This window comes from Epinephelus fuscoguttatus, linkage group LG13 (genome assembly GCF_011397635.1).
Source record: "Epinephelus fuscoguttatus linkage group LG13, E.fuscoguttatus.final_Chr_v1".
Lineage (NCBI taxonomy): Eukaryota > Metazoa > Chordata > Actinopteri > Perciformes > Serranidae > Epinephelus > Epinephelus fuscoguttatus.
Window position 1 is genome coordinate 28,145,921 of NC_064764.1, and position 288,358 is coordinate 28,434,278.

The 288,358-nt window shown below is 41.1% G+C and overlaps 10 protein-coding genes and 2 long non-coding RNA genes across 29 annotated transcripts; 8 read left to right on the forward strand and 4 right to left on the reverse strand.

Annotated features, from left to right (window-relative positions):
* The first annotated feature begins 1,721 nt into the window (after positions 1-1,721).
* Positions 1,722-62,385, forward strand: mcf2lb (mcf.2 cell line derived transforming sequence-like b). Of its 15 annotated transcripts, none has more exons than XM_049594447.1 (33): positions 1,722-2,337; positions 27,969-28,052; positions 31,821-31,935; positions 36,039-36,129; positions 41,767-41,886; positions 42,293-42,409; positions 42,797-42,946; positions 43,063-43,187; positions 45,232-45,346; positions 45,459-45,578; positions 47,079-47,270; positions 47,359-47,550; positions 47,649-47,808; positions 49,361-49,422; positions 49,519-49,604; positions 49,776-49,842; positions 49,927-50,042; positions 50,142-50,211; positions 50,295-50,387; positions 50,476-50,568; positions 51,827-51,952; positions 52,118-52,339; positions 52,440-52,532; positions 52,770-52,848; positions 53,023-53,092; positions 53,214-53,320; positions 53,679-53,771; positions 55,505-55,570; positions 55,712-55,789; positions 56,179-56,288; positions 58,325-58,437; positions 58,598-58,701; positions 58,807-62,385. In XM_049594447.1, the coding sequence occupies exons 1-33, from the start codon at positions 2,259-2,261 to the stop codon at positions 58,884-58,886; spliced, it is 3,588 nt and encodes a 1,195-aa protein (XP_049450404.1). In that variant the 5' UTR covers positions 1,722-2,258; the 3' UTR covers positions 58,887-62,385. The 15 variants fall into 15 exon arrangements, with proteins under 15 accessions (XP_049450404.1, XP_049450405.1, XP_049450406.1 ...); XM_049594448.1 differs by lacking the exon at positions 1,722-2,337 and adding an exon at positions 11,480-11,768 and having other exon boundaries at positions 52,770-52,857; XM_049594449.1 differs by lacking the exon at positions 1,722-2,337 and adding an exon at positions 11,481-11,768.
* Positions 62,386-64,436: 2,051 nt separating this feature from the next.
* LOC125899233 (uncharacterized) lies at positions 64,437-90,538 on the forward strand. The gene is made up of 12 exons (XM_049593342.1): positions 64,437-64,656; positions 70,143-70,247; positions 70,345-70,478; positions 87,753-87,787; positions 87,874-87,947; positions 88,997-89,067; positions 89,153-89,202; positions 89,281-89,333; positions 89,440-89,462; positions 89,608-89,681; positions 89,776-89,864; positions 90,488-90,538. The coding sequence occupies exons 1-12, from the start codon at positions 64,546-64,548 to the stop codon at positions 90,536-90,538; spliced, it is 870 nt and encodes a 289-aa protein (XP_049449299.1). The 5' UTR covers positions 64,437-64,545.
* Positions 90,539-91,535: 997 nt separating this feature from the next.
* Positions 91,536-94,102, forward strand: LOC125899916 (PHD finger protein 11-like). The gene is made up of 3 exons (XM_049594591.1): positions 91,536-91,719; positions 91,813-91,884; positions 92,475-94,102. Exons 1-3 carry the CDS (start codon positions 91,563-91,565, stop codon positions 92,567-92,569), a joined length of 324 nt encoding a protein of 107 aa, XP_049450548.1. The 5' UTR covers positions 91,536-91,562; the 3' UTR covers positions 92,570-94,102.
* Positions 94,103-95,750: 1,648 nt separating this feature from the next.
* LOC125899923 (uncharacterized) lies at positions 95,751-110,935 on the forward strand. Its single transcript, XR_007450786.1, has 3 exons — positions 95,751-95,857; positions 104,388-104,477; positions 109,483-110,935. It is a non-coding gene; the product is annotated as an uncharacterized LOC125899923 (long non-coding RNA).
* On the reverse strand, positions 104,832-127,456 carry LOC125899875 (RCC1 and BTB domain-containing protein 1-like). Its single transcript, XM_049594529.1, has 12 exons — positions 127,303-127,456; positions 121,872-122,123; positions 119,993-120,143; positions 119,749-119,915; positions 117,094-117,252; positions 116,892-116,999; positions 114,579-114,721; positions 114,297-114,487; positions 113,627-113,753; positions 113,389-113,540; positions 113,145-113,275; positions 104,832-106,180 (listed from the first exon to the last, which is right to left on the reverse strand). The coding sequence occupies exons 2-12, from the start codon at positions 121,995-121,997 to the stop codon at positions 106,040-106,042; spliced, it is 1,596 nt and encodes a 531-aa protein (XP_049450486.1). The 5' UTR covers positions 121,998-122,123; positions 127,303-127,456; the 3' UTR covers positions 104,832-106,039.
* Positions 127,457-130,765: 3,309 nt separating this feature from the next.
* On the reverse strand, positions 130,766-157,233 carry kpna3 (karyopherin alpha 3 (importin alpha 4)). Its single transcript, XM_049594532.1, has 17 exons — positions 157,075-157,233; positions 154,201-154,245; positions 149,619-149,708; positions 144,431-144,460; positions 144,265-144,317; positions 144,076-144,171; positions 142,243-142,328; positions 140,162-140,248; positions 139,910-140,079; positions 139,524-139,568; positions 139,298-139,429; positions 139,053-139,181; positions 136,087-136,191; positions 135,707-135,778; positions 135,238-135,400; positions 133,715-133,809; positions 130,766-133,611 (listed from the first exon to the last, which is right to left on the reverse strand). The coding sequence occupies exons 1-17, from the start codon at positions 157,141-157,143 to the stop codon at positions 133,513-133,515; spliced, it is 1,566 nt and encodes a 521-aa protein (XP_049450489.1). The 5' UTR covers positions 157,144-157,233; the 3' UTR covers positions 130,766-133,512.
* A 232-nt stretch (positions 157,234-157,465) lies between these two features.
* Positions 157,466-170,483, reverse strand: spryd7b (SPRY domain containing 7b). Its single transcript, XM_049594583.1, has 5 exons — positions 170,331-170,483; positions 167,854-167,970; positions 167,272-167,438; positions 162,932-163,034; positions 157,466-158,645 (listed from the first exon to the last, which is right to left on the reverse strand). The coding sequence occupies exons 1-5, from the start codon at positions 170,434-170,436 to the stop codon at positions 158,548-158,550; spliced, it is 591 nt and encodes a 196-aa protein (XP_049450540.1). The 5' UTR covers positions 170,437-170,483; the 3' UTR covers positions 157,466-158,547.
* An 817-nt stretch (positions 170,484-171,300) lies between these two features.
* trim13 (tripartite motif containing 13) lies at positions 171,301-173,563 on the forward strand. Of its 2 annotated transcripts, none has more exons than XM_049594543.1 (2): positions 171,301-171,387; positions 172,028-173,563. In XM_049594543.1, exons 1-2 carry the CDS (start codon positions 171,355-171,357, stop codon positions 173,228-173,230), a joined length of 1,236 nt encoding a protein of 411 aa, XP_049450500.1. In that variant the 5' UTR covers positions 171,301-171,354; the 3' UTR covers positions 173,231-173,563. The 2 variants fall into 2 exon arrangements, with proteins under 2 accessions (XP_049450500.1, XP_049450501.1); XM_049594544.1 differs by lacking the exon at positions 171,301-171,387 and adding an exon at positions 171,398-171,929.
* Positions 173,564-177,323: 3,760 nt separating this feature from the next.
* On the forward strand, positions 177,324-182,800 carry LOC125899925 (uncharacterized). Its single transcript, XR_007450788.1, has 2 exons — positions 177,324-181,036; positions 181,145-182,800. It is a non-coding gene; the product is annotated as an uncharacterized LOC125899925 (long non-coding RNA).
* A 57,969-nt stretch (positions 182,801-240,769) lies between these two features.
* Positions 240,770-249,710, forward strand: rnaseh2b (ribonuclease H2, subunit B). 2 transcript variants are annotated; one of them, XM_049594565.1, is made up of 11 exons: positions 240,772-241,149; positions 242,382-242,450; positions 243,574-243,681; positions 244,155-244,231; positions 244,611-244,725; positions 244,812-244,876; positions 247,854-247,959; positions 248,196-248,277; positions 248,363-248,408; positions 248,667-248,744; positions 249,094-249,705. In XM_049594565.1, exons 1-11 carry the CDS (start codon positions 241,086-241,088, stop codon positions 249,199-249,201), a joined length of 918 nt encoding a protein of 305 aa, XP_049450522.1. In that variant the 5' UTR covers positions 240,772-241,085; the 3' UTR covers positions 249,202-249,705. The 2 variants fall into 2 exon arrangements, with proteins under 2 accessions (XP_049450523.1, XP_049450522.1); XM_049594566.1 differs by lacking the exon at positions 248,667-248,744 and having other exon boundaries at positions 240,770-241,149; positions 249,094-249,710.
* A 1,375-nt stretch (positions 249,711-251,085) lies between these two features.
* On the reverse strand, positions 251,086-257,701 carry LOC125899902 (uncharacterized protein C13orf42). Its single transcript, XM_049594575.1, has 3 exons — positions 256,421-257,701; positions 256,197-256,341; positions 251,086-253,024 (listed from the first exon to the last, which is right to left on the reverse strand). Exons 1-3 carry the CDS (start codon positions 256,847-256,849, stop codon positions 252,780-252,782), a joined length of 819 nt encoding a protein of 272 aa, XP_049450532.1. The 5' UTR covers positions 256,850-257,701; the 3' UTR covers positions 251,086-252,779.
* Positions 257,702-258,307: 606 nt separating this feature from the next.
* Positions 258,308-262,167, forward strand: LOC125899893 (TLR adapter interacting with SLC15A4 on the lysosome). 2 transcript variants are annotated; one of them, XM_049594564.1, is made up of 2 exons: positions 258,308-258,692; positions 260,742-262,167. In XM_049594564.1, exon 2 carries the CDS (start codon positions 260,744-260,746, stop codon positions 261,701-261,703), a length of 960 nt encoding a protein of 319 aa, XP_049450521.1. In that variant the 5' UTR covers positions 258,308-258,692; positions 260,742-260,743; the 3' UTR covers positions 261,704-262,167. The 2 variants fall into 2 exon arrangements, with proteins under 2 accessions (XP_049450521.1, XP_049450520.1); XM_049594563.1 differs by having other exon boundaries at positions 258,309-258,682.
* Positions 262,168-288,358: the final 26,191 nt, after the last annotated feature.

Sequence of the window (288,358 nt, forward strand, 5' to 3'; positions counted from 1 at the left end):
GCAAACAATCAACAATCATAAGTGATATATCGTAGGCAACTGGACTTGCTTGAGTTTCTTGAAGATCTTTCGGCTCTCATCCAAGAAGCTTCTTCAGTTCTAACGGACTGGTACGGAGTCGCAGGCTTTAAAACCTGTGTGACCCATGTGACCCACCTGGCTTTCATGTGGGTCATTAGGGTTAGATGGGTCCAGGTGTGAATGGGTGTTAAGTCGTCTGCGCAGGGATCCCAAGACTGCATTGTAGGTGGGTGATAAGTTGTGTCGTAGGCCTGTTTAACAATGGTCGCTCCAGTTAACTGGAATGTTAACATCATTGGACCTTGACCCATCTTACCCTAACGACACACATGATAGCCAGGTGGGTCAACAACTGACATGTGACCCAGATGATTCTGAAACTCAGAGCTCACAGGTGACCTTAACGACTCTGTAAGGGTTTAAAGCCTGCGACTCCACACCAGTCCGTTAGAACTGAAGAAGCTTCTTGGATGAGAGGTGAAACATCTTCAAGAAACTCAACCACCCATGTGGGCAATTGGCATGGGGCCATTTTGGAACCTGTGGACAATCCCATATAGGGCCCATTTTCAGCTCATTTGCTACCCACGTGGCCCCCACATACAAATGTTGGCTGGGTTGATATCCAGAGCCCACCCCTGTGGCACTGCCTATTCTCATTGATACAAGTTACAATAAGAAAGTCCAGATTCTGTAAGTGAAAAATCAAAAGGGGTTCAACTCTTAGATGTTCAATATCTAACAAAGTTATGGTTCAATACGCGATCACTGATCGCTGATCACTGACATATTAAACTCAGCACCATCAATGTTCTCGTCAATAGCATTTCTGTGTGTCTTGCCTGTTAAAGGCCTTTTAATAGCTCGGTCATTTGATTGGCGACACTGCTCTCCTGTTGCGTTGTTAAATTTCTACGACACATTTTTTGCTAAATTACGTTAGAGGATGTTTGAAGCATCACTTCTAGGATTCTTTAGTCATAAGGTTAGATACCATTGATATCATGGTAACTTCTCTACAAAACAGATTTCAGACATATTAGGTGTGTCAGGAACCACAGTGGGTTAAGGTATGAATCCATTTTTGGTGTCAGTGTAGTTTCACACTTAAGAATAATGTTTAATGTCTTTCTCAGAGTAAAATCTTATATGTTGCATTGCCTTCTACAGATGGTGCAATCTTTCATCTAGGGATCTCTACACAGACTTAACTGATGACACGCTTGATAACCGTTATCTCGGTTATCTATAGATGAGGTAGAGGTGATTCTACCTCTACTCTGGATATTTTTTCGGTTCCCACAACTGTGTGGAATATCTTCCTTTTGTGTCAAGTTGTGTGTTTTTAGAAATAATGGTCTTGAAAAGATGAATCAGTTTATGATTAGTGGAGTACAAGTCTAACATGTTTAATATGTCAGTTCATTTCAAGGTTTAAACCGTGTATAGAAACAGTATAAACCTGAAAGTATTGCAGCCTTTGTGTAGTAACCCAACCATTTTTGTCATAACCAAGTGTCGTCACATGGTGGCAATGCAGCATAACCAGTGGTGCATGACCAGAAAAGATTTACTGTGCATCTTTCTGCTGATGACAATGTACCATGACACAGCTGTTATGCCCCTCTTTCCACACTGGGTGTCGCTATTGGATCAGCCGTTTGCGTGAAGCTGCAACGCTGACCTTCACTTCCCTTCCCCCTCTCTGTCTCACGGGTCTGCACAGGTTTGCACCATCATGTGTGCTGAGGCTGAAGCATGCATGTGTGAATGAGGCTGCCTCCCGCTCCACCTCCTCCCCATCTCCATCATCGCTGGCGTCCTGCGCTCCGCATCCTCCTGCAGAAGACTTGCCACTGCAGCTGGGGCTGTCACGGCTGAAGCAGCTTCAGCATCACTCCCTCATCCGTCCCTGCAGCATCCTCTCCATCCTCGAAAGCATCCATCTCTCACAAGCATCCCAGCACCTCCGAGCTGCACACACCCCCTCGCTCTCAGCTCTCTTTCGCACAAGACAAGAGCCAGGCTGTCACATCCAGGGTTAGTTTACCCTGCTGCATCCCCCTCTTCCCTTCTGCTTGGCCAGGCTTGCCACCGCCAACAGTCCCCCTTTCCCGTCCTCCTCATCATCACCCACTCTCCGAAGCGCCGTTCAGGAACAAGCAGGCAAGCTGTCTCTTTTTCCCGCAGAAGTGTCTGTTGGCTGGGCAGCTGGTCTCCCGCTGTCCCTTTGGAGGATGATCCTGTGGATGAAGACGGAGGAGATGGCCCTGGGGGAGCTGCTGGAGAGACTGAGGACAGTCACTCAAAGCATAGGTGGGTGACAGCAACACACTCAACACCAACCATAGCCTCTGGTCGTTGTATTGATTGCAGGAGATTATGCATGTTTGTCTGAAATATGCGTGAAATATTAATCAGCATGCAGCCACAAGAAGAGACAATATTGTGTCTCTTGCTTTGTTAAATTTAGATAAAATAAAAGATGAAACAAGGATTGATAAAGAAAAAAGCAGGATCGACATGTCAGTGAGATACAAATCTTTGTTTCTGCAGGAAGCCAGGTTTAATGTGTTGCTGTTCAAGCTGTTTCTGCCTCGAGCTAGGGAGGTGTTTCGCCAGTACACTGTGTTTATGTTACAAGACCTGCTTACACAGTTTTTGCTTACGGTGGAAAATACAATATTGGGTCATAGTATTTGATCCATTACGAGGAAAAAGTAGTGCCTGGTGTTGTGACATATGAGCTATAATAATTTGCAAGGCAATCAGATAATTACGGAAAAGCTCCCTGTGTTATAATTTCATATTTATAATGTTAAATTGCATTAAAACTGATATCATCTAGACACTGATGTCTAAAATTTGCGAAACGCAGGCTGCAGACGAGCTGATGTGTGTTGTAGTACTGTACCTCACTGCCCTATTTTCTCAGTGCTCCACCCTTACAGTGTTGTTTGATCGGTAAAGGTGTTGCGCGCAGAAATGGGAGACAGTGACCTATATATTATTCTGCAGCCATTGTAACCCTGAACTGATTACATGACATAGACATGCCACCTCAGGTAGTTACATCACAACTTAGATGTTGCTGTCAGGGCTCTGCTATTGTGTTTGTGCAAAACTCTGATGTGTGTGTGCGTTGGCTTTTATATTTGCTCTGAGCAGTCAAAGTGTTTGCAGGGAAACATTTGTGGCCCTTCAGTCGTGAAAAGACTGACTGAAGGACAGACATTTCTCCTTGATCAAACTAATGCCACTTATTTGTATGAGTGATATCTCTGATGTTTGCCTCTCTTCTCTTTTGATCCATTTATAGAGATCTCCTTTAATCCACTCACTGCCGGCACATAGCCAGGCTCATAGGCACACACACACACACACACACACACACACACACACACAGTTGGGCACAGTACACTTTTCATTATGTTGTGTTGATCTTGTTTCATCGGAGGTCAGCGATGCTGGTCACGTATAGAGAAGCCACAGCTGCTCATTTACGGACGACTGAGTCATATGGTGTTTTAGTTTTCAGCTCATGATTATTTTTAGCTGTATTTGTAGAAACTGTGTACGTACAGCTACAGTATGTGTGCGGAGGGAAGAGGAATGATGTCTAGTATATTTTTTTGCGTGATTTTTTAATCTTCTATCATGGCGAGGCTCTTGCTGCAATCATTAATCCAGCACAGTGGGCTATAGTTGCATCTCCTCCTCCTTAGCACCAGAGATGGTGAGAGTATGGCAGCAGTGAGTGAGTGAGTGAGTGAGTGGGTGGACGTGAGCGAGGAGGGGGGCTGTGGATATGCAGACGCTAGAGGAATAAAACGGAGCAAAACTAGTACAGCTCTGAAGAAGAATTATGAGCTGCATCACGCTATGGCGGACATGATAAAAACAAAACTAAATGAAAATTATATTAAAAAAAAGAATAATTTTCTTTTTCCATACCCTCCTGAGACCCTGTGTCCTCATATGAGCACATAACATTTTGGGTTTACTTGACCTTACACTTCATTCTACTTAACTTAGACCTGTTGTCCTCATTTGTGGACACTTTTTTGTGCGATCACAGTAAGACCACGATACACTAATCCATGTAAAAACAACATGGCAGCCATCTCTGCCAAGTCAGTCTTCAGCTGCTCCCGACACAAAAGTGGACAAGGTCCAAAACCTGATCACATTTTATGGTTGAAACTTGATTATTTTACTGTCCAGTTTTGAAGACATTTGGAAAATGAACATCCGAGGACACTGGGACTTAATTATTGTTGACAATTATACTTATCGGGTCCTACTGATCCCAAATATCTGGGAAAATTAAAAATACATACCAAACAAAAGGCTTTAAGTGCGTGACATTATATTAAAACATTTGCAGACAAGCAGCCTGATAGCACTCTGTCTGTAAGGAAATGTGACAGGAATGTGCTGTGGCAGGAGGATGAGAGCAGTAATCGGCTCAGAGAGGAGACTAACGCTGATCGTAGAGGACAGCAGAGAGGAAGGGAGAGTGAGGAAAAGAGCAACTCAGGGAAACAAAGTCAGCTGAGGATGAAAAGCATTCAGCATCGTTTAACCTGGTGAACTGCTCACTTATCCCGAGCTGAAAAGGAGGTGCCATGTTGTAAAAAAAGAGGACACACCTCGTCTCTGTTTCAGCTCCTGGTTTCTTGACTGACTGTGAATGTAATTGAACATGCCGTATCCCTAAACAGATATAAAATCAGTAAGATCTATTTGCAGGTCACACTGTTTTATTTTGGTGAATATAGTCACTGGCAGTGATCCAATCCATCCATCTCTCAGTGTGGTCACTCAGTCAGCAGTGCGTGGGCAGAGCTGTGAAGCACAATTATCAGTGCTCAGTAGACAACACAAAAATAATCTGTGAAATGGAGAAACATGCATTGCTTCATATCATAAACAAATGTAAACAACAGTTTAGACCTCTATGCCATATTTCAGCCTCTCAGGGCAAAAACGTGCTCCCAGAGGGTTTTTGTGGACCAACTGACAGAGGGGGCTGTAGAGCTGCTGATCGAAGCTAATAAATAACTTTGGTTTAGGATTGCTGGTCAGACAGAACATCAATATATTTACCATCTTAGTTTAGCATGCTAACATTTGTTTGCACATTTATGGTTTTGACTGAAGAATTGCATTCATTTTTCAGTACCAGCTTATCCTGTTGGGGGTCGCGGGGGGGCTGGAGCCAATCCCAGCTGACATTGGGCAAGAGGCGGGGTACACCCTGGACAGGTCACCAGACTATCACAGGGCTGACACATAGAGACATTCACACCTATGGACAATTTAGAGTCACTAATTAACCTGCATGTCTTTGAACTGTGGGAGGAAGCCAGAGTACCCAGAGAAAACCCACGATGACACAGGGAGAACATGCAAACTCAGCACAGAAGGGATCCCTCAACCCAGGAACCCTCTTGCTGTGAGGCGACAATGCTAAACACTGCCACCATGCCGCCTTTTGACCCTTTAAAATATTTCAACAGCTACAGAATGTATTGCCATGAAAGTTGGTACACATATCAACAATCCCCTAAGGAAAAAGCGTAATCACTTTGGTGACCCCTTAACTTTTCAAATCAACACTAAACATGAAGTACAGTTGAAGGGAATGACATTTTTTGCAGGTATTTAGTCAGCGAAGGTTTAGGACAAAGTCATATTTTGACTCGATGATGGTACCAGATGAAAAGTTACAACTGTTAATCTGTGTACCAAATTTCGTGGCAATCCATTCAGTAGTTGATGAAATATTTAAGTCAAAACTATAAATGTCACCCTCATGGTGGAACTTAAACAGAAGGTTCAGATTTTTGCAGTTTTATGAGGTACTCATCCATAGTCAGTGTATTACCTACAGTAGATGACGGTTGGCATGCTCCCAGTTTGGAGAGGCAGACAGGAGCACCGCCACGAAAGCCCAGCTATGCACTGCTAAGGATGGGGGTTTGCACCAAAATGTATTTTTGCCACTTTAGTAAAAGCCTAAGAAATGCGGTGTAATATAATGAGCTGCACTGTTGGGCTTTGGTGTAAGAATATGGAAGTTCTATGCTTGAGAAAATGAAGCGCCAAAACAAAGGGCAGTCTGACAGCAAGGTTAAGCAGTGAAAATATACTCAATATAGCATCCACTTAGACTGATTGATTTCTTAGGTAAGCCTTTTTTAAGTGGCTAATATCCATTCTTTCTGTTGTAAGGATTACAGGTTAAGTTACTTCATGTGTTTTAAATACATTTAGAGTGTTTTTACAGTTAAATGTTCACATATTTATGTTCACAATTATTATTTACATGTTAAAATATTCGCAGCAGCAGTGTTAAAAACAGTTAAATTTGCCAGATTTGCCTCAATAATTCTCACACATTTACCTCAGTCAAAGTCCTTCCAGCTTCTCATTGGCTAATTAGGAGACATGTGATCTATGACAAGGAAGTGTAACCTGGAAATCTGGTCGTCATGAAGCTGCTGAAGCGTGGAGCAAAGTAAAGTGCTGCTTTGCAGAATAGCCGTCTCCATCCTGCTGTGTACTCTCTATAAGTGTGACCCAACCATCACACATCGAACCCTCAGGTTACACTGTCAAGCCCCATCCACAGCAGTACATCACTCAGCTATGGTGGTACTCCTGTCTGCTTCTCCAAAATGGGAGCGTGCCGACCGTCATCTACTGTAGGTAATACACTGACTACAAAATAGTACTCCATGCAGCCCCACTCCAAAATATCCAAACTATCCCTTTTAAGGAAAACTCAGATAATCACGTAAGTCATTAGGAGACATTGTCAGAGACTTGTAAATGTCTGTATAAAATTTTGCTAAATAAATCCCTTTAACCTGGTGGTGGCGCTACAGTAAAAGTCAGAGGATCCCCAATATCGGTATGCTTCATTCTCTGGGTAACATGAATACAGGTACAAAAATGTCACGGTATTTGATCCAATAATTACTAAGTTATTTCAAGGTGGTGGACCGAGTGACGGGTGACATTGCCACCCACAGAGCCACGCTGCTGGCATGGCTAAAAGAATATGGTGCAAGTTGAGCTCTGGTGTTAAAAAACAACAGATTTCTTTTAGCTTGGATAAATCAGTGAGATGAAAATAATTGTTACTTGCAGCCCTAATCTCAAACAGCCTCCCCTCCACTCTCTAACTGGGCATTTGACCTACTTCCAGTTGATTTAAAGGGACAGATCAAGTTCAGTGAATCACAGGTCTCAGCTTTTCCAGCAGGAATCTGTTCACTTGCAGCCGCTGATGCTTCAGGGCGACTGTTTTATTTAGCATGCAATACTAGGGACATATTATATACTGTAGATGGTGTTTTCTGTATGCTGAGTATAGCTAGTATGTATTCACACCTCTGCTTGTGTGTGTGAGACTGTCTGGTGGTATATTTGCTGCTGAGCCAAGCAGGAGCTGAGGTGTCTGAAAGTGTTTGAGCTCCCGGCAGCCCAGCTGTCTGAGGACTTCGTGGCTTCTGTCAGTCTCAGTCGTTTGGTATTGATCACACTGTCCTCTGTTGCATTGTTTCAGGTTTAAATGAAATCAAAGACAGTTGTTTTAAATCAGATATACATATGTGAGTGCGAGGTTTCTTCTAAGCTTGAGGTCAGAGGTTTATTCAACGTGCGTAGATGAGCTGTGTTGTTCATCCCTAAAGGCAGAGCAGGTGTGTCACCAGATGGATCCAGCAGGTCATATTAGTCTCCTGCTAGTCAGCTGTGGTCGGAAAGACGCAGTCACCAGAGCCAGGGAGAGTGCTGCCATAAAAAAATCATCCTCGCTTTTATTTCATTGTATTTTAGGAGGGGTGGTCACATCTTACTGTAGGTGGTTTTTCCTGTCCAACAAAATACAATTTAAACTGTCTGCAAAGAAATCCTTTTTTAAATGCCTCCAGTAATATCCTGCTGTAGAGTCATATCTACTGTATATTTAGATTTGCTGTTACCATGTATAGATAGAAACAATAGAAACAATGTGTTCATGTAGTGGCAATACTAATGAATTAATAATGTCAGGGTTTTAGCCACGCTAATTGCGTGGCTCTGTGGGCAGCAGTATCACTCTGTCAGTCCAAGGTTTGTCTATCACTTTGGTCCACACTGAAATATCTCAGCATCTACTTGGTGAATTGCCAGGAAATTTGGCAGCAACATCCACAGTGCCCAGAGGATGAATCTTAATGAGTGTAGTGATCCCCTGATTTTTCCTGTAGCGCCACCATGAGTATGAATTACAGATTTCTTTGAAATTGTGACAGTCATGTCCCCTATCAGGAGGAAGAGTGCCAACTTGGTGATCCCTCATATGGCACTAACATCAGGTTAATCATTTAACTTGTCCAATACTTTGATTTATGACCAAAAATGTGCTTGACATTACCGTCAGCCTCTGCTCAACTTTGCATTTACTTCCATCCATCCATTTTTAACCGCTTATCTGAAGGAGGGTGGCAGGCTAAGCATTCCAGACGTCCCTCTCCCCAACAACATTATCCATCTCCTCCTGGGGGATCTTAAGGTGTTCCCAGGCCAGATGAGATATGTAATTCCTTCCAGCATGTTCTGGGTCTGCCCCGGGGCCTCCTACCATTGGGACGTGCCCGGAACACCTCCAACAGGAGGCACCCAGGAGGCATCCTGATCAGATGCCTGAACCACCTTAAATGACCCCTTTCGACGTGAAGGAGCAGAGCCTCTACTCCGAGCTCCCTCCGGATGTTTGAGCTCCTTACCCTATCTCTAAGGCTGAGCCCAGCCACCTCACGGAAGAAACTCATTTCAGCAGCTTGTATCTGCAACCTCATTCTTTCGGTCATAGCCCAGAGCTCATGACCATAGGTGAGGGTTGGGACTTTGCATTTACGTCTAATTAGCAAATGTTAGCATGCTAACACACCAGTGGACCAGAGCAGTGTACACAGCTCTGGATAATGGCACTTTTTAAATGTATTCATTCATTTATCAACTCATGCGTCCTGTTTGACTTCACAATTTCACTGGAATACAGAGTTAGTAAACACTGGAAAGCTGCATGGAGGCCAGTGAATATGTTATGGGGGTTAATTCTGTTTTATATCTCTTACTTATTTAGTTTGTCTTTCAAACTTGACGAATAAATTTAAATGATATTCAAGCGCTGCTTGGGTGAAGATGGATGGAATTTGTAGCAGCCCATCACTGCATCATGTTAAAAAGTTGTTTGCTGTCCAACAAACACCGACTTTCACCTGAGAGGTCGGTGTTCGCATCCTGTAGGATTCTAAATCTAAACCCTGTTCTTTTTTCCTAAACCCAACCATGTGTTTGTTGTTTCCAATGACAAGGGAGGTGTATCTTGAAAGAAGACAATGCATGTAAGAACTTGACACGGTGTCCCAGAACCTCAACTACCAGCGCACCCAGGGTACCTTGCATGTCGTATGTGGATGTGGAAAGTCCATGACCAAAACATCAATATGTGACGAGATCGGAGTGAGAATGTGTTGGTCCAGTAGGAAAAGGGGCTGTAGTGGACATTATACCTGCGTAACATCAGTATGTTAGCTTTGACATTGTGAGGATGTTAATTTGCTGATGTTAGCATTTAACTCAAAGCATTGCTGTGGCGAAGTGCAGACTCTCAGCATCACTAGCATAGCTGCAGTCTTGTTCTATGATTTGTGGTGCTCTTGTTTTTAACTTTGTTAATAACAGTAGCTCGTGGGGAAGAGGACAGGCAGGTCGTATGGGCTTTTGTCTCTTTGTCTATATGTTTGTCTTCATATAGGCAGGTAAATGTCAGAGTGAGGGCAGTGTGGGAGCAAACAGTGGTGAACAGCTATAAAGGAGAAACACACAGGAGGTGGGTGATGCCATAAAGGAGGGATCAGACCTGATTAACAGGGGTACGGGAGAACGGGGAGGGGGCAGAGAGATGAAGGGTTACGGGTTGATAGCTGTTGTCGTGTGTCTTTCGTCCTCCTGTAGTCGCCTCATCAGTATGTGTGAGAGTGCAGCTCCTCTCTCATCTCTATTCTAAGCCTATAAACTGCAAGCTGCCTTTTGCTTGCCAGCTTTAACCACACAAACACAACCAAACACACACTCACACACACAACACAAACACACACACTTTAAGAGCCTGCCAGTGACCTCGTTCTCTCTCCCATCAAAGAGGACCCTCCCCTCTGTGTGCTGCTCCACCTCAGTGGAGGAGCTGACACACCCCGAGCTGTTCGTGTCCACCTCAAAGTTATAGTGCTGAAGTTTTTAAATTTTCATGCCTTCCTGGCTCACCAGGAATAAATGCATGAAAGAATCTGGGGAGGTGGAAAGAGGCAAAGAAAAGGCAGATTAGTTAAGGAGTAGGGGAATATAATTAGCCTGAGCAGCAGAAGGGGATTTGTGCTCCACCGGCTGCCCTCTGCTCCAGCCCCCCCTCCACCCTCCTCCCCTCTCATCCTCCCTTTGAAACCTATGCTGCTCTGAGCCGGCAATAGTTGCACTTGTGACAAGGCATGCGTGTGCATCAGCAAGAGTGTGAGTGTGTGCAGAGCAGAGCCGGGCCCATTCTCACCTTCAGTGTGAATACTGTTTGTTTCAGAAGGTTGTGCAGACAGTGACTCAGCTGTTTTTACTCCTGCACTGCTGTTTCCTCGAGTCCCCAATGTGGCTCTGCAGAGGACACTGGGCTCCACTTGTATGTAGCCAGTGCAGAAATCTCCTCAGAGGATGCATGTGAGAGCACGCCAGCTTGGTTCAGAGTGACCTGGCTCGTTACAACAAAAGAAGGTTCTTCCCATGCCTGCATTTGGGGGCAGCAGTTTGGAGTCTATTAGAGTGTGCAGCGGAGCTTTGCAGGTGCAGCGAGGGGGTCTCTCTGGATGAGAGAGTTTGTTTGAGTGTGTGAGACCAGCAGGCTGCTCTCATGTCTCTGCATGAGTTTCTGCGGGAGGGAGGTGAGGCGTCGTACCGGATCGTGAACCGGCTCAGTAATCTGATCCAGAACCTGGACATCTCTGGACTGGGCTCTGCTTTCCCTTTCAGCCCCGCCAGCCGCAGGAACTCCTGGAGAGGCTGGGATGGTAAGAGGAAGGGAGAGTGTGTGTGTGTGTGTGTGTGTGTGTGTTAGTTAGTGTGCTTACATACAGCTTTCCAGTGCTCATAGGACTACATGCCTATGTATGTGTGTGTGTGTGTGTAATATATTCCTGACTGAAGCCCTGGCCAGAGTTCTGCAGGGCATCACGCCCAGACCCTCACACACAGTGTTTCCTGTGGGCTTCCCTTGCTCCCCACTGGGTTGTCTCTGTGTCTTTGTGTGTGTAACAGTTTGTGTCTGTGTGTGTGTGAGAGTGCGTGACTACGCAGCTTAAACAGCCGCCTCAGTTTCCAACATACAGATCTCCGCAGCTGCATTGATATTTTTTTCCGTAGCAGTAACAGATTCTTCAGCAAATGCAGAAATTGCAGCACACAGCATCTTCCCGGCAGACGCGCTGGTGCAAAGGAGTGGGAACTGCTGATTAAAGCTGCTGAGTTTTCAAGTTGGTGTCCTGTCGACCAGACTGTTGCCACTTTGAGACCTTGGTTTTTTCCACTGCATAGAAAAGGACTTTCACAGGTCTCACTAACACGCAGGGAGGAAAGCATGGTGAGGAAAGCCAAGAGGAGTGCTTCTCAGTGGGATAGTGGGATGCCAATGGTCCCGCTAAAGCCTTGTGAGTCAGGAGATGTATGGATGGTATTTTTTGTGTCTCTCTGTGTCGTCAGGATGCTTGTGTATTTTCTTTGTGTTGAAAATCTGATCTATCTTTGTCTCTTGCTGAGGTTGTCGTCAGATATTTCTGTTTGCTCTGTCCCTGGATGAAGGTCATGTTCAAAGCTAAGCTGTGCCCAGCACTTATGGATTGTATATGTGTGTGTCTGCATATGTGTTGGCATGCCGGGACTCCACATAATGCATGTGCATGTTTTTCTTGTCTGCTTTGCCTGTCTGTACCACACGCTGTGTAGCTTCAGGGAAGGGTTTCATTCCTCCCCAGCTCTGTTTAAGTCATTAGCCATGAGGTGAATTCATAAAAGAGAGGAACTATGTTGTTGATCCAGCAGTTGTTTGGTTTTACAGGCTGAGGTCTGCCTGATACAGAACAAAAATCTGGGGAAGCAGGGAGCTTTTGTTGATATTTTAAGTCTTTTCAGAGTATTTTTTGTGTGGTTGCTTGCAGTTGTAGGATACTCACATGAAAACATTGATCTGCAAGTTTTTCCACCTACAGCTGATTTTTAAAATGATCACAGCGGAGGCAGAAACGAAACTGTGCTGTTTCCAGAGCAACCTAATTGTCTCCAAAAAGTGTTAATGTATCAACTTGTTTCATGATGCCACTTATTTGTGAAACTGAATCACAGACAGTTGTGTCATGTCGTTTTATTTAGACTATACTCCCATATTACAACTGCTTCTTTTGTGCAATCTTTATGACATCTGTGAATATAAACATAGAAAGTACTGTATGTTCTACAAATTGTAAAGTGAGTGAACTTGTGACTTGGGGCCATACAAACAAAACTGACTTGACTTGAGGACATGTAATAAGTGATTTAAACACACATTTGACAGTGTTTGTGGAAAACCAGTTGCTACAGTGATACACCTTTATGCTGCTTCACTACCAGAAACTAAACCTAAGAATTTTCCTCGCGGAGGGCTGGAGCCTATCCCAGCTGACATCGGGCGAGAGGCAGGGTACACCCTGGACAGGTCGCCAGACTATCGCAGGGCTGACACATAGAGACAGACAACCATTCACACTCACATTCACACCTACGGACAATTTAGAGTCACCAATTAACCTGCATGTCTTTGGACTGTGGGAGGAAGCCGGAGTGCCCGGAGAGAACCCACGCTGACACGGGGAGAACATGCAAACTCCGCACAGAAGGGCTCCCACGCCCGGGATCGAACCGGCAACCCTCTTGCTGTGAGGCGAGTGTGCTAACCACCACACCACCGTGCCACCCCCCAGTTTTATATTTTTTGTTCCAAACATTACTTTCCCTAACCTGGTGCCTACATTACCCACAATACAACTGATTCAGGTGTGTTATGTTAGCAGCTAATATAGCCTTGAGCTATTAGCCTCAAGCAGAGAAGCGGAGCAGGCTAAAGGGGTCTAGTAAACTCGTTCTTTCTGCACCCCCAAGGTTTTTATTTATTTTTACACTTGCTGTCTTCAGACCAAATCGAAGCTTTCTCAAGTCACAACATTTTTTTAATCTGATTTCTTGCTGGACCCACAAAAGGCTTCACTGAGCAGAAAAAAAGAAAACCATAAAAGGGTCATGTCTTGCAATGTGTCTTTCCTTCAGGGTTCTTTATGTTAAACACATCTTTTTCTGGCATTTTGTAATGACTAAGAATTTCTGATGGACGCATCTCCGAGTATATTTGCTACACTAGTTGCTTTCGGTGTCGGTGCTCACTCATTGGCTTTATGTGACAGCACAACGAATCAGTGTCTCTAAATGAGACTGTGAGTTGATCAGCGATCTGTCCCTTTGTTTGACCCTCTTGTTCACTTTGAGTTGTGCAGCTCTCGTGTTTATCTCTCAAGGTTTATGACACTGATAACCTCGTGCTTGCCCTTGGTCATAGAACAAACGCGTGTTAAACTCAATGCCCCACCCAAACACAGGACACACTTAACACAACCAACATCTCTGCTTGTATATGTAGATAACGGCAGAATTAGCAGACAGAATAGTGTCTATTAGCTCGTTTGGCTGAAATATATCTTTTATACAACTCATTGAAATGGAATCTAAATTGCCACATTCTGTTAAGAAACAGTGTCTGTCTTTGAGAGGTCTCATTAGAATTAAGTCTTTCAGTAAGTTCGTAAGAATGGGGTCTTTTGTAAACAAGAATAGGGGCTTTGAATGGATACAGTCTGTGAATGGTTAAATGGGGATGCAGGCAGTGTTTGAATGGACTGGTCAGAATGGAAGCTTTGTACTTTTAGTCCACATCTCCTGAGATAAGGCAGACGAAGAGCGAGAGCTTTGTTGGCCTAGGTAAATGAATGCTGGGCACAGGGGTGATAGCTGGAGTCTCTACCTAACCCATGTGACACAACAGGGCATGACATAACTTAGCATGCGTGGCCTTTTTTCCGTGTCTGACTACAGTGTCATAACTGGATCTGTTTTTAGAGGTCAGTCTTTTAGTAGCAGGTTGGACGCATTGCTGTTCAACCAGGTGGGGTCAGGTCATTGTCTTTTTAAAGGGGAGGGAAAAGGGTAGCTGGGTGAGCAGGGAGGGTGTGGTCGAGTGCTACACTGTGGCTTTTGTCTACAGTGAAGGTAACCTGAGGTTGCAGGAGGAAGTCCCCACAGTTACTGAGTGACGTCCTGCAGGCTGTAGAGCACCTGCAGCCTGACAGGGAGCTAGAGGCTGAATGTGGCGTCTGGTGAAAGGTGGAGTCAGAATGAGAGGGGAATTGTTAAGGTGATACCTTTTTGCAAAGCTGCATGGAACAAGTGTTGGAGAAGAGGATCGAAGAGGACATAGACCAGGAGAGCAGGATGGGGGGCGAGGAGATGGGTGATTCAGGGTTCTTGATGGAAGAGGAGTTAGACCTTGAGTTAGACTCTGGGTTTTGCATGGAAGTGGACTCGGACCTGAGTTTAGCAGGACAGGTGAGCTTAGACTCAGACGGACACCTAGAGATAGAGGGGTTGGACTGGTTTGTGATTACAGGACACACAGATTCTCTAAGCGAGGGGAGTCCAGGAGGAGATGAAAGTAGTGAAACCCAGGAGAAGGCTGAGATTGAGGCAGATTCAGGGTCGATGGAGAGCGGAGAGACTAAAGCAGAGAGAGGGGAAGAGATGGATGGTCAAACCGAAGAGGTCAAAGAGGAAGAGGGAGTCTTGGATGTGTGTTTGTGCCCCGTGGAGGAGAGTGGGGGTCAAGTACGCATCTCTCTGGAGGAGGTGGAAAGATACTACAGATTTTCGCGCTGCTGCCACTGGCTGTGTGGTAGGTGTCAGATGTTTTATTATGTACTCTCAGCTTTTTTTGAATGTGTTATGTGTCAGTCTTTCTTTCACCATGCTGTATTTACAGTGTTTCTGTGGGCAGTTTTACTCTAGTGTAACCACAAATTGGTTCGTCCACCTGCCCTCTACCTTTGCTCTCACCTAGATCCCTTCCCTTCTTTGTTGTCATTGAAATCTTGAGTCCATTTGGCTGCAAAGTTTCACTTGATGTCTATTTTAAGTCTACGACAAATAGAGGAAACTACAACAAACTATGAATCACAGACGCTCTGTGGCCATCTGCGTTGGTTGTATGTACATATGTGGGATCTGGCATAGATAACAATGTGATAATGATCAACAGTGATGCACTGCAGCACTATATTTAGACAGGACCACTGGTAAATGCATTTCTGTTCATGAACAGGGCTTATTGAGCTGGCGCAGAACAGAAGAGACAATTGTTTGTCTATTCAATATACAGTATCTCTGCAGGGATTTAGATTTTTTAGCATTTTCCATGATTCATTTCCAACTTTTTCCTAGTTTATGTTTTTGTTGCGAGGTCACATTTGTAGAGCTGTCCCGAATACAATTAATGGGGCTTTGAAGTTCGCTAGGGGGGAAACATAAGCTGATACACTTCACTCAAACTTGCAGTCATAATTTATGTACTTTGCTATCATTGTAATTATGAGTCTAATGAGAGACGAGGACAAAAATCGCACTTGAAGCGAAAACAGCTTCAAAATGTGCAATAATCACATCAAATAAATTACAGCTAAATCCCATACAAACACATTAGCTCATATGTAGCCCTATAAACAAATGAACAAATAAATAAACTGTAGCCTATTAAATAGTATTGGATTACTATTTCTCATTTCATGGGCTGTTTGGATTTAAAACAAAACAAAACATTCAAAGACTGATTTGGACATTGATAACCATGGCACTGGTCCAAGCTTCAAAGCGTTTGTGGAAACTCTACTTATTTCTTTATTGGGTGATTGAAGACCCAGCAGAGCAACATAATTGTTCATCGTCACCTCAAACATGCCTTTTTTAACCCTTGTCTGAACCCTCTCACCCCGATATTATATGGACTCATCTGTCACTGCTCAGCCCTGGTTAGTGCTTTGCTTTGTTATTGTCACTCCCCCTCCATGACCATGACTGTAAGCCCCTTATTCCCACTCGTTGCCCTCCCCCATCTCTCTGTTTGTGGGAGCCTGCTCTGTTCCCGCCTTCTTTACCCCCCAACTCTGACCTGTCCAATACTCTGAACACAAACTATAACCAGAATAATTTAAGGTTTCTTGTAAGAGGGGAGCTTAAAACAGGAGATAAACTTTTATTATATGCTTTTATTATTTCTAAATCATTAACAAGTCAATAACTAGCATGTTTCATAGTCTATACATTTTGTTTTGGTCCACTGTTTCTGGCTTGATGAACTCGGGCTTCAGGCTTCTGCTGTAGTCCGGTTTAATCTGTGTCAGTAGAGGCAAGCAGTCCAGGTGTGTGACTGTGACCCACTAATGTTTGACTCGTCACCCACAAACGTGAGCGTGAGTGGACAGTAATCCCCATCATTAAGCCTTCTAAAGAACATTAGCGTCTCAACCAGCAGGTGGTGTGTATATGTGCCGATGTGTGAGTGTGTGTGTGTGTGTGTGTAAGAAATGTTGGAGTACCGTTGTGTTTGTTCAGGGAGTATATTTTCTCATTAGCAAAGTCAGTAACTCTTGGTAAAGAACAGAAAATGTGCTTTAATTCAATTATTGTAGTAGCAGGGAAAGGTAAGATGTTGATCAGTAGTGTTTATGGGAACGTTAAAACAGCAAATACTTAAGTATCTTCCAGTCATTGACCATGTAATATGATACAAAAGTAATTTGAGCCCTTTTTGTCATTGAGCACAGTAATTCTTGTTTTCCAGTTGGGAGTATGTATCCTATTTGCGCCAATATACAAAGACTGAGTTTCATTTAGACCACCTTCTGGACAGTAGTGCATTTCTATAAGATAGTTCTAAAGGTACAAGGGGGTCCAACACCCAGTACTAGCCAAGTATACCCAATAGCATGGCTGGTACCAGCATTCTCTGAGGTACACCTTGCTAGTTCCAGGTTGGACTCCATTTTGTCTTCAGACCTGCCTTAATTCTTGGTGTCATAGATTCAACAAGGTGCTGGAAACATTCCTTAGATATTTTGGTCCATATTGACATGATAGCATCACACAGTTGCTGCTGATTTGTCGGCTGCACATCCATGATGTGAATCTCCCGTTCCACCACATCCCAAAGGTGCTCTATTGGACTGAGATCTGGTGACTGTGGAGGCCACTGGAGTACAGTGAACTCACTGTCATGTTCAAGAAACCAGTTTGAGATGATTTGAGCTTTGTGACATGGTGCGTTATCCTGCTGAAAGTAGCCATCAGAAGATGGGTACACTGTGGTCATAAAGGGATGGACACAGTCAGCAACAATACTCAGGTAGGCTGTGGTGTTTAAACCATGCTCAGTTGGTACTAAGGGGCCCAAAGTGTGCCAAGAAAATATCCCCCACACCATTACACCACCACCACCAGCCTGAACCATTGATACAAGGCAGGATGGATCCATGCTTTCATGTTGCTTACGCCAAGAACAGGTGTACCTAATAATGTAGCTGATACACACACATTTTTTAACATGTACCTGTCCTTTTATAAGATCATTGTGACATCACTGATACCTGCTGATTGGAAAGGACACTTGAGTGGTTTCACTGCCTGTTTTGTGAGAAATACAGTAGTATCTGAAACTGTCTCATCTTCTCTGTCCAATAGCCAGAGGGGTGTTAATGATTGTATAATACTGTGTAAACAGTGCCTGGAAGTGTTTGGAAGGAGGTCAAGAAAAGAGGAGAGGCAGGAAAGGAGTAAGTGACCAAAAAGTGACTGAAACTCAAATCTGGCATCATCCAGGAGGGGGGTTTTTCAGTAACAGAATACCCTATACCAGCTATAGCTAATCTGGGTGGGGGGTTGGTTTTGATATGTGTGGGAGTTGCTGGGGGCAAGGTGTGGCCGGTTGAGTAAGTGAGGCTGGGTCAAAAAGTGGGAACCGATGGAGGTTTCTGTGTGAACTTGATTCCATGAGGAGCGTGTGAGTGCCTGTGAGCGCTCTGCAGATGGCTAGACAGTTGCAGCTTTGTGTCCTTGGGCAGTGAGTGGCCGTTAATAACATGGGAACACTACTTTACCAAGTCGCAAACATCAAAGATATGGTCATTTATCTGGTCTCATTTTTACTTGCCAGATGTTTGAGGAGCCATTTGCTTCACACACCCTTGCTTGTGGTTAAATTGATATAAAAGAGAAGAGTAAAAGGAAGTTGTGTTTCAAATAACATATGTAGATATCTGTCAGTCAGCTGTCCCTAATCAATATCTGTTAGCTACAGATGTTATCAGAAATAGTATCCAATCAATAGAGGAGAAGGCGGATACTCTGTATAGGTTTGATATGATTAAACGATTTGATTCTGAGGTCAGGTCATTTTTCCTGGAGAAATAAAAATGAAAACAGAACTTGGCACAGTTCACAAGGCTGTGCGATCAATAATGTTTGTCTAGCTGCAGGTAGGCTTTTAATTTATAATAGATGAACTCATGCAACCTTTGCCATATTACAAACAGATGCATTTCTTGAAGAGGGAGTGTAATTGATTTGCACTTCAGGTCATGACAGGTGGCGTCACTTCCAGTTTTGCACCTGCCAACTGTGTTATCAACCTGTGTATGAAAGGCACAGTTTACAAGATATTATTCACATGCCTATGTGATCATCTCTTTGTCTTTGTGTTCATGGACGTGGTAGAACAGTGTAATCTGTGCGTCAGCCTCAGAGGTCTCCTGCTGTCGCACAAGATTTAAAACCACCTGCTTCAGTGAACAGAAGCTGCAGAGGAGCATTTGTGATGTCATAAACTTGGCAAAGGTGTCGTGATGTCCTTGAGCTCCTCTCTGTCAGGGATTGTCAGGTTTTCTGGTAGTGCGTTCATAAACTTAAAGGCCCTGAAAAAACCCTATGATGCTGTATAACCCCCTTTATACCCAATAATGCAACAATACACAATATGTGTCAACTGTGTCCACACTGAGATGTGATTAAGATCTAATCAAAATGTGCTATTAATCAACACTCCAGTTGTACTCGTCACAGCTGGCACTATTGTTGGTGGAGTCTGTGCTAATGTTTGCATCTGCAGAATTTCTGATATCCAAAAATTAGAGCTATTGTTGTCCTTGGCTTTTCTGTTTCATGTGTTGAAATGTTCGTTGACATTGCAGCCATGACCATTTGCCCATTTCCCAATGCCACTGCACTGATAAAAGGCTGAGTTGCAGCATGAATTGCCAGGTTTTGCTTGAATACTTTGGTCGGACCAAATTTAAAGCAGACGCTTGATCTCGTTTTGACTCCATCCACGAATGTCTTGAACATCCATAAGCTTTCTTGCTGCTGTCTTACTGGTGCCATAGCTCGCTAACTGGCTAATGGCTGCTGCTTCTCAGGTTTGGAACAGCTGCAATGACATACATACCGTAAAACTTCAATTAAAAGCCTGGTCTTAATTAAACACACAGTCCCTTTTACTAGCCAGGTGTGGCTACACATTTCGACAAATAAAGGCCTCTCTCAATTACACACTTTTGTCAGTATGGAGATGCTACCGGTCGTTAGCTTGGCTACCCACTTGAGCTAACATTAGTTAGCTGTGTAGACTGCACAGACAAACTTTTGTCACTATGGAGATGCTACAGATCGTTAGCTTGGTTAAATTCCCCACAACTTAACTGTTCAGTTCATTTTACTGACACCATGAGCACCAGAGGAGACTGTAAAAAAAAAAAACGGTGGCCTTCTTTCTCTGAAGGTGTCAAAGTCAGAATATGTGTCAATTCCTCAATTACCCAGTAAGTTATTAATTTATCTTTAGTCCACAAGGGTCCTCAGATCAAAATAATCAAAGGGGTTTTTCATAAAAATCAATCCAAGTTGTGAGTATTGTTTTAACAGGATAAAGTGGTGTTGTGTCAGTATGCCGGGTGCTGTAATCCTCTCTGATGCCATGTATGTCAGAGCTAGATCAAATAAAAAATTCATATTTGATGTTATTCAAAGCCTAATTGTTATACACGTAATAGTCATACTGGTTCAAATAAACAATTTGATCATATTTCCCAACTTTGCTGAGCAACAGTTTTGTGTAAAAGGAATTAAAGGCCTGTTCCATATAGAAGCCTGTCCCAAATTTAGGCCTGTTAAGGTTGATGATTTAAGCAAATAATAGCCTGGGCTACTAATGGAAGTTTTACGGTAGTTGTTGAATGTGGATTGAAAACATAGGTGTATTTTAACTTGTGTTCAGTGAGGTCAGGACATGTCCCTGACCACTTCTGAAGGTGGTTCGGCCATCGGATCAGAATCTGTGCCTTTGGATGTATTTACACTTGTACTTTGATGTGGTCAAGCTCTTTCTGATTGCAATTCAATCACCCGAAACAACTTTGAATGCAAGGTGTTAAGGGGTTCTGTGCATCTCCCATATAGCATCACTGTTCTCCAGTAACTTCCTATCATCTACCTGTGGTCCTTGACTCATACTTATTCAGCAGCTACTTTTTAATGATATATCAAGTAGGAGGTAATTTGTGTCTTAGCAACTACTCAGAATTTTCTGTTTCCACTTCCTGTTTTTGATGACTTTTCGCGCTTGCTGCTATAGACGCACTTATAAATTGCTTTGGACAGAAGTGTTTCCTAAATGAATGTAATGTAATTTAATTACCATTCCAGTCAAGGTGGCACATGAAGGTGTAAATGTTTACTGGTTGGTAGGAATGTGGTCTAAAATCTTAAGGTTTGGTCTGTAAAATGGTTTAAAGTAATGTTAATTGTAAGAGTAGTAGTCCATGCAAAAACAGAGGTATGATCCTTTAAGTCACCTGAGTATCTAAAACCTTTGATTGATGTTGTTTAGACACAACAGGCATGGCACCAGCTGGTCTCAGAGGAAAAAGGTTTAAAGGAGGCAAGAGACTGAAAATGCCAGAGCAAGAAGATACACTTGAATGAACCCTGTCCTCAAACAGTTTGTGTGTGTGTGTGTGTGTGAGAGAGAGGGAGAGAGAGAGAGAGAGAGAGAGAGAGAGAAATGAACGTCAGTGTACTGATACCCTAAGGCCAAGTCACCTGATAGTTCCCATTGCCAAACAAAGAGTTAACAGCGAGACTTCTTGGTTTGTTTGAACTGGAGTCGGAGGAGGGTTCAAAGTAAAAGGGCTGTGCCTGTAAAAAGACAGACAGTCAGGATAACATACAGAACAAAGAGGGGAACGACATCCAAAGCAATGATGGATATTTCACGATACTGTGGGATGGACTGAGCTCCAGTGAGTTTGAAGCAAGACTAGGTGGATGTGCTTTGACCTGAGGCTGATGTCACAGGGCAGGTAGGATGCCATACAGGGAAAGTTGTTGGGACAGAATGAGTATTCATCCATATCCTTTATCAGTATAGTTAATGATATCTGATATCTGATCTGACTGATAGACCATATGTGTTTTTGGTATGACTGATGACAGACAATTGCCAGACAAATAAAAAGAAGGCATAGACTCTACTTGTTATCTATAAACTGCATCTAAACTGTACACTATCTTTTAAAGTAGCCATGAGCAAAAGTCCTCTGATTTCATATAATGTTTAGGGACAGAAGAGCCTGGTTGTAGGAGCCAGCTTCTACATCAGTCTCAATCCAAAGTCTTCGAAATCCGGAGCTTGAGCAGTGACTTGCAGCACCAAAAACCAACAAAAAAGGTGTCCTTTAATGTAGTCATGATACGCAGATAGTTGTTTTTGTAATTTAAGGGTGCCCGGAGGCATCAGGAGGAAACGTGGCAAGACAAGGATGATAGTTAAGGCAGCAAAAGTCTGACTAAGGCGGGCGGGCAGAAGGGGTGATGAATGGGTCCAACAAACACCACCTTTCAGCCAAGAGAGCGGTGCTCACATCCAGTAAGATTCTTCAGTTTTTTTCCTAAACCCAACCATGTGTGTTTGTTGTTGACAGAAAAATAAAAACGTAAATTCACCGTGTTGTACTAACATGGTACATTTATTTTGAAAGACACTGTATGTAAACGATAAATTTCCTGTGAAAACGAAAGTGTATTTTGAAAGAAGACAATGTATGTGACAGGACACGGTGTCCCAGAACGTCATCAACCAATGCACCCAATGTACCTTTCACATCGTATGTAGACGTGAAAAGTCCATGACCAAACGTCAGTATGTGATGAGGTCGGAGTGAGAATGTGTTGGACAGAAATGTCTTTGTGAGGGGGAAATTTGTGAGTAATTTCCTAAACTTAGATACGATACGACACGACACAATACCATACGATACGATACGATATGATATGATACGATACGATATGATATTTTACGGTATGATATAATGAGATGTGATGCGATACAATATGATACGATACTTTACTTTTATACAACTTATGGTAATTTTTTAATCCATAATGGTTATGAGCTTTACAAATATAAATTAAATAACATTTTGAAATCCAAAGAGACATTGACCTTCATAGAAACATGATGTGGTGTTTCTGTATGATTTGCTTCAGGACTACAGAGCAAACACAGCCACGGCTAAGATTAAAAGTCAATATTGCTCTGTTACTCTGACTGCTGTATGTTTGCACCCACGTTTACAGGTTCTGTCACTATGAGACACTCCCCTCCTGACTTTTCGGTCTCTATAGTTTCCCCTTGCATTGTTTCCTGACAATTTCTCCACATGTATTGTCATGGCTCCAGCCTGTTCTAACTGAGATCGAGTTAAAAATTCAGTTTGTGGATGCAGAAGAGCTACAGCTCTCTAACTCTGGGCATCTGGGTTGACTGAGAGTGCTTTCATACACGAAAAGTAAAAATAGTAAAGACCTGAAGAGGTCAGCGCTTTGTGTTTTTCATGAACTGTATGTGGTCTTTTAGCTTTAATGACATAGACGCCCACAGAGCCCCATTTGGCTGGAACTAGATATAAAATATGCACCTATCTTTAAACATCCGCTCAGCAGATGTGGTCTGTAACTGAGCAACTGGCATCAAATTCTGATGTTCCAGTTCATGGAAAGCATCCTAACACAAATGTTTGCACACCAAAAATGCCCTGAGGATCGATACTGGAAATGACTTTACCTTACTGCAACTTCTCACAGCAGTATCTGACCACAATGTAATCGTATTATCCTCAGGCGTCTCACTATGATGTCTTCGTTTTAAGAAACTGATCACAGACAGCTGTTTAGTTCAATGAGACATGAAGCTGATGAAACAGCACCAACCTCACATATCTTGTTTTCTTCTGGGGTATAAAAAAAGGAGGGGATGTATGTGTGTTGTGTTTATGAATGTTCAAGGTGGCTGCATGAATCCAGTGAAACAAATGTGAGTGATGTGAATGTTTATTTGTGCTTTTAAGGATGAGTAACCTATACAGAAGCCACAGGTGTAAACAGAGAGACACATAGCAAAGCAGCAGCTTTATAATCCTGTAGCAAATAACTGTACTTGTGCCAGTTTTCTGTATTGATCTGTTTTGCCTCTGCGCTGCACAGCTCTCATTTTCAAGTTGAACTGTGGCCAGTTCTCATTCAACAAGCAACACTGAAAAGTTCCTCAAATACAGATCAATGCATAGGCTGCATATTGTACGGGTGCTGTTAATGTTTACCGCATATTCATGAGGCCTAGCAGCTGGCTCACACAGCTGCTTCTCAGTGTAACCTACATCTTTTACACAGTCATTTTGACGCAGTAAATATCTCTAATTATGCTTTGTCATACTACTTACACCAAAATGCCCTGGTTTTCACATTATTGTAACAATTACCAACTTGTCATGGTATACAGTTTAGACAACTTTGTTTATCCCAGAAGGGCAATTCAATTTTACAGTCTGCCCATACCATACATAAACTCTGACAGATCAATCAGTAGTAGTATGTCAGAGAGAACAATACATGGACAAAAGATGCACATTGGCACCTTGTGCGGTCCCGTGCATACTGACTCACACATTTTGATGATTAACAAAGGTAAACACTGTCACCTGGCAAAAAAGTAATTGGATATAAGGCTGGGTATTGGTACTATTGGATAGAAATGATAAACTAATACCAAGTAGTATCTAGATCTATAGAAAATGACAGTGTATGGTTTTGCTCACAGCCAATCAGAGCAAGCGTTCTTCGATTTAAAGCAGTGTGTGATTGGCCCACTACTGCTACAGCTATGACCCCTACAGTCCTTCATGTGGTAAGGTCAAGAGCAGTGTATTTGACAGAGCTGGCAGCTCAGCGTGCCGAGATGCCACCAAAACAGTCCAAAGTATGGCTACCTAACACATTCTCACTCCGACCTTATCACATATTCAGGTCATGGACTTTCCACGTTTACGTACGATATGCAAGGTTCCCTGGGTGCGTTGGTTGTTGACATTCTGGGATGCATGGTAACATGCATTGTCTTCTTTCAAAATACACAACGTTTACATACAGTCTCTTTCAAAGTAAAGGAGCTACGATGGTACAACACAGCGAACTGACTTTTTTTTTCCTTCAACAACAAACACACATTGTTAGGTTTACACAGCAAAAACACGTGGTTAGGTTTCGGAATAAAAAACAGGGTTCGGCTTTAGAATTTTACACAACACGAACACCACTCTCTCGGTCAAAGGTCGATGTTTGTTGGACCCATCCACTACCCCTGCTGCCTGCCCCACTTGGACTTGGACTTTCGCTTTTGTCCTTGTCCCGCCGGGTTTCCCTCTGATGCTGCCGGGCACGATTTAACTCTAACAGCAACCGGCTGCGTTGGTTTCTGATGCCGCAAGTCACTACCCAAGCGCTGGATTTCAATGGCTTAGGAGTGGGACCAGGCCTGGCTATACTACATGCCTGTGGTGTCTGATGGCATTTTACACAAGTGAACGCAAATGATGGGCATCAAATAAAGTTAGAAAAAAGGTATCATGACATACTCTATTGGTATCAATATCACTTTGAAGGTACTGGTTTTCGCACTTTTCTGACACAATTCCAAACTCTGTAGGCTAGACTACGAATGTCCCTCTTTGCCCTGTGAGTGTCTGCTGCCTCCAGTTTGATCCCTGGTATAACCAGAACCTCCATCTCCTCCTGCAGTAATGAACCTTAAATCTGATTATTTTAATCCTTATGAGGGAAGTCCAGTCGGGGGATGGAGTGAGGGGACCAACAGAGCCTGTTAATCTATCAGGACTGTGTGTTATCTACAACAGAACAGATCTGTGGGATCAGACTGCAAGTTTCCACTAACCTTAATGTACAGTAACATTACTGTTGTATATATATTTCCCAGAAAATGTATGCTGAAAGCTTAGATGAAATGGCGTTTTGAGAGTATCTTCTTAAGATTTTTTTGGCATTTTGCCTTTATTTGAAAGGACCGCTTTAGTGAAATCAAACCTGTGGTTGCTGCAGTAAGGACATAGTCTTTGCACATGGTACGCCTGCTCTACCAGGTGAGTTACTGGGCAGCCAGAGAGTATCTACCTTCAGTGCTGTCATGTATTTCGGAGTGAAACAAGATAAGCAGGCAGGATATTAGATTGAGAGGAATTTGATTTGACCATTGAAAAGTGGGTCTGTCATAACAGTGAGGCCATTACGGTGTACACTAATGACATATAGTGGTATCCATCAAGGAGGGAGAGAGACAAAGCCCAACCTACAGTGTGCTCCATGTAGTTGCTGAAGCAGTCCACTAAAAATGCCTTTTGCATAATCTTGAGCTGTCACAGATACCGCTTTCCTCGGAGTGAATAAATTCTGGCCAAAGGGCCCTTAACTACTAGCCTGGAAATCCAGACCCAAATCTAGAAAGATTTAGGGTCTGGCCATGAGTAATGAAAATGGCCCAACTCGAGGGGCGGCACCAAGCATGCATTTGTAAATATTACTGCACGCAATTGGATAACACTACGACTAATCAGAACAATACACCGGGTGATGTATCCAGAGCTTAGCTACCAGCGGAGCTAACTGGTAGATTAGACTCTTGCTGTATCCGGTCGGCAAAACAGCAAAAACATCCTTCTTGCAAAGGAAAGACTCAAGCGCCGTCTTCTGTTCCTCTTTTAGAGAAAAAGCCAAGTCTAACTCGTTCACTGTAGCGGCCAAAGCTGTTTCAAACAACTGGTGTTCATCCATAGCCATCTTGCAATGCCCACTGATTCCAGACTTCGTCGTCGCAGCGCTGTCATCATCTGTTTAGCTCGCCTCTGGCCCGCCGATATCAGATACACCGATGTGATTGGTGCAGCTTGGTTTCATGGGCATAGATAATGAGCATCATTACTGATTGCCAGAGTGACTCGCTGGGCAAATTCAAATTGTGCTCTCGCGAGAACTCTGGATTTCCAGGGTACTTGACTACAGTATTTTGGGGAAACTAAGACACACCAACGTAGCATTTTGTTGCTAACCAGCTAACTTAAAGATGCAGCTATGAGCTGGAAAGATGCTCTGTTCATAGAACTAAGCAGTCTATGCAGCTGAAAGAAGCAAATACTTTTGAGATTGGTGCTATACAACCAGTGAAAATAGAGAAAAAGGACTGTGGCATTGCGTTTGCTCAAGAGGTCGAAAACGTACAAATGCCAGAATGCACTGTGCTGTACTGGACCAGTAAACGCTCCCACTGGTGGGTGATGTAATGCATGATTAGACATTTTTTTTCCACTGGAAACAATATGGCAGCCCGCTCATAATAAGTGATCTCAAATTACATTTAAACTGTTAGCTTGAATATGTTTCTGAAAACGTGAGGCGTGAAATGGACAACGCAGTAACAGAATCTTGCTTCGTATTTGATCAACACTGCTTAGCTTTATCATCTGATCTCTGTTTTGACTCTACAGGAGATGATTGATGAGTGGATGTCATGATATTATTGGTTGAAACCGACCCTTTCGCTAAGTCCTGTCCCTTTGTGATGGTCCGACAAGCTGTCGGAGTAAGCATGGAGCCCACACTGTAACTAACTGCACTCCCTGAAGAAATATTATCATATGTTTGGAGAAATGAAACAGTGATTCCAGAGAGAAGCAGACAGAGGGGTCTACAGTCTGTGTTTGAAGGATATATCCAGGATGTCAAACTGACTCAGCAGCAACAACAGGTTAAAAAGACAAAGATAGTTAGAAGCTAAAGCCCAACTATAGGCTACAGATCACAGTGTAAAAGTGAACCACCACATCACTGCTGATCGCCACACAAGACAATGAATATAAAGGGAAACTTTGCTGATATTGAACCAGCTGTGTGGCATCACAGTGTGTGCAGATGAACGGCAAGCTATGTTATAATTGGCTGGTCTGCATCGGGGGCGGGACTTGCTGAAGAGTTAATTGGTTGGTATTACATAAGTACACGCCATATTTTGTATTTAAGAAAGAAAACATTTTTGGCACATATTGTTAAACAGGTGCACAGCTTGACTGGGGATGTGATCTTAAAGGGTTAAAAAAGCATTTTCCATTTAATCAACTTTACGTTTGAATCTTGCATCTCTGTAGCAAGTGTGGGAAAGCAGCTTGTTATATTGCCTACAGTGTATTAGCTGCTGGTGTGTGTGTAAAAGGTGCCAGATAAATCCAAACAAACAGACTGATTAAACAGACCTGAGAAACTGCCTCCAGGCTCCCTCCTCATCTTCAGCTCTGACGTCACTGATGTTTGCCTTTCTCTGTTTTCTCCAGATGAGATCATGCAGCTGGACAGCAGTCCCCTCCGTGCTGCTGACATCACCCCTGACCTCAAGAAGCAGTTTGCCTTCCTCTCAGGTGACTCTTGTAAATCTTTCTCTGTCTGTCTGTGTGTGGGGGGGCGTACGGGGATTTCAACTTATTCACTGTCTGTCAGTTTATTTCTTAATTAGCACAGCACTAATCATCTGTCTCGTCCCTGCCACCGGAGGAATCATTTATATTTTAACTACACCACTTGATATTTGCATAGTTAATGTGAACTGTTTTCTCCTGGCAGTTAGGATTTGCTATTCAAATGTCACCTCCCTCTTTTTCCTCTTCGCTGTTTGTCAGGTCTTAGTCCAAATACCCACTGCCTTCCTGCTACTGTTATCTTATCTGTATTTCAGTCACTCTCTCTGTGTGTCTAGTTCATCGTAAAATTCATGTTTTATATCTTTTTATGACATTTGAGGCACCTCTCCCAGAGATTACCAGATATCTGTGACACCTATTATATCCTCTCTGACAGTACTGTAAATATTCCCAGTGTGTCAGAGGTGACCTTGTGGCGGCAGCAGCGGTCGGGAACCATTTTGCAGACAAATATCTAAGCAGACGTTGAAAGCATGACCATGCACTTGCTGTTGCTATAGTGACGAGAGAAGAAAAGGCAGACAGATTGATATTCCGATCACATGCGCTGACAGAGCAGCTGTTTCACACAGCGAGGAAGAGAGTGTGTGTGTGTATGTAAGACGTGATGAGCGCACCAGTCACTGTGTACAAATGTGTTTCACCTCTTTTTCCTCACATCATTTTTTAGATTTCAGTTTTTTATTCCGTCCTCATTTGTTGTGTCGTCTACTATTGAGTCTTTTTTCTTAAAGGACCCTTAAAACATATTTTCTCCATCTGCTCCTTATCATGAGCGATGGGGGAACACACACCTTTCTGCTGACATTAAAACAGTTTTGGTTTATTTTACAGGAGAATTTTAATTTATTCATGTTTTTTCATGTGTCCTCTTCACTAGTTTGAGGTGGGCGGGGCTGTAATGAAAGAGATGTCACACAGATGCTTCTGTGCACCAGTCAGGGTCATTCTGTGTTAAATCAGATAAGGGTTGTTATTTATATTTTACATTTTGCATACTTTCCTTTAAAGCTTAAGGCCCAGACACACCAAAGCGACATCAACTGCTGCATTGCCTCCTCTTGCTTGTGTCTCAGCCAAAAAGTTGCACATGAATAGACCCTTTTAGAGCCAACATCACAGTGATGTCAGTTTGTTAGCTGGAGGCAAAACATGACTCTCCACCACAGGGCTGTAGGCTACATAGGAGTCATAAAATGTCATGGCTCAAAACCAGCTGCCACTGCCCATCGACAAAAAGAAAGACAACTATGGTTAAATGTGATAAGATGGACTGGACGGAGGTGATCATCAAAAATGCTCTAATGTCATATCAGGTTAGGGAGAAAGTATTTCCTGTTGTAGGGATGACTAACGTTATATGTATTAAGCGTTATCATGTCCAACTCATCAGAAACTGGGGAGGTATTAAGAGGAATACTGGATTTCTCCATAATGCTAACTTTTTAGCACATTAGCTAAGGTTAGCTTTGATAGCAAAACTAACCGGAGGAAACTGTTCCAAGTGTCGTCCTCCTTTGTAAGATTGGCATAGTAATCAATCACAAAGCTTCCTGTGACATCATCCATCCACTGAGTGAGAGCATACTGGTCGGCCAGTCTGGACCCGTTGGTCAGTGTTTACTTGTTCAAGTAACACTCGTGGTCCCGGAGAGTGAGTGACCAGACCTGTTGAGTTCGTAAATTCAGTCTGATGCTCTACACTAAAATGAGAGCTATGTGGGTCGAAAAAACTGAGCGTTATATTTTTATATGAATTAACGAATGGTTAAGTTAATCACACGTTCACTCTGCTCAGAGTTCTGCTGCTCTGTCTCCCCAGTCAGAGTGCCCAGAGAGTGCGGAGCTCTGGATAACCGATGGTACATTCTGACGGCGTTACGAATTTACGAGCAGTACAGTTTGTGCCGGAATATTTCTGAATGCACCACTTGCATCATCTTCCTCCATGGTCTAAGACAAGTCAGCAGAACTTGCTATCTAGGCTTGGCTAATATCTGTGGAGAATTGTTTTGCCTCTAGCCCAAAAAAGGCCTTACTGTTCACTAACAGTAAAAGGGCCTGTACACCACAAAGACTACAGCCAATGGCCAACTAGCACCTATGTTAAAAGAAATAACTCTCCATACCATCAGGCGGTAGTAATCTGTATTCATTGTTCAAAAAGCAAAACTGGAAAACAGACAGGACTCAAGGATTCAAGATGCTAGTTAGCAAATTAGCATATTACAACACAACCTGATGTTGAAAGAGCAAATTAAATATTTGCCATGCACAATTACGAATCATTTGTGCTGAAGAGCCCAGTGGCTAAAAACGTAATCTTACGTAATATAACAAATTTGTTTTGATCTCCTCCCTCTTGACTTTAGCAGTTTGTTTGCTTCCCTAACATTTCTCTTCTTGCGCACTGAGCTGAAATCCCCAATCAGAGGGATTTTATCCACCGACAGACTCCGCCAACAATTCAGCTGCTGAATCGGCTAACAAAAAGTCAAAAGGGTCACCACTAAAAGTAAGGCGACAGATGTTCACCGATGGCCAGGCATTGACCAACCGCCAACCATTTGCTTTGAGTGTCAGGTTCCTTGTGTTTATGCTATTTACGACCAAAAAGGTATTCTGTAAGAAATAAATAAGTAAATAAATAAATAAATAAATAAAATAAAAAAGGCAGAATTTTGACTTTTTTTTATTATCACTGGAATTTTTTATAATTTTTCAACCTAAAAAAAACATCATAATTAGGAAGCCATTTTAGGGTGTCACACAAAAGACCTACCTGTAGATCCCCTTTAACGTTAATTATCTGGGTCCTAGGAATCAGTTCACATCACCATTTTGATCTAAAAACGACAATAAATTGTAACCTTGGCTTGCCATATATCAGATTCTGACGGCATTAAAGCCCTTGAAATTTAGCAGCAAATATGAAATTGTCAACATTTATATAGTTTGAGCAAACAGCTGGGGCCCCAAAAACCACCAAATTTGCACTTTTTCCATTTTCAAGGGCCATGATTAAAAGTCTGACATATCCTTTATGTTTGATTGTTGCTTATTTATTTGCAAATTGAAAATAGATTCCTAAAATGTAAAACCAGGGGTTTTAAGGTAAAAACTGGGTTGAAGATGGGGGCACAAGAGGGCAAGATGAGTTCCAATCAGTTTATTTTTTAGCATTTATTATTAAATTGACTGTTGACTCTATTCTTCCCTTTTTCATACATTTACTATTTTAGAATCCTAGTTATCTTAAAGTCAACAGTATAACTGGAAGAAAAAACATTTATGTCAAACCTCTGGCTGTCTTTGTTGGTTGTTTTAACATGGAGGCGTATGAGACTAAATCATTTATTATAATGGATAATTTGTGTTTTGTGTACAGCCTCCAGTCATCAGTGATAAAGCTGTAGCGTCAGTGCCCCCATGTGGGCACAGCTTCTTCTTCATCAGTGCTCTTTTCCTTTTAATCTAGCTGTAATATATCACAAGACTTGTCCTTGTCAAATTGATTGACAGAACCTCCAATTAAGAGGCTGACAGCATGACATTTATGATCAGTTTAAATGGTTTTGTCTTTGCCACATATATTATGTATATAATCTTAAATGCTATACTAGCATGCAACATTCTTATGGCGATACACATGTAATTCCTATGTTCATGCAGGGAATATTGATGTTCCTCTGTTTTTGTGTTTTCTAGGAGGTAGAGGCGATAATGGCAGCCCCATCATTGTGTTCCCAGAATTCCCTGCATTCGGAGAGATCACCGATGGAGAGTTTCACAACGTGCTGACCTATCTGACGAGTGTGCCCAGGTAAAGTCCCTCACTGACACACACAAATCAGAGATCGTTGTATGTGATTTAACAATAGTCACGCCCCCTTTCTTACCTCTTGTATCACCACTGATTTTCCTCTATCTCAATATCCTTCATCGGCACTTTTTAAACACCATCCTGTTGTCACCAGCAACCCGTTTTCTTCCTCTTGATGCAGCAGCACAAGGCTGATAAAGAGTCTGTGTGGGGGGATTGATGTATTGAAGTAAGATAGGCAGATGAAAGTTTAGTTTATGAAGACACCAGTAGGTGGCAGTGGATACTTAAACACTGCTTAAAGATGGAGGCTCCAGAGGATTTGTGCAGTGGTTGAGACAGCCACTGTAATCTGTCGGGGCAAAGTGATTCCTTTATTAATAACATGGCCAATTAATAATCCAGGGTCTTTATCAGCCCTCTGCAGACTGTCTTTGTCCACACGGATAGACCAGAGCAGATAAGGGGGGAGGGGAAATACACAAAGCCATCCTTTTCTCCAACTGTTCCTCCAAAAAAAAACCCAACCCATCTCCCATTTTTATGTATATTTTTATGTTGTTGTTTTTTATATTTCCTCACTGTTTAGTCTTGTTTCCACTCGATTTAGCTCCCCCCTTAGCTGTCCCACGTTTCCGTCATCGTGCCCCATGACTGGCAAAGTGCATAAAAATAGAAACTGCAGCGATTCTGACTGTTTGAATCTGAATAATGCATACAGACAGCTGAGCAGAGCTGTGTCCTGGAGTGTTTATGCTTGTGTGTGTGATGAATTCACATGAACACCTGTTCAAACAGGCATGTGTCTGCTTTAGGACACACATGTGCTCATGTTTAATATGTCAGAAATGCCTTTTTTTGTGTCAATAAGTTAAGAATGAATCAATATTTCCTATTCCTATATCCTATTTTTAATGGGTTTTTCCATGTTTAAAAAACCTGCACATGCCAATTTTGGTGCAATAAGGGTATAAATTAACCTTTATGGTCTGACTGTTGAGGTTTCCAGTTACCTGAAGGAGGGTCATCCACAGAGGTGAGCCTCAAGCTGTTCTGAATACAGAGGCAGATGGCTGGAGCTACCTGAGGGACTGACACCCCCAACGGGGCGCACAGTCCACAGCCAGGTTCCAGTGTCCTACAACTGTGTATCGTGCCCTTCAGCAGCTGCTGCCAGTTTGAAACAAATACCTCTGGATCAATATTAAAGGCAGACATAATTTCTAATGTTGATTTCATTGTACCATATCTGTGCATGCTGGTTATCATATTATATATTGACTGTAAAGCCAAGATGTCTTCAGTGCTTAATTCATTTAATTTCTGGATCCTAATTTGTTTACTTAAGGCTTTGCATTTATAAACATGGTCTTTTATCAGACCATGTTCCCATCTCTCTCCTTTCTCATTGGCTTTGCAATTGCGTGCGTGCATGGATCTGGCATTGCTGATTGGTTTTATGTTAAAAAGATACAGTCAACATGCACATATCCCAGAGCTGAAACACACTCTGCCCTCATGGCTTATTTAATCTGTTTTTAATTTAATATACCAGCGCTCTAATGTTCAAGTAGTCACCCTCTCTGCTCTCTTTAGTCCAACAGAAGACGGGGAGGGTATTGCAGTGTGTGTGTGTGTGTGTGTGTGTGTGTGTGTGTGTGTGTGTGTGTGTGTGTTGCCACGTCTGCATATGCTTTCATGCAGTAAATTTCCCTCCTCACTGGATCGCCTGTGGGCAGAGCTTTTTCACAAGTCACAGCTTAACACTTAACACTGTCCTGAGAAATCCAATTATTATTAGGACACTCATGCATGTGCGGCAGCAGCATCACCAGGCTGTGTCTATGAATATTTGAATATTACAGTTTATATGTGAGACGGTGTCTGTTTATGATACAAAATGATAACTATACAAGACATTAAATCATTTAAAATGTCCATGTGCCCATTTCTGTCCTTTTATACATTTTAAATTATCTGTCTGTTAGAACCAAAATTCTTGATTATTTTTTTGTTTATTTTTAGGGTATAGTGTACTTCATCAAAATTGACATTTTTTAAAAGCTAAAGTAAAATGTGCTATAGCCTAATTTAGTAATTTATAGTCCCAGTATGATTAAAATAGGCAATGAAACACACAGAGCAGATAAAATCAAATACTGTATTATTTGTACGGCTGCATAATTTATCGAAATATTATCCAAATCGTACCAAAAAATTAAGAGCAAAAATTACCATTCCCACTAAAATTGTAATTCATATAGCAATGGCAGTGTCTCTTAAAGTAATTGCAATATCACTGTCATTATTATTGTTATTTTATTTTCATTTGATTTATTTTTTATTTTATTTTAATTTCATTCAGTGATTTTATTTTATTTTTTAATTTAATCTAATTTAATTGTAATTTTTAAATTTAATTTAACTTAATTTAATTTTTATTTTTATTTGATTTGATTTAATTTATAATTTATTTTAATTTCATTTACGTCAATTTAATTTTAATTGTAATTTTAATTTTATTTTATTTTAATTTCATTTAATGTTTTTATTTTATTTTTATCTTTTTAATTTCATTTCATTTTAAGTTTAATTTAATTTATGTTTATTTAATTTAACTTTATTTTTATTCTTATTTTTTTATTTAGTGCATATTGTGCAGCCCTAATTATTTAATATTTGTTGAAAATCAAATAGGGGACTAGTTGTGTGACACACACAACACACAGTGTGAGACGTTATCTTTCAGCGGTGACAGCAGAGTGCCATTTCATCCTGTACTTCACATTTTCTTTTTTCAGCCTCAGGTGCTCCATGTTCACCATAAACCACCCTCTCATCTCAGCAGCCGTAAATGTCTTTGAGGCAGTAAAAGCTCTTGTCTGCTGTCTTTCTCCTCCTCCTCCTCCTCCTCCTCCTCCTCCTCCTCCTCCTGCTCTGCGGCTGAGATGTAAAGCAGTTTGTGTTCTGAAAGCCCGAGTGGCTGTGGATGATTGAGCCTGGAGCAGAAAAGTGGGGATGATGGAGGAAGCACACAGGAAAAGATGAAAGAGGGAAAGTGCAGAGAAAAAGGACGAGATCGCTGCTGTGAATATAAATATTACAGTGAGGTAAAGCAGAGACGCAGACATGATTAGCATTCTGTACTTTCCTAATAAATGAAATCCTCATGCTTACAGTAGCGTCCTCTGTAGTCCTGCCCCTCCCCCCACATCTGTAAAGATCTGCTGACTGGCGACTAGAGCTGCTCATCACTGTGCAGTCATCCTGTGATAGGTTCGTTTCTCTGTGGCTCCAAGTGTCTCATTGGATGGCAGACAGATGCAGTGTGGAGGGAAGGAGGGGGGGCTGGCTGGATGCTGTGGTGGTCTGAAGCATTTGGCTCCCTCCCCTTCAAACAGTGCAGCACGCTGGGATCTACCTCTGAGACACATCCCCTTCTCCTGTGTTTTCATTTTGGCTTTATCATCCCAAGGACTGCTCTTTTTATCTGCTGCCACCCTGGTTATACAGAATGGTGGACGTGAAGGAGGATACCTGAGGATTACTGGGATGTTTCTGCAAGAGAGGTCCTGGCAGTGCTGAGGTACTCAGGCACCTTCGCTGTAGGTGCATCATGTTTAAGTAGCCACAGGGGAGTCTGCCGGTGAGCGGCGGCTGTCATTGATTGTTGGCGGTGTGTAAACCACACAGCCCTCCTGTCTCCTGGGACCAGACAGGACAGCAGGGGGAAGAAGGGGGTGCAGTGGGAGAACTGGGGGCTGATGGCCAAGTAATCTGGAGGTGCTCCACGGTATCTCCTTTTATAGACTGCACCAGCTGTCTGAGAAGATAAAGAGCTGCATAACAAAACACTGAGCTGTGAACAAGCTCTTAAGTTCCTCCACTGTTTCAGTGTACACAAGTCGACGGAAAACTACATGTATGTTTTATGTCTTTGTTTTTGCTCTTCTGTGTCCCAGAGTTTGTAGACCCAGGCAGTGTGAGGTCAAAGCTGATGTGATCTCTTCTCACCATTCATTGTGCTGTTAAATCAAGCTTCATCTATTCAGTGTACCACAGTTTCATTTGAGTTTAACATGTCGCCTCTCTGTGTTTTCCAGTTTGTCTTCAACAGGCGTGGGATTCATCCTGGTCATCGATCGCCGGCAAGACCGATGGGCAGCTGTCAAGGGGACCCTGCTTCGCATCGCAGTAAGTTGCTCTTTGTGTGAGCACATGTGACCATGCACTTAATTTAAGGGTATACTATGCAGGATTGTAAACATGCTTGCCAGTGAGACAGACAGTAAAACCAAATCCCAGATGCACTCTCATTTGGCGTTTTGGCTCTCTATATTTGTGTCTTTTCAGCTGTGTCTCTTGGGTGCCTGCAGCTTACTGTCTGGCACCTGGTTGTTGCCTTTTAAGAAAGCCCCAATCTCACCTGAGTTCGCTGGGATGCGCACTTAAATGTTCCGCACACAGAAATTAAGATAATAGAGGCAGAGGGCAGAGTCTCTGCAGTGATAATTAAGAGGGATTACCTCTGTATGAGTCTATACATTGTTGGGGTTTTTTGTGTTTTTTAGGAAAAACCTACGTAGTATACCTTTAATGTCTTTGTGTCTGTGTGGGGGTGAAATGAGAGGTCCTAGTTTTAAAGGCAGTGGCCTTGCAACCAAAGAAAGGGAGGCCAGAGAGAGCTGTTTGAGCGTCCCCGTCTCTCTTTCTCAGCTCACAGCACCAATATCACCTCCACCCTGGGGGGGAGGTTGATATGAGCCAGCCTCATCCTTGAACTCTATCCCATCACATCACAGCTTGCCATGTGTTTCCATAGCTACGGGGACAAATAAACAGTCACATGCCAAAAAAAAAAAAGGCGGAAGGAGAGGTTTCTTTTGTTCACTCGTTCATTTCAGTGTTATCACATCTGCATCAGATTGTTTACTGTTGAGAAACAACAGATGTATTTACACACTGCAAAATGCCAAAACAAAATTAAGATACTGAGTCTGCTTAATTAATGGAAAACTAATAGTCAGTCTGGTTTAAGGACTCATGTTGTGTTTCAGGCAACACATTCTCACTCCAACTTTGTCACATATTGACGTTTGGTCATGGACTTTCCACGTCCACATACGACGTGAAAGGTACCCTGGGTGCGTTGGTTGTTGACGTTCTGGGACACCGTGTCAAGTTCTGCGTGTTAAATGCATTGTCTTCTTTCAAGATACTGAAATTTAACATTTACATATAGTCTCTTTCAAAATAAACGCACTACGTCAGTACAACACCAATGATTTATGTTTTTTTCCTTCAACAACAAAAGCATGTGGTTGGGTTTAGGAAAAAAGAATCTTACGGGACACAAACACCCCTGTCTTGGGTGAAAGTCGGTGTTTGTTGGACCCATCCACCACCCCTCCCGCCTTAACTTTTGTCCTTGTCCTGTCGCGTTTCCCCCTGATGCCGCCAAGTGCTATTAAACTATAACAGCAACCGGCCACATATGCCAGCGTTTCTGAGACCGCAGGTCACTGTCCGAGTGCAAGGACTGACTTCGGAGTGTTATGTGTTATGTGCAATACATGAATAGCTGATGTGCAATACTGCTGTGTAGTATCTGTTTTTATAGTGTATGCTTTTCAATTCTCCTGGACTATTATTGTAAGGCAGCAATGCCTGTGCAGCTCCTGAGTCCGAGACGAATTTCCCTATGGGGATAATAAAGTGTATCGTATCGTATCACACAGTATCGTACCGTATCGCATCGCATCGTACTGTATCATATAGTATCGTATCGTACCGCATCGTACCGTACCTTACCGTACCGTGCCGTACTGTATCATATCATACCGTATCGCATTGTACCGTATCATATCGTATCATACCGTACCTTTCCGTGCCGTGCCTTGCCGTGCCGTACCGTATTGTATCGTACCGTACCGTGTCATACTATACTGTACCGGATCGCATTGTACCGCATCATATCATATCGTATCGTATCGTACCATACCTTTCCGTGCCATGACGTGCCTTGCCGTGCCGTACTGTACCGTATCGCATCGCATCATACCGTACCGTACCGTACCGTACCGTATCATATCATATCATATCGTATCGTCCCTTACCTTACCGTGCCATGCCGTCCAATATCGCATCGTACCATATCTCATCGTATCGCATCATATCGTATTGTATCATAACACCTCTTTCATTGCCACTTAGTGCTTCATCGTACCTTGTTTTGAGACAGAACTAATACTAGTCATGTCATTTATGTGGCTGAATAAAATGCAGTGGTGGAACATCAGAAGTAATCAGGGCTCTGCTTTTTTTTTTCTCAATTCAAATCTTCCAGTCTTCTCCTCTGGGAGCCGGTACGCTTATCTGTTCATCTGTGTTTTCTCTTAGAGGTGATAAAGAGCTGGCAGCTGTGTGTGGGGGGAGAATCACCCCAATCATCACACAATCTCACAGCATATTGCTTTTTGGTGCTAAAACAATTTGCAGTTGACTAGCACCATGATTCATGTTTTGTTAATGTGAGTTTTCAGGTTTTGCCAGCTTTATTTATATCAACATTTAGCTTCTATTTCAGTGTTGTACAGAAATGTTTATTGTTGAAATGTTTATTGTTGAAGAGTGTTTTGGTTGAACAGGTCTATGATTGCACTGATATACAAAAAGATGAAATGTCTGAGAGAGAAGGGGAGATGTATACCATCATGCGTGGTCCCAAGAGACATGGTAGACTACATCGCTCATTTCAAATTAAATCACGCTTTAATAATCCCACAAGGGGGACTTTTACGGACTGACAGGCTGGTAATAGGGGGCATTCGTCCTCTTTGGAGTGATTCAACCAGGCTGCTAAATGGATGATGATGAAACCTGGCACTTTTCAAGCTTCTGCTACTGTGTGTATTTGTAGCTGAGAATAGTTCATGAGCTAAATCATTGTATTGAGAGATACTGTCATGTATTCACTCAGCGAGGGTGTTCAGTCAGAGTGTATGTTTTGAGGGTGTGTGTCTGTGTGTGTGTGAGAGGATAAGTGAGGATTGAATGTTTTCGCTGTCAAAGGATTCCCTTTGTCTTTTTGTGCGTTAATGACACGTGAGCACACTTGTGTAAACATGTGGTTGTGTGAATGTGGGTCAGTGTGTTTTAAGGAAAAGCTGCCCACCGCCGTGCTTGACTGAGTTTGATCTGATGACAGACGGAAAGTGTGTTTGTAGACTGCTCCTAATTAAGTCTGCAGAGTTACTGTCGATCCCTAAAGCATACCCTCCTCCCTTGTCATGTATCTGACTCTTCTTCGAGGCTTTGTGTGTGTATGTGTGTGTGTGTGTGTGTGTGTGTGTGTGTGTGTGTGTGTGCATCTCTCAGCCTACCATTGACAAAGAACACGTAGACCATGACCATGACTGCCAGCAACCACAGATCCAGGCAGCACGGTTGAATGGTTAGAGGCTACAGTATGAATTTAAAGGGAGAGGCTGGAGACATTCTGTTGTGTTGCAAAGGCCATGAAAAGACAAAAACCAACAAAGCCTTGGAGCATCTCTTAATAATTTCTGTCTCCTCTACTCGGTCTGTGGCCCTTTCCCCCTAAGCCCATTCATTCTTACTGAAGATGTAAATCTTTAATCATGAATACACAGTTTAATTTTTTAAAAGAGGCTACATAATTTCCCCAGATTGCTGGGCACTGCAGTTTTTAGGGATTATTACTCAAATAATCAAATAGTGTATTAGTCAGGGACTATTTTCAGCTGCAAATTTGGCGTACTAGTGAGGATTTATGGTACCCAGTGTTCGTGGGGTTGACTTAAAACTAGTGTGGGGCGGATTGTTTAGCCTCTGGTAATTCTGCTTGCAGCTTTCTCGAACTGCTCATTCAAACAACTTCACACTCAACACTGCAGCTCTTTGGGTCCTGAGCAATACACTTGAAGTCCATGTCTTGCAATGCTGATCTCGCCTTTTGCTAACAGCTAGCTATTTTGTACCAGACTTTTTCAGGAACAAAAGTGTTCATTCTGAGAGTTAGATCACTGCTGCATATATGTAAACTTATTAACTGTTGATTGATCTGCTTCCTGTCTGTCTGTGACCATCACATTCCCCTCACTTGTGATGGTGGGCTGGGAAATCTAATCAATTAATCAATAAATACAAACACTGCTGATTTCTTCCAGTGGAGCTGACATGAAAAATATCTCGGTTCAGTAAATGTCTGCTGTCAGTCAGCCTGGTGAAGGCAGTTTGGCCGGATGCTGTCCTCTCATCTCCCCAGGACTGGACGAGAACAGACAGGTGCTTCTGTGGACAGAGTCGGTGAATGCAGGTCACTGTGGATTGAAAACTATCTCCATGGCAACGTTAGTAACACTACCAATCACATTGTGTGACAAAATATGATTCTGTCTGCGACATGACAGATTCTCTAGCTTGTGTGACATGAAAGAAAATTCAAGCGCCCTGCCGTAAATCAGGCTTAACACCTCTGGTTTCTCTTTCTTCACCTGTTCTCGAATGTACTGTGAGTGATGGAGAGTGATGGAGAGTGATGGAGAGTGAGCCGTGCAGTGTGGTTAATGTGTTTTTAATAGTTTTTGGATGACAGCAGAGCTATATGGCACAGAGGAAAAAGTATATCGAGCTTTGGCTACACAAGAAATACTTGTCAATAGAATCAAATAGGTTTTTAATTTGGATGCTTTCATAAGGATAATATATAGACTCTTGCACAGATTTATCCTTCGGGAAGCCAGTTTCTGAGCATGCTGCACACCATATTCAAAACAGTTAACCATAAATATACTGAATATAATAGCTTTTTTTTGTGTGTTAGCACCTATTACTACCATGTTGTAAAAACAACAGTATGCCCCACAGTAATTTTCCTTTCTCCAGATGGCGAGTGACCGTTTTCACAGTGTTTCTCCTGGTTTTGGCAGGTCAACAAGGACAAACACTGAACTGATCTATTAATTCCATTAACAGTGCCTGTCCCAAGTGGTTTTTATTAACGAAGTATTCATTGTCATTTCTGCTTAGAGCAGCATTCCCCAACTCACTCGGGAAGGGCGGCCAATCAGGCGAAGCAGCCGTTTAGGTCATTAGCTAATTAAAGTGGCATTAACAATTGCATTGCCTCAGGAGGGGAGATCAGTGTCCACCCTCAACCATCATCCAACTGCTATCCCAGCAGTACTTAGTCCGTCAGTGGGTGTCAGTCATGACTATTGAATTGGCATTTTATTGGTGCTATTGGCTCAGCTGAGCGTGTGGTTGCTACATAGCATGATAAATATGAGGAAAATTTATTGAAAGCATTTAGAAAAACATTTTACTTAGTTAGGATATCTTTGCTTTATGCTGAGTGTGCTTTTTAGCAAGGAAGATTTTTCCCTATGCATCAATCCATACCAACTAATGCATCAAAGCTACGACAGCTGAAGTCTCAACGTTGTCAGTGTGGCAAAGAAGACACCGAATCCATGTGTCTGCGTACATCTATGAGTTGGTTGTGACTTCCTCTACCTCATTATTCATGCAGAAGCAGCTTGGGGACATGAAGATTAATGTCCCTGCCACAGGACGGTGCCCAACATCCCCCACGTCTTTCCCATTCTCTTGTACACACTCCATATACATGCTTTAATGTGTTTGAGTGAGAGTTTTCACATGGGATACAAAGGCAGGGATTAATTTACAGGCAGCAGCAAGAAGAGAACATGCCCTGCTGAAGTGTGATGTATAATGGACTCAGGGTGGAGGAGGGTTCTCTCTACTGTATGGTGTATGTGACGGTCTCCATCCACTCTCTCATTTCAGGGCTCTTTCCCAGGGAACCTCCAGCTGGTTCTGGTTCTGAGGCCCACCACTCTCCTGCAGCGCACACTCTCTGACATCCTGTTCAAGTTCAACAAGGATGAGTTCAAGATGAAGGTGCCGGTGCGTACAGTAGAGCATTCACAATTGCTGCATTTTGCTAAACTAGTCTACTGGTTGCGGGAGATATAGCATGTTTTTCACCCAATAACAAGTACATAGTGAGTGTGTGAGGGAGATGATGAAGCCCAGTTTAAGAAATAAGATAATGACCTCCGTTCGGATGTCTGAACTCCTTACCCTATCTCTGAGGCTGAGCCCAGCCACCCCATGGAGGGAACTCATTTCGGCCACTTGTATCCGTGGTCTTGTTCTTTCAGTCACTACCCAGTCTCTTCCCTCTGTGGGCCCAATCCAACTTATACAAGAACGATTTTAACAGAATCCTCATAAATATACATAAAATACTAGTTAATATGATTATTATCAAATGATATGTATGTAATAGCTTCAGGTGTTTCTGTTTCAGGTGATCATGCTGAGCTCAATCACTGAGCTGCACTCCTACATCGACCGCTCCCAGCTGACCCAGGAACTCGGAGGAACACAGGAGTACTGCCATGAGAAGTGGATCTCTCACCGCACTGTATGTACACCGTATACACCACTATAGTGTTCAGCATGGACAATATCATACTGTCCCGCATTACAAGGCACTCTTTGAGTGAGATAAATGAATACAGTGAAATAAATACATGTAAAAGGTAAAGACAAGCTGGATGTGTCAAAATAGTTACTATGAAAGTTAATAAATGATCTTGACATCATTAAAACATGGCCACTACTTTAGGATGAAACCTTCTATTAAAAAAAACAACAAAATTGAAAACACTACTGTAAAAACTCCTCCACAGCATATTATATCGGCACCACCTAAATCTAAAAAATGAAGTCACTGCAAATGTTGTATTTTCCTCATTCACATCATGAGCGTTGCATGCTGACGATGTTTGTTTGGTCCTGTGTGCATCAGGCTATTGAAGGCTTTGCACTGATGGTAAAGAAAACGGCACAGACTCTGCAGTCGTTTGGAACTGAACTGGCTGAAACTGAACTCCCCAATGAGATCCAGGCCACAAACGTCCTGCTGAGCACACACACCACTAAGAAGGACAAAATGAAGGTAACACCGTTAACATACCTGCATTATTAACACAAATATTTTTGTTATTAATACAGCATATTAGTTATGTGTTTGGATTACATCTCTCCACCTGTCTGTGTGTGTCTGTCCTGTAGGAGAATCTGCTGGTGGCTTTAGGTCAGGGCAGCCGGCTGCTGGAAAGCATCAATGAACCTGTGGTGCGAGACCCCGACCACAACATGAACCAGGATGAACTGGAGAACCTGGCTACTGTGCAAAGGTCAGAACCTCTAGAGCTGATAAAGCTGCAGAACGGCTGCTAAAAACAGACTTTGGTTCCTTTATGATCTGCTATGTAATAATCTGAAACATGATCACGTATTTTCACATAATATTTACAAAGACATTTTTGATAAATAATCATCAGTAATGTGGATACAATGACTAAGTGGGCAAAGGCAAACAATAGAACAGCTACAACAGTCTGGTAGGTTCAGCATATTAATAATACAAATAATAATACATTTTATTTCTTAGGCGCCTTTCTGTCACTCAAGGACACCTTACAATGGATAAAAGACAATAAAATCAATTAAAATAATTTAAAATAAGATTACAAAAGAAAATCACAAAAAGTACACACGAGTAAAAACAGTTAGATGTGGATAGGAAATGGGGTTAGTGAAGGGAAAAGGCGATCTTAAACAGGTGTGTTTTGAGTCGGGACTTGAATTGTGATAGTGTACTGATGTTCCTTATTTTGGTGGAAGAGAATTCCAGAGCCGGGGAGCAGAGCAGGTGAAAGCTCTGCTCCCCATGGTGGTGAGATGGGCAGAGGGGACAGTCAACAGAATGGAGGAGGATGATCGGAGGGTGCGAGAGGGAGTGGCGATGTGGAGAAGACTGGAAAGATAAAATTACATCACTTTACTGTAGCACAGCCTTTAAAACAAGGAAAAGAGTGCAATATCGAAGGCAACTGGACTTGAGTTTCTTGCAGATGTTTCACCTCTCATCCAAGAAGTTCTTCTTCAGTTCTATCTGACTTGTGCGGAGTCGCAGGCTTTAAACTCTGTGTGGGTGTGAATCCTTAACTGAGTCACTGAGGTCACACGTGAGCTCTCAGTTCCAGAGTCATTAAGGGCACATGTGAGTCGTTGACCCAACCGGCCATCTTGGGTGTCATTAGGGTTAGATGGGACCAGGTGAAAATGGGTGTTTTGTCGTCTGGGGCAGAATCCCAAGACTGCATTGTAAGTGGGTGATAAATGGTGTCGTAGGCCACCTCCTCTGTTCAACGATGGTCGTTCCAATTTGTCGTTGATAGCTTCTTTCACACGTCTTTCTTTCTTCTCTGGCCAAAACGTTCAGGATTGATATAGCACTTAAAATTACCATGACCTGGATGACTGAAAATCTCCCCCGACAACACCTAAAATATTCCGATATCCAAACTCTAAGACAGTATCTAATTTCAAATCACAGTCGATATGATATCAATATATTGCCCATTTCTCGATACGATACGATATAATATGAGACAATTTGATTATTGTCTTCGTAGGAAATTTGTCTGGGATTCAGGAGCTGCACAAGCATTGCTGCCTTACAGTAATAGTACACGAGAAATGAAAAGCATACATCATAAAATGTATTGCACATAACACCAGCACACAACAGAGCACTGTAAGCAAAACACAACACAACCCCTAAAGCATCAAGCGACATTATTTATAGCAATTTTAAGACATACTTTTGTACTATGGTTGTTTGTGATGGATCTCTGTCATTACAGACAGATTTATTAATAGATCTCCCTTATTTCAAACCATTACATAGCATAACTAGACATTTAAAATGCACAGTGTGGTCATTCTCAGTGTTGGACTGAAGATATAGCGCGATCCTTGTTATTTATCACATTTCACAGCATCTCAGTTTACTGATTGATCCATGTACCAAAGTCCAAAGCCAGCAGACCTTTGTTTTGTTTATTGTTGTCGATGGCAGGTGGTTTGCTCACAGCTGCTTCTGCTCAGCTGTCAGAAGAGTTTTAATAATAGTTGGTGAGGCAGTGTGCTTTGAGGTCAGTCAGTGTGGTATTTTAAGCAACACTAAGGGCACTGATTCCCATGTCAACAGGCATTAGCTCTACGTAACATTCACATACACACAGGAAAGATATCCAGATACCTCAGTCATTATCTCCACTGCATCTTCTACTCTATTTCTTCCTATCCTCACTGCGTTTGGTCCACTCTCCTGCCTGTCTTTAACAATCTACCTCTTCCTGTCCTCATCTCCTTCCCCTGCTCCTCTTTCAGACTGCTCTCTCAGCTGGACGAGACAGAAAGGGCTTTCGATGAGTTCTGGGTGAGGCATCACACCAAACTGCAGCAGTGTCTCAAACTGCGCCACTTTGAGCACAACTACAGAGAGGTGAGCTGGAGCCACTTAGCTCAGGTTAAATAGCAGATACATCCTGGACTCCAACAGAGACCACGTGACTCCTTTTAAACCCTGGAAACTGACTGTGGTGTTTCTGCTGCAGGTGAGGGCTCTGCTGGATCAGGTGTCTGAGAAACTCGCAACCTTCTCTGAGGTGGGGATCAGCCCGGCCCACGCTGACCATATCTTCTGTGAACTCACCACCTATGAGGAGAGAGTCTGTGTAAGTGATACCCAACCACTCACAGTTAAAGCTTTGTCTGAAGCTTGGCATGAAGACATGAGTAATATCTTTGTAACAGCGTTTTTTTGTATTGATTTTGATTGTGTCTGAATAACAAGTTAAGTGTTATATACGGTTATGGTCTTTTACTTATTTACTCTTATTATTCTTGGATTAATTATTTTTTAATGTTCTGTACATCCTTTTATGTGAGCGGATATCTCAGGAACCCCTTTAGGGAATTTTTTCAAATTTGGCACAAACGTCCACCTGCACTCAACTCAAATTTATTTATAAAGCACATTTAAAAACAACAAAGTGCTGTACAAAAGGAATAAGATGCCAAAAACATCACACATGTAGAGACACAACACACACAGGCACACATCAGAGAAAGCCACATCAGGGGGACTCAGACGCTAATGAATATAAGCAGGTTTGGTGCCTGGACTTGAAGGAGTCAGTGGTGGGGGCAGATCTGATTGGGAGGTGGATGCTGTTCCACAGTTTGGGGGCAGACACAGCAAAAGCACGATCACCCCTGAGCTTCAGTCTGGCCCGCGAGCCGTCAAACATACGGCTCGGGGGCCAAAACCAGCCCACCAAACGGTCCAATCCGGCCCTCTTGATGACTTTGCACACCTGATATTGATGCACCTGTAAAGGCTGAAATGCTGCCTCAGAGGCTTTTCCACTCTGACCAGAATACAGCTCTTACTGTGGTCATATTTAAAGATATTAAACATTGTGTACAATATTGTCAGCCAGCAGGTTAAGTCCAAAAGAATCTGCATCAGACTTCTATCTTTAAACTATATGGATGGAACCCTGCTGCTGAGGCACTGACAAAACCTCAGGCTGTAAATGATTTATAAGGCAGCGGATGACCTCACCTGCTTCTGCAACAGCTTCAACTTTAGTGGGAAAATCATGGAAAAAAATCACATGAAATGAAAAAGAGCAGTTGACTGACTGAATGTGGAAAAACTGAGACATGCTGTTGAATTTGCATAAATTTTTCTGATGATATTGCAGGCTGTTCATCATGTGTTTTGTAAATGGAAGAACGTTTTCAGAATCTTTACGCTAAAAAAGGGGAAAATCTGAAGGTGTTGTTATTTTTAACTTATTATGTAATGGTTTTACTGGTCCAGCCCACTGGAATTTAAACTGGGCTGTATCTGGCCCCTCGGGTAAACCAAACCGTTCAAAATTATGCACGCAAACTGGAACAGAAGTGGCTCCCTGTTTATGGTAAAGTAAAGTCAGACATCTTGGTTGCAGCTGGACACAGCACTCAAGAGTTAAGGCTGTTGATGTCAAGTACTTTACAGCTACAAAAACGCACAATCAGTACTGCAAGACTGTCTGAAAAATAAGTCAAAACAAACAGTTTTTTTTTTTACAGACGTCAGACTCATCCACATATGAAGGATTTAGTAAAAATGATTAATAGTTTGAGGGACGACTTAATAACTGTGACTGCGTCCTGGTCCACAGGAGGTGCTGGACAGATCTTCATCACTGGCTCGTGAAGGTGATGAACTGATCCAGAACTCCCACTATGCTGAAGACTCCATTCAGCCCAAATGCACAGAGCTCAGATCAGTCAGTGAGAATGTGAGCAGCAACCTGAGGGCCAAGAAAGACCACCTCCTCAAAGCCATGGAGCTGCACCACTGTTTGGAGAGGGTAAGAACAGAAGACCACACACTCCCGCTGTAGTTCCTTTATCTCGTTATCTGTTTTTTACTGATTCCTCCTCTGCTGCTCTTCTCAGGCTTCTAAATGGGTTGATGATGGTATTTACCTGCTGGCATCTCAGCCGGTGGACAAGTGTCAGTCACACGAGGGGGCGGAGTTAGCCCTGAAGGAGCTGGAGCGCTACCTGGAAAACGCAGGCCAGAACCAACTGACAGACCTCAGTACCATCTGGAGGGAATATGAGGCAGTGCTCAACCAGCAGTTCAGGGTAAGACGACCAAACAAAGAATAAATGAGTTACATAGACAATATACAATAAATAAAATGCTGACAGAAAATATCCTCAACGTAACTTCTGTGTATCAGGACCAAGTGGAGAAGGTTTTCCAAAAGCAGGTGTCCATGCAGGAGATGTTTGACAAGAGGAGGATCAGCCTGAAGAAGCTCGCAGCCAAACAGACCAGGCCGGTGCAGCCGGTGGCCCCCAGACCTGAAGCCTTCATCAAATCCCCCCTCAGCTCACCTGGTCAGTCTCCACACAGCCACACCTGGAGTGTTTATTCCACACAGTTGAGAGCCTTTTAGAGGCCTTTACGCTCTTAATTCTTTGCATGACCTTAATGTTATTCACATTACAAATAGCACTTAAATGTCAATTATCAGACTCTACATTTAGAATATTTTCCACAGCCCTTTAACTCTTGATAAAGCTTGTACTGTACTTTGTTAAACAACATGAAAACTACATTTTAGAAAGTAGAAACAACCCAAATGATCAAAAAAATATTTAAAAAACCCCCCCAGCAATATTAATCACTGAATTTCAACAGTTAAACTTGATTAATTGCACTTTTTATTGCAGGTTTAAAATTCCATAATTTTGTATCTCAAAACAGTTTCAAAGTCCTTATTAAGAAGGTGAAACAATTCTTATCAGAGTGTTTTAATTCAAAATCAAATGAATGCAAAAAAATGTACTTTATGATCTTGACTTTTAAATGTATTTCTTTCAAATCAGTGCTGCACTGCTACAACAGTGTGGTCGAAGAGACAAAATAGCAGCATGCAATTACCGCCCTAAGAGTGTAGACCCATTTTTGTCTTTTTTTTGGGGGGGGGGATGTTTTTGGGGAGACAGCAGGTCAGTGGTATATGACACATGGGAGTGGTATATATCACCTCAAAGCTGGAAATCTGAAGATGAATTTGAGATGCAGTTTAGCACTGTGTGTGAAGCTTTTCTAGTCATAAATCTGTAATAACTTTGCATAAAAAAGTGCATTGTCTGTGCCCAAACTGTTTGGGACCAACACAAAGTGGACATGTCTGTAGAGGAGGGACTCGTGGACACCCACCGAACCCATTTTCATTCAGATATCTTGAGGTGAGAGGTCAAGGGACCTCTGTGAAAATGACCATGCTGTTTTTCCCTCTCCAAAATTTGGCCTAACTTTGGAGTGTAATTATCCCCCCTTTCTAAGAAGCTAGCATAACATTGTTGGTTCCACTTGGTTCCTGAGGTCTTCTAGTTTCACATGAAACCAGCATCATCACTGTGGCTTTAAAAGTCAGCCTTCTACAGCCTCTGAAAATAGCAACATGCGATTAACCCAATATAGTGCAATAATGTTGGGACCATTAACAAGTTAATGCTGACAGGTAGACATATATATTTGTTGTTCTATAGCCTGCAGACAAAGTTATTAACCTTAAAAGCCCAATTATAAATGACATAGATATATGCATATATATACACAATATAATTATGAAGATCTGTCTTTTAAATAACAAAAACACAGTCATAAATCTTTGCTCTATGCCGTTCATAACTGGACTTTTAACGTTATTAACTTGTCTGCAGGCTATAGCACAACAAAGTAGAAAATACTAACAGTAAACATAATTAATTGGCTCTGAAATATGCCTTTTAAATAAACTTGCCTTGCCCAAAACAGACAAAAAAGAAACCATTTCACTGCCTACTTCCTTATCTGCTTCTACTGATGTCAGTAGATGGATGCAACATTTGATTTTTCCTTTAAATTTATCTTGACTTTCTTCCTCCTCCTCTTCCACAGCACACAGAGCACAGCACGACAGAAAGAGCTCCGAGACAGACTCTGGGAACAACTGTGAGAAAGTGAGTGGAGTATTCTGTTTGTCACACACTGCCTGTCTCTAAAATTTGTATTGTCTGCCTCTTATCTTATTGACCTGCTGTCTGTTTTTTTTCCAGGAAAATGGCCAACTGCAGAACGGTGACAGTAACAGCAGACATGCCTCCCTGTCAGAGGAGGAGGAGAACCTGGCGGTGCTCAGGAGGTGAGGGATCAGCTGTGGCTCTTTGATCTGTAATCAAATTACGCAGCAGATGGACTGTGTGAAAATGGTTATCTCATTATCTACAGAGCTGTGCATGTTTTCTGAGTGTGCCTGCAACAAATCCTTCATTTGATCTCCTTTCTACCTGTCTCACTCTCTCCCCGTCTGCAGGCACGTTATGAACGAGCTGCTGGAAACTGAGAGAGCCTACGTGGAGGAGCTGCTCTGTGTATTACAGGTGTTTACTTACTCCATACAATGTTTATTCCTCTCTGTCTTTCACTTGTGCCTTAAATTTCATGTTTCGATTTGTGTGTTGCAGGGATATGCCTCTGAGATGGACAATGCAGCCATGGCTCACCTCATCCCCGCTCCTTTGCAGAACAAAAAGGAGGTTCTGTTTGGCAACATGCCGGAAATCTACCACTTCCACAAGAGGTGAAGGAGCACCATCTGCCTGTCACTGATGGTACTGACATGTTGTCAGCCATCAAAGCTCCATCTCTTTCACCAATAACATGATTTTGTTGTCTCCAGGACGTTCCTGAGGGAGCTGGAGCAGTACACCGACTGCCCAGAGCTGGTTGGAAGGTGTTTCCTAGAGAGGGTGAGTGAATTATGAGACTTGAAGCTCAGAAGATGTGCAAAGAAGTTCACTAAATATAAATTGTTTTCTTCATCTTCCTCTAGATGACAGACCTGCAGATCTATGAGAAGTACTGTCACAACAAGCCTCGCTCTGAGAGCCTGTGGAGGCAGTGCTCAGACTGTGCCTTCTTCCAGGTACACACAGTCAGCACCGTCAGGTTTTTGAATACATATTCTCCTCTGTGTTTTGTTTGACACAATTCTTTTCTTGTTTCTCTATCAGGAGTGTCAGAAGAAGCTGGAGCATAAACTGGGCTTAGATTCCTACCTGCTGAAGCCTGTTCAGAGGATTACCAAATATCAGCTGCTACTGAAGGTATTAGGCCAGGAGCCAGCTACCTTTTTTTCATTATTATTTCCTGTTAACATATAAAGCCTTGGGCCGTCACACGTTGATGACGAGCACCCCCAACTCAGAACTGTTTGGTCTCAGGGGGCCCAAAACCCCTTTCTTGGGGACATGTTGGTCAACATTTCGATCAACCCAACACGGCCCTCTGACATCATCAGTGTGCTGCTCCTATGAGTAGTCTTGCTAGTAGGCTAGAATATTGTTCACTAACTTTTCAGTTGCAGATTCCCGCAATTAACACAGTTTCCCTCCTTTTTTCCATCTTGATCCAGGATAGATTTGGTTAGGTTTATCCAGAACCATCATCATCATCACGCTGGTTCTGGGTAATATGTTTATGTCGACATCAACAAGTGATGGTCCTGATCAACATCAGCGATTCTATCCAGGATCAATGTGTTCATAATGGTCCTGTATCAATATAAACAAATCATCCAGGGTCAACATGGCGATGATGGCTTTGGATCATCATGAATAAGTTATCCAGGACAAATATGGCAAAGATGTTTCTGTATCAAACACATTATGCAGGATAAAGAGGACGATGATGGTTCTGGATCAACAAACATATTATCCAGGGTCAACATGGCAGCGATGGTCCTGAATCAACATGAACACTGCAATCTTTCTGGCGGGAAAATGGAGGGAAAATGTGTCCTTCGCAGGTCTTTGCAACTGCAAACTGACATTATCCTTGCTCTTAAGATTAATAAACAATATTTTAGCCATTGTCAAGCTTACTTGTTAGCATAGCCTACCTAGTTAGCAAGCTAACTCACTAACCCTGCCATAGCTTGTAAGTTTTTGTTCAGTGTCACTGAGAATTTTGTCCAGTTGTTCTAACTTAAATCTGTAAAACTAGCTTAGCTCTGAATAAGCATCAAGGAATTTTTAAGCACAGGAGCAGCACACTGATGATGTCAGAGGGCTGTGATTGGTTGATTGCAATGTTGGTCCTGGAATGTGATGTGGGATGTTGATCCAGGAGCATGTCCTACTTGACAAAATCACATCTTGCGATGGCACAAATAGTCATACAAATATGAAATTTGGCAAGAAATATCCTGACACAAAGTGGAATGTAGCAAAATAAGATTCTGGGGCTTGCTGCCATTTTATTTGAAAATATCACATGCAACATCCCCAAAAAACAAAAAAAAATACAGTTTGTTTAACAAATTCTCATCAAAAGTTGACATGTTCGCTGTGTTTCTCACTACAGGAAATGCTGAAGTACAGCAAGAGCTGTGAGGGGGCCGCTGACCTGCAGGAGGCACTTACCGCCATCTTGGGCATCCTCAAGGCTGTCAATGACTCCATGCACCTCATCGCCATCACAGGATATGAGGTGAGACTTTAACAGGGAACATGCTTTGTGAATCACATAACAGACGCTTTAAACGGGTCAAAATAAAGACAGAGAGACATGATGAGCGTAGTGTTAGAATAAGACAGGAATATTATTACAGTAAAAAAGAGAGCTGACAGCGTCACCATCTCTTTCTTTTTTCAGGGTAACATGAGTGAGCTTGGTAAGCTGCTGATGCAGGGGTCATTCAGCGTGTGGACGGAGCACAAGAAAGGTCACGCCAAGGTGAAGGACCTGGCCCGTTTTAAACCCATGCAAAGGCACCTCTTCCTCCATGAGAAGGCTCTGCTGTTCTGCAAGAGGAGGGAGGAGAACGGGGAAGGCTACGAGAAGGCTCCATCGTACAGCTTCAAACAATCTCTGAGTGTGAGCAGCTCTACGGTGACAGTGTTGGGAATGATGCTGCATTTATGTCAAATTGTATTCATATTTAGAAAATTAATTTTTACCTTGCTTATTTTTTCAGATGAGCGCTGTGGGCATTACTGAGAATGCAAAGGGAGACAACAAGAAGTTTGAAATCTGGTGCAACTCCAGGGAAGAGGTCTATATTGTTCAGGTATGTTAACACATACAAATTAAGTCTGTTGATATTTTACTTTTTTTTTTTTTACGTTTGTCAACAAATCCCCAAAATTTAACCCAACCAATGGCCATGTATACTTGGTAATATCATGCATCACGGGCAGACAAGTGGACAGCTTCACGTACAGACATTTGAATGTCTCCCTCCAGTTATCAGTGGTAAGCATACAGCAGTTTACACATTAAGATTTGTTTAAATGTCTCGTTTCAGGCGCCCTCGGCTGAAGTAAAGACCACTTGGGTAAATGAGATCAGGAAGGTGTTGACAACCCAGCTGGAAGCCTGCAGAGGTACAAAGAGTGTGTACTCTAAAACCTATTTGTAAATTTAATGTTCACACTTATATCCATGTTTAACCAGAAACACTAATATTTTATCAGTGATGCAAATGAAAGCAAAATCTTGCAAAATGTTTCATCATTGGTGTTTTGAAGTGGTTGTTCTTCCTCTCTGTGATTCTATAGCCAGCCAGCAGAGGGCACCAGACCAGGTTTTCCAGTTCTCCCCTGTGCCCAGTGGGACCGTAAATCTCAGGTGAGTCTGTATTCCCCACTTCATCTAATTCAATCTCACAACTCAAAGGTACAGTTTGGTTTGTGGGATTATTTGCAGAGGCTGTTGAAGCTTCTTATGCTCCACTTTTGTTCGTCTACAGTCCGTTCAAGTCGGGTCAGAAGACCTTGAAGAAGGGAGAGGAGAAGAAAGCTGAGCCCTGCAGCCCTGATGCTAACTCCTCTTCTTCACCAAAGCCCACGGGAAAAGGTGAGTAGAGAAACCCAGCCTTTAGAGCATGTTATTGTACAAACTGCACTTATTGTGTACCTCTGTGACTAACCCATGCCTTAAAGGAATACTTCACCCCCCAAATGACCATCTGTATATCAAGTACTCACCTTGTGTTGTGTTGAAAAACAGAGATGTATTAACAGATTTAACACAACATGGATTGAGTAATCGATGTACAAATGGTCGTTTTAGGGGTGTATCATTGCTTTAACTTCCGTCTTTCCCGCTGAATCATATAACTTCCCTTTTTATTCCTTTTCTCCCTTCACACGTACTTAACTCACCCTTCCTTCCTTCCTTCTGTTTGTCTGTCCTGTCTCTTCCTCTGGGTCAGATGAGGCTGTGACAAGCCCTACCTCAGACAGAGCTGCTGTGGCAAAAAAGCGCTTTACTTTACAGGGCTTCAGTAACCTCAAAGCTCAGAAAGGTAACTGCAAGCCATCCAGTCAATGTCATCATATCCAAAATATCATCATCCTCTGCATTTATGAGAATAAAATGTTTATTTCTCTTAAGAAGAAGTCAGAGAATTTCATTGCATCTTTTAAAGAATACACTTCTTTGCCTTCTTGCCAAGAGTTAGATGAGAAGTTAGATACCGCTCTCATGTCTAAGAGTGGTATCGATCTTCTCATCTAACTTACAACAATGAAGTTAACCCAAGTCTCTAAAGGACAAAATGAATACAGATGTCATCCACTTCAAGGATGTTTGGTCAGTAGGTCAAACACTGCATGCTTCCCTCCACAGAGTCCCCAACTACTGATGATAAAAGTTTTACGTTACCATCCATGACCATCTTCCTGTCAGCAGGTATCACACAGCTCTAGACCCTGATTTTATTCAGTCAGGCACAACGCCTCTTTCAAAGCTTTGACGCTTCATAGTTGGAAAAGCACAGGTGTTATTAATAACATTACCAACAGCTCTGTTCTGTTGAAGTGTCTCGGTAAGGCTGGACTTTTAAAAAGACAATCACATCAAACCAATTTTAGGCACTTTGAATCGGCTCCCTGTATGATTTGGGATTGATTTAAGATATTCTTGAGTACCTTAAAGTATATCTATCCATCCATTTTCATCCACTCATCTGGGGCTGTGTCGTGATCCCTCCACTTATGACCCACTAGTAGTGTGTAGGGGTGTGTTTATCCGTAAACACATTTTCTGTGTTTGACATTTACGGGCGTGTACACCCACAGCGCTCAGGTTAGGGCTTTATGAAAAGGTAGCGACCAGGTGCCAGACTGTAAGCAGCAGGCAACCAAGAGACACAGTGCAGGAAAAAAAATGCAAATATAGTGAGCTGAATTGCAAATGAGAGTGACTTCGGGGTTGGCTGCTACTTTCAATTTCAGGACAGAGCTTTTGCAATCCAGGCCTTGAGGCTTACATGTGGTTAGTATTGTCGCCTCACAGCAAGAGGGTTGCTGGTTCGAACCTAGGTGGCACAGGCCCTCTGTGCAGAGTTTACATGTTCTCCCTGTGTCAACATGGGTTTCCTCCAGGTACTCCAGCTTCCTCCCACAGTCCAAAGACATGCAGGTTAATTGGTGACTCTAAATTGCTCGTAGGTGTGAATGTGAGTGTGAATGGTTGTCTGTCTCTATGTGTCAGCCCTGTGATAGTCTGGTGACCTGTCCAGGGTGTACCCTGCCTCTCACCCAATGTCAGCAGGGATAGGCTCCAGCCCCCCTGTGACCCTCAACAGGATAAGCAGTTATGGAAAATAAATGAATTATTATAAGTCGTGACAGTGTGATAGTGGGCCAGCATGCACTTAACAGGACCCTGAAACTGAAGCAAGAAAATGAAATTCAGTCATCATTTGGTTTATTATTCACACCTGTGCTTTTCCTACTGTGACGTATCAAAATGACTTCTCTGAAAAAGGTCTGTGTTGCTGAACATTTATCTGCACTTTGCAGGTGCTCTCCTTAATAGAATTAGTTTTCTCCCTCTGTATTAGTCGTCTTTCCTCCACCTTTCTGATCCAGGTGTTGGTTTACGTTGTCGTTTTAGTCAGAGCTCATAATTTCCTGTTTGCCATGTGACCTTTGTGCTTATCTTATCAGAACGTGCCTTTTGAATCTCAATATTTTTTATTTCTTCCTTGATTCAACAACCCTCCTTGTCCCTCTCTTTTCTTCCTTATGACAGGATCTCCCACGAGCCCTGATCACAAGACGAAACGCCAGAGTGACCCCACGCCATTTGGCTTCAAAGGTAGTTAAACAATAACTGCACACTCTCCCTGTCTGGTTACTTGTTCATCCATTATCCCTGAGCACAGCCTCAGTCTTAACAGTGATGCTGTAGCTGCTGCAGAGGGAGTGACTAGCTGTGTTTCTATTGCCTGTCCCTCAGATGCAGGTCCTCCCCCGCTCCAACTGAGCAGGGCCAGGTGGTTCAGCACCTCTAATCTCTTACAGACAAAGTGGAGAGGTACACTGTGTTGGGCCCACTGTTTCACTCCACTGTTTCACTACTGTGAACCCTTTATAGAAGGTCTTTCTCAGTCTTTGCTTTGCCGCCCCACATAGAAATACACGCTGATAAAGAGGAATATCTGCCTGCCACTTTTCAGTTGTCTGAGTGTAAAACATGGAGGTGCATGCCTGTCTTCCAGGTCTTAGAGTTTTCCGGCAGTAGTTTGCATCACGCTGGGATTCCTGGCTGATTTTCCTTCTCTGTTCAAAAGAGCCTTTCGTGGTTCTTCCTCTCACTCCTTCACTCTTGTTGAGCCGTCACCACAGGTCACGCACGTGTTTGACAGCAGCTGAAGATGAATGTAGCTGCAAACTAAACACCTGTGTCTCCCTCCTCCCCCTCAGGCTGGAACAAGACCTCCCTGTCCTTGGATGCCTCAGAGGAGCACGATGGCTACTCCAGTGCTGAGGATCCTCTTAACTCTGACCCAGAGGACGACAACGGCAAGAAGCTGGTTAGTCACTGCGTGTCACGAACATGTGTCAGCCTGTCTTTGCTTGTATTCGTCACACTGTGGGGACAAAAATCTGTTTGCACAGTCAAATTATGGGTGAGATAGAAACATCCATAGGAGCTGATGGTTTTAATAACTGAAGAAGAAGACTGCAGGAGACCTCGATGAATGACAGTATTCAATTGATTTAATTAAAGTATTTCATTAAAGCTCAATCGAGGAGAATCACAGTCCAACATGTAAAGTGTAACACAGTGTACGCCACCCAGGGATTCTGAGGTAGGGCTGTCGCAGTAATCCCAGTATTACAGTACTGGTTCTTCTTCTTTTTATGGGAGTGCCATGGTGGGACGTGGTGTGTTGTGGTGATGTTTGTAGTGTTCTCTGCTCCATTTGTCCACACTGGCTCTAAAAGAAGCTTTATAAAACCGCAGGCAGCTTGTGTTAATAGTTCACTGTATTATTAATCAGAATGATGTTTACAATGTACAGAGGTATATAATTTCTTCAAAGCATACCATAATGTTACCACTTTGGATTATGTGTCTATGCTTGGTCCTGATTTGCTGAAGTCCATATTACACTGCTGGTACATGACAGCAAATAAAACACCAATTATAAAAGTGATTAGTCTATTGGTATTTATCACAGATAATATTTAGTCAGTATAATTCATTTCACTTTGGTCTGGCCAAAAACTAAAATTATTTCCATGTCTACTTCATAATGGGACAGTGTCAGTGTATCTAAATGCTGTTCTTGAATATAAAGGTTAATCTGCTGCATAAGGTTTAAAGTTTAAGAGCTGTGTAATTGCAGTTGTCACATTAGAAATAAATGAAGTGGTAAAATAAATATATTAACTTGTGAGTTCACACAATTAGTTATTTTCTGTCAGCACTCCTCTCTTGCCTTCACTGAGGCATTAGTGTTTTAATGTAATACATGGAAAATGGACTGCACTTGTATAGCACTTTTCTAGTCTTCCGACCACTCAAAGTGCTTTTACACCACGTCACATTCACCCATTCACACACACTCACACACTGGCGGCTGAGGCTACCATACATGGTGCCACCTGCTACTGCCTAACCATTCACATGCCTATAGAAAGGCCATCTGGAGCAATTTCAGGTTCAGTATTTTGCCCAAGGATACTTTGACACGCAGACTTGAGGAGCCAGGGATTGAGCTGCTGATCTTCCATTTGGTAGACGACCCACTCTACCTCTGAGCCACAGCTGCCCTCCTTTATAATGTTCTTCAGAGGAAAAGTAGCTGCGATTAATCAATTTAAGAGTCACCTATCACGTGACTGCATCATTTGACACATTTTATGGGAACACAAACATAGCCTGAAGAAGAAGGCCTGGGTTTACAGAGCAAATTCAAAACCAGTTATACCAGTTATACCTAAATGAGATTTTAGGGTGTGTTGAGCCAGCTCATGCAAAAAGCCTGGTCCTGCTGGTCTTTATGGTACAGCCCCAGGTCACCCTAGTTGTGTTTCAGGCCACAAGGTATTCATCAGGTTTGGTCTCCCAAGAGAGATATCTCTCTCTTTAGCTGCTAAATGCTCCACTCTATTCACCAGCTAGTCACTAGCTTTGGCTGTCCTCTGCAGACCTATTTTCTATGTAAAAGGACCCTATCCCTGCTGACATTGGGCGAGAGGCGGGGTACACCCTGGACAGGTCGCCAGACTATCACAGGGCTGACACATAGAGACAGACAACCATTCACACTCACATTCACACCTACAGACAATTTAGAGTCACCAATTAACCTAACGACATGGGGAGAACATGCAAACTCCACTCCAGCCGGTGGATGAGGACTCCCTTGCTGTGAGGCGACAGTGCTAACCACTGCACCACTGTGCTGCCCAGACAAAAACTTAAGTTCACACATTAGTTTGGCCATATAGAGCACCAATTATCATACATGTTGAATTAACTCTTGGTCAATTTGACTTCACTTAATTTTCTAATTTTAGTGTGTATCCTTCTCTGTTTCCTTATCTCATCTACAAACAGTCTGCTGGCAAATATACAGTGATGGCTGACTATGAGAAAGGCGGCGCCCAAGACTTCTCAGTGAAGAGCGGAGACATGGTGCAGCTCGTGAAGGAGGGGGATGATGGACAGTGGTGAGAATACAGCCTTACTGATGCCTGTGGGAAAGTTAAATAAAACACTATGGCAGCACTATAGTAGTACTTTTGTGTGTGTGTGTGTGTGTGTGTGTGTGTGTGTGTGTGTGTGTGTGTGTGTGTGTGTGTGTGTGTGTGTGTGGTTGTGGTCTTGCAGGTTTGTGCGTAACCTGAGCAGTTCTAAGGAGGGCTGGATTGCAGCTGCTAATCTCATCACACTCATTGGGAAGTCCAAGTCTTGCCAGTCTCTCACCAGCTCAGGTATTCAAACAAACCCAAATAACACGTGTAACACATGAACAGATATTCGTCAAACAAGAGTACTACACCTGACACTAATCCTCAACATATGTATACTTCTACCAGAAGGCAGCGGCTCTGGAAACCTCAGCACATCGTCCAGCTGCAGTGAGACCTACACAAGCTTCTCCGACATCAAGCCCTGAACTCAGCACTTCCTCCATCACCAAACTGCCCTCGCGAATGCTAGCATCGTGTGGCTATCTGTCCTGTAATGCCAACAGTGGTACTCTTGAAAATTTCAACAGGTTTCCACAGAGAGCTGTTTTTCTTTTTTTTTAGACCATGCACAGTCACCTATAATTTAAGTCATAATCTCAAAGATTTTCATTTTAATAAATGTCTGTTAAGTCACTGTCTATCACGGAATGAGGTAACACAATGGTGATTGAGCCTAAGAAAGCCTTTGCATTTGCAGTTTCACACACTGGGTGTCGAAGGCAACGTTCCTGCAAAAAAAATCACAAGCGCACAGTCACTAGTAGTCTGCTCTCACGCACACATGGTCTATGTAGTGGTAACCCTTTCATCTTGCCGGCTGCAGGGTCATAAAGTGAGCTGATATAAATGTTCTTATAGCCGATCTGCACCACCCAACTCGCAAAAATATGCATTAATCAACCACCTGAACCTGACCTGCAAACCACCAACTTTATGCATTATAGTAGCACAATTGTCAGGACTGAGGCCTGAGACAGGAATGAGCACTGTGGAGACATGACGAGAAGGTGGAACGTGGACTGTTGCACGCAATGTTTTTGTAAGTTATTAATAACTTACTGGAAACGCTGCTTTATCACTTTTTGATCTGCTTGCCAGAACTTGTGAAACTGTCTATCAAGCTCACCCAAACACTCCCAAAGTGCTTGTTGTGGGCTAACCTGCACATCACTATTAGCCTGGTTTCAAGCCTCAAGGCCTTTGCACACCGAGTCTCTATTTTTCGTATGTTTTTTTAATCCGTCATCTGACAAAAATTGTAAGGCACAGAAACTTTGCACACTTACTTAGATGCATTTTATCGTTCTATTCCTGCAAAAAACTGCAGTATGAAACAAAACAAAATGTAAAGACACATTTGTCCCCTTGCTTCTCTCCACTGGAAGTACCTCCCTGGTTGTTGCTACTCTGGCCCCGTCTTGCATTTGGCACAGCGGCTACCCGAGTTACAAAAATGATACTGTGCGACTATTAAATCGCACTCTACTGTAAGCAACATCATTGCTCTTGTGCATATTGTGAATAGGCTAATGTTAGCTCCTCTTTATCATGGCAAATTTCAAGAAGGACATAGCGTCCATACCCAATGATGGCAGTGTCGGAAGCCAAAATCAGGCCAGCTGATTTGGCCCAATTCTGGGGCATCATTCAGTCTCAGCTGAGTCAGGCAATCGGATGTGGCCTGGCTAATTTCATCCGGTATGCCGAGTTTGGGCCGATGCCTTGGCCAGGTGATTTCTGATAGCGGCCCAGTGATGTCAGTGTCGGCAGCCAGAATCGGGCCAGCTGATTTGGCGTGTTTCTTGGCTGTCATTCATGCCAAGTCTAAGCCGGGTCAGGCAACTGGATTGGCCCAGCTAATGTCAACTGGAATGCAGAGTTTGGTGTGACACGGTCGGCAGCCGGAATCTGGCCAGCCAATTTGGCCCGATAAATGTGTGTGGCCGGCTGATTTGTCCCGATTCTGAGACGTCACTTATACTGAGTCTCAGCCGAGTCAGGCATCCGGATGCAGCCCAGCTAATTTCATTTGGCATACTGAGTTTTGGCCTATGATGGACCAGGTCATTTCTGATAACGGGCCAGTGATGGCAGTGTCGGTAGCCAGAATTAGGCCTGCTCATTTGGCCTAATTCTGAGGCATCATTCATGCAGAGTCTAAGCCGAGTCGGGCGACCGGATGCAGCCCGGCTAATGTCATCCGGCATTCCGAGTTTGGGTCTACGCTGGGCCAGGTAATTTCTAGAAACGCCCCAGTAATGGCGGTCTCTGTATGAATGATGCCCCAGAATCGGGCCAAATCAGAGTCTCAGCTGAGTCAAGCGACCGAATGTGGCCTGGCTTATTTCATCTGGCATGCCAGGTTTGGGCCGATTCTGGGCCAGGTCATTTTGGCTACCAGGATATAGTTCCTCTTATTTTTTTTGTTGGCCCCGTGTCTACTTCTGCTCTGTTCATCTCTCGTGTTGCAGATTTTTATGTGTCCCGCAGGTTATGCCACATTGTCTTGACTGTTTTTTGGTCAAAGAACGCTTTAAAGGCTTTTAACAGATGTGAAAATCACAGAAAAATGAACCTGCTCCGAAAACTTTAATAACTGAGTCAGTGTGTAAAAATGATTGATGCAACATGGTGTATTTATTTTTAAATGTGCGTCAATATTGCACAAAAATACAGACTTGGTTTGCAAAGGCCGGAGTCTGCCAACACAACTGCAATTACTGCTTATTGCCGTAGGTGCCACCAAAGAGAATTAAACGGAGATCTTCGAGATTGTCACTTTAAGGTAATATGTTATACATGCGCACATGTTATAGACTTGACTGTGGTGCAGTTGTGTGGTGAAGATACTGAATAATGGATAAAGACATCACAGACACAGTATAGTAAAGTGATCTTCCTCTAGTCACACACTCGTCTGTATAATTTCTTTTTTAATGAAGGACAGAGGATCCCTGTGTTTATATTGTAATAGATGTATGAATGGGCCAGCAGGACTGATCTCAGTTGATGCATCTATTTGTGTTCACGTTAAAAGTGGAGGGAGATTAGAGCTCGTATGTAGATGACAGTTGTCTTTGTGTTCATCTGCACTAATTCACCCAGGCACGAGTTTATAATTCCACTGTTACTGTAAATAAACGGAGGGAGAGATAAATGTGTGCGGCTTGTTTAGTGTGAATGAATGTTTCATAGTCTAATCACCTCCGTCCTCTGCTCTCCCTTTTACATGTGTTTATTTATTTGTAAGAAACGAAAGAGCCCACAAACGTTTAGTCACTTTAATTTACCGTCTTCCTTTCTGTCATTTGTCTCTCTGTCGTCATTAGAAACCTGTTCTGCCACCAGCTGCCCAGACTTTGTGTATGAGCTTTTTGTCTTGTGGGGTCTCTGACGGCCTCTTGGTCTAACTCTGTGAGTTCTCACGTACGCTACAGTTTAAAAAATGTTCCTCCATGTGAATAATCAGAGATCACTGTATAGCGCTAACTTATTCCCCCGTGGAGGGATCATGTTCTGAATGTAGATATTGTTCATTAATATCTGTCCGTCCTGAAATGTTTGTTATCTGAGATGCTATATTGTACATTAAGTATGGTGACGTCACTACTTTGTGACTTGTCTAATTTTTTTTTACATAAACGACTTGTGATAATTCAGTCGCTGTCTCTTCTTTTGTCCTGATGAAGACTTAGCCGTGATGAAGGATTCATTCCTGATCGCACAACGAGGTACTCTTATGTCTTGCACTGGGGTCTTGCACAAGTATCATACGTGGGTAAAAATTTGGAATACTTGCACTTAATAAGTTTATTCTTTTCCTGACACTTTCTGCTTTTACGTCACTACATTTCAGAGGGAAACATACTTTTTACTTCACTTATTTGATGATAGATTAGAGATTTTTGCATATCAAATACATGAAGGGCTTATTAAGATGTTTTGTAATAAATAAACTATGCAAAATATACTACAGCAGTGGTTTTCAAACCCAGTTGACTATAACAATGTGTGCTTATCAGGTCCTGTGTGATTATATTGAGCACTTCTGACTTTTTTTTTTGGTATTTTTACAAACAAAACATTTGATTCATAAAAAATAAGAAAATGGAGAAAAAAACAGATCAATCTGTAATGAAAATAACCAACTTAAATTTTGCTTTTATAATAATCTGATTATATTTTGTGGTTACAGGGGACAATTTCTGCACTGAGTACATTCATTTTAAATACTTTTAAGTACATTTTGCTGATTATACTTACATAGTTATGTAATATCATCGATGCAGGACTTTTAGTTGTAACAGTAAACATGTATTTTTTCCTAGTACTTAAGTAAAAAAAATTGGAATACTTGCACTATATTAGTTTTTTATTTTTTACTGCTACTTTCTGCTTCTACTTCACTACATTTCAGAAGGCAACATGCTTGTATTTGAAAAGTTTATTTCATGATTATTAATTAAATACTTTTATATACAAAACACATGAAGAGCTTATTAAGATGTTTTGTTATTTATTCTTTTTTAATATTTTTTTGTTTATACTTTCCTTTTTATTATTTTAATTATTTTGTAATTGTTTTGAGGTTTGCACTGTTGGATGGACAAAACAAGTGTAGTAAAGGTGTCACTCTGGGTCCTGGGTGATTGTGACGGGCACTTCTCACTTTTTTTGTATTTTTACAAACAAAACAACTGATTGATTAAAAAAATATTAACAGATCAATCCATGATGAAAATAATCATCACTTGCAGTCCTGTGCAAAGTAGTCAAACATTACTTTAAACTCAACCAACTTCAATTCTGCTTTTATAATAATTTAATTAGATTATATAGTAATGGGGGGCAGTACTTGTACTTTAGATACTTTAAAGTACATTTTTATGATTATACATACATACTTAAGTAACACCTTCAATGCAGGACTTTTACTTGTAACAGAGTCTTTCTTTACAGTGTGGTATTACTACTTAAGTAAAGGATCTCAATACTTTTCTCACCACTGATGTCTCGTTATCTCTCTTTGAAGTGTAATAATGATCATTTTCTCTTGCTTCGGTGCATTTCTGAAACATCTGGAGCGAGTTAGTGCAGATATCAAACACATGGTCTCAGAGAGCTCAAGGAGAAAAGTCTGTGGGACCAGAAATGAAACTGAAACTGAACAACTGGGTTGCCAGGTTTGTCAAAACCCATCATTTAGGCTATGCTTTTTAAAGACAAAAACACTGCCATGAAAAACACTATAAGATTTTTCTTTTCATTTTTATTTTTAAAATGTGTTTATAAAGCCACAAATCTCAGCAACAGAAAAAAAATCTTTGACTTAAGCCCGACATGAAACTTTCTATGGAAGAAATTGATTTTAAAATGTATTAAACATGTTTGTGTTAGAATGAAATGAACATAGCCCGTAGTGCAAACTAATATTACAGAGGACAGCTGTTTAAGGCTATGATTATCTGAATGGGAGCCACCAAATCTAAAGAAAACAAGTACAATACATTAAAACCACACATTTATGTATTTATGTAAGATCACCGATTGTTGTGTTTTCCTTATCATATAAAGATGCTATTTTATTTCTGGAGGCAGAATATACAGCTCCCGATGAAGACACCAAGTCCACAGTGATATTTCTGAAAACTCTGAGGGCTTATAAAGGCTTAAAGTATTCAATAATTACACATACAGTATAATAAACATGCTGTTTAAGGCTGGTTCTCATACTTTGTGTGACAAAATCTGACTCTTTGGGGGCAGAAAACGAAATAAATAGATGAATTTTATTTTAGATTGTAACTTTATTGTATGTACTGTATTTCTCCATCGTCTCGATAAATATTACAATTATTTAAAAAAAACAAATAACTTAGTTGTACAGAGATTGAACTGGTCTGTGGGATCTTGAGAAGTCGACGGGGGATATTTCAGAACCTGGCAACCGCCAGTCAAAGTAACGGGCGGGGAAACGTAGGGCGGTAGTTGACGAGCAGACTGTGACTGTAACTGTGCGAGGAAACAATTTACCAGTTTATTTTAGATTAAAAGAGTTAACCTGCCGTTAGTTAGTCGACGGAAATGGACGATAGTACCAACGTGGCCTGTGTACTTTGTGGTCGGTCAAAGGAGACGAAAATAACCGGACCGTTGTCGACTAAAGATGAAGTCACAGCTCATCAGAACTGTTTGGTAAATATCAGCATGTTTGTTCTTTGATATGTTATTTATCTCTAACTACAGATATAAACTCGTCTTTACTGTGCTGTGCTTCTAACATGTAACGTTAGCTCAGTTAGTGAGCTACGGTACGGGTTGAAGTATGACCTCAGAGGAGCTCCTGGAGCTACAAGCAGACAAAGGCAGTAGGAAGTGATCAGGTTACTATCTTGTTGATTGACTTGTTCAAAGATGGAGGCAGGTAAGGCAAGGCAATTTTATTTATATAGCACCATTCATACACAAGGCAATTCAATGTGCTTTACAAGAGAAATACATTAAAATAAAACATTAAAGGAACAATAGATAATTAAAAACAAAAGCTAAAAGCAAGACAGACAAGAGGACAAAACTCCAGTAGAAACTTCATGCAAAGTGTGTGGCTCCTTCAGTCAGTATATAACGTTACAGGATGTGGTCATGATAATGAAGGACACATGTTTTGAGGGGAATACTTTTGACAAATGGATGCCAGCTGCTTTACATCTTTATGAGAATGTGATGTGGTGACATTTCGTGGTACACGCACAATCAACTATTTCATACCTCTACTCATCTACACTTTAAAGCAGGGGTGTCAAACATATGGCCTGCAGGCCGCTAAAGGGTTCAACATGGCCCACTTCAGCCCTGTTTCCACTGAGCAGTAAGTCACGGTACAGTTCAGTTCGGTACGCTTTTTTTCCGTTTCCACGAGACTTGCACCGATTTCAATTTTTTGGGCCGATACCGATTTCCGATTTGCAGAGTGTTTGGACGGCCAATTCCGATTTTGGCTGATCCGATTTCATTTTTTTCAAACCACTTTACAGCACACAAGATACTGCAGTATTTTCTATCTTTCCTTTATTAGAACATTTTAACAGGGAAAAAAAACATAAAATTCACACAGGGCTTTACATCTACAAAATGCAGTGTTATGGATAGGCTGCCATGGAACATTCATATTTGGTGCACATTCCCCGAGGGATTAATAAAGTAGGCTACCTACCTACCTACCTACCAACCTTCATTTGTACAGGCTGCCGCTCCCGTCAGTAAGTGCGCGAACGCGGACACGCACCTCGTCAGTTTCAAGCAGCACAGCGAGAGCTCCACTCCGCTCCGTTAAGTTTAACACGGACAATTAACAACTTTCTCCTTCTCTCTTTTGATGTGTGTGCATGAATGATTAAGGTGAGAAGCCGCCCATGTTTACAGATTGTATATGCATATTTGTAAGAATTGAGTGTAAAGCTATTTTTCCTTTTGTTTATTTCAGAACCACACACACACACACACACACACACACGTTACACTTGTGAACCTCCTGCACTGAAAATTAAAGTATCCTCTCGACCCTGATTCTCTGGCCAGAATCATTTACTCCATAGTTGTTCTACCCAAACAAGTGTGTCCCTGAGGTCTCCTTCCTCACATCGCTCAAGCCTGAGCTGTACTTGTGCGCTGCTGATATTACGCAATGTCAATCATGCGGCGCGGTGGGAATTTGACCGGCGTTTCAAATCGGCATATTTAGGACTGACTGGCCGGTCGCAGGTCATGGCCAATCACGTGAAAAACGGCCTGATTCCGAGCACTGCCGATAAATCGGTACAAGTCTAGTTTCCACTGTGAAAAGTTGTGGATGGTACCAGTGGAACTGTTCTGTACTGTCCCCATTTTTGGTCCCCCCTCTGTTGGGGTACCTAGCATACAGATCTGGTACTAAAAGGTGGAGCTGGTCAATAGAGGACGGTCACTCTGCTCAGGGCTGAGTTGTGGCTGGTTTTGAGGCTCATGTAACCACTGTTCATACTGTGGAGAGTTTTATTAGTAGACTGTAACTATAAAATGAGAGGATGTTTTGCTGCCTCTCACAGCAGCTGGAGTTGGAGAAAAATAATTCACCGGGCCGACTGCCGCCGACTTTTAAGGTGGAACATTTACTTCCAGTGTTACTCAATGCATGAGTTGATGACGTGAATCGATCAACACACCTTAAATTTCACTTTAACAACCTTGACCATTACTTAAAGGGATAGTTCGACATTTTGGCAAATTCGCCTATTGCCGTAATCCCTATAGTCATATAGTCATATAGTCATAATTTTCAGTGCGTGCTGTTCTGAGATCAGTGGGACAGAGCTGCCCGCTGAAATGGAGGTGAACGGTACAGGTCCCTCTCTCCCTCAAAACTAATCAAATACACAATCAAATGACTCCAAAACGCTCTTGTGGACAACTTGTAGCTTACACATTCACCACGCTATGAAATAATAATGTAATATTACGAGACAGAGTTGTTTTGAAGCCAAATACAGAGCCGGAACTACATTCCAGACATACAGTACTTGCTGGGCGGAGTGATTTCAAACAGCGTATGTTTAGTGCAGTTACTCCCGTCATCAAAACAACAAGTTTGTTGAGAAGAAGCCAGAATATACAGAGGAAGAGTTACAGGTTTTGGAAGAAGAGAGGCTGAGGCTGCCGAGCAGCCAGGGGCTGAGGGGAGACCCAGAGCCGGTGGTGTAAATGTGGGGCTTACTGGCCACTTTATTAGGTACACCTGTGCAATATAAATATAGAGTATGCCTCAAGATAATCACTGGAACACGGGGAGAACATGCTAACTCCACACTCATCACCACAACTCCTGAGGGAACAACAACATAAAATGTTCCCTAGCAGTCTGTTTATTCCCAACAATGAGAAGTAATGCCAGTCACTTCACTATATGCTCTGGGCAAGCACTTATCCATAACATAACCACAACAACTTTTGCATTTTAGCCTTATTTACCATGCTTGGGTTGTAGGCTAATGTTACTCAACATGGAGCTACGTTAATGTTACAGCAGAGAGATTGCTGAGCAAAATACACAATGATCACTTCCCACATCTGCTCGTTTTGTGATGCCGACAGATGGTATCACAGTATCTTTTAAGAAAAGCGTTTGAACCATTCCTGAGCTTCTGCGCTCCATCCTTTCAGCGTAGTCCTCCGGTAAAAAATGGCAGGAGCACACAAACATTTTCCGGACCGTTTCCACAGGCGTGTTGGGGTCGATGTCCAGCACAAATAGCCATTGTTTCATCCTGTCCGTACTACTGGTTGGAACTACGTGAAACTTCACTCTGCTCCATGTCTTTGGCTTGTTACTGCAACCTTTTACAATGCATGTGTAAACCATGATTTACAAAAACACTTGTAAACTTTCCTCAAACCTTCTGGTGTGTCCAGCTGACGATACCGCAAATGGCTACAAGCAATAACAATGGCACTATCTCAGGTACGCACTGTGTCACTCTGCCCAGTGGTTTACTCAAGAAAGTAGTTCCGAGTATTTGCTTCATGTGTCGTAATGTTACTTAATTATACATTATTATTTCATAGCGTGGGGAATGCGCAAGCCATGTGTTGTCCACTAGAGCGTTTTGGAGTCATTTGATGGTGTATTTGATTAGTTTTGAGGGAGAGAGGGGGCTGCACATTCACCTCCATTTCAGTGGGCAGCTCCGTCCCACCGATCTCAGAACAGCACGCACTGACAATTAAAGGTAATGTACCTACTCATATGACTATAGGGATTATGGCAATTTGCCAAAATGTCGAACTATCCCTTTAAGTTTTTATATGACATACACTTTTAGTAATTAGTGGATCTTCAAGCGTTTAAGAATTAATTTCAACCTAGGGGCGTCGGTGGCTTAGTGGTAGAGCAGGCGCCCCATGTACAAGGCTGTTGCCGCAGCGGCCCGGGTTCGAATCCAGCCTGTGGCCCTTTGCTGCATGTCATCCCCCCTTCTCTCTCTCTCCCCCTTTCACACTTACCTGTCCTGTCCATTAAAGGCAAAATGCTCAAAAAAAAATATCTTTAAAAAAAAAAGAATTAATTTCAACCGGATTATGTGAACTGCATACATTAATCCTCACTCAGAGAAAAAAAGGCGTCACGGAGCATCATTCCTGTGGGCTCCAGCAACACTAAACCCCTGAGCTTGCCGGAGAAGGACTAAATGCACAAACCCACTATTTTTAGATATCCCATGGAGAGAGACTCTCACTCCAGCCTGTTTTATTTTGTCCTGAAAATGTCAGCGTGCAGCCTCGTTCTGTGGACGATAAACGAGGTGCAGACTTCCATCTGTATCATCAGTAATGAGGAAATGCAGTGAGTGCTAGACGGAGCAGTGAGTGACAACAACCCTGCCCACATGAAAGAGTACCGTTTACAGTGAAAACACTAGGTCACCATGTCTGAAGGGTTACTGTTGGTTCCAAAGGTACCGTACTGAAAGTGTTTGGTGGAAACGGGGCTTAAGGGTAAACATTGCAGACAAATCATTAATTCTACTTTTTCAATTAAATGCACCGCTATGCTTATCAAATCGGAAGCTTGGTATACTCAAAGCGCCTTTCAGTGCTCAAGGAATATTTTATTCAGCACCACTATCAAACTCATTGTGGCAAAAACTACAATAAATCATGCAAGGAAGAACATGGAAGATAACTCAGTTGTTGGCAGGTTTGAGGAAGCATAAGTATTGTTTTAGTTTTAGGTTCCCCAAGCCACGTTCCTATGGACTGACCCCATCAGAGCACTACTTTGAGGGTGAGTTAGCTAAAAAACAATTGTTGAAATCGCACTTATTTTTATTTCATCCTTCAATGTTCATCTAAGACTGTTCATCATTTGTTTTATAAATGGATTCTTCATTAATTGCGAATGATTTCAGAATAAGCAACTTGTAACATCACTTCTTTACACTAGAAGAGAGGGAGGTTATTATGCAATGGTTTTACTGGTGTGGCCCACTTGAGATCAAAGTGGGCGTATGTGGCCTAAGAACTTGAATGAGATTGACACCCCTGCTTTTAAGGGAAATATTGCACACTTCATACTTGGCCAACAAAGCTGATTTTATCATGATGACCCACCAGCAGATGAAGACAGGAAGTACAATGCTTTTCATTGTATGCAATATTAATTCAATGTACAAACTAAGAAAAACCGATATTGGCCGATACCAATGATGTGCCGATATTATCATGCATCCCTACTGTTTCTAAATCACATACTGCATATTTTTGGTCTCTGTCCTGCAGTTTCTTGTTACGAACCAGCTGACATATTCCCTAATACTGATACATCACATATCAACTAATTCTGTACATCGGCCTGGCTCATTTATCAGTCAATATGACCTCAGCTTCAGATTTCATATCTAGATTGACATTACACAGCTTTGTTGACTTGGACTAGGTCAAAATTTAAGTTTACAAATGTCACACTAGATAAAGTTGTATTGTCCTTCATTTATGATTTAGTGTATGGATGTCCAACAAGGTCTTCATTTATAGCTGATGTTTATTCCAGCTCCTACAGTGAAACAGTTGATTGTGTATCTTTGAATTACAGTGTCACTGTCCAAGACATTTTGTCCTCACTCATGTTGTTTCTGCTTTTGTTTTTCTAGTTATTTTCCTCTGGTATCATTTGCCAGAGTACCCCACAGCATGATGATTTGTTTGGCTTCTCTGTGGAGGATGTGCTGCGTGAGGTGAAACGAGGAAAACGCCTGGTAAAGACTACTGACATTTGCAGATAGGAATAGGTCTAATCCATGAACTGTGTACTGGAAGCTGTTTCTAGTTGTGTTACGCTTTTGTTTGCATTAGGTTTGTGACAGATGTACCAAAAGAGGTGCCACTGCTGGTTGTGAGGTCAAACGCTGCAAGAAGTCCTACCACTACCCGTGTGCTGTTAAAGACAAAGCTAACATAATTGAGGATACAAAGGAGGAGAAATATGTGTGAGTGCAACATAAACATTTGCCTGTTGGTCCAGAAAATGGTCTTGCATTTTAAAACATCCTGCACTACAGTACGAAGAAAGAATTTTTTATTTTGGTTTGTGTTTTCATGCTTCAGGCTATACTGTCCCAAACACGATCCAAAAGCTCAAGGTAGGTGGAAATGTTGCCTTCTTCCTGTTATCACTTTTTTTAGTGTTTGGCTTCTTGTGGGTTTAATTTTTCTTTTTCATGTACAGAAAACAATGGCTCTGTAAATGGACGCCCATCTTCCCATACAAAGTCCTGGACTTCCAAAACTCCCAGTGAACCCGGATCAGATAAGGTTTTACTTGATGAATGTTTCTACTGTATTCACTTAAGGCAAACCACTTAGAGGGACAGTTCAACCCAAAATCAAAAACAAATATTTTAACTGTCGTGTTACTTATCAATCCAGGTTGTTCTGGTGTGAGTTGCAGAGTGTTGGAGATAAAGGCCGTAGAGATGTCTGCCGTCTCTCCAATATAATGAAACTAGATGGCACAAAAATTAATTTGAAAAACTCAACAGCAATGTCTCTTTCTACAAATCACGACCCAGGTACTCAAGATAATCCACAGACCTTGTTGTGAGCAGTTTCATGTAGGAACTATTTTCTTTCTACCAAACCACACTCACCAACCGTATCACTGTGCAGAAGGAAGAGTGCATCTACTCATGGACAAGAGGCTCATGCTTGTGACAAGGCGAGATGTAAACATTAAAACTCCATTCACACAGAAAGTGTTTTGCAGTTTGCAAAACTTTTTTAATTGAATGCTACGAGTAAAAAAAACGCATGCTGCGCCTTTTTATTGTTGCCAGGCAACCACGTCATCACTTTCTTACTCTAACCTTCCTGTATAATCAGTCGTCCATATCCATTAAACTGGAGAGAAAGCAGACATCTCTATGGCTGATATCTCCAACATTCAGCAACTTTTTAAAAGATATTTTTTGGGCATTTTGCCTTTAATCAATAGGACAGTGTTAGCAGAAAATGGGAGGGAGGGAGTCGGAGATGAACCCTTGGCCGCTGCAGCAAGGGGAGCCTTTGTGCATGGGGCACCTGCTCTACCAGGTGAACTACTGGGCACCCTGACATTTTGCAACTTACATCAAACAATCTAGATTGATAAACAGCACTACAGGTAAGGGGAAAATAAGTATTTTTTTTATTTGGGGTGAACTGTCCTTTGAAAAGTGGAAATCTTAAAAGGGCCCAGTAATCTGCGTTTTCTTTTTAAATTTCTGTTTTCATTTCTGGGAGTAGAAAATTCAGAATACACAGAAGGGTTTTACCTGACCCCAAAAATGTTTTGGCAAGTAATGATATCCGTTTTTATTTTTCCTTGAGGTTTTTTGTCTTGCCTGTGACGAGACAGAAGGAAGCATCAGCTTGGATAGTTTGTCTGATAACGCTGTGAGGTAAGTATGCTCCCATCTTTCTCGATAACTAAACATTTCTCTGTTTCTAATCTGCTCTGTAACAACGCGCCATGCCTGTTTGTAGGTTATATTGTGACAAACATGCTCCTGCATCACACAAGAGGAACTCTAATGGTAAGTCCTGCTCAGAGCGCACGTGTTTTAAATTATTTTTTATTTTAATATCACACATTAAATATCTGTTCTTGACAGGTTGCGCTAAAGCCCCCAGACCATTGTCTGCGTGCAGCAGTGACTCCAGCTCATCGAACAATGCAACACCTTCATCTTCCAAGGTGCACATATTATTCAGTCACTTTAAATAGAACTTTTAATACTATTTCATTTATTTAAAAAATGATTCAGTGATTAATAATGCTGCTTTTGTTTTTTGAAACAGAGACGGTGTGAACCCAGTGATAAGTAAGTGTGTGATAATTCTGCTGTTCTTTAAGATATAGACTCTTTTCTAAGAAGATCTCTCTAAGTTTTAGTGACAACGTAGCCTGATGAAGGTCTGAGGAATGTTTAACTGTAATAATTGTTATAATGACTGATCTCTCCTCTCTGTCACAGACACAGACAGGACGAAACGCCCTCTAAACGTAAATTTAAAAGCCCCAGAGTCATACAAACAGATGATTCTTCAGATTCAGGTGAACCCACATGCAAGACATGAGAGAAATTTATTGTATACGTTTGTATGAAGCGGTTAAAACACAGATTATTTTATTTTCCCTTTTTATACAGATGACAGTATACCTGATTCAGACATGGCAATATTTGCCCCTTTAGAGACGGATTTAGAAAGCTGTGTAAACTCTGTTTACGAGCCCGAAGTAAGTCTAATCTTTAAATATTCCTCAGTATGTAACACAATCATTAGAGATGTTCAGTGATATTATAATAATCATTTTTCTTCTCTTTTTTGTTTTTTGCTTCTCTCTCTGCAGTTGATCAGGTGAGATCAAATTTCTGTGATAAACTGAAAACAAGTGTGCACTAAGTTTATTTTAGGATATTTACAGTTTGCAGTGATGTTTGTGTTTTACATTGTGTGACGTCGCTGAAGCTAATATTTTCTGTATTGACTCATTTCTGTGGTGTGTTCTGTAGTTTGTGGTGTATTGCAGTAGATTGAAAGATACAAGCTAAAGCCTCGAGCATGACCACAGTTTCATTATCACCTCTCAGTCAACATTACTGAGTACCTTAAATGTTAGTTCAGAGGAGTTTTGTACTGGACTGCATTGAGATGTTCAGTTTCTCTTTTGTCTGGTCACTCTGTAAAAATGAAGTAGAGGATAACTATTTGATGATGTTCTCCACTTACAGAAAAGACACTGAGAGTCCCGTTCTGTACATCTCAGGTAGGCTGTCACTGCAGATTCAGTGTATACAAAGTACCTAGCCCAGATGTGTAATTTACAAATGGTTTGTAAACTCCTGCTGTCTCTCACAGAAAGTCAACCAGAGGAAGAGAGAGGAGATGCAAGTGAAGATGAAACAATGATACATTCAGTGAGTCATACATGTTGTCTTGTCTTCAGAGTGTATGTCTGTTTTTCCGAAACTCTGATCATTTTGTTATACTGTAATGAACATTCTAGCACGTCTCCTAATTTCTAAGAGGAAGCAGTAGGAGTGGGAAGGAGAGAATTGTGAATGGATGAGCACAAAGTCTTCCTGATTGAACTGACACTGAGCTTCATAACAATATTGAGTCACCTAACATGAGATGTGTTTGCCTCCTCTCAGGATGCTGAGTCGCAGAGTCTGCTGTCTCCTGTGTGTCAGCGACGTCCAACAACAGTAGCTACAGTCTCAACTCAGACCTCCCCACCTGCACTTCTAGATGAGGATTTGGTTAAGACAGAAGGTAGGTGACAGGGAGAGGGGGATAGAGCATTTTCATGGGTAAACAATAATGTATTGTAAATAGGATACAGCAAATGTCTAGTGATCTTAAGAGGGCTCTGTTGTTGCAGGATGTTTGCAAATTATGTCACTGTAACCTAGTGAGGTTATGTGAGATGGGATAACACATGGAGCCATCACTGTTTTTTAGGATCCACTCCTGAGCAGGCTCCTGTCCAGAGTCCCGATCAACACACCGCTGGACCCTCTGTCCCACAGCATAGCCCTGCTGGACCCCCTCCCTCCTGTGACCCCTCCAAACCTCGCAGTGTTACTGCCTCACCTCCGTGCACCACCTCAGCAACTTCCCCAGCTCCACCTGAGATCGTTCATGTAACTGTGATGCTTCCTCCTTCCCCTTCCCCTTCCCCTCCCCCTCCCCCTCCTATGGGACCTCCATCAGACCCAGAGCCCACCATCAACGCCACCAGCTTCTGGAGAAGCTGCAACGCGGCAGGATGCACACAGGCCATATTCACTGGTTTCATTAACGAGATGAACGATATCTCCAGCAGGATTCAGTCAGACCAGGCCAGCCAGGAGGGTGAGGGAGGATCACCATGACAACATCTCTGTCTCACCCTTATTTATGTTTTAAACACTGAAGAATATAAAGCTCTCCCTCTTGTTTCCACAGATTATGATTTTGCACTTTCAGTGATGACGGCCTCTGGAAAACTGGCAGAGCTTATGGCCAAACAGCAGGAAGGTGAAGTAAACTTTTGTGTGGCTGGAGGGACGGTGATCTTTGTTGGTCCCTTGGTTATATACTCTTACATTTTTTGTGACATGCTATATTATGAGGTTTTTCTTATAGCTCAATAAATTAGGACATATTAGCTATTTTTTGTATTACTTTTTATGGCATATTATACTTTTTTTTTTTTTTAACTTTTTTTTTTTTTTTTTTACTTCAATTTTCTAAAACTTTGTATGGCATACTATGCTAAAATTTCTTTGAAGTTTTTATTAACTTTTAATGGCATACTACACTATTTTTATTTTACTTTTTCATTACTTTTTATGGCATACTATATATATATGTATATATATATATATATGTATATATATATATTACTTTTTCATTACTTTTTATGCAGGTATGGCTTTTTATACTATACTATAACTTTTTTTTTTTTTACTTTTTATATACTATACTGTGACCTTTTTTTATGACATACTATTCTGTGACCTTTTTTAAGACATACTATACTGTGACCTTTTTATGACATACTATGACCTTTTTTATGACATACTATACTGTGACATTTGTTATGACATATTATACTGACCTTTTTTCATGACATACTATACTATGACCTTTTGTGACATCCTATATTGTGACCTTTTTTATGACATACTATACTATGACTTTTTTATGACATACTATACTATGACCTTTTTTATGACATACTATACGATAACTTATTTGTGACATAGGTAAGCATTGCCCTTTCTATCATTTTAAGATTCTGATTACTGAAGGACAACATATTGTCTTTACAGAGACACAAAGAAAACAAGTGGAGCTGCAAAAGGCGGCAGCAGTTATGGAGAAGGTCATCTCAACACTGAGAGGTGTCCATCAGCAGCTACAGTAAGAACATGAATATCTACGTTTACAGTGAACTTCCTTTTGGACTGTGAGTTCCACTGTTGTTTTGTATTTCACATTACTCACATTGACACTTTAAGTATTTTCTACAAACTGTATATTTGGTTTTATGGTTTTATCTTAATATTTGAGATGGTGGAGAGGCCTGAATGTAGAAATACAAAACTGCACCAATATTTGGCATTCATCATTCAAAAAGCAAATTAATTAATTAAATTGTTACAATATGATCTCAGATTTCAGCCTGTGATCGTGATGCTTTTACAAATGAGTTGTACATAGTGACATTCCCTTTAGGAAAGATGTTATATATGAAATATATTTGAATTCAACAAAAGCAAGAGGTTTTATCATTTAAATCATGAACTAAACAGGAAGAACTGGAAAGACTGTGTGCTGAAAATGTTCCACATCCAACCCTATGAACTGAACCAAGTATGCCTGAACTCTTGAAGTGTTGAAATTGTGAAAATAACTTCTTTAACATACATATATTTTGTTTATGATGTTGAGCTATTTTATTGTTTAACATGTGTTTTATATATTTTTATAATTGTGAATGTTGAAAGAAAACCCTACTTAAATGTGCATGCAGAAAGGATAAATGTTTTAAGACATGATACACATTGTATAGAATTGTTCTCTTTTCTTTTTATGAATATTTTTTAAGATCATTGCAGCTCAAACTGCTACTATTTACAGTAACCCTTCAGCTTTTTGTTCCATGAATCAGTGAGTGTCCCAACAGGTCTGATGCTTTTTTTTACTTGATTTAACAAGTTAACTGTGAGTAAGATTAAGTTCAAACTAATAATCAAAGGACAGGAAGAGCCGAAATAATACTGCAATTTACAGTTGAGTTTTCACAAGGAGGTCCAGAAGTCTTTTTTTTTTTTACCTTATTGTTTAGTCTTGTTGTACAGGTTAGATTTTTATGGAGTAAAACTGGTAATTTATGCAAAACATGTCAGTGTATGTTTCTTGTCCTCCTTCAATTTAAAAACTCCCGATACAGAGTTAGTGTCAAAGAAAAACTAAAGGTTGTTCGTTTTCTTATCAAAGAAAATGAGTTTATTTTTGAATTATCTGAAGTAATTTCCTCCGTTACAATTAGGGGTAAGATTAGAGAATTTTAATATTATAGCCAAAGGAGATCATTCATCTTTCCCAACCTTTTTAAGATTTGGGAAAAAGATCTGGGGATGGTCTTAGACGAAAATACCTGGTTAAACATTTGTGAAAGAAAACATTTTATATTTACATGTAACAACATCAAGGAGATTAATTTCAAGTTTATCCATATATTTTTTCTCACTCCCATATAAATGCATACAATTTCCAAAGACAATAAAGCTGACTGTCCGAGATGCGAAACTGAAGAAGGAACATTCATGCATATGTTTTGGCAAATACTGTTAAAACATTTCTGGAATTCGGTTCATTCATTCACAACATTGGTCCTTGTATTCATTAAAGGATATGCCAGATTTCCAATTAGAAGAATATTAATTACCATAACATACTTTGCAAAGAAATGTATACTTCTATTTTTGGAAAAATGAGTCCCCTCCTACTTCACAGCTATTCCTGGATCAGTTATCACAATTCCTGCCACGAGAGAGAGTGACCTTAGAAAAAACAACTGCAGACATTTCAAGAACTCTGGTCCCCACTATTTTCTTTCTTTTCAAGAGGAGTTTAATAATGAACTTGGACATTTTGTAGCCTGGAGCCTTTATTTATACATCATAAAGTATGGACTATAAAGGGTTGTTACCTTTTAATGTTGTCACTGCTTTCTTTGTTTTGTTCGCTTTGGTTTGTTTAGTGCAGTTTTAAAGGGCCACTGTGTAAAATGGGTTGAAAACCGTTGAAAACAGTGACATCAGTGGTCAAATTCTAGATTGCAGGGCTCACTCGCTCACCCCTCCCATTGGGTAAATGGGCCGTAGGGACAAAAAGCCTTGCGCAGACAAGAGTTTTTCAGGAGTAGGTCTATCTAGCGACGAGGTAAATGTTTATTTAGAAATCTAAACCATGTTACGATATTGTAATGAATCCCTCACGAGCAGGAGACCAGAGTAGCGTTCGGGAAAAAGGCCCGTTTATTTGAGCACTCCAAAAACTCCGGTAACACTCCAGGGGGTAAAAGACTCCATCCCAAACTCTGACTCTTCTAGCGTAACACACACACTCCATACACACATACTCATTTACAATACCTAGCGGGCACCTCCTCCCCTCTCTGCTCCACCAATCTCCAGCCCGCACACTGACTGACAGCGTAGCCTGTCAACAAAACTCAGCTGTTTATTTAGTCTAGCGATATCTCTGGACTATAGTAGCTGCAATGGACGACTTTGAACGCGATTTTGAAGAGTTTCTTGTAGCGGACACAGACCCAGAGCCATACCTGTTTGGGCCGGAGCACACAGATGAGGAACTTGGATGCTGAGCGGGCGAGAAGAGAGGCTGAATCCTCCGCTCCCATTTTGCTGCACAGAATGGGATTCGGTGCTACTGCTACCATCGTTGGGGAGATATATTATCGGGAGGAAAAGCGCCACAGAGAGTGCATCACAAGGAGTGAAGTTACATCTTCTTTTCCTCGCAGATGACGGTTCGGGTTCATTCTCTCCTGTTACGTGGCAAGTGTGGTCCATTCGCAAACTTTATAACTAAAAAAACTTTTCACTACTCTCTATCTACGAACTACTAACAATCTCTGTTGTTTCCTCCTCCTTCTTCCTTCCTTCCGCTGTCTTCGTTGGTTTATTTATACAGGCGAAACGTGCTCTCTGGCTGGCTGGATTGTCCGTTTGGTCTGCCGTACATACATGGCAGCGCAAGATGGCGACCTCTCTAAAGCAAGGCCCTTGCTATACATACATATATATATATATCTACATGCTGCCTTTAGGCCAGTTAATACAAAGTAATAATAATTATGCAGACGACACTCAGATCTATGTCTCACTGACAGCAGGTAAATATGGACCAGTGGATTCACTCTGTCACTGCATCCAACAGGTCAGCGTGTGGATGCAAAACAACTTTCTCCAGCTAAATTCAGACAAGACTGAAGTCATCGTATTTGGTCCACAGAAACAAAGAGAAAGTGTCAGCAGTCACCTCCAGTCTCTCTCTCTAAAACCTACAAATCAGGTTAGAAATCTCGAGGTAATAATGGACTCAGACTTGAACTTTAACAGCCACATCAAATCAATAACATCAGCAGCTTTTTACCATCTAAAAAACATTGCCAAAATCAAAGGTATAGTGTCTAAACCTGACTTGGAGAGACTTATCCATGCATTTGTCTCTAGTAGGTTAGACTACTGTAACGGCCTGCTCACTGGCCTCTCCAAACGGGCCGTAAGACAGCTGCAGTACATCCAGAATGCTGCTGCTCGGGTCCTGACCAGAACCAGGAAGTACGAGCACATTAGTCCTGTGCTCAGGTCTCTACACTGGTTTCCTGTGGCTCAGAGAATAGACTTTAAAGCAGCTCTGCTTGTGTACAAGTCTCTCCACAGCCTAGCACCAAAGTACATCTCTGACATGTTAGTGCCATATGAACCATCTTGGACTCTGAGGACCTCAGGGACCGACCTCCTGCCTGTGCCCAGAGTCAGGACTAAACATGGGGAATCAGGATTCCAGTTTTATGCAGCTAAAATCTGGAACAGTCTTACTGAAGATGTGAGACAGGCCTCTACTCTGACAATGTTCAAATCTAGACTCAAAACAGCTCTATTTCACTGTGCATATGACTGAAAGGATCTTATCTGCACTCTTCTCTTTTAAAGTTCATTTTATAATGATTATTTATGTTTTTATTTTGTATTGTGATTTTAATGCATTTTCTTGTTCTGTAAAGCACTTTGAATTACTTTGTGTACGAATTGTGCTCTACAAATAAACTTGCCTTGCCTTGCCTTGCCTTGCCTTGCCTTAATGGGTAGAATATTCAGATTCAGATTCAGATTTGATAATAAACCATGCCAAATATTACACACTGGCCCTTTAAGTCCTTTATTTGCTCTTTTGCTTGCTTGTCTGTCTATTCTGTTTATTCTGGTATATGGGGATGGAGGGTACTCAAACTCAGTGTACTCTATTATACTTGTATGTTTTCATATTGGTGCTGGTTTATGGTACACTTGTTGGAAATAAAAGATGTTGAAAAAAAGAACTAAAGAAGCTCTTATTATGTTATGGAGTTGAGCTGAAAAAAAAACACTTTCCAGCTTCAGGAATCCACCAATGTAGTGGCATCTTGTTCACATCACAAACAGTTTGGATTTTTTTGTGAGGTTGTATATGTTAGTTTTTCATAGTAAAGGAGTAGATGGCAGTTGCTTCCAGTTTGGAGGAGCAGGAAGGAGTGCTACGCCGGAAGCTAAGGAATGTACTGCTGTGGAAAGGGCAGCAACAAATCGATTTTAGCCATCTGAAACAGGCCCATCTGAAGCCATTATTACGCTCTCCTCAAAGCCACCAGACTCCACTGACAAAAATGGTAATTTTACCTTGCAGAAGACGGGAGCTGCTGGCCTACTACTGCCTCCATAAGTTAGTTTATTTGTGTAATTGTGTGACTTTGGTGTTAAGTTCAGATTTACCAAAGTCACACAGTAACAGAAAAATCAAACTAATTGAGGCAGTGGTAGCCCAGCAACCCCAGTGAGCACCAAATGGGATTCCAACATTAATTTCTGGTTGAAAACTGGTTGATACTCGGCCTTTTCGCCCTCCTTTCAAACAGCCCAAATGCGATTACAACATCAACTTGTCAAAATACAAATGTGTTAAATTATTTTTTGATAATTTCTTAAGCTGTAGGTCAAAAGAGAGACATTAAATGGGTGGATGGAGGTGGGAGGAGTGGGTATGGAAGGGTAGCCCTGCAACTTTGAGGATGATGGTAGGTTTGTTCTTGTTCTTGTCATTTTTCTTTTTTGATCTCAGGGTTTCATGCACAATTGTAAAGTTCAGAAAAATTAGCTTAAATTGTAGATGTTGATTTTATGTGGAATCCATCTGCTCAATAAAAGATATTCAAAAAAGAGAGAGACATTACTAATTAGTGTGTGAGGTATTTCTCCAAAGTCATATTGCACTGGTGGGTGAAATGTGGTCAACACCAAGATGTAATCTGAATGCATTCAATGTTAATATAAATATCATAAATATGGAACTATATAGTCTGTGTGCTGCCACCAGGAAGCTTTCAGGACACTTCTAGAGTCAGATCTGTACACTCTGCATATGGCAAGCTGTTTTAACATTTAATCGCTAGACTGGATATTCATTACTGATATCTGCAACATAATTTTGTCTCGTCAAAACTCCTATTCAAGATATCTGTAATTAGATTTTGACTAGTCAAAACTCTAATTACAGATATCTGTAATTAGAGTTTTGACTATTAAGATTCAAACTATTGTTGCCATTCATGTGTATGGGGTTTGTCATTATAGATATCTCCAATGTAGTTGCGGATATCTGCAATTCTTATTGCGGATATCTGCAACTGAATTGTGGATATCTGTAATTCCAGTTTGAGATATCTACAATTTAATTTTGACTAGTCATAATTCAAGTTCAAGATCTCTTTAATTATCATCAGTTGAAGATATCTGCATGGTCCTTTCTAGATATCTTGAATTGAGTTTCAGATAGTCAGAATGACGTTGTAGATATCTTGAATTCGAATTATGACTAGTCAAAATGACGTTGTAGATATCCGCAACTGAATTATGACTAGTCAAAATGACATTGTAGATATCTCAAACTGGAATTATAGATAGTCATAATGTAAGTTGAGAGTAGCCGATGCCAACAGACTCAACAAGCTGATCAGAAAGGCCAGTGACGTTGTGGGGGTGGAGCTGGACCCTTTGACAGCAGTGTCAGACAGGAGGATGCTGTCAAAGGTGCGGGCGATACTTCAGCATGGCTCTCACCCTCTCCACAACGCTCTGGTCGAACAGAGGAGCACTTTCAGCCAGAGACTGATTGCTCCTAAATGCACCACTGAGCGCCACAGGAAGTCATTCTTACCTGTGGCCATTAAACTGTACAACTCCTCCCTTTGATGATCGGACTCATTTGGCTATTTATAAAACAAAACACACAATATAATTACTCATTCTTATTTCATTTATAACGCTACAACCATTTCATTGTATATTGTATATATTTCAGATTGCCTACTTTACTATTTTTTATTATTTATTTTACTTTATTGTCTACTTTAATATTTTATTTTATTTTAATGTCTACTTTAATATTTATTTTATTTATTTCATTGTCTATTTTAGTATCTTATTTATATCTTCATCTTTATCTCTTGTTTCCATTCATGCTGTATTTCTATTTCTACTTTGCATGGAGCATTGGAACAATAACAATTTCCCCCTGGGGATTAATAAAGTATTCTGAATCTGAATCTGAATCTGAATTGTAGATATCTATAATGACAAACCCCATACACATGAATGGCAAAAATGGTTTGAATCTTACTAGTCAAAACTGAATTACAGATATCTGTAACTGTAGTTTTGACTAGTCAGAATGACGTTACAGATATCTTATCTTAAATTAAAATTCATACTAGTCACAATGACATTACTACTAGTCAAAATGACGTTATAAATATCTATAATGGTAATTCCGGATAGTCGGACTTAGTGATTAAATGTTAAAACGGCTTGCCATAGACGTCTGACTTCCGGCAGACGGCGATACAGCCTCTGGGGGCAGACCCTCGTTTTTTGGCATTCCGGTTTGATTTGGGCAGAGGAGGCGAATTTCCATTTCCGATTGAACCATTGCGATGGAGTTTGCAGTGACGCCAATTATGTTCCGCCTCGTTAGTTCACCGCACGGAGCGTTTAACCTGGCAACAACTGCAGCCGGTGTTGTGTCCCTACTGGTTTCCAATTTAACTGGTTTCCTTACCGAACAGCTGCAGATGTGCTTCGCCTCCGTCAGCAGATTCGTCACAAATTCACAAACATACACAACATATTACTGGCGATCTTGAAGTCGCAACCCACATCTACCACAGCGAATATGCTTCTGTAAGTGAGCACTACGTACCAGCGACATTAAAAAAAGAAAGGAAAGAAAATATGATATACACAAATTTGCGTCAAGCTGGACTCGATTTCACGTCATCAAAAGACAACATAACACAAACCGCATGTCTACCTGTGTGAACCACTGAGACTCACAGAGCGCACAGCTTTCCTCAGGTATTAGTAAATTACGTCAGCATCCAGGTAACATTTTGATTTGGGCTGACCTGAGACAACTGGTTACCCTCGGCTTGCCTTGAAAGTACCCACACATATTTATCAGTGTTTCTTGTTCTTTTTCCACGAGTCTACAAACATATTCAGTGCCACATTACAGTCTGCACAACACTGCACACTGACAAAGCCTGTCATGTTTAAAAAGTGACGATCTAACTCGGAAAATGCTCTCAAAATACGCTTAATAATATGTAAATAAAAACCAAGCACTTAAAGCCACTGGATCATTACAGAGGTGAAGCAGTGACTTACATTTACTCACGTCACTGTAATTGAGTAGTTTTTTGTGTACTTGCACTTTTTAAAATCTAATTTGAGTGTTATATCTGTAGCCTATGTTTTAATTTAAGTAGGCTATTATGCTTCGCTGCATTTTAAATGACTTCCGTGACCGAGTAAACAAACAAAAGTAGGCCGAAATTTTTAAAAAAGCAAACGGAATTGTACATGCGTTAACTACCGTGACACAATAGCCGAATAGTATTACACTCTATGACAACCTGGCAGCTAGCTCTGATGGAGACATATGAGCTCTAAGAACAAACTCACAGTTATGGACGCACACTAAAAGAAATGTCGCCATGGTCCGAGAGATGTGACGTCATGCTGTTATCTCTGTCTCTACAGGTACGCAGTGAGCGAGTTAGATCGTCACTTTTTAAACATGACAGGCTTTGTCAGTGTGCAGTGTTGTGCAGACTGTAATGTGGCACTGAATATGTTTGTAGACTCGTGGAAAAAGAACAAGAAACACTGATAAATATGTGTGGGTACTTTCAAGGCAAGCCGAGGGTAACCAGTTGTCTCAGGTCAGCCCAAATCAAAATGTTACCTGGATGCTGACGTAATTTACTAATACCTGAGGAAAGCTGTGCGCTCTGTGAGTCTCAGTGGTTCACACAGGTAGACATGCAGTTTGTGTTATGTTGTCTTTTGATGACGTGAAATCGAGTCCAGCTTGACGCAAATTTGTGTATATCATATTTTCTTTCCTTTCTTTTTTTAATGTCGCTGGTACGTAGTGCTCACTTACAGAAGCATATGCGCTGTGGTAGATGTGGGTTGCGACTTCAAGATCGCCAGTAATATGTTGTGTATGTTTGTGAATTTGTGACGAATCTGCTGACGGAGGCGAAGCACATCTGCAGCTGTTCGGTAAGGAAACCAGTTAAATTGGAAACCAGTAGGGACACAACACCGGCTCAAACGTGATTGATCAATATGGCGCAGACTACAAACAGCCTAGCACCGGAAACCAGGGCTCTTCCGCTCTTCTTCCGGAGGCAAGATCTCCGGGGTTTGCCTACAGACTCTACATTCACTTAATGTAGAGTCTGTATATAGAGACTACTACTTAAGTAAAGGATCTCAATACTTTTCTCACCACTGATGTCTCGTTATCTCTCTTTGAAGTGTAATAATGATCATTTTCTCTTGCTTTGGTGCATTTCTGAAACATCTGGAGCGAGTTAGTGCAGATATCAAACACGTGGTCTCAGAGAGCTCAAGGAGAAAAGTCTGTGGGACCAGAAATGAAAGTGAAACTGAAACTGAACATCTGGGTTGCCAGGTTTGTCAAAACCCATCATTTAGGCTATGCTTTTTAAAGACAAAAACATGAAAAACACTAAAAGATTTTTCTTTTCATTTTTTATTTTTAAAATGTGTTTATAAAGCCACAAATCTCAGCAACAGAAAAAAAATCTTTGACTTAAGCCCGACGTGAAACTTTCTATGGAAGAAATTGATTTTAAAATGTATTAAACATGTTTGTGTTAGAATGAAATGAACATAGCCCGTAGTGCAAACTAATATTACAGAGGACAGCTGTTTAAGGTTATGATTATCTGAATGGGAGCCACCAAATCTAAAGAAAACAAGTACAATACATTAAAACCACACATTTATGTATTTATGTAAGATCACTGATTGTTGTGTTTTCCTTATCATATAAAGATGCTATTTTATTTCTGGAAGCAGAATATACAGCTCCCGATGAAGACGCCAAGTCCACAGTGATATTTCTGAAAACTCTGAGGGCTTATAAAGGCTTAAAGTATTCAATAATTACACATACAGTATACTAAACATGCTGTTTAAGGCTGGTTCTCATACTTTGTGTGACAAAATCTGACTCTTTGGGGGCAGAAAACGAAATAAATAGATGAATTTTATTTTAGATTGTAACTTTATTGTATGTACTGTATTTCTCCATCGTCTCGATAAATATTACAATTATTTAAAAAAAACAAATAACTTGGTTGTACAGAGATTGAACTGGTCTGTGGGATCTTGAGAAGTCGACGGGGGATATTTCAGAACCTGGCAACCGCCAGTCAAAGTAACGGGCGGGGAAACGTAGGGCGGTAGTTGACGAGCAGACTGTGACTGTAACTGTGCGAGGAAACAATTTACCAGTTTATTTTAGATTAAAAGAGTTAACCTGCCGTTAGTTAGTCGACGGAAATGGACGATAGTACCAACGTGGCTTGTGTACTTTGTGGTCTGTCAGAGGAGACGGAAATAACCGGACCGTTGTCGACTAAAGATGAAGTCACAGCTCATCAGAACTGTTTGGTAAATATCAGCATGTTTGATCTTTGATATGTTATTTAGGAGCTCCTGGAGCTACAAGCAGACACAGGCAGTAGGAAGTGATCAGGTTATTATCTTGTTGATTGACTTGTTCAAAGATGGAGGCAGGTAAGAGGACAAAAAACTCCAATAGAAACTTCATGCAAAGTGTGTGGCTCCTTCAGTCAGTATATAACGTTACAGGATGTGGTCATGATAATGAAGGACACATGTTCTGAGGGGAATACTTTTGACAAATGGATGCCAGCTGCTTTACATCTTTATGAGAATCTGATGTGGTGATATTTTGTGGTACACACCATCTACTATTTCATACCTCTACTCATCTACACTTTAAAGCAGGGGTGTCAAACATATGGCCCGTGGGCTAGAACCGGCCCACCAAAGGGTTCAATATGGCCCACAGAGCATCGTTCCTGTGGGCTATGGCAACACTAAACCCTTGAGTTTGCCTCATAAGGACCAAATGCACAAACCCACTATTTTTAAATATCTCATGGAGAGAGATTATCACTGCAGCCTGTTTTATTATGTCCTGAAAATGTCGGCGTGCAGCCTCGTTCTGTGGACGATGAATGAGGTGCAGACTTCCATCTGTGTCATCAGTAATGAGGAAATGCACTGAGTGCTGGACGGAGCAGTGAGTGACGACAACCCCGCCCACATGAAAGAGTACTGTTTGCAGTGGAAACACTAGGTCACCATCTCTGAAGGGTTACTGTTGGTTCCAAAGGAACCATACTGATAGTGTTTGGTGGAAACTCTTTGGTGGCTTAAGAGTAAACATTGCAGACAAGTCATTAATTCCACTTTTCAATTAAATGCACTGCTATTCCTATAAAATCGGAAGCCATTGTGCTTGGCATGCTCACAGCACCTTTCAGTGCTTAAGGAATATTATGTTCAGCACCACTGTGGAAGATAACTCAGTTGTTGGCAGGTTTGAGGAAGCATAGGTATTGTTTTAGTTTTAGGTTCCCAAGCCAGGTGGACTGACCCCATCAGAGCACTACTTTGAGGGTGAGTTAGCTAAAAAACAATTGTTGAAATTGCACTTAGTTTTATTTCATCCTTCAACCTTCATCTAAGACTGTTCATCATTTGTTTTATAAATGGATTCTTCATTAATTGCGATTGATTTCAGAATATAAGCAGCTCGTAACATCACTTCTTTACACTAGAAGAGAGGGAAACAGGTTATGCAATGGTTTTACTGGTGCGGCCCACTTGAGATCAAAGTGGGCGTGTGTGGCCTATGAACATAAATGAGATTGACACCCCTGCTTTTAAGGGAAATATTGCACACTTCATACTTGGCCAGTAAAGCTGATTTTATCATGATGACCCACCAGCCGATGAAGACAGGAAGTACAATGCTTTTCATTGTATGCAATATTAATTCAATGTACAAACTAAGAAAAACCGATATTGGCCGATTCTGATAGTTCATTTTAAAACCGATATTGGCCGATACCGACAATGTGCTGATATTATCATGCATCCCTGCTGTTTCTAAATCACATACTGCATATTTTTGGTCTCTGTCCTGCAGTTTCTTGTTACGAACCAGCTGACATATTCCCTAATACTGATACATCACATATCAACTAATTCTGTACATCGGCCTGGCTCATTTATCAGTCAATATGACCTCAGCTTCAGATTTCATATCTAGATTGACATTACACAGCTTTGTTGACTTGGACTAGGTCAAAATTTAAGTTTACAAATGTCACACTAGATAAAGTAGTATTGTCCTTCATTTATGATTTAGTGTATGGATGTCCAACAAGGTCTTCATTTACAGCTGATGTTTATTCCAGCTCCTACAGTGAAACAGTTGATTGTGTATCTTTGAATTACAGTGTCACTGTCCAAGACATTTTGTCCTCACTCATGTTGTTTCTGCTTTTGTTTTTCTAGTTATTTTCCTCTGGTATCATTTGCCAGAGTACCCCACAGCATGATGATTTGTTTGGCTTCTCTGTGGAGGATGTGCTGCGTGAGGTGAAACGAGGAAAACGCCTGTAAAGACTACTGACATTTGCAGATAGGAATAGGTCTAATCCATGAACTGTGTACTGGAAGCTGTTTCTAGTTGTGTTACGCTTTTGTTTGCATTAGGTTTGTGACAGATGTACCAAAAGAGGTGCCACTGCTGGTTGTGAGGTCAAACGCTGTAAGAAGTCCTACCACTACCCGTGTGCTGTTAAAGACAAAGCTAACATAATTGAGGATACAAAGGAGGAGAAATATGTGTGAGTGCAACATAAACATTTGCCTGTTGGTCCAGAAAATGGTCTTGCATTTTAAAACATCCTGCACTACAGTACGAAGAAAGAATTTTTTATTTGGGTTTGTGTTTTCATGCTTCAGGCTGTACTGTCCCAAACACGATCCAAAAGCTCAAGGTAGGTGGAAATGTTGCCTTCTTCCTGTTATCACTTTTTTTAGTGTTTGGCTTCTTGTGGGTTTAATTTTTCTTTTTCATGTACAGAAAACAATGGACGTCCATCTTCCCATACAAAGTCCTGGACTTCCAAAACTCCCAGTGAACCCGGATCAGATAAGGTTTTACTTGATGAATGTTTCTACTGTATTCACTTAAGGCAAACCACTTAAAGGGACAGTTCAACCCAAAATCAAAAACAAATATTTTAACTGTCGTGTTACTTATCAATCCAGATTATTCTGGTGCAGAGTGTTGGAGATAAAGGCCGTAGAGATGTCTGCTGTCTCTCCGATATAATGGAACTAGATGGCACAAAAATTAATTTGAAAAACTCAACAGCAATGTCTCTTTCTAGAAATCACAACCCAGTTACTGAAGATAATCCACAGACCTTGTTGTGAGCAGTTTCATGTAGGAACTATTTTCTTTCTACCAAACCACACTCACCAACCGTATCACTGCGCAGAAGGAAGAGTGCATCTACTCATGGACAAGAGGCTCATGCTTGTGACAGGGTGAGATGTAAACATTGAGGCTCCATTCACACAGAAAGTGTTTTGCAGGTTGCAAAACTTTTTTAATTGAATGCCACGAGTAAAAAAACCGCATGCTGCGCCTTTTTATTGTTGCCAGGCAACCACGTCATCGCTTTCTTACTCTAACCTTTCTGTATAATCAGTCGTCCATATCCATTAAACTGGAGAGAAAGCAGACATCTCTATGGCTGATATCTCCAACATTCAGCAACTTTTTAAAAGATATTTTTTGGGCATTTTGCCTTTAATCAATAGGACAGTGTTAGCAGAAAATGGGAGGGAGGGAGTCGGAGATGAACCCTTGGCCGCTGCAGCAAGGACGGAGCCTTTGTGCATGGGGCACCTGCTCTACCAGGTGAACTACTGGGCACCCTGACATTTTGCAACTTACATCAAACAATCTAGATTGATAAACAGCACTACAGGTAAGGGGGAAAATAAGTATTTTTTTTATTTGGGGTGAACTGTCCTTTGAAAAGTGGAAATCTTAAAAGGGCCCAGTAATCTGCGTTTTCTTTTTAAATTTCTGTTTTCATTTCTGGGAGTAGAAAATTCAGAATACACAGAAGGGTTTTATCTGACCCTAAAAATGTTTTGGCAAGTAATGATATCCGTTTTTATTTTTCCTTGAGGTTTTTTGTCTTGCCTGTGACGAGACAGAAGGAAGCATCAGCTTGGATAGTTTGTCTGATAACGTTGTGAGGTAAGTATGCTCCCATCTTTCTCGATAACTAAACATTTCTATGTTTCTAATCTGCTCTGTAACAACGCGCCATGCCTGTTTGTAGGTTATATTATGACAAACATGCTCCTTCATCACACAAGAAGAACTCTGATGGTAAGTCCTGCTCAGAGCGCACGTGTTTTAAATTATTTTTTGTTTTAATATCACACATTAAATATCTGTTCTTGACAGGTTGTGCTAAAGCCCCCAGACCATCGAACAATGCAACACCTTCATCTTTCAAGGTGCACATATTATTCAGAGTCACTTTAAATAGAACTTTTAATACTATTTCATCTATTTAAAAAATGATTCAGTGATTAATAATGCTGCTTTTGTTTTTTGAAACAGAGACGGTGTGAACCCAGTGATAAGTAAGTGTGTGATAATTCTGCTGTTCTTTAAGATATAGACAAGAAGATCTCTCTAAGTTTTAGTGACAACGTAGCCTGATGAAGGTCTGAGGAATGTTTAACTGTAATAATTGTTATAATGACTGATCTCTCCTTTCTGTCACAGACAAGACGAAATGCCCTCTAAACGTAAATTTAAAAGCCCCAGAGTCATACAAACAGATGATTCTTCAGATTCAGGTGAACCCACATGCAAGACATGAGAGAAATTTATTGTATACGTTTGTATGAAGCGGTTAAAACACAGATTATTTTATTTTCCCTTCTTCTACAGATGACAGTATACCTGATTCAGACATGGCAATATTTGCCCCTTTAGAGACGGATTTAGAAAGCTGTGTAAACTCTGTTTACGAGCCCGAAGTAAGTCTAATCTTTGATTATTCCTCAGTATGTAACACGATTGTTAGAGATGTTCAGTGATATTATAATAATCAATTTTCTTCTCTTTTTTATTTTTTGCCTTTCTCTCTGCAGTTGATCAGGTGAGATCAAATTTCTGTGATAAACTGAAAACAAATGTGCACTAAGTTTATTTTAGGATATTTACAGTTTGCAGTGATGTTTGTGTTTTACATTGTGTGACGTCGCTGAAGCTAATATTTTCTGTGTTGACTCATTTCTGTGGTGTGTTCTGTAGTTTGTGGTGTATTGCAGTAGATTGAAAGATACAAGCTAAAGCCTCGAGCATGACCACAGTTTCATTATCACCTCTCAGTCAACATTACTGAGTACCTTAAATGTTAGTTCAGAGGAGTTTTGTACTGGACTGCATTGAGATGTTCAGTTTCTCTTTTGTCTGGTCACTCTGTAAAAATGAAGTAGAGGATAACTATTTGATGATGTTCTCCACTTACAGAAAAGACACTGAGAGTCCTGTTCTGTACATCTCAGGTAGGCTGTCACTGCAGATTCAGTGTATACAAAGTACCTAGCCCAGATGTGTAATTTACAAATGGTTTGTAAACTCCTGCTGTCTCTCACAGAAAGTCAACCAGAGGAAGAGAGAGGAGATGCAAGTGAAGATGAAACAATGATACATTCAGTGAGTCGTACATGTTGTCTTGTCTTCAGAGTGTATGTCTGTTTTTCCGAAACTCTGATCATTTTGTTATACTGTAATGAACATTCTAGCACGTCTCCTAATTTCTCATTTAGTCCTGGACAGCATTAGTTTTGTTAACAAAAACTATGTCTCTATACATTCGTCAACAACCTTTTTTTCCATGACTGAGACGAGACGATGTCCAGTAGGCTTTGGCAGTATCATTTTCTTCATACCTTCCCGAAATTTCACTAGAGTATACAGTATATGATGATATTTGTCTGCCTCAGGAGGCTGTTTAATCCCTTACTCTATAAACTTATTTGAGATTCACATATGGTGTCTCATGGCAACTTGCAGTTCAGTCAGGAGAGACTCGACAATTCTGCCTAAAATGACAGCTGACGGCAGCAGAGAGAGCTGAATTAAAATATTGCAGTAGCATCCTGATTGGCAGATAGATATCGTAGCTAAGTTTGATCGGCTAAGTAGAAGAGTGAAGACCCACAGTCAGCTGATTAGAGGAAGCAGTAGTAGTGGGAGGGAGAGAATTGTGAATGGATGAGCACAAAGAAAGTCTTCCTAAATGAACTTACACTGAGCTTCATAACAGTATTGTGTCACCTAACATGAGATGTGTTTGCCTCCTCTCAGATCTATGAGTCGCAGAGAGTGCTGTCTTGTGTGTCTCAGCGACGTCCAACAACAGTAGATACAATCTCAACTGAGACCTCCCCTGCTGGACCCCCTCCCTCCTGTGACCACTGCAAACCACGGAGTGTTACTGCCTCACCTCCGTGCACCACCTCAGCAACTTCACCAGCTCCACCTGAGACCGTTCATGTAACTGCGATGCTTCCTCCTTCCCCTCCTCCTCCCCCTTTCCCTCCCCCTTCCCCTCCCTCCCCCCCCCCTCTCTCCCTCCCCCTCCCTCTCCCTCTCCCTCTCCCCCTTCCCCTCCCTCTCCCCCTCCCTCTCCCTCTCCCTCTCCCCCTCCCTCTCCCCCTTACCCTTCCATGGGACCTCCATCAGACCCAGAGCCCACCATCAACGCCACCAGCTTCTGGAGAAACTGCATCATGGCAGGATGCACACAGGCCATATTCACTGGTTTCATGAATGAGATGAACGATATCTTCAGCAGGATTCAGTCAGACCAGGCCAGCCAGGAGGGTGAGGGAGGATCACCATGACAACATCTCTGTCTCACCCTTATTTATGTTTTAAACACTGAAGAATATAAAGCTCTCCCTCTTGTTTCCACAGATTATGATTTTGCACTTTCAGTGATGACGGCCTCTGGAAAACTGGCAGAGCTTATGGCCAAACAGCAGGAAGGTGAAGTAAACTCTTGTGTGGCTGGAGGGACGGTGATCTTTGTTGGTCCCTTGGTTATATACTCTTACATTTTTTGTGACGTGCTATATTATGAGGTTTTTCTTATAGCTCAATAAATTAGGACATATTGGGTATTTTTTTGTATTACTTTTTATGGCATATTATACTATAATTTCTTTTAAGTTTTTATAAATTTTTAATGGTATACTATACTGTAATATAACATACTATACCATGACCTTTTTTATGACATACTATACTGTGACCTTTTTTATGACATACTGTACTGTGGCCTTTTTTATGACATACTATACTGTGACCTTTTTTATGACATACTGTACTGTGGCCTTTTTTATGACATACTATACTATGACCTCTTGTGACATCCTATATTGTGACCTTTTTTATGACATACTATACTATGACCTTTTTTATAATATACTATACAATGACTTTTCTATGACATCCTATGATAACAATTTTTTTGCACTCTATTTCATGACATATTTGTGACATAGGTAAGCTTCAGCATTGCCCTTTCTATCATTTTAAGATTCTGATTACTGAAGGACAACATATTGTCTTTACAGAGATACAAAGAAAACAAGTGGAGCTGCAAAAGGCGGCAGCAGTTATGGAGAAGGTCATCTCAACACTGAGAGGTGTCCATCAGCAGCTACAGTAAGAACATGAATATCTACGTTTACAGTGAACTTCCTTTTGGACTGTGAGTTCCACTGTTGTTTTGTATTTCACATTACTCACATTGACACTTTAAGCATTTTCTACAAACTGTATATTTGTGGTTTTATGGTTTTGTCTTAATATTTAAGACGGTGGGGAGGCCTGAATGTAGAAATACAAAACTGCACCAATATTTGGCATTCATCATTCAAAAAGCAAATTAATTAATTAAATTGTTACAATATGATCTCAGATTTCAGCCTGTGATCGTGATGCTTTTACAAATGAGTTCTACATAGTGACATTCCCTTTAGGAAAGATGTTATATATGAAATATATTTGAATTCAACAAAAGCAAGAGGTTTTATCATTTAAATCATGAACTAAACAGGAAGAACTGGAAAGACTGTGTGCTGAAAATGTTCCACATCCAACCCTATGAACTGAACCAAGTATGCCTGAACTCTTGAAATGTTGAAATTGTGAAAATAACTTCTTTAACATACATATATTTTGTTTATGATGTTGAGCTATTTTATTGTTTAACATGTGTTTTATATATTTTTATAATTGTGAATGTTGAAAGAAAACCCTACTTAAATGTGCATGCAGAAAGGATAAATGTTTTAAGACATGATACACATTGTATAGAATTGTTCTCTTTTCTTTTTATGAATATTTTTTAAGATCATTGCAGCTCAAACTGCTACTATTTACAGTAACCCTTCAGCTTTTTGTTCCATGAATCAGTGAGTGTCCCAACAGGTCTGATGCTTTTTTTTACTTGATTTAACAAGTTAACTGTGAGTAAGATTAAGTTCAAAGTAATAATCAAAGGACAGGAAGAGCCGAAATAATACTGCAGTTTACAGTTGAGTTTTCACAAGGAGGTCCAGAAGTCTTTTTTTTTTACCTTATTGTTTAGTCTTGTTGTACAGGTTAGATTTTTATGGAGTAAAACTGGTAATTTATGCAAAACATGTCAGTGTATGTTTCTTGTCCTCCTTGTCTTTAAGTCAGATATCATTCAATTTAAAAACTCCCCTGATAGTGTTAGTGTCAAAGAAAAACTAAAGGTTGTTCGTTTTCTTATCAAAGAAAATGAGTTTATTTTTGAATTATCTGAAGTAATTTCCTCCGTTACAATTAGGGGTAAGATTAGAGAATTTTAATATTATAGCCAAAGGAGATCATTCATCTTTCCCAACCTTTTTAAAGATTTGGGAAAAAGATCTGGGGATGGTTTTAGACGAAAATACCTGGTTAAACATTTGTGAAAGAAAACATTTTACATTCACATGTAACAACATCAAGGACATTAATTTCAAGTTTATCCATATATTTTTTCTCACTCCCATATAAATGCATACAATTTCCAAAGACAATAAAGCTGACTGTCCGAGATGCGAAACTGAAGAAGGAACATTCATGCATATGTTTTGGCAAATACTGTTAAAACATTTCTGGAATTCGGTTCATTCATTCACAACATTGGTCCTTGTATTTATTAAAGGATATGCCAGATTTCCAATTAGAAGAATATTAATTACCATAACATACTTTGCAAAGAAATGTATACTTCTATTTTTGGAAAAATGAGTCCCCTCCTACTTCACAGCTATTCCTGGATCAGTTATCACAATTCCTACCACTAGAGAGAGTGACCTTAGAAAAAACAACTGCAGACATTTCAAGAACTCTGGTCCCCACTATTTTCTTTCTTTTCAAGAGGAGTTTAATAATGAACTTGGACATTTTGTAGCCTGGAGCCTTTATTTATACATCATAAAGTATGGACTATAAAGGGTTGTTACCTTTTAATGTTGTCACTGCTTTCTTTGTTTTGTTCGCTTTGGTTTGTTTAGTGCAGTTTTAAGTCCTTTATTTGCTCTTTTGCTTGCTTGTCTGTCTATTCTGTTTATCCTGGTATATGGGGATGGAGGGTACTCAAACTCAGTGTACTCTGTTGTACTTGTATGTTTTCATATTGGTGCTGGTTTATGGTACACTTGTTGGAGATAAAAAAGATGCTGAAAAAAAGAACTAAAGAAGCTCTTTTTATGTTATGGAGTTGAGCTGGAAAAAAAAACACTTTCCAGCTTCAGGAATCCACAAATGTAGTGGCATCATGTTCACATCACAAACAGTTTGGATTTTTTTGTGAGGTTGTATATGTTAGTTTTTCATAGTAAAGGAGTAGATGGCAGTTGCTTCCAGTTTGGAGGAGCAGGAAGGAGTGCTACGCCGGAAGCTAAGGAATGTACTGCTGTGGAAAGGGCAGCAACAAATCGATTTTAGCCATCTAAAACAGGCCCACCTGAAGCCATTATTACGCTCTCCTCAAAGCCACCAGACTCCACTGACAAAAATGGTAATTTTACCTTGCAGAAGACGGGAGCTGCTGGCCTACTACTGCCTCCATAAGTTAGTTTATTTGTGTAATTGTGTGACTTTGGTGTTAAGTTCAGATTTACCAAAGTCACACAGTAACAGAAAAATCAAACTAATTGAGGCAGTGGTAGCCCAGCAACCCCAGTGAGCACCAAATGGGATTCCGACATTAATTTCTGGTTGAAAACTGGTTGATACTCGGCCTTTTCGCCCTCCTTTCAAACAGCCCAAATGCGATTACAACATCAACTTGTCAAAATACAAATGTGTTAAATTATTTTTTGATAATTTCTTAAGCTGTAGGTCAAAAGAGAGACATTAAATGGGTGGATGGAGGTGGGAGGAGTGGGTATGGAAGGGTAGCCCTGCAACTTTGAGGATGATGGTAGGTTTGTTCTTGTTCTTGTCATTTTTCTTTTTTGATCTCAGGGTTTCATGCACAATTGTAAAGTTCAGAAAAATTAGCTTAAATTGTAGATGTTGATTTTATGTGGAATCCATCTGCTCAATAAAAGATATTCAAAAAAGAGAGAGACATTACTGATTAGTGTGTGAGGTATTTCTCCAAAGTCATATTGCACTGGTGGGTGAAATGTGGTCAACACCACAACGTAATTTGAATGCATTCAATGTTAATATAAATGTCATAAATATGGAACCAATAGTCTGTGTGCTGCCACCAATAAGCTTTCAGGACACTTCTAGAGTCAGATCTGTACACTCTGCATCATTCATGTAAAATAACACAATTTGGGCTTACTGCTGTAATGCGCATGCGCAACCGTTACAGCGTCGTTTAGTTCAAAAGTACAGACGTCCAGCGGCCTTCCGGGACTCTTGGACTGAGGAGAAGGAGCCAACGGAATAAACGCGAGTCTTCACGCTACCTACACACTTTGTAAGTACATGTGCTACTGTATTTCAACTAAGCAAACCAGAAATTACCACTATTAGTTTCATATTATGCCGTTCACGTTGCGGCCCAGGCTGCCGTTGTGCCAAGCTAGCTTGTTGTTAGCGTGCTAGCTTGTTGTAGCATGCTAGCTGCAACTTGTTTTTAGCATAATAGTTTGTAGCCGCTTGCCGCGGCAGAAAGAAACTATAAAGGTATTATTGGTGAAAATGGTTTGAGCGCCTGTAACAGTAGAATTTGTAGTTGTGTACAGTGATTTGTATGTGTGTCAGTATGAATTGTGTACTTGTACAATGATTTGTATGTGTGTCAGTATGAGTTGTGTACTTGTAGATTAACAAAATACAAATACAACACAACACTTACACATTCACAAATTCTTAATTACAGGTGCACAAATCCTATTTTACAAGTCACAGATTAAAAAACTGACAGGCTCACATTTTTGCTCCTATTGTTGCAGTATATTTGGTGCAAAACATATTTGTGCACCTGCATCAAACAATGTGAAGTTGTGGACAAAATTTGAATATGTGTAAACCTGAATGTGAACTTGTGCAAAAAATGTTCAATGTACAGTACAGGCCAAAAGTTTGGACACACCTTCTCATTCAATGCGTTTTCTTTATTTTCATGACTGTTTACATTGTAGATTCTCACTGAAGGCATCAAAACTATGAATGAACACATGTGGAGTTATGTACTTAACAAAAAAAGGTGAAATAACTGAAAACATGTTTTATATTCTAGTTTCTTCAAAATAGCCACCCTTTGCTCTGATTACTGCTTTGCACACTCTTGGCATTCTCTCCATGAGCTTCAAGAGGTAGTCACCTGAAATGGTTTTCCAACAGTCTTGAAGGAGTTCCCAGAGGTGTTTAGCACTTGTTGGCCCCTTTGCCTTCACTCTGCAGTCCAGCTCACCCCAAACCATCTCGATTGGGTTCAGGTCCGGTGACTGTGGAGGCCAGGTCATCTGCCGCAGCACTCCATCACTCTCCTTCTTGGTCAAATAGCCCTTACACAGCCTGGAGGTGTGTTTGGGGTCATTGTCCTGTTGAAAAATAAATGATCGTCCAACTAAACGCAAACCGGATGGGATGGCATGTCACTGCAGGATGCTGTGGTAGCCATGCTGGTTCAGTGTGCCTTCAATTTTGAATAAATCCCCAACAGTGTCACCAGCAAAACACCCCCACACCATCACACCTCCTCCTCCATGCTTCACAGTGGGAACCAGGCATGTGGAATCCATCCGTTCACCTTTTCTGCGTCTCACAAAGACACGGCGGTTGGAAGCAAAGATCTCAAATTTGGACTCATCAGACCAAAGCACAGATTTCCACTGGTCTAATGTCCATTCCTTGTGTTTCTTGGCCCAAACAAATCTCTTCTGCTTGTTGCCTCTCCTTAGCAGTGGTTTCCTAGCAGCTATTTGACCATGAAGGCCTGATTCGCGCAGTCTCCTCTTAACAGTTGTTCTAGAGATGGGTCTGCTGCTAGAACTCTGTGTGGCATTCATCTGGTCTCTGATCTGAGCTGCTGTTAACTTGCCATTTCTGAGGCTGGTGACTCGGATGAACTTATCCTCAGAAGCAGAGGTGACTCTTGGTCTTCCTTTCCTGGGTCAGTCCTCATGTGTGCCAGTTTCGTTGTAGCGCTTGATGGTTTTTGCGACTCCACTTGGGGACACATTTAAAGTTTTTGCAATTTTCCGGACTGACTGACCTTCATTTCTTAAAGTAATGATGGCCACTCGTTTTTCTTTAGTTAGCTGATTGGTTCTTGCCATAATATGAATTTTAACAGTTGTCCAATAGGGCTGTCGGCTGTGTATTAACCTGACTTCTGCACAACACAACTGATGGTCCCAACCCCATTGATAAAGCAAGAAATTCCACTAATTAACCCTGATAAGGCACACCTGTGAAGTGGAAACCATTTCAGGTGACTACCTCTTGAAGCTCATGGAGAGAATGCCAAGAGTGTGCAAAGCAGTAATCAGAGCAAAGGGTGGCTATTTTGAAGAAACTAGAATATAAAACATGTTTTCAGTTATTTCACCTTTTTTTGTTAAGTACATAACTCCACATGTGTTCATTCATAGTTTTGATGCCTTCAGTGAGAATCTACAATGTAAATAGTCATGAAAATAAAGAAAACGCATTGAATGAGAAGGTGTGTCCAAACTTTTGGCCTGTACTGTATGTAAAATAATTTCTCATGAAATTAATTGTGTTCCTTTAAAACACAAATGCAAATCAATAACCACAACTGCTCGAATCTTCCCCACGAGTCACAGATTCTGGCCCTTGCGCCCTTGTACCCCTTAATTGCGCGCTCCCGCTAAGGGGCGCAAGTGCGTAGGGTGTCCCAATTTGTCTTCTGTTGTTATCAAGGGCTGCAAACCTGCGCCCTTAATGCACCCCTTCCGAAAGTGCGCATCAGACCTCACTTCGCTGAAGGATTTTACCCAGAATCCTCCGTTGTGTCATGATGCCATAACACTGCACAGCTGGCCGGTACAACTCACCATCTTCAAACGGTAACTGACGTGTCCGCGAGCCGTTAACTCCGACTGACAACAACCGTTAGAGGAACATAACGTCAAACAACACGCTGTGTGGACTTAATAATACATGACAGGGCGTTAATAATGAAATAATATACAGTTTACAGTTGACCTGAGGTTTGTATGATAGTCCTCATCACTTTGCAGTTTTGATTGTGTCTTTAATTATTATTATTTTATTACCGTATGTCTTTATAGTTTATTTTATATCACAATTTACCACAATTTATCCAAGCAAAAAATGTTTTAATAGTAATAACGGTAATCTAGGCTACGTTAATGGTAGAGTAAAAAAAAGATGTTACAGCTAATATACACATTATTAACAGGTAAATTCAAGAGTAAAATTTAATTTAATTTACCTGTTGGTTGGGCATCAGCATCAGTACTTGGATCTGATGTAGATGCCGCCTTCTCCTGCGGCTCCTAATCCTCCTCATCATTTGCTGATTGTATCTATTTATCATTTGCAGCAGCAGTGCTGCGAACAACGTTATTTCCTCTATCGCCATGTTTCGTCTCCTAGGAGACGGACCAGCTGGACCCAAACGGAAGTGACGTGTATGCAACTGTCGCAATTCTCCTTTTTAAACAGCGTCGATCCCTTGCGCACTTACGCCCCTAACTGCATTTTTGGCAAGTGCACTTCAGGGAAGACCTCAGGGCGCAAGTGCAAGTATTTGGCCTCTGTTTCCTTCCCCACGAGTCACAGATTCTGTTTCCTTCCCCACGAGTCACATATTCTGTTTCCCTCAACTACAAATCACAAATCGCACCTCCACTGAGATATTTGGTGAAAAACTATCTGTGCATTCAGTCTATGGAGAAAAAGGCGGGTGCTGATCTGAGATTGACTGATTCCACAACCAATCAGAGGAGAGGGGCTTTTGTCCCACAACCAATCAGAGGAGAGGGGCTTTTGTCCCACAGCCAGTCAGAGGAGAGGGGCTTTTGTCTGCATGGCGGAGTGAGAAGGAGAGAAGGCCTGCCGGTGGTGGATTGTTTTCAAACTAACAGCAGCAGAGATAGCGATTTTGGCAACATTCAAGGTAGGTTGTATTTTTAACCACATTAATAAATAGACTGCAATGTGAAGCTGAGAAATTTAGCGTCCTGTCACTTTTCCTCTGTTTTGCTAACCCTCCTCCCTGCCTTGTGCATTTGTTTTCAATGAAGTCGTTGAGAAATCAATCCGTGGAGTGGTTGATTATCATACGCATGTTATGATGTGTGTATTGTTGTAGTCTTATCTGTCATAAACTGTAACAAGAGATTATGGGGCGCGTGTGTGGCGCGGTCGTGGTGCCACTGAGAGGGAGAGCTGTGACCCCGGGTCAGATCGGCTCATGCAGGGTTAGTTTTCAGACAAGACACGTGGAAGGGAGAGCGTCAGATTCATGCTGATTTACAAGATAATCCTTTGTAGGTTGAAAACATGGATCTATAAAAATACTAGTTAATATCTATGCTTGAGAGATGGTAACGTAGTAAATTGACAATTACTCCTATTCTCCTCTCTTTGTGTGTTGCTCTGAGGTTTGAGGTGGAGCTGCAGGGTTGGGTGGAGGTGTGTGGGGAAGTTTGTGCTGTTGAACGTAACCGTTGTGAAACAATCAGAAGATAACGTGTTATTGATTTGATTCAGCGGCTTTCTTATTGTCACCACTCCCTCTCTTCATTCACTCTCGACTCTCTACCAGTGTCAGTGGATCCGGTGTTTCGGTTTAACTGGTGACCGTGTTAACTAGTGACTTTCTCACATTACAAGATACGTTACAAGAGGTGAATGAGTCTTCTGAACACAATTTAACTTCAGTGTAACTTAGATATTAAACACAGACATGTATGTATTTAAAAATGATTAAACTACTAAAGGCTTATGAGAACACCTATGTGAAAGTCACCATATAACACGGTCACCACTTAAACTGAAACACCGGCTCTGTGTCTACTGTGTAGCTGCTTACTGACGGAGCAACTCTGTCCCCCGTTCAGTGTCTGGACCTTTTATATAAATAAATAAAGTAGCAACCGGAGAGAAATGACAGTAAACTGCAACAGAGGCTAATAATAATGATATAATGTTAGCCTCTGTCTCAGAGGGCGGAACTGAGTCTCCGTGTTCATCAGAGACAGAGACACAGGAGGATTACATAGAATGTGGGCCACCACAGTCTATATAAGTAATGGGAAACATTGATAATTCATTTATTTTTAGGGGTGCTTAGATCAATTTTAGGGGTGCTGGAGCACCCCTAAAATGTATGTGCTGGAGCACCCCTAAAATGGGTCTAACAACGCCCCTGTGCTCACGGCAGGGAGGAGGGTTAGCAAAACAGAGGAAGAGTGACAGGACGATAAATTTCTCAGCTTCGCGTCAGAGTTTATTTATTAATGTGGTTAAAAATACAACCTACCTTGAATGAATGAATGAATGAATGAACTGAAAATCGCTGTTTCTGCTGCTGTTTGTTTAAATCCAATCCACCACCGGCGGGAACTCTTCTCCTTCTCACTCCACAATGTAGACAAAAGCCCTCCTCATTTGATTGGCTGTGGGACAAAAGCCCCTCTCCTCTGATTGATTGTGGAATCAGTCAATCTCAGATCAGAACCCGCCTTTTTCTCCATAGACTGAATGCACATATAGTTTTTCACCAAATATCTCAGTGGAGGCGTGATTTGTGATTTGTAGTTGAGGGAAACAGAATCTGTGACTTGTGGGGAAGATTCGAGCAGTTGTAGTTATTGATTTGTATTTGTGTTTTAAAGGGATACAAATAATTTCCTGAGAAAGTATTTTACATACATTGAACATTTTTTGCACAAGTTCACATTCAGATTTGCACATATTCAAATTTTGTCCACAACTTCACATTGTTTGATGCAGGTGCACAAATATGTTTTGCACCAAATATACTGCAACAATAGGAGCAAAAATGTGAGCCTGTCAGTTTTTTAATCTGTGACTTGTAAAATAGGATTTGTGCACCTGTAATTAAGAATTTGTGAATGTGTAAGTGTTGTGTTGTATATGTGGAGAGAAAAAAAATCTACAAGTACACAACTCATACTGACACACATACAAATCACTGTACAAGTACACAACTCATACTTAGACACATCTAAGTCACTGTACACAACTACAAATTCTACTGTTACAGGCGCTCAAACCTTTTTCACCTATAATACCTTCATAAGAACCGTCCTACCAACAGATGATTCTTTAGATTGAGGTTAACCCAAATACAATACATGAGAGGAATCTACACTGAACAAAAATATAAACGCACCACTTTTGTTTTTGCTCCCATTTTTCATGAGCTGAACTCAAAGATCTAAAACATTTTCTATCCACACTAAAGACTATTTCCTCACAAATATTGTTCACAAATCTGTCTAAATCTGTGTTAGTGAGCACTTCTCCTTTGCCGAGATAATCCATCCCACCTCACAGGTGTGGCATATCAAGATGCTGATTAGACAGCATGAATATTGCACAGGTGTGCCTTAGGCTGGCCGCAATAAAAGGCCACTCTGAAATGTGCAGTTTTATCACACCGCACAATGCCACAGATGTCGCAAGTTTTGAGGGAGCGTGCAATTGGCATGCTGATTGCAGGAATGTCCACCAGAGCTGTTGCCTGTGAATTGAATGTTCATTTCTCTACCATAAGCCGTCTCCAAAGGCGTTTCAGACAGTTTGGCAGTACATCCAACCGGCCTCACAACTGCAGACCATGTACAACCACACCAGCCCAGGACCTCCACATCCACCATGTTCACCTCCAAGATCGTCTGAGACCAGCCACCCGGACAGCTGCTGCAACAATCGGTTTGCATAACCAAAGAATTTCTGCACAAATTGTCAGAAACCGTCTCAGGGAAGCTCATCTGCATGCTCATTGTCCTCATCGGGGTCTCGACCTGACTGCAGTTCGTTGTCGTAACCAACTTGAGTGGGCAAATGCTCACATTCGATGGCGTCTGGCACGTTGGAGAGGTGTTCTCTTCATGGATGAATCCCAGTTTTCACTGTTCAGGGCAGATGGCAGACAGCATCTGTGGCGTCGTGTGGGGGGGCGGTTTGCTGATGTCAACGCTGCGGATCGAGTGGCCCATGGTGGCGGTGGGGTTATGGTATGGGCAGGCGTATGTTATGGACAACGAACACAGGTGCATTTTATTGATGGCATTTTGAATGCACAGAAGGAGATGCGCCTCACTGTGTGAGGCAAATGGTGGTCACACCAGATACTGACTGGTTTTCTGCCCCCCCCCCCCCCCAATAAAGCAAAACTGCACATTTCAGAGTGACCTTTTATTGTAGCCAGCCTAAGGCACACCTGTGCAAAATTCATGCTGTCTAATCAGCATCTTGATATGCCACACCTGTGGGGTGGGATGGATTATCTCGGCAAAGGAGAAGTGCTCACTAACACAGATTTAGACAGATTTGTGAACAATATTTGTGAGGAAATAGTCTTTAGTGTGGATAGAAAATGTTTTAGATCTTTGAGTTCAGCTCATGAAAAATGGGAGCAAAAACAAAAGTGGTGCGTTTATATTTTTGTTCAGTGTATTTAACACGTTTGTATGAAGCGGTTAATACATAGATTATTTTATTTTCCCTCTTCTACAGATGGGAATAGACCTGATTCAGACATGGCAATATTTGCCCCTTTAGAGATGGATTTTGAAAGTTGTGTAAACTCGAGCCCCTAGTAAGTCTAATCTTTAATTATTCCTCAGTATGTAACACAATCATTAGAGATGTTCAGTGATATTATAATAATCAATTTTCTTCTCTTTTCCACATACTACACTATGACTTTTTTAACATACAATTCTAGAATTTCTACACACTATACTATGGCTTTTTTTTTTTAATACTATTATATGACTTTTTATGACATGTTATTCTATTGTATTGTTTCTAACAAATTTTTACTACACTATGACTTTTTTTTAACATACAATTCTGCAATTTTTTCGACATACTATACTATATATTTATATGACATGTTATTCTATTGTATTTTTTAACAAATTTTTACTACACTATGACTTTTTTAAACATACAATTCTATAATTTTTTCGACATACTTTACTATATATTTATGTGACATGTTATTCTATTGTATTTTTTTAAACAAATTTTTCCACATACTATACAATGACTTTTTTGACAACCTGTACTAAAACTTTTTCTACAAATTTTTCCACATATTAGACTGAGGTTGTTTTTATTATGCTATGACTTTTTTTGACATACTATTCCATGCCTTTTTTTAAACAAATTTTTCTGCATACTATACTATGACTTTTTTTTAACATACAATTCTATAATTTTTTCGAAATACTATACTATGACTTTTTCCGACATACTATACTTTAACTTTTTTATGACATGTTATTCTATTGTATTTTTTTTTAACAAATTTACTATAACTTTTTTCTACAAATTTTTCCACATACTATATTTTTATATATTTTTTTGACATACTGTGCTTTTACTTTTTTCAAATTTTTACACATACTTCGTTTTTGTTTCTACACACTATACAATACCATGACTTTTTTTCAACATACTATACTATGACTTTTTGATATATTATACTATGACTTTTCGATATATTATACTATGACTTTTTTTTTTGGACATACTATTCCATGCCTTTTTTTAAACAAATTTTTCGACATACTATATTATCACTTTTTTTGACATACCACTCTATGACTTTTTTTGACAGACTATACTATCACTTTTTTCAACATACTATACTATGACAGTTTTTTTCAACATTATGACTATCCTATAATATGACATTTTTATGGCATGCTACATAATGACATATTTGTCACAGGCCACCTTCAGCATTGCTTTTTGTATCATTTTAAAATTTTAATTTCTGAAGGACGATATATTGTTTCTTTTTACAGCAATACAAAGAAAACATAATGGAGCTGCAAAAGGCGGCAGCAGCTATGGAGCAGGTTGTCTCAACACTGATGTGTCCACCAGCAGCTACAGTAAGAACATGAATATATGTGTTTACAGTGAACTTTCTTTTTGTCGGTGAATTCCACTGTTGTTTTGTATTTTACATTACTCACATTGACACTTTGTATTTGTCTTTTTATGGTTTTGTCTTAATATTTAAGAGAAGCCTGAATGTAGAAATACAAAACTGCACCAATATTTGGCATTTATCATTCAAAAAGCACTTAATGTTAAATTGTTAACAGCTTAACACGGAATCATATCTGTATTTTTTTAAGAGTTTTATTTTTTATATTTATTTTATTACCTTGAATTGTGAAAATCCCCGTCTTTTTCAATCAGGTTATTTGCTAAATACTTTTTTGATACTCAAAAACACTCGCTGACAGAAAACACAAGTCTTTATTCACATTTGCAAAGATCACAAACTGGCAATTTATAATACATAGTATCAATCAGTATCATCAATCAGAAAACTGTAAACTGATTTGTCATGGCTCCATACTTTTTTTTTTCAGCTGGCAACCAGCAACTTTATCTGCCAGTCAACACCAACTTAAGTGTTTATTACAATACAAATAGACAAATTAAAGAAGCTCTTTTTTTATCTTATGGAGTTGTAGCTGCACAAAATAACACTTTGCAAATTCAGGAATCCATAACTGTATGGCATCATGTTCACATCACCAACAGTTTAAAGGGACCACCGATTTTTTGAAGTGAGATTGTACCAGGTAGTTAGTCATAGTAAGGGAGTAGATGGTGGTTGCCTCCAGTTTGGAGAAGCAGGAAGGACTTCCACGACGGAAGCTATGCAATGTGCTGCTGTGCCAACCGCAATCTACCGTAGGTAATACACTGACTATGAATAGATAAGTACCTCATAAAACCCCACTTAAAAAAAATCCGAAACCATCCCTTTAAGTATGAATCTCACTCTGTTCTAAATCTAAATGTAACCTGAGCTCCCCTCTTTGGGTTGTTTCCAAACCTTCACAGAAGATCAAACTTCAGCTACTGGGACCAATGACCGCTGGAGTCTGACCTAAACAAACTCAATACAGGCTTAAATCTACATTATTGATAACGTCAATGTCCAGTCTTCAAATACTTGTTCTATCCTGATATCTAAAAGTGCAAAGGCCTCTAAAGAAGTAACTTGGTCAATTAAAAAGAGTAATAGAAAAAGTTAAGTGATATCAGGCGACTGGCAAAAAGTTGACAGAAACAATTTAATCAAGCGACCGCATGCCTCTCAATGCATTTCAAGTCCTGCTTCACACAATATGTGTAAATGAATAGGCAGTCAGGCACTGTGGCAAACAACTACTGTTAACTGGACTGTATAATGTCAGCTCAGCCTTGTAGTTTCAGTATGTACAGCTCATCGAGTAGACACAATGGTTCTAGTCTGGGATAAGATGAATAACATTTGACAGTGATGGTGTTAAACTAATGATGTAAAGTTTGTATAACCACTTGGTGAAAGTTTGTGAGGCTGTCTGGGAAATGACAAAGTCCTTTAAGAACTCACTCCCGGAGTCGCCACAAAATTGCCTTCATCCGTGTCCATAATGATGTCAGGTTTAGATCAGTTTTTAAAGGCACCACAGCGGCTGGCTCGACATATGAAATCTTTGAGCATGTTGCCATCAATCTGCCAGAAGGCGGCGGTCTGGGTCACTTCAGTCAGATGATTCACGCAGAACTTAAAGCAAAACTCTTCCAGGTCCTAAATGAGAAAGATAAGAGCACAAATTAGCAAGAAAAAAGAAAGGAGAAAAACAAAACAAAAAGTATAGCATGTCGAAAAAAGTCACAATATAGTTAATAGACCAATTTGTGAAGAAAAAAATAAGTGTGAAAAATGTGTTGGAAAAAGTCATAGTAAAGTATGTTGAAAAAATTCTTTACAAAAGAAGTCATTGTATAATGTGTCAAAAATTTTGTTGACAAAAGAAGTTGTATAGTATGTTGAAAAATTTCTTTACAAAACAAGTCATTGTATATGTTGAAAATTTTGTTGACAAACAAAGTCATTGTATAGAATGTAGAAAATTTTGTTGGAAAAAAGTTATTTATACTGTTGAAATTAAAAAGTCATTATATATAATGTCAAAAAAAAAATGGTGAAAAGTCAAGTATGTGGAAATATTTGTGGAAAAAAAGTCATACTATACCATGACTTTTTCATGATTTTGGACGACATACTATACTATGACTTTTTTTTTTTTTAATCATTTTGGACGACATACTATACTATGACTTTTTTCGTGGTTTTGGACGACATACTATACTATGACTTTATTTTCATGATTTTGGACAACATACTATACTATGACTTTTTTCATCATTTTGGACGACATACTATACTATGACTTTTTTCATCATTTTGGATGACATACTATACTATGACTTTATTTTCATGATTTTGGACGACATACTATACTATGACTTTTTTCCCATCATTTTGGATGACATACTATACTATGACTTTATTTTCATGATTTTGGACGACATACTATACTATGACTTTTTTCATCATTTTGGACGACATACTATACTATGACTTTTTTCATCATTTTGGACGACATACTATACTATGGCTTTTTTTTCCCCCCATCATTTGGGACGACATACTATACTATGACTTTATTTTCATGATTTTGGATGACATACTATACTATGACTTTTTTCATCATTTTGGACGACATACTATACTATGACTTTTTTTCTCCATCATTTTGGACAACATACTATACTATGACTTTATTTTCATGATTTTGGATGACATACTATACTATGACTTTTTTTCTCCATCATTTTGGACAACATACTATACTATGACTTTATTTTCATGATTTTGGACGACATACTATACTATGACTTTTTTTTCATGATTTTGGACGACATACTATACTATGACTTTATTTTCATGATTTTGGACGACATACTATACTATGACTTTTTTTTCATGATTTTGGATGACATACTATACTATGACTTTTTTCATCATTTTGGACAACATACTATACTATGACTTTTTTCATCATTTTGGACAACATACTATACTATGACTTTTTTCCTGATTTTGGACGACATACTATACTATGACTTTTTTCATCATTTTGGACGACATACTATACTATGACTTTTTTCATCATTTTGGATGACATACTATACTATGACTTTATTTTCATGATTTTGGATGACATACTATACTATGACTTTTTTTTCATGATTTTGGACAACATACTATACTATGACTTTTTTTTCATGATTTTGGACGACATACTATACTATGACTTTTTTTTCATGATTTTGGACGACATACTATACTATGACTTTTTTTTCATGATTTTGGACGACATACTATACTATGACTTTTTTTTCATGATTTTGGATGACATACTATACTATGACTTTTTTCATCATTTTGGACAACATACTATACTATGACTTTTTTTCTCCATCATTTTGGACAACATACTATACTATGACTTTTTTCCCATCATTTTGGATGACATACTATACTATGACTTTTTTCCCATCATTTTGGATGACATACTATACTATGACTTTTTTTTCCATGGTTTTGGACGACATACTATACTATGACTTTTTTCCCATCATTTTGGATGACATACTATACTATGGCTTTTTTTTCCCCCATCATTTGGGACGACATACTATACTATGACTTTTTTTCATGATTTTGGACAACATGCTATACTATGGCTTTTTTTCCCATCATTTTCGACGACATACTATACTATGACTTTTTTTCTCCATCATTTTGGACGACATACTATACTATGACTTTTTTCCCATCATTTTGGATGACATACTATACTATGACTTTTTTTTCTCCATGGTTTTGGACGACATACTATACTATGACTTTTTTCCCATCATTTTGGACGACATACTATACTATGACTTTTTTCCCATCATTTTGGATGACATACTATACTATGACTTTTTTTTCCATGGTTTTGGACGACATACTATACTATGACTTTTTTCCCATCATTTTGGACGACATACTATACTATGACTTTTTTTTCTCCATCATTTTGGACGACATACTATACTATGACTTTTTTTTTCATCATTTTGGACGACATACTATACTATGACTTTTTTTCTCCATCATTTTGGATGACATACTATACTATGACTTTTTTTTCATGTTTTTGGACGACATACTATACTATGACTTTTTTTCCATCATTTTCGACGACATACTATACTATGACTTTTTTTTCTATCATTTTGGACAACATACTATACTATGACTTTTTTCCCATCATTTTGGACGACATACTGTACTATGACTTTTTTTCCATCATTTTCGACGTCATACTATACTATGACTTTTTTTTCATGATTTTGGACGACATACTATACTATGACTTTTTTTTCATCATTTTGGACGACATACTATACTATGACTTTTTTTTCCATGGTTTTGGACGACACACTATACTATGACTTTTTTTTCCATGGTTTTGGACGACATACTATACTATGACTTTTTTTTCATGATTTTGGACGACATACTATACTATGACTTTTTTTTCTATCATTTTGGACAACATACTATACTATGACTTTTTTCCCATCATTTTGGACGACATACTCTACTATGACTTTTTTTCCATCATTTTCGACGTCATACTATACTATGACTTTTTTTTCATGATTTTGGACGACATACTATACTATGACTTTTTTTTCATCATTTTGGACGACATACTATACTATGACTTTTTTTTCATCATTTTGGACGACATACTATACTATGACTTTTTTTTCCATGGTTTTGGATGACACACTATACTATGACTTTTTTTTCCATGGTTTTGGACGACATACTATACTATGACTTTTTTTTCATGATTTTGGACAACATACTATACTATGACTTTTTTTTCTATCATTTTGGACGACATACTATACTATGACTTTTTTTTCATGATTTTGGACAACATACTACACTAAAACTGTTTTTCATCTCTCTCCTCCTCTTAGTGTGGGTGCATGTGGTGGAGTGTCATTGGATGTGGCAAGGCAGGTGGTGTGTGCTGATTGGGCTGTCAAAGATGATTGCTGCCACAGGATTGGCCCTCTGCAAGACAGAAGCTTTTTAAACCACTAGTTGAAAGAAGCCCTTCCCTCTTCTGCACTCTTCCACCTCCAACAGAGCCAGAACCTTGACTTTGTGAGATTGTTTGTTTGAGTGCCTGTGGACAAAACTTCTTATGTGTTAAATAGTGTGGGCTCTTGATTATTTTGTTACTTGGGAAAGAAATGTGACCAATTTTGAGTAGCTGAGTTTACTTTTGTTTAACAGGTTACTTTTTAGAATTATTAATGTGTTTTTGTGTATTCTGTTGTGAACACTGTAAATACACAGGGTTCCTACGCAATTATGGAATTTGATTTTATAAATTTCCAGGTCTGGAAAAGTATGGAAAATGAAAACTATTGTGTGGAAAAATGTTTTTGTTTTCAAGATTGCTACCACGGTTCTGTTTTCTAAAACATAAAATTAAGAATATCTGAAAAAGAAATGGATGGATCTTGTTTTTCAAGGCTAATGCCTCGTACACCCTACACAACTTTTCTGCCCGTTCTGAAAGTCACTATGTCACATTACCCAATTGTGGAGTCAAATGTTTCACAATAAAGGCTTATTTAGGAAATGGAGGGATTCTATCAGCTGAGGTTATAAGGTGCTTTTAATTTGAAAAAGGTACAGGAAGTGTTGAGTTTGAAATGATGGCGCAATGCATTAACTTTATGAAGCCAATGGGAGTGGATAAAAAGTTAAAATATAAAGATACAGAGGGTTTAATAAATGACGAACCATCTATGATGTAGCCTCTTTCAAATGAAGCTAGTAGCCTCTGCAGTTGTGGTGAGTCAAAGCCCCGCCACTATTTTTTAAATTTTCTTACTTTATGTCCGTCTCCATTATGAACAAATAACATTGTTTGCTAGCTAGGATTTTTTTTACCGAGAATTATCTTAATTTTTTTAAACAAGAAATCTGGAAATTAGTGTCTGGGGAAAAGTATGGAATTTTGAAATTTAGGCGACATTTCACATTTGAAATGTGAAGGAACCCTGAATACAGCACTTTAAGATGTTTTTTAGTAAGAGTGAGAAGCCCTTTTTGTTTGGCATTCCATGTTCTTTTCTCTTGTTTAAAATGGTAGAAGTTTAGGTTAAAAATTTGTCTTTTGTTTCACACTTGTTTTTTGTTGGGGACATTCAGGAACCATGAGTTTTTTTTCTTTGTTGTTTTAGGCACAGCTAAGCTCTGGAGACAAAATAATAAATAAATAGTATGTCAAAAAATAAATAAAAGTCATAGTATAGTATGTTATCCAAAATCATGGAAAAAAAGTCATAGTATAGTATGTCGTCCAAAACCATTAAAAAAAAGTCATAGTACAGTATGTCGTCCAAAATCATGAAAAAAAAAGTCATAGTATAGTATGTCGTCCAAAACCATTAAAAAAAAAGTCATAGTACAGTATGTCGTCCAAAATGATGAAAAAAAAAAGTCATAGTACAGTATGTCGTCCAAAATGATGAAAAAAAAGTCATAGTATAGTATGTCGTCCAAAACCATTAAAAAAAAAGTCATAGTATAGTATGTTGTCCAAAATCATGAAAAAAAAGTCATAGTATAGTATGTCGTCCAAAATGATGGAAAAAACAGTCATAGTATAGTATGTCATCCAAAATGATGGAAAAAACAGTCATAGTATAGTATGTCGTCCAAAACCATTAAAAAAAAAGTCATAGTATAGTATGTCGTCCAAAATCATGAAAAAAAGTCATAGTATAGTATGTCGTCCAAAATCATGAAAAACATCATAGTATAGTATGTCATCCAAAATGATGGAAAAAACAGTCATAGTATAGTATGTCGTCCAAAACCATTAAAAAAAAAGTCATAGTATAGTATGTCGTCCAAAATCATGAAAAAAAGTCATAGTATAGTATGTCGTCCAAAATGATGGAAAAAACAGTCATAGTATAGTATGTCATCCAAAATCATGAAAAAAAAAGTCATAGTATAGTATGTTGTCCAAAATGATGAAAAAAAAAAGTCATAGTATAGTATGTCGTCCAAAACCATTAAAAAAAAAAGTCATAGTATAGTATGTCGTCCAAAATGATGAAAAAAAAAAGTCATAGTATAGTATGTCGTCCAAAATCATGAAAAAAAAAGTCATAGTATAGTATGTTGTCCAAAATCATGAAAAAAAAGTCATAGTATAGTATGTTGTCCAAAATGATGGAAAGAACAGTCATAGTATAGTATGTCGTCCAAAACCATTAAAAAAAAAAGTCATAGTATAGTATGTCGTCCAAAATGATGGAAAAAACAGTCATAGTATAGTATGTCGTCCAAAATGATGAAAAAAAAAAAGTCATAGTATAGTATGTCGTCCAAAATGATGAAAAAAAAGTCATAGTATAGTATGTCATCCAAAATCATGAAAAAAAAAGTCATAGTATAGTATGTCGTCCAAAATCATGAAAAAAAGTCATAGTATAGTATGTCGTCCAAAATGATGAAAAAAGTCATAGTATAGTATGTCGTCCAAAATCAGGAAAAAAGTCATAGTATAGTATGTTGTCCAAAATCAGGAAAAAAGTCATAGTATAGTATGTCGTCCAAAATGATGAAAAAAGTCATAGTATAGTATGTCGTCCAAAATGATGAAAAAAAAAAGTCATAGTATAGTATGTCGTCCAAAATGATGGAAAAAACAGTCATAGTATAGTATATCATCCAAAATCATGAAAAAAAAGTCATAGTATAGTATGTTGTCCAAAATGATGAAAAAAAAAAAGTCATAGTATAGTATGTCGTCCAAAATGATGAAAAAAAAAGTCATAGTATAGTATGTCGTCCAAAATCATGAAAAAAAGTCCGTATTGTATGTCAAATAAGTAATAGTATAGAATGTTGAAAAATTTGTTGGAAAAAAGTCATAGCATACTGTGTCGAAATACTTGTTGAAAAATAGTCAGCGTAGTATGTCAAAACTTTTGTTGAAAAAAGTCGTAGTATAGTGTGCAGAAAAAAAGGCATAGTATAGTATTTTGAAAAAGTTGTTGAAAAAAAGTCATAAAAAAGTCTTGGTACACTGTGTCGAAAAATGTATATAAAAAAAACAAAAACATACAGCATTGTAATAATGATATAGTATGATATAACAGTCCATCTTCAGGGTCACCTACAGAAACCTCGTTACAACTTTACTTCCTCTAGTCAAGTTTGATCAACTAGGGATATGACTGGATACATGGACTTGGATCATATTGCACCAGTTGCATGAGAATCATTCACCATGGAGGGATGCAGGAAAATCAAAGTTTTCTTTAGGAATTTAACGTAACACAGGGTGAGTAATTGATGATGAGTAATTGATATATAAATGGTCATTTTGTGGGTGAAGTATTCCTTTAATAGAAGGGAACTTTGGTAGATAGCCACTTGATTTAGCTAACTCAGACTGTTATAGTACCATCATGGAAACTTTGGAATCATTTTTTGTCGCCAAAGTCTTTGTCTGTTTCAGACCACTGTAAATATTGCTGTACCTTTAATTGATCTCCTCTTATTGAAACTCACACAGATAGTTGGTAGAGTGATGGTGAACACTGACCTCAGCATCATAACGCACAGCAGCAGAGAGCAGGGAGAAAGCATTCTCAACAGTGATTCCCCTCTTTATGATATGTTGACACAGACGTTTGAGGCGGTTCTCACAGTATGACGTGGCCAGGTCCAGCAGTCCTGACAGCAGAGACACACACAGACAGTAACCCTGTAAACATTAACCAACTACCACACACACACACACACACACAAAGTCAAAGATCAGGCTGTGACGTGTGTGTGCATTTTACCAATAGCATCCTCTGGTGGCAGCTCCACATTGTCCGTGTACAGGAACTCCAGGAAGGAGCGGTACACCGGGTAGGAGAACTGGTCTATTTCAATCACCTCTTTCATGTCTTCATTCCAGTGGGACTGGAACATGGACCTGAAGTGTTCACACCTGCAATACAGTTTGTTTCAGATGTTAACTTTTGAGTTATTTATATTATAATTTCAGCTGACAGCCATGAGGAGGAATCCCCGGACCTGATTTTGAGAACTGCTTTGTGCACATAGATGTATTTGCCGTCGACGCAGAACTTCAGGTCAGCTGTCTCTGGGTTGTCAAACTCTTTCTTTAGAGACTGAGCCACGGTCAAGAAGTCATCACGCTCTGAAGGGAGAAAAACAGCCACAGACACACCCACACACATCCAGCCCTGGAGTTAGGATGATAAACAGCAGCAGTGATTTGAATTACTTGTATTTTTGCACAGTTTTCTTTGATGTGTTCCCAATAATCTCCTCGTCAGTTTCTTGCAAAGAAACACAGAATTTGGCGCTTTGTATGGGTCAAACTGTGCACATTTAGTACACTGTGATTGTGAATAAAAATAATATGTGAAGCTGCCTTTGTTTCGGGGTGATGGTATTATGCGTGATGGCTCACCGTCATGTCTTAATGGGACATCTGAATAGAACATCTGCGGCCAGATGCATAAAACTGTCTGTAGAGTCATTGTATGTACACACAGACAGAAATATACATCCACTGGCCACTTTATTAGGTACACCTTGCTAGCACCAGGTCGGACAAGGTTCTGAAGGCCAAACAGTTCAAACTTAATTTGTAGTTAATGGGATTAAGCATGTAAAACCACTGGTGCAGTCCTTTCATTACTACAACATCACTGGCCACACAAGCCCCATGTCTTACCTACGGAAAGAAGCCTCCACATAACTGAGGGGGTGGCGAAGCATGCAAAGACATCGTCTGTGCAGGTGAAGTGCGTGAGGTGAGGCAGCACTATAGACTGGCCCCTGCACTGGCCCCACATGTACACCTGACCACTCTGAGTCTTTGCAGCTGACGTGTGTGTGGAGTGACAGGCAGCGATCTCCACGATCCTGTCAGAGAGGCCAGAGGAGAGAATCAGCAGTGTAAGAGACAGCGAGGAGGAGAGGGTTTATTATTGTCTGTGGTGATGGTCTCACTCACCTCTCTTTCTCAGTCATGATCTGGACTGGGCTCAGCTGGTTGCTCTTGTTGCCGGTGCCCAGTTGTCCATACGTGTTGGCACCCCAAGCGTACAGCAACCCCTCATCTGTTAGTGCCAGGGAGTGGCCGTAGCCTGAGACAATCTGGAGAGGAAGCAAAAAACTTTAGTTGCAAGATACATTTTAACATGAATCACAAACACACAACATGTCGCATTTTTAAAGCACAATGAGCAAAGTCTACTTTAAACTGAATAAATGTAACGAAGAATTGTCAGTTTTATTGGGGTGTTTCATGCAGAGATTTACATCAAAGTAAGGACTGAACACAAAGTGAAGAAGGCAGATTTGTACTGACACGGTAAACTTGACACTGAGCTCATACGCAAACTGTTTGAGGTTCTAAAACTGGAAACGCTCTGTTGCAATGTAAACAAACAAAGCTGACCTACAAACAAACTCTGCCTCAGCTCTGATTACATACCAATGCACCCAACTTCTTACCCAACCCCGAAAACCTTTTGTCTCAGTCTGATTCTTCTGTGAGTGATGCAGTCAGAACAGTTCAGGTTATAAAGAATCTGTCTGTGCTCCACTCATTTGTTTTAAGGTTTGTTGTTTCAGTCGTAAAAAGGTGACATGGTGTATAAATCTTTGGTAAAATGCATGCTAAAATCTTTTTTCCAAACTTTAAATAGTGATGACTGAATCAGCCACAATCAAAGTTAAAGTGGCAGTCTCAAAGATGCTAGTCCTGGAGGATTGGCAACCCCTGCTGTTATGGGTGGAAACAGCAAATGCAGTTTTATTATTACAGGTCCCAGAGCTGTGAGAGCAGCACAACAAACTGGTGTCATTTTAGAGTCTGAAGGATTTAGGGGGATGTACTGGCAGAAATGGAACACTGTATCATAAATATGTTGTCTTTAGTCCAGTGGTTCCCAACTGGTCCAGCCATGAGGTCCAGATTTCTCTAAAATCATTAGTTCAAGGTCCACACAGTTTAATATATTCAGTCATACTTGTGTTTGGTCATGTCATTAAGTTAGTTTGCTGTCTCTGTAAAGCAGCTGTCCATTATTCACTCATTCTACAGCAGGAAACAGTACTTCAAAATAAAAGCTCTGTGCGGGAAAATCACTGTACTTTTTAAAAAAAAGAAACCTGCAAATCACCTGTGCTCCATTCAGAATAGAGTTGGAAACCACTGTCTTGGTGTATATTCACATTAAAATAAGAATCATCATGTTTTTGTTACCCTGTTACACCACCATGTTTCTACAGAAGCCCAGAACGGACAAACCACACACACCATATCAATGCTAACAATATCTAAATATGGCAGCTTTAACTTTATGTTTTTGCAATTTATAATCGTTTATAATCTTTCACACTGTGTGTTTCTCATTTGTTTTACCCAAAAGTTCAGTGGACTTGTCTCTCTTTCAATGAAAGCATTGTAGCAATAAATCATTTCAATACTCACAAATGTGAAAGATTCTAAATAAAATGACGTTAGCTGGCACATGCAACTTCAACAGAGGACAGAGAACTTTTACATTGACTAAACTGCAATGAAAATGTGCAGATTTTTTTCATTAACCGTTAACCTGAGCAAATTGTCTTTATTTAAAATAAAAAACACGGGAAGAAGGCAATGAACAATGGAAGAAATTAGTAAAAAGAGAAAATTAAAAACAAGAAAATTAGTAAAAGAAAGAAAGAAAGAAAGAAATACAGACCAAGAAAATGACCCAAAAATTAGCAAGAAATTTGTAAAAAGAGAAAATTAAAAACAAAAAAATTAGTAAAAGAAAGAAAGAAATGCAGACAAAGAAAATGACCCAAAAATTAGCAAGAAATTAGTAAAAAGACAAAATCAAAACAGGAAAATTTGTAAAAAGAAAGACAGAAAAAAAATGCGGACAAATAAGACCCCACCCCACCCACCCCACCCCCAACAAAAAACAACAACTGAAAAACAGAAAATTAAAAACAAGAAAATAAGTAAAATGAAAGAAAGAAAGAAAGAAAGAAAGAAATGAGAAAAAAATTATTGTAATTTGTGGGACATTTCTCACCAAGTTACCCATTGCCTTTTTCCCCATGTTTTTGAAAGAAATGGCACCAATTTTCTCAAAGTTCAAATTTAAATACTTGCGAAAGACGTCTGCTCCAGGTTTCAAAGGGTCAAATAGGATGACAGGGCTGAATCAGAATGTATTGATTAACTGGTAGCTTCAAACAGATGAACTGGATGTCAGATCTCACGGGTTGAGATGGGCAAATATTTTGTGAGTGTGTAATCTCCCACCTGTTGCACACATAAACCCTGCAGAGCGACAAGGCGACAGGGAGTGAGCTGGTTCCCATTATTTCCAAGTCCAAGTTGTCCGTTCCCGTTGTAGCCCCAGCCGTACACCTGCAGAGACACAAACAGAACATGACTGCTGTGCTGTGGTGCCCACAGATGGATAACACAGTGTTTATAACTGCAGCATAAACTAAACAGTCACCTCTCCGTTGTCCACCACTGCCAGAGACGAGGTCTGCCCACAGACGACACCGACAGCCACTTTGTTCTGCAGGCAGCTCGACACTCTGCGGGGAGTGGGCTGGTTCGCTGTGGAGCCTGAACCCACCTGACCACAGTTGTTGTAGCCCCACGCATACACCTGGCAGACAGGAAGTAAAGGTGAGAAGAAGAATTCAGTATCCCACATCTATTTATTTCAAAGTAAAGAGTTATTATGACATAACAAACATTATCATCTACACCCACTTGTACCCTGTGCTGTTAAATTCCAGCTTTTAGGTTCCCTTAGAGGACATTAAATTGTTTCAAACAGCAGCTAGGCTTCTTAATCTTTAAGGACAGTTCACCCCAGAATCAAAATTACATATTTTTCCTCTTACCTGTAGTGCTGTTTATCAGTGTAGAGAGCCGTTGAGATGTCTGCCTTCTCTCCAGTATAATGGAACTAGATGGCACTCAGCTTGTGGTGCTCAAAGTGCCAAAACATACATTTGAAAAACTCAATAGTTCCTACATGAAACATGTAGTTCCTACATGAAACTGCTCACAACAAGGTCTGTGGATTATCTTGGGTAACCAGGTCATGATTTCTGGAAAGAGACATTGCTGTTAAATTTTTCAAATGTATTTTCTGTCACTTTGAGCACCACAAGCTGAGTGCCATCTAGTTCCATTATATTCAAGAGAAGGCAGACATCTCTACAGCTGATATCTCCAACACTCTGCAACTCACACCAGAACAATCTAGACTGATAAAAAGCACTACAGGTAAGAGGAAAAATATGTGTATTTGATTTTGGGGTGAACTGTCCCTTTAATGCTAAGAGGTAACTGAGTTATTGGCTGCAGTGTTTATGTTAACTGACACTACTGAATGTCTTTTATAATGCTGTTGTAAGAGTATTCTAACTGCAATTACAGTGACTCAGTTGTACTGATAGTCCCAGATAAGTTCACTACAGGACTGTATGGTATACTGTAGTCATATCAATATACAGTGCATCTTAAAGGAATAGTCTGACATTTTACTTTCTTGCCGAGAGTTAGATGATAAGATTGATACCATTCACATCTGTAAACTAAGTGTCAAGCTATCAAGCAGTTGGCTAATAGCTTAACATGAAGACTTGAGATGGGGGAAACCCCTGCAGTGTCTCTGTCTGATGGTAACAAGATTGTTCTACCAGCACCTCTAAAGCCCTGTTTCCACCGAGCAGTACGGTTTGGTTCAGTTCAGTATGCTTTTTTTTTCCCGTTTCCACTGTGAAAAGTTGTGGATGGTACCAATGGAACTGTTCTGTACCGTCCCCATGTTTGGTCCCCCCTCTGTTGGGGTACCTAGCACACAGATCTGGTACTAAAAGGTGGAGCTGTGAACACTGCAGTCTGTTGATTGGTCAATAGAGGACGGTCACTCTGCTCAGGGCTGAGTTGTGTCTGGTTTTGAGGCTTAAATGTAACCACTGTTCATACTGTGGAGAGTTTTATTAGTAAACTGTAACTAATAAAAAATAATTTAATTCACTGGGCCGACTGCCGGCAACTTTTAAGGTGGAACATTAACTTGCAATGTTACTCAGTGCATGAGGTGACGATGTGAATCCATCAACACACTTTAAATTTCACTGTGACAACTTTGACCATTACTTTAGTTTTTATATGACACACTTTTAGTAATGAGTGGATCTTCAAGTGTATATATGTTAATTTTGGCTGGATTATGTGAACTGCATTTATTCTAATCCTCTCTTGGAGGAAAAAAAAGAGCATCACAGAGTGTTGTTCCTGTGGGCTATGTCAACACTAAACCCCTGAGCTTGCCTGAGAAGGACTAAATGCACAAAGCTCTCACTGCAGCCTGTTTTATTTTGTTCTGAAAAATGTCTCGTTCTGTGGATGATAAATGAGGTGCAGACTGATAAAGGAGGAAATGCAGTGAGTGCTGGATAGAGCAGTGAGTGACCACAACCCCGCCCACATTTAAGAGCACTGTTTGCAGGGGAAACGCTAGGGTCTAGGTACCATGTCTGAAGGGTTACTGTTGGTTCCAAAGGTACTACACCAAAAGTGTTTGGTGGAAACGGGGCTTAATTAACATAAGGGTTTAGGTACCAGACTTTTTCTTGGCCAGCACCAGTTGCCAGGCAACCACTGGAGAATTTACAGATCGCAGCCAAGAAACAGTCTGGTTGGCTAAATTAGCTGTCAGCTGGTGGTAGCTTCATAGAGTGGTATCCAACCTCACATCAAACACTCTGCAAGAAAACCAACATTTCCCAGAACGTCAAATTATTTCTTTGACAGCTAAAGGCATCTCATATTATTCAAGATCCTCTTTTGAGTTTCAGCTGCAGTGAATAAAACATTCTGTTGTATCTGTGAACCAGCAGGATACCACAGCGTGCTACAGTACAAAGCTGACTATGTTTGATGGAGTCTGAAGCACAACAGTGTCCTCAAGGCTGAGCTTGGTTTCGTAAGTTTTCAGCTCAGAGGGATCAACTGCTGCTGTGTTTGGACTCGGGGCCCTGAGATGGTCTGTATGACTAAGCACCGCCTTTGGCCAAAGCTGAATCACATGTGTCATTAGAAAGGTTTTAAACAGGTTTCCACTCTGCTGCACGAAGACACTCACTTCTCCTGAGTCAGTCAGAGCCATAGAGTGGTGAGAGCCACAGGCCACCTCTGTGACCTTCTTATTCAGCAGGTTGGCAGACACCAGCACTGGAGCCACTCCTTGGTTGGTTGTCCCATTTCCCAGTTGGCTGTAACCATTATGACCCCAGGCGAATAGCTCTCCGTCTGAAACACACAAAGATTAGTCATTCTGCAGCACTTTTTAATCCAAAAGGAGGATTAAACTTTTTTTGTGCAGCTACCCTCTGTGGCCAGCAGGATGTGAGGTCCGCTGCCGTAGCTCAGGCTGACCACCTTCCTCCCGCTCAGAAAGTCCAGCTTCTTGGGGACAATTGTGCTCTGGCTGTCCCCCGTCCCCAGGCAGTTACTGCAGTTCAACCCAAACACGTACACCTGGGTGTGGACAGAGGAGAGACGAAGGAGAGGACATGTAATGTGGATCAGTGATAAGCAGGGCTAAGCAGAGCCGGCCTCCGTCAGCTGAGTAGGTAGCAGGTCACATTCCAGTCGCACAAACATCAACAACAGCACTGATAAGAGCACACACACAACTCGGGACAGAACAGCGCTGATACAGAGAGGTGACAAGCAAGGACACCGGCCGACAGTTTACTCTGATATTTACTTTAACATTAGTTATTAAGGAACCATACCAAAGGGTTTGCACATTTCAGCTGACAATTATAGTGGCCAAAATTATCATGGCTGTCAGAATTATCATGGAACAAGTTATATTTTATATCGGTGCATGAGCAACCTGTCTTTAAAAAATGCTTGCTCAAGTGTCTACATCACTGTAGATGAAGACAAGGGACCAGTAGCATCCCTGTGTTTGTGTGTGTTGACAAAATCACTTGACGACGCTGACTCCGCGTGCGCATGGCGAGAGAGGAGAGAAAGAGACGCTGTGCTGCTGCCAGAGGAGCCGCTGACTGAGTTCCCTCTAAACGGTAAAAAAGAGTCTGAGAAGTCCGGGGCTGTTCATAAAACATTCAGGACGCCACAGTTTATTCCACACTACTGAAGCTGCTCCGCTTTCTGGAACCACCACAGAGTCGGTAATAATTTCGTATTCAGCCACGCTTGTTGCTGTGCAAAACAGCATGACCTGAGTATCACCAGGTGAATTTTTCCTGTGATATTAAAAATGATGCCAGTATTATCATGAATGAGATGATATGGCACTCCCCTAATGCAACCTCCTCCATTTTGCGTAGCCTTGATTCAGTGTACAAAGTCACTCACTCCTCACTGCATTCTTTAGGGTTTGGTGGGTTGGACATCATTGACGACTCGCAGACAATACTGGTATATTTTTATCTATAAAGCAATACTGGGCAAACGTCCGGCCTACCTCTGCTCCCTTCTGTGTGTCAGCTCTGGTCGTTACCAGCTACGCTCCTCCAGGTGGTTGCTCTTTAACGTACCCTGGGTTTTAACACATCAGGGGAAACTGCATTCTCCTACTCTGCACCGTGGACATGGAACAATCTTGCTCCACTGTGTTCACCAGTTTGTTCCTAACTTTGTCTGTCTGCTGCTTGGTTCCGGGCTGGTAATGTGCAGTGCTGGACATAGCTGCCTGTTGTAGTTAGAAACGAGGTTGATAAGAACAGTGGGAGTGAAGCACAATAGTGAAGTTGCTGGTGATCAAACCGAACAATAAGCTGAAAGACAATAAAATGCTCCGCAGAGCTGAGAGCAGCTGATGAGCTGGAAGATAAATGTTTGTAGGTTTTTCACTTAGAGCAACACCTTTGACAGAAAACGAAGGAATCTGATCCACTCTGGATAAACATACTGATTTGTACAGCTTTGAACACATTGCCACACCATCACCATGCTGCAATATCTATAACAGACAAGAAATAAAGCACCGTAAATGTTCTCTGTTGTACTGTCACCATGTTTTACTCCTCTTGTTGAGTGAAATCGAATTCTAAATGAGCATAAAGTGAACACCCACATTATACAGTCATCTTAAGTACAGTAGTAATATAAAATAAATAACCCTAAGGTCCTCCAATTATTAGTTCCACATCAGTGATGATCATCAGTGGTGAGCAATGACTTCCCTCGCGTGATTCACTCCACAACCCTGTTTCCCCACTAACCGCTCACCTCATCATCATTGGTGATGTAGATGGCCTCATTAGCAGACGTTCCAAACACGCACGCTTTCCGTATGGTGGAGAGCTCCTGGGGGCCCATCAGGCTGAAAATGGGCCACTTGGTTACATCCACCATGATGCATTCGCTGCGAGTCTGTGGCGCAGGCGGTGGGGTGGAGGGATGACCCTCAATCCAAAGGCAGAGCAGGGGGCAGGGGCGAGGGGAGGGCGTGAGGTGGCAGAGATGCCAGTGCTGCAGTCGCTGTTGTGAGTGGGTGGGAAAATAGACAGTCAGGGAGCATCACAGACATATGTCAACATATATAGACATTATTTCAGTCAATGTGCTTAGTCACACTAACTTCAGTTGAGAAAAGAAGAACTGGACATTTGGCTTGAGGTTTGAAGGTTAAGTTCTATATTTTTCAACCTGATCTCTTTTTCCCATGTTATGTTTGTGTCTGAGTGACTAATGGGGAACGACGATTTTTAAAATTGCTCCAGTATTGAGCGAGCGCGCTGCAGCCTGAGACTAAGAGTATTTGTTTTTGCCACTGACAGGCTCAGATTATTATTCTAGCGTATACAACATTATCAAAAGGATCCCTACAGAGATAGACCTTTTTTAAAGAGTAAGATCCTTTTTGTTTAACCAGAAACAGCCTGCCCTGCCAAACGTACCAGACTCCATTCAAATAAACAGTAAATTTAGTATGTTAAGAGCCAACATAATTACACATCTAAGTTGTTGAATTAAGGATTTATTGCAACCAAACCAGAGTTGGTGATTGCTGGAACAGTGCAAAGATGAACCAGAATGGTTTTTGTGAGTTTAATTTTGACCCTGTCAACTTTAAATGAAGTGTGTTTTAGGATGATGAAATTACTGTTTTTTTTAAATGGAGTCTGGTCTAGTCCCTGTACGATCAAAGTGAGAGCTGCATCTGCATACTCAGCGTCAAGTCAAACACATTCTCAGTGGGTGTTGGTCTCCGCCAGGGTTGTCCCTCGTCACCAATCCATTTCATGATATTCATGGACAGGATCTCAGGGGGCAGCCGGGGGGAGGAAGCGGTCCGGTTTGGGGACCTCAGAATTGCGTCTCTGCTTTTTGCAGATGATGTGGTTCTGTTGGCTTCATCATACCGTGATCTGTGTTTGCAGCCGAGTGTGAAGCGGTCAGGATGAGAGTCAGCACCTCCAAGTCTGAGGCTGTGGTTCTCTGCCAGTGACCAGTGGATTGTCCCTTCTGGGTTGGGAGAGTTACTGCCTCAAGTGAGGGAGTTCAAGTATTTCAGGGTCTTATTCACGAGTGAGGGTAGAATTGAGTGTGAGATGGATCGGTGGTTTGGCGTGGTGTCTGCAGTGATGCGGTGCTGTGCCGGACCGTTGCGGTGAAGAGGGAGCTGAGCTGGAAGGCGAAGCTTTTGATTTACTGGTCCATCTACGTCCCAACCCTCACCTATAGTCATGAGCTCTGGGTAGTGACTGAAAGAATGAAATCACAGAAACAAGGGGCCGAAATGAGTTTCCTCCGTGGGGTGTCTGGGCTCAGCCTTTGAGATAGGGTAAGGAGCTCCAACATCTGGAGGGAGCTCGGAGTAGAGCTGCTGCTCCTTTGCGTCAAAAGGGGTCAGTTAAGGTGGTAAAGGGATCTGATCAGGATGCCTCCTGGGTGCCTCCTGTTAGAGGTCTTCTGAGCACGTCCCACTGGTAGGAGGCCCCGGGGCAAACCCAGAACTTGCTGGAGGGATTACATATCTCATCTGGCTTGGGAACGCCTCGGGGTCCTCCAGGAGGAGCTTGAAAGCATTGCTGAGGAGAGGGGAATCTGGGGTGCTTTTTTTGGCCTGCTGCCCCCGCGACCCGTCCCCATATAAGAGAATGAAAATGGATGGAGCTGGGTAAGTTTGGCAGCGGCAATTTCAGGGCTGTTTTTGTGGTTCAACAAAAAGAATCTTACTCTTTAACAAAGAGGTCTGTTTCTGAAGGGATCCTTTCCATAATTTTGTCAGACACTTATAATAATAATAATCTGATCCTGTCAGTGGCAAAAACAAGCACTTTTAGAGGACATAAATTGATGGGGCGAACTTGCTCAATTCTAAAACCGTGTTTAAAAAATTGTTGCCCCCATTACTTACATAGACACAAAACACAAAACTGACCCATTATCTTTGGGGAAAAGCATTTTACAGCAAAGTCTAAGCACTCTGTCTTGTTTAAAACCTTTTAAATGTTTAAATAAATCGGGACAAACAGGCTTCACACACATACAGTGATGTTCATCTGAAGAAATCACACTGAACCCATTCATAATCTCGGAGAGGAGATTAGTGTTACATTAGCTTAAACAGATCAGGGCCGGTATGTGTAAAGCTCCTCAGAGTGAAATTGTGGTCTTAAGTGTGTCAAAATCCTAGGAATTATATAAATTATAATCAATAATATGTGCCGTATATAAACATTCCTGAGAGTTAGGATTTGGCCTCAGCTCCCAAATTATTTAGGAGAGCTCTGGAGGTTTCCTGACCCAGTTAGACGTCACCAGCAGATGGCTCAGTGACATGAACAGAGGCAGAAAAAACACTCTTAAAGAAACAACTTTTTTTTATTTTGGAATGGAAACCAATGTGTTTGAAACCACGGTTCAATGTTTGGGACCACTCATAAGACCACGTGTAAGCAGTGAGACAGGAAAGACAGACTGTGGTGATGAGACAAATCCTGATGGATGCAGACACTTGGACAGCACCAAAAACAGCTTTGTATATTACAGTCCTGTTTATCACAACCAACCCTGGTCAGATAATCAGTATATGGTGGCCAAACACAATAAAAATTCTGTGAGTTTATAAAGAATTTGCAATCTTTATCCCTCTCATCCAGCGACTATATTAAAACACTGCTTAGATATAGTATCAATGCTGTAAAAGTAACAATAATCAATGATACACAATAATACAACACTGACAGGGGCCATTCTGCTGCATGAAGACTGTTTACACTGATACTCAAATACATTTTACTGATTACGTTTTTGCACTTAAGTAAGACTGTTGTAAATAAGTACAGTTACTCAAGATCTGTACTTTGGTGCAAATTCAAGATACGTGGTACGTGGTATTGTAAAAATCTTAATTAACACATAAATCATGATATTATTTATTGTTCTCAGAGGGATATTTACAAGCCATTCTGCAGTATATAAAGTAGTACATACACTCACTGCCCACTTTATTAGGTACACCTTGCTAGTACCAGGTTGGACCCCTTTTGCCTTCAGAACTGTCAGAATTCTTGGTGTCACAGATTCAACAAGGTGCTGGAAACATTCCTCAGAGATGTTGGTCCATATTGACATGATGACATCACACAGTTGCTGCTGATTTGTCGGCTGCACATCCATGATGTGAATCTCCCGTTCCATCACATCCCAAAGGTGCTCTATTGGATTGAGATCCGGTGACTGTGGAGGCCACTGGAGTACAGTGAACTCATTGTCATGTTCAAGAAACCAGTTTGAGATGATTTGAGCTTTGTGACATGGTGCGTTATCCTGCTGGAAGTAGCCATCAGAAGATGGGTACACTGTGGTCATAAAGGGATGGACACGCTCAGCAACAATACTCAGGTAGGCTGTGGTGTTTAAACCATGCTCAGTTGGTACTAAGGGGCCCAAAGTGTGCCAAGAAAATACCCCCCACACCATTACACCACCACCATGGGTGCAGATCCCGGGGGGGACGGGGGGGGACATGTCCCCCCCAAATTCTGAAAAACACAAATTGTCCCCCCCAATTCTAAATAGCTTAAATGATTGAAATTGAACAAATGTATACAGTAGTCCTATATACTGGGAGAAAGGGAAGATGATGAGGAGAAATGGGAATCTGTGAGAGGTGAGAGATGAGAACATGGGTGGACATAACATGCCTGAGACCCTGAAACTAGAAGTAGCATTAACTAACAGCGAAGCAGTGAAAAGGAGGGTGATGGCTGGTTCCATGTACTTCTGGCTGTTTAAGAGAAATAAACAGTAAAGGTAAGCATATGATTCTATTTGTAGTGCTTTTTGAATGACTTGGTGATGGTGATGAGCCTCTATGAAATTGTGAAATATGCTGGCAATCTCAAGCGCTCTGTGGGCATGATTTGCACGCGTGCAATTAAAAACAAAATCACACCAAATTCTGACCCTACCATCTGAATGTGGCAGCAGAAATCCAGACTCATCAGACCAGGCAACGTTTTTCCAATCTTCTATTGTCCAGTTTTGGTGAGCCTGTGTGAACTGTAGCCTCAGTTTCCTGCTGTTAGCTGACAGGAGTGGCACCTGGTGTGGTCTTCTGCTGCTGTAGCCCATCTGCTTCAAGGTTGGACGTGTTGTTGGTTCAGAGATGGTCTTCTGCAGACCTTGGTTGTAACCAGTGCTTATTTGAGTTACTGTAGCCTTTCTGCCATCTTGAACCAGTCTGGCCATTCTCCTCTGACCTCTGGCATCAACAAGGCATTCTGGCTCACTGGATATTTCCTCTTTTTGGGACCATCCTCTGTAAACCCTAGAGATGGTTGTGTGTGAAAATCCCAGTAGATCAGCAGTTTCTGACAGACCAGTCCGTCTGGCATCAACAACCATGCCACGTTCAAAGTCACTTAAATCACCTTTCTTCCTCATTCTGATGCTCAGTTTGAACTTCAGCTGGTCGTCTTGACCATGTTTACATGACTAAATGCACTGAGTTGCTGCCACGTGATTGGCTGATTAGTTGAACAGGTGTACCTAATAAAGTGGCCGGTGAGTGTGGAGTAGTCCTCTCTGCCATCTGAGTGTATTAAGTTTTTTGTGGCAGGAGATTCCAAACTTTTCAATAGTAATATATGTGAAGAAATACGGTCCAATTCAGTCACTTAGATATCAACATTTTAACCACCAAATATGTGGCCTTCAGTCACTTGGGTGTCATTTTTAAATCAGCAACTCTGAGTTAAGATGATTGTGCCTTGTCTTGGTGCTCTTGTAGACATAACTATAACTCCACGGAGGTAAACTATCTGTTTCAGTATGAATTTCCATCCACACACTTTCTGTTTATCCTGTCACACTCAAACTGTTGTTAGTGAAACACATTCGTCTTTCTGTGTTGTTACAGCGTTTCCTGTGTTGTATGAAAACACCCAGCAAACATGGACCACCTCACTTAGCTAGCAGGCTAATGTTGCTGCATTGTTCCAAAGGCATTATTCAGCAAACCGTGCAGCTGACACATCACATCAAAGTGAACACAGTCGCTACTAGACTGATCCGTTTGGACACCATCATCTCTGCTAACTTGTTTTTCACACTGCGGAGCGTCAACACTAGCCTGGGACCAAAAAACAACTTTAAAACTAGTTTTAAAGCGACAGAAGAAGAACATTAATACTTCCGGTAAACCTACCTGGTATAAAGGTCTGGTTCTGGTGCCGGTAACGGTTGTGGGCTGACGGTTTCACCGGGCCACACAGGTCGGTGGCGGGATGTCCGCCTGTGTCTCCTCTCTCTGCTGAAGCTGCCACACTGAACTGCAGCTGAGCTTATTTCCGGAAGTGAGGAGAAAAAATAAAGTCACGTGATTAGAAGACCAAAATAATCGATCTCAGATGGCGCTCAACCCAAAGATACTGGAGTCTGAATCCAGAGGCTGTTAAAGGGCAGTTTCACCAATATTTATCACACAGTCAGTGAGATCACTGTTGTGACACAAAAAAGGTCTCTTTCTAGAACTTTCTACAGCATTTCATGGTCTTCCTCAGCAGATGGATGCTCAGCTGCAGTGGCGTTGTTGTGAGGGGGGAAAGTGGGGCTGATTAACCAGGGGCCCCAATGGGAGAGGGGCCATTTTGTTTGCATTTTTTAAGTAGTAAGAGCTGTAACTATATTAAAATTGGTTGAATGAAATGGTTAAAAAACTGAACCTTGTATGAAAAATAGCAGAAGCTCTTTGAGGCCCCTCTCACCCCTTAAAGGTGCAAAATGGTTTAGGCCGCCCCTGCACTAGGATTTGTCTCTAAAGGCAAATCACTTTTATACTGCCTGTTCAACGGAGGAATATCATGCCGTTATGCTGCCTCGTCGCTCTCTATAGACCCTTTTGTTGTTAGTAAACAGTATGACATATTTTGGTGGGCAGGGCTTAGCCGGAGGCAAAACAATTCTTCACAGACATTAGCTAGTATTAGCTAGCAAGTTCTGTTGGCTTGTTTTAAACAATGGAGGAAGACGATATGATTGGTGCATTCAGAAAGGATCTTTCTGAGTGCCGGAACGCACTCTGGCACCGACTGCACCGTTTGTAAATTTAGAGCACTGTCGGACTGTAACGTTGGGTTATTCAGAGCACCGCACTCTTGGAGTGACAGAGCGCACTCTGGTGTGAATGTGTGATTAACTTAACAGCTCATTAATTTATATAGAAACATAACACTTTGTTTTCTTCGACCAGCAGGGCTCTCATTTTAGTGTAGCGTGTCAGACTAAATTTACGAACGCGCCAGGTCAACACTGACCAACGGGACGAGACTGGCCGACCCGTATGTTCTCACTCAGTGGATGGATGATTTGACAGGACTGCTGAAGGTGGGATGGCTGAAGCTTTGTGGTTGATCACTATGCCAATCTTACAAAGGAGGACGACACTTGAAAGGTTTCCTCCAGTTTGTTTTGCTATCAAAGCTAACATTAGCTAATGTGCTAAAAAGTTAGCGTACGGAGAAATCCAATATTGCTCTTAATACCTCCCCAGTTTCTGATGAGGTGGACATGATAACCCTTAATACACGTTATTCATCCCTACAACAGGAAATATTTTCTCCCTAACCTGATATGAAGCGTGTGCTGCACATGTGAGCATTTTTGATGATTGCCTCCATCCAGTCCTTTCGTCTTATCGCATTTAATCATAGTTGTCTTGTTGTTTTTGTGGCTCCCAATAACCCAAGATGACGACATTTTAAGACTCCTATGTAACCTGCAGCCCTTTCGTGGAGAGTCGTGTTTTGCCTCCTGCTAACAAAATGATGTCACTGTGACGTCAGCTCTAAAAGGGCCTATGGAGGAACGAGTTGTCTCGCCTCTGAGCCCCTGATGGAGGGATACCAACCCTGAAACAAGGTCTGTGTAGGACTTTAAGTCTGAAAGACGTGACAATGCGGGGAAGGTGTGACATTTTGATTACATATAACGTTGATGACCACACCGCAGGACATTTAAAAAGCAGATGTTAGCAATTAGCAGCTAATCCAGAGAAGAAGAGCGGCCGATGTAAATGTCTGCAAATTGGGAAAACAGTGAAACTCAGGAGCTCCTTACCCTCCGAGCAGAGGACGAGATCAGCCGCCGGGGGACATGTCCCCTGCATCCCCTGCAAGTGAATAAAAATGATCACCTTGTTACAATGCAATGTGCTGCTGGGACACCTGGGGTCCTGGAATTCACGTGGATGCCACATGAAAACGATCCATCCCCAAAACACTGTTGCACCATGCCATACTGCAAAAACTGCCCAGGTATGGCTCAAGGAACATAACAACCTACCTCACCTCACAACCCACAGGACTCAAAGGATCAGCCACCTATGCTCCAGTACCAGACCTACAGGACACCCCGGAGAGGTTGTGTGTCCATGCCTTGACAGGTCAGGGAAGTTTGATCCAAGGAGGCCGCATCATGAATCAGGGGTACCAGCACATCACACAAAAGCCCTGTCAGATTGGGATCTGGGAATTTAGAAGCCAGGTTGATGCCTTGAGCTCTTTGTCACGTTCGTCAGGCCATTTATGAGCAGTTTTTGCGGTGTAGCATGGTGCACTGTCCTGCTGGAGGATCCACTGCCTGAGGGGGTGTACCTGGTCTGCAGTGTTTGGGTGGGTGCAGTGTGTCAGGTGGCATCCACATGAACGTCAGGACCAAAAGTTTCCCAGCAGAATCCTCCATTATAACAAGGCGATCAATGTTATTGACCCCTTTCGACATGAAGGAGCAGCAGCTCTACTCAGAGCTCCCTCCGGACATCTGAGCTCCTCACCCTATCTCTAAGGCTGAGTCCAGCCACCCTACAGAGGAAACTTCAGCTGTTTGTATCCATGATCTCATTCTTTCGGTCACTACCCAGAGCTCATGAGCATAGGTGAAGGTTGGGACATTGATGGACCAGTAAATCCAAAGCTTTGCCTTCTGGCTCAGCTCCCTCTTCACCACGACAGTACAGCACAGTGCCTGCAGCACTACAGAAGCTGTGCCAAACCGTTGATCCATCTCATGCTCCATTCTACCATAACTTGGGAACAGGGCCCCAAGATACTTAAACCCCCCCCAACACTGGTTTGAGATAATTTAAATAACACATAGCCCTAAATTTATTTTGGAAATTGCAGCATGGAAGCATAAAATGCAGGAAAAATTAAACAGTGGCTTACAAAACAGGACCTTGTGATGCAGGAGCTGCCTTATTTGACACATTGTTGTTTCCACCAAATTCAGCATCTGCAGGCCGAGTTAATCATTGCCTTCAAATCAACGTGTTCACCAACACACGTACACATGGATTTGGCAAACGGAAACTGTGCCACTTACAAAACAAACACATTGATTACACAATGAGCCTTTTGAAGCGTTCGTTGTAACCTAATTTTTAAGCACCACATCTGCCCTGGAGTTACCTTCGCAGAGACCGAAGTCCTGCTATTAGATGCTGACAGATCTCACCTGTAATGTACAGCAAAACTTGTGAGCTTGAAAAAGGTGTTTCTCTCGCTCACACAAACACTTGAATCCCATCCATGTTGAGAGCTTATTCCACATTCACGCTCATACAAGTCAACTAACAGCTACTATATGTGTGAATCACAACACTTGCAAGCACGGAGGATCCAACGGCTAAACAGCAAGTTTATTTTGGTTAGGATCAGAAACACAGATCATGTCCTGAGGGTGAGATGAGATGATATCAAAAATCCCCTGACTGAGATATGGCAATGATGGTTGGTGGTGTTCCGGGGTGGGTAAAATGAGTGGGAGAGATGGGTGTGTTACAATGCTCAGTGAATAAGATCGGAGGGGAGCAGTTACTCTCGACAGCAGAGAGCAGCATTGACCTTTCCCATGGCAAACTCCAAACAAACAGGGGAGATCACATGTCACTGCGTCTCCCATTTCATAATCCTCCAGTTGCTCAAAGAATCATTTCTATTCAATATAACCTAGTTTCAGTTGAAATGAAAAACAAAAGGCACAATGATTTTCAACTCATTCTTGTCTTTAATATGCACAAGAGTTGAAAGCATCAATGAGCCACCTTAAAGAGAGGAATTCAATCTAAAATTTATAAAAAGATATAAACAATCAGAGGCCAAAACGCTGTCTGTTGCTTTTCTCCTATTATTTTATTTAAAACAACTTTTCATTAGCAAGTAAAAATCTTGCAACAAACATAAGCTTGTATCCAATTCGGATACAAGGCAACGAAATTGTAAATCTTTAAAGTGGCTCGGTCTAGTCTGCTAGTTCACGACTGTACACCCTCTCTATAGTTTTGTTCAGTAATAAACAGCTAGTCCCAAAAACAAGCCTGGGCTGCTCGTTAACAACCCCACCCAATATTTAAAACCCCAGTGTGACCCCTCCCCACCTGTTCTGACCCCCTCTCAGTAGTTAGCAGCCAACCAGAGGATCATAAAGTCTTCGAGACCAGGGCTGGGGTCGGGTTCAGAGTTCGACACCCTTGAACCCGCGCCCGCAACTGGGACATGGGACGGCACATTTTTAAACAGCCCGTCACCACTTTTACGAAGAGCGAGAGAGAGAGAAAAAACAGCCTGTTCCAATTCATCAGCATGTCATCACAATACATATGCAAGTCAAAAATAAAAACATTGAAACAGAAGTATTGCTTCAACAAAAAAAGAAAGAAAAAAAAAAACAACCCTCCCCAGCCATCTGTGACAGTAAGGTCATCGTCCATCCAATGACTGTCAGCTGCAGCAGCTTTGTACAGGCTTTATGTAAATATATTCATATATTCATTAGACGGCAAGGAGAGATACACATCACATTTTTTTGTACAATTATTCAAATTGAGTGATGACATGTGACCTCTTCATTGAAAAAAAAGTAGTTAAGTACTGTAATCAGGACCTGTACTCGTTATATAAGTCGAGTCTTCAATGAGTATAGGTCCCTTTCTGCAGGCAGACATCGATATGCCTTTCTCAACGTGTGCATAAGACTGAAGAAAAGTAAAACATATGGACATACGGAAGCTCCACAGACTCAACCAGAAGAAAAACATGACCCTAAAATATCTGAAAAGAGAGAATTTAAAATAATTAAAATAAGCTTAAAGGTCAGATAAGCAAAATTCGGGTCGATTTTAGCTCGACGATTTCTTTTTGTTAACCCCTAAGTTTCACATTGCAGGGGGGTGTCCCGAGCGAGCACTCGGCTGGATCACAGGACGCGACCGAGCTCGTGCTGCACAAAGTGGATGTCCTGTTGGGGGACAAACGCTACAGCTGACACGTTCCTCTTCTCTTAAAGTCTCTGCGCCTTCACCTAAAGGTGCTTCCTCCCGTGACAGGTATTCACATCCGTTAAAAAAAAAAAAATTTAAAAAAAATGTCGCACTGCTGAGTCAGAAGCAGGCAGTTAGCAGGTCTGTGTGTATTGAAGGAAAAAAAAAATTTATGGCATTTTCTTCACATTTTTGATGATTTTCTTTTTTAAACAAATGTTAATTCAACAGAGGTCACGTTAAAAAAAGTGACGTCATTGAGTCAGAAGTCCCGTCAGTCAGTTTGCCACGGTGTCCTCTTTTTGCCTTGGAGCCCTTTCACCCCTCCACCTGCCCCAGGACTCTCCTGGGAGGGCAGCGGGGGTCCCGTGGTTAATCATGGCTTAGTTCTGGGATTAACTCTTTAAACTGGGTGAGAGAGGGTTATTGGGGTGCCCGGCCTTCGGGAATCTGTGTGACTAAGTGTGTCGACGTGTGTACTCGTATGTCAGTGTGCGTGCGCGTAGGTGAAGTAACACCAGAGGACAATCCAGGGGAGGGAAAGCACAAAAATAAACCACAAACAAACAGCAGTATTTCTTCCCCATAAGTGATATGATGGCTTCTAACAGAAGTATGCACACAAATCCTAAGTGTCAAAAAGTGTGTGTGTGTATGTGTGTGTTTGTGTTTGAAGATGTGCTTGTGTTTTTGTCTCTGTGAAGACTTGACATTTGGCAATTAAATCTTGCCACGAAGGCTTTTTCTTCCTTCTGGTTTTATTTTTGTTGTGATATTTAGAAGCACTGGCAGAGAGTACTGACAATCCTTCTGATGCAGGTTGCCAGGTGGTGATGGTGCCTGTTGAATGACCAGGACTCCTGTGTAGGGTCGCTGTGTTCGGTGAAGGATGACCGTTTAGAAAATAAAAAAAGGAAAATTAAAGAAACACCCCGCAGTGCAGAAGTGGGGTGGGTAAATCCTTCAGTGGTGAGTTTCCATGTTGAAGTGATGCTAAGTAAATCCTTCGGTACCAGGTTGCCAGGTTGGAGGAGAGATGGATGAATGTCTGGGGTGATTACAGAGTACCCGTGCAGCTGGTTGAACCAAACATCCTGGCTTTTAGAAATTAAACTCCTTTGTTTGCATGTTGGAAGCTGGATCAAAGTTGAAGGTCCCTCCTTGAGTGGTGTCAGGGATCAAACTGGGGTCTTCATCGATCTGTAAAGGACAGATATCGGGACATCACCACAGTGTAAGTCATCTGATGAGCAGGAAAAACAAATTTAAGTCACAAGGTGTGAATCACTGGTGGTAAACTTACATCATCTCCTGAAAAGTACTGATCAATAATCTCAAAGGCTAGTTTGTAGATATCCTCATTCTCGTGCTGCTGCAGATTTTCTATCTTCTCCAAACCTGGAAAACACAAACACAATATTCCCTCCATTATTAACAACATTAACACTTAAACCTGGCCACTGCAGATAGGGCTGGGTACCAAACTGTTCCTATATGACCAGTACCTACTGGACCAAATCATATTTCGGTGTCAAGTTTTGTTGCCAGCTTGTGTGTGGTCAAAAGAGACAAACCGCACCAGAGTTCGTTTGTAACCAGACGGGGACCACTTCTTCAAGAAGGTCTCGGTCTGGTTGTTTTGGTGCGCACCACAGTGTGACTGCTGTGTTCGCACCTCCCCAAATGAATCGCACTTAGGGGGCAAATGAACTTGAGTTTGATTGTACCGAACCAAAATGGGGCAGTTATGAAAGTACCCTTAGTCTCTCCTGAGTTATTAGTACTGAAACTGTACAGCTCTATATTATTAGGTGTTAAATTGTTGTAGTTGCGTCAGGTTCTAATTATTATATGAATTTGTTAATAGTGTTTTAAATGTATTTGTTATTATATATCTATATATAATAAAGGTCCAGTGTGTAGGATCTAGGGGCATCTGTTGACAGAAATGAAATATACATTTCATAACTAGGTTTTCATTATTCTATAATCACCTGAAAATAAGAATTGTTGTGTTTTCGTTACCTTTGAATGACAAGTTTATTATCAGGATTTCTTCGGTCTGTTCAATGATTGTAAACAGTTATTAGAAATTTTCACAGTAATGTGACTGAAAATATTTATGGCCCATCCAATCTGAATTTAAGACAATTTAAGACTTTTTAAGGCCTTATATTGAGCAAAATTAACTGAAGACATTTTAAGACTTACAAAGAACCTGTAGACACCCTGATTATCTACATATATAGAGGTGCCGCGTCCATGGAGTTTGTCATGTTTTGTTTTTTTTTTTTTACTGTAGCCCAGAACGGACAAACCAAACACTGGCTTTAGATAGGGCCAATCACGTTTTTGCGTCGGCTGCTGTCAGTTCTGCAACCCTACACTATGGACCTCTAAGTATACTTTCAACTGTTATTACAGTTCATATATTGTTCAATTTCAAGTTCAAATTTGCCTTTGCTGTTAAAATCAAGCCAGGCTTTAATGGTTTTGACTGCTGTTGTGTGCATTATTTTTTTTTAAAAGTGTCAGTTCAGGCACTGGTAGCATTTTTAAAAGTATCGTTTTAGCACCAGTATCAGAAAAAACCCAAATGATACCCAACCCTAACTGCAGACAGTAGCATCGTTCAATTATACGATCAAAAAGGCTGTCAAAATATGTACGTTTGTCAGATAAGAAGACATGGGAAATTATGTACCAAAACTCCTTAAATAAAATAAAACAGCACCAATTTTCCCAATGAAAAACACATCTGGAGTTTGTAAGAGGAGGGAAGCTGACTAGAATGCAATGCCAGGACACCATCAGCCAGACACAGACCTCCACACTCCTCTATGATCTCAGCGATGGTGCTGGCTTCGTCTCCTGCCATGATGAGGATGTTCTTCAGGCCGTCCAGGACGACTTGCACCACCTGGGAGTCCTTCACCGACAGCAGGTTACAGAACGGGGGGATGACATTCTGCTCCACCAGGAACTCCACCTACACAAACCCCACACATACACACCACATCCATACTTGATTACAACACAGGCACATGGTTACAAGTATGGAACGCGTCCTTGCAATTTCACTCAAGTCAACATCGCCTAGTTCTATCATTCAGTGTTTAATCATTCAGGGTGATGTAAACATTTACTATTGACATTATGGGATATTATATGACTGACACACGTGCTAGCTAAGGTTTAAATAAAAACACATCCGTGAGGGATGTAAGATGTAAGCAGTAAGAGGAGTCAAACAAGCTCCAGATTTCTACATGATTGGTCCCAACGCCCAGCTCACCTGGTCTTTCCTCCCACTGATGGTGAGGTTACTGATGGCCCACGCTGCCTCCTTCTGTGTCCCAAAGTCACCCTGTAGAGAGACAGGCTGTCACTGAGATGTGCACATAGCAGGTCTTTTTTACAAACAGCATAACACCGAAGCGCACAGACAATCTGGGCCACATTTGCACTCAGTGTTCGAGTCATCTTATACAGAGTTGTTTTGCTTCTCTGGCAACAACACATAAAATGTGTCGATGCAACCGAGCACATACGGTTAACGCCAACATTATGTTTCCAAATTTAGAATTTATACCATCTGTTGCGAGAAATGAACATAAAGAATAAAGAAGACAAAGCTCATGGAATGTATTTCCCGTTGTTCCACCATGCACAAACCTTCGCCAGTTGGTGAATGATCATAGGAATCAGTCCAGCTTCGATCACAGCTTGGACCTGCTGCTGGTTCCCAGCTGTAATGTTGGACAGGAACCAGACTGCTTCCTGTAAACAGACCAATCACAAATGCTCAGAGCTGGCTCTATATCCTCCACACACACACAAATATCTCAAACCTCCCATGTATTCCTCTTCCACTACATTACTGTCTCTAACTGAGCTAGCACACACGGAATAAAGATGACGATTGGCCTTCCAAATAGTAACTGTATTTATAGAATAAATAATCTGGCTACAGCACCTTAACCCCCCCTACAGTTTTATATTTCATATTTCACTGAGTCATGTTGTGACAATATGTTCAGCCACAGTTTGCTAAATATTTGACAAATAATTTAACCCTTTAAAACCTGAGCAAATTGGCTCGATTTCTTTCCATAATGTGGAAAGAAGGCAATGGGCAACTAAGAAAGAAATTTAGCAAGAAATTAGTAAAAAGCAAAAAATTAAAAACAAAAACAAAAAATTGTTTTGTTTTGTTTTGTTTTGTTTTTTAAATAAAATAAAATAAAAATAAAATTAAATTAGAAAATGAAAGAAAGTTATAAACAAACACATAATGAGCTGGAAAAAGTGCTTAAAATTCATTTAAAAAAAAAAAAAATCTGGATCTATTAATTTTTTTTGCAATTTGTGGGACATTTCTCTCCAAGTTGCTCACTGCCTTTTTTCCCCATGTTTGTAAAAGACACTGCACCAATTAACTCAGGGTTCAAAAGTTTAAATACTTGTGTCTGAAAGCAGCACAAGAAAAGTGATGTCGCTCCAGGTTCCAAAGGGTCAATTTTGTGCTCTGAGTTAAAAATAGAAGCTTGCTGCTAAAATAGGAAGACATATGACTATAGTAGAATCTGCAAGTCATACACTATCCTCCAAGCTTGCTCAGGTGCACTGTCATAAACACCATGAGCATAGCTAGCTGGTCAACTTATCTTGTATTGACCATTATTACAGCATCATATCCATAGTTATATATCTGTGGAGTTGCCCTTCACCTTAGTTGAGTGAGTCGTTTATTTTTAAAACAGCATTTGTAGCCTACATACAGTTAAACAGCAATCAACACAGTGAATTACACTAAATCCTAGCGTCAAATATAGCACAACACAGCGACTGTTTCTCTAACATGCTCTCTCCTTTACAGAGTCTACATCCCAGTGCACTGCAGGATGGATAGACATATTCCCGAGGTCCACCGTCTAAAATACAGTTTTGGGACGTGTTGAAAGTTTACACCGTTGACTGACATCGGCCTCTAACAGCTCCGGACACCAGGGAGTTCACAGCTTTAGTCAAAAAGTACTGTTGGAAGAAATAAAAAGAAGGTGTCGGTGCTGAGCTGAGGCAACAGTTACCACCTCAACGTCCCGTAACTCCATTTCAAACTGCAGACCTCTGAAACATGTCTATCCTTCCTTGGGTGGACTGTGGCTGGTGTCCGGCTGTGCAGCTCCCCCGTGCAGCAGCTGCCACAAGCTTCCTGTCACAACACAACTGACAGCTGCTGCAGGAGGAGATGGTAAATTTAAAAAAAAACAAAAAAAAAACAGAGTCGCTGTGTTGTGCTAAGCGTCGTCTCATTTGTGGTCTGATATACAGCAGATTCATCAAGTGCCATATTGTCATTTTCCAAACTCCTGTAGCTGCAGCCTGGTTGCCATGGTGATGGACTAACGTGACCTCCAACTATTAAACACACGTCCGTTCTCTGTTTAAGAAAGAATGTTAGCTGTTAAACAGGAGGTAAAACTGACTGGAGGGGAGCTTTAAAGGGAATGTTGTGTATGTTTTTAACCTATACCCTATATTTCCCATGTTTTGTGACTAATAGAGACAATTTTTGAAATCGTTCCAGTATTGAAAGAGACCGCTGCAGCCTAAGCAGCAAAACAGGCTGCAATGTAATCCCTAGGGGGCAACTGTGCATTGTCAATTTACGTCCACTGAAAGTGTTTTGCCACCGACAGGCTCAGATTGTTATTATGGAGAAGACCCTACAGAGAAATGAAACATTTTTCCCTACTTTTCCCTGATTCGGTCTGATAGATTTCCACGTTGTCACAATCAGCTGAATATTCATCCATGACACTGAAAATCGTTTAGATAACACTAAGCTACGCTTTCTGTACCACGACAAATGTGTGGAAGGTTTTTCATGCCACCAGTCACCTCTCGCGAGATTTTAGAACAAGATTTCTCCTTGAGCGAGCCCTAACAAACACATCAGTGAAAGATCAAAACGTTTCTCTGTACAGTCCTTTCCATAATGTTGTCAGACACTCATAAAAACAATCTGAGCCTGTCAGTGGCAAAAACAAACACTCTTAATGGAGGTAAATTGATGGCGCAGATTTGCCTGTAGGGATTACATTGCAGCCTGTTTCACTGCTGCAGCTGCTGTCCTCTCTGAAGACTGGACCAGTTTTAAAAATTGTTGTCTCCATTTGTCACTTAGACAGGAAAACATGGAGAAACATGTTCCCTTTAACATGGGCAGTTCTTGAACAGCTTTCTTACAAGACAGGCTGATGTGAGTTTGGTGTTTGTAAACCCTTGGGATGAGTGTTTATGTTTTGATTTCACTATATGATTCACAGTCGATGTGCTCCAGTGCAACCAGAGTAACAGACCTCCACATATCATATCTAAAAAATGTATTTTAAAAAACCTATACGCAGTACAAGTGAAAAAGTAAGGGAATACATACAATAACAAATCTGCTCCAGATACATTATCCTTCCTGACAGTGAAACAGATAGCTTCTTATAAATGTCATGAACTTCACTGCAGTTCACAAGTCGCACACACCTCACTCATATTTCCATGCTATGCCATAGGAAACTGGCACACTCACAAAAAGCAAAACAAAAACAACAACGTGAAGGTTGAGGCTGTGGTTGCAATACCTTGTTGATCTTTTCTTTAGGGTGTGTGAGCAGGTTGGGGAAGTGTGAGAGGACGTCACAGTTGAGCACGACCTGTGTCTGCTCGTCTGTCCCTGTCACGATGTTACCCACTGCCCTCAGAGCTGCCGTCTGCAGTTTGGAAACAAAAATACTTTGGTGAATAATTCAATAAGGATGAAATTTTCATCTTACTGTGGACAAAAGGCAAACGCTAATGGAGTCCATCAATAAAGCAAGAGTCTCACCTGAACTTTGACCTCCTGATGGCTGAGGAGAGGCACAAGAAATGGAACAACTCCAGAATCGATGACCATTTGGATCTGCTCGTTGCCGCCGTCCGTCAGATAGGACAGAGCCCACACTGTGTCTACTAAGATCTGAACACACGGACATGAGAAACTCATAAGACAGCGCAAATCTACCAAAATGAGCAAACACAACATGATGATCACCCTTCGCTCTGATACTCACGTTTATATCCGTGTGATATATTAGCACACAGAGGGCAGGCAAAATCTGTAGGGAAAGAAAAGTAGGTTGTGAGTGGGTTGGATGCAGGCAGAGGCATAGATGGTTCAGATGAAGGCAAAAACAAAATCACAAAAAAGGAATAGCTGTCAAAACCAGACTTCAAATGTCGCATAAAGAGCTTTATAGTTAGAAACTCCCCTGGGTGATGAGGCTGATTTGTCGACTGAAAAAGGCGCAGCAAAAACTCGGGTGTGAGTCAGCCAGCAGCGACAGAGTCAACTGCAAAGCAACACATCCATCCGTCTGGCACATGAAAGTCTGCGCACGCGCGCGCACACACACACACACACACACACACACACACACACACACACACACACACACACCTCTTGCACAGTTTCCATTGGTGGTGGTGGATCCTTGTTGCGGCACAGGTTAACAATGACCCAGGTGACATTGCGGAGGAAGGTGATGGGGATTGATGGGTTGATGAAAGAAAGCAGGGGCTTGACCACGCCCAGGGAGATGACATAATCCCTGCACTGTGGACCATCACCTGCGCACACAAGGTGGAAAAGGTCAACACCACACTGCTTCCCAGCTGCATGTACACACCTAAATAAGAGGACGCTACTTACCTATAATGTTTCCTAAAGCCCATACAGCCTGTTCACATACGTTCTGGTGGAGAGAGTGTAGCAGTCGCAGGAACAGGGGCACTGCATCTGCACACACAAACATTAGTGCATGAAAAACTTGCCCATAGTGGCAGATAGTGATACACCAGTGATAAGCTCTGTTGCCTGGTCACATTCAAAGCCAAATTAAATATACAGAAACCCATAACTGTGTCACAACAGCTTATGTTAGCCTGAATACCAGTATAAACTAGAGGCTGACATTTTTTGGCAATCTTGTGGGATTCCCGTGAAATCAGAGTCACTTTCACTTTCATCATGTGACTGGGATGAGACGGAGAAGTCATCAATAAGAGCATACGCATGGATGGATCACTGATTACTGATTACTGGGCACAGGCCCAGGGCGCAAAAGTGTTAAGGGCCTTCCATCTGCGAAATATCACTTGAATTAACACAAACCAATCAGGGAAAGTCTCAAAATGACCACAAAGAGATGAAAAGGAACTGCAAAGAGAGACAAAATGACTACAAAAAGGGGCAAAACAACCATAAAAAGACAGAAAACAACTAAAAAAAGTACCACAAAGTCTATATCTTGCTCCTGTGTAGGACAGGTAGTAGGGCCTTTGCATATTTGTGCCCTGGGACCCACTGTCTCATGATCTGCTCATTAGCGGGTGGGATGGGCATCATACAAACAATATTGAGCTAGCAATGAGAAGTCAGCAACAACTACTTTGTTTCCACCGACCACAAGAAATGTAAGAGTGCCAGTGCATGAGCAGTAAAATATACTGTTTGGATAATATTATTGCAATGCTAATTTCCTTTTATGTGTTTAGCATTAAGCCAACGGACGAAGCGCTAGTTATTTGCCACATGGCTGTAGCAGTTAGAATCAAAATATTAGATAAACATGTTTGGTTTTGTTTTTACCAAGTGGGGTTTCACGCAAAAGGAATTTGCCTTGATGTTTGGTACATACAATAAACATATTGAGTGGAAGTGAAATCAGAAGCAGAACATAAGAACATAACCATAGAAAAATTACAATAAAAATATGAAAACATACTATAAAATTAGCGCCGTCAAAATAACGTGTTTATTTCGATGAATTAATCACAGAAAAAATAACAAGTTAAAAAAATAAACGCTGATTAATCGCGTTCCATGGTGCCCTTTGACTCGACGCGTCACTGAAGGTCACAGTGGCTTTGTCACATAGTGGAGGCAGACCAGACAACGCTGCCTGGCCCTGTGAATGGAACATTTACATTTAAAAAAACGCCCAGATGGCACTGTTGACAGGAGCACTGTTTGCTGCAAATACTGCAGTAACTAATTTTCATATCATCACACCACTTCAAGCCTGAAATATCACCTCAATGCAAAACATTTAGCAGTGAACCCAGAGGTCTGAGCTAGCACAAGGTCTGATGCTAGCGCTAGCAGCCAGCCTCAATCCGCCCACCAGCTGGACCAACTTTCTCATTTAACAGCTAAACAGTGCACTAAAATATGTTTCTGTAAACAGCTGAGGCGAGAAATAGACAATGCAGTAACACCTTGATTCAAATTTGATCAGTGCTACTTAGTTTGAGCGAAGTTCAAAGGCAGTGATTCTCATGACTGACAGCTGCGTTAGAGACTCCTTGGCCCTGATTGGTTGTTTGCAGAGGAGTAGGATTTGATTTATGTAATTATCCTTCAATTTAAGAAATTGTATTACTCGGTCCATTTTAAATAAAGTCATATAATCTAATCTTAAATGTTTCAGGGTTTTTAATCTGTTGTTTCTTTATAAAATCAGGGTATATTTTAGATAAGTGACATTTCTCAGATTTAGACTGACCGTCTCTGTCACAGCCAGCGAACCACATGAATGCTGATCATGGTTTCCACTCTCCAGTCATGTTTGGTTTTGTTTCAAAACAAGAGTGCACCATTATCTAATAAAAACAATCCAAAAAATGACTTACGGCCTCACTGAGTGAAAAAACAAATAAACATTCCTGCTCGACAGAGTACAGACGGTATACAAACAGACGGCGGGACGACAGAATGTGGGGTCAACTTACTGGATTTAACCACAGCCTGAGTCTGTGCTGACGTCCCAGAGGCGATGTTGGTCAGAGCCCAAGCTGCCTCAAACTGAAGAGAGGGGCTGCAGGACACACAGAAACACGATAAGTTTAAGACAGAGAGAAGCTTATTTAGTTTCCACTGGTGAGCAGGACAGAAAAGGGAGGAATAATAACAGTGATAAATATTGCTGAACACTTCCTGGATTCCCAGCTGCCAACGCAAGCTGTTCAAGGCTGATTTTTTTATTTCCCACAAAGCACCTGATACACTCATCTGCTTTTGGCCTTCGAGTAATAAAAGGGCTTTTTAGAGCAACAGGCTTCAAACCTATTTTAATCGAAAGCTTTTTGCTCATCAGGGCACAGTGGAGTTTTCCATAATTAGTGTCTTCAATATCAGTGTCAAAATCTATGCGAGTCTGTGTGCTGGAGAATACATCAGACACCCGATCAGAGGTCTGGATATCGTGCTGTTTGGCGAACTGGTGCTGTGCAACTCTCATGAAATGATTTGAACAAAATGATGCAACAGAATATTAGAAATCACACAGACACTAGTGATCCTCACACCACCCACCAGCCAAATGCTGGTAAAGCATGGCACAGGGTGTTAAGTCCGTCTCCTCCGCTAAATATTTCATCAGGCAGCTAACCATGATCTGGGTTTCCTTGTGGTTTCTTGGTCCTTAGATGGGATGTAAAACAGTGAGCAGGGTGTGGTGCCCTTTGTGATGTAACAAGCCACTGTGGTTGCCTGTGGACAAATGAGCTCTGCACTAAGATCAATTCACAGCTTTAATTTGAAGAGCTCAGAAAATACTTTTTGTCTGTTTTAAATGGTGCTTGTCTTCATGCTAGAGATGCACCGATTTATCAGCCGAACATTTGTATGGGATGGTATTTGCCTTGTTGCCTGCCACTGGCCTATAAGCAAAAAGGATGACACTCAACAATGGCAGTGGCCGATGTTTTTCTGTTGTGTCACATCAGTTCTGCGCAGGCTAAAAAGCAGGGCTCGAGACAAAACACGTCCCAACGTCCAGGGGAACAGAGATCTTTACCAGGATGCCTTCGGGATGAAGGGATGCAGCCATGTTGCCCAAATTATAGGGGCCCTACACATGCCGCATCTTTAACCACCTAGAAAATGCGAGGTATATATCTTGGGATGGCTTTCGAAATTGTTGTTTTATACACTCATATTGGCCCTGAATTTCACAATCGTTGCATCTCTGCTTCATCCTGCACATTGCATTGTGGTTCTGTACCTCATTATGTCATTAGACTGAGCTGGATTCCTGCCATAATCCTATGGTAACATATCAGACAACTATGTTCTCATGATGGATGTACATGGGTTGGACTGCACTGCGGCATCTGAACCTCAGAAATTACACAAATGTCCTATAAAAGCTGGTGCTCCATGTTAACATGATGCTGCCTGCTCTTGGTTGCCATGGCAAAATCCTTACAGCTTCTTCTTTACAAGTTCTCCCACCCCAACTATTCAATCTCCCCCGAGTGAACACAAGGTCCTGGGAATTGGGGAACTCCGAGACACAGGAATGCTGTTATATTTGGCTTGGCCTGGTCTGAGAGGACCAGCCAACTGCCCTGCGCGCCTCCACACACTCTCACGTGTGGACACAGTGGGATACGCACACGCGTGCACACAAAGCCTCTGTTGCGGCAAAGACTGGATGTAGCAGCGTACCAGTAATCCATCACAGCAGTCTGCAGTCTTAACAGCTAGAACACTCAGTTCATGGAGTCACAGGGAGAAATAACGCCGAAGGCAAACACAAACTGTTTTGGAAGCAGACTTACTTGTCGTCCCGTTCCAGGCATTTGACTAAAATGGGCAGGATCCCAGACTTTATCAAGTCGTCGATGGGAGGATTTCTGTCACTCGAGAGCAGTTTTCTGACAAAGGGCAGGCAGAAAGAAATCTCAACAACTTGTACAAAAAAACACCCCAGCTGATATATGTGTGTGTGTGTTCTGTCAGGCACTCACCTGGCTGCCTGTACAGCACTGAGCTGGATAACTGCATTATCACTGGTAGCGTTCTGCAGTGACAAGGAGTGAAGGCCGTGATTAATGTTAGCACAGCATAATTAAACAGTTCAGGAGCCACTGTTGGTACATGAGGGAGAGCGAAATGTATAATGAGTGATCTTACCTGTAAGATGGCATCAAGCGTAACATTTTGCTGCACAGAGAGAAATGAAGAAGAATATTAGCACACTGTAGCATCAAAAATAAACCACTCCAACAGTCAACTGTAGACACCCAACTTTCCCTCATGTCATAAGCGTGCTATAAGCAGTGTGCGAACTATATCATGGCTTTTTGAGGAGCTTTTTGTTTTACAGGGGTGAATGGTGAAGGTGTGCTTGTCCATGTCTCAAAATGTGGACTAAATGTAGCCCCTGTCACACTGCCTCTTGAAGGGGGGATTTACACACCATCAAGGTGCCTCGCTGTTGTGTATAAAAGGTACAATTGCAGAAAGGGGGGACAGTGTATCATCGTCTTTAAGGTGGCATTGGAGGTGCTAACAGCGCCGAAACAATGTCTGGAAACAGGACAGCTGGCTGATAGCAGTTAGCAGCTAACTCAAAGAAGAAGAATAGTGGATGAAAATGTCCGCAAATTGGGAAAACAAGAAGGTCCGGGAGAGCCTTACCCTCCAAGTAGAGGACGAGTTCAGCTGCCTTATAACAGAGACGGTAAACGATTGTTATTGCCATGTTACGTCATAGTTATTGCTTATAAAGCGCTGCCGACGCATGTGATATCACACTAGAGGCCGATGCTGTCCTGTTGTATGTCATGGGGCGACAGAGCCTTCTCCATAGCTGCCCCCTCCGTAACACTCTCCCCAAAAACATTCAAGACTGCACTGACCTGTCCCAGTTCAAATCACTACTCAAAACACATCTTTTCAAAACGGCTCTTAATGTGCATGTGTGTATTTTATTGTAGTCTATTTTGTGATCGTTTTTAACCAATGTAAAGCATCTTCTAGTACCTTGAAAAGCACTCTATAAATAAAATGTATTATCAATGTATCAAGTATTATGTCCAAGAAGCCTCTGTTGCTTCCATGATGCCAGCATGCTGTCTAAAAATCACACACTGGAGCAGCATATTGTTGCAGTTGTTTGGTGCTGTGTAAAAATGCAAAGGAAGCATGAAGAAGGGACTTCACAGCGGCCCTACAGTGTGATCTCTGTGTAAAAACAGCTTGTGACTCTTGTTGCAAATAAACATTCACAGCTTTATGTCTGCACATCTGAAATATTGAAGTCTGTTTTATTCTGATCATTAAAATAAAGTGAGTCAAGTTCCTGATATTGCAGCGCCATGCTTCGATGGTGTTGACAAGAATAGCACGCATGCTGGTATCCTTATTAAAACGGACTTGTGATGAATCATCCGCATGCATGAATCATACATCAATAACAGTTTAATATCACACATGATTCAGAACGATGAAGATACAGAAAAACATGAATACATGGCAAAAATAGCATATTGTCAGTATTTTAGAGACCCCCCAGAATTTGTTTTCATGGGACTCATGTCTCATTAAGAGGAGCAAAGCTCACCCAGGCTCTCCTGTAGATCGCACCCTGGTTACCAGTAAACATTTTGTAGCTCAAGTTGCTCAGATATCATTCTCACAATATTAAATGTAGGGCGTGGTATGAATTCAAATTTTGAAAAACATAAGCAGATGTTATGCTTTTGCAGCATAACAAACCAAAAAAGAAAAACCCTAAACTGACCCTTGATTAACACCCCTTAACATAATACATTGAATTTATGTAAATGTATTTTCTGTTTACAAGTCTGTATTGAGACTTAAGCAGCTTGCCCCACTGAACCCTGGTGTCTGACACGAAAAATTAGTTATGCAGAATATGCAAAAGCTTGGTGGCCTTCTACGTAAACAGATGAGAGAAATCACAATGAGCCGTGCCCTCTCTCAGCTGGGTGCTCTCTTTACTCTCAAGTGGCTTTGCTTGTGTCTCTGGACATCACATAGGGCTGAAAGAATATAGCAGTGCTTCCCCTATAAATGTACTGACCTGGTGGGCTGCTAAGCCAATGGGAACCCCCACCAGGCCAATAAAAATACAAAAATAAATACACTTTTAATGCCAAAAACGATGCCAATATACCGCCTATATTCATTCTACAGTGGAGCACCGTGCACCAAGAACTGCAGCAGCAAACCGCCTTGAGTCCAAGAATGAGGCGAACCATCTGTGCTTAGTTCATGTCTGTAATAACAGCAGGACAGTCAAGTGTCTGTTACTTAAACTGCTCAAGGCCCTGATCACACAGAAAGCGTTTAAGCAGCTGAATGCACCTCGCCCCATGTCATCTCTTTTTTGTTGTTGTCTTTTTCCCCATTGTCCAATTGGATGATTTGAGAGGCGGGCCTTCTGTGGTCGTCTCAACAACAAGTATACAGTTGGTAAACAATGGAGGAGAAACTGGTGGTAGTGGCTGGTGGATACTCAGAGCTATATGGTCCAACAATAGACAGCAGGTTGTCAAACTGCCCCTAAGTCATTCTAAAATATTTCTGGAAACGGCCATCATCGAGGAGAAGCTCCTGGAACAACTGGTGGTACTCCCCATGATCTACCCTCTTGTTTAGGGTCTCACGTACCCACACAGATCTCTGTTTCCCTGTGTCCAACTAACTATTTACTGACAGCCTCTCATCCTCAACCAGAGCTACAGCAAGTACCCTCTGCCTCAACATTTTAGGAACTAGATAATACTAATTACATTCAAATAACTAAATAAATAAATAAATAAATACACAGGAGATTGATCACACGGGAAGGTTGAAACTTTTAAAAAAGGCAGTGCGGTACACCACGTGTTTTGCAACTGTGTGATCTAAGTCAGTTAAACTGGTGACGAGAGGAAAACCTCATCAGTAAGCCAGTGGTTACAAAAAGGCTTGGTAGTGAATGACATGCTATCGTGGTCACAGATTCTGTGATTCTGTTTTTAGCTGAGCTACACCACAGAATATTCAGTTAAATAAGATTAATGATGCTGTTTTGTCCTCATTGTTCTCCCAACTTCTGGCGTTTGCTGCTGGTGTGTAATCATGGTAGGTGGTAACAAGAGTATGTAGTTGTGTAGTACTACTACAGTGCTGACTCTAATATTTGAAAACCTCATCACTTCAACAAACAACAATACCATTAGCTTCAATCACAGCTCCCCTGTCATGGAAATGCTGCTGTGTCTAACACACAGACCTGAAATTAAGAGGTAATAACTTTGGATGAAACAGTTTGGAAGTGCGGCACACAGTCATCCAGTTTGTGATCAGAACTCATTTTCTTTCTCACCACTGCTGCTGCAGTTGCGGGCGACAAATTTAGACAGCAATTTCAATATGTGATTAAAATGCATGAATTGGCTCACCCTGCTGGGTATTTCTCAACCTTCCATTAATCTACTCAAAGAACACGATCAGAAGTCAATGGCTTTGGAGATAAATAGATCTTGGGCAGCATACTGCAACACTCTGCCCACATACAGCACATTATATCAAGTGAAGAAACTAGAAAGTACATTGAAATGATGTTTAAGCAGTCAGAGAGTGGGGCTTAAGTGCAACACACGCTGCCGCCGGTGCGGTGCTGTGGCCGTCAAGGGCCGCCCCCCAACACACACTGGCAGTGGCGCGCAGCGGCACCGTCAACATGTATTTCCTACCCCAGCCCGCTAGGTGGCTGTACCTACACTAGTTGCCAATGGTTGCCAACTGCTAGTAACAGAAGAAGAAGAGGAAAAACTTTGAGGCAACAACAACTTGAATTTCACGGGTGAGTTTCTTATCAAAGTTGTCTTATTAAAAATTTGAAACAACCGGAGCTGATCCTACGAGACGAGACGTCCATAAAAGGCTTTTCTCGCAGTGCCGCCATGAGCGCTGGAAATAGAGCAGTGGGCTGAAGCAGAGCAGCGCGGCACGGCGGCCGGCGCCAGTGTGGGTTGGTTCATAGAATATAATGGAGGCGGGCGTTTTGACGCGCGGTGTACGGCAGCGGTGTGTGTTGCACTTTACAGTTTTAAATGCAACGTTCTGGATCTAGGAAGTTTTTATTAGCCACGGTACAAACTCAAATCACGAATTACACAAGATGTAATTTTCACACATTCTCAATAATGTTTTGGTTTTATCTGCTCTATTTTTTCTCTTGCCAAAACAATTCAATTAAGGTCGATGTTTCACTCGTGGTGCTCAAGGCAATAAATAAAATCTACTTATTCAAGTGGAAAAACAGCACTGCGGTTTACCCTGAGAAACTCTAACATTATTTCTGGAAAAGACAAATTGATTTTCAAACTAAATTTTTCATTGCTGTGAGGACCACAAACAAAATTCATTCCCTTTAACTGTACTGGAGCGGTGGCAGCAGATATTACAAACTGAGATATGCATGGACAGACAAAACTTGGTAAAGGCCAAGACACACCGAACTGACATTGAGGAACTAGCGGCGATGAAGGCTGACTGTTACGTCGCCTCATGTCACAGGTGTCTTGATGAGATGACAGCCAACTAGCATGTAGTTCTGCACCTACATGACAGGAAATAACTCCACACCAGCAGGCGGTAGAAGTCTGTATTCTTCATTAAGCAAAGTAAACCGGAAGACCAGCAGGACCAATTCAAGATGCTAGTTAGCCAATTAGCACATTAACAACACAACCCAATGTTGACTGATTCAACATGCCAAATGCCAACGGTGCAGGACGAACCGCACAAACCAGGAGAAAATAAACTCACCAAACCAGCCATCCAGTGGCTGTTGTGGAGCGTGCAACTGATCTCACTGAGCAGATAAAGTTTACAGAGTTGTCATGGAATTGTAGACACACCACTACACTGATCCTGGAAATTTAAACATCTACAATTCCATGACAACTAAGAGAACAAGTGTGATATGACTGAAAGCTCCAGAACAGCCACTAAATAAAGGCTGGGTGAGATTTGTTTTGTCAGCTTTCCAAGATCAAGAAAAAACTTTCACCTAAGGAGAAAATGTTTTTTGAGAGGTGGGTGAATCAGCCCTTTGAAGTAATAATAACATGAAAATGCACTGATATTTAATTTGCACTGTAAATGCTTGTATTTGGGAGGACATCCCAGTCAAACCAGAACTTTGCTGAAGCTGTCCAGCAACTGTTTCTAATGTGCATCACATGCAGTTTGAATTAAATACACTGCCCACTTGGTTTTAACCCCTCTGACCCATTATCCAGACAGTCCAGTCTCACTACATCTCCCTCGCTCTGGCACATACGCGCACGCCCACACTTACTCCTTTGAAGTCTGAGTCGACATCAGAGTCCTCCAGACTCTCCTCCAGCGGGACGTTTCTCTTCTTCAGTAGATGTTCGTCTCGTTTGTTCTGACAAGAGGAAAAAAGACAGAAAAGCAATGAGGGGAGGAGATGAAAGTGTTCATTAATGCATTCATGAATTCTTAAAGCGACAGTGAATCTAGGCCTACCTCAAAAACAATCCCTCTGCCACAAACTTTTACTTTCTGGAGTGCAGCCTACGTATTAGAAAACCCATTCTGAGTGGGTACGTCAGAGAAAAGTCTGCCTGCTGGCTAGTCCGCAAAGCAAACACACACTCATCTTTGAAAGGACAGTGAACCTTAACCGTCCAACCCCCCCGTGCACATTCTGCAACCCCACAGCGCACATTCACTCAGCGGGGGAATACAAAGACACACATGTACATACAGGCAGAAAGAAAGAGCCACACATCCCGTCACTTTACAGGGCATGTGAGTCAGTGGTAGGAGGAGATTCCCTTGCCCTACATTCCTGTGCATCATGCTGATGTGCGTCACTGATGACTAATAAGCTAGCGCAGTGCTTCTTGCTGCTCTGATCCAGCTAAATGGAATGTGCTAGACTTGAGACCACCTCAGTTTTTCATAGCAGTGACGCTCTGTGTTTTAGCACCCCCGGCTGTGCCAGAGTTCTCCAAACGGCTGCTGACGGCTGTGCTGCTCTATGTGCCTGTTTACCAGTATTCCTCAGGCTTTCTCTGAAAGCATAGTTCACATACCAAGGAGGAGGCACTTCAGCCAAAAGTCTGGGGTTTGGTTACTCTTTAAGTGTCCCCTGATTTTTGTTTATTGGAATTACCAGATAAGATGACCCTATATCAAGACATGCCTTCTAATAGGACGTTTTCATGCTGTCATTTTCTTTACAGTGTCACTTCTGTACCATGTCGGGCTGTCTGAGACACATTTTTACAGAGCAAAAGGTCAATTTCAATTTCAATTTCAATCTTTCTGTCAGGCTCTCTGGCTTTCCTAGAAACCAAAGGGCACCTTCCTCTCCCACAACCTACATATGTCCCCCCTACTTCAGCAGACAAGAAACAGCCCTGAATACATCATGTGATTTTATTAATGCAGATAAGACACATGTGGGCAAAATTTATCAGTAATGCAATCGATGAAGCCTACTGAAATGATTATTAAACGTGCTGAGGATATTCATGCTGAGAGGAACGCTCTATAACTCTGATGAATGAGCCACACTTTCTGTGTCAGTGCTGTATTTGTCAAAGTCATCTGGTGTAATCCACACACAAAATTCTTCATTAAAGGAATACTTCACCCATTTGTATATCAGTCACACTGTGTTACCTTGAATTTGTGAAGTTTATTTCCCTCACATGCCTCCACGGAAACAGCAACCATATTGATTTATTGATTGACAGGGGACCATGATTAATGACAGCGAAACTCCATCAAAACAACAGTTAACGAACTGTCGCACAGGTCGTGCAGTGCAATGGAAGTGTCATTTATCCAGTCGTATGCTCAGTACTTTACATGCATGTTTATTAAAAAACCTTGGTATTGGAGTCTGGTTTTGAAGAAAGCATATTAAGTTTACTTTCAGTTCAGTTTTAAATATTAAGGTTGTGGCAAAAATGGATGTGTTTAAGAAGTATTGAGCATGTGGCTGGATAAATGACACTTGGATTATGCTCCAAGAGTTGTGTGAAAGTTTGTTAAAGGATGGTTTGATATAGTTTTGCTGTTGTTAAAAGTGGCCCCCAATCTTCAAGGTAAGACAGCATGACAAACTGATTTATGAATGATAATTCTTTGGGTATTCCTTTCAGGAAAAGTGATTTGTGATTGCTCTTCTTGTTGTCAGATATCACAGTCAAACAGAAACAAAGAACTCTTAACCTAGGTAAGATGTGACTGATCTCTTCATCTATTACACACCCCAATCAGCCTCTGACTGTGTGTGAAAATAAAAACAACCTCAGACTCTTCAGGAAAAGATGCACAACAGAACTGAGCACACAGAGACAGTGCAACACTTAAAAGCCATTAAAACCTAACTGCTGTTAAACTCAAACCATCAAGACCTATAACTTCCATGAGGGTGAAAACAGTTTGACTTAATCCAATCATCTCAACACTTGACAGACAACGCTGAAAGCCACAACTGGAACACAGAAGCTCTGTGATCTGCTTAGAGTCTATGAGGATCTGAACACTGAATACTTTTAAGCTTTTTGTTTCCAAGCAAGTTTTTGTTCACAGTTCTGCCCAAAAAATGCATTAGTATCAGCAAGAAACAACCCACCAGGCACTGTCACAGTGTCCTCAAGGGCTGTCTCAAAGTGAGTGTCAATGAAACAGCTCTGAAGTGTCAAAGGCTCGACTGACTCTGCAGACTTCCTCATACAGAAATTACAATTAAACCCACCAAAATTACAGTAATATAAAAGACTGTCTTACACTTCCCCTGCTACAAAAACAATGTTATGGCTCAGCGATTGCCCATGAGCCGAAGAATACTTACAGAAGTGAAAACACAACTACCAACAGATAAAGAGCCCCATGCAGGATGTAGCCATGCTTGTATCAGAGTGCAATCAGGAGATAATGACACCATAACCTCAGAAGATTAATCGAAAGATGCAAAACCCTGTGCAGGTCTCAAGTATAGAAAAGCCAGGTTACAGTTAGTTGTAGAGCTCTAATTGGTTCTTCTGTCATACTAGATGGATGGAAATAATTATGTGTGGGTTAAAAATGTGATTCAAGGTGTAGCCTACCGCATCATGTGTGAAACAGGTTGGTGTTAGGCTTGGGAATGTATGGCTACGGTTAGAGCAGGAGGAATGCGTAAGTCATGTCTGTGCATAACAAACTGAATGCACCAAATCTCTTTGGACAATGCCATCAAAAAGCAGAGCAGTGATCAGAAAGAAGACGAATATCCCGTGCAGAGAGCGAGGAGTATTAAATGCCTGCATCTGATGTCTGTGGGTCATAAACCTGGGTAATCAGTGACTGCAAAGAATATAAAACACTCAAACTAAACAACTCCTACACTGACCACTTGATTAAAGCAGAAGCCATTTTAATCTGACAGTCCTCGTTTCATTTTAAGCCCACTGTGCACAGTAGAGGACCAACACGACAAAAAGTATGTCATACATAAAAACAACAACTATGAAAAGTATATTCCCCCATTGTTCATGTTTTGCAGAGACAATCAACATGTGCGTCTGTGCAGACACTAACACTACATCAACAAATCGTAGTTCCCCTCTCCTTTCAGTCCCATCACCATGCTGGAACAGCAGGAATGCAACAAATAACAACAAACACAGTAGCCTGGCAACAAAAACGGATCCTGGCCCAACTTGTGTTACAGTGCAACATAATTTGGCAACAAACTGTGTCAGCCAAAATGAACACACTCCAGGTAGAAAACTTTGTACCCTGTATGTACTCATTCTTCTGCTCACCTGTAAATACTTTAAATAAACAAACTGTTTTAAGCTTTTGAGGAAGTTTTTTCTCTGGCCATTAACTCACAAAAACTGTGCAAGGATTAGAAAAATTCAACAACACAAACACATAAATGCTCAACAGATCCATGTTGCCTCAGACGGTGTCTGTTTGGAAGGGATCCTGATTATAAACGGACCAGCCCAACAGGTATTTTGGGGTGTAATTAATGACCACGGGGGGAGGAAATCACACAGGAGTGCCTTCAAACATAACTGTCAGCGTAGTTGAAGTTCAGAGGGAAATCAAAAATTCACGGCTTGCAACGGTTCTTATGACAAATGCCTAGTTGCAAGAAAAAGTGTAATAGTGGGTAAAATGTGAGCTGTGTCATATCAGGCTTGAGCAACACTTATTAACGATTAATCAAAGAGCTAGTTCTGCCAGACGCAATGGCCTTAAATGTAGAGCTCTACAACATTTACTTGCACAGACTGTATGGTTGCCTCCTAGTGGTTCTCAACATACTCAACTTTCTCAATGAGTCCAACTAGAGCTATAATCGGCCCCCCAGAAAAATCAGGCTCTACCCTACATGAACCTACAGTTTGTGTCTGAGCCTGACTTTTTTAATATTAAAACATTATTACAAGCTAAAGTTGACCGAAGTCTTTTCACTGTGGTAACAGACACTTATGACACGATCTCCGACATGTGCCTTCTCCTACCAAACGTTAAGGACAGCTCAAAAACTGTCATATCACATATACTAAATAGAGATTGGATAATAAATCTCATCAATGACAGACGGGAGTCGTGATGGTTTGATGGCAACACAGACCATACATTATTCATGACGTTACACAGACTATAAAGTCTGGATTAAAAGACAAAAAAGAGAGGAACTGGAGCAAACCCAAGCCAAAGCAATTTTGAGAAATTACAGTCCGGCCCAGCCTAAACTCGGCAGGTCAAACCCAATCAGTCCAGACCAGTCCAACCCCACTGGTCTGGAATCTGAGATTGATCTATAATACACTGACTGAGGCGTGGTGTGTGTGTGTGTGTGTGTGTGTGTGTGTGGAGACAGGCAGTGCATCGTTTCTCACCTTTCTCAATTCAACTGTCACCTCATTTCGATGTCTTCTCATAGTCTGCAACAAAGAAAAAAAGAGGTGGCAAATGAGAAAACACTTGACATTTTTTTTCAACTATTAGTACAGTGTAAAAATATTCATTTTAACCTTTTACATGGATAACATAATTGCCTAATAAATCACAAAATATCCTGAGCAGAGATATCACACTGTATATTTTCCATTAGATTACACACTTCATTAACAAGTCATTTCATTTCAGGATCTTATAACCATTCAAAATGGCAAAACTTTAACAACAGGGGGCACACAGATGACTTTTTTCTCCCCAATTTAGACATGACTGTGAGTGAAAACCAAGAACAGAAACCACCACCGACACAATTCAAGGTAAGAGACTACAAAAACAGCACAAGCGAGGACAGGCTGACTGTTGGGTTTGCAGTTCATCCTGAACAGTTTGAGATGGTCTAAGATCTTGTGACTGTTTGAAGAGGTTCATGTTGCCTTCCTAAATAGCCTCTTACGTAATCTGGGACAGTCATAACTCAGGAGGCTACGGAGCGGAGAGGTGTCTCCCAACCACTGCAAAACAACAATAATGCCACAACATTGACCCAAACAAAGCAAGTGTCCCTTAAGGAGAACATCTCAATATAAACGTCCAGGCTGGGTGTCAAGACAAATGCATGTAGCCTGGTGAACTTTAATGAGCTCAGCTTATCTTACTTAGCTTCTGTTGGTTGCTGTACCCAAAATATCAACTATTAATAAAGAATATATGCCGACAAAGACTCATTGAGGCATTATGGTAAATGAAACCAGCAACTCTGCAAGGCAAAAAAAGAGACATGGTATTCCAGGGTAAAAATGCCCGACTAATATAAGCCATAAAAGCATTATATATGGTATCCTGCAAAACAAAGAAGCTTATGACCTGCAGCATGTGAGACTTTACTGCTTTGCAATTCAAAGCTGCTCCTAATGATGTCAGAAATGAAGAGCAATCTGTTATGCCTGACCTAAATAAGTAAAACCCAAACTGGCGTTTGCTCCCCTCCTGTAGTCTGAGTCATCCATTTAGCAAAACTCACATTCATGCAGAGGCTCTTAAGGGGACCCAGGTCAGACATCCAAGATGCCTGAAATAGCATCAGGAATGCACTTGGCAAAGCCCCGTCTGTCATAGTAGCCATGTGCTTGTCACACTGACTGCAAAGTTTCAAAACAACCACCTATGGGGCATCAATCTGTGCTTTGAGGCTTTTGGGGCTGAAACAGCACCCTGACAGATTTTGAAGGGCCATTTGGACGTACCTTTGTTTGTCTATTTGTCAGTAAGCCTTTAAGCTGAGAGAGCTGCACTTTGCTTAAAAACATACGCATATATAATAGATATTTTGTACTTTGACATCTCCCCTTCCTTTTCTCCAATACTGTCAGACTGCCTCATCTTGGCTTATCTGAACACGGCCTTCGCCAAATGGTTTGGCCGTCATGTCAATGAGCATTACAGACAAATGCTGTCACTGAGATATATAATTAGACTTGTTAGATGAATGATGCTGCAATACCCGGCGTTTTAGACCGTCCATTTAGAGGTAGGGTACATAGTATACCAGTGGGGTTTTCTAGAATATGGGAATTGCCTGAAAAGCAACCACAGCTGTCTTTAACATTTACATTTCCTATAAGATTACAAAAGCCTTTAGTAATCTCAAGAGGGCAGAAATAAGCACAGATACATAGAGAAGTGAAATATTAAAAATAAGAATACATAAAATAAGAGAGAGGGCATATATAAGAACAATTAATGTCAAAGTTATGCTTGATAGCAAGTCTAGCATAAGTAAGCACTGTAATCCAGATAATATACTGTGTTAGTGTTGTCTGTGTTAATACAGCATAACAGCAACATTATATAAGATAACATGTTGAGCACATAGTACAAAATACAGCCATGTATAACGCTGCAGTAATATTAAATATTCATTTATTTGTAACACTGTGAGGTAACACTTGATAACGTTACACCAAGTTATATTAGTAATGCTAGCTCAACGTTATCCAGGTATGCTATATCTATTTCTCCCTGATGGTCTCCAATAAAACAATAAATTTATGAACTTATATTGTTTAATTTAGCAACACATTTGCTATATTTCTCATTAAAGTAGCCAGTAAAACTAACTCACTGCATCATTACCATTCAGCTAAGTGTTTAGTGGTTTAGCTAGCAGCTCAGTTTAGCTAGCTCACCTGGCTTATTAGCCGTTTGCTTGACGTTAGCAAGCTAACAAGGAGGGGCAATGTTTGGTCAGGGTGGATGTGGACCAACCATGTAATTCAATATAAACTGATGTTTTCAACAATTATGGCAACTCTGTGTGACGTTCGCAGGTTAGCATTGGTGTTATTAGGGGTCAGCCGGCTGTGAAACACAGCAAATGTCACGGTTACGGTGCCGGTCGGGCCCTGCCTCTGCTGCCACCGGTGTCCAACTAGCTAGTTAACGTTAGCTTGCACTGACAGCTACATCGCATGCCCTTAATTCTCCATATTATAACGGTTCAACTGTGATGTTGCCTACTCTTTAGAAACATTACTAAATAAATATTAACAGAGCAATGTTGTTAGCTGGATAACAGTTACCAAAATGGCTGAATTACAAGCAGGATCAGTGTTAACAAGATAGGCCAGTAAGCACTTTTGATGGCGAACTCTTCATGTTAGCTAGCAAGCTAACATAGCTAGCTAGCTGACTCTCTGGCAGGCTGGCAGCTGCAGCCGGGGCCAGACTCCCCAGCGAGGCCCAAAGACTATGGTTTTCTACGCCAAACTAACCGGATTCACAATACCCACACTCGCATGTACATGTCAGCTCACCTCGACATCACGTCCTTTATTTTTAAAGCTCTTGATGCGGTGGTTTTCCAAGCCGGCGTTTTCTGCCATGGCTGTATGGGGTTTCGCTATAACTCCGGCTTTCGGGATCTCCTCCGTGAAAGACGAGGCACGGCAGCTCCTGTGCTGCTGCTGGCTCCGGAGAGGGGGAGGAGGAGGAGGACGTAACAGATCGCAGAGTGAGGGGAGGAGTCAATGCATACCTCCTGCATGGGCTGTCCTGGTTTCCGCGGCTTCCTCGACGCAGTAATAATATATCGGACTTATTGGCAGCAGACAGACATGGTGCATGAAATCTGTGCAGCTCTGTCATCATTAATGTGACACACAACTCATCTACAACCAAAAAACACACCAGGACTCTGACAAAAACTATGCCTCCAGACGCAAAAGTTTAATGAAACAACAATATTTGGATTTGCTTGTACAATAACATCATTAGTGCAATCAAAAGACAAGCATTTGAAATATTGAACTGTCACATTTCAGCAGCAGATATGCAATGCCAATACAACACAACAGATTGACATTTTTTTAACCATTTATATATTTCTCTAATCAGAGACAGCCAGCACCAGCTCAGGTAATATTCCTATATTTAGAATGAATACACCATGAAAGATTTCAGGAGAGAAAAGTGTGGGAGATCTAAAGGGCTAGTTGCCGCAGTGATTTAGAAATCAAGCTTAAATATTAATATCGGCCGTTGAAGAACATTGTCCGGCACCATCACCTCAGCATACCTCAGTGAAACGTCAACCTCGGACACTGGCTGTCCTCTGGAATGTGCACTGTGTTTTAAAACTTCAGATTGAAACAGTGCCATGAATTAATAGTGCTTCAATATACCCACTTTCTCCTGTATTTTTAACTGAAGAAGGCAACATAAAAAAGTGAATGAGATACTGTTGACTGATGTGTCAGTATTGTGTCAGCTGATCCTTCATTTGTCCACAAACTCTCGCTGCCCCACCAAAAACTTTCATTTTGTCATACCAAAGAGACACATCACTTTGATCTGTGACTCAAATAAATACAAATAAATACAGGGCGTATGCTGCAATGTCAGTATGGCATTTAGGAGATTACACAATCAAAAACATAAGCGATGTTAATAAAACATGGCTTTTGATCCTGAAAAATGGGAACATTTTTACCATTACGCACAGATTGAGAATGTAAGCAGCAACTGATAGTGTTTCAGTTAATACAGGGTGAGTACCAGTCCATCATAGCTGACCGATGATCAGAAATCCCCACGCCTTCGAGGATACTCCACCGTCAATCCAGAGCATCAGCAGAGAGACAGAGTAATCAGGGGAAATGAAACAAGAGGCATTCAAGCCACACATAATATCCAATCAAGGTCAAACTGTAGTGTCACAGAGGTTGCTATGAGATACAGGGGAGGGTGACAACGTAAAGAGGGGCTGGGGCTGAGGCTGAGGCGCTCCTTTAGAAGATCTGTTGTTCAAAGAGGATCTTCTCAAATCCTTGTGGAGCTGTGTGATAGAAGTCACTAAACTGGCAGTCTAAGATGGCACTGTCATCCACTGGAACAAAAGAGAAGAGAGACATGAGCACAAGTTTAGACACTGTATGCTCAACTTCAACACATTTTTACTAGTGGCAGCATTTAAAGGTCTAGTGTGTGGGATTTACTGGCATCTAGTGGTGAGATTGAGGATTGCAACCAACTGGTACTTCCCACTGGCCAATGCAAAAAACACACCCTGTCTAGAGCCAGTGCTTGGTTTGTCCATTCTGGGCTACTGTAGAAACAATATTGCGGACTCCCTGAAAGAGGACCCACTCCATATGTGGATATAAACAGCTCACTCTAAGGCTGCTTTCACACCTGCCCTGTTTGGTCCGGACCAATCAAACTCAAGTTCATTTGCCTCCTAATATGGGATTTATACTTCTGCATTGAATTGGCGTCCTACTGTGCCATAGTCTGACCTGCACCTTCCCAGAAAAGTAACTGCATGTGGCGTATTTTTGTAAGTTGAAACAATTTCTCTCAGTAGAAACAAAGCTTTAATTTACTTTAATTTCACAGATAAGAAACAATAAATTGTGTAGACAATAAAACCTCCACAAAAATAGCATTTTAAGTCTTGTGTGATTTATCCTGGCTTCATGTGAGCAGAGGAAATCTCAACTCCTAGCTAGGCTAATTTATACAATGTAAAATGCCATAGGCTTGTGCTAATAGTGTTACAATGTCATATCTGTTTGGAAAATGTGTTCAGTATGAGACAGGTGTTTTGTCAGTAACCCTTGTGAGTTGTTATGGAGTCAAAATTTGAAATGTTACCTTTGTTAAATCCCTGGCTTCATATGAGAAGAAGAAAAGTCGCTAGCTGCTGGGCTAATTTACACAATGTAAAATCCCATAGGCTTGTGCTAATAACGTTAGCATGTTGTATTTGTGGGCAAAATGTGTCCAGATAAAGACAAGTCCTTTGTCTGTCAATGCTGCGAGTTATAGTGAAGCTGATGTTTGTATTTGTGTTTGAAACTCTCTATTAAGTCATGTTTAATGTGTGTTTAATGTGTGTTTTGAATCAACTAAACTTTACAGCACTTCACAGAAACCTCCACCGCTGTCTAGTGTTTTGGAGGTGTAACTGCAGAGTGACACAGACACGGCATTTGATCTGGTCCTCTTGTAAATGCTACCGTGAGAACACGAACCAACTCTAGGCAATTATGCAACTTTCTGACAAAATGAGTCCCTGATTCAAACCAAAGCAAGCGAAGTCTAGGTCTGAAAGCACCCTGAGGTAACAATATGTCACTGATATGCCATCATATGTCATGTCTGACTCAGGAGTAATAGTGCAATAAATGAGCAAACATTCCATCATTTTGTCTGGTTCATTTTTGAAAGTTATTTGTTCTACAGAAATTGGGTCAAAGACTTTCCCACAGCAACGTTTTGAACATAATCTTTCAATACACAATGTTACAGCTTGTTTACGGTTGTTGATAGTGAAATAAGTTATCAATTGATCTTCAGGTAGAGCAGTAGCATCATGTCCAGGCCAAACACTCTCCAAAGCCAACTGGCACAGCAACTTACTGTGTGTACTCTGTTATGTTTACAATTCAAAGTATGAAGTGTGTTAACAGCAGAGGTGATGTTTGTAGGTCTACTTCTAAACCTCTCACCTCAGAAACAAATCATGTGTTTGCCACACCTGTCTGACGAGCTGTTTCAAAACAGCAAGAGTTTTTCAAGACAAACTGTAACTAAAAAACTGAGCTTTGAGGTGCAGATAACAAAGCAGACATGGCTGTGAGTTATAACTTTAAAGTGCATCATGTGTTTCAACAGAGGAATAACAGAACTGCTACTGTGCCACTGCAGCTCATGAAACTACCTTCAAAATTTTGGGATGGGTTGCTTAATATTTTAGGGCTTTTAAATACCACTTTAACTGGATCTTGCAAATTATATTAAATCTAAATGTAGAAAATTTGCCATACAGACTACAACACAATATATGTATGATATGTGCATGGGGGGAATATAAAGTAAGAGTTTAGCTGAGCCCTACCGGATGATATGAAGACAGATTTTTGTAACCTTAATGAGTATGTAATTTGTTCCATCTATAAAGGTCCCAGACTTTTTGGATCCATGTATTGTACGTTGGACGGTCTGGTTTCAGCCATCTGATGGATATACACTTTAAGTAAGTAAGTAAGTAATATATGTAAGAGGTATTTCTTATTCCTTACATTGAGATCTGCAGGAATAACACCCAGTACTACTACTGCAGAATCTTGTGAAACAGCTTGTTGAAAGACCTCTTTAGGAGCATCAAATACTTCTCTCCATTCTTAAATAGGGCGATCTGTTAGCTGCGACATTACACAGTTAAATATCCTCCCATCATCAGCAGTCCAGTGCTACACTATAATGGTATATTAAACACTGTTGTGATGAAGCTAGGCTCATCTTCGTTATTAAGGGCACTTCTATGGCATTTAATTAATCCATTCACTAAAATATGTCTCCCCTCTTGATCTTTATGTATGGATGTTTTAAGACTTCTTTAACTGTTCATGTTCCACCTCAGGTAAATGTGTATCCTGTAGAAGTGCTATCTGACAGCTGACCTGTTTCAGCTTGTGTAGAATTTTCTGTCTCTTAATGGGACTATGAAGACATCTAACATTATAGCTTACAATTGTTAATGTACCCATTCATTTTTATATGTAATAAAAATCTTTATGCCATCATTAATATTCAATAAAGCGCAGGTAGTAGTAGTTTAATTAAAAAACACACCAGATTAATGGAGAGCTCTTATGGAAAAGTGAGAGTGGACCATGAACCTATTCTTATAATTCAGTTTATATAAATGCTTATTAGAAAATAGTGAAAAGACAAATATTTGTGTCTTGCCCCCAACATGAATAATATTACTGTACATGTACATCAGAAAATTAACTGTAAAGTTTGTAATAATATTTCTGAAAGCATCCAGGGTGATTCTGGTTGTTTCTAACTCAGGAATATCATCAGTGCCTTAAGACAGAGGGTGTTTGCACAAGAAAGCTCAAACAATTGAGTCAATTGTTGCAGTTTTTCTGTCGGACAGGAAAAGGCAAAACTACATGTTTTCCTTCAAACAGAAAATCACAAGTTGATTTTACAGACTAGCTTAAAAGGATAGTGTCCAATCTTTTGAATTGGGGTTGTATGATGTAGATGTAAGTCGGCGCACCCCTAGTTTGGAGACGCAGGCTGGAGTCTAGCATGGAAGCAAAGCAATGTACCTGGAGGGGTCAGCAATAAAACACATTTTTTATTTAGCCACGTAAAAAAAACGTCCCATCTAAAAATACCACTATCAGTTTCAGTAAACGCTGCATTTAGAATATATTCACTGCTTAAAAAGTGAAATGAAGCAGTTATATTGCTCTCCTCTAAACCAGAATCCATTGAGAACAAAGCAATTTAACATCGCTGAACACAGGAGCTGCTGGTCTACAGCTGTCACAATCAGTTATTTTGTTTGTTTTCTTTTTGTGGTATTGTCTGACTTTGGCTTTTGAAAAGGGTTAGTACAGATTCACCAAAATCACACAATAATACAAACAGACGAATAGATCGAGGCAGCAGTAGATCAGCAGCTCCTGTGTTCAGCGAGCCAAAATTACTGTTTTTGTAAATGGAGTCTGGTGGCGTTGACAAGAGCATAGATGAGAAATTGAAGGCGTTAATGGCTTCCCTGTCAGAACGGGCTGTTTGACAGAAAGGTAACGCAGTGAAAAGACTCTCAATTAAGAATACACTTAAACTGATATTGATTTTTTTTAAAATGGAAGCGTAAAAGTAGAATGTAGAAGTACATTGCTTGGCTTCCATGTTGGCACTTCGGCCTGCTTCTCCGAACTGCTGACAGACCTCTCCTGTGTGTCATACTCTGACTATGATAAGTACCTCATACCAACCCACTTTGAAAAATCCCAACTATCCCTGAATGTTTGTAATCTCTGTGGCAACACTGTCCCTTCCTGCTAAAGGCTTTGTTTTCGGTTAGTTCACATAACTTAGTCTTGGATGTTCGAAAATATGTTTGTGGTCAAATATGCATCAAAAAAGACCCTTTAAGAACAACCAACAGCCTGGTATCAGCAGTGTTATGTAAAAATGCACAAATGCAGCCCTCTAGTGGATGAAAACTATCACTACCATTACAGTTTCTGAGAGAGCAACTCGGCAGTCAGTTATGCTCACATAACTTGTTTGAATTAGTCAAAAAATAAAAGAGAGAGTAACCAGTCCTCGCAACCTTATCAAGCCAACAAATAGACTTACCATAAACAACAGGGTATACAGTGCCTCGGATCCCTGAGGCAGGACAATGCATGTTCTTTCCATTCAGATATAAATTCAGCTCCACGTGGTCGTATGTGATGCCCTGAAGAACACAAACAAAACTGGAATTAATCACTGTTTGTTAGCATGTGAATATGATTACACATTTAAATATCATTTATCTATTAAAAACAGACGTTCATTTTTGTCGCCTGGCTATTCAAAGTTTGTGACTACTATTTCCTTTTCCTTGTTATTTTAATTCTTTCCTCCTCAAGCATTCTTGGCTTTCCTCTCCTTCCTGCTGTTACAGTGTTTACTCCTGGACCACGATGATTGAGCTTTAATTATCACTTCATGATTATGATCAATGACTCGTCATCCAGGCAAAAAAAAAAGTGTCTGACACAAAACAGGACATTAAAACATGACTAAAGGTTTTCTGGTGGATCAAGAATGTTGCTATTTTTTTAAGATAAAGGACTTTGTGAATATTGTACATTAGTCTGTTGTGCTATAAGTAAGTGAGTAATAAATAAGTGTCAGACTTCATGGTTAACTCTTGTGCCAAACAGTTAAAGGTATACTATGCAGGATTTTCCTAAAAAAAAAAACAACCCATGTTTAGCCTAAAACAAATAAAACTACAAAGGCAATCCAGGTGAGGTCAGGCAGGACTTTATAAATGGTATGGCAGTAGCTGTGTGCATCCAAAGGGAACCTCCAACAGTCATAGACACAGGACAGAGAAAATGCAAATATAGGGAGGCTAAACGGCGAGCAGATGAAGCTCCAAACAAGATGGAATCTGAGGTTGGCTTTTACTTTTATTTTCACTGGCGAGCTCTAGAGGAGAGGATGGGGATGAAGAGCGATGCTGAGTTGGCCTGTTTTCTGTTGGACAGTTAGCTTAGTTAGCTTACTAAAGAGTCAGCTTTTCCATTACAAATGTAAGGTTCCTACAATACTAGCTTGCAGTGTACGTACAAGCAGTGTAGTGCTTAGTTAAAGTTGAAACTGCAGTGACATGTGCAGGCAACTTGAATCAATCTAAAACCATTAATAAAGGCATTTGTACTGAAAATAAATCAGTGTTAAACAGAGGTTCTTTTTCCAGATTATTGCTGCAGTAGTTAGTCATAAAGTAAATAGATAACAATGTTTGTGGGTTTTGTTAACGGCTCCATGACCCTGTGACTATTAGTCGAAAACTTTCATGGATCACTCAGTGGTAGGAGCATCCTCTGTTATATTGTTAAAATCAGTTTTAAATTAAGCAAAAGCCAACCTTCTGGTTCTACTGTGTTCTAAATCGGAGGGCCTCACATTTTTAAGCTGTAGTTTGTGATGTTTTTTAAAATATCATATTATTATTACTGTACATCGTGCAACATCACGCAAAATGAGCACACCTTGGCCATAAATTTTTAAATAATATATTTTATTTTCATTAGTCTTTTAGGGGCCTCATAAATGTCCTTCCTTACCTCATTAAATTACATGTCTTGTGTGTAAAAAAGCATCACAAATGTGGTTGATGATGAGCTTCACAAGAACAGATTATTATTAATGTACCGGTGTTCATATATCCTGTACATTAGCCCCCAGCATAGCACAGTTAAAGCTATAACTAAAACCAAATGATCAAGGATCGTGTTAACCAACTGACAGATTATATTTGTCTAATGAGGAAACTAATTGGGCCTAATTCCCTAACTGTCACTAAGAAGAATTTTTCTCTTGAAACCCACATACACAGTTTTCAAAGATTCTCACATTCGCCAATGTTTTCTTATTTCGGATAGGTTTATAGATAAGAACAGAATCTACGCCCACTCAACAGCACTCTTACACACACGTTGTGCTGACAGGGTTGTACAAAATAAATGGTTACTGCTTTTTTTCAGTTCTACAGTTGTGCTAAATTAAAGGATTCAAATAACTATAATATTTTTTTATAATATCTATTTTCTTTCATTTATATTAATGCCTTTTGAAATAAACACAACACTAACACTTCAATTCACATCAGTTATGTTAACGAGAACCATGCCACCTAATACTTGGGGATTGATTAGACTAGAAATTATCACAGACAGTTGGGGCAGCATAAGTTAAGAGTAAGTTATTAACTTATAGAAAAATGGTGTGAAATAGTCCACCTTCACCCTCTTCCCCCTTCTCTCTGTCACTGTGTCTCTCTCTCTAAAACACACATTCCACCATGGCACTCATCTCTGCCCTTAATCCTCACAACTGTGGTACTATTATGCACAGTTTGAGGCTTGGGTGGTTGATTAACAAGTATTTTTAGCATCACATGCATCTATTTGTTCTATTCTATAGATTTATCACTGATGCTGCTGATCATGACAGCTCGTTTGGCATTAACTTGCTGCAGAAGTACTTCCATTTCAGAACTGTCCTGCTAATTAAGATCAATTGTCACGCAAGAGGACAATGAGATTCATCATTACAAGAGCACAGGTGCAAACAACTCTGTGGGTAAAGAACGCGTCATGAATCTGATGCAGACTTTTCTTAGGAACTTTCTTGAGCATAAATTTAAGAAAAAAAACTTAGGAAGATATGGTGAAGAGGCTAATTAATTTTACACAGGTTCGGTCCTGCATAATTACTTAGTCTGCAATGAGTTCATCTGTATCCATGTCTTTGCGCTGCTGTCTGTGTATGTGTATGTGTGGAATAGTGGTGGTGATGGGGTCTTGCTAGTACAGCTCACATGAATGCAGTACTGCCACTAAAGGACTTTAGGGGTCTCCAAAGTCACCAAGTGTTAAGTTCTAGCTGTCGTAACTTGAAGCTGTTTTGGTCTCTCCTTCTGTCATAAAACGAGCATGACTACATATAAAGCAAGACTACATTTTCTTTAATATGTTTGTATTTTAAGTTTGGAACAGAAAAAAGAACGATTTGTCGTATATGTCACACACTGCTTTGTGCAGATAATGACATGCCTGCTGACGGTGACAGACAGAGATCTGCATGAGGACAGCTCCCATTTGCCCCTGCTGTGTTTTGAGCTGCCACAGCCTGCACCCGCAGGATTTTCTGCTGCACCATCCAACACCTACAATCCATTTTTTTCAGACCCCAAGCCTGTACTCCGTATCATTATACTTTACAGAATGATTTCCGAGTCCTGAGGTTTGTTAAAAAAAATTCAAATAGATGTCTCAGTATAATGAAAAATCTGTTTTAATTTATTAAATGATGCCAAACAGCAATGCTGGCACTAACAGAAGACTATCCAGCCCACATTATACTAAGCGACACAATGCAACCATCGATGTCAGCCAGCTGCCTTAAAAAAATACCCACAAATTAGAAATAAAATTACAGTGGTTCTCACTGGACCTGCAGGCCAGCCTGTCCCAACAGGCCTCTGGCAGATGATTAGTCTGAAGGGGCTGATCAAATGTCTCACAATCTACACTCACTTGCCTTTTGGAAAACCATGAGACAGCTCAATATGTGTGCAGACTAACCTGATAAAAAAGGGATGTCAACAACTACACCTCTAGAAGACATAATTTAAGGGCCTGTGTCAGTGTCATGTCAATGGTCCTAAACATTTTCCATTTACAATAAAATTATTTTCCAGACTTCTCAAGAGATTTGTCAGACCACGTTTAACATCCTTGTACAAATAGCTAGGAAATGTTACAAATTTGAAACTAATTCAAAGCTCCAGGAAATGTATCGACATATCTCTTGCTGTTTCCAGGAAGTGTATTGCATTAACCTGGAAGTCAGATATTCAAAAGTTAAGTTAGAGATTCAAGAGACTTTGTGCAGAGCTGTTCTGAAGGCTGTGACGTACAGGCGTAGCTGCAGCTCTGCATAGGAGTGTGTTCAGTCGCACGCTACTTCTTGCCTTGCTTTCAACGACATCAGCTCACTCTGAACTGCACTCCCTCTCACAGTGGTAAACATTTTGGCTGTGGTGGCTGCTCCAAACGCCACGAAAAACACTCTGCTTGTGTGATCAATTTATTTTTAGAAACTCTGGATTTTATATTTTAGAGAACAGAATAGGGACAATAGTCTGGAAACACAAATGTCTCCCCATACTCTGTTTATATTTCCACACTTAACCAGACGTGGAAATGACTAACATCAAATTCCTTACATACCCAGTTATTTTAGATCATTAATCATTTTATTGTCTGTCAGTTTACACTTGCCAGTTCTCATATATTTGACAAGATGCAGAATAAGAGAAAAATGTTTTTCATTTTCAGCTTTACACTCAAATCACTCAAAGATAAAGTTGTCAAACCTAAATTCAGGATTATCAAAATACATTTTGAACTTACCACAATGTCGCCCTCCTGAGGAAGGCTGTTTGCGGGTAGGCGATTCTTCTCTTCATTATTGTGGTACACAGACCCATCATGCCTCAGGACGAGGCTGTTTGTGTCTCTGCCCATAGGCACTTGATTAAGATTCACTTTCTGCGTGGCCACACCTATTCCCCACACACCTGAACACAAAGCACAACACTCATTACCTGCTAGTTTAAAACATTTTTTACACAAAGAGTAAAAATTTATGACAAAGGTCAGTTGAGATAAAAAATACGTACGCAAGATTTGCATGCACATTCGTAAATGAACACCACTAAAAATGGTTGCCGGTAGGTGTGCAGCAGAATAAGTGTAGCTTTACTTTCTATGTAAGGAAGCAAATTTCTTGTGCTTTCAAATATTGTCTTCGTAAGTGTAGAGAATTGCACCAGTGAGCATGCAGTCACAAGATGTTGTTGCAGCTAAAAACAGCAGCGTGTCAGTATCAATAACTCCCACAAGGAATGCACCAGAAAATGTCAATCTGGCAAGAAAAGAAGGCAGCAGAGGTGAGGGAATGGTGGGATCATAAGCTGGAAGCCATGCTCTTACCAGTGGACTGGATCTTAAACTCAAAATAACTTTTGTTCTGGTGCAGAGGAGCGTTGGCCAGACAGCCTCCGGTGCCACATATCCTCCGACCGCTCTTCACAATGACAACATCTGTGCCTGTGAAACAAAGGCAAGAATACATTCTGTAAAAACAATTTAGCAACAAGTTCCTGCCAGTTAAAGGTCCAGCGTGGAAGATTTAGGAGCATCTATCGGCAGAAATAGTATATAAAGTTCACAACTATGTTTTGAGTAGCTTATAAGCACCTGAAAATGAGAACTGTTTTGTTAAAGTTACCTAAGATTGAGCTCTTTATATCTACATACAGAGCAGGTCCTCTTCCACAAAGTCCACCATGCTGTTTCTTAAGTAGCCCAGCACAGAAAAATCAAACACTGGCTTTAAATAGGACCATTAGTGATTTTGCATCGGCCACCAAGGTTCTCCTACACGCTTGGCACATTTGAGATGTTTCAGTTGTGCTAGACATGACTAAATCGTACACATTAGACCTTAAATCTGTTGTTAATTAATCTACTGTTTAGTCTGCAAGATGCCAGAAAATGCCCATCACTATTTCCTCGAGTCCAAAATGACAACTTCAAAAGGTCTTTGTCTAATCAACAATCCATACATAATCAATTTGCAATCAAAAAGTCAGACATAAGCAATAAATCCTCAAATCTAAGAAGCTGAAAATAGAAAGTTTAGGATTTTTTCTGATAAATGATAGCAATTGCCACTTCATTTTTTTTGTGTATTGATCAATCAACTAATATTTTCAGCACAAAGCCAGTTGCTGTTGGAATTTTGATTATCTACAAGGGCCACTTGACAAACAAGATATCCTCAGGGTTAGAGTTGCAATGGTATGAGATTTTTATGGTACGATAACTAAAAATATTACAGTTTAACAGTATATGAAATTACACTATTATAATATTAATATTATTAGTAACAATGGCCCTTGAAGAAATTAAAATTTAGGGGATTTTTTATTGAACACACACTGTTATAATTGAAGATTGGGTGGGACAATTGTTTTTAAATAGAGGTATATGTAAGAAGTCTAAAATGCAGTCTGGAGGGAGGGAGATGTGCACACCCGAGTGAGATTCTACGTTTGGTTGCATTTTTTTGATTAATATTGTTGATGATTAGCAAATGTTAACGGTATGATAACCACGATACACCTTAAAACCAGTATACCACTGCAACCCAACTCAGGTTAGAGAAATAATTATACTCTATACTTCAGTGTGGCCACGTTATGTTAAAACATATTAATGAATGCTCATTTACACCTATTGGTTAGTTTTGACTTAATACCTTCATCATAAGACTCAAATGTGTTTTTCCAGGTCCAGGCATTTTATTTTGGCCAAAAAATGGCTCTTTTGATGGTAAAGGTTGCAGACCCTTGCACTAAACACTTGGCCTCATAGCTAGATGCCACTAAATCCTACAAACTGGACCTTTATATGCTTTAAGAATGTGTAGACAGGATTTTTCAAGCTTAGTAGGGGAGAAAATGGGAAACGCTAATACTGACAGCTGTCATATTTTTATCATTTGGGTTATCTATTGCATGTCTGTCCGTCCTGGCCGGGGGATTCCTGGTCAGTTGCAGTAGAGTTTTATTTGGGGAGTTTTTTTCTTCTCCAACGGGAGGGTCAAAGTATAGAGGGTGTCTTGCTACTCAGCAGTGGAAATACACTTTGATAGAAATTTTATCTGTGAAGTTCTCTGTTGCTAGGATGAAGGGGGCAGGTTACATCATGCTTGAGGCTGGGAGGGAGGCACTCAACTTAGTTAAACAATAATGGTGTGAATTTATATTTACCCAATAGTGCACGTTTGATAAATGTATACGTGAATAATAGAATTTAGAGAAAGACTCATGGGGATGGGGAAGGTCAGGGTTGAGGAATGATGAAAAGGTGCAGGCGTATATGTGGTGTTACTTCTTTATGTCTGTTACTGTCTGTCCTAACAGGAGAGCTGTGTTATATGAGGTGTGGTGTTATTAAGAGAAGGTCGGACAGTTTTTGTTTCAATCTTCGAAAATAAAATTATGTAAATGTTATTTTAAAAAAAGTACAGAGGATGTCGTATGTTGTTCAAAATGTAAAGTTCCTTTAGCCATATTTTGATACCGGACTATGTAAATATAATTGGGTAGTTGCAGGAGCTTCACGTCACGACTCGCGCTGTATTTAACAAACTGCTAACCTAGTATGGAAGTATATTAAGTGGCGATATTATTACACACAGCTATAACAGCGCCATGTTGCCAAAAACACACTTAACTATAACGGTTACAACAGTTCGAGGAGCTAACAGTTAGCCAGCTAGCTAGCTAATGCTAACGGCGGAAGTAGCAAACCATCATGTCTCTTTCACACAGCCAACCAGGCGCGTGAGGACTTTAACTGCCGTTACAACAACTGACAGAGTTGCAGATAACCTTACGTACCCATGTGGTGAGTGTCTAACTGAACCGTCGGCATTTCTTTGAGGGGAATATGCCCCGTTCCGCCATCTCCGCAGCAGCCTAGACAACACGTAAACATCGCAGCCATTCTTGATACTAGCTAAACATCCGGAAACCATCAAACCAAAGAGCGCCCGGCGTCAAAACGTCACCCGCCCGCTGACACACGCAACAGCGACACCGGGCGGCAGAGGTCGGAACTACACATAAGCTCCTGCTACCCAACTGTATCCAATCACAGCGGCTAAGATAGGCAGTTGCTCCTGATGGCATGGAAACAAGGGAAGAAAATCAAGGTCAAAATTCCTACACGTGACTAACTATTGGGTATCGATGTTACATAACCACAAGAGAGGAGAAAAGTGAGTTTTATAACATGTTTTCAACGTTTAATGGGCAGAATTGGTGACATCTGAAGAGCATCCTCAAAGGCTTCAACACAGAGCAGATATAATGCAGCTGATGAACAGTATAGTTAGTCTTTCTCAGCTTCTGTCGGTGCCAAGATAACGTGCCACTTGTCAGCTCGGTGCAACATCACATTTAAGTTTTGATGTCAGTCGACGCTGCTGGCCGCCTTCACTCGCGCCTTTGTTGTTATTGTGTTAACTGTTTACAGATGCACATATTTAAAAGTACCCACGCAAGCGACTGAAGTGGGTTAGTGTAGAAAAAACCCGTGATACCAAACTGGGACTAAAACCTAGTTGACAGTTTTTCACGCTGTAATGTTTTGCATAGCAACAGCCCCTCCCCCATCGCACAGGCAGGGATCCTCTGCAAGTTACCCAGCAGGGACAAAAACGTAAACAACCCCCATGTCCAAAATTACGCACTGCAAAGCACTTGATATAACAGTAGCGCTTGTGTTATTGGCATTGTAGCGCAGATCCTGGTTTATATGTGCGCAAACACGAACAAATGAGCGTATTGAGATTTTCTGTGCGCCACTGAAACGGTTAAGTCCATACCCGGAAAGGGCGAAGTCTGCACAGCAACAAGCGCCATGATTGCGTTGCACTGTGCGTCTCAGCAGCTGGTGAGTGATTCTTTTGGTCCAGTAGTTGCATGTTACTATGCGCTTGCAAAATCTGTCACAGCCCTACTTCAGTACCTTGCCAACAGGAGCAACGCAAACGCGAACCCTGTTTGTCGATAATTTGTCGCATTGGATTGGTTAGTCGGCGGTAATTTAGGGCTCGACTCAGCTAACCACTGTCCTGCTGTTGTGTAATACAAAGCCAGGAGGGCAATAGTTTGCGTTTTATAGTCAGCATCTAGAAAGTTATTAACGATTTGACTCATATGCAGCCTGCTTTTAAGACGCGCGTTTAAGTTTACGCACGCTGGTTTGCAGAAATCAGGATGATATTTGACGTTAAGTGTCCAAACGGAGTGTGTGGCAGAGCTCATGCCAACCTTTTACGCGGGCACTGCGATGCAAGTCAGTTTCACTTTCTGGATGGGAATATTCAACACGCAGCTGGAACATGACTGCAAATATCTGTATCCTTTGTGATGCTACAGCATTTTCGTGTGTAATTTATTACCTGTGGGGCAGCATCCCCCCTCTGAGTGTGGGTGCGTATTGTAGTCTGATTCATTAAGTGTTGATTTATTGGGTTTTCTCCTTTGCTTTAATTACGCACCGATTTGACGCCTGGATGATGTGTTTACAGGGCACCATGGAGCAGCTAGAAGAGGAACTTACGTGCCCGATCTGCTGCGGTCTCTTCGACGACCCACGGGTTTTGCTGTGCTCGCACAGCTTTTGCAAGAAATGCTTGGAGGGACTTTTGGAGGGGAGCCGAGGTCCGGCTTACAGGACACCTTTCAAATGCCCCACATGCCGCAAAGAGAGCCCTCACAACGGCGCAAACAGCCTGCAGATCAACTACTCCCTGCGCGGAATAGTGGAGAAGTACAGCAAAATCAGGGTTATGCCCAAGATGTCTGTTTGTAAACAACACTACGGCCAGCCTCTCAACATATTTTGCGCCACGGACTTAAATCTAATTTGTGGCTTTTGCGCAACAACAGATGACCACAGAGGGCATAAATTCTGCTCCTTGGAGGAGGCATATGACCGAGAGAAGGAGGCATTTGAAGAGCTGCTTCACGGGGTGGAGAGCTGGCAAAGCGCAGATATGCTGTCCTGCCTGGAGACACTACAAGCCAGTAAGAAAAAGGCGCTCCAGTCTGTCACCAAGGACGCAGAGAAGGTAAAAGACTATTTCGACAAACTCATCAGCACCATTGAATGCAAAAAGAATGAGATCCTCTCCGATTTTGAAACACTGAAGCTGGTGGTGATGCAGGCGTACGACCCGGAGATCACCAGGCTGAGCGTTGCGATGGAGGAGCACAGGCGGGCGCTCAGCATCGCGGAGTCTTTCAGGAGCGTCACGGAGCCTCTGTGCTTTCTGCAGCAGATGCAGGAGTTTCGGGAGAAGTTGAAGGTCCTAAAGGAGACTCCTCTGCCCTCTCGGAAAGACACAGACGTCGGTCCTCTTGTGCGTAATTTCGATGTGAAAAAGTGGGATTCACTGAGGATCAGAGAAGTGGACAAGATCTCAGTCCCCCACGAGAGTGGCTCCTACAGAGCAGGGGGCTCACGGCCGGTGGCGCTAAGATGGATCATCCTGTGCATGAGTTTGTTGCTGTCACCACTGCTCCTGCTGCAGACACACAACCTTGCAGTCTACGTGCCCTCGCAGGCTGAACCGCTTGTCACTGCCGTCTCCTCTCACCTTAGCCACACCGGTGTGTACCTGCGGGAAGTGACTGACATGTACGCGAGTTTAATGGCTGCAGGTCAGGAATGTATCGTGAACTTAATTGACTCCACTGTCAGTTTTATTGGCAGCTGTAAGCTGTTTTAATTACTAGCCTGTGGCATCACGGCCATGAACTCACAGCTACAAATTGTTATCCAAGTGACTCGTGAGGTGCAGCAAACTAATCACACACATGCACCTGGAAAAAGAAAACACTTGTTTACCTGATTGTTTACAGTGTCTTTTTGTTTTTTTTTTTGTTTTTTTTTTACTTCAACCTCAGTGAAGCCATAGAATCAAATACAATCCTTGATCTACAGAGGTTGTAGCCTACATTTGCCGATACACCATCAATGTGCAATCTTTCTTTTTTTTTTAAATACATGAGAAATTTACACTGTCCAAGATGATCTTCATAAATAAAACTGAGAAATTCAAGTCACCTCCATGTTTGTTTTTTTATTGCCAAACCAGCCAAGTATTTAGAGCCAGCAGCCTGTTAACGAAGCAAATGTGCAATAAAAGAAATATACAGTGTAATCCCCGACCTCTTCCCTGCAGAGCGCGTCCGCACCACAGTGATGCTGCAACCTCTTCAAGGTTACTAACGTTGCATAACAGGGCCCGTGTGAAATATTCACCAGGCTGCAGACACAGTGAAGGAGGAAAGCAAAAAGACAGAGCACGGTCTGTGATTCTGGTGTTTCCACGAAACCTTAAAAACCTGAGCTGTATTTCCCCCTATCATTAATTACAACACTGAGGCATGGGGACGTGATTGTCACGCCTGCTGGGCTGTCACTTTTATTTCTACACACAGGATCTATTTGCGGAGGTTCATGTGACTCATTCGTTGCATGACTTGTCCGGTCTATAAAGTCAAACATCTGCAGCCTGTTAAGTGAAAAGTACAGTGCAGGCCTATTTTCTGCTGTGCATCTGAATTTGTAGAACTCGTAAAGCCCTGAAATCAAAATGCAATTGTGTGGGCAAATGGGAGTTATTAAAATTCTTGTTGTTTCAGGGAGGCTCAGTGAGATTTTTGGCTTATCACCAAAAAGTGGTCTTTCTTAAAATAGGTCAGAGCGAAAAGGGACGAGCAGCGAGTTGTGCATTGATCATTTATCCTGCTGGTTATTTATTTATTTATTCTCCTGAGGACAGCTGCATTTTTTTTTCTGAAAAAGAAAATCCTAAAATCAGACCACAAAGTGAATCCGTGATGTCAGCACTGACCATAATTCAGGATGTACGTCATGGCACGCATGTACATATATATAGCCTTCTGTTGCCAGGCAAATATAGGATGAAAATAAATGCACCACTCTACATTAATATTTTAATTGTAACGGCACGCAAATTTAAATATAGCCTGAAAAACGTTAACTCGATCTAAATTAAGAGAAAATGTTGTGTATAACTGTTTATAAGTGAGTTTTCTGAGGAATTACCGTAATGTCAGGTCGCACGGTCAGTCACTTTATATCAAAGTGGGCCTGTGGTGAGGGTTAATAAAAATAAACTTATAATCACCATCTATTCGATCAATCGAAATAACTAAATATCCAGATATCTTAATAGCATGATTAGTGTGTCCAGTATTTTCTCACACACCTGAATAAGGTCCCGCATTCACACCCTTTCACACCGAGGGTCTATGAGGGTGTGTGACGGTGATTTAAGCAAACCCCTATTTTACTTTTCCTGTCATTAAAGCATCTTTTCCCTTCTTATTTCCTATTGTTATAATATTAATTTAACGCTTTTACACTTTCTGGATAATGTGGTTACACATAATGCACAAGCGCAAACAAAGCGCACGTGTTATTCTACATATATACAGGTAAATAAAATCTGCACGACCGATTTACATATAAGTAAATTTATAAGTATAAAAGCCACAAAAGCAAAATTTGTGAAGCTTAAAAGGTGCAAGGCAAAATGTGGAAACACACACCGCACATTACTGTTTAAGCTGCTTCCACATTTTTATGTGCTGTTTTCCTAAACACCCCCAAACAGTCAAAGATAAAGGGATTAAAATTTAATAACTGCAGTTAGGAACGCGTATAAGAATTTAATAATTCCCTAAATAAAAGCTAATGAATTACGTTGGCGTGGTTAATATTTGCACACACTCACACACACACATGGAAAGGGTCCATCGTGCAGCTTTGGTATAAAACAATGTATATTATAATATAAATGCTTAGTATCTTTTATAATATATAATAATATATTTTAGGTGTGAATTTTTCTGTTTTTAAAAAAGCCTTGGTGCTAAGGAAAAAAGTAATCCATCATAAATGCGCACACATCTGACCACTTTCTCTTTAATATAATTTTGCGTAAATTCCACTTTTCCCAAATAACGTAATTCCAGATTATTTATAATTACAGATGCGAAAACAAATACGAGAATTCAGGGTTATTAAAAAGGCCTGCGAGGCCAGAAGGAAGGAGGCTGCTGCACCGTGCGTTTGTTCATGGATGGCAAAATGTCCATGCGCTTTACACTAGTATCAGAAATAAAATCCACGATCACCGTGAAAAATGTAATCAATTAAGTTATTAATTATGCCACAGGTTTATTTATTTCATGTTATTATTAAAAAGCAAAGTCTGGTCCGTGCGACTTTGTAAACAAGTGTAACCACTGTTTTTTTTCTCTTCATCTGATTTTACTTTATTTAAAGTTCACATAAATGTGATTTAAAATTTTAATAAAAACCATATTTATCAACAGATGCCACGAAATATCAAAAGATGTAGAACAATATGATTTTAGTATTTTTATTAGGTAAAAGTGATTTGAGATTATCGTCATCGGACGTCCTGATGCAGCTGAGATGTCCGCATTGCGTGCGCATCCGACGCATCTTAAAATGGAGGGTTTTTATCTGTTGCAAAACATCAACACATCATTCGTTACAGTGCTGCAGTGCACATCACAACTTACTATATCTTGGTGTGCATAATGCGGTCATAACACACAATAGTGTAAAGAGTTTAAGTCTTTTAAAAAGTGCATATACATTATAGAGACCGTCCGGGATTAAAACGCAGAGCAGAAATCTGTTTTTTAAAACATTTACCGAAGATAAAAACACCCGCACTTTTATAGACTAGATGTATTTTGATGTTTGAAAAACAATTCCGGTGTGTATACTCTACAATGTAATATGTGGAATAATTTTAATCCGCTGCAAAGCTGCGTGTGTCACGGCTCGTGCTCAACAGGCCGGACATCCCAGCAGCGCTGCAGCGAGGCCACGCGGGCCGGCATGTGCGTGATTTCTCCTTTACGCACGGCGCTGCGATATAAAGCCACGTAAGATTGTCAGTGTCGGCCAAATTAAGACCTTTAGTATAACTTAAATAAAATACTTAAATACTTCACGGACAGCATTCTGTTAAACAACAAGTTTAGGATGTCATGGTCAAAACACATTGCAGACAAAAGCCAATTTAAAATTTTATTTCTCAGAGTGTGCAGACAGAACAGTGACGTGTAAAAAAAAGAAAAAAAAAGAAAAAAAAAAAGGTGTATACACATTTGACCTTTTCAAACAATGTAGTGTTAGAGGTTAACTTAAACTCTACCTGTGAGAATCTCCCAAGCTCTCACTGGGGTGGTGTGAGTACACTGAGTGGTTGGTGGTGCTGATTGTGAGTGGTCAGCTTTGCTTCAGCAGCACGATCAATACTGGAGGCTTCAGCTAGAGTCTTAACTCCAATATTTACGTGCTGCTACAGTAAGGCGACCGGCAAATGAGAGAGAGGCAGATCCAACCAACTTTTTTATCATCTGACAACAATTGTCTACGTGGCATTACTTCAGACAGTGGAGACCAAATCCAAGAGTGGCAGTAAACAACGTCAACAGGTTGCAGAGCAGCGAGGTGACAGCCAGGTTGTATATTCAGGCTCTACTGCGGCAGCACAGTATGGCCTGCATCTCTGTGTAACCCACAAACCATTCCGTGCTGCTACAGCATCACCAGAACTGCAGCCGTGGTTCCTCCATTTCCACCTTCATCTTCTGTCATCAGCTCCATCCTCCAGGCTTCTAGTCCGGATCACATTCTTACAGACAGCTACAAACTTAGCGCCTATCATTTATCTACCTAAAAGATGTTCAGACGGCATCTTTTGCAGAGTTAAGTCTTCTGTCCGCTCCTAAAGCAGGCGAGGACGTTCACCACCTGAAACACACAGAAAGAGACATGAAGTTTAATGTAACTCTGCAGACAACCTGTCACAATGCAGTGTGAGGCACTATATGGCCAAAAATATGTGGACTACGGAGTGCAACACTTGTATACAGTTGTTGAAGATCTCATTTCAAAACTATGGGGAATTCCTATGCTGTTGTAACAGCCTCCACTCCTCTGGGAAAACTTTCCATAAGATTTTGAAACCTCAGCCACATAGTGAAGCATCAGTCCACAAGACCCAACATCATCCTGATTCAGTTCACCCAAAAGGTGTTGGATGGCATTGAGGTTGAGGCTCTCTGCTGTGCACGCAAGTTCATCCACACCAAATTCAGACAAACTTTATGGCACTTGCCTAATGCAAAGGGGCGCTGTCGTGTTGAAACACAAAGGGCCTTTTCCCAAGTGTTGCCACACCACTGGAAGCATCAAAAATATCAGTGTGCTGCAACATTAGGATTCCCCTTCACTGGGACCAGGCAGCCTATAGGGACAGGGGTGTCAACATACTTGTCATGGAGTGTACTCAAGTAACTTTAGTAAAATCAAACATAATGATTGATTGCGTTGTAGCAGCCTTAAAAATGAGACTATAATTGCAAATTTGACATTGACTGAAACCGTTTAGTAGCATAGTTAATGTTCCAAACTATTTTGCAACAGTAATATGGTAAAAAAAAAAATAAAAAAAAAATACATGTGTCAGCAAAGCACTGAGAACTCAGAAATAGCAGTTTGTGCTTTGCATGACTCACAATAAATACCCCTGTATCACTCAAAATACCATGACATTTTCATGCCCGGCAACATACATTAGCGCTGGGCTCTCCAGACACCTGGGTGTAAAGTGAGCATTTTTTTGTCGGAGCTACAAAGATAGTTTCTTGTCAGAGGGAGAGTGCAGTGTCTCATTCAGTGGTTGAGCACTCTTAGGTTACAAAGCTATTACTACTCCATTGTCCTCTGCTAAATGTGCACCCAGCAGACAAAACACTGCACTTAACCTGCAAAAAATATGAGGCAAATCTTTTTTTTTTAATATAAATATAACTTAACTTCCTAGAAACCAGGCTCACCAAAGAAACAAGCACTTGGTGTTTCAAAAAAGCCCTTTTAATGAAGCAAGAGCGTCATGTAAATGGAAAAACTGCAAATCCAAAGTTTGCACAAGTGACAAGAGATAGTTTGTCTGCCCAAGTGTCATTTAGCAAATCACTGAAACCATACCAGCGTCAGTTGAACAGCTGACCAGGCAGAATAAGCACACAGGAGGAATCAATGAAGCACCATAAAAAGCAGCTTTTCCAGTTAGAACAAGAATTTCAACCTCTCTAACAAGACGTTTGAAGCTGTTCTGCTAAACATCAAGAGCGTATCTGAATCTTAAAACAAAATCTCCTTCAACAAAACCTAGTTAGTATGCAGAGGCGCTAAAGCAAACTTTGTCCTGATAACAATCTTGCAGGAGATTGGGTCCAACGGATGTGTTGCCACTAGAGGTCTCAATGGACCTGCAATTATGAACGTGGTCTGAAATGGACCTGATAGCCTGAACCTAATAACATCTAACAGACTTCCCCTCTAAAAAGACCATGACAAGACATGCTGGCCTTTTCTCTTTTTCACTCACACACACACATCTCAGTGCAGCTCTGAACATGACATAGCTCAGAGGGCAAAAATTAACAATTTGTGGCTTTTATTCTTCTGTCCAAGTTACATTTTTGTCACGTGGTAATAATGCAGCAAGCAGGGATCATAAAAAAAAAAAAATACGATTTAAGGGTAAGCTGCGTTTTCACCAGGTATACTGTCACACAATTTTACCCCTAAGGTAAACACCAGGACAGGATACATGAATCTTGCTGCATTTAAAAAGTTGCTTTTTGGAATGTGACTTGTCCCACAAACACAAAAAGGCCGTTTTCAAAAATGGTCCCTGCTCTTAATTACACCACCATGCAACAATAACATAACAGACCAAAAAAAAAAAGGCCACAAATAGTTCACTGTGATAGATTGCACATGTCAAGCAACAGCAGACTTAAAGGTCAGAAGTCAATATAAAAAACCCTGTGGTGTGCCTTAGAGAAAGTTACACAAACTGTGCAATTGCTGAGATACACACAAAAATCATTAGACTTGTTATGCTGCTTATACTTTCCATTAACTTCACCTCAAGCACCATCATTACCTATCTTCATCTTCTAAAAGCCTCTGTGTTACCTACTTGTACATCTGGCCAAATCTTCATCAGATAAAATTCACTTTGTAATGTTTATTAATACAATACACAAGCAGTGATAAAAATAACACGGGCTTTCCCCTAGATATTCTAAAAGGCACATTGTGTACTGTATTACTAGGCTTACTTACAATATAGGATTTGACTCATGTTTCTGTTTCAAAGCATGACACGTGTATTCTGTAATGGACATAAATGACTGCAGCAGATATTTGTTGTTAGGTGTGCAAAGGTAGAGACACAGGCGCAACAATGTCATCCAGTCAGACACACCTGACAGTGGCAGGAGGGTGGGCAAACAGCAAGGACCAGTCAGTGCAGTATTTTAAAATTTTTCCTCTGTTCTTTAAAATGGTGTGCAAGCGCCCCACTCTTTTAAAGCATGACTACATTTATGCCTCAACACAAAAAATGTCTTAAATTTTTAGTTTACATTTAGCACCAATTTTACAAATATTTCTAGCCTCTCAAATACTTCGCACAGCTTTTGCAAAATGTGTCGGACCCTATGGATGATAAATTATAGTTTAAAAAATTGTTAACTTGGTAACTAATGCTGTTCAAATGGTGTAAGACACTTTACAGAGTTTAAAGCATTGCACGAGAAGTCAACTAATGATACTCAAGACATTTGACAGACCACAAGTTACACTGTGGTTAATTTAAAACTTTACATCAGGGGTGTGTAACTGTCAGATCTGCGGGGCATGACAAAATCTCCCTGTATTAGTCCAGGGCTAATAGGGTCCCTATCTCCTGTGCAAGGGAACACAGTGACAACTATGGGAAGTAACACCTAAAAAAAAAAATCACTTGTGCAATAACAAAAAATTTAACGGCCGTTTTAAAATATCCATTCATAGCTTGTCACATAAAAATGCCACACATTTGCTGGTTTCAGCTCCTCAAACACGAGGATTTGCAGCTTTTGTACGTTTTATATCTTTGTAAATGAATCACCTGTTTTAGCTGTTCAAAAAAAAAAAAAAAAAAAAGCATAAGACATGAATGGGCTCTACAGGGATGCAGGTTGAAAAGGGTGTGTGTCATCACTCCAAACATTAAAAAAATAAATTTAAAGATCAACACATAAATCAATACTAAAATTGTTTGCTGTGGCCCTAATTGCACGTGATAATTACAGACTACAGCTAAGCAGGCAGCTGATGGATTTTCCTGTTGATACCCCCCTCCCTCCGTATCTGCATAATACAAAGTAGGAAAACATGGGAAACACAATGTACACTAACTTGGATTCACATGCTGAAATTCTGCTCAGTCATTTCCTTATCTTCCATGTCATGTGTAGTTGCCTTTTTTTTTAAGCTCATTTACAGAGACTGAGGCAGTGTTGTGTAAATTGAACTGAAGTAGCAATTATGAAGCAGCTATTTTACCTTATCCATGCTCCAAAATTCCTTAATAAAAATACACAAAGGAACCAACCAGGTAAGATGAGTATTTGTCTTTTGAGCTGATCATTTCTTTACAAGTCCAGGTGGAATCGTTCACATCAATGACTCTAACCTCTCCCCATTTTTCTACCTCTCCTTTAAGGCAGCATGCCCAGACATGTCACCTTCCCCTGCTCAGCCTTTTTAACCCATTCCTGCGACATTTGCTCCTCACACAATGGCCTCAAAGAGTCACCTGACCCCGAGGTTGAAGGTCAAGTAACCTCCTACACCCCGTCGGGTACATGGACGTGGACACGACAACCCATCACCTCCCCAGAAGTGGTCTGGGCTGACCTCTTGCCTGTGTGACACCATCTTCTGCCTGTATAAGCACACAATCTAAAGGGAGATCTACACTGACGTCCTGAGCTGTTTCAAAAATAAATTAAAAGGGAAAAAAATCCCTGAATGGCAAACACATTTATCCACATGAAAAGATCCATGCAAATTTGAGTTTCTCATTGTGTTTGTAACGCTTTCTATATTTAGCCACTGGGACATGGAAGGAAACTACTCCAAGTTAAATATCTGCACACACAACCGCCTGTTTTGAAAGCACCAACAGTTTAAAAACATCACCGATTTATTCTACCTACATCATGTGTTTGCCCATCAATCCAGAAGACAATGAATGAAAGAGCAGACCCACTGTTTCTTTTCGTTTCACTTTGGCATGCAGGCAACATACACACAATTACAAATCCATCACTTTAAAAATTTAAGCCAGATAAACACCAGGTATTAGGCGAGCCAAATCATTGTTGTCCTGTGTTTGGCAAGACAATACACACAGTGCAAATATACTATGTTCACTGTGCCACAACTTTATGAGGTGGAATAAAATGTTTCACCAGCTACCGGGGCAGCATGTACACAGCAGGGGATCTCTACAGTAGTTCAAGCAAATACAAAACCAATTCATACATTATGACGAAGCAACCGGCCTATATAATAAAGGCAACACAAAAATGATCTTACACACAAAAAAAATTGGAGAGCAAGGTGTGTAAGTCAAAGACACACAGGAGGTGCTGCTCAGTGTAGACCAGAGATGCTACCTATGCAGAACTGCTTTGTCCCATACAACCCCCAGTACTGTAATGGTATGTGTTAATCCTAGAAAAACCTGTTACATTTGCACAGCCAGCAAAACATGTCCTGCATAGCACAGGCAGAGGGACTGGGATTCCCTGGGAGCTACAGTCGTATAATATCAAATGAATTACAGAAAACTCTGGAAACATGTGAAAACACATACCTGGCGCTGGCGAGACAATAAACCCGTTTCACAGGACAACACTAGCAGATATGTGAGAGTGACCTCTGAGTCATTCTTGCACTCCACAAGTATACACCACCCCCTCCATTTACTGTCAGGTGTGAGTGTGACAGACGGGCTGTTAAGGTACACAGTATCTATACTAATGAATAAAATTATGCGAAACACCCAACTGGAAATTCTTCAAAATTAATACATGATGTACACAATGTATAAAACTGGTTTGGCAAGAGCGCAACAATCATCTAACTTGTGAAGCTATGTTTAATATGATTCGTTGTGAATTAGTTGGCAAGAGCTGGTCTTACAACAGGACAGTCTTCAAAAGTTTAATAGTTAATTATCCCACATTTTAAGGCTCCCACCATGACCAACAGCAGTGTCTGTCATCCGAACACACCAGTTTGTCCACAATGTGTCTGGTGAAATATTTAATCCACACACACACACACACACACACACACACACACACACACATTGCTGTACCTGCCTCTGCTGTAAAAACAATGCATTTCCACTCAGTATTACGCATTCCTCGACAAATTAATTTCTGACCTCTCCGGTTATTTACGACTTAATTTGAACTATCTTAAACTTCCTCCCACTGCCACAGAAGACAGAGCAGCAATAAACAGGATGCAGACAAAGCGGTACACTGTGATGTAATTTCAAAAGCACAACCTGAGGACTTCAATTTCACTTGACCACTAGCATGAATCCTAAAAAATGAAAAAAGGCATGGCGACAAACACCAAAACACATTTTTGATGTTGACTACCTCAACCTTTAGCAATATTACCACAACTTTTTAAATACAGCAAATCCCCATTTACAAAACTAACAAAAAAGCTGCCATTATAATCCTAAAGAGTGTGTGTGTGTACATGCACACATCAGCAAGAAGAGCAAAAAGAGGAAGCAAAGCTAAAGTGAGAATTGAATGACACACCCATACACCAATTACACAAACACACACTGAACTTGTTTTTGTGTGTGCATATTCTCACTTAAATGCAAGGCTGGATTCAGATACTGACACTACTCTGGTTCACAGTGTAAAAAGTGTGTGTTTAACACATGACAACCAAAATCCTGCCCACTAAAAATAATGAGGCTTTCCAAGGACGTCAAGTTTTGTTGTTACACTGCTGACTGAATTTTATGTTGACACTAAATTGAAATAAATAATTAAATAAATAAATGTGTAATGGCTCTTATTTATGTTTGGGCTCAAATTAAAATTAATTACATGTAAATTCAGGCATTAATAATCTCTCTAATCACCTTACCACGTTCCTTGCCAGGCTTGACCCACCTACTTATAACTGTATGGGCACTGACAATTACACACCAGCACATCAACATGAGTTACAGCTGTAAATCTAAAATTATGTATGCAGATATCACTGTGGCAAATATGCCAAAAGTTTTTCCTGAAGCAAACTTTAAAAACTGGCCAAATTAAAAATTGTTGGTCACATATGTGAAAATATTTGGCCTCTCTGCACTCCAGCACACTGCCTGACTAGGGACACTGGGTGAGGTGATACCTGCTCACCAAGTTAGAGCCACTAAAATGAAAACACACAAACCAGACACCAATAATTTAGGATCACTATAAATCTTCCCAATCAAACTGCTCACAAGTTAATAATGTGGGCTAATCGAGCACCCTCAGGTATAAAAAAAAAAAAAAAAAAAAAAAAAAAAAAGAAGGCGGCTGGTGCAGCCGTAATGAAAACACCATGTGTGTGTAGTCAGAGGAGGCATACTCTTGCTATGTCAGATCTTACTGCCAGTGCTGTTGCAGGTTATCATATTACTACCTAAAATTTAATTATCAAGCAGAGAATTCACCAGCACTGTTAACAGCTGACGTAATCTTTCTAAACATGCTGTCCATGTCCGTAAGTATTTCTGTCACTACACAAAAACAACAATAAAAGGGAATCTGCAACTTTCTGAGTGCAGCTGCAGAGTATCAAAAGGCCTGACTTTTACAGAAGAGTGCTTGACCTTTTTGAAAATTTACAAACATTTTTAAAGCTGCTAATTGACCACCTAAACACATCACTGTTCACGACAGATTATCTTATTTCAGCAGGCCACAAAATTCCACCAACGTTTTCCACTCACTAGATTACACACAACCCATAACAGCAGTTAGGCACATAACTGGTAATTATTTCAAAATGCTAATGCCACCAAAACTAGCAGTTTTCTAACATCTTCACCATTTAATTGAAACAGGTGTAAAGCCCTGTGTACTACAGTGATGTAGAACCTACTGTATGCAAAAAAAATCAAAGCCAATGCAAAACATATGCTTGTAAGAAGCATGCAAGGACCTGGCACCCTCACATGCTGAGCTGCTGCCACTGGTTTTGTCAGCCTTAACTTGCACCATGCAAAGTACACTGATACTCATTTTCACAAAAGATCACATCTAAACTTTAGTCTCACCTTCACTGATCACTTTCAAACTATCTCTGAACTTGAATCATGTCTGTGAGAGACCTGACTGGTGCACATAATCTGACAGCTTTTATTTAATGCTGCTGAAGCATAGAAGTGAAACCAACGCCAACTTCTGGAAAACAACCAACATGACCCGTGAAAACCTGTTCCCATCACTGAAAATTTGAATACTATCAAGTTTGTGCTGAGTGTTGCAGAAAGAAGGAAGAGAAGGGGGGGTTCTCTGCAGCCTACCACAACACATGTGAGCAAGCACAAGAAGAGAGGCACAGTTTCACCAGGAAATGGGGGTGGGAACCCATTTTGCCGGAGGGGTCTGAGAAGACAGAATGATGAGTCACAGAATGTCATGCTAACAGCCTGAAACAGCACAACGGTGCTCCACAAAAAGAGTTAAGAGGCAAATGCCAGAGAAAGCAGGGAAGACACAGACCTGTAGCATTAATTAAGTGTAGGTACCACGGGAATAAAAACTTAAAATACACCAGTACTATATTAACAAATACATACAGGGCCATTATCAACAACAATGTAGTCCCTCTTCAGAATATGATCACAATATTACACCTATTCCACCTGAATGAGCACAACTGATACACACTGTAAAACTACACAGCCACTGCGCACAAGTTTATGTATTACTAAGATTCTTGATCGCAAAATTTCACTTTGACAAAGTGCTACCTCGTCGCCTCTGGAGATTATATCTAACAAATTCAAATCTGTACCTTTTAAGAAACAGAAATATCAGCAATAAGCGCACACACTGCAGCTGATATTGTAAAACTGATTACAAAAGATTGCTGCCATCAACTAAACTTGATGAAAGTGGATTTTAATAATCATTAATGCTGCTTCAACTGAAATTTGAGGTACTGTCTATGGTGTGTATTTTTGCCTTTTTCCATTTTAAAAAAATAGAACCACAGTGTGAATCATAAAATTTTCAAAGGGATTTTTTAATATCTACACTTAACTGGCTGAGTGTTTAGTGATATTTTTTTATACATTTACAGAATAAGAGAAATTACACTTCCTGTCTTTAAAACTGCTACCAGCTATTTGGCTGATGATCACAGACCGGTGGGCAGACAGTATCAACTTTTAGCATGAAATAAGCAGGCAGGTGTACTTAGTCTCTCATTATTTTTGAGTGTATATATACACAAACAGACACACAGAGTATTGTGAATATATCCTATAAAAACATTTACATATAAACCTTTGAATAATTACATTTTCAATGCACTACTTTTACATAAATTCTTTCTGGGGATATGAAACATACCACTACGAAACACATCCCAAGTTAGATGTGGTGACCTGATTTTTTTTTAAACACTAGATCAATTTATCAACAATTAACAAGTTTAGAAATCTATGAATCAATAAACAGTAGTAGATTTTTTAACATTATGTGTGTACTTCATACTGTAGTTAACACAGCCACATGTGTGGAGATAAGTGGACACCCATCAGTTTTAAATACACCATGTGGTGTACATTAAATATCAACCAATTTCTGTTTTTTCTAAAGCAGATAATTACACGGCTGTCACATTTTTTAAGTTATCACACTATTCATTGCGCTCCATACACCCACAAAGTTTCTCTGTCAGTCACACATATCAAAACTTATAGTACAGTTATTTCCTCCTCCACCACCCCTTTGCTCTGCTATGTGGCTGTGAAAGGTCTTTCCCTCAAATCACTTAGCTAATTTCCCTCCAAATAAATGCCACAAAAATAAATAAACAAAATGTTTTTATATGAGGTGGGCGGTTTTATCGTGAAAATGCTGTCCCACTTCTACAAAAAAATATCATACTCAGTGTGCAATCTGCAATTTCAGTGGAGAAAGCTGTGCATAATGATATTTAGGTACATTTTCATTCAGGTCATGCATATCTAATTGAAGTGGAGGCACAACTCTTAACCTTACTGCTGCAGAGTATGTATGGCAAAATAAAAAATATATATATATCCTGGAAAAATGCTATTAGTAAGCACACTGTCATTTGTGACGGGCCATGGGGGGAAAAAAGGCATTGCAGGGGAAAACAGACAGAGGTGCCTACATACTGTCTCATGTTCTCAACGCAGTTAAATTCAATCAGTATTTTCCAGAAATGCAAACATGATACTTGTCAACGTAGACACGTATTTGTTAAAATAAAAGCAACACTGTAAAAGATAGGAAGGCCTCGCATTATGTAACACATTAAACCGATCTCTACTTAGAAGGAAGTAGAAGGGGCGGGTTTAGACGCACAATTATATGGAGCCTCTCTTTTCCTCTCTTCTGCTTTATTAGTCGAGTAGTCATGTTCATTATGGGACGCAAAAGGCAGGGTAAAATGTCAAACATGCAAACTCTTTAGTAACTAATGCTCAGCTCCGTTTTGTGACTCTTTACTGCACCGATCTGACCACGTAGTTTTTTTTCCTCCTTCAATGTACTTGAATTTAATCAGAGTCCAGGGCACACAGAAAGTGGAGCGAGGCTGGTAAGGGCAAAAAAGGCAAAAGGAGACGAAAGGCAATGACTGGGATCCCTCCTGCATCAAACTACGATGAGCCAGAACCCACCCCCCACCCCCCCTTAACATTACAGCGAGCCACGAGCAGCACCGCAACTAACAATACGATTTTTATTCCCAATAACTAGCGTTAATTCAACTTTACAGCATCGTTAGTGGTTATGACAGCCATCCGTCTGACGTTTAACACAGCTATTAAAGTTGAATCATCAGAAGTAGCGACCTATGATTGTTGTCACTTGGCTGGGAGCCACACTGATCAAGCAGCATTAAGGCACGATATTCAAATCTATTAAACACACACAAATACACAGAAAACACCCAACGCTGCAGAGCAATTATTTGGTTGCGTTCCTGGTCATGGGAGTTACGTTAACACAAGAGATAACGTTGAGCACACGTTAAGCACCACAGATAGGAAAATAAAACAAACTCCGTCATGACTGTAAGGTCATACAGCGATATAATAAACTTACCAGGTGTTTTCTGTCTAACAACCCCCCATAAAAAAACGCGTACATCAACACATATGCAATTCACCAGCTCGGGTGTATATAAAAAGTGCCTCAGTTAACAAGCTTGGTAAAATTAAGTTACCACAAAAAGACAGTCTGTCCCGGGTTTGATTTTTTCCCTCCCAACCCAGTGTAGGTGCCGTGTGCGTTTGTTGACACTGCCGTCTGTGCTCCTCTCTGCTCGAGCCTGGCTGCTTTTGCACCTCCCGCTCAAAAAACTAGGCTCCAATGCGAAAAAAAAATACTCCATTATACTTCAACTTTGATTCATATCCCTGCAAGTTAAGCGGAAAATAATAATCAGCATATTCGCTTTTTAAAAATATATATATCCCTCCCACCTCCCGGATAAAACGGACGGCTGTGAGAGCGCATATTTTTTTCTACCGTTACAGCGCAGCAAAGTCAGAATTCCCTCTGTGTGAGCTAGCAGGCTAAGCTAACAGGCTAGCTGCTACGAGTAGTACAAGCTGGCAAAGCTGGCCAAATGGCTAACGTCTCCCCCACCACGGTCGGTCTCTCCTCTTCTCCACGTACTCCTCTCCTCCAGTCCGCGCACACCGTCCGATTAAAATCAATTTAAAATACTTTGTGGCGTCATTTACCTGTGTTTCCATTGAAAATACGCGTCCTCCCCCTCCTCTTAAAAAGCGCAGTTTAATTTTGAGCGCTTGGTTTCTCCCCCGTCTCAGCGACAGCTCTCTACATTCGCAGCATCCTCTCTCCGCAGCTGCTGAGGCAATCGCTGCTCACTCGAAAATGGCGCCGAAAGATACACTCCTCATTCAAATTCGATAGAGCCTCCGACGCTCCCCATTGGCTGAACGCGGACTGGACTCCGCGCCGCTGATTGGTCTGTGAAAATGCACTCTCGAATGATCTAGCAGCCCACGCAGCGTTCAACAGAGAGAGTCAAATTAACCCTTTCGGTGCCTCGGCGGCTCCAACAGCAGCCTCCTACAGCTGAAAACCTGTACGTTCAAACTTGTTCAAACCAGAATATTTGACACGAAATGACTGCCACGATCCATAGTAACTGCTGTACCCTACTAATTACACAATGCAGCTTTTATAAGTCACAAAATGTACCACAAGAACTCCATAGGGATACACAGACAGAGACCAAAAGTGCATTATTATTAAGCACCATAGATGCACTATATTCAAAGCATGACATAAATAAATAGTATACTGTAAAACTGAAATTAGTGGCCTGGGCTATTATTTGCTTAAATCATTGAAATCAACAGGCCTATATTTAAGACAGGCATCCCCAACCTCACACCAAATGTCATACTGCTGTCATTTATGGCTGCTTTTATTGTGCTTTATTTGGCTATCTGTTGGCCTGTCACTCCAGAACAAGCTCTACTGTTCTAACTGCAGATAAGAAGCCAATCTATGAATAAGGAACACATTTTGAACATACATTCATGACGCTCATATGAAGGATTGTACCAAAAGTATTGCAACATATTATGCACCAGTCTTAGATGCCTGTAAGACAAAATATGCACCTACTCATAAATGCTATTCATAAAAAACAAAAATAAAAAAAATACTAAGCTAAGACAGGCAACCATGCACTATTGTTATTGTTATTATTATTTTTATTTATTTATTTTTTACCAGTTCTAGTTTTATGGTGCTGCACTTAAGCTTGTGGTTTGTCCAGGTTTGTCCATCGACAGGCTTATATTTGGGACAGGCCTTTAATTCCTATCACACAAAACTGTTGCTCTGCAAAGATGGGTAATACAATCAAATTGTTTATTTGAACCAGTGTGAATATAATTTGTTTAAAAATTACGTGTCAGATAATATATCAATTATGAATCATACATTTGATCTTGCTCCGACAGACATTACATCAGAGAGGATTACGGCACCTGGCATGCCGACACAACACCACTTTATCCTGTTAAAACAACACTCACAACTTGGATTAATTTTTATGAAAAACCCTTTTGATTCTTTTGATCTGAGGACCCTTACGGACTAGAGGAATATGAATAATTTACAGGGTAATTGAGGAATGGACACATAATTTGAGGTAGACAACAACCTGGTTTTATATAACTAAACTGAGCAAATTCAAAAGCCATGGGCGGATAATGAGACAGTGGGCACCTGGGCACAGATATACAAAGGGCCCCACCACCTCTCCTACATAGCTACCCAAGGATGAGTCCTAAACCCAGAAATGAGTTAGCATTTCAGCACTCCTGGTTCCTCCGTCTTTAAGTCAATGGGTTTTTTGGACACCCGAAATAAGGTCTGTGGTTTAGAGACTTTCACGTTTTGTTCTACGACATAAACTGTGTCAGTAAATAGCCCACTCATTTATTTTGAAGCTTTTATGTGACTAAAATGTGTAAATATCATAAATGTTTGTTTCTTTTCAGCAATGAGCCAAAATCCAATGGAAACATCCCATTGGCGTTTTGATGAGGGAACCAGGGCGATGTGTCACCCTACAGAAAAACATCATCCCTGGACTCACTCTGTAGATCAGAGACACACAGACTTTGTGGTAGTTTTGCATCTCTTTGTAGTGGGTATACATCTTTTTGTGTCTCTTTGTGGTCATTTCAAGTCTTGTCAGTATGTGTTAATTTGACACCTGACATTCTGCAAGTGAAGGCCAGGGGGCCTCCTGACACTTTGGACCCCTAGGCCTACACCCAGTTGGCCCGCTCAGTAATCCATCCATGTCAAGAGCTCACTCCATAGTGATCCACAACAAAACAGCAGTGACTAAGAGCAATGATCCTCACTCAGATGACCCGCATTAGTATGTCAGCTGTCAGCTATTGCATTTTACTTCACTTTTTGTAGAGACATCCTAGACAAAAATGTGAATTGAGGTCTTTTACATGTTTGTTGTCAGAGTCATAAAAACACAGTTCAAACAGTGGGCATATAAACACACTATTTAGTGTTACAGCTTATCACAGGGCCGTAGCCAAGGAGTTAACACTGGGGGGGACCAAATCTGCCCAGCCCCCCCCCCAGAAAAAAAATCAATTTGAATACATTTTTTCAACTCAATATCTTTTTTTTTAAATCATAATCTATACAGTATACTATATGAATATGCAGTAAATGAGAGCTATGGCTGACTGCATAAATTATACATGCAACACAATGTAAACGATATCTGACAAATATCCCATAAACCTTAATTTAAAAGTCTAGTCCCAATTTAACGCCCAGTCCCTTTTACTAGCCTGGTGTGGCTACACATTTTGACAAATAAAAGCCTGTCTGAATTAAAGGCTTAATGCTAGTTGCCAAGCAGAAGTTCTTTGGATGTATAAAACGGGATTGTTGGCTATCTCAAATTATATGTCCGTTCCTTGATTACCCTGTTAGTTATCTATACTCCTTTAGTCCATATTGGTCCTCAGATCTAAAGAATCAAAAGAGTTTTTGTCATAAAAATGAATCCAAGTTGTGAGTATTGTTTTAACAGGGTGATGTAATCCTCTCCGATGCGCTGTCTTTCGGAGCTAGATCAAAAGAATGATTCACAATTGATTTATTATCTGAAGCCAAATTTTCAAACAAGTAATATTCATACAGGTTTAAATAAACAATTTGATTGCATTTCCAATCTTTGCTGAGCAACAGTTTAGTGTAAAAGGAAGTAAAGGCCTGTCCCAAATATAAGCCTGTCAATATCAGTGATTTAAACAAATAGCAGCCCAAGTTATTAATTGAAGTTTTACGGTTAACGCTAGCTGAATACGCTCGTGAGCCGTGTTCTGCTGTGGTACAACAACACCACTTGGACAAACCACAAGCAGAACTGCAGCACAGTAAAACTAGAACTGGTAATAATAAAAATAAAAATGCATGGTTGCCTGTCTTAGCATTGCAATTTTTTTATTATATCATATTATAAAAACATATTCTAATAACTCCCTTGGCATTTCACATATCCAACCAGAGGTTTTCACAGTAGGTGCATGTATCGTCCTACGTGTGGTGAAAATATTGCAATACTTTTCTTACCATCCTTCATATGAGTGTCATGAATGTCTATTCAAAATGTGTTCCTTATTTATATAATGGGTACTTATCTACAGTTAGAACAATAGAGCTTCTTCTGGAGTGACAGGCCGATCAAAAACAATCAAGTGATAGCCAAATAAACATTGCAGCTATAAATGACAGGAGTAGGACATCTGGTATGAGGTCAAACAGTAAAGGAATCAGTGATGTTCCTCCTGAGGCCAATGAGATGCAAACCAGTTTATGAAAGATGAACAAAAATATGTAAATAAATAAAAGCCTTAACTCTGAGGTAAAGGATAAAGGGTCAGCAGTTACGTCCGTCTGCCGTGCTCCTCTCAATCATAATGTGGGGTTGGGTTTTTAAGACCGTCTTAGTTTATTTCCCACAGTTCAAACGAGGACATTGCTTGCTTATCTTAAATTGCTGTGACATCATATTGCCCTCTAATTTGAAGTTTCCTCTTCAGTTGCCCCATTTCTGAAAAACTTTTTTAAAAGTACATTACATGGCATAACCACTTCTTCTCAATTTAAGATTAGCCTGGCAACACCACACGAGTACACGCAGCCACACTGTAGTGTGCATGCGACGGCCGAAGCAGGGACGGGTTGGGCTCTGCCACAATAACCCTGCTGTTATCATATCTAGTGTAGCATAGTGTACCTCGGGCAAGATAAACAGAGACAGCCATTTCATCCCAATGCACACATAATAACAATACATAACATTCACCTGCTATGTCAGTCGTTGGCTCCACCAGGGTGCACTGGAAAAAGAATTAGCTGCAACCTGATATTAGTTTTATGGTGTGCTTAAGTGAATAGAGGCACACAACTTTAGCGGGTAATGGTGTTTTAAAACTTTATATTTCTCCAGTCATCAAGGAGCAGATCATTTCTTTGCATTGCCGTGCAGTAAAAAAAAACATAATGTTTTTTACTTTGGAGTACAAAAGCAGACTGGGAGAGAGAGGGCGCCCATTGTGTATGCATTCTGGTGTAGCGTGGACAATGGGGCGGAGAGGAAAAAAACACACTTGTTTACAGATAAACTGGTTTGGACAGGAAGCCAGTAAGGAGGAGCTCTGTGTTGTTAAACAGGCATGTGGAGAGGCAGGGATGAGCCAGCAAAAACACCACCGTGACCATAGGGGAGATCATGATGCAGTACTCGTGCGCACACATGCATGCATTCATATCTACAAACACACAAATGTAAACAGCTTTGCAAGTTGTTGAAAACCACTTTTTTTTGGTCGGAGTTTTGAAGAGATTACGAAGCAGCTACAGCCAAAAAAGCCTTCAGTGACAGGAACAGAAATTGTGGTTTGTTTTGTTTCACTACGAGAGAAATTAACAAGATAAAAAGGCGCTCGTGGGTCCCTATTAGCGGTGCCAAACAGTAGCCAAGCTGAGCTCTGGTGAATACTAGTCCATCCTGCATTGTGTCACCGTCACATGAGCACACACTGCCTTCCATTAGGCAGGAGATCCTTATGACTCACGAAAACACAAGTCACATGTCACTACACAAATGAACCATGCTACTCAGACTGCTCTGTTATCCACAGCAGCTTTTCTGCAGGCCCAAATGAAATCACATCATAATGCATCTCTTCATTAGGAGGGTCGAGACAGAGTGGGGCTCTCCCTTGTCTCCTGGTAGACGAGCTGAACAAGAGCCACAGTGTCATGTATCGCGGTGTTTGGCCACAGCAGGCTAAACTCCGGCTGCAAAGTTGCCACGCTGGGGCAGTTTTAGTTCAATGTAATTTGATTTCATGTTAGATGACTTGCGTGCATGGTTGGCTGTTACACTCAGCTGCTTCTCATTCAAGGAGGAGTTTTACAGATTTTTTTTTTCTCTCTTTCTTTCCTCCCTCATGTGACTCAAAAGATGGCCTTTCACACCACTACCAGACATGGGACTGCATCACATCAAATGACAGGGAAACACAGCTTAAATGCAAATCCTCCGAGTTTACAGAAGTGATCAACCAAAGACAGGGCAACACCTCGAACACAGGTTGATCGAGGTCAGAGGTGACACCTAACCAGGGATAAGCACCCACTGAAGACTAGGAGTTTGCAAGGCAGGTGACTCGTGTTGTGCTATACAGCGAAATCACCTTCTGTCATGGGAGCATTAGGTGTTGGCTGACATGAGAGTACGCGCAGCTCTCCGTGGCACATTGCTGCCTATCCCTGAATTAAATTAGGCATTACAAATGAGCAGAGTGTGAAAATCATTCCTACTTTTCTCACTGCGGAGGCGCATTTAAGATAATTTTAAATATAGTTAGCTCCATTCACCCTTTGAATCAAATATCAGAGACTAAATCATTTCCTCATGTGAAGAAGAAAAATCCCCTTTTTCTTCACTTCATCATAGTAAATATCAACCTGTGTAAATACAACTAATATTTGGGGATATTTTGCAGCATATGCCTGAAGACAATCCCCTCATAAAACCAGCCCAGCAGTCAAAATGAGCAGCACCCTGAAATAAAGTATTAGAGACTATAGGCCTACTATATTAATGTGGCCTATTCCCTCGTCTTGGTCCTTAGAGAACACAATGAGCCCCACTGAGAACTCCATACTAGAGAGAGACTCTCCATTGATGTCTCCTCGGTTCCCCTCCCCCTCTCTCTATGAGACATCTGTAGCAGCTGCCCCCTTGTGCTCCTGTCAGCAGGGCCGAGTGTGTGTGTTTGCGTGTGTGTGTATGCGCTAGTCGAGGTGGGGCCGGCTGGGGAGGTTAGTGTGGGGCGTGTTATGACACCTCCCCCTTTGGAGGGGTCCGGCCCGCACACTTGTGGGACATCACATTTATCAATGGCTAATAGTCACTAGCAGGTCACCCTGAAAACACAACAGAGACCTCTGACCTCTTTTTAGCACAAAGGCTGCGAGGTGGTCACGTTGGCCCCTGGGCGCTGTGAAGACGGGCACACGCAACTTTTTGACATGTAAATATACCCTCAGAAATCCTGATAAAATATCACATCTTGCATTTAACAAACTTTGCCTTTGTCTAATCCCGCAGCGCATAAATTGTTCATCTGAAAATAAAAACTTTTATAGTCAGGGTCCTGCTTTTAAACACTGTCACATGCTCGGCCAGGAAATTCAGCTATCACAGCACAAATGAACTTTTTATTTTGCCTCTAAACAATCTTATAGACATTCTCACACATAACAATCAAACTGAGTGCGTATAATTCATAGAGCAGTCGAAAATAACATCACAAGCAGGGGACAATTAAAGGGAAAACTCCGCTAGCTGCATTGGTAACAGGGACAGTAAATAAATGTTTAGTGGCAGAAACAGAAAGCAAGCTGAGCAGAATTAAGAAAAATTATTTTGTTTGACACTACAAATGAAAAGTTTTTGTTAAGAATCAGCAAAAACATCAGTGTTTTTTAGGCTAAGGGTCCCTTAGCTGACAAATAGGAGGGACAGGGACCCCAGATTACATATAATGTATACAATTTTGCATATTAAACTGGGCTTTCATTAACATGTCAGCAGCCTAAAGTGCCATCTCTAAACACACCCTTTTACAGTGCATGCAATTCTCAGCTATTAAGATAATAATTAATGTCAGATTCATTCATTTATACATCACGTTTGTTTATGAGGTGGACAAAATTTTAAAGTCTCTTGCTCAAAAAGTTACAAAACTATATATCATGGCTCACAAGAATGTTTGTACGCTTGAAGTAATAATACAGCTAACTAGCTAATACGTTGCAAGAGTTCGTAACTATAACCTTGCTGTTATAGACAGGTGCTGCATGGTGATGCAGCTTTAGCTAGCTAACGTGACTACACAAGGATTCACAGCTAACAGCCTATCATTAATGTTGTGTACTTCCTAACTGGTCCAGCCACGGGGTCCGAATTGGCTCTTAATTACCAGTTCAAGGTCCACAAAGTTTAATATATTCAGTGTCATATTTGCGTTATCGAGCTACTTTGCTGTCTCCGTTAAATAGCTGTCCGTAATTCACTCACTCAAATGGCACTTCAAATTGAAAGTTATGCCAGACATTCACTGTAAAATAAAACAAAAACAAAATAAAGTGTGTTTTTGACAAACTTGACACGTTCATGAGTCGCTTGCGGTCCATTTAGAGTTGATCCGTGACCCCCTTTTGGACCACAACCCACCAGTTGGGAACCACTGGTGTAGGCCTGCTGTAAAAAAAAAAAAAAAAAAAAAGTCTTTCTTTTTTGTTTTTTTATAAACAGGCTGTTTTGTTTATGCTAATAATGTGGTGGATTCATGTTAATGTGTTTTTCAGACATAATTCAATTTTTGAAGAGAGGAAAAACAAAACCCTGAATTAAAACTTCAATAAGAGTGGTGCAGTTAGCAGGTTAGCATTTCTGGTTCCCTCGTTTCGAAGACTCTGAATGTGTTTTTAGTTAGATGCCTGAATAAGGTCTGTGGTTCACACAAGCTTAAACAACTTTCACATTTTGATCTATGACATAAAATACATCAGTAAATAGCCCAATTGTGAATTCTAAAGCTTTTACGTGTCTTAAAAAGAGCTGCTGCTAACACGTGGCTAAAAGAGACTGCAGGTTGTCATGAAACCAAACACTGCTTTACAGTCATGTTGTTGTGGCAACCTTAAGTCATGTTTGTTTATAGCCTGTCAATAGATTTTTACTTCTGGTGATTGCATTTACACTTAAAAAAGTAGTATAGATAAAAGATATCTTGCTGAACTTAACATGTAAGATTCATAATCATTTGTTTGCCACAGAGTTTATGCTCTGCAATAATCCAAAAGCTAAAGGGAAATGCCATTTTAATGAGGGAACCAGGGTGATGCTAACTTCTTCATTGGCCTACAAAGAAACTTTCCTGCTGCACTCTGTCACCAAACAATAATTTGCAGCCCCCATCCCCTCGCAATAATTCTTGGGGTGGTTGCGAACACCCTGTTGAAAGCTTAAAACGGTCAGCGTAGGCATAGATTTCAGAGGAGCACAGGGGATATGTCCCCCTCAATATTTAGAATGTGTGCATTTGTTCCCTCCAATAAAAACATTAAAGAAACAGAGGACAAGGCACAAATCAGAGCATAAGCTATCACCAGAATGCAGGGAATTGTTTGAAAGTGTTGTGCTGTAAATTTTCTGGCGAAGGACCCCAAAGCCCCCCCATGTCATATGTGTCCCCCCAAATCTTGAAACCAAACCTACACCCCTGATTATCACTGACAAGATTCTCAACAGCAGCTTGATTTCACCCAAATTACTTCTATTAAACACTGACTTTTCCACACTAAAAAAATATAAAACAAAAAACTCCTGTGCACAAAGCATTAAAATCTCACCACTAACCTTGGACCTGTCTCACTGCATCAGGAGCCAGTGCCCTGTTTGAGGCCGCTCAACCTGATGAGAGGCATTTCCCATTCAAAACAAATGTTATCGTTATTTTAGGGACAGGTTTAAATCACCCAACAAAACATTATTCATGTTGCTTCCTGGACTAGTAGTAATTTTTTTTTCATCTTGACGACTGTCCACACCCCTCAGTATTTTTTTTTTCTTTCTTTATTGAGGCAGACTGCTGAGAGGGATTACAGAGGAGGCTAAACACAAGCAAGACCTAATCCTGAGCATGCAGGGCTACAGAAAGGCCTCCAAGAATAAGTTTTGGAAGCCTGATGTTAACTGACATATTTTTTTGGCCTGGAAGCTGGTGATTGAGGATATTTTTTTGTGCCTATAGATTCTTTTTGTCTAAGTTTGACGATGATTGCACCAAAGGAAAAACATGTCAACACATTCTCACTCTGACCTCGCCACACAGAGACTGGGTTGAACAAGTACAGTGTGAACAGCAGCTTCACCACAGGATTAGGACTGTACGCTAAGATACGGATGGAAATTATATAAATAAATGATCAGTGTGCGATTAATCAAAAGTACTGAATTTTAAAAATCAGATGACAGGAAGAGACAGGTGTAACCCTGATCAAATACCATACCAGAAATGCATCAACATGTCACAGGAGACTGCTCAGTATCTGCAAGGCCACTGCAGTATCCTCCCAACACTGTGTGAGTGTTCTAACACATATGAAGCAGGAGGTTTAGGGGTCCTCTGCCAGAAAATTTTGAGCATCAAACACTTAATTTACTGCATTTTTGTATATTTAATGCGAGAATTTACGGTTTAAATGTCATTAATTTGGTCAAAACAAAAGTTATCTGCTACTTTCATGCACAATATTTACAGATTTTTACATTAAGGAGGAAATATAAGTTTAAGAAATTAGCGCATTTTTTGTTCAGAAATCACATCAGACACAAATCCTCAAAGCAGAGTGTTATTACACGTCCTCAGTTTAGAGATGATGCAGCATGCGGAGTGGCTCGTTGGCTTTATGGTAGCAACTGAAACTGTGTGTCTTCATGTTGTGAGACTTAAACATTGTAGAAAAGACTCCCGCACACTGTCTAACGTGCAAAAATAGTGCTGATAAAAATACTGAACGTTATCTTGAAGCTGATTTTCATGAAGCATGCTGCATTGTACAACACTCATGAATGCAATTTAATCTGCTGGAGGCTTTAGTGGTTTTCAAATGCTCAGTGTTGCTCGGTGAAAATGTGAGAGCATGCTATGACATAAACATGAGTCTAGACTGTGCTAAATGTGTAACATGAAATGACACACTGAGAAAGAATCAAATCACGTTTATGTATATAGTACCTTGTAAAACAGACACAGCTGACCAAAGTGCTGCACAATTTAAAAGAATGACACACAAATATAGAGCAGTATAGCATGTACACAGATATAAAACAGAATAGCATACGTAAAAAAGGATTTTAAAATACTAAAATATTAAAACCAAACAGCCTGAGGCCATTGAAAACATGTACATTTTAAGATCTGTTTTAAAAGTGTCAATGGAGCCTCCATCACAGTTAAAAGACATTGTTCGGAGGATCTAAGAGGTCGGGAGTTGGAGTAGGGGCAGAGAAATTCAGCAATATACCAGGTGCCAGCTCATGTATGGCTTTAAAAAACTCACAAAACCCAGAAAGAAAAATAATATCCACCAATCCATCTTGGAGGATGCTTTTGTTGTTTGGGTCTCCTTCAGCCTTTTGAGTGTCACCACAGCTCATAGGTGTAGATTTTGGACTGCACACAGGCAACACGTCTCCCTTAATATTTCGAACATGTGTATTTGCACTTAAAAGCAGCCTCCACTCAAACAATGTCCACCAGAACGGTTTCATCAAAGCTTCCAGGTGTTTAAGTTTCACAAACAAAGAAATACTACACGGTCTAACTTGCAAAAATGATTTTAATGCTGCAACATTTCGGTGACCAGACCTTCGTCGCGCAAACAGTTCTGAGAAAACAGATGTGCAAAGTATTCCTTTGTTTTGTGAAACTTTAACACCTGGAGGTGGACGATCTTTGAGCGGAGGCTACTTTCTAAATATTAAGAGAGATGTGTTCCCTGACATCCAAAAGGCAACAGCATCTCCTGACCTGTCTTACAATACACTTTTTAACCAACATTATTTTTCTTCCTGGGTTAGCTAAGTTTTTTACAGCCGTACATGAGCTGGCACTTGGTATATTTGAACTTCTCTGCCCCTACTCCAACTCCCGTCCTCTTACATCCTCAGAAGTGTCTTTTAACTGCCACGATGGAGGCTGGTGGGTAAAGGAGATCGTGCCTTTAAGGTAGCTGCTCCAAAGCTCTGGAATAGCCTTCCACTCTCAATCAAATGCTCCCCCTCCATTGACAATTTTAAGACAAATCTTAAGAAATTTTCAATGGCCTTTGGTTGTTCGTAGTGGTTTTAATAGTTTAGTATTTCATAATCTTTTTAACATATGTAATTCCTCTTATTGGTATAACTCTGTTTTATATCTGTGTACATGCTATATTACTATATATTTGTGTCATTCTTTTATTTTGTACAGCACTTTGGTCAGCTGTCTGTTTTTAAATGTGCTGCATACGTAAACCTGATTTGATTCTTTCTCAGTGTCATTTTATGTTACACATTTAGCACAGCCTAGACTCATGTTTATGTCATAGCAAGCTCTCACATTTTCACCGAGCAACACTGAGCATTTGAAAACCACTAAAGCCTCCAGCAGATTAAATTGCATTCATGAGTGTTGTACAGTGCAGCGTGCTTCATGAAAATCAGCTCTAAGATGACGTTCAGTATTCGTGTTTTCCAGTTTTGCCCAAACTCTGTGTACAGAAACAAACTACTCTAGGTGATATGTTCTGCACTCATAAATTTAAATCTCTCCAGCGCATTTTACTACACACTGGACACCTCGACGGACTGTATGCAAAGTGACTGCCTGGATGATGATGATGAGATGACACACAATATATAGCCCTCTAATTTAGTTTCCATTTATAAGCATATTATGCTCATGAGGTGTCAACTCATTATGTTGTCAGTATTGTTGTTTTGATAGCCGAGAAAACTTTGTAGGCTACGTGTTAGATTTATATTAGTCATCTATTAAGACCCACAAATATAGCTGACATTTAGGTGATGCTTAAAACTGGGATGATTCTTCACACTGGACTGTAATGCTTCTGCAAATTCTCTGCACAGCCTCTACGTACTCCTCCATACATTACATTATATATTTTACAGTGGGGTGATTTATCTCAAGTGCACTGAGCTAATCAAAGCCAAATATTCATCAAAACATTAGGCCAGTATTTACATTAAAGAGACACAGCTCCCGGCTGCTTGTCTCAGGTACACCTTTTGTTTTTAATGATCTTATGCTCTCATGAACGAAAAGATGCAGAGTGAGAAGTGTCTCCATTCTTACCCATATCTTCAATTATGAGCTGAATCTGACCAAGTAACATCAGAGCAGGTGTCACTGATACAAATACGGTTAAAACTTTGCATGCAAATTTATAGACTCTCAAGACTCTTTCCGAGCAGCATCTATCACTGAAAATAACATGAGACATATAGTTTCTCTTTTGTTGCACTTTTCTGAGCTCTTTCTCGTGAAAAACTCTGATGTGTTCGAGGGAATCTGTGGCGCTAAAGCCTGGCGTCTACATGTACTTTTAAAAGTTGAGAAGATTTTTATTAACAGGTAAGATAACTGACCAAAGTTGTGTTTTTACTCAGCCTTTGAGGAGTGCGTACAGGTGACGGATAATCTCTCCTGGGACTGTTGGTAGCTACAACACTGCTGTGTGGCTACAATTCAGCAGTCAATGGTAAAAAGCTGTACATTTGAAACTATGGTACACATACTCTTCTCTGAAACTGACACTTAAAAAGATAAAGGTGTTGCAGTACAAGGAATCAAGGGCGTAGGTTTTGTTATATCGTTTGGTTGGTGGTTTTAGGGGGTTCTCCGCAGGAGAATTTTAAGCATCAGTCACTCAATTTCCTGCATTCTGTGAATTTTTTTGCACCATTTTGTGCCATATATTCAACTGTAAGACCCCATTTAGGTTTTTTGCACCACTAAAGGGTTTTTTGGGGGGATTTTTTTTCCTTATCCAAATTGAGGGTAAGATATTAACATATATTTTATTAACAGGTCAGATAATTGAGTGGAGTTTTTCACTCTGACGTTGCAGGAGATGAACTTAGCAGTAAACCAGAGACAAACACTGCTCGTTTTAAACGATGGCATTTATACTTCTGTCTAAAACTGACACTTGAAAAGACGTGGGTGTTGCGGTTAAAGTACTCAAGGGCATGGAGGAGTTTAGGGGTTCTCCGCCAGAAAATTTTAAGCATCAAACACTCAATTTCCTGCATTCTGTGAATTTTAATGCACCATTTTGTGCCATATATTCTACTGTGTAACCCCACTTAGGTTTGCGCCATTAAAAGGTTTTTTGGGGGGATTTTTTTTCCTTATATAAATCGACTGTAAGATATTAATATATATTTTATAAACAGGTAAGATAATTGAGCTGATTTTTTTAACTCAGATGTTGCAGGAGATGGACTGATGGTGACTACAATGCTGCTCTATGGTTGGAACTTAGCAGAGAAAACTGCATATTTAAAACAATGGTATTTATACTACTTTCTAAAATCAACACTTTAAAATAAGATGCAGGTGTTGCAGTAAAAGTACTCAAGGGTGTAGGTTTCGCTCTGACATTGACAGTGGACACAAATAAAAGGGGGAGTTTTGGGGCTTTTCTATGATTGAGTAAACTGGTGACCTCTGACGAACTGATGTATGTTATGAATATTTAAATAACAGCACTGAACAACTGATAAACAGTCAAATTAAGCCAAACACTTAACACATTAACTGCAGGTTTGTGAAAACGAGCAATGTGGATTAATTTTGAGCAGATTATTTCCCGAATGTTGCATCAGAGATGAGTCTTACTGATATTTTAGGAAGTTTTTATACAACTGTCTGTCTGTATGGTGTATATATATATTTAGTTTTACGATCAGACATAGTTAATGGGCTTCTTTTTGACATTTAAGTGTTTTCTCCTCCCTGACACTTGGCCATTGTTCATTTAGCTCTTTGTCTTTTTATCTGCGTACTTCTCTAATGCAGGATGAGGCTGTTTAGCAGAGAGTGAAGGCTTCTTGAACATAACGTGTGTTCAGGTCGTCACCCTGCCCTTATCCTATGAGATTATTTTTCCTTAAATAATGATCTAAACTTTATAAATAACACTTTTTATTTAATTTTCCCTACAGAAATAAATGCTGACATATAGGCCCACTGTAGATTTTTTTCTAAACATTTTCTTGAAATTGAGAAGGCCTCGCAACCCTCGGTGAAGCTTTAGTAACACCTTAACAGGGTCAGGACCCTCAGGTTGAGAACCAGTGGTGTAAATGTGTGGAATTTTGTCAAAATAAAAGTCCTCTGCTACTTTAATGGTTTAATAGTGGGGGACAAATACACGTCACCTCTACTGATGGGTACATGTCCTCTGCGCTCCCTTTAAATCTACACCTGTGTCCATACTTCTGCTGTTGAGCTGCCCATAGTTTCTACTGTAGAACCCGACTAAAGGGGTTTTTAACCCCCATTTAAGGGATTTTTTTGAGGGTTTTTAATATTCGAATCAAGCATTAAACTATACAGGGTGTGGTATGCTAAACAGATTATAAAGACGCTTTGGCAAATTTGTAATTTGTTATATTGGCCCATAGTTTCTACTGTAGAACCCCACTAAAGGCTTTTTTTAACCTCCATCTAAGGGGGTTTTTTTTGGGCGAGTTTTTCCTTATTCAAACCAAGAGTCAAATTATAGAGGGTGAGGTACGCTAAATAGATTATAAACACGCTCTGGTAAATTTGTAATTTGTTTAATTGGCCCATATTTTCTACTGTGGAAGCTGCTAAGGGTTTTTTTATTTTACCCCATTTAAGGTTTTTTTTAAGGAGTTTTTTCTTATTCAAATCAAGGGTCACATTGTAGAGAATGTGGTGTGCTAAATAGATTATAAAGATGCTATGGTAAATTTGTAATTTATTATATTGACCCATAGTTTCTACTGTAGAACCCCACTAAAGGTGTTTTCCTTATTTGAATCAAGAGTCACACTATAGAGGGTGTGTTGTGCTAAAACATATTATAAAGACACTATGGTAAATTTGTAATGTGTTATATTGTTGTACATAAACAGAGCTGACTTGAATTGACATCTTGGGGGACCTGTAAACATTTACAGAGTAGGTTGTTGCTGAGAAATGTGATGTATGTATGAAAATTAAACCGCAGCCTCCTAAGTGTTCCACAGCAGAGTATTTATAGCTCTGAAAGTAGAAGCACGCTATTGACAGATACTTACATTTTCCATTGACACTCTAGAGGTTATATCAGATTATATGTCACCTGAGCATGCCTGTGTTGTCCTGACATGGTGATGAACAGTGTTTAAGGGCCACCTGAAGGCCTCTTGGATATAAAAGAGTGTAAATAGAGTCTGTAAATGTTTGTTAAAGCTCTAAAAATATAGACTTGAAGCACCCAAAGACAAAACTAATCTACTCATTGTCCTGTTTCTGGACTACAAATTGAAAATCCCTGCGGAAGTCCCTCCCTCCACGGTCCGCTGTTGTGCCTCGATGATGTAACCACTTTCCAAATATAGCGTGTTGCTGATGGCGACGCGGCTCCGCCATTGGCCCGGGCGCGCTGTCAGTCGCGTGACGTCACCCGCGATCGTGTTATTATTGTAAACAGCCCGCCTGCTCTCCACCGACGCTCTGTGCCCGAGCCGACTACTCCATCCAGTCCTTTGTTCATGCAGCGAAAACACCGACGCGACAAAGCGCAGCGACCGTCCGCCCCAAAGCTGCGGATCGAACCCTCAGCGCAAAGTTACACACGTCGCCTCAAAAGCAACATCTGGTTCACAAAATGATCGCACCGCTGCTCATGTTTGGAGGTGGCGGGGTGGGGGGGCATGTTTGTCGATCACCGGGATCTTCATGCAGCCGGAGACGGCTCAAGGCTGCTGCATGAATAACAATAATAAACTGGCAGCCTGTCAATGCACAACACATTAATGTCCACAGCTTGTTACACTCGCCTCTTAAACAAACTGATCCCACATCACATCAACTACAAAGAATCTTTTACATTGACAGGCTCGGCGTCTAAAAGCTCCCAAATGTCAAATTGTTGTAAAGGAGTACTTGTCATTTTGCAAACAGCATGCACCTCCACATCCCCCACAATGAATATAAAGGCCTATAACTTATATTCCACCTCGTCAATTCGACAGCGTTACATGAAAGGGACTTTACTTTGTGCCCCGCGACGCACACAATCGACCAACAACAACAAAAAAACGACTTTATCTTTGCGGCGGCTTGGCACCGCACGGCAAACTCAACTTAGTCGAGAGGTCACACAACAAAAGTTGAAATTACTCCACTGAATGTTTAATGGCACTTACTCGACAGAGCTGGATGCCTCTCCGGAGTGATCGACTGCATCTCCCTCGCTGCCAGCCGGCCACTGGTGACACCCCTCACCCTCGACATGTCCATCCAGGCGCAAGTTGACAACAAGCTTCCATTCTCCGGCTAAGTGCAGTTTCAGCAAAGCTTCAAGGAAGTTGTTTCTTTTGTTCCAGTATTTTTGGTTGCGTCAATGTTGCGAAAAGGAGGAGGGGGGGAGGCGGAGCGGTGGATACAGAGAGCGACCGAGAGAGAGAAAGAGAGGAGAAAAAAAACATCTGAGCGCACCGTAGCCTAGTTCGCACGCCTGGCCATTAACGCACAGAAAACCCCCCTCATCCAAATCCGCGATAAAGTCGTCTCATCAGCTCAGCTCACGTGTCCGGGACGACCAGCATCCCTTCAAAGTGAAACACACAGCACGCGGTGCCCGGGTTTGATAGGCTATCCAAGATCAGGCTACTACAGGTCTGTGCGCCCCGTGCGCGCGGAGAGGAGCGGATACATTTGCACTTCTTTTTCACAGATTAAAAAAAAAAATCGTGTACAAGCTTCCTTCTCTTGCTTCCAATGGCGCTTCTCTCTCATCGAGCCAGATCCTTCAGAGCGCGTGCAGCCTACACGCCTTTCAAACTCTGCTAGTTCCCGGACAGTGCAGGGCGGTAACGAGATGCGCAGTAACGCGTTACCACCAACGAGGAGTAGGAGTGACTTACGGTTTTGTTTCACTCCACTACTCTTTACCACAATCCACCTTTTCCTTGCGCGTAAACACCGAGCTGAAGTTGAGTAATGCTCCTGTCCATCCATCCCTTCTCCTGACAGGTCTTTGTCTCGCAGTATGTGCGGCCGAAAAGTTTACTCTCTCTTCATGTACGCAGGTTTCATCAAACAAAATATGCGCAAAGACAATTTGGGCATCACTAACAGGCCAGGTAATTGGATTTCCTGCTTCCTGGCGGCAACGAGAGGACCGTGAAGCAACGCAACAAGTAGAGTAACGCGTGAGACGTGTTTTGCCTTTATGTTGCTGGACAAAGTGAAGCATAAACAGAGTCCACTTTGGTGTAACGAGCCCGTCACCGTTCTTGGAAGCGAGGGGAGGGAGAGCTGAGACGGCTTACTATGCAGAAATAGGATCATGTTGGTTCATCGGATAAAAAGGTGAGCTCCCTGTTTCCGCGCCGCTGTTACAGTAGCGTTGCGTCAGGAAGTTGTTGGTGTCAGTGAAGTCACCATCAAGACGCCCTTCTCTCTCCATCCAGCCTGACGACTGCATGGCAGCACATGCTTCACACACACCGCGTTTCTATATATGAAATATAAAAGTAGCTCGTGTTGTGCCTTCAGCTCCTAAATGTCCTTGAGAATATTTTGACCTCGCAGCGCCAGAGGCTGAGACAAAATGTTTGCTACGGTAGAAATAAAAGGCGGCGGGTTGCAGCAAAGAGGAAGTAAAGGGTGCAGATTAATTAAAAAGAGATAACAGTGAGTAAAAAGCACAACTATAGGAGTGTGAAAGCTTCATGACAACAACAAGGAGGATTTGTAAAAGCAGCTATATCCCTGCTGCTCACTCACTCACTCAGGCCTGCAGTTTCAGGCCTGATAAACTCCTCTGAAGATTTGTGACACTGTTAACAGTAACGTAAAAATCAAGGCCTGCGGAGGATAGCTGTGAGATTCTACAAAAGCAACTGCACAATAACCTCACAGGCTGAGTGTAAACACAGTGTGATTAAGCGTGGCTTGGAGCAGTGACACTATATTCACAGCCTGCGTGCGTAACTCTGCAGCTCCAAACCTGGGGAGCTCTAATGTGTCAGTGCGTAAAAGTGTCATGAGAAACATTTTGAAATAGATTTAACAGAGATTATATTTGTGGCATAAAAATATAACTTGTGTAGAGTTTGCACCAACTGTGCCATCTCCCTTTTCAAAGTACGCAAAGGGAAGAGGCGCAGCAGGAGCCCGTGTGGTCGATATTAAGAGTGTAAAAGGTGCTGCTTGTGATCAGAAGCATCAATTCAAAAGGTTATTCCTTTATCAGAGGACTCAATCATGAGGAGACACTTCACATGAGGTCTTTATTGTCCAATAGGCACTGCGCCACCATGTCCTAAACGCAGAGGTGAGTATATTTTACACTTTAAGTTAAAACAATCTTTACGCACGCTTTGATTAGTGCTTGTTTCATACTTTAAACAAGGTGCACACCAGCTTTTTACGTCTTTATTGTGTGTGCTGCAGAGTGATATTAAAGGCAAATAATAAAACAATACATGCAACTAAAAATAAAAAAAAATATGCAAACCATATTCGTGCACTTCACACGCACTGTGGGTTGAAACTCATCTGTTTTTTAAAGACGTAATGAGTGTTTATGAGAAAGCATTTCGGGAACTGCAATAAAAGTGGACACTTGAATATAAAAGATGTTATTTGGATGAAATATCCGGGTTGTGGATGACGAAATATGGAAACGCGCACCGGTTTTCTTTAAAAACCTTCACATTTAATTGGACTTTTAATGATCACAAGTGAAATTACCGATCAAACTTCAAATATTAAATCGTCACAAGCAGATTTTTAACACATTCCTCTTGCAGAGTTTGGCACAACTGCTGCACTCATTCAAAATAACGAAAGAAAGTTAAAACCTGAAGCTGCAAAACCAGACTGACAAGCCCTAACGCATGCACCATATACTTTTATTTGCTTTTAATTACTCATATTGACTGTGTGTGACTGATAACCTACCTCTAGGCTCCTGCGCGCAACTGACACATCTGATGAAAAGTAATTGTGAAGACGCTTCTTTCTCTCTCTCTCTGCGTGTGTGTGTGTGTGTGTTTTTGGGAGTGTCACGCTCACAGTTATGCAGCACTATTTGAATATTTGCCCGATGTGTGGGCTGATGCACAGTCAGAATGCAAAGAAGAAACAGTAAACAGGCACAATAATCTGATGGGCTGCGGTTCCCCTTAAAGGTCATCGATGAAGAACAAGACTGCGTCGAGAGCAGCCGAAATAGTCGTGGAGAGATTTTTTTTTCTTTTCATAATAATGTCTGCTTTTTAAAATGGGTCCACCGTGCGTTTGCGTCTAAACAAACTCACATTGCTCAGCAGTTTGTGCTCTATTTCTGTTGTGTCTTACTTGAGTGCTGACATTTTGAGAATATAAGACAGACGCGCATAAAGGACACCTTCCAAACTTTGTGTTTAACCCTGAGACGCACACGCACATAGAGGGCTGATCTCTCCTGCTCACACAAACCTGCGTTTGCAATCAATAGATAATGCACTTTAATGCAGAATAAGTGCAGCAAAATTTGAATTTGGGAGATGAGAATAAAAGAAACATCCAACTTTGGGACGCCAAATATTTTAGCTCCACAGTCTGTTACAAAGAACAGGAAAACGACTAAAATATAAAACCACTGGATCTAAATCGTTCCCTCTCTGCGCCTTGAAGAAGTTGTTTACAAAATGTTCTTGCAATCGATTATCTATCCGAAGCAATTTCGACACGAGCACAGAAAGAGCGCATTCACGTTGCGCAAGAACGGGACAGTTACAAACACCTTTTGTTTTATCTAGTTTAGATATTTAGAATATGAGGAGCGACTGAAAGGTCATATTGTGTGGGAGGGAATCTATATGAGTCAAAGCGAAAAAGCCAGTAGCCTGTTTGTGTGTGCTTGTGTGTGTGTGTGTGTGTGTGTGTGTGTGTGTGTGTGTGTGTGTGTGTGATCGCATTTCTGCAGCTTTTCAGACTGTAAAGAGGTTTTTAGGTTATTAGGCTTGTGTAGAAATGAAAAGGTGAATAAAATCAAATGCTTTTCTTAAACAGTATTTTTATAAATGTAATATTAATTGTAGTACAAACTTCTAAGTGTCTAAGTGTAGGGATCAGTTGAGTCAAGGTGAACCCTGTGCCCTGATGGCTTCAGAGTGACTGTGATTTTCCTCCAAATTAAATTAGACATTTAGATTTCACAGATTTTGACAATTGCACACCACACTTCATGTGACAGCTGTGCTCTTCACACAGCTCTATAGACTGAAAATGCACTGCCAGCATGCAAACATAATCAGTGTCACTCTGTCAATGGTATCCTTGTCAGCTGCATGGGGACACGTCCAAGATCAATGATGTTCACTCAATTAACCTGATGGATAAAATGTCAGGGAGGTTATGGATGTGAGTGCGTGAGGCTCCTTTTTTTTGTCTTCCAGTGAGTGAATATGTTTACGTCCTGGACTGTGGTGTCTACGGGCCCGGAGAGAGGAGACAGTAGGGTGAGGCCTGTCCCTTCTAAAGCACCCTGTGTCCAGAGCAGAACTAGGTCAACAGAGACCGCTGGTTGGTGAGTTGGAACGATGCTGCTCTCTCACACACAGGAAAGAAAAGGAGGGAGAGAAAAAAAAAAAGCAGGAGAAGAAAATCCTTGCCTTCGATTGAGGGATAATTAGAGACTGTTTGACCTATTTGTCCCCTTAAATAAACCGTTGGCCATTTAGTTGGGAGTGGGTTTTTGAGAGCACGTTGAGCCCTTCGCTGGACCCCTCCAATTATGCTTTTTAATGGCAAATTGCCTGACGAAGTTCAAAGGTCACCCCATTCTCTTCCCTTTCTTTTTCTCTGTCACAACTAACATTCAGATGTTCAGTGTGCGAAAGCAGTCAATTACACGGCCATAATATAAAGCAGTAGGGTGTGTTTAACGGTCCAGCTTCAATATGACAAACTGGATTCATTTAGTATGTTTCTAAAGAGCTTTACAGGACAAATAAAGCACATGAAGACCACTGTAATGGGAGTACATAGAAAAGGAACATGCAGACCAAAAGGTAAGAATATAGAAAAGGAGAACAAGATAATAAAGATATTTTTCTGTAAAGGTGTGCCTGAAAAGCGATTTCACTTTGCAGAGAGTTGAAGTGAAATCACTGCTTCCAGCTGTTGTAAAGGATATGATCACATTTTCAAAGTCTATCTTTAAAACAATACTCACACGCCACCATATGTACTGTACTTCTAAACACTTATTTAGATGCTGTAGTTATTCCTATCCCTCTTGGAAAAACAGTAAACTCTGACAGCAATCCTCAGGTTGTCATTTAGGGACGTATCACATTGTGCTTTAAAAGCATGGATGGCCTGGCACAGGCTTAGGGGCCCAAAGTGTTAGACTCCCCCTCCCCAACCTTCACCTGCAAAATGTAACTCAAATTAACACAAACTAAACAGGAAGAGACACAAAATGAGGGCGAAGGGATGCAAGGGAACTGCAAAGAGACACAAAGTAAGTACAAAAAGGGGCAAAACAACCACAAAGAGACACAAAATGACCCCAACAAGACACCAAATTCCGTCAAAGCGACACAAAATGACAACAAGGAGACACAGAATTACCTAAAAGCAACACAAATTGACTACAAAGAAATACAAAAATACCAAAAAAGACACAAAACTACCTAAAACAACACAAAATGTGTACAAATAGACACAAAACATCCACAAAAAGACACGGAATTACGTCAAGGAGAGACAAATTGACTACAAAGTATCACAAAACTACCAAAACAGACACAAAATGAACTCAAAGAGACACAAAACAACTATAAAGAGACACACAGACTATGAAGAGACACAAAATGACTAAAGAGACACACAAACAACCATGAAGAGACAAAGTATTACCCCAGAGACGCAAAACAACTACAAAGAGACACAAATGGACTGCAAAAAAACATACAATTACCACAAAGAGACACAAAGGCAACAACAACTATGAAGAGACACAGAAATACCACAGAGACACAAAATGACTACAAAGAGACACATAACAACTATAAAGAGACACAAAACGACTACAAGGGCACAAAAAACAACCACAGAGACAAAGAATTACCCCAAAGGCACAAGACAACCACAAAGAGACACAAAACAACTACAAAGACATACAGATGTACCTCAGAGACACACAACAACTACAAAGAGACACATAACAACTATAAAGAGAAACAAAATGACTAAAAAGACACACAAAACAACCGTGACGAGACAAAGAATTACCCCACAGGCACAAGACAACTCCAAAGAGACACATAACAACTTCAAAGACACATTAAATGACTACAAAGAGGTACAGAATTACCACAGAGACACACGACGACTACAAAGAGACACAAAACAACCAAAAAGATACAAAGAATTACCCCAAAAGCACAAGACAACCACAAGGAGTCACATAACAACTACAAAGACACACTAAATGATTACATAGACACACAAGATGACTACAAAGAGGTACAAAATTACCACAGAGAGACACACAATGACTACAAAGACACACTAAATAACTACAAAGACACACAAGATGACTACAGGAGAGGTACAAAATAGCACAAAGAAACACATAACGATTATAAAGACACAAAATGACTAAAAGGACACACAAAACAACCACAAAGAGACAAAAAATTACCCCAGAGTCACAACACAACTACTAAGGGACACAAAATGATCCCTAAGAGTCACAAACTGACTAAAAAGACACACAAAAATTATTAAAAAACCACATAAATCAACCACAGAGACACTGAATTATATCAAAGACACAAAATGACTACAAAGAAACACATAACTACTGTAAAGAGACATGAAATAACTTAAAGACACACAAAACAATGACAAAAAGTCACAGAGACTCAAAATGACTACAAATAGACACAATTAACAACAAAGAGACAGAAAATGATCAATACGAGACACAAATTGACTACAAGGAGAGACAAAGCAACAAAAAAGAGGCTAAACCACCACAAAGTCTGTGTGTCTTGTTCCTGTGTAGGAGAGGTGATGGGGTCTTTGCATATCCGTGCCCAGGGACCCATCGTCTCATAATCCACCCCTGCTTAGTAAAATCTTAACAGCAAAGCTTACATGTAACCCCTATGGATCTGCTGAAACACAGGTCATGCAGCTGGGTGTCTTGATTCGGATACAAGTGTCAGACATGTAGAGTTATGACACAGAGTGATTGAATCCGAGCACAGATGCAGTGTCACTGAGCTTGAAGAGAACAAACCAGTTACTGTTATATACATTGCGATATGTGTTATCTTGTATCTCATGTATGGTTATGTAATGCAGATAGAAGAACCCGACACAAGCTGACAGGAAGTCAAACACGCATAGGCTGTCGATGCAACATGCCTGTATGCACAAAAGGTGTCCCATATTCACAGAGTGCTTATGGGCTGGTGTCCATAGGGACGGCAAGTGCTCCTGTGATAAGTTCCCCGTCCTGCCCTTCTCAGCCCGTCAGCACAATGGGAATCAACAGGTAACTTAGCGACCCGAGCCAAACACATTTTCCACAGAAAACCTCAACACAATGGCTAATCACAACGCTATATGTTCCCTTTCTGTTGACCTACAAAAGGCTCGCCATTACTCAGGCGCATGAAAACCTCACCTACCTGAAGAACCGGATAAAAACCAGGAGGACTTTACATTGAATCCTCTTTTTTCCCAGCTGAGAGCAGGAACTCGGGCTGCCATTTGCATGTGCACTGCATGTGTGTGTGTATGTGCAAGAGTGATAAAGGCGCAGAGAGAGAAAACACACGGAAGTGACCAAACATATCAACTATTGGAGGGCTTCAGCTGGTGCCTCATGAGTGAGGAGGCCTATGACTAAGATCGGAAGAGAGTAGGAGTGTGCCTGTGCCAATGTTGCCATACCAATACTGCAGAGATAGAAAAAAAAGGAAGGTAGCAAAAAGTGTGGATGGTGATTGGGCCGGGCACGGATACACCAAATAAGACCAGAAATAGGCAGCGTGTTCAGAGTGGGACGGTGGAGTGATTCCCCAATCTACATTTTGACGAACACTTTGACCCCACAGGCCAAATTACACTCACGCTGCGTGTTGTGTGAGAGATCAGAGTGTTGCTCATACATTATGTACCCTGAATGCATGTCTGCGGTGGTGAATTATTAACTTATTGTGTTCATCAGATTGTCTGCAGGACAAGTCAGGCACGGGATAGCATGCGAGCTTTTCCCTCCAACAAAACACAACACAAAGTGTGCGACTTAAAGGGGAAGTAATCACTAAAATCGCCTGCTTCCTCTTCTCTGTTCTAAGTATATCTTTGCTGTAACTTAGTCGGACACAAGTTGTTCCGCCGAGGCCGATTTTATAAGTTGCGGGCAGTGATTTGATGAGACCGTCAGATGTGTGCGGCCCCTTGCATCACATTTCTGCTGTTATTTATTGATACATGTGTGAGTAATATCCCCGCCAAGAATAGATGCAGCTTGGGGCAAAAAAAAAAGAGAGAGAATTTAAGTTTCATCTTTGCCGGTTATTTTATTTGATTATCCCTGACCAAATTTTTCCTCCATTGTGTGGACTCACACCCTCACATCACGATGAGCCCTCCCTCATTCCCTTCCTATCTCTCATCCCTGCTCCTCGCTGTCCCACACTACATGCCTCTCTATTTATACAGTTGAGTCAGTTTGCCACTGACAGCAGTGTGAGCGATAAGCAAGATTGAATCATCGTGTATTAGAAACAACAAGCTTTCATCTATCAATATACTGTCTTAATAGGAAGCACTGAGTGTTGCTGGCACTTCATCAAAGTGTTTAAAAGATATGACCAGCTGCAAAGAAAAGAGGGCATATTCACAACCTTGCTATCAAATAAAAGAGTTCCTACAAGAGGAAGCATCGCTGCGTGCCAAGTGGAATGTCCTCAGCATCGGCAGTGGCTCCAGAGAAGACGAGGTGTATCACTCCAGCAGGATACTGGTCCATAGGTGTCTGGTTTCAGATGGCAGGCATGCTGGGAGCACAGTGTGGAGCACAGCACAGCCAAGTGGACAACAATGGAAACACGCAGAGACACAGGTGTCCCTACGAAGAACCCAATGTGTGTGAGAGTGTGTTTATACGAAAGCTCATGTGCATGTGCAAATATGTTGTTGTGCATATAGCATATGTTCACACGCCGCATGTGCTCGCATGTGTGTGTGATACGGCTGATATTGTGGTTGATGTGTTTGTGTGTGTGTGTGTGTGTCTGTATTAGCTCACTGGTATTGATTCACTTGCACTCTCGCTGCACTTTAGCTGCACTCATGCATACTTCCCTCCCTACGGTAACACCTGCAAATGGAAATGAAGGAAGTATTCCCTAAAAGAGAGACACAGCGGGGCTCTGAAGATTGCAAGAACGAGGAGAAGAAGAAGCGAGTGGTGTAGACAACAAAGACTGAAAATTCAGATCAGTCGTTGTCTCTCTGTCTCTCTCTCTCTCAGTGTCCGTCCTGCTTCTCTTTATTTACAAGTCTCTCTCTTACTGTCTCCTTCTTGCTTCTCTCCCTTTAACTCACTGGAGGATGCTAACCCATCAGGTCCCTTGGCTCCCCTCCATGGGATGATGTCATTTCAGATGACATCACCATGCAGTGTATGTGTGTTTGTGCTATGTGTGTGAGTGCCCCCCCCCTCCACTCCCCACCTCCTCCTTCTCCTCCTGCAGCCCTCCCTCTGTTTCTTTCCTCTGAGGGAAGGTGCTGTTTGACACACACCCGCTATACCCAGACCATCAGCCAAACTGCCGTGCTAGCACAAGTACTAGAGAGAGAGACAGAGAGAGTGAGCAGGGGCAAGGAGAATGAGGGAGATGGACACGGACTGCCAGGAAGGCAGAAACACTTACACAAAGAAAAGAGGCGAGCTAGTCTTTAGAGCAGCAGTGGTGTGATGTGAGGGCAGAGACAGAGGAGTGGAGGTGTGGCGAAGACTCCGAGGGGCAAGTTGGTTTAATTACACAGCATTGCTGCTACCATAACACCACAAAGCCCAGACGTACACTGTCATTAAGAGTAAAACTAGTACGTGGAGGAGTGCCACAGACAGTCTGAATTTTGTTTGGCTCTATTGTCTGTTGTTAACACTGATATATTTAAGACTCCACTGTCTGGTGCAAACTTCTGATACAGAAATGGGTTTAAAGCAATAATTCGACGTTTTGGGAAATTTGCTTTCCTGCTGAGAATTACATCAAAAAGGTTGACACCTCTCGTGTCTGTGCTAAATATGATGCTACAGCCAGTTAGCTTTGCATAAAGACAGGAAACAGGGAAACAGCTTGGGCCCATCTGGCCACCAAAGTTAGATGTTATATTTGGTTGAATCTAGGCTGTGGTGTTGGTTGGCAAAAAATTAAATGTCAGGACAATGTCTCATTCATTCATTCATTCATTCATTCATTCTAATTATCCTGTTAGGGGTCACGGGGGGCTGGAGCCTATCCCAGCTGACATTGAGCGAGAGGTGGGGTACACCCTGGACAGTCCGCCAGACTATCGCGGGGATAGTCACGTTCACAGAGTCACCAATTAACCTACATGTCTTTGGATTGTGGGAGGAAACCGGAGTACCAGGAGAAAACCCACGCTGACACAGGCAGAACATGCAAACTCTGAACTCAAATCCCCCCACCCTGGGTTCTAACCAGGAACCCTATTCCTGTGAGGCGACAATGCTAACCACTGCACCACCATTTCTAATGCAAACAACAATTTGGACATAGAATAACGACAACGATGATGTTGATATATTGTTGGTTTAATGTTATGTTGTTAAGTAACCAAAATCTGATGTCTTCCAAACTTCTTATGCCAGCGTCATCTTGATGCAGAATGACAACATTTAGTTGCAAGGTATGGAGAACAAAATCCAATGTTGGCAAAACATCATAATGTTTATGTTTACACAATGTGAATTTCTAACATCGTTAGAACTTTCAACCAAAAATTTATGTTGTCATATTGATGTCCGGTGCCAGCGGGGTCGAGTCGCTGCATTCAGCCAAGAAATAGTCTTCTACACAACACCCATAAAACCACACCTTCTTCTCTTTACGCCTGACTTTTTGTGCAGATTAAACATATCTGGAAGCAAGTTTTAATTAGTGAGCTTCAGAGATGCTGGCAGGCTGATTTTGTTACCTTTGGACAGAGCCACGCTAGCTGTGTCTCCCTGTTACCAGTCTTTATGCTAAGCTATGCTAACCACCTGCTGGCCATAACTTCACATTTATCCTCAAGACACTTGACCCCTCAGTCTGGTTTGTTTGATTAGTGTCACCACTGCACTGTACCCAATCACAGTCCATGTACATGTACTCAGGTATGGCTTGCATGAGGTGCAAAAACCAGCTGTAACAAAACACAGAAATGGACTGCTACTTAACGCATGTAGCGGTCAGCAAGTAGAGCTACAAAGGCCAATACATTTTCACTCTGACCACGTCACATATCAACATTTGGTCATGGACTTTCCATGTCCAGACAGGACGTGCAAGATACCACGGGTGCATTGGTTCTTGACGTTCTGGGACACCATGTCAAGTTCTGCCTGTTACTGTACATGCATTGTCTTTTTTCAAAGTACACTTCTGTTTTCACAGGAGATTTACCGTTTGCATACAGTCTCTTTCAAAATAAGCGCACTATGTCAATACAGCACCTCAACAACAAACATGCATGGTTGGTTTAAGAAAAAAAGAACAAGGTTTGGGTGAAAGTCGATGGTTGTCTTTGAAGGCTGCATTTGACGTTCGATTGCGTCACATCGTCACAAGGCTGTCCCATTTCAAAGGCTGCTTTCTTTCCCAGAATTTGGAGGATGCAACAGCTGAATCCTTCATGGCTCAGCCTATCCAAAGATGCATAATAGTTGTTAACTATCTAACGGTTAACTGTTGTTAATACTACTATTAGCTAAAAGCTCATAGCTTAAACTATCTTAATTTAATAAGTTTACCTGAAAACGGTCCATCAGCCTGAAATATATCAAACAGCTGTGTCTGTGACGGTGAATCATCTCTTCAAATATTAAATACAAAATATATAATGACAACGTCTGGGTCCATGATTTAGGGCTAACCAACTTACTGGCTTACTCCCTCTTTTGTCAAGAGCAGCTGGTTGCTAGGTGACAGGAACGCCAACAGGTTGGGGTGAGAACAACTGGTGATATAACCAGGCTGGCTGATACGTCTTCCAAAGGACGTGGCCGACATCGACCACAAAGGCTGCGGCCAATCAGTTTTCTGATGCAACAATGCTGGCTTGGCTAGGTTTAGGTACAAAAAGGACTTGGCCAGGTTTTGGGTAAGATCAGGGTTTGGGTTGACATGATTTTGTTATTGTTAGGAAACCTTTAACATCATCGTCATTCTTATGAGGCAAAGGCTATGGACCAATCTGAGTCATGCTTTAAAAAAGAAACACTGCCTGTTGGTTTGAAACAGGAAACAAACGGCTGTCTCCTGTGTTTAAGTCCTATGTTTTATTGACCCATACATCCTCTCTGTGCAGGGACTGTCACTCTATCATCACTATTGTCACCTGACATTCCTCCTTTGTTCTTGTCTTAATTACTATGCCTATTGGAGGGCTTTGCCACTTGAGCATAAATCTCATATTGGGGCAGTTGCGACAGTCTCAAACAACTACCATCACTTCTTAAACTCAGTAATTAACACGTCATATTTCTTGATAAGAGCCCACTGCAAACTCTTTTACAATAAAAGGCATCACCACACAGCAGTTCACCTTTTTCAGCCTGGCTGTACTCACATTAACATCTGCAGGAAGCAGGAAAGGATGTTGTCGTAATGATTCAGATTCTTTACAATCAGTGAATACTGGTGACAAGCAATACCCTCTGAATTTTTTGCCATGACTAATTTAGTACAAAGATCTTCTCACTCACGTCTTTCATACGAGTCTCAGTGCAGCAGTGGCACTCCCACACTGAAACACGCCTGGGCTTTATTGAGCACAGTTGGCACGGTCTGAGCCAATGATGTCATCCTGGTGAATGGGCCAGCAATATGGGGATCAGCAAGTTTCTGAAATGAGAAACGGTGGGGATAGACATCATGTGTAGTAGTAGATATTGGAGTCATTATAGTGGGAAGGTAAAGTTGCAGCATTTTGGTGTGTTTTTCTTTTTCTTCTTTCTCTACGGAGGGGACAATGGTGAGCTTTGGAGACTGTGTGCCCACAAAAGCTGGTCTCAAATTACATGTTGCAAGTCTCAAAATATTGAGGCATGGTTGGAGGTTTTCATGTGGCGGTGCTGAAGAGTTTTGATAAGTGGTTTTAGAGTCTGCCAGTGAAATCTGTTGTTTTCAGTTTGGGATTGTAACATAGTATGACGCAGATTATAACCATCAGTTTGAGGCAATAACAGATTCATTTTTAGAGGTGTGTGTGCGTGTGCATGCGCTGAGGTGGGGATATCATTATCAGTTCTATAACTAGATTGTGAGGGCCGGGGCTTTGGTCATGGTGTTCACCCGTCTGTCCCATGAGTGCAGGCCAGGGCCCCCGTCACCTCCACCTGCTCCCGCCTCCAGAGGGGACCAGGGCTAAATTTAGACCAACAAGGAAGCTTGTCTGTGGACACGAAGCGGGATAGAGATCCTCCAGATTGTTGGAAAACTGGGGCCCTCATCTTTGTGCCAAGCATAGAGGGAGGGTATTTACTGCAAAAGACACCCCCCCTCAAAACCCCATGTGTACCATAAAAGTGCACCATTTTTACATTAAAATATATATAATATTATGAATTTAATTTTTATCCATGCTAGCGGCATTGCTAACTTTTGGACTGATTGGCATGAAATTCACAGTTCTTCCAGAGGATACATTGCAGTTATTTTGGTGTTCCCCTGACTCCAGCACCACCATGAGGTTAATGTTTTTTTGTGAAATACCTCAACAGCTACTGGTTGAACTGTCATGAAATTTAGTTCACACCAAACTTTAGCAATCCCTTAAATTTTCATGTAGCGCCACCACAGGTTAAAATTTTTATTTGTTCAATACTTTCTTCAGTAACATTGCAACATATCCTTATACAACCATACATATGACATATAACAAACGAGCACCCCTTGAATGGCATCCTCACGTACTTAAGTTAGGTACTTATCGTAAAGTGACAGGCTTAACGTAAAGTTACGAAGGTTAGGTTAAGAATAAGAAACATGGTTGGGCCTCACCATGTTACGTACTTAACGTAAATTGACACACTAAACGTGAAGTTATGAAGGATTTATCCTAAAGTGACATAGGTTAGGTTATGAAAAAGAACCATGGTTGGGCCTCGTTACGTCATGTAATTAATATAAAGTTACAAAGGTTAAGTTTGGGCGAGAAAAGTTATGTAGGTTAGATTTAGAAAAAGAATCATGGTTGGGCATCATCACATTACATACTTAATGTTAAGTGACGTACTTAACGTTAAGTTAAGTACTTAACGTAAAGTTACAAACAGTAGGATTAGGTAAGTAAAGTTACGTAGGCTAGGTTAAGAAAAAAAAACATGGTCAGTTACGTACTCAACATAAAGTTACAAAGTTTAGGTTTAGGAAAGTAAAGCTGTGTAGTTTATTTTAGGAATAGAAACATGGTTGGACGTCATCATGTTACATACTTAACAGATGTGACATAGGCTACTTACCATAAGTTTAGAGAGGTTAGGTTTAGGCAAGTAAAGTTACATAGGTTATTTTTAGAAAAAGACTCATGGTTAGGTGTCATCATGTTATGTACTTGACATAAAGTGACATACTTAACGTAAGGTTACGAAGGTTAGGTTTAGGCAGGAGAAGTTATGAAGGTTAGGTTTAGAAAAAAACATAGACAAGTAAAGACATCTAGATCAGTTTCAGGAAAAGAAACATGGTTGGATGTCGTCACATTACGTACTTAATGTAAAGTAACAAAGGTTGGGTATATGCAATTAAAGTTACATAGGTAAGGTTTAGAAAAGAAATCATGGTTGGGTGCTGTGATATTATGTACTTAACGTAAACTGACATACTTGGTAAGGTTTAGGCTAACGAAGGTTAGGTTTAGGTGAATAAAGTTATTAAGGTTAAGAAAAAGAAACTTGGTTGGGCCTCGTCATGGTATGTACTTAATGTAAAGTTAAGTAGGTTAGGTTTAGAAAAACGAAACAGTTGAGCATTGTCACGTTACGTACTCAATGCTAAGTGACATACTTAGGTTTCGTAAAAGAAAAAAGGTGATGATGTCCTTTAAAATAACTCACCTGGTTTCACACGGTCCTGAGCGCTGGTCTCCTGGGGGAAAGTCCTGTGTTGTATGACCCATCCTCAACCTGCCCCTTGATGTAGACATTCGCTCATAATAGGCTACTGCTTCCCTCTTAAGCTTTACTCCAGTTAGCGCTTGCTCACGTGATCACAGCGTTACCGATTACATGAGTTATACAGGAATTTTGTAGGTGTACGTACGTGTAGTGCATGAGAACAGTCTGAACACTGACATCTGCCTCAGCTGCACTTTGTGTGTATTGCTAGTTTATTGCTAGCTTATGTTAGCATGCTAACATGCTACACTAAGATGGTGAACACGGTAAACATTATACCTGCTAAACATTAGCATGTTAGTATGCCGTTGTTTAGCTCAAAGCAGTGTTGTACAGTCTCACAGTGCTGCTACCTTAGCTGCAGACTTTTAGTCTTTTTAAAACATGATCTAATTCCCACAGAAAAAAAACAGAACCAGAGAATGAAAAGAAAAATATTTTAAGCTTTACAAACAGGATTGTTCATCTCATTTAAAGACCAGGTGAGGTTAGACATTTTTTGCAGTGTTGAGGGGGCCGGGCAATGAGTCCACCCAGAGTGAGACGTGGACCTCGGCCAAACACTCACACTCTCTCTCTGTTTCTCTGCACTTCTCAAAATAAAGACTCCAGTGTGAACACGTGCACATGCACACACACACCCACTCAGACACACGTGCACAAGCGCATGTGCACTCCTGCCTTGTGCGCACCTGTTGTCCTATATGGAACATGCAGCTCTCCCTTGAACAGGAGGTAGAGCACTAAGAATTTCCACCTGTGCGTGGGTTGAGTTTGAGTGTGTGTGTGTGTGTGTGTGTGTGTATGAGTAAGTGACAGATAAAGAGTGAGACAGTAAAAGAGGGAGGAGAGCAACAGTGGTGTTTTATTAAGGGATGACTTGAATGAATTCCCCCCTTTTAAACACACCCTCTTTAACTCACTCCTCTGCCCTTCAGCCGCTCTTTGTCCACCCTTCGGACCCCCTCCTCCTCCTCCTTCTCCTCCTTCTCCTCCTCCCTCCACCCTGTGGGCCCAAATGTCGCCCTAACGTTGACATGTTTTGGGTCATTTCATCTGATGGGATCTCCTGGGAGGAATTAGCATGTGCAAAAGAAAAGTCCATAGTTTTAAAAGCTCAGTGTTTCCAATTTGCCGCCACATGCTTCAAATTAGCCACGTATTTACTAAGGTCAGGCACTGGGCACGGAGCCCGTGGGGGAGTCTGTGTACGGGTTTGAGAGAGACAGACAGAGAGAGAGAAGCAAGTTAGTTTAATTGCAATCCACTGCTGCCATCATAATACCGCAAAATTTTAGTTCAGCCTATCTAAACGAATGCACAGAAGCATAACCGTTTCAACAAATTGTCATCTGAGCAGTGTAGATGTTCGATATAAATCCATATAACAGAGTCGTTTTAATATTTAGACCCCAGAGACACACATAAAACCTGCTCAGAGGAGGCACCAGGCTCTGTTGAAAGCCTCCTCCTAAACACACATGGCTCTTTTTCAGAGGGAAGGTCCTGTTTTACTGCCAGTTGTTTTATTTTCACTCACAGAGGAACTCTGTATATAAGCAGAAAATTAACACAGTGGTTTACAATACTATTTTGGGGTATTTTAAAGTAGGCTCAATAGGATTACATTTAGGGTCTGATTTAGAGTGGCTTTTTTCCTGGCATGGCAGAGTATGAGAAGCTGCGGCCTGGCTTCTGTCAGAAACCTGAAGGTTTACAAGCTTATTATTAGGCATTTTTAGTTCTGGAGACTTGTTTTATTTGTTCTGAGGCCAAATGACATCCTTATCGCATCTGTTGTGTGCTTGTCTTGTTTATATCACGACTCAGTCTTGGGTGAGGCTCCTCTAGTGGGTTTTATGTGTGTGCGCGTGTCCGTGTTTGTGTGTGTGTACGAGCAGAAGCGTGTAGACATGCACACGCTTCAGTGTGTGTGTGAGCGTGTGTGGGTGTGCAGCCAAGCCTAAAAGCATTTAAGCGGGAATGGGAGAGGGTCTGGAATCCTGGGATGACATCATTATCCATGATGTCATTTCTGCAGGGTGACTTTGGCACATGTGATCGTTTGGGTGAGGTCACACTTTCACTTCTAACTCATTGTAATTGACAATGAAACAGCAGGTCACTGCTGGAGATTGAGGCATGTCAAATATAACAGCCAATTATGTAGTCACAAGTAACAGTTTTAAATTTAACTCAATCATTTAATTTGCCTTGTAAAACGGATTGTCTCACTCCCCAAAATAATTAAACAAGATCTGGATCTGATCCCTTTGTGTCCTCATTGATACTGATCATAAAGATTGCACTGATGTGAGAATTTATGATGTGCTTTTTGTTCCTTTGTTCTCCACATAGCCTACTGCTTGTGCACAGTTACTGTATGTAAGTGAGGTCAAGATTTTCTCCATATGTTCACTCATAAAAGAAGAGTTAAGAAAAAAGCTTGCTAATTGTTACCATGATTTTTATAGAATGGCAATAATTTTCACATTAAATGTCTCAGAACTAAAATCATTTGTCACCTGTGTGAAGTGGAAGGAAAAACATTACATTCACACACACAAAAAAAGAGAGTGGGGGTGTTGTTACTAAAGTTAGAGTTGAAAAAGGATATAAAGGTTTTAAACCCAAATCAATTCAACACAGTCGCCAGAATAAATGTTGGCCTTGTGTCTGCAAACCACGGATATGTAACTTCTGTACGTTATCATATACTGGATATTTTGAAACTTTTTTTTTTTTTTTTTTTAAAGATATTTTTTGGGGCATTTTCAGCCTTTAATGGACAGACAAGACAAAGGGGGAGAGAGAGGGAGTGACATGCAGCAAAGGGCCACAGGTTGGAGTCGAACCCGGGCCGCCGCGGCAACAGCCTTGTACATGGGGCGCCTGCTCTACCACTAAGCCACCGACACCCCAATATTTTGAACCTTAACGTTTCTTTATGCTTGATGTCTCACTATAAAACATCTGGTTTTGTGGCACAGTTGCTGCTGATGACACAGTTAATGCCTTGCTAAAAAAAATTTGTAGGCAAAATAGTAGCTGGAAATGCTGCCACCATCTCGCCAAAAAATACTCACTTTTGGTGGCATATTGGCCACTGAAAATGTCGTCAATGTCTTGTAAGAAAAATAAACAAAAAACATGTTTTGAGGGCACAATTGCTGTTGGAAATTCCGCCCATATGTCACGGAAAAAGATTAGCTTATGGCGGCATAACCGTCACTGAAAATGTTGTGAATGTCTCGCTAAATTACATCCAGTTTGGTGGCTCAATGGCCCCTGGAAATGCAGCCAATATCTCACTGAAAACACTCTTTTGTTGGCACAATATCCGCTGGAAATGCTGCCGTTGTCTTGCTAAAAAAAAAAAACAACAAAAAACACCCCGTTTTGGAGGCACATTGGCCACTGAAAATGTCATAAATGTCTCGCTAAAAACACTGGATTTTGGCGGCAATATCGCTGCTGACAATATCACAATGTCTTGCTTGGGACAATGGCCTCTGGAAATGCTGCCATTGTCTCACTAAAAACACCCTCTTTTGGTGGCACTGTCACTGGTGGAAATGTTGCAAATATCTTGTTAATAAACATCCAGTTTGGTGGCTCAATGGCCCCTGGAAATGCAGCCAATATCTTACTGCTGTCTTGCTAAAAAACACCTGGTTTTGGTAGCCCAATAGCCACTGGAAATACCGCCAATGTCCCACTAAGAAATATTCGCTTTTGGCAGCACAATCGCTACTAAAAATGTCGCAAATGTCTCACTAAAGAACACCCAGTTTTGGCGGCACAATACCGGTAGAAATGCTGCCGCTCTCTTGCTAAAAAAAAAACATACCCAGTTTTGGAGGCACATTGGCCACTGAAAATGCAGCTAATGTCCTAAAAAACATTCAACTTTGACAGCACAATCGCGGATGAAAATGTTTAAATGTCTCGCTAAAGAATATCCAATTTGGTGGCACAATCGCCCCTGGAAATGGGGCTCACTAAATATCTCACTAAAAACACATTGCTGTTGTCTCACTAAAAAAACACCCAGCTTTGGTGGCACAATCGCTGCTGAAAATGTCATAGATGTCTTACTAAAGAAAATCCAGTTTAGTGGCACAGTGGCCCCTGAAAATGCTGTTGATATCTCACTAAAAACTCCCGCACGGTGGCATAGTCGCTGCTGGAAATGCTGCCGTTGTCTTGCTAAAAAAACCAACAAAAAACACCCCGTTTTGGAGGCACATTGGCCACTGAAAATATCATAAATGTCTCGCTAAAAACACTGGGGAAAAAAAACAAACAAAACAAAAAACACCCGCTTTTGGAGGCACAATCGCTAAATGACATTGGGTCTGATCAATTACGATGTTGCTGTTGTTCGAGGGGGGAAAAGGGGGAAGTTGAGTTGAGCCATTTTATTTTTTTACAACCATGACTGTCACCTTCTGAAAGCTAAAATGAGAGGACAAATATGTAACTACATGTCTGATGTAATAAAAAGTGTATCGTTACTGCTTTTTATATGAAACTAAAAAATAAAGAGGCCAGGTCAAGGAGGAATTTCTCCCAGTAAGCAAAGAGTAACTGACTAATTGTCCATTCGACGTGAATATCTAGATTATTCTAAATTACTACTTGGATGTATGTAAGATGTAATTTGCCTGACAAACTTTATCATATTGTAGAGTTGTTCCAAATCAATCTTCTTCATATATCCCAAAATCACAAATTTGTCCCAAAAGGTTTTACAGAATATCAGACTGACTCTCCTTACGCTCTTGACTGGGATAAGGAAAAACTCCCCAGAAAACCTTTAACAAGAAAAAATGGAGCGCAGTCAGGTCCACCTTAATGGCCAGTCCACCTTAAGCCTGATTAGACTCCAATAAGCACCAGGTGTAGCTCCTTCATGCTTCATGAGTGCACACATACACTGTATGAAGAATAAGGTGTTGAGAAACTGCTTATCACCGAACAATTCACATTTATATGTTATTCATTAGGCTGATTGTCTTATTCACAATGACTAACAATGGGACCACCAGTAGAAGAATATTTGATTGCTTCAGCAACTAGAAATCAGGACTTCAAACACACTAAAGCTCAGACCCTGTTCTGGTGACGGATTATGTGTGAGAGATTGTGGCCAATGCTCAGACCACAAAGAGTAAATTTGGAAACACACTCAACCTTTGGTCATTCAGACTGACTGAGTTCACAGTGATACTCATCTGATGAGTGGTCTGGTGTTGTCTGTATCTATCGCCTCATCAGACATTGTCTGAAAACCAGTATGTGTCACAGGGAAATATTAATCAGATTCATGAGAAAATTGTGGACTCTGACCGTGCCCTCATAGACGTGTGTCTCTCACAAGCTACGGGATGGAAAAATGTGAACAAACAAAGTATGAATCAATTTATTAAAGATCCATCAACATGTGTTGCCATGGAAAAATTAACATACATTACTAAAGGAAAGCTGGCAGTTTCTGAAAATATATGGGGGGACTTCATGGAGTGTTTGAAACAAAATGTTAGTAATGATCAGTAAAGCCAGACTGCGGGTGGGGGTTGGGCAACTGAAATTATACAATCCTATTGCCACAGTAAATGTTGGCATTGTACATTTCTACATAACAGGTATATGTTACATTTGTATGCTATTATGCAATGGATATGTGAAATTTTATGTTTTAAGGCTGTGGTTAGCGTGGTTAGGTTTAGACAAAAAAAACCACTTGGTTATGGTAAAGAGGAGACCATGCTTTGGCGTAAAATATTAGCTTTTTGTGGCACTATCTCAACAGAAAACACTGTGAAGTCTCAGTATAAAAACAATCACTTTTCATGGCACTATCCTGACAGGAAATGCAGCAATGTCTTAGTAAAAACAACAACCACTTTTTGTAGCAGTATCCCACGGGGTGGGAGTAAATTACTGCCCCAAGCAAGGGAGTTCAAGTATCTCTGGGTCTTGTTCATGAGAGAGGGTAGAATGAAGCGTGAGATGTATCGGCGGTTTGGCGTAGCATCTGCAGTGATACAGGCACTATGCTGGACCATCATGGTGAAGAAGGAGCTGAGCCAAAAGGCAAAACTTTCAATTTACTGGTCCATCTATGTCCCACCCCTCACCTATGGTCATGAGCTCTGCGAAGTGACTGAAAAAAATGAGGTTGCGGATACAAGTGGCCGAAATGAGTTTCCTCCGTGGGGTGGTTGGGCTTAGGCTTAGAGATAGGGTAAGGAGCTTGGACATCTGGAGGAAGCTCGGAGTAGAGCCGCTGCTCCTTCGCGTCGAAAGGGGTCATTTGAGGTGATTCGGGCATCTGATCAGGATGCCTCCTGTTAGAGGTGGTCTGGTCACGTCCCACTGGTAGGAGGCCCTGGGGCAGACCCAGAACACACTGGAGGGATTACATATCTCATCTGGCCTAGGAACGCCTTGGGGCCCCCCAGGAGGAGCTGGAAAATGTTGCTGGGGAGAGGGACGTCTGGAATACTTTGCTCAAATTAACGCCCCCACAGGATGGTTTTGCAGATATATACTGCAATTTTTCTGATTTTCCCTAAATTATTACAATCAAACACCTTTGATAAAGTGATGTCACTAAATGTTCTGCAGAGAAACACTGTTATGGTACAGATTTTAAGAATTATTATGATCAATATCCTAAATATTTTCATCTAAATATTATCTATGGAATGTAAGGATGGATCCCAGACAGCTTTTGGTGCCACTAACCTCTCTGGAAACACGGCGATGTCTTGGTAAAAAACAGTCGCTTTCTGTGGTATTATCTCGACAAGTGAAACACAGCCATGACTTTCCATGGCACTATCTTGGCTGGAAACGCAGCGACGTCTTTGTAGTGTCTCTGCAATGTGTCACTAAAAAACACCCAGATTTGGTGGCTAAAAAGCTGCTGGTAGAAGCAGCAATGACTCACTAAGAAAGAACCAGTTTTGTTGTTTGTTGGTCTCAAACAGTGGTCTGCTGTGTACATTGTAGTTACTGTAACATCTGTACTTGCTTATTTATTTGATGGTATTCTGTATCTGCTGCATTTAATTAATATGTAATGTTTATTAAAAAAAAACACTGTTAAAAAACTGTTGACTTCAACACTTTCACACTCTCCTCCGGTGTGTATCTGTAGGTCATTTGCATCAACCCCTTCTTGACTACATCATTTTGCCAATAACCATCAATTTATCAAACCATGAACATGTGCACTCTCTCTAACACACACACACACACACACACACACACGGATAGCTTGAGGCAGGCTATCCATTCTCATTAGTACCCTGTTGCAGTCGGCTGACGGTAAACTGAGCGTGTGCCAAAGTCATAAACTTGCACACCCCTCCCGCCATTACCTCATAATTATGATATCACACAAGTGTCTCATAGTGATGACATCACGCCACCAGATTCACGGTCTTGCCTTTTTTTGATTACATTACATTTGGCCAGCACATGCCAAGACCCTTATCCCTGAAAAGCCAAGGACAAAATGCAGACTGTGGGGCAGGGTCCAGTCTGGACGGTAATTACTAATCTTACTAAGGAGACAAAAGTGTCTGGATCAGCTTTTGTCGTCCAGTTAGAAGAGCTTATTGGTCATTCTTGTTCACACTCTGAGATAATGGCGTTGGCGAGTAAAGTTGTCATAACCTATAGCATGGAAATTTGCCAAAACCCTTACTGTATTTCATGAGTTTGGTTTTCTGGTCACGAATAATGAAGTCAGTGGTCTTACACACTGTCTATCCATTCATGTGCCTGTATAAATATTCGCTGACATCCACCATTTCATGCATCACTTAAAAGTGATTGTGCTTAAAATGCCAATGTGTTTATTGAACATGTGCATTGGGTCACAGAATTCAGCGCCGCTCTAATGTGAAGCCCTTCGGAGCACATGAAATCATGACGAGAGTCGTTTTAGTTTAGTGGGAAAATGACAGTTCTGACATAAAAGCATAGATCCATCATGGGAACAATTTCACTAAAAGACTGACTAGTTATTTTATGAAGCAGCCGGGTCAATCCATCTTCTGAGGTAAGTTAAAGGCTACACGCCGGGCTCTCAGCCATCCGGTACCTGTCACCGCTGTGTAGTCGCTCTGCCTCCCTCAACACGAACACCTCCATGTGTTTTCCCTTTCTGTCTGTCCTCAGCTTTCATCCAGCATCTGCTTTTCTGTTCCAGTAATGATTCTCAGATTATGGAGTGTGAGGGGAGCTGAAAAAGAAATGAAAATGATTAAAATGCAAAGCTGCTTATAAACACTCCAAACCTCATGGTTAAATCATTCAGCATCCTTGATAAGAGATGATGTGAAACACATGATGACAGCAGTTTGGTATCAAAATCAAAAGTGTCCTTCAAAGCCGAGAATTTCTCTAAATACCGGAGAATTTATTTGTCTTAAGGGGGAATATAAAGTAACCACAGATGTGTCACAGCACATATACTGCAACGTACACACACCGAACACACAAAGACGCTGTGTAATAGACTGCTCTTGTGTGTCACCCTCCACCTTGTAGATTTATATGGTATGAACATAATGACTTTGCTCCCAAATTATCCCAGTATGCCTGTGAAAGATCCAGATAATCTTTTAATGGCCCGAGTTGTCGACTGTCTCATTGCGCAGCTCATAAATCTGGGAGTGAAGAAAGCGCCCCTCGGCAGCTCTGGGTCCCCTCGACTACTTTGTGTCTGAAACTGGATCCCTTCAAAGTGAAATGGGAGCGTGCTGCTATCAGCGAAGAGGAGGAAACAGCGGGTCTTTGCGCTGTCCGAGAGTTTTGAAAGTCCAAACGATGGACTGGAAGTCAGAGGAAACAGTTGCTAAGGAGGTGTTGAGTGTGTGGATGGCAGATACATTTGTGAAATAATATTTTTAAAAAGTAAAATACTTTAAGCTGCATGTCCATATCCAGCCTCGTCCTCTGTTCTTGTAAGTGTGATGGAATAGAATACACTTATGCTCTACATTTTCTTACAGCGAAATGAAACTAAATCTGACCATCTGTACAACATACAACACCTTCTATCCTTAGATGGTTAACTTGAATTAGGGACAACTCAAAAAGAGAGTAGGTGACCTCAGGAAAAGATGAGGAATCCCCCTCTTAGGATGGACAACATGAGTCGTATACAGAAGAAGACAGAAGTAGAATTATATTATACAGAAAAATCAAGTCAGTAATTACATCACATCATGTTAAACTGAGTCCATGTTTCTTTTCCGCAACTTGGCCACAAGTGACAATTAAGAGATAATGGTAAAGGCTTGAGGGAATAATCCTGTCACATCAGCACAAATACCCACTGTGCTCACAATTATGACAAACAGTGGTAATTTGACATGTTATTTTTCTTCCCGAAAAAAATATTTTTGTTTTTTCTTTTTTTTTTTTTTAATTTGTACGACATAAATATTTCAGTCAGGACCACTTTAGTCAAAGAAAACTTTTCATTTGCAGTATTATATTTGGCGGTATGGCTCAGTTCTGGGGCCTCTGTCTTTCCTCGGGCCTCACAGAAAGCCTCTTCCACGCACCTACGTGGAAAGCCTAAGGTGGAGAAAGCACACCTCTCTGTCCTTCCATGCACTTACGTGGTAAGTCTTAAGGCAGAGAGAGTAAACCTCGTGGCCCTTCCACGTGCAAACAAGGCAAGCCTGAGGCAGACAGAGCAAACTTCCCTGCCCTTCCATGCGCCTACATCAAAAGCCTAAGGCAGGGAGAGCAGCAGAGCAGAGCAGCTTGCAGAGGAAGCAGCAACAGTAGGCAGGCCAGAGCAGTTTAAATAGGGTGCCCTGAATGAGATTTGTGAATTGGTTGCATAGAAAGGAATCATGTGATCTATCAGCTGACTCCCTTCCATCAATCAGCTGACCATCAGTTGACTGGCTGTTTGAGATCAGCTGATGTAGCTGGGATGTGAGCTGAGCTTGACATTGTGCCATGCCTGAACGAACGCTACGCTCAATTTGTAGAAATCCAACTTTTGCATTTCACCCAATACCAGAATGTGATTTGGCTCTGCCCTTAATAGTTTAGAATTTTGGGAAATGTGCTTACGTTTGCTTGCTTGTTGGTTAGATGAGAGATTGAGACATGTCTGCACGATACATATGAAGCTCTGCTTGCTGGCTGCCAACCTCTCGATAACAGCAAGACTCCAGGATGGTAGTGTGCTCTGCCAAGAAATTGTAAGGGTGCTTTCACACCTGCCCTGTTTGGTTCGGTTCAGTTGAACTCAAGTTTGTTTGCCCCCTAAGTGCGGTTCGTTTGGGCAGGTGTGAACACAGCGATCGCACTCAGATGTGCACTTAAACAACCAGACCGAGACCTTCTTGAAGAGGTGGTCTCAGTCTGGTTACAAACGAACTCTGGTGCGGTTCATTTTTGGTGAGAACGTGTTCTGACCTGGATCTGAACCAACTGCAGTCACATGACACATTGTTTGGGTTAAACATGAGCATGTTACAGTCCTGGAGGATTATTAATGTGCACCTCCTCCTGTACTGCCTTAATATGCACATTCAACACATCCAATGCATCAACACATTGTTTTCTAGTTGGAGCCGCGCCTCGTTTTCAAACTGTATGGTTTGACTAAAATGAACAATGACAGCAATATAGTCCACGATGAGCAGCGCTAAAATCAACCTGCGTAGTTGTCCCTCCATTGTGACATTAGAAAGTGTCACATTTATCTTGCAAGTGCACTCTTCTTCAACGTTTGGTTTACTTCCTGGATTTATCCCACATGGAAATTCTGACCAATCAAAATCCGCTTTCATCTGGTCCGTTTGTAAATGCTACCATGAGAACTCTAGGCAATTATGCAACTGTGTAACAAAATTAGTCCCTGATTTGGACCAAAGCAAGACAACTCTAGGTCTGAAAGCACTCTAAGATTTTGTAACAATGTGGACAAGGTCACGGAGAAGTGTTGCAATGATTGCTAGCTACGGGACCCGGCAGTGCGTATTTGCAAATTCAATCATCCTTAAAAAAATAGATTGCTTTGATGAAATGTTAGCAGAGGAAGTCCAAAAGTATGACAAGAAATTTGTTCTTGGAGCTGCTACAAATGCTTTGACTGCAATCAGTATGAATGACCAGACATCTGCTGGGACTGTACGAGCCATGCGCACGGACTACAAGAAGCATGAAACTGGTTTAACCCCTTGTAAAACCCACAACTTGTCAGTTTTATAACTTTTTATGTTGGCTACATATCAGACGAAAAAAATACAAAGTGTTAATTAGTAAACTTCAGAGGTGCTGTAAGGCAGATTTGGTTACGCTTGGACAGAGCCATGCTAGCAGCCTCCCTCAGTTTCCAGTCTTTTTGCTAAGCTAAGCTAACCAGCTGCTAGCAGTAGCTTAACAGTTAGCGTACAGACCAAGTAGCAACCTGCGGGCTGAAAAATGAAGCTAACACGGAAGTGCCAAAAGCTGCAGTTCTTCAAATGACCACTTGAGGCTGGCTCCAGAAGCAAGCCAATCCCCATAGACCCCCATGTTACAATAAACATGTTTACTGTCTGGTGCAAAAGTTTTAGTCTCTAGGGCTAATTTCCCACTTCATGACAACTGTATGAGGGGTTGAATTTTTATATAACTCACTCATTTTCATTTTATCAAGGCTTAAAGACATGCATAGGCTAATTAAGGGTGGGCTGCTTTGAGTGACAGGCTGTCTGTCGATAGTGTCTTCAGCTTCTCAGCAGATCGCCCCCTCGCTCCTCTGCAGCTCCAGCCTCTAATCCCAATATGGTCTCTTCTGGTTTCAAAAATACAAGATGGCAACAGATGTAATGCCGACTCACAGCTTCAAAACGTGAATCCACAAACCAGCGGGTGACATCATGGTAGCTATGTCTATTATTTTTACAGTCTATGGTACAGACATGGTATCAATCAATTTAACTGACTCTCAGCAAGAAAGCCAACAAGTATCTTTGCCACAGTGTCAAACTATTTCTTGAAACTAAGTGTAAGAGCAGCACAAAAGAAGTGTCATTAAGTTCACCGAATGACTCAGTTAGGTGTCTACAGTTAGATAACATTAGCCACTGTAAGATACTAGTCACATCAGACCAAGTCTCAGAAACCTCCTGAGTGTATTAAATAAAATATGGGTGTTTTTTCCATCGCTCATGAGTTCAACTTTTATCAACTTTTACTTTCATTTTTACCAGAATAAATACACTGGAGCTTCAGAGAGGAGCTGCTACAGTCACATACTCTCATAACTGTCTGGTTCTGGTGCACATCCCCTGACATGACCCAACCATGGAGAGTAGAAGCTCAGAGAAGTGGCCTGGAATTCTGGGGTCTCATAAATAAACAAATAAACACATTTCATACACAGAGTACTTATTCTAATTACAGCCCTGGACATGTGCTGAGCAGTCTCTAATTTCTCTCTGAGCAGAGAGACTTGCGGAGCCGTCTGCGGCAGACCAGCAGTCGGCAGATGTAATTACCACATCATCTCTGGTCCCTGGTACAGTGAGGGAGAGGGAGGGAGACAGGGACAGGGAGAGGGAGATTGATCCTAGTAAACAATAATTAGGGTTGGGGATGGTGTATTGTGGGACATCTACTCGGCGGGACAGAGTAAAGAGAGGGAAAGAGAAGGGAGAGAGGAGACAGGCAGGGATCATGGGCAGATGAAAGACTCTGGGACAGACAGACGAGTCCCCCCTGGAAGGGTGAACGTTTACTTTTTTATCAGGACCCACACGTCAGTGTTCACATGGTGTTGTGACTAATGCTTCATTTGAATTATGATGAATCTGTCAATATTTTTTTTCCAGTTAATAAACTAATTACTAAATAAATGAATGACTTTATTTCAAAACAAAAATAAAAAACGTAATAAAAAACAAACAAGACAAAAAGAACAGTGTCCGAAAAGGACTAGGTAGAAGTAAAACTTATATGTCCCTACCCCGTCTTACATTTCTTCCTTTAACTCATATATTATTTTAATAAATTCCCAAATCTATTTACAACTAATATACAACTATCTCCTGTCTATTTACCACCCAATTAAATAAAAAAGTAATAAACCCAGTTAATTTACAGTCCAAGTACCACCCAGTGTAATAAAATAAATATGCACTCCCCTAAAACAAGTTTTGCTCCTCTGTATATCTGCCAAAATATCTGCCAAAGTATCGTTTTTAAAACAGATTTATATTTGTGCTTTGTTCCAACTCATCACGCAGCCCATACACAAGTCCACCTCATACACTGAAATACACAGACTCTTTGTTATATAAAATTAAATTCTCCTCTTAAATTATAACCCCCCTCCCTGGCACAAAACATTTTTTGAGTGTTGCCCGGAATTAATTTTCGCTTTAAACGTGATTATTGCAGTTTTAAATTTGACCAGATCTAAAAATTTCAGTGCATGTGACATTACCCCACATTATGTGCTGTCCTTATTGCTCTCATGTGAAAGACGTATAATGGTTGCAAGTTGCCTTTGTAAGTGTTGCCCCAAACTTCTATACAGTGTGTCAAATATGGTAGTACAAGTGGTGAATACAGAATGTGTGGTGATTTATGGTTAGTACAGTGATTTATTTTCTGTACACGGTAAGAATAAATAGTAAAAAAAAGAGGTCAAATGAAAAACAATGGCTGTAAAATTAAAGTAAAATATTGTAATTCAAATAAAGTGCAAAAACAATAAATTAAAAAAAAAATCCATTAAAGGTTTTGCAGAAATACACTCTTATTGTGCAGGTGTTTCCCATGCTATTACAATCAAACACCTTCAGTAAAGTGACAAACGGTCATATGACTGGAAACAACGGCTGCAAAACAAAAACCATAAAATTAAAAGTAATATATTGTCATTCAGAGAAAATGCAAAACAACCATTAAATTTACAGAAATTTCCATTACAGGTTTTGAGAGAGAGCCTCAAGCTAGGGAGTTCAAGTATCTCCAGATCGAGCCTGGTCTCACTCTGAAGTCGTCAAAATCTGGTGCTTTGGCAGTGACTTCCGGCCTCAGAAACCAATGGAAAAAGGTATGCGCCCGGTTGACGTTATAGTTTAACGGTGCCCAGCAGCGTCAGCGGGAAACCTGGTGGGACAAGGACGAAAGTTGAGGCAGTGAAAGTCCGACTGGGGACGTTCAGGAGGGGTGGTGGATGGGTCCAACAAACACCGACTCTTGAGGGGAGCGGTGTTTGTGTCCTGTAAGATTCTAAAGCCAAACCCTGTTCTTTTTTCCTAAACCCAACCACGTGCTTTCATTGTTGAAGGGGAAAAAAAGGTCAATTTGCATTGTTGTATGAACATAGTGCCTTTATTTGGAAAAAGACTGTATGTGAACGTTAAATTTCCTGTGAAAACAGAAGTGTATTTTGAAAGAAGACAATGTATGTGACAGGCAGAACTTGTCATGGTGTACCAGAACGTCATCAACTGACGCATCCAGGGTACCTTGCATGTGTATGTGGACATGGAAAGTCCATGACCAAACGTTGATATTTGACGAGGTTGGAGTGAGAACGTAGTACGATGAGTAGGGAAGAGATCATGTGGAGAAAACAGGAAGACATACAGGAGTCACATTGAGTCCCATGTGATTTCAGTTTATGGTGAGCCAGACAGACCAGATTACTACATATAGTTACCACACAGTAAACCAGGGGCTTTTGGGGCCCATGAGAGTCTGAGGTGCAGGACTGTTGCCTAATTTGCCTGGCCAGTTATTCAGCTTTGAAAGGATAGGTGGGGGTTTCTAGCCCAACTTCACTTACTTCCAAGATACATGGAGAAGGGAGCAAAGTCTAAAGAGGTCTTGTAGTATATGGAACAACTTTATTGCAAGACCAACACATTTTGGTTTGTGGCCTTCATCTTTGTCATGCATGATCGGCTCTGTCAAGTTAAAGGTACCCTATCCAGTTTGGACACTTATAGCACTTTACTAAAGTTGCAGAAAACACGTAACCAGAGGTGATAATCTCAGGAGCTAAACTAGGATCTAAAGGTCTCTGCAGCGCACTGCAAGAACCATGAGATTTAGACAAATTACACCAATGATGGATTAGAAACTGACAGCAACGTCTGAAAAGCAGTCTCTCCACATGAGAAAACACCACAGAGTGACTGTCGTTTTATACATTCATTGTTGCGTGACTCTGATGTTTGACTCAGATGTAATAAAAGAATGAAAGCAGTGCTATAAAGCAGTGTTTTGACGAGCGGGTTCCCGTTTTTGTTTGTATCTCATGCACACCATTTAGGACGCGAATCACACGATATACATTCCTGCCAACGGCTTCACACTATTCCACTGATTGCAGGTGATGATTATGTGCCCAAAAAAGTAGCACTGGGCCAGTAAATTGCAGGGAAGAAGAAGAAGACTACAAGCTGGCAAACATGGAGGTAAAAAAAATCAGTCTTCAAAAACATCAGTGTTTTTATGAGACAGAAAATGCACTCAACACAAGTGTCAGACCTCCATAATGGACACAGTGCTTTTTGTTTGCTTTGTTTGTAAGAAAACTCCATGAGGCATCTTTAATAGCGTCCCTAACGTATTTCAAAACCTCCGAAGATTCTCTAAACCTAGTTTGTCAAATGTGGTGATCTGTGGATGATTTTTGTTTTATATTACTGTTAATGGAGTCCATACAGAGTTTGAAATGTTGATTGGATAATGTGAAGATACTGATCGTAATAATTTAAGAAAAATCCGTAAAAACTGCAGTATATTTCTGCAAAAACCATCCACCCATTTTCATCCGCTTATCTGGGGCGGGTTGCAGGGGCAGCAGGCTAAGCAAAGCACCCCAGACGTCCCTCTCCCCAGCAATGCCCACCAGCTCCTCCTGAGGGACCCCAAGGTGTTCCCAGGCCACATGAAATATATAATCCCTCCAACGTGTTCTGGGTCTGCCCCGGGGCCTCCTACCAGTGGGACGTGCCTGAAACCCCTCTAACAGGAGGCGCCCAGGAGGCATCCTGATCAGATGCCTGAACCACCTCAACTGACCCCTTTCGATGCGAACAAGCAGCGGCTCTACTCCGAGCTCCCTCCGGATGTCCGAGCTTCTTACCCTATCTCAAAGGCTGAGCCCAGCCACCCTACGGAGGAAACTCATTGCGGCTGCTTGTATCCGCGATCTCATTCTTTTGTTCACTACCTAGAGCTCATGACCATAGGTGAGGGTTGGGACATAGATGGACCAGTAAATTGAAAGCTTCCCCTTCCAGCTCAGCTCCCTCTTCACCATGACAGTCCGGCACCAAACCACCGATCCATGTCACGTTCCATTCTACCCTCATTCATGAACAAGATCTGGGACTCAGAATGAGTAGTTCTGAACGCACCACTTGCATCATCTTTCTCCATTGTCTAAAACAAGCTAACAGAACTTGCTAGCTAGCACTAGCTAATGTCTGTGGGGAATTGTTTTGCCTCCAAGCTAAGTCCCACCCACCAAAAAACATCATACTGTTTTCTAACATTAAAGTGTCTGTACCTTTAAAGCTTTATGAGATTATTCTAAGTTTTGAAGAAACAGCATGCACATCCAAAAATGATACATAATGGGTGCTGGACAGAGGAACAAATACAAAAACAGGTTCGCACACCAGAAACTGCTCATTTTGGAAATTTTAATCGTACATGTGACGTTTTGGGCACCTGCCCTTCGTCAGACATGAGCAAGATAAGGAGACACACCTCTATATATACAATCAATAGAGTGTGCCAGTAAACCCGGAACTCCGTTAGCGCTTTTAGCACTTCCAGTTCTCTCGTCTAAAAGTCAATATGTTTTTTGAATGGGATTTTGGTAAAATGCCTCAAATAAGGTCTGTGGTCAACAAAAGCTTAAGCAAGTTTCAGGTTTTGTTCTACGACATAAAACACGTCAGTAAATACCCTACTTGTGAATTTTGAAGCTTCTACGTGTCGTAAAAAAGGCGGTTGCTAACAAGTTGTTCAATATGACTACAAACCCTGTTGGGGACATTAAACGTCATCACCCCCGAACAGACGAGCGTGCTGGCAGTCCACCGTTACAGCTTCTTATTTAGCTTAAACAGTCCGATTTCCCCATTATACAATGTTTTTAAAATAAAGCGGCGGAAATCAGTTGAAAGCTTAGTGGTGGTGACGTCAAGAGTCATGCGACCATGGAGTAGTCATGTAGTCCGTTAAAGCCTAATGTTAGTCTTTTTACTTCTGGCGATCGCATTTACGCTTCAAATGCGGTATGAAAGGTGTTCATATGTGAAGATTATCTCACTGAACAAAACCTGAAAGTATCATAAACTTGTGTTAGCCACAGAGCTTATTTTCTGACATAATCCAAAACGCAATGCAAAAATCACATTCACTTTCTCCTCCAGGAACCAGCGCGATGCTGAACTTCCAGGTTTTGACGTCAGCCCTGGCACACTCTATGGTGGTCGCCCAACAGATCATGTGATTACACATGTAGCTAAACAGGAACCAAGTAAAATCAATTCTTTTAGAATTGATTTTACATTGCTATGTAAATTAAGTTGAGTTGAGTTGAGTTGAAGTACACCACACTGGCAAAACCAGTACAAAATTACACCACAGGAATACATTTACAAAAAAAAATACATTTACAAAATCACCAGCAGTGCTTAGATTATCATTTCAAATACTACATGACTGAAATATCAGATCAAAAACTTCATAATGACATGCAAATTCAAGGTGAAAATTATTATTTTTTTTTATAATTAATATATTTATAAAGATTTTAGGAGATAAATAGAGGCGTCTCTAATACTACAAAAAAGTAGCGATACTCAGTGAGAAGTACCATGGCAATGTAATAAACAAATCTATTTAGATTTGGTGCTTCCTTACGTAAAGCTGGGACCCGAAATGTCACATGTGGTGATACGATTATTTTGAGTTTTGCATGTATTCTGCAAATCAACTACAGTCTTCAGACAGAGTAAAAAATCAAATAGTCCCCTTTAAATGTTCCCAAAAGTGAAAAATTCTATATTTCATTATGCATTATATATTTTCAGAGTTTAACACAGAGCACACAACAGTTAATGTTGAAGCTATGATGCAATCGTCTGCCTTTAGACAGAGGGGAAATACCACATTGAACCAGAGGCCTCACACAGAGCAACTGATGCTGGGAATAAGGAGTCACGATGTGTGTGTGTGTGTGTGTGTGTGTGTGTGTGTGTGTGTGGGGTGGGAATAAGGCTTTACGGGAAGGAATATCTCCCCAATGAGAGGACTGGCGATCACAGTGTGTGTGTGTGTGTGAGAGAGTGTGTGAGAGAGTGTGTGGGTGCACATGAGGCTTGTGTGCTAAAACTCAGACTTTACAAACATGCACGCGGGAATAGCATTTCGGTGATTCTCACATTCCCGACATTCCTTCCTGTGAGTTTCCAGTCAGCGTGAGGCTCACTGTTCCAGAGCTCTGACATCACGAGGGGGTTCCACTCTGCCTTCCACATTCTGCCTCCCGCTCGCTCACAATCCCACCCATATTTGGAAGTGAGAGGAAGGGAATCCCAGATGATGACTCAAAGGCTTCTGCTGCCAAGGGGAATTCTCTCCACATCTGTTTTGTGTGTGTGTGTGTGTGTGTGTGTGTGTGTGTGTGTGTCGTATTAATGTGTACATTACCTCCTTGAGCTGAAGATCTGCAGGGAATTCAAAATGTGGCTTTAACAGCTGCGTGAAGTAACAGCCTATGTCTGTATCTATAAAGAAAAAAAGTGGCACCCTGAGTGATGTTGTCTTTCTATTTATAACCTGCCTCTCTTGGCAGCCATGACAGTTAAAAATCGTAAGCATGATTGCTCTTGAAATCAGCTCTTTTCACTCCTGGAGATCTGAATCCGGTTCACTGCCAATCAGGTTTTTCACATACCAGAAATAAGCTTTGGTGCTTTAGTAAAAGCAGGTATTGCAAAATCAAGCATAAAAGATGAAGAGGGTAGAAAAATGCTCCCGTGGTAACGCACAGCACATGGTGGTGACATGACAACTCCAGGCTGAGTCGATATGTAAGCTGTAACCAGTCACTCTGCATTGGACCACCACAAATGAGGCCACAGAGATGGATAGGACCATGGGGCTGTTCAATGTGCTCAGCAGAGTGTGACCGACCGTCTACCGCCTGCTGGCTGCAATAAACTCCTACCTCCACAGAGAAGTTTATTGGAATCATCTTATTTCTACCAAGAAATTGCGAGCTCAAAAGTGCATTACATAGGGAAGAAGGAAGTGGAGCTCGAGGGGGGAGATAGACAGTGCACACTTTGGTTGTGCTGAATTTCTCTTTGTTGGATGTATGATGGATGAGGATTTGGGTTTGGAAAAAGGATGGCAGGGTCTCGGACTCCGAAGCCATATCTGGGCCTAAATTTAGACCCACTTTGTTCTCGTCTGCATGCTGGTGACAGAGGACTCGGCTCTCTGGGGCTGTCTGTGGTCCAGCGTATCAGAAAGGCCGCTGTTGTTCTCCCTGGCAGTCAGAAACACAGACGTTCCCTCAAGCAGCCCAAAAAGAAAGAAAGCTTTCATGGAATATTCTGTTTAGCCGCACAGACTGTTGTGTATGATACTCCCGGGACCCATAAAACAAGTAATTCACAGACAATATCTCACCCACGCTCTCTTTGCCACAGACTACAGCAACATAAATCTCACTGATTTTAAGGAGGAGACAGTGTTCAAAGGAGTGAGAGCATGTGTTGCTCAAATCTAGGCAAATGGGCCTGCAAGGCAGCATTTTCAAGTGGATCAAAAAAAGAGGAAAGACAGCGATACGGGAGACAATAAACTGAAGACGCAGAAAAACGCGACATGAAAATGAGCAAGTCAGAAACACGGGGCCATAAGCCACCCTGCGTAGGCTCTGATTTTCCTCTACATCATGCTGCTCCCCACAGGGACACTGTATTGGCCATGTTTAAAAGCTCAGTCAACCAGCACACATATCCCTCCCCTCCTCATTACCAAAACAAGCTAATTAAAAACCTGTTAATGGGCTGTGCTGTGGGTGTCTTTAGAAGACAGCTTAAAAAAACAAAAACTATACAAACATATCAGAGGGACCCCCGGACAGTTGAACAAACCGATGACACAGTCATAGTCATCTAATGGGGATGAAAACACACTCGAGCATCCTACACATCCTCATCTGAGCATGCACGTAAACAGTGCAAGAACAAAAAAAAACACAAGTGACTCACTGAAAACCAACTGGGACACACACAGTGTCATATCCTGAGAGAGAGTGTGAGAGATGCCCTCCTCTTACTGAAGGACAGATGGATCCCCCAATCTGTTGTGTGCCAGTGTGCCAAAGGACAACTGGTCACCAAACAACCTGCAACCTGAGAGCAGAGCAGAGCGGAGCAGAGACCTTTGGGCTCTCTGCGGACACCAAAGCATAACTGCATAAATATCAGCGAAGTGACTGGGAGGTAAAGTGTGTGGGCTAAACCTCAAATGTTACCATTAAATTATTATCACGGCTGTTGGGCGACCTCTAGCGGCCTCAGTGAGGAACTGCAGCTCGACGCAACGTCAGCACGGAATGTTCCACTGCATCAAAAACAGGGGGGAACAGAGTGAATTCAACGTCTACAACATTACCTTTGTCGTGTCTTTGTGTGCTTGTTTCGACGCCGATATATTTCTTTACTTTTTCAAACATGATCAATAGTATTTGTTTGTAAAAACGAATCGAAATGAGGCGATAGAAACACAATAACAAAAGTGTTGTTTTCCCCTCGGTGACAGTCGCAGGAAGTACTCAGAGCAGAGGCGCCTTTTCTGAGCTCATGTCGTCAGGCGAAAAGTAGCTTTGACACTCAGCAGGCCGACACTGTTTTAGCTCAAATACACATTAATTTTATAGAATTAACAACTCAGGGGAACAGCAGCACACTCCGTTAAACTCAATAATACAACATGGCGACTAAAAAGAAGCGAACGCCTCATGTAAATAACGACAGCTGGGTTGTCATCGCTGCGGGTAGGTGAAGCTGTGCAATGAAGACACTCAGTTTGAGCTAACTTTGCTAAGCTAGCTTGCTACATGTACATGCAGGTAGCCATAGCACCGTTCTTAGACCTAACTGTCATCATGTAACGTTAAGCTCCTTAGTTAACTAACGGCAGTGTTAGCTATTATGCTAGCTTGCTTCTAACTTTAGCCACACATCACAGGAAATGACGCCTAACTACTAAGTTAGCTAGTTGTTTGTTTTGTTTGAGTATCTTCCAAAAAATAACGTTAAAAGCATTGTTGTTGTTGTTTTTTTTTTTAAAGCAGGGTTGTATGAGGTACCTATTCATAGACTGTACTATACACAATAGATGTCAGTCGGCACGCCCCCAGTTTGGAGAAGTAGACAGGAGTCTGACATGAAAGCGAAACATCTACTGATGTGCTGGTGTCCGCAACAAAACGTATTTTTGCCACCTATAAAAAGTCCCACCTTAAAAAGTTCAATAACAGTTTGAGCGTACACTATATTGAGAATATGTCCACTGCTTTATCTTACTGCCAGACGGTGATTACCAACCAGGAAATGAAGCCATCAAGGTAATCTCTTCAGTGCCAGACTCCACTGAGAAAACCAGAGATTAAACAATGCCCAACATAGGAGCGGCTGGTGTACTGCTGCCTCCAACAGCTTCTTTGTTTGTGTTATATTGTGACTTGGTGAATCCAAACTAACCCTTTTAAAAGCCAAAGTCACTCAATAATACTAACTAACTAACTAACTGATCAAGCCGGTGGTAGATCAACAGCTCCCATGGTCAGCAAGCTAAAATTACTGTTTTTATCAATGTAGTCTGGTGGCTGTATTAGAGCATAGATGAGGAGCTGAAGCTGTCAAAACCGGCTGTCTGGCAGTAAAGTGATGAGAATACTTTAAATATAGCGTACGCTTAAACTGATATTGAAATTTTTAGATGGAACTTTTGTGTCAGAGTCCTGCTTGCTTCTCCAAACTGGGAGATGCCGACCACCATCTACAGCATATGATACACTGACTATGGATAAGTACCTCATACAACCCCACTTCAGAAAACTGTCCCTTTAGCATTTGTGTCCAGTTTAGTAGTGTTAACTTTGCTTTTGTTCTCAGATTGACATACAGCCAGACAGTTATCATTTCTCACAGAGTACACAGTGAATTTTTCTTAGAGATGACTCTTTGCTTATTATGAATGTCGCTTCTGTCTTGGTATCCACAGACTCTGCCATCCACACACAGAAGCACGACAGTGACCCAGCTTTTGTGAGGCTAAGGAATCCTGCTACAGGTCGAGCACTTTTCTTATTGTTGTAACATTATCTGTTGCAGCTGCAACTAACAATCTCAGGTCTATAAATTGTCAGAGGATAGTAAAAATGTCTGTCAAGTTTCCATAGCCCGAGGCGACATTTTCGAATCTTGTTTTTTTCCCAACAATCAGTAACAATCCAAAGTATCCAATGCGTCAATATATTCAGTTTATTATGACTGAAGATTATTAACATGAAGTCATAAGCAAATATCTACTTTTTTCTATTTATTAGTATTTAAAGGTTCAGTGTGTAGAACGTAGGGGGCAATATTGGCAGAACTAGAATATAAGTAGTATGTTTTCTTTAGTGTATAATCACCTGAAAATAAAGATTGTTGGGTTTTTGTTACTTGAAGTGAGCCATTTATACCTACATGGGGAGGGGGTCCTCGTCCACAGAGTCCACCATGTTGCACTACCACGTTTCTAGAGTAGCCCAGAATGGAAAAACCAAACACTGACTCTAGAGAGGGCCATTCATGTTTTCGCATCGGCAACTATAGCTAGTAGCCCCTCCATGATGAGCCAAATGTCGGGAAAAAAAAATTTCAATGTGAAACTTCTCTATTTAGAGTTTCTACCGGTTTAAATCACTGGGTCCATTTGTTTTTGAGAGGAAGAGACCTCTACAGATAATTTTGCTCCGGGTAAAAAACCTCCTGAACAAGGACCACTGGAGAAATCCTATCTGGGAGTTGATGGTTTTCAAACAGGAGAAGTTTGAGCTAGTTTTTGACCTCTAGTAGTGCTCTGGAGCTTTTTTTCTATTAGTTTTTATCCTAGTTTTGTCAGTCTTGTGCAAATATTTTATGAGGAAGGAAATGCATTCACATTTGTTGGACCTCAAGGATACACACAAGGCGTTTTACTAAGTAACTCTGAATGTAAACATAACTGTTAGCTGCATTCTTAACAACACTGTATTAACATGAAGTCAAAATCTGATCAATTCAAACATGAGGGTATGTATAACATAAAATAAACATCACATGAAAGTTAAGGCTTTTCCCCAGCAGTCTAATTCTGTATCTTATGAAATGCATTTACTGATGTTGAAGTGAAAGTAACTCAGTTCCTCCTTGTTTTTTTTGTCTGGCAGATGTGGCATCTCTGTATATGCTCAGTAGTGGGGTTGTACAGCTGTTTGAGGTCAAAGCATTTGAAGAAGATTTCCACTCCTGGTTTGTTGGTCAGACTGTACAGAGAGGTTGGTCTCAGTCCTTGTTACAGTTCAAACTCTGACCAAACTAATGATAATTATATACAGTGCTACAAGGGCTCACATCAGCTTTAGTCCCAATTAGCTGTATGTCTCAGCTGTAAAAGAGTTTTTTCTCATTCTCAACAATGACAAAGAGGATCTGCTGATAAAAATGTAATTAAAACAAACCATTAGGTCTGTCAAACATTGTTTTATATGTTGATTAAATTTAAGTTTAAATTGTCAGAATCAGAAATACTTTGTTTTCCACAGGGGAAATTGGGTCATGTCACAGTTGGTCTTACATAGATAACTTACATTATAAAAAATAAAAAGTATATAAGAGATATGTGCAGTATGCTACATGACGCATTTGAACATTTAGAAATGCTGCACTTTTATTATGTATTTTTAACTGTGGTCTAGGTTTTGAATTTGACCATGTGATTATCAGGTGTTTGTTTCTCTCTGTTTAACAGATGGGAGACTTCTCTTTTTAACACCGATGGATCCTCTCTATCTAATTTTGCCATATTTGATTAAATCTGGCAGAGAGGTGAGAAACAGAAACCTACGTTAATCTCACAGCTGTTGTTTCAGTGATGTTTTCATGAAGCTTTGTTCTGCCCATTGGAATCTAATTTATGTTTTATTTTTTAAACTTAATTAACTTATTTTGTGTACTAATGTTTTTAAATATAATGTTAATTAAATATGATTCTTGTATTTAATGTTACTAATATTATAGACACAGACTGCACAATAAATCTGTTTAACTTTATTTCTATCAGCCCAATCCAGTCTATATTTTAAAAGAACAGTGTCTGAATGTTATCCAGCTGAATAGGATCAGCAGCAGTCACTGTAAATAGGACTCAGTTTTACCCCTCACACATGAATGTCACAGTATCCGTTGTATGTCATTTGTTGCTCAGGGGAAGTTCCAGCCGGTGGATCAAGTTGTTATGGACGAGGAATTCCCAGCTTGCTCAAGGCTGCTGAGCTGCACACGCTCCCTGGCCTCCCTGCACCACATCGCAGAGGAAAAAGGTGAAGTTTATTTTTTGAAGCTAATGTCGCTCAACTTTAAGGTTATGCTGATCGCATTGGTTAAATGCTGTGTTTCATATTTCCAGAGGTGGGAAGTCTGAAGTTCCATCGATACAGTGAAGAGAAGACGATGAATTGGTTGAAGAAAAAGGTAATCACAAGAACTCATTAACACTGTGAAATTCAAACATATTCTTCTGTGAAGGGCCGAAGACAGCAAGACATAGGCCTGCTGTGGTCATTGACATTACAGGTGTTACACGATGTTAGGGCATATACCAGTTACATTACTTGCCCACTGCCAACACCATCATTTTGCTTCTTTTTCCTCAATCAGAAGGCTACTTAGTCGGATGACTGATGCTAAAGCTATAAACTGAGAGCACAGAATTAACAGGAGTCAGATTTCACTTATAAGGATGGTTAACTGACAAGATGATGGCGCAGGATTTGGTGTCAAATCACAAAGCAAAAGTGCCTATTTGGTGGTATTTTGGATTAAAACCTGTCAACACTTGAAAAGTTTATAACATTAATGAGGGAAAAGGAGCTGGTTACATTCCAATGGAGTTGGAGGTGTGCAGCCTGTCACCTGCAGCTCTTCATCTGACAGCTCACCATGGCTGCTCATTTTTGTTCCATTACTTCCTGCAATATTTTTAACTGATCTGCTGTCAACAAATGCTGAAAATGACCGGTGCCATGTTTTGTAGATGCAATTTTGATGAACAGTAGCAGTAGTGTTAATCTCACTGAAGAACACCTCACATGCCCTGTGACTACCTTGTAATCAAAGTCAATTTCTTTTTCAGATTACTGTCTGTAATTTGAAGCTTCAGCTAGGGATGCACCGATCCACATTTTTTCACTTCCGATCTCATCCCAATACCTGAATTTGGATATCCGCCGATACCGATACTATTCTGATACCACTGCTCTGTTTGCTTTAATATTATTATCATTATTGTTGATTTTATTTGAGGCTGTAATAAACTCCTCTCTACAGGCAAGTATGATATGCACGTATGTATGCATGTATGTCCCAAAAGGCAGCTTGAGGTGAGTATAAGGTCAGAAAAGCAGGAAATCCTGTTAACAGGAAAAATCCCATCCTGAAAACAAATATGCAACTGTAAGGGTTTCAAATTGATTGTCAATATTTATTAAATTCCAAGACAGTGTTAAACTACTAGTGCAATATACACTATCAAAAAACAAAAAAATACCTGTCATATTAATCTGAACAGCACAGATACAAATCAAGTAGACGCTACTATGTAGTAATGTTGTCACGGTACCAAAATTGGGACCCACGGTACAATACCAGTGAAAGTATCACGGTTCTGAGTAGTATCACGATACCACAGCGAAAATGAGGCAGCTGTGCCTTTTGTCATTTATAAAAAGATGAATCACTTTTCTATAATACATCAATGACGTTTCAATGGAATAAATTACCTACTGACTTATTCATACTTCAAAAACAGCATCAATAAGTGATTAACATAGGGGGGATCAAAATAAAATAAAAATAAATAAAATAAAAATCAACCAAAAATCAACAAGCCACCCTCCTCCCCTGACGTTAAGAACGGTCCCTTAAGTGCGGTGAGGTTTGTGGAAATGGCTCATTTCTCCTCTGACACATCACATACCTGTGTGCCGCCATGGCCCGGCTGTTCAGGTACTTTTGGGCAGTCATGACACCAACGAAGACTTATTGTACCTGGAGCCAGAGTTTTCCGTCGCCGGTAAGCCGCTATCTTGCGCCGCGGAGCACTATGGCCGCCATATTTCTGTCTGTGACCCCCGTTCAACCCACAACCGGCAGGATTCGCCTTTAGTTTCTGCTGCTGGTTGAAATCTGTACTCGCACAGCATGCTGAATGATTTCTTCTGCTCGCACAAAACTATTTTTAGTCTCAAATGTGAGTAAAATGCTTGCACTGTAGAGCTCTGTGGAAAACATATCACTGTACCATATATAAACAAATCTAGCCTACAAGTAAAAATAAATAAATAATAACTTTCACTACTTAAAGATACTCAGTAGCTCAGAAATGTCAGTGGAAAACAAACACTCACCCTCTTGCGATTGGACTTTGAACTTATCCCACAGTAGTGGTACCTGAGGTACTCCAACATTATGGTATCATATGTACCATCATGTTTTAGTACCACAGTCTACCGTTGGTACCAGTATGCCGTGCAACACTACTATGTAGCAATCATCATATCATTCCAGCAGACAACGTGAAAGCACAGACACGGCTGGTGGATCAATGGATTTATGTGACTTAACTGAGCCAGCAGTCTGACAGGCTTTCCCTGAGAACAAATTTCAGTAGAGGTGGGAGGGAGGTGAGTAGCGCACATTGAGTTTGTTTACTAGACAGTATATTTTTTGAGTTGACAAGACATGGCAGAGTTAGTCTCTAAACTAAAACTATACCAACATGGCAACATTTGGATTTCAAGCCAACAAAAGAGCAACCTAGCGCGCAGGTTGAGCAGAACTTTTGTTGGATGCCCTGTTTCAGTCCTGTCGCATGCTTTTGACACTCCATGATGGATGAGGAGAGGCTGATTAAGTTGAAAGGAGGAATTATATCAGTGGTTCCCAACTGGTCCAGATTTCTCTCTAGTCATTAGTTTAAGGTCTACACAGTTCAATATATTTAGTGACATACTTGTGTTTGGCCTTGTTGTCAAGCTAGTTTGCTGTCTCTGTTAGGTACCTATCTATTATTCACTTACTTTACAACAGGAAACAGCACTTCAAAATAAAAGCTCTGTGCTGGAAATTTACATGTTTGAGAGTCACTTGTGGTCCATTCAGAATCACTTTTGGACCACGATCCACCAGTTGGAAACCACTCATCTATATGATATCATAAATATCAGGAAAACTGTGTTCATGTGAAAAAAGAGCTGGAAATTAGCCAAATGTTGGTAAAATATGCAGGCGGCTGCTAGATTTGCTTCTCTTACCACCCAAAAAAGCAATGGTAATCTTTACCAGCTGTAGTGGCAGGTGGACAAACAATTTAATTTCCAACCCTGGTGAAAATCCATGATGAGTTTTACATAGTAGAGTTACATACAGTGTTTTGTATCTGTTGGTGTAGGTGGAGAGGACTGTCACTGCACTCAAAGCGAGAAGCATCTCTGTGGGAGAAGGAGTCAAATCCACAACGTACGTCAGAATGAAGTCAGAGTCAGACCACTGTGAGGGTAAGCCACTTCCCTTTTTCAAAGTTGAATCCCATCCTATACCTGTGTGAAACCCCAGCTTCCTGTGAAAACACAAGCAGCAGAGAGGATGTTGACCAATAGATGGCAGTAATATTGCATCGTTTATGTCTGTGGGTTATAATGTTAAAACATTTCCCCAACATCAAGCTCTATCAAACAAAGCTGGATTATATTGCCAATTACCGGCTGTCATTTCTCTCATCTCCATGATACAGAGGACTACCTACGCTATGCTCATGGCCTGATATCAGAGTACCTCAGTGAGGACCTGAGCAAAGCCCTCCTCAATCACCTGCAGTAAGTTCAGACAGATGACACTTGTATGCTATGATAATTATTAGTACTGTTGGTGCTCAAGCATGCTTCTTATTGTACTCCACAGGTTACCAGAGCTCACAAGCCCAAAGGAGACTGAACCTCCTTCCAAGGTTTGTGTCTCTTTGTGAAATCAGCACAGCTTTTTTTCTGTCTGCTGCTGTAGAATCAGCCGTGCATCTTCTCTGTAGTCCTACACCTCTAACACTGTAGCATCTGTGCTGTGCTTGTGTGTCTTTAACCTAAGTTGTGAGAGCCTTATCTTTGACAGTATGACGTCCTCCTTGCTCGTTGTGGTGTTTTTCTGTGGTTTATAAAAAAGTTTGGTCCTGGTTGTCATGAAAAGCTTGTCTTACTTCCTCGTTTGGCAGAAGCGGAAACTTTCAGACAAACCGGTGGAGGCTGGAGACGACTACACCAAATTCAACAGTGCAGACTTTGCGCGGAAAGTGAGTGTAATACTGAGACGTCTGCCTGAAAAGACCAAACAATTACTGGTGGAGTCTGTGGCTTTGATCAGCCTCTCTTTTGATTATATCATAATGACTTTTGGTCATGTCTTTGCTTTCATCTCTGAAGTCTGTTTTCTCTCTTTGTTAAAGACCTTGAGTGATTGTCAGCGTAGCTGTTGTTGGCTGAACACTTTCTTTAAGCTTTGTCTGTACACACACGGGTCAGAGGGGCTTACCTTGTTAACTTTCTCAGCTTGAGTTGAAGTTCATGACATGTAATGAATTCCCTGCTGTCTCTGCGAAGGTGTGGAGTTATCCTATTGATTTTTATTGTCTCTTATTCCAGCCGCCCAAGAAGATGACTGCTGCTCAGAAATCTCTGGCGAAGGTGGACAAGACCGGCATGAAGACGATGTCATCCTTCTTCAGCCCCAAGGTCAAAGCAGAAAAATAAGTGAATGTTGTACAGTTTCTGGTTTTGTATATGAAACATTTGTAATAAAGAAAAGGAAATGTATTTGATGTATGACTTGATTTCACACTGTGGAAGGTAAAGTAATAATGCAGGAAAGTTATCACTTGTATTCTGACCACATTAATGTTTGTACTAGTGTTGTGACAATACTGGAATCTCTAACTTCAATACAGTACCTTGTAAAATATCTATTTGATACCACAGGGAAAAACAGACTATAAAGGAATATCACGCTGTGTGAGATGGGGGCGCCATCTTTGAGGTATGCGCTCTGTTACTTCTACCAGAGTGTACACGCTCAGTCCAAAAATGAGATACTTTACAATATCCAAGTTACGTGAGTGGACGTAGTGCATTGAGGTCTATAATCTGTTTATTGTGATTAGTTTGTCCAAATACAGTTGCCTGACCACCATCCTTACAAGATGGAGCCTCTTTCTGAAACATTTAACATGCCATGATGTGAACTTCACATTCTCTTTGGACAGTAAGGGCATAAAATTTAAATTTCTACTAGAAGCATAGATTGTATAAAATAATAGACGTAGATACTGTGACGTCACCAATTGGTTTGTGGAGTCTTGTTTTGAGGCCTCAAATTCGGCATTTCAGCTGTCACAAAATTAGTTTTTTGAGGCCAGAAGTGACCATATTTGGGCGAGAGGCTGGGGCTGTGGAGGAGCGAGGGGTGGGTTTTACTGAGAAGACAAGGACACTATCAAAAGACAGACTGTCATTTAAAGTGGCCGCTATTAATACTGGGTAACTTTAAGCCTTAATAAAATGTAAGCGGTGAGTTATAAAACAATTCACCACCCATACAGTCTGTACCAGACTTTGGTGACGTCTTGCAGACCAACTGTCACTCAAAGTGGCCACACCCTTAATTTTGCATAACTGTAAACCTTAATAAAATGTTAATTTTACAGGTGGCTGTAAACATGTTTACAGGGTGTCTACAGGTCCTTAAAATGTCTTAAACTTTTCTTAATATAAGGCCTTAAATATTTTCGGTAACATTACCGCAAACATTTTTCCAGCCTGACAGACCCAATGATGTGTTTACAATCATTGGACAGACCGAAGAATTGCAATAAATAATAATGATAATAGTAATGCAATAAACAGCATTTATGACAGCGATGAGAATACGTTTCAAGTGAACGTTTGTGCCAAAATCAAGGAAATGCCCTCAAGGCCTTCTTGAGATGTCACATTCAAGAGAACCAGATGGACGAGGTCACAGTGACCTTGACCTTTTAATTTTGACCACCAAATTCTCTGTAGTTAATTTTTGAGTTCAAGTGGAAGTTCGTGCCAAATTGGAAGAAATTCTGTTAAGGTGTCCTTAAGATTTTGTGTTCACGAGACAACCAGCAAACATAATACCTCCAGCAATGGCTATTGCTGGCGCAGTGGTGTAAAAAAAAAACCGCTTACTTCAAGTAATCTTGATCTACTGAGGGGTCTCTGACTGATGATTTGAATCTTCAACTATCAAAGTGCGGCCCTACAAAAACGACCTTTTGCTTTTTCCTCATAGTTTTGCCGAACTTCAAAGGTGGTGGCTCGCTACGGATTCCAAATTTAAAAAAAGAAAAGTCTCGGAAGAAAATAAAGAATTTCATCCCTCGTGAACAGATTCGTTAGCTTTCACTGCTAAGGCTGCAAAATTAAAGTACCAAATACTTCTAAATAACCCACTGCAGACACCTGTTGGTAAAACATATTAATGAATGCTCATTTAGAGCTTTTAGTAATGTTGATGGGCTAATTAAGATTTAATAGGCTGTTATAAGGCTCAAATATGTTTTGATGCTCCAGACAGGTTTATTTATTTTTGGCAAAGATATCTCTTGCAATGGTGAAGGTTGCCGACTCCTGATCTACATCTAAACTTTGCTCCATGTTGACCAACTACAACATTTAAATATTACATGTATTTTTCAGTGATTTAAGTACAACTCTGAAAGGAGACATTTTGCATAATGACTGATAACCCCTTTACTTTATACTTTGAGTATTTGTCCTTTTAAAGTAAACAGTACTTACAATACACTACAGTACAATACTTCTTCCACCATGACATCTTACCCAAATTGCCCAAAGACGTTTTTTGTAACTACCCCCTGTGGTATCTAAGCATGCAGACAGCCCAGGGTTCATTCGATGGGCAAATAAATCCAGAAATATCAGCACTGCAAGATAACATCAAGTCAGAAATGAGGGTTTCTTTTTTGTAATTGGCTGAATTGACCCATTATGTTTACGACCATTTTAACTTCAGCGACAACAAGCAGGATAACCTTCACTGGTTTTCAACTTTTCAGTCAACCCAGCCCTGAGACTCGCCTTACAAATCTAGACCTCTCTTAAATGAAGCTGGCATTCATGCAGTTCAGAAATATGTTTACCTTTCAGCCAGTCTCACTGCTGTGAAGGACAGTGTTGCAATTTACCGTTTTCTTCGATACCTCGAATGAATACCATCTCTCCACAGGTCTGAACCATAAACCCTACTCAAGCTAAATTCCATACCTATCACAGCGTTTTATATTATATATTACTTCTCTTATTTAATTCTGTTCAAAAGCACACTTTAAAGAAATGCTATCAACAGAAGGGTTAGAGTAATCTCCTGGCATCAGAAGGAATTTTTTTTATTACATACTAAACTGTAAAATTCCTCAAAGTAATATTCATTTAAAATGGCATCTTATTGAGACGTATGAATCGCATATTGAGGTTCAGAATTCCTTGAAACAGATGATACCGGTTATGCCTTTTTCACAGGAGACATTTTGACATGTAAAAGGAAAAACACAGGAGTAAATAATGAATGAACGATGGCTGAGTTCCATTCAGCTGCTTCTGTTTCAGGGTCCTGGTATTGTGCATGTTGGTCATGGTGTCATGGTATCATGACTTACTGGGACACTTCAAAAGAACAGAGCCATCGTTAATGTTATTAGTAACGCCTGTGGTTTTCCAACTATGACAAGTCACTGACTTGACATCGTCGATGAGACAGATTTCTTAACATTTGCTTTATTAAAGGGATAGTGCGGATTTTTTGAAGTGAGGTTGTATGGGGCACTTAGCTTGAGTTTTCTCAATGGAGTCTGGTTATGAGAGAGCGATAATGACTGCTTCATTTTTCTGCTGGAAATCAATGTCTGATATTAAGATGAAACAGTGGAAAAAACTCTCAATATAGTGAACATGTAAACTGATATCGATTTATTCGGGTGGCTAAAATATGATTTGTGGTGGACCCCTCTACAGCAGATTACCTAGCTTCCATGTCGGACTCCAGTCTGCTTCTCCACACTAGGGGCATGCGAACTTTTGCAATATACTGTCTATGGATAAGCACCTCATACAACCCTGCTTCCAAAAATCCAGACTATCCCTTTAAAATACCTTCTACATATTTTATGCAAGTATTAATTCTCTGGATGGAGTTTTATCAGAGCATGGTGTCTGTCCATACAAACTAGGTTGAGCTCCATGTCAGCATCATGGCAGTGCTGGTGGTTTCAAATGTCTATCAGGCTTCACTGCTTTTTTAATTTGGGCTTGAAGCGCAGAGTCTGGAATGCACTCTCCACCACTTTCGGAAGATGGATCGGGTTCCTCTGCAGCCGCAGTCTGCTGCTTGTGGACCCGTTCTGGTTTTTCTTCTTTGGGGCGCTTTCCTTGGCACAGTCATGATCTGCTTTCTGGTTGGGGTCGTCCGCGACCCGAGGGACCCGCAGGACCCAGTTGGAGTGGAGGTCGTGTTCAGCTGAGCTGGAGGCCACTGTGGGAGAGAAGAGCAGGGAGTAAGAGCTTGAGCTGAGGCTGAAAGCAAGTAGCTTTCACTCCGGGACCTTAAAGGGACAGTTCACCCCAAAATCGAAAATGCATATTTTTCCTCTTACCTTTAGTGCTATTTATTAATATAGATTGATCTGGTGTGCGCTGCAGAGTGTTGGAGATATCAGCTGTAGAGATGTCTGCCTTCTCTCCAATATAATGGAACTAGATGGCACTCAGCTTGTGGTGCTCAAAGCATCAAAACAAATTGAAAACCTTAACCTCAACATAATGACCCAGTTACTCAAGATAATCTAGAGACCTGGTTGTGAGCAGTTTCATGTAGGAACTATTTTCTCTCCACTGAACCACACTTGCCAACAGTATCACAGCACAGAAGGAAGTGAGCATCTACTCATGGATGAGAGGCTCGTGCTTGTGACAGCACAAGACGAAAAACTTTAATTGTGTCCTTGGTTGAGCTATGATTAGACCTGGTATTATTAAAACAATTATGAGTAACTGACTAAGACTAAGAGTCTGTCTGGCTGCACGCACACAGTGACAGGGCTAACTGTTAGCATCGCACGCCTAATGTTACCTAACAGTTATTGACAGGTTTAATGACAAGAGTTGAACCATTTTGGTGTTGGTGTCACTTTCTTGGGACTGTTTAAAGGCTCTGTGTTGGATATTGGCCACCGCTGTGTTAGCTCATGTTAACAAGGCCGACACTGAACTCACCGAGACAACAGCAACAGAAAGTTTGCTATTCCTGTGGGGAGTCAGGACGGTCTAGGATTAGACCGCAGGCACAGAAAGGATTGAACACAGGTATCGTTTGGCAACTGTTCAATACTACTTGGTGCTGGATTATTTTGGTTGATGCCTTAAAGGTGAATACTGTAGTTCCTAGATGAAACTGCTCACCACAAGGTCTGTGGATTATCTTGAGTAACCAAGTCATGATTTCTTGAAAGAGACATTGCTGCTGATTATTTTAAATGTATTTTTTGGCACTTGGAGCACCACAAGCTGAGTGCTATCTAGTTCCATTATATTGGAGAGAAGGCAATCATTTCTACAGCCAATATCTCCAACGCTCGGCAACTCACACCAAAACAATCTAGGTCAGTGGTTCCCAACCGGTCAAGCCACGGGGTTCAGATTTCTCCTTCGTCATTACTTCAAGGTCCACACAGTTTAATATGAGAGTGACAGGTTGATATACACTATCAGCTGGCCTCTAAGAGCTGGGGCACTGTATTAAAGAGTACCTTACAAAAAGTCTCACCTTTCCCAGTCTTTAACCACACCTGACCTCGACCTACCACATCCGACCAGGGGTGAGATAACAATAAGTTGTTTTTTTTTGTTGTTTTTATTTACTTTATTAATCCCCGTGAGGGGAAATTCAATGGATTATTGAATTCAATAGATGTTTTCCACAGCATACATTTGACACGTCAAAGCAGGAAAAACTCAATCAATAACAACAATGACTATTCCATTCAGATGTGAAAGTTCAGCTCTACGGTGCAGTGTAGTTACTTGGACATTTACATTATTTGTGACACCTGTGCAATTATAAAAGTAGGGCTATAACAATGATAGAATGTTCCATTGTAAGTGTCCCAAGTAAAAAGGACTTGTGAAAAAGTGGCATCTTTCATAGTGTTTAAATTATTGATATGTTAACTTGTGAACAGTATTTTAATGCCATAGCTGGTTCAGGTTACTTTTTTACCACTATAGTGCTACAAACAACAACTATACTGCTAGTACTACCATATACTTTTAGCCTAATAAACAGCAGTGTAAATTATTACTTGAACCTAACATGTAAAACTGCAATCTAAAAAGTATGACCAACAGTTAAATGCACATTTCCATTTGAAATAATGACAAAATCCTAAAGTTGAAGTAGCAATACAGCAAAACATGGCTTGCATTTGAAATATTCTTTAAGTATATATTATATTAGTAAGATAGCTTGCTAACTAGGTAGGCTATGCTAACAAGTAAGCTAGCCAATTGGCGAGAATATTAGAGAGCTAGCTTTATAAGTAGTTAAGCTATGCTAACACAAAGCTTTTATTTACTTTTATTTCACAGATAAGAAACAAATTGTGAAGACAATAAAGCCTCCACAAAAATAGCATTTTAACTCTTGTGTGTGATTTATCCTGGCTTCATATCAGTAGAGGAATTGTCCGCTTGTAGCTAGGCTAATTTATACAATGTGAAATGCCATAGGCTTGTGCTAATAACGTTAGCAAGTTATATTTGTTTGGCAAACATGTTTAGTATAAGACACCGAATTTTGTACCGTTACCTTTGTTAAATTTTACTGTCGTTCCTGGCTTCATATAAGTAAAAAAAAAAAAAAAAAAAAAATCAGCTAGCCTCTAGGCTAATTTTAGCAATGAAAAAATGCATTGGCATGTTGTATTTGTGGGGAAAATGTATCCAGCAAAAGACAAGCGTTTCATCTGTGAATGCTGCAAGTTACAGTGAAGCTGATTTTGTGTACCTGTGTTTGAAATTGTTGCTATTAAGCCATGTTTAATGTTTGTATTTGAATCAACTACACTTTACAGCACTTCACAGAAACCGCACCACTGACTAGTGTTTTGGTGGTGTAACTGCAGAGTGACACAGACTCAACACCGCACAAGTAAATGCTCACAATAGCATGGGCCATGTGCATAGGCTACGGCGTAGGGTCTGCCAGACAAGTATAAACTCCCCTTAGATCTCAAACTTGTGATGTCATCAAGTATAAAATCTGGAGATGCTCCATAGACAATGAATGGACACTGACATTAGTTGTTTCCTTTTAAATACCCAAATGAGCTTCATTATGTTGTGGTGTTCACAAGTTCTGGGAAAGAAAATGTTCCCATATTCAGAACATTCCCCTGGGTGCTCTTAGTGTCATCTAGAACATCTTTCCCCTTCACTGTCTGTGGAGCAGATTTTGAGTTTGAGAAATCTGAGTTTCAGCATTCTAGCTTTGGATTTGTAAGAGTTCTAATATGTTTACTAATAGTTTTGGCTGTCTTAGATTATAGGAATAACGTATGATTTTTTTTATTTATTCATTTATTTTTTAAATGGATGTAACTCCCCTTTAAGACCTGCAGGGGCCAAGAGGTTTTCAAACCCACACCCACCTATGAAGTCCACATCTGCATGTCCATCATCCATGTACGGTTTGCGCAGAGGTTCGCTGTCGCAGCCAGCGATGACTGCATCAAAGAACTGCAACGTGTCCTCGACATTGGGGACCGGAGGGGCAGAGGGTTTGGCTCTTGATATCTGCGGTTAAAAAAAAAAAGAGAACATTTGTCTTTGATATTGCCTGCCATGTGCTCTAGGATAGATGATTTAAGCTTACTGGTTCTTCCTTCGCAGGCGGAGGGGGTGCGGGCTTCTTCTTGGAGGACACTGTGGCCTTGGCATCGTTACTTTTCAAGTCACTCACGCTCTTTGTGTACTGCCGTCTCAAAGCCACGAGCGCTTCCAGGTACTCCAGGCAGTTCTGATTCTGAGAGTAGAGCCATATCCTGTCCTCTTGTCTCTGATAATAGTACAAGGTCGACTCGATGCTCACTGTGCTCTTGCTCCGTTTTAAAGTTGAGCCCACGGCAGCTTGAGTTTTCTCTCCCACGACGAGCATGGAGGTGCTGCGGACCAGCCTGACGGTGCAGGCGTTGTGGTAGTCCTGCTCAGACCGAAACCCACCACCACCACCGCCACCATTACCATCCCGTCCTTTGTGTCCATGATGGTTGGGACGGAACACATTATTAATCTTCCTGAACATTCCTTTAGATGGAGCCTTTCAGGATTACAAACTTGTCATTGGCGTTTGTGCAGCATCTATCCATATTCATCTCTTCAAGCAGGCCGCTATGTCTCAAAACAAGCAAGCAAACAAACAAAAATGCCTAACTGGAGCTGTTCACTGTGACCAGACGCTGTCCGGGGTGCTGAAATTACCAAATGGCTGCTCTCTTGTGACACAAAAGCAAATGCAAGTCACTCGTCTAACCTGATCTCAGCGTGTCTTTTGTGTTATCGGATGTTGCTCAGCAACACTGCTGTAGCAACGGGTTGGTAACTCTACACTTTGTGCTACTGAGCAGCAGGCATGTGTCAGATATCCGAGACTTAGTGGACAAAATAACAACAACACCAAGGAAATCAACAACGTCTGTCTGTAGTTTTACATGTGAATGTGACTTAACCTGTTAATAAACCAGGTATTACACAAGACCGGACTTCTTAGAAAACAACATCTGATAGGTTTAACTGTGGATGGATTCAACTGTTCAGATTTGGGGTTTATAAGGTGCTAAAGATTAAAATTCAGTTACATAAATGACTTGGATGTTGTTACAAACTCCAGAAGTTGCATGATGTTGACTTATGTCTGGGTTCCCTCGCCTGATTAATAATGAAACACACTCTCTCGTGTTTCATGTGCTTCTATTGTTGGGCATCCCTGCTGCAAGCAGAGGAAGTCTGAACATAAGTGAAGCGAGTCGTATATGCAGACAAGGTGCTTTCATCTCAGAAAAATCCCGGCCATAAATATAGCCTGAAAGTTTCCATCACTTTTCCCAGACAACTGATTCAGACCTCAGCTGCGAGAGAGATCAGATTCATACAAGTTTTTAACCACAGAGGAGCTCAAATAAAGCGAGGGAAAGAAAAACTACATCACATCTGGTGAAATTAAGCATCACTCCAACGTCTGAGGCAAATTTACTGCGACAGTTACAGCGTTTACTCGAACACGCTGAGGAGTAGGCACGGTTTCAAGGAGGAAATGATGAGCTGTGGTTACATAACCAAGCATGAAGTCACACTTCTGCTTTTGGCTGCGCACATAGATTACAGGGGGAGTAAAACTAGAGGCTCCAAACAGCAGTTACTGGACTAAAAAGCTGCATGTTTAACTGCTCTCACAGCACAAAGACGTCACTCAGAAAATTGTGGTGTGGCTTATCAGTAAAACAAAAACAGGAATTAGCATCTGTCGACCTCTCTGTTTCCTGAGGATTTTGATCATATTAATATGACTTTCTTTTCTGCTTTTTACTTTACCCCAATAGCACACCTGTGTCTTTTACAAAGAAACAAAACTTCTGTGGTTTCGTTTTATGGTGTATGTTGCGTTCAGAAGAACATAACATCTGTCATTTCATTTCATTTGGCTGGAGGAAATACAGAGGTAGGTACATACTTATGTAAGGCCGTAACATAGATATCATCTACATATGAAGAAGTGGAGGGGATTGTCTGTAACAATCCTATCAAAATAAGATATTAATTGGCAGGATGATTACTTGCAATATATTCATGACTAACCCAGCTGCAACACTGACTTTGCAGAAATGAGAAGAAAGAAAAAAAATATCTAACATTCCCACTTCCTCTTGGGGTGGCATTAAAAAGAATGCTCGCACATGAATGCACTCGTATTCATGCAGGTCTTGAATCAAATAACCATGTAAACACTTGACAGGTTGCATCAATAGAAAACATAATGTATCTAATCAGGAGTGTTTTTCTCTGCTATGATAAAGACTGTGGAAGGACGACTGGTACCTTAAGGTGAAAGCTGACTGTGGGACTGTGATTCCGGTTCAAGGTAGGAAGAGGTTAGTTTCAAAGGGATATGATTTATCTTTATGATTGTTAGATGAAGCGATGTTGTCTTTTTCTGTTGGGGGAGGATCAATACATTGACCTCCTTACTCACAGAACTCTAAATGGATCATGAAAAGAATCCTTTTAGACTTGGTTGAAACAGCTTTTCAAGATGAATTATTAATGTAGTCATGAATGATCTGATGTCATTGAGTTTTACAGTGGTTTTATTGAATCATTCTTTGTGTTTTCTGCAGTTTTATGTGTGTTTTTTGTTGAGTTTGTGACATCTGTCCATGGTCCGGTGTATGTTTGCATTTCTCTCAGCCATTTGTGATCAGTAGGACCCCATAAGTATAAAAACTAAACACCGTGAATGATAGTCCCTATATCCTCAAACGAGACGATAATTAAGTCCTAATTAATGTCCATCAACAAGCTGATGACAAATTCCAAACGTGTAATGAACAGCTTATTAATCATAAATAAACAAGTTTCAAACATCAAATTTGATCAGGAGTTGGACTTTGTACATGTTTCTGTTGGGATCGGCTACAGACCGACTTGGCAGAGATGGCTGCCATCTTGTTTTTACATGGATTGGTGTATTGTGCTCTTACAACTAGATGGCACAAAAAGTGTCCACGAACAAGGAGAACAGGTCTGAGTTAAGCAGAATAAGGCATAAGGTCCAGTAAACCCAAAATGTAATGTCCTGGTATGAGGGCACAGGTTCTCAGGAGGTCAAGCCAACAGCCAACTAGCATGTACGCTCTGACTCGGCGTGAGAAGAAACCACTATCTATAGCAGCAGGCGACAGTAGTCTGTATTTGTTAGCCAGTTAGCATATTAACAACACAACTCCATAAATAGAAAAAAGACTCTTTACCGTGTGCTAGCTAACAATAACACAAATAATTACAAACCACGTCTGCTTAAGAGCTCAGTGGCTAAAATTATGATCTCACCTAATAGACCCTTTCACTAATAGTAAACACTACGATGTTTTTTGGTGGGTGGAGCTTAGCTGGAGGCAAAACAATTTTCTACAGACATTAGCTCGTGCTAGCCAGTGAGTTCTGTTGGCTTGTTGTAGAAATGGAGGAAGATGATACAAGTGGTGCATTCAGAATTATTCAGTCTAAGTGCCGGAGCATGAACTTGACTGTTGGTAAATTTGTAACGCTGTCGGAATGTACCGATCGGTTATCCACAGCACACTCTCGGAGCAGCAGAGTGCCGAGCAGAGTGAATGTGTGATTAATTTAACCGTGCATTAATTTATATAGAAATATAACGCTCCGTTTCTTCGACCAACAGAACTCTCATTTTAGTGTAGAGCGTCAGACTGAATTTACCAACGCACCATGTCAGGTCACTCACTCTCCGGGACCGTGATACTGGCCAACCAGTATGCTCTCACTCAGTGGATGGATGATGTCACAGGAAGCTTTGTGGTTGATTACTATGCCAATCTTACAAAGGAGGATGACACTGCCAGTTTGTTTTGCTATTGAAGCTAACATTAGCTAATGTGCTAAAAAGTTAGCATTACAGAGAAATCTAACATCCCTCTTTAAACCATGCCAAATTCTGATGAGGTGGACATGATAACCCTTAATACACATAATGTTATTCATCCCTACAACAGGAAATACTTTTTCCCTAACATGATATGACGTGAGCATTTTTGATGATCGCCTCCGTCCAGTCCTTTTGTCTTATCACATTTAACCATAGTTGTCTTTGTGTTTGTTAACGGGCAGTGGCGGCTGGTATGCAATAAAATTTAAGTTTGAGCCATGACTCCTTCTATTCTGGCTCCCAATAACACAACAAGACGACATTTTAAGACTCCTATGTAGCCTACAGCCCTGTGGTGGAGAGTCCTGTTTTGCCTCCAGCTAATAAAATAACATCATTGTGATGTCGGCCCTAAAAGGGTCTATATAACAAGTTTGTTTCAATCTCAAGCCCTCTTGACTTTAGCTGCTTGCTTCTTATTACAGTGTTTTAATAAATGTGCTAACAGCTCCTGAGAATGTGCTCTCTGTTGCAGCCATGCTTTGTGAAGGCAGACTGTTGAGCATGACCTATGGTGAACTGGAGGAGCTGGACCCGCTCCCTCCTCAAAGAACTCCCCAGACTGCTTATGGGCTGCCGAGAGCAGCTGCTACCGTGGTGCCAGGCTCTGTCAGACACACTCCACTCGTTCATCACAATTCCCCCGAGCTGACAGGTTGCACGGACAACGGGAGTGATTCGGAGGATTTGTACATTTCACCTCTGCAGTCCTTTGATTTCCACGGAGCCCAGCCGGGCAGACAGATCTCTCCAGAGATAGAGATCCCAGCTCAGGCTGGCTCAGTTGGTGAAGCCCCCTTCTTGGTTCCTTCCTTCTGTCAGAGCATCTGCCAAAATTACAGCGACCTCCATATCGGAGGCGACCAGGTGCTTCCTCTTTCAACCAATGATGGTGGGCTCCAGGTCTGTACTGAGAACCAGGCTGCCGGCCCTTTCCTCCAGTCCTGTGATGTCCCCCCAGCAGTGGAGGACTCTCCCCCAGGACGGGCATCTCAGGGCGGACTTATGCATCCACAGAGAGGAAGTTCAAATCGCTGGAGACTGGGGAGTACCCGTGATCGGAGTTTTTTGCTCCAGGGGCGGGAAGGTCCATTCTCCAACTCTCTTCTAAATCATTATCTGGAGCAGAAACTCTTGGATTTGTACCAGCAATACATGATGGAGAACATGGTCAGGGAAGGCGCCCCTGGTTCAGACTCTAACCAAGGCCCCATCTGCCCTCTGCTGGGATCAGAGCTGGTCCTGACCAGCCTGGACCAGATCACTTTGCAGCTGAGTCGAGAAGGGAACCTGGAGGCCGGCCTGGCAAAGGACATGGTCCTCAGCTGCCTGCTGCGGGTGGCTGGTGACATGCAGTCAAGTGAGATCAGCACTCCCTTTCTGCAGATTTCAAACGAGGCATCCAGGGAGCAGCCCACAGAGAATAAAGAGAAGTAACCCTGGTGTCAAGGAACTTACTCATTCAGTTCTCCCTTTCATTTTAGTTTTATCACCAAAAAATAAAATGAAACACAGGACTGCATTCAGTTTTTTTTTAATTCATACTCTGGTCAGAGTTTAATGCTTATTCTGTACGTGATTAATAATTACCAAAAGATTCTTCTGTATTCATGTATTGTTATTTTAAAATGCAATAATGAAAATGGTGTGTGTCTATGTGGTGTGTAGTTTTCAGTTTTTGACGGACAATAAAGACAGGAACTGAAAACTGAAACTCATCTTTCCTGTTCGTCTTTTTTTTTTCATTTCATAACAGAACTAATTGTTCCTACTTTTTTTCTCACTGACCATTTCTTCTAGTAATGATCAACAATGTCTATGTCTGATTATCATTTCTTTATCTAACATAAATGCGTGGCATCTTGACATTTAAGAAACCAAATAAATAATATGTAACAACATGAGGATCATCACAGCTGCTTCATTATTGTTTATTTCAGTGGAATAAACTAATTTTGTGTATGGAGGATGAAAAATGACAAGCATCAATGAAGAAATAAATGTATAAATAAATAAATGCAGGAATAAATAAATAAATATGTAAATAAGTAAAAGAATAAATGCTGAAATAAATATTTAAATAAATAAATGCATAAATAAAGAAAAAAAACAAACAAAAATAAAGAAATAAATTTACAATGTATTTATGTCTAATTATCAACTTTTATGTATTTTTCTATTCTAATTATATCCATATTAATTTCAATATTTATTTATTAATTAATTGTTTATTCCTGTATTATTTATACATTTTTCACATATTATATTTTTATCATTATGTTTTTACTGTATTTATTTATTTATTTATTGATACATTTATTTATTTCTGTATTTATGTAATCCTGTATTATTTATTGATACTTAGGTCATGTTTTGTCCTCCATAGCATTCTCCCCTTTACTTTATGTTTTACCTTCACTGTGCAGACTATGCGGAGTTTGATACGTGATGGTTGTTTTTATATGTTTCTCAGTTCAAATTTAGATTAAGAGTCAGATTTATTTACTCTAGACCACAAATCATTAAAGAACAACTTTTTTCATCAATGTCTAAAGCTGCAAATCACTGCCCAAGTGCCAGATTTCGACAACTTCGGAGTGAGACTGGGTTGGCCAGTTACAGAGTAACTTTTCTTTTCTTGGTTAGGACTGTACCTACTATTGAACTGTAGTAATCAGGGGCAGAAATCCTGGGGGGGACAGGGGGGACATGACTCCCCCTTCAGTAAAGCTGTACCCCCCTAGAATAATTTGAGACACAATTAATAATTTTTGAACAATGCAGTAGTATTTATTAAAAGCACAATGTAAGCGGTGCTCATTATAATCGTGCAATAATGTGCTGTTTAAATCTTAAAAGATTTAGTCCCCCCCTCCCATTCCTAGTAGTGGTATATCCCACACTCTTTCCAATGGGCGGGGCTGCTTGGCAGCAGTAGCAGCCTGTGGCTGTGACAGGGTAAGATGTACACCCACACAGACACAGTTTAACTTACACAAGTTACAACACATCCCATTTACTGTTACAACAAGCCCCAGGCCCAGGCTGATAATATAAACTGTCTGCAACATTTCTCCTGCATTGTTCAAAAGCCTACTCAATTACAAGTGCTGCTAAGCTAAAAGCTAATGATTAAGCTCAGAGTTTAGTGATAGTCAGAGAGGACAGGAGAGAAAGAAGAGGGAGAGGACAGGACAGAGCAGTCAGTGGCGCAGTGCCTCGTAGCTAATGGGTACCTGTCTGTGGGCTCTCCACCTGTCAGTGAGACAAACATGAATGACGTGCAGTCCAGAGGTTGCACTAGACTTTTTCGTCGCCGGTCATTTTGACCAACAGGGTCGTAAAAATCCGGTCATAATCTATTTTTACCTGTCATTTTAATTTTTGTTTTTAATTGATAATAAAGATATTCAAAGACATTTAGTTTTCATTCATTCGCTTTTAATAAATCCAACAAGCAAGTTATAAAGCGTGCATTAATAAGGACATGAACGAAAAGATGAACAGACATCCACATACCGCAGTGCTTCAGTTCGGTGTCTGGTCTACATGCGAGCCGCGAGTGCTTCTGTCAAACTGGATAGAGCGGATCGTACCAAACAGGAAGTCGGACACAGAAAAGACGAGAGAATCCGGCCAATTTTCAAAATAAAATAACACAACAGTGCATAATCGAACACATATACCCTAATCACTTCATTACAATTTTAATTTTGTGTCACTGAGCCTACAGACATAACTACATCAATAAAATGGTCAGAACAATATGCCCTATTCATTCAGTGTTAATCCAACATGCTCAATACATGGACATGCAATGACAAATTGTCATTAACTTATTACGTTATAAAAAACGATTAAAATATGGACTTACCCATGTTTAAAATGACCTGTTGAAGTGAAAAAATGAGTACTGACGGGAACAGACGAGTGGAGTTGATGTTTAACCGGCACGGAGAGTGCAGGAGAAATGCGCTGCCTGTGTGGACAGTCAAGCGCCTGCGAGTATACTCGCAGGACTTCTGCGGCACTAACGCATCTGGTGTGTCCAGGCCGTTATGTTAACAACGCTACATGAAGCAGATGAATGACTTTTTCTCTGCAGTGTGAAAAGCCACTTAAACCACTGACTGTGCACTCCACCGCCAAGTGGGCAGGGGTAGTAATTGCAACCGGTCAAATGACTGACGGCCTTCAAATTTTCCGGTCATTGTTGTAAAAAAACGGTCAATTACCGAGAATATCCGGTTAAAGCGACCCCTGGTGCGGTCTAACCGACAAGGAGCGGTCATTATGCGCGACTATTACGCACGGTTGTGGCGGAGTGTAGCTAATGGGTACCTGTCTGTCGACTCTCCACCTGTCAGTGAGACAAACGTGAAAGATGTACAGTTTAACTGAGGAGCGGTCATTACGTGCAACTATTACGCGCTGTTGTGGCGCAGCAGCTGGTAGCTATGGGTACCTGTCTGTAGGCTCTCCACCTGTCGGTGAGACAAACATCAAAGACGTGCAGATGAGGAGCAGTCATTACGTGCGACTATTACGCACGGTTGTGAGGTGCACAGCGGTAGATCTCACAGCACACTGTTTATAAACCAGTTCAGATTAATTGCAGGAAATGTTTAGTTGTTAAGCCATTTCTCATAAGTATAGACATTCACTCTGCCTGCGAGATAGAAAGAAGATTAAAGCGTCAAACTGCGGTAAAAGATGCTATATAAAAGACAGGCTACAACTTTTTTTCCTTGTCCCCCCCAACTATGAAATGGGATTTTCGCCCCTGGTAGTAATGAAACAATATTCTAATGGTAGTGCATATATTCAAAAGCCTCTGAGTCCCATATTTAAAATGCAATAAAGTGCAAGTAAAAAAAAACAAGACAAAACCATTTCGCAAAAGTCTACACAACTGAGGCAAATGAGATGAATGACGAGAAGTCGGCACAGTGAGTGAGAAGAGGTGAGGCTATGGATGCCCTGCAGCAGTGTGTAGGTCAACTCACCGTTAAAGAGAAGAGAGAGCAAGACAAGTAGTATTGATAATGTAAGTACTAGGGAAAATTAGTGACAATTTTGACAACACTAGACCCGCCCCTGGTGGTGACTGGCTAATAAAGTCCCCTCGCAGTACCCGTTGGATCAACCGAGAAACTGCTGTTTCATGTCACGAAGTCAGACGAATCAGTCTTGAATTTGGTGAAGTGGGCGGATTCAAAGGTCTGGGCCCAGGCAAGATTGTTTTTTATACCTTCTAGAACATGTCTGGAGTGACCCTTTAAGTTTATGTTTTTATGCTGAGTACTGACATGTTTGTTGATCACACAGCTGAGAAGTTCAGTACAAAGCCTGACGCAATCGTGCACTAGAACAAAAGGGAGAAGGTGAAGGTGAGTATGCAATAAATAAATCATGTGCTTATAAACATATATTTCTGTGCCCAAAGATATATTCCTCACATCTAAACTTGCAGGTCATTTTTTTGTTTTCATAAAGAAGCCATCATGAGTTGATGCAAAGTCTGCAGTTTCATAAACAGTCACAAGGGGGAAGCATTATCACCTAACTTATTAACCCTAATGACTGTGACACACACCTTCTACTCCTCTTTTTTTTTTTTTTATCTTATTCCTCCTCCTCTCTGTCTACCCTCCTCCCTCACCCAACATCTATCCATCCAGCTAATGCCTCCTATCATCTGCCCCCTGCTAATCTATGATGTCATCAGGAATAGGCTGTAAATCTGTAGTGCGCAGGCAGTCGGGCACTAACACCTAATTTTACACTGTGTCTGTGATACTGGTTCCTGCACTGTGTAAACAAAATACAGGCTTGAGATAAGGTTATCTACGCTGCATGATTTATTTTGGGAAAATATTGCACAAATGAGAGACTCAGCAGGGCCGCACACCGACGGATTTGCACACTAAAGGTGACATGTTATTTTTCACGTTTCCCCTCTATTCAAAGTGCTTTGAGAGACCCGCAACTCCATTCCAGCTCAGCGCAGCCGTGGCCTTCTGAGCCAGTGTTTGATCAGCTTCCTTGTTTCCTGTCCAAACAGAGAGCCACAGGAGGAAACTGTGTTTACCGAGCTGAGCGCCGCAGTCGGAGCCCTGTGAAGTCTCAAGGCCGCAGAGACACATGTTTGGTATTTCTGCTTCTATCCGGCTCGAACATTCCAGGTACATGTTAAAGGAACCGAATCCTCACAGACCTAAACAAAAACACACTCACATATAAATATGATTCTCCCGATGCCAAGCCCAGCAGTGTGAGCATATTCAAACAAACTGATTTCCACAGACCCTGGAAAAATGAAAAACAGACCTCTTGTTCAAGCAGACGTTACGAATTGTTTACAGGGCTGAGGGAAAAGCTACACACTGCACTCCCTCACACACACAGATTTATTCACAAACCTCACCAAATGAACACAAATTATTTACCTTTCCGCGTCAAAAGCTTAACAAATATCTCGCTGGGGTTTATTTATTTGGGTGCGAATACAACAAAAAAAGAAGGGCAAAGAAGAATTTTTTAAAATTTTCTGTAATTAGCAATAGTTTTTCTTTTTAAGAAAAAGTGAAACTAAGGTCAAAAATGAAGGAGAAGCCATGAAATGAGAGCAGGGACGAAGACTAAAAACCAACAGCAAGCTGCAGCGATTTAAAAAATGGAAAAGAGAAAAAACACACACACACACTTCTCTCATGGTCTTGCAATGAAACTAACAGGGAGGCTGAAGTGTTGGAGCGTCTTTCAGAGGTTCATAAAGTAATTTCCTTGTCACAAAGAGCTTTTAACATGGAGGGCGGTAAAGGCAAGGCCACAAGATTTCATATCAAAGCCAAGGTCCCAGATACACTCTCACTATTGTGGCTTTAATGCTCTGTAGCACTCTGTGGCTTGCCTTTATTTAAAAAGCTTTTAGTATGTAGCCTTGTTAATTGGAACAGTCATATACTGTTTACTTATATTTTTTTTCCTCCTTTGTGGCTGTGTGATTCAAAAACCTCTATCAAAAATTTTTCAAGATCTATTGATAGTCGAGATCCTTTGAGCTCTTTACCAGATTAGACATAGATACACGCACGCACACACATGCGCATTCGTCCATTTTTTGAAATTTGAACTCACATATTAGTTTGCCCATAAAGAAATTGATGTATAGTTCTCACACACACTAATACCACACAAGTGGAAGCATTTACAGTTGGTGTGTCCAGGCACTTAATTCAATTATGTCCAGAAGCTGAGCTCTTTTTACTAATTTCTTGGACGGCCTTCAGCCCCTTCTTTTTTCAGATTACATCTACTGGAGTGACCTAATGTCCAGCTGGCAGCATGCTGGAACATTTCATGACAGCCCCTGCTCTGTATCTGGCTGATTGACACTGGGACACGTAGGTGGTTTAACGGGAGAACACACATTTCCCGGTCAGTTAGCCGCTCAAGGTTGCAGGGAGCCTGCAGCGGCGCGGGTGACCTTGGCTAAGCTAGAGCAGACAGAGAAAGACCTTGAGAGACAGCGGGGCAGCAGGATCTGGCGCTCAAAGAGCAGGGGAACATAATGTGGTAATGCATGACTATATATCACTGCACACAGGACCCATGTGACTGTGGATAGCAGCTGGATGGAAAAACATACTTTTATTCACTCACATGTTAATTCTTCTGTACTATAAGGGTATAACTGTGAACACTATATTGATCTCTGGGACCTTGTTGGTCTTAAATGCTTCTGCAAAGTGGGTAAAGCATGAGTGTGAAATATTTTCAGAACTATACTAATTCTTTGTTTTCAGGTCTTTTTGTGTGTAGTGACAGATGGACACAGTTTGTGACACGCTTGTTCTTTTATCTGTTGGTACTGTCACTCATTTTTATATCTTTATTCTATTTGCACACTGTAAATCATGTTGCATGTCTTCCTTACAAAACCTTTATGAACAAATTTGACTTCATAATTCTTCACAGCCACATTTGGACTTTCTGTAAAGCATGATGTTTTCAATGTTGGCTAATAATTGACAGCGTTATTTTAGAGATTTATTCATTCAGTACTGACCTTCTTAAGGTGATTTCACACCTGCCCTGTTTGGTTCACTTCAATGCAACTCAAGTTCGTTTGCCCCCTCGGTGCGGTTCATTTGTGCAGGTGTGAAAACAGCAGTTACACTCAGGTGCGCATCCAAAACAACTGGACCAAGACCTTCTTGAAGAGGTGGTCTCATTCCGGTTACATACGAACTCTGGTGCGGTTCGTTTGTGGTGAGAACATGCTCTGACCTGGATCTGAACCAGCTGCAGTCACATGACACATTGTTTGGGTTAAACATGAGCATGTTACAGTCCTGGAGGATTATTAATGTGCACCTCCTCCTGTACTGCCTTAATATGCACATTCAGCACATCCAATGCATCAAAACATTGTTTTCTAGTTGGAGCCGCGCCTCGTTTTCAAACTGTATGCTTTGACTTGCAAATGTACTCTGCTCTGGTTCAGACCAATGCAAGCCAACTCTAGGTCTGAAAGCACCCTTAGCGATTTGTTGGTAGGGCATTTTTAAAGGGACAGTTCACCCCAAATCAGAAACACATATTTTTCCTTTTACCTGTAGTTCTATTTATCAACTTAGGCTGTTTTGGTGCGAGTTACTGAGTGTTGGAGATATCTGCCGTATAGATGTCTGCCTTCTCTCTAATATAATGGAACTAGATGGCACTTGGCTTGTGGTGAAAAAAACCCCCATTTAACTTGAAAAGTACAGTCAGTAGAGTGCAGATCTCTGCCAGGCAGCTGCGTTCCAGCTGCCCAGACTGATCGCAGCCACTCTAGACAATTCTTGTAATTCCAGCACACATGCCGCAGCGTGTTTCAAAGGATCCAATATTATTATGAGGATGAAACAGAGCCACAAATCTTTGATCCATGTCGCTCATAACTGGAGTTTGAATGGAATTAGCTTTGTTTCTGGGCTACAGCACAACAAAGTAGGAAATATCAATAAACACAATTAAAACAGGCAAAACACAACCATTTTAACTGTGTGGTTACTTTCCTATGGTGGAAGCACAAATATCATGGAAAAATGACCAAATCAACAAAATCTGCGACTCTACAAAATCAGGAAGGCAAAACACGCTTCTCTAATGCTCCTGATGTGATATGACACTGTGCGGAAGATGGACTAAAAATGTCTCAGCCGGGCCGCGGTCCCGCCAGGCTCTCCCTCCAGGCTCTCCTACAGTCAAGATGGCGGAGAAGGGAAAAAAAGAAGGTAATTAATTCAACTCATGTCATGCCTAACTCTGGTGGATCATAGCAAATTAAGTATGGAATTATTCTGCAGATGCTCCGGTTCTAAGTGAGACCAAACTTTTCTATGGATGTCAGTTCTGAGCCACGAAATAGGTCACACTGTGGCCGATACTGGCAGATAAGACTTGCTGTTTTTAGCCACGCCGAGTTTTGGAAAACTTGTGCCCCCAACCAGAGGGTTAAGAGGAGTCAAAACAGGTTTTTCAACCTGTGAATTGGCAAATTACCGCAACCACAAGAGGCCATTGATCACACAGTCATAAATGTGCACACAAATATCAGGCTGCTTGGTCCAGTAGTTTGTAAGACTAGCTGCTGACTGACAGATGCGCGACCAAATTTTTGTAAAAAACTCAACAGCAATGTCTCTTTCTAGAAATCATGACCTGGTTACTCACAGTATGATAACTGTCTCAAAAAATATTGTGGCTTCACAGTATTACAGACTTTAATCTTATTATCAGTCAGAATGACACTTAAAGGAATGAAAACGGAAGGGTTATTGTTGGTTAAACAAACATTTTATTACTTTAACTGAAACTTGAAGCCATTTTGTTAACAGAAATACGTATAAAAAGTAGGGATGCACCGAAATGAAAATTTGTGGCCGAAGCTGAAGCTGAATATTATTAAACGCTTGTCCAAATACCGAGTACTGAATATCACTGTTTAGTTTTTCATTAGTTTTTGCAGATGAACCCCCTCCAGATTAGTGTTGTCACGGTACCAAAATTGGGACCCACTGTGCGATACCAATGAAAATATCATGGTTCTGAGTAGTATCACGATACCACAGCGAAAATGAGGCAGATGTGCCTTTTGTCATTTATAAAAAGATAAATCACTTTTCTATAATACATCAATGATATTTCAATGGAATAAATTACTTATTGACTTATTCATACTTCAAAAACAGCATCAATCAGTGATGAACATAGGGGGGGTCAAAATAAAATAAATAAATAAAATAAGAATCAACCAGCCACCCTCCTCCCCTGACAGTCCCTTCATAAGTTAAGAACAGTCCCTAAAGTGCGGTAAGGTTTGTGGGCCGTGAACGGCTCGTTTCTTCTCTAACACGTCACATACCTGTGTTCAGCTGGCTCAGCTGTTCAGGTACTTCTGGGCAGTCATGACGCCAAGAAGAGGACATTATTGGAGCCGACTTGTCCGTCACCCGGTAAACCGATGGCTGCCGTAACTGACAGGAATACATTACTGTGTGTGTCTGTGACCCCCGTTCAACCCACAATCGGTGGGATTCGCCTTTCGTTTCTGCTGCTGGTTGAAATCTGTAGGCTGCTCGCACAGCGTGCTGAATGATTTAAGCCTATTTTGCTCGCTCAAAACTATTTTTAGTCGCAAATGCGAGTGCAGTGTCGGACGGATCGCCACACTGCCGACATTTTATTCCACCCGTCACGGCATGCTGTTTGACTGCGTTATCAAAACACGCCGCTATTATTTGGCCTTGCTTTTAACTTATTCCACCGAATACCAAATGTGTGTTTTTTTGCAATATTCGGCCGAATATATTCAGTTACCGAATATTCGGTGCATCCGTAATAAAAAGTCTCTCTCTCTCTCTCTCTCTCTCTATATATATATATAAATAAAAAGGGAGATTCAACGTCCATTTGCATTTTTTTTTTCAATATCGTAGATAAGTAAATGTACACGGTACGCTAAGTGTCAACTTTTCTAACATGGTGTACCTTGAAACCGATATATCACTGCAACCCTACTCATGGACAAGAGGCTCATGCTTATGACAGCGTGAGATGTAAACATGAATGGCATCCTCGTTGGCTGAGCTGTAATGTTAGCTGTTGTTAGCGGATAGGGGGTGGGGTTCAGTAGAATGGAAATAGTTCCTACATGAAACTGCTCAAAACAAGGTCTGTGGATTATCTGGAGTAACCGGGTCATGATTTCTGGAAAGAGACATGTGTTGAGTTTTTCAAATGTATTTTTGGGGGCGCTTTGAACAACACAAGCTGAGTGCCATCTAGTTCCATTATATTCAAGAGAAGGCAGACATCTCTACAGCCGATATCTCCAACACTCTGCAACTCACACCAAAGCAATCGAGACTGATAAATAGCACTACAGGTAACAGGAAAAATATGTGATTCTGGAGTGAGCTGTCCCTTTAGATGTACGAGACAAGAATCAACTGGGCAACATTGTCATTATGGTGAGTAACAACTGTCTTTGTCAGACAGTTCTAGCTGGCAAATTACGCAGAAAAATAAATCCATGAATGCAAGTGTCAACCATCCTCCGCTCAGGTCAGAGACAAAGGTTTTCTGAAAATTAAGTCCAACATGTTCTGGTTTCCCTTTATCCAACCTTCAATAAATTATTCCTACAGTTGTAACTGCAGTTTTCATTGCTTTTTCTCCATGAACCTTTAATTGTACTCCATATTGCAAAGACAGCACACCACCAGCACCTTTAGTATTTCAATGGTCTTATTGTGTTTTTTTTTCTTTTCTTGTTCTGCCTTCGTTCAAAAGAAAAATCCTTCTGGAATAAAGATCCGAACTGAAGATCGCACACAAGTTCAGGTGTTTTGAGCTCGAAAACACAAAACTGTATCTAAGCATTAATAAAAACTCTGTATTTCACTGTCTCGGGTAAAAGCTGTAAGGAAGTAAAAAATATTTTAGTAGCATCATGAAAAGCTCAAGGTTAATGGGCTTAAATAAAATGGGGAAATGTACAGGATCTCACCTCTTGAGGCAAATGCTGAGCCTTTACAATCACATTTGTAAGTGCATTACAATGTAAGTTAGAGATAATAGAGGAGGTAGTTAGAATGATAACTTCTCCACGTTACTAAAGTTCACCAGGTGGTATAATGCTGAAATACTGTATGAAAAGAGGCACATAATGAGCCAAACAGTAAAGAGAAGTCAGTGTTTGGAACTCAAGGATTTTAGTGAAAGTTATCATTTATGCAAAAGGTAACTGAAGAGAGACAGAGACATACGATCGACCATTGTGAGAACTCGCATACAGTTGGCAGGGCCGAATTAATCTGCTGAAGGAAAAAAAACGAGCTATGAGCTGTGATTGGCCCCCATTTCTCCCATCCTCTGTGCATTGTGTATGCAACAGTTAGCAGTTTTATTACACTTACATTTATTTAGAAATAACAACACGTAAGCACAATAAATAATTCAGACCTCACACAACTAGATTTTAGCCTCTCTACAAAATACTAGGCTTTAAGGGATAGTTTGGATTTTTTGAAGTGGGGTTGTATGAGTTACTTAGTCATGGTCAGTGTATTACCTGCTGTAAATGACCGTCAGCACAAGGTATTTTATCCACCTTAAAAAAAAAAAAAAAAAAAAAAAAAAATCAATGACAATTTAAGTGCATGTAGTGTAGACAGTGATTTCCAATGGGAAAATGAAGCCATTATATCACTGTCTTCAAAGCCACCAGATTCCATTGACAGAAACAGTACCTTGTGGACACAGTAGTTGTTGGTCTACCACTGTCTCTATCAATTAGTTTGTGTTATTATTGTAACGTTGGTGAGTCCAAGCTAACCCTTTAAATACGAGTCACACAATAACACAAACAAACCAATCAATGTAGCGGTTGACCAGCAGCTCTTGTGTTCAGCGAGGTAAAATCACTGTTTTGTCAATAGAGTCTGGCGTAGAAGAGGGTATACGAGTTAAGTTAACTAAGGGTGCTTTTAGACCTAGAGTTCTCTTGCTTTGGTTCGAATCAGGGACCAATTTTGTTACAAAGTTGAGTTGGTTCGTGTTCTCACGGCAGCATTTACAAGCGGACCAGATCAGATGCTTTGGGTGAGAAAGTGGCTCTTGATTGGTCAGAATTTTCATGCAGGTAAAATCCAGGAAGTAAACGAATCGTTGTAAGATAAGAGGCTGTTTACACGTGGCCGGCTATTTTCATAAACGGACATTTCACTGTCTCCGTTTTCAAAAAGATCTTCGTTTACACTTACCCGTGTATATATACACAAGAGCATGCCAAACCTGTAGGTGGCAGTGTAACGAGAAGCTCAAGCCTTCCATGTATCCATTGTCACCATAGCAACATAGGTCGCACTTTTGACGCAGGCGCAAGTTCCGGCGCATACTGTGATGTCGGCTACCTATAACTCCGTTTATCTCCGTTTATCTCCGTTTATCTCAGTTTACATGCAAACGCGCAACCGGAGTTTTCCAAAATCTCCACTCTGGCCGGAGTTTTTAGAAAGACTCGTTTACAGAGGAGAAATCTCCGTTTGCGTGTAAACGAAGGGCACAAACGAAGGAAGATGTCTCCGTTTATCAAAATCACCGTGCACATGTAAACGGCCTCTAAATGTGGCACTTTCTAATGTCACAATGGAGGGACAACTACGCAGGTTGATTTTAGCGCTGCTCATCGTGGACTATATTGCTGTCATTGTTCATTTTAGTCAAAGCATACAGTTTGAAAACAAGGCGCGGCTCCAACTAGAAAACAATGTTTTGATGCATTGGATGTGCTGAATGTGCATATTAAGGCAGTACAGGAGGAGGTGCACATTAATAATCCTCCAGGACTGTAACATGCTCATGTTTAACCCAGACAATGTGTCATGTGACTGCAGTTGGTTCAGATCCAGGTCGGAACACGTTCTCACCACAAACGAACCGCACCAGAGTTTGTTTGTAACCGGACTGAGACCACCTCTTCAAGAAGGTCTTGGTTCGGCTGTTTTGGATGCGCACGCGAGTGTGATTGCTGTGTTCACACCTGCCCCAATGAACCGCACTGAGGGGGCAAATGAACTTGAGTTTGATTGAAGTGAACCAAACAGGGCAGGTGTGAAAGCACCCTAAGTAAAGTCTTACTTGTAGTTCAGTTCCCCGGATAGGGCTGTCTGACAGGTGGGCATTTTTGTAGGTGGCTGAATTCAAACAAACACAAGAAATTTGCGCTCTAGATAACGGATCAGCGCTTGGTGAATAACCTCCTAAGCCCTATGATAAGCTATTATGGCAAGGCTTAACTATACAGACCAGTGAGCAGTGATAACTAACACATCTTTGGGGTCATCAGGTGGGAATTTCCTTTCACCACTGTTTTCGTCTAGTCCCATGACACCTCCAGGAGGCTAGACAGTGATCTCTGGTGTCCCAGAGACGCCAGAGACCTAGTGCCAGCTCTCACTGCTCCCTGCACCAACCCAACAACCTCCTTTTCCTTACATTACACATGGCTTTCTCAGCCCAAACAGCAGTGCCACCTTCAACAAACCCAGGCTCCGTTTATGCAAGCTCCAGGTAGTGACCGTGCTGATATTACCTTTCCTAGCACATTCACCATACCCTATTTCACACGCAACATATCATAACTCCAATATATGATCAATATATGTATATAGAGAAATACATTTTGCTGCTTCCCCCCCATCCACAGCATTACATTGGTAAGTCTCGTGGTGGTATTCCTGCCTGCTTCTCCAAGCTGGAAGCGTACTGACCAACATCTACTGTATGTAATACACCAAACTATCCCTTTAAGGCGTCACCCTAAGGCTCCTATTATATCAGTTTATGTTTTACTTCAGCATCAAACTAATTATCACAACTAATTGTGAACCTTTGGGCCACCCAAGAGTCTGGGTTGCCTAGTTTGTAATCCAGCCTTGACTGCTGGGAGGCAGTTTTAAAGTTACACTTAATTATTTATAGGGCTGTAAGTGACTCAGAATTTTGTCAGTCAAATCAGATTTGGCTGCTCCATACAAATGATTGACTATTTGTTCCAACACTATTGAACTGTTCGATATTTGAACAGGGTTCAGCGTTCAAGTTACAGGGACATTCGTGATGTGGTAAACAAGCAAAGTTAGCCCTCCAAGCTAATGCTTAAAGGGATAGTGCACCCAAAATGAAAATTCAGCCATTATCTACTCACCCATATGCCGACAGAGGCCCTGGTGAAGTTTTAGAGTCCTCACATCCCTTGTGGAGATCGGTGGGGGGAGCGGCTAGCACACCTAATGGCAGACAGCGCCCCAGACTAACGTCCAAGAACACAAAAATCCAAAGTATCTCCAACGTTCTCATCCGTAGTGATCCAAGTGTCCTGAAGCCCCAGCATAAAAAGTTGTTTTGAAAAACGTCACTTGAACTCTGTTTTTAGCCTCATTGTAGCCTGTAGCTCTGACTGCTTCTCTGTGCTCTGCGCTCAGGGTGATCGGTGATGCACGGTCTCTGAAAAGCAGCAGTCTCGTCAGTACTGATGTCCAGATTCTCAAGTGCAGGCATCGCCAATTCCCAGTCTGAGCAGCAAAGACTTTCCTCATCCGTTGGCACTGCTTTGCATTTGAAACAACTACACCACCAGGTTTCCAGTGCTCAACTCCGGTATTCTGCAGCTGGCTGAGGGTTAGGCTCATTAGCTGAGGCGGCTGCTTCGTCCAGTAGTTCCGTCCATATACTCGGGCTCAAACAAATACGGCTCAACAAAGAAATGCTGTTCCTCCTCAGTTTCAAAGTCTTCAGACATGTTGGGCTGTCCTTTGCTAAAAGACCGTAGTGCAAATTATCTTTTAGCGACTGTGGTTACTGTTGTCTCCCCCTGCGGTGCATGTGTCACGTAATGTAAAGCTCATACTTTCGCTGGTCTCGCGCACGCGCACATGTGAGCACGGAGCACAGAGAAGCAGTCACAGCTACAGGCTACAGTGAGGCTAAAAACAGAGTTCATATGACGTTTTTCAAAACAACTTTTTATGTCGGGGCTGCAGCACACTTGGATCACTACAGATGAGCATGTTGGAGATATTTTGTGGTTTCAATTTTGTGTTGTTGGACGTTAGTCTGGGGCACCGTCAGCCATTAGGTGTGCTAGCCGCTCCACCCGCCGATCTCCGCAAGGGATGTGAGGACTCTAAAACTTCGCCTGAGCCTCCATCGGCATATGGGTGAGTAGATAATGGCTGAATTTTCATTTTTGGGTGCACTATCCCTTTAAGATGGATCAGAAATGTGCAGCAACATTTTTTGCTGACCATAGATATCAAACAAAATCCAGAGACTGTATTATATGAAGTTGCTGTGAGCTATAAATTCATTCTTTCTAAAGCAAAGACAGAGAATAACGGTATCTTGAAGCCTGACTGGGCAAAGCCTCTACTCCTCTGGGCAGCTGCCTCCGTCTCACTCAGTCTCACCCTGAGTCGGTGTCTGCAGCTGTCTGTACCCATCAAAGACATCTTCACGGAGCACACAGAACAACTTCACGTGCTGTGATAACTTCTTAACAGCTACTTCTAGGGACCAAGATATCCCCAGATGTACACTGCACACCCTCCAGAAAAAGAAAAAAAAAACACTCTCTGACTGATGATTTGAATCTTCGACTTTCCGGGGTCAGCCCTAATTATTTCCTATAAAGACATAATTCTGCCACCCTTTCATCTGGGCCATGTATCCTTTCTGTCAATAGTCTGGCTTTATTGGTTCAAAGAAAATAGAGTGCAAAGATGCTTTGCAGACATTCAAGTATGATGCCAGTTGAGGTACTGTAGCTCAGCAACAGTGTCTACTAAAACCAGGAAGTTGAACGAGCTCAACTGGCATTTAGTGGAGGCCTTGGCCTTGGCGAAAGCAAACATGTATAGAAAGCATCACCCTGAAAAGAGAGGAAAATTATACAGGTACAAATAAACTGTGAAGAAGAGGCAGAATGATGTGCCAAAGCAATTTATCTAGTTAACCAAGGCCAATGGATGAACTTGAAAGGGCAGAAAGGAAGAAGCTTAATTGGAAAAAAACTTCTTGTAATAAAAGAATCTAGGATTAGATTCATAAAGCTGAAATATGACACGTTTTAAAGCCTCAATCAGATGTCAGAGTGAATGCTTTGTTCAAACAATGCTTACAACGTAATTTCAAGAAGAGTTAATGCGCACAGATATCAGCCTCACGTGAGAGTTACTTGGTATTAACCAAAGTCTGACCTGTTTTTGTGGTCCAGTGTTCCACTGTTTGGTATGCAAGGCTCACTATGCAAAGTAAAAACTGAGAATTCCAGGTAGAATATCTGAAAATAAATCTGTATGCACATTGAAATAGCAGCTGAGGCTGAACAGCAAGGCTAGAAAGTTCGGATATACCACCTGCTCATGGATTTGTGGCCAATTATGATGGCAGCTTGACAAGGTTACTTCTGAATCAGCTCAAAGAGGCGCTGGCTGAATAAAAGGCCGCTAATTGTGGCAAAAATAAATAATTGACAAAAATATGAGAGGCTCTATATTATGGTGCTCTGGTGTAAGTGTGTCACACTAACACATCCCATGTGAAGACCCAAACTGAAAAAGAACTGATGCAACTAGCAGGTGTTGTCTGTGTAGCCAGAGCCACATTGTGCACTGGGTGACATATTCCTAAATTACAATGAACATGAGCACTGTAGTTTATTGAGTCAATCCCACATGCATTATGCTGCTACCATGAATATTCAGTAAAATAACAGTCCCCCCCAAAATATGCTGTTTGCTCCTATCTGAGTGAAATTGTGTAAAACTACATTGCCAGAGTGTCCACTAGCTCACCCTGTAGAGCGGGCGCCACATGTACAAAGGCTTTGTCCGTGCTGCAGCGGCCCCCAGTTCGATTCCAACCAGTGGCCCTTTGCTGCATGTCGTCAGACAGAATCGTCTACTCATTACACTCCCATCTTCCTGGTACAGGTGCAACTGCAGTGACTATTGCCTCCCTTGCTAGCTAAGGTTAGCTAGCTTGCTAATAAATACAACAATCATACATTTTTTAAAATTTTATTACATTCCATGTCCCCCGACTCACCGACAGCCTGGCAGCATCTCTCATGTAGTGCAGTTTGTATTTTTCAAGGTCAACAGACCCTTTTACTGTTAGTAAACAGTATGATTTTGGTGGGTGGGGCTTAGCTGGAGGCAAAACAATTTTCCACAGACATTAGAAAGTGGAGGAAGATAATTCATATAGAAATATAATGCTCAGTTTCTTTGACCAACGGGGCTCTCATTTTAGTGTAAAGTGTCAGACTGAATTTATGGAAGTACCATGTCAGGTCACTCACTCTCCAGGACCGTGAGTGTTACTTCAAAAGGAAAAACTGATCAACATGACCAGACTGGCCGACCTGTATGCTCGCACTCAGTGGATGGATGATTTGACAAGATTGCTGAAGGTGGGCTGGCTTTGTGGTTGATTACTATGCCGATCTTACAAAGGAGGATGACACTTGAATAGTTTCTTCCAGTTTGTTTTGCTGTCGAAGCTACAAAGTTTTTGTTTTTATCGCAGCTGGTATGTGTTCATTTGACTTTTGAGCCATGACTCCTTCTATTCTGGCTCCCAGTAACACAAGACAACATTTTAAGACTCCTATGTAGCCTACAGCCCTGTGGTGGCGAGTCATGTTTTGCCTCCAGCTAACAAACTGATGTCATTGTGACGTTGGCGCTAAAAGGGTCTATATCATATTGGCTGGTTAGACAAGGCAACAATCAATGTCTCCTCCACACATTGGTTGAGGCTGTGCCTTCACCAGTTGAACTGATGTGGAGGTGCAAATTTGCTTTGCCACCACAGGAAAATGTTTTATTTGCATTGAATGGAGGTTAATGGGAGGCGGATATTCACCAGTGTTTATTTCGCTCATGTTTGACCGCACGCTTAGTCTGACGATTTCCATCAGCAAGGACAGATCGATTTTCCCAAAACAAGCAACAGAGACCAACACATCTGCCTGAATCTGAAGTAATTTTAAGTCCACACTGATGCGTTGCCATGCCAACATACTGGCCATGCTTTGTGGAATAAAGTAAAAACAAGTGTGTGTATATATGTGTGTATAAAATCACCTTGTAACTCTGGTTTAGAAAAGCCAGTACCTCTGGCCCTTATAGACTACGGGACTGATGTGTTGCACAGAGTTTTAGCTACTGCTGATTTTCATCTCTTGTCCATAGTTGGGCTTTTACATGTAGACCTAAAATGCTACTAAAATATATAATTTAAAACACCCTGCAACCACAGTACATTATAAACATGGAAGGCACAATAAAAAACATAAACCACAATGTCATGCAACATGAAAACTGAGAGAAAATCAGAGAGTGCATGAAGAACTGGGCTGGCTGTGTGGGTATGTAGTGCCTTATTAATTTAAAACACTTGAAAACTTTGGTCTTTGTTGACATTAAGGAAAATGTAGAATGTAACCAGCCTTAGCCTTTAACCCACACAGATGGAGTGGGTACTTGCTCCCACTTTTCTCAAGTATTATTCATCTAAAACAGCAGTGGTGGAATAAGTACTCAGAACATTTATTTAAGTCAAAGTTGCAATATCACAATAACAAAATACTCCTGCATGTACGAGCACATAAATAGCAGCACATGAATGTATTTAAAGTAATGGTTCACTGCTGGAAACATGAGCTTTTATAAAACTGTCTGCCTATGCAGCAGAACAAAACAAACACTTTGGATATTAGTGCTACATGACCTGAGAAAAAAGAGAGAAGGGCTGTGGCGTTTACTTTTGAGGTAGAAAACTAACTGTCATGACCCGTCAGGCTACCTAAATTAAAGTTTACTTGTCATCCCTGTGTTTCCCCATTTTATTTTGGTAACCACTATCTGTTTTTCACCTGTGTCTCAATGTGTTTCACGTGTGTCTCGCTTGTCTTAGTTTATGTAAGTCCCTGTCTCCCCCTTGTGATGCCAGAGCATCTTTTACCTTTAAGTAAAAGTACCAGCGTTTCCCTGGTGTTCCTTGTGAGTGTGTTTTTTGCTCTTTTTGCCTGTTGAATTGGATACATTTGCCTGTGTAACTGATCATCCGTGTTCCCACCTGAGCCTTATTAAAGACCTTGAACTTTTATCCAAGTCTGTGAGTCTGCTTTGTGAGTCTGTCTCCAGTTTGTGCTTAACAAACAGAATGCACTGGGCTGCACTGAGCCAATAACTGTCCCGCTGGTTGGTGACATAATGCAAACTTGTCTTGTTTGGACAAGGGAAACAATATGGCAGCTAATGACAACCAATCATGAATTACAGTTGAACAGTGAGTTAAAATGTGTTTCTGAAAACAGAAATAGGCATCGCAGTAACATAATCTTGATTCATGTTTTATCAGCACTGCTTAGTTTTACTGTGTGATCTCAGTTTTTTCAGTCTCCATTTTCTAAAATAGAGGTATTGCGACTTCCAAATAAGTTCAAAAATAGCCACCAACAGACGCCATAACGGGAGATATGATGAACTCATTGTCTGATGATCCAGTTGGTTGGTTTTAGAGTTGATTGATTTGCAGGATGTATGGAAAGTTGCAAGATGATGCTGATTGTCTTGTCTGTCAGGTTCAAAAAATGAAAACACAAATCCCCAAACAAACATTCCCCAAACAAACAGGCCTTTACAAAAGTAAAGTTCAAATCAAATGGGGGTATTAAACAACTTAGTCAAAAAATAAAAACTAAGATTAACCAAAAACACAGCAGTTAGAGACTGTAACGCTGTGGCATCTTCCACGCTCCACACTCACTTCAGCACACCTGCCTTTAATAAAACGTTCCCGAGATGCCAGGTCAGGTGGTGCAATAAAGTGACTCAAAAAATAATAGGAAATTCGGACTTGCTAGAAATGGCTCTCACAATAGAACACAATAAAGTGTCCACTTCCTGTTCACAAATTCTCATGTTACAGCCAAACAGTGCAATAGAATATGTTCCTGACAAAATTTTAGGTGCGAATTAGGCAATACAGTAACTTTTTTTAAGTGCTTGTTTAAGTGATAATTGATCAGCACTGTCTAGTTTTACAGTTTGATCTGAGCAAGCGGCAACCTCTGGTGCAGAAAAATGAAGCTTTACAGCCTGGTACAAAAAAAAAAAAAAGTTTTGGTTTCTAGCTTATTTCCCTGTTCATGGTAACTGTACGAGGGGTGTATTTTTTTTACATCACTCATTGGTTTACATTATATTCAGGTTTACAGTTACAAATAACTAGTGTAGTGCTCGACTTAGGACTCTCGTCTTGGCTCGCCATCACGCCATGACCTTGACGCACGCGCACTCGTGTCATCTATACTCTGAGTACGTCCTGGCTGTAGATGACTGAGTGGGGACGCTAGAGGGCGCTAGGTGCTTTTCTTTTTTGCTGTGTAGTTTTTCTCAGCCACAAAGAAGACAACGTTTATTGATGTTTTGGGAAACTCAGCCCTGCAGCCCAAAACATTTCCTAACTGCATTGGCTCATAGCTACATCGCCTAAGCGACAGCGGATGGAGTTTAGCCAAGGGACTGTTAGACTACAACTTGACAAAACAATTGAATGGTATAGGAAACATGCAACTGTCTTCTACAGTGGAGTCACTCGCTGTCAGGCAGCTGAACGTTTTACAACTACGGTACTTGTATACAAATATGAAAAATGAGCTAAAGAGAACATTTGAAGAGCTACATGACGGTGCCGAGTCTGTCGCAGCAGACACTGGGTTCGTCCTAAGTCTCTTATTTTTATAGTGCTACTGCTAGCTCCTCGCTTGAACCGGAAGTCGTTTGAGGTCCGCCATCTTCTAGGCCATCCCAAGTCTGTTATTTGTGCAGCGAGGAGCTAGCGCTAGGAGCTAGCAGCAAGCTTTAAGCAGCTATGAGCTAGGATGGTCGAGAGCTTCCTATCCGGACGAGTTTTTCAGCTGAACGCCATGACGTATAAATACCCGCCCTCTACATCTGGCACATTTTAACGAGATGGCGGAGAAACAGTACAAGAGTAAGTACCCGTTACATGCATTCTTTGCAATGAATCGCTGACTATGTTGAATGATGGTGAGTTAATTGAATGATAGTGCTCATCACAGTGACAGTGGAATAGCAGGGCTACAGACTGTTCTGTAATTGCACAAACTTCGACAAATGACTCAGTAACAATGGTAATACATGCAAAAGTGTGTGACCAGAGTCATGACGGCGGGGGGTGGGGGCTACTGTTTTGGTCAGTGAATATAATGAGACTTGGGATGTATCCATAGTAACGCCAGATGCTGGCTGCTTTACGGAGCAGATCCAGCGTTGCTGCCGTCATCAGGAATGGACGTTGCTTCACGTGACGCTTCAGTGGAAAGGACGCCTCATGTCTCTTAAACCGACAATGCTCGCTCATCGCTCCTAGTGCTAACTCCTCGCATTTTTTCCTAGGTGGGAGGGGCTAAACAGCTAGCAAAGTTGGCTAGGTAAGATAACTAGCAGTAATTTAAGAGACTTGGGACGGACCCACGGTCTGTCCATAACAAAAGCTTCCTCGGGATAACAATGCATATCACATATCACATCACTGGATATTAAATTAGTGAGACGAAAAATCTACAGAAGCGCTACCACTTAATGTACAGTACTGTGGTGAGGCCAGCAGGTCTACAGTGACTTCAGAGATGCTCTGGTAAGAATTGTTCATATACCTCTATCTGACTTGACTATCTTTTATTGTTTAGGGCTAAAATGTCTTAGTGAAAGGGAACTTCAGTTTGTGAAGGAATACTGCATGCTGCACAGCGTTTTAAAACCTGGCCAAAAATAGCGGAGTAACGCACCATTTGGTAACGGTAACTGAGTTACTGAATTTAAAAACTAATGTGTTAGAGTATTAGTTACTGTCAAAACTAACGGCGTTACTGGAACGCGTTACTGCCCAACATTGCGAATAACAAAGGTTGCGGCAGTTTGCAGTCCAAACAATATACAAAAAAAAAATCATTTAAGATAAACCCATTAGTAAAAACGTTAAAAGGTAATACAACTAACAACACAGTCATTCAGTAGAGGCCTGCTGGTGCTCCAGTACTGCAAGACATGCTTATAACATGACTAAGATTCTTTTATCCGTGCCCACAAAGGGAAAGCTCAGTTCAGTAGTAATGTCCATATTTCTCATAGATAGCCTGTCAAAGAGGGCACACGAGTATATGTCCTTCATTTTGTAGGTCAGTCTTACAGCAACACACACGTTGTTCAATTGTTGTGCAGCTCCACCTCTGCATTTCCACTCGCAATCTGTAAGAGGACAACCGGAACCTTGTACACGTTATTCTCAGATTCAATGTACGGTGTATTGGTGGTATAAAGTGGATGAACAGATATATCTAGGTTGATGGCTTGGTAGGTGTGGTGTCTTGTTCCCTCTTTAGATCGTGATTTTTCAATCTTCTCTTTACGGTCATTCTCAATATGATCTTGTTTCTCCATTATCACAGACAAGTATGAGGTCATGACTTGATTCTTTGCAGTCTGTACAGTCTGTAGTTTGAGAAACAGCTTGAGAGCCAGTGAAAATTCACCGTGTTATCCGGCAGATTTAAGATGATTCGAGCTGGAAGCAGTGAGATTTGGGTGCTGGTATGATAGAGGGAAGTTTACTATAGTTAATTTAATTAAACAAAGCTCAGTGGAAACTGGTAAAGTATCCATTCAAGTATATAAAGTAGTCCTCATGAAGAGGCATTAAATTACTGATGCATTAACAGGTAATCAGCATTTTAAGCTGGTTGAATTGGACATCATTTGAATTACTCTCTACGCTTTTTGGCTGGTTTCATCTTTAGCAATGCATCATATTTTATGAGCTTACTTTACATATTCTGTGTGTCAAATATTCATGTGCAAAGAACCAGCCATCAGATAAAAGATGGTGCACAAAGAAAAGAAGAAAGCAATATTGCCCTCTGACATGTAGTAGAGTAGAAGTATTGTATAAAGTTGCAAAAAAAAAAAAAAAAACCCAAACACTGAAAGTGATTTTTGAGGGTTTTCAGATGATGAGTAATTTCACAGCCTCAACTTCAAAGAAGAAAGTTCAATACTTTCAGCTTGACATATTAAAAGATAGAAAACATTGCATTTTCAAGGCCTCGCGGATCTTTAATCACACAAGTATCACAGAATCAAAGCAAAGTCAGACAGCATGACTCACTGCCTGCCGATGAATCGCTTACAGAAGTCTGTAAATGTGTTTGTTGCTGCTCAAGGTGCGTGAGTCTCCAATGAAGGACACCTCACTGACAAATTTAATGAGAATTTTTGGGGATGGGTATGAATTAGTCAGTCATCACGCTGCAGTTCATCCCTGATAGACAAAAAAACCAAATCTAACTTCATTTTCTTTATTCCCCGCTTTAAATGTTTGTTTCACCAGCCAATGACTTCTCCCTCACCTTGGTCTTCCCCATATCGGGCCCTTCCCTGTTTTCCGCTTACTCCCCCTCCTCCCTAACCTCCTCCCACGTCTCTTCCTGGCATGCCGACATTGTTATTAGTGTCATAATTTACCTCCTTATGCAAACATGACCCTGTCCTCGATATGCTGTAAGGCAAAAATATTCATACTGTAGTCACTGTGAGACCAATAAAGAACGAGACAGAGGGGACATAAATTATTGCGCCGCGGCATCAGATGTTCATATTTCACTCAGTAGCCTTTCACATCACCCGCACACAGATGCATGCGTGTCTTACATGTGTTGCCAGTGATGGCTATACATATGAAAAAGCAACATCATTTCATAGCGTGACACATATTTGGATAAGATGAATAGATTGGAAAGGACAAGTGGAGATAGAGAAAGGACAAGAGAGGGACGAGGGCAGGTAAATGGGTTCTGTATAAACCAGTCAGGAGAGGCAATCTGCATTCTAATCGCCGTTATGTGTAAATGTATTTTTACGATGACGCCGTCAAGTAAACCCTTTGTGACTTGCGAGGGGCCGAGTGAGATAATGGGGACTGAAGGTGTATTTTGCCAAAGTGAAGATGGTCTTGAGTGGCGCAAATACTGAATGAAGTGAACACATCAGAATGCCACTGAGGGACTATTGTGCTGTATGGCTTCAGTAGCACATGCACACTCATGGGTTTGACCTTGGCAGCCTCTCCCCTCTCCTCTTCCCTCCTCCCCTACATGTTAACCCCCCCGGGGTCCCACTCAACCTTGGCTAATTAGCCCACGTCCCAGTGGCATATGTTCAACACACAATTTATCCACAACAAGGACATTACAACTGCAGTGTCCCGCCTCTGCACTGCCTCCCGCTCACTCCCTCTTTCTGTTGTAATAATTCATCAGTGTTTGTGTTTGAATGGGCAGTAATGAGTTATCTTAATCCTTTAAATCTGACTCTGTGTGCACCTTGTCAGGACATTTAATTTAAAGCTGCTGTAATCAGTCTTTATATTATGGCTTGAGTACAGTGGGAGACTGGCAACAAAAAACTGCCTGGGAATTTGCTGTCAAGCGGCCCCAGTTTGATGACCAAAGTTCGCCTGGGTCCAGGCCTTTGATTCTGTCCACTCTACCAAGTTGACTGATTCTTCAACCATTAAAAAACTACCAATAAGCAGTGCAGGAAGGGGGTGAGAGTGACTTGATTAGACAGTCGCTGCCAGGGTTGGGATTAACGCTGTTGTCAAGCGGTGCACCGGAACCAATGAGGAATAATTACAACTATGATGAGTGCTATAGATAAGATAGACCAGGGTTTCCCACACGATTCATTTATTAGCATTGGTCCTCCATGATTAAAACATCTGCCACCACATTCTGATTTCCTGTTTCTGGAACTAGACCATTCATTAGGTGCGCTGTTGGATTATATATACTGTTATTCTGTTGTACGGTTATTCATTACTCCACTCTCTCACAGCACAGAGGGTATTCTGGACTCAGCCGGAGTAGCAGATGCAGTGAAAGTAAAATTTAAGTATTAATGTCCCTGGGTCTAAAAGTTTGCTTTCACATCACAAACAACTATCAATCTGATCTGATTGGATCAACTGATCAATCATCCACACAGACTGAGAACTCCACAAACTGTTGCTGAGGGACAAAAAGGGGAGTTTTACCATATCTGAATTTAGAGAGGGGAGACAGACTGATACAAGAGGACATACACATGCAACACATACTCTGTTGTCCGTCATTACACTTGGGCGAATACATTGGTCCAGACCTTGGAATCTGCCCCTCCCATTCCCATTGAGTTCCAGTTGATGGATTCGTCTTGCATCGTAACATAAAACAGCGATTTCTCAGTAAGATAAAAAACAAATTGAGCACTGCGATTGGACTCCATTAGCCTAGACTAGCACTGCTGTCAAGCTGTTGTCTGTTGTCAAGCATTGTCAAGTGGTGCGCCAGAACCAATGAGGAGAAACAACAACAATCGTAAGTGCTATAGATAAAACAGACATCGCTATTAAGGCTGTTCTAAATCAACATGTCTTCTTAATAAAGTTGCCAACATGAGCACCTGGTTGCTTGCAGAGGTTCAAAGCTTCAAGCTAGCTACAACAGTAGCACACCCAAATGCTGACACTCATGGTAAATGCATTTGAGAGGCCCCGAATGAGTTGATAAGAGAGCTATAGATGTTTAAAGAGAGCTGGATACACCATTGGAGGCAGGGCCCCTTTCATTCTTACGAAAGTTGTCCAGTGCTACATATAGCCAAAATGCATAATTTTCACCGGATAAAATGACCCAGATCTTCCGTATACTAGGGCATATAGAGCAAGCGCACCAGAGACTTCCGCCAGCTGAGCAGCTAACTTCCAGTTTAGCACTTCACTAACTTGAATGAGGATAGAATACTTTAATTGTGCTGCTCTTGTAGACTTTTGAAATGTTATTGGATCAAATGGATCAAATCCTGAGAGCGAAACAAGTCAATTCACGAGGGTTGTGACGTTCAAAAAATGTTATCCACCAATTTACAGGCATCTCTGTCACAATATAAGCCGGTGGGAAAATGTCTCATTGGGCCCAATGATAACGGACCCAGAAATTGTAATTCCACTGTTTGGCCACTATGTAAAAGCAGCAAACTTGGAAAAGTCAACGGACAAATAGTCTCGCCACCAGACAATCAGAGAGCTCCACCTTCTGATAGTCTGGGGACACTCCTTTCTAAAGTGTGTTTAACACACTGGAGAAAACGGCTGGCAACAAAGCAACACCTCTTGCATTTTTGAAAAGGACACGCCCTCCCGGAAATGTGCGCTCCCCCTTTTCTCGTCTGCAAGGACACAAACACACAGAGAGCTTAAAAATGGATGCCGAGAGATTAAACTCCGTTTTATCAAATGTGTGCTCAGTCCACAAGATTGTGGAAATGAAGGACTTACAGCGACTTGAGCCATTTTGTACCGCTACACGTGTTTCTAGTCAGACTATGTTTACGAGCACAAGAGTTCAGCGAGCCAACGAAGGACCGCCCTACGGATTTACTATTGGCTCTGCAACGTAGGGAGTTTTTTTAAACTCTATAATTGTATCCGCCCATCTAAACGCAAAATCAGGGAGAAAGTCATCAGTCTTTAGTTAAGCAAAGCGTCTAAAGACTGACTTGTGAGTCTAGCGGACAAATACACGTGTGACTGCCTCATTTTTAAAATAAAGTGCTGAACAAAAGGTATAATGCTGGGTTTGGGGAATAAAAGACCGGCCTTCACAAGACTGACCCACTGAGAAGATTCCTGAACCTCCCCATGGCCAGTCAGTGTGTAACTATGTGTGTACGAAGGGGGTCAATTGTACAAATGTACACACAAACACACACATATTACCTAACTCTGCAGTTGCCTTCAGCTCTACACAGAGTTTCATCTATTTCAATCTCTTCATTTGGATTTTACTGCCCGCAAATTCACTGTTGTGGTTCAGTCTCACTGGTCTCATCAGTCTAGTTTCCAGCT

Excerpts from the sequence above, each read along its gene's own strand:
- rnaseh2b (XM_049594565.1), top strand. The coding sequence starts at position 241,086 with ATGGCGACTAAAAAGAAGCGAACGCCTCATGTAAATAACGACAGCTGG. Across the intron at positions 244,877-247,853 it reads TGAATTGGTTGAAGAAAAAG|GTGGAGAGGACTGTCACTGC; the intron begins GTAATCACAAGA and ends CTGTTGGTGTAG. Across the intron at positions 248,745-249,093 it reads GTGCAGACTTTGCGCGGAAA|CCGCCCAAGAAGATGACTGC; the intron begins GTGAGTGTAATA and ends CTCTTATTCCAG.
- LOC125899233 (XM_049593342.1), top strand. The coding sequence starts at position 64,546 with ATGGACGATAGTACCAACGTGGCCTGTGTACTTTGTGGTCGGTCAAAG. Across the intron at positions 64,657-70,142 it reads CAGCTCATCAGAACTGTTTG|TTATTTTCCTCTGGTATCAT; the intron begins GTAAATATCAGC and ends TTGTTTTTCTAG. Across the intron at positions 89,682-89,775 it reads AGATGATTCTTCAGATTCAG|ATGACAGTATACCTGATTCA; the intron begins GTGAACCCACAT and ends CTTCTTCTACAG.
- spryd7b (XM_049594583.1), bottom strand. The coding sequence starts at position 170,436 with ATGGCTGCGATGTTTACGTGTTGTCTAGGCTGCTGCGGAGATGGCGGA. Across the intron at positions 167,971-170,330 it reads GTTAGACACTCACCACATGG|GCACAGATGTTGTCATTGTG; the intron begins GTACGTAAGGTT and ends TTTGTTTCACAG. Across the intron at positions 163,035-167,271 it reads CTCAGGAGGGCGACATTGTG|GGCATCACATACGACCACGT; the intron begins GTAAGTTCAAAA and ends TGTGTTCTTCAG.
- trim13 (XM_049594543.1), top strand. The coding sequence starts at position 171,355 with ATGATTGCGTTGCACTGTGCGTCTCAGCAGCTG. Across the intron at positions 171,388-172,027 it reads ACTGTGCGTCTCAGCAGCTG|GGCACCATGGAGCAGCTAGA; the intron begins GTGAGTGATTCT and ends ATGTGTTTACAG.
- LOC125899875 (XM_049594529.1), bottom strand. The coding sequence starts at position 121,997 with ATGGTGGATGTAACCAAGTGGCCCATTTTCAGCCTGATGGGCCCCCAG. Across the intron at positions 120,144-121,871 it reads ACATCACCAATGATGATGAG|GTGTACGTGTTTGGGTTGAA; the intron begins GTGAGCGGTTAG and ends GTCCACACCCAG. Across the intron at positions 113,754-114,296 it reads GTGGAGGCTTCTTTCCGTAG|AGCGTGATGACTTCTTGACC; the intron begins GTAAGACATGGG and ends TTCTCCCTTCAG.
- mcf2lb (XM_049594438.1), top strand. The coding sequence starts at position 14,581 with ATGGAACAAGTGTTGGAGAAGAGGATCGAAGAGGACATAGACCAGGAG. Across the intron at positions 49,843-49,926 it reads AGCTGCTCTGTGTATTACAG|GGATATGCCTCTGAGATGGA; the intron begins GTGTTTACTTAC and ends TGTGTGTTGCAG. Across the intron at positions 56,289-58,324 it reads ACGACAACGGCAAGAAGCTG|TCTGCTGGCAAATATACAGT; the intron begins GTTAGTCACTGC and ends ATCTACAAACAG.
- LOC125899916 (XM_049594591.1), top strand. The coding sequence starts at position 91,563 with ATGGGACCTCCATCAGACCCAGAGCCCACCATCAACGCCACCAGCTTC. Across the intron at positions 91,720-91,812 it reads AGACCAGGCCAGCCAGGAGG|ATTATGATTTTGCACTTTCA; the intron begins GTGAGGGAGGAT and ends TTGTTTCCACAG. Across the intron at positions 91,885-92,474 it reads TATGGCCAAACAGCAGGAAG|AGATACAAAGAAAACAAGTG; the intron begins GTGAAGTAAACT and ends TTGTCTTTACAG.
- LOC125899893 (XM_049594564.1), top strand. The coding sequence starts at position 260,744 with ATGCTTTGTGAAGGCAGACTGTTGAGCATGACCTATGGTGAACTGGAG.
- LOC125899902 (XM_049594575.1), bottom strand. The coding sequence starts at position 256,849 with ATGTTCAGGAAGATTAATAATGTGTTCCGTCCCAACCATCATGGACAC. Across the intron at positions 256,342-256,420 it reads CGCCTGCGAAGGAAGAACCA|ATATCAAGAGCCAAACCCTC; the intron begins GTAAGCTTAAAT and ends TTTTAACCGCAG. Across the intron at positions 253,025-256,196 it reads TGCAGATGTGGACTTCATAG|TGGCCTCCAGCTCAGCTGAA; the intron begins GTGGGTGTGGGT and ends TCTCTCCCACAG.
- kpna3 (XM_049594532.1), bottom strand. The coding sequence starts at position 157,143 with ATGGCAGAAAACGCCGGCTTGGAAAACCACCGCATCAAGAGCTTTAAA. Across the intron at positions 144,461-149,618 it reads TCGACTCAGACTTCAAAGGA|CAAAATGTTACGCTTGATGC; the intron begins GTAAGTGTGGGC and ends CTCTCTGTGCAG. Across the intron at positions 135,401-135,706 it reads TCAGTGGGAGGAAAGACCAG|GTGGAGTTCCTGGTGGAGCA; the intron begins GTGAGCTGGGCG and ends GGGTTTGTGTAG.